This window comes from Schistocerca cancellata, chromosome 5 (assembly GCF_023864275.1).
Source record: "Schistocerca cancellata isolate TAMUIC-IGC-003103 chromosome 5, iqSchCanc2.1, whole genome shotgun sequence".
NCBI classification, from domain to species: domain Eukaryota; kingdom Metazoa; phylum Arthropoda; class Insecta; order Orthoptera; family Acrididae; genus Schistocerca; species Schistocerca cancellata.
Genome location: NC_064630.1, coordinates 824777326 through 825065683, shown reverse-complemented (window position 1 = coordinate 825065683; position 288358 = coordinate 824777326). Strand labels below are relative to the sequence as shown.

Here is a 288358-nt window from a genome sequence, read left to right as displayed (position 1 = left end):
AAGCCTTAGCCAGTAAGACAACTCTAATAATAGTTACATGCCACATAATGGCACCAGACCAACAACTCTACCTAAAGTCTAGAACTTAGAAGTGTTTGAATCAAACCCATAAAATTAACAAAAATGCAAAATAAACAGGAAAAAATGAAATATTTTTGCTCCACTGACTTATAAATCAGTGCAACAGTGTAAATCAACCTGCAAATGCCCAAAATATAACGAAACAGACAATTGCAACAGAGTTACACATCAGAAAAGAAAAGAAAAAGACTCGATAACTAACAGAAATAGAAATTGAAAATACCTTGGAATCTCATGACTATATTTGTTATTTTGTAAATAAAAGTTTATTACGTTTAAAAAAAAAAGGCAAATGCCGGGATGGTTCCTTTGAACGGGCACGGCCGATTTCCTTCCCAATCCTTCCCTAACCCGAGCTTGCGCTCCGTCTCTAATGACCTCGTTGTCGACGGGACGTTAAACACTAACCACCACCAGGCATATCAAGGCCGTTATTACGACCAAAAAATGGTTCAAATGGCTCTGAGCACTATGGGACTTAACATCTCAGGTCCTCAGTGCCATAGAACTTAGAACTACTTAAACCTAACTAACTTAAGGACATCACACACATCCATGCCCGAGGCAGGATTCGAACCTGCGTCCGCAGCGGTCGCGCGGTTCCAGACTGAAGCGCCTAGAACCGCTCGGCCCCACGGACGGTTACTACGGCCAGTGGTGGTTGTCCTGGGTACTGATTTCTCAGGATCTATGCACCCTAATTGCGTGAAAATGTAATCACATGTCAGTTCTAGTATAATATCGTTGTCCAATTAATACCCGTTTATCATCAGCATTTCTTCCTGGCGGAGCAATTTTAATGGCGAGTAGTGTAGATAAAATTTAAAAGCCTACACATAAAAGCAAAGTAACTCTATCACTAATAGTAAATTCCAAAGTATTCAAATAATTTAATTGTAGCACAATATTACTATAGTAAGTTCTACAAATTTTCTTTGTGTTACTATATACCTTACATTTGTGAAGTTCATGTTTCCTTGTCTGACGCAGTGGAAATATTGAGTGGAAAATACCAGATGGTTAGAACTAAAGTGCAGCTGCTCGTAGAGTGCAGTGTGGACTGTAATTATCGTGCGGCAGTGAAACTTGGTAGATATTCTAATGCGTTTACTTGGAACTGACTTACGCCGGAAAAAAAATTATTTCCACTTTTGGTCTCCAGGTGCAAATGTGGGACTGTGAATGTGAGAAAGACTTATAGAAACGTTTCCATATTTCATGGAGTAGTGAACCTGGCCATGCTTCACAATTGCTAAATGAAATGGCTGTCAGTGGGACAGGTCAACACACAAGACTGTGGAGTGGGAGGGTTAACCGAGCAACAGCATCATCATTCACAGTTTGCATGATGACAATTTATTTGTACCAGTTTAACCAGTGACTGCGTGGACACAAAAAAAGCAAATTTCTTCCCGCATGAAATTCTAACTAGACAGTAAACATTTTTTAGCTAAGAAAAATACGTCACGACACACTGTAAAACAGATGTTAGTAAGAAATTCAGTAAAGTTTAGATTTAAGAAAGCTTGCAGCTAGCGCTTACTGAACTATCTGTCAATAGCAACTTTTCTTTTCAAAATAATTTTAATAATATTTGCAATTTTAGAAAAATTGCGCCTGGTGCTTAGCAAATTATTAATAACCTTCGAATTAATAATTTTAATTAAGGAGCATGCCCCACAGCGCTTACTAAGTCTTTAATTGATAGCAACTCAGGTTACTAAGTCTTTAATTGATAGCAACTCAGGTTACAAAGTATTTTAGATCAAAACGCGCCATGGCGCTCATTAAATGATTAATTAAATACCAACAGGTTTGTGCGAAGTAATCTCCCAACTTAAACGGTAAGAGCCATCAGAATAAAGCCAGATGTGTTTAAGAAAGTAAGATACATACAATAAAGTTGTTACTGTTTTACAGCTCCGAACTCAAGGTGTCAGCAGACCGACGTGAGGTGGTTCGGCCTTTTCGAACACCGGCACGGCGGTCGGTCGGTACCTAAGACAGCAGCGCCAGACCCGCGGCCGACCAGGGCAGCGGAAACCTGGCCTAAACTCCCGCCTGCGAACTGGGGAGATGACGTAGGATAAAATTCTAAATCAACAAACTGTTAAACACAAGGAAGGACAATTACAAATGCGCAACAAACCGGTTCCACTTGAGCGAAATGAGAGTGACGTTCCTTTTTTGGTCCGCATAAATACTGTCCGTACACAATAACAATGGTTTGAAATTAAGTTACAAGAAACTGGGAACTTAGCCACAAGTCAGACAGTTAACAATGTTTCCGGAACATCAATATCGCCCCTAAACTCAAGGTAGAATATGAGGCTTAGACGGTGCAACGATCTGTCTAACATTCCGAAATATACACTCCTGGAAATGGAAAAAAGAACACATTGACACCGGTGTGTCAGACCCACCATACTTGCTCCGGACACTGCGAGAGGGCTGTACAAGCAATGATCACACGCACGGCACAGCGGACACACCAGGAACCGCGGTGTTGGCCGTCGAATGGCGATAGCTGCGCAGCATTTGTGCACCGCCGCCGTCAGTGTCAGCCAGTTTGCCGTGGCATACGGAGCTCCATCGCAGTCTTTAACACTGGTAGCATGCCGCGACAGCGTGGACGTCAACCGTATGTGCAGTTGACGGACTTTGAGCGAGGGCGTATAGTGGGCATGCGGGAGGCCGGGTGGACGTACCGCCGAATTGCTCAACACGTGGGGCGTGCGGTCTCCACAGTACATCGATGTTGTCGCCAGTGGTCGGCGGAAGGTGCACGTGCCCGTCGACCTGGGACCGGACCGCAGCGACGCACGGATGCACGCCAAGACCTTAGGATCCTACGCAGTGCCGTAGGGGACCGCACCGCCACTTCCCAGCAAATTAGGGACACTGTTGCTCCTGGGGTATCGGCGAGGACCATTCGCAACCGTCTCCATGAAGCTGGGCTACGGTCCCGCACACCGTTAGGCCGTCGTCCGCTCACGCCCCAACATCGTGCAGCCCGCCTCCAGTGGTGTCGCGACAGGCGTGAATGGAGGGACGAATGGAGACGTGTCGTCTTCAGCGATGAGAGTCGCTTCTGCCTTGGTGCCAATGATGGTCGTATGCGTGTTTGGCGCCGTGCAGGTGAGCGCCACAATCAGGACTGCATACGACCGAGGCACACAGGGCCAACACCCGGCATCATGGTGTGGGGAGCGATCTCCTACACTGGCCGTACACCACTGGTGATCGTCGAGGGGACACTGAATAGTGCACGGTACATCCAAACCGTCATCGAACCCATCGTTCTACCACTCCTAGACCGGCAAGGGAACTTGCTGTTCCAACAGGACAATGCACGTACGCATGTATCCCGTGCCACCCAACGTGCTCTAGAAGGTGTAAGTCAACTACCCTGGCCAGCAAGATCTCCGGATCTGTCCCCCATTGAGCATGTTTGGGACTGGATGACGCGTCGTCTCACGCGGTCTGCACGTCCAGCACGAACGCTGGTCCAACTGAGGCGCCAGGTGGAAATGGCATGGCAAGCCGTTCCACAGGACTACATCCAGCATCTCTACGATCGTCTCCATAGGAGAATAGCAGCCTGCATTGCTGCGAAAGGTGGATATACACTGTACTAGTGCCGACATTGTGCATGCTCTGTTGCCTGTGTCTATGTGCCTGTGGTTCTGTCAGTGTGTTCATGTGATGTATCTGACCCCAGGAGTGTGTCAATAAAGTTTCCCCTTCCTGGGACAATGAATTCACGGTGTTCTTATTTCAATATCCAGGAGTGTATATAACATTTTGACTATCACATACTATACTGCTTTGGAACATCGGCTGCCTTAAGTGCTGGCTTATTACGTCTCAAAAAATTGTAGAATTCTCGTTCGTAAGCTCCACTAGAACTTCAAAATAGCGCAGTGCGTTGTCCTTTACGTGTAAATAAGTGCTTATCAGACGAAACGTTTCTCCAGATTCAGGAACTGGAATTGGCCACACAGGATGCCGAGAAGTCCTGGGTGGAAATTAGCGGCTGAAGGTTGTCGCCCCTCCCAGCAGTGACAGCGGCGTCCAGACGCTACACGCGCCAACACGGAGACAGCAGCCCCACAGACCAGGGCACATGCCGTCTCCTCGGCCACTCGCAGCGTCGGCTCCCAAGTTCCTCGCTGCCTCTGCTCTTCACGGTGTGGCGCCCCCTCTGTGCCCCGTGGCCTCACTCGTTGCCGACGTACCACTCACACCCTCTCTCGCACTTCTCTCATACAATCAGTCAGCCGGTTTTGCATGCAAGGATAGCGAACCGGCCCTCTAGCGATATATCGATATATCGAATCGAGAGCCACGGTTCATCCTTCCCCACCACAACCTCATCACAGCCCATCCGCCAATTTATCTCGAACAGAAAATTTAGCTTCCTCCCTTGATCGTGGAGACATGTACTCCAGAAAACTTCCCAATAGCAATGTTACGTACCAATTGGGTGACTGGGTTAAGAACCTGGATAACGTCACGAGGTCCTACAAAGTAAGCTGTCAATTTATCAGAAATTTGGGCCTTACCTTGAGCCCTGGGAGCAAGGTTTTAGGCGAAACCTTATCACTAACAATCACTTTAAACTCGCTTTCCCCAAGGTTGTAATGGGAAGCCTGCATCTTGTGTGTGATACTAATATTTCGTCGCCTTAATCAGGCTAGCTGTCATTTCCTCAAGGAGCAGGTCATTAACAGATCACAGGTTGGGCAAGGGGAACATGAGACGACGATCAAACATCGAGGAAGTGGAGGTAGCTTCAAGGGCTACATGTTTGGCGGAATTAAATGCCAAATATGCCATGTACTGAATAATCGCACTTGTGGCGTGAATGAGAATGGAAAATAATTGAGGCTTCCTTCAGATTGCAATTCAGTCTCTCCATAAATGAAGCTTGCAGACAGTTCAGCATAGTCGTGGAGTGAGTTATCACATTGTCGTAGCAAAAGCTTTTAAACTGTTGTGAGAAGAAGGGAGGACCGTAGTCAGTGACAGCTTTACGGGGAGGACCAAATATGAAAAATATCCCAAACAAATGACGAATAATGAACCCAGCGATCACCCTGCCACTGGATACGAACCAGACAAATCTGGAAGAGGCATCAACCACGACCAGGATATAATGACTTCCGTCACGAGTGCATGGCTGGGGCTCGAAATAATTTACAGAAGACAGTAAAAATCCCCTACGAGTCTTGAAATTGGGTTTACGAATTTTACAGTTACCGCACTTCCCCCTCCAAACGCCATTTATCCTGTAAAAGGTGGACCAAGTAAGAAATTCCCTAACCTTGCTAAGGATTCTACCGATTCCAAAATGGCCTCCAACCACAGTCTTAAGAAAGTAATGGAAAATGACGGGAACCATGCTTCCCAGAAGACAAATCTTGGCCAGATTATCCTGCTTGCCCTGATAACACAATACATCCTGTTGTGGGTTATATCCCGGCACTGATTTGCCGTTTAACAATGCTTCCTTACTCTTACACAGAGCAAGGTCTTGGTCTTGAACAAACGAATGGACTCTGGTGGCCATTGTTCCTGTCAAAGAGAACTGCACATATAATCATTCACTTATCTGTCAATAGCGTATATATCTGCAAAGTGGCATTGACATCCGACCATGTCTTCTGGCTGCTACACTTCATTTTTTGTCAAGGGATATATTTTCAGTAAGATACAATTTCTCATTTGAAATTGATCTCCAGAGATTTGATATGATCAATTGCAGGCCTGTTCAACTATCAACTGAATTCTGTCTCACATCGTTGCATTTTAGCCTTTATCAAATTGCTTGTCATTAGTGAAAATCCTCATTTAAAAATGATGATTTGAAGTATTTTGGAAGTTATTCACTTTTAATTGAAGAACAGGAATGGATCCAATACCAAGCCTTGTGGTATTCCATATTTCACACTCCCCCAATTTAAATGTAATAATACTCCTGTGATGCAGGTTGTCGCAAAAAATAACACTAGTATAATCTGTGTTCTTTGCTCTTCCAGGATTTAATTTCTGAGGTCATATAATGCTTTGTCAGCACAAACTGCGCTACAAAAGAAAACTAAGAGGACATTAGCAAGACTTTCTCAGTAAAGTGGGGCAATACTTCATTATAGAACACATTCTCAATAATAGGACAAGTTAGGACTGTAAAAAATGGTTCAAATGGCTCTGAGCACTATGGGACTCAACATCTTAGGTCATAAGTCCCCTAGAACTTAGAACTACTTAAACCTAACTAACCTAAGGACATCACACACACCCATGCCCGAGGCAGGATTCGAACCTGCGACCGTAGCAGTTCCGCGGTTCCGGACTGCAGCGCCAGAACCGCTAGACCACCGCGGCCGGCTAGGACTGTAAAAGATGTAATTAGAGGTCATTAGCTTATCACAATTTTTATCAATGGCTACTGTTCAACATATTTATCTTTCTCAGGATACAGAATTAACGACCCAAGTTAACAGATCAGCATAACCAAAAAGTGCCTCTTCTAGCAAGCTAATGGTTTTTGTAGCCTTGTGATTACATTTCTGAAACTAATATCTGCTCAAAAGGTTCAAGTGGCTCTGAGCTCTTTGGGACTTAACATCTGAGGTCATCAGTCGCCTAGAACATAGAACTACTTAAACCTAACTAACCTAAGGACATCACACACATCCATGCCCGAGGCAGGATTCAAACCTGCGACCGTAGCGGTCGCGCGGTTGCAGACTGAAGCGCCTAGAACTGCTCGGCCACACGGGTCGGCTAGTATCTGTCTGTGACATATTTGCTTGTTGCTGCAACTGAATTGGTGAATTGGAAAAAGGGTCATGTCCCGGGAGGATAAATTTTCCAGGAGACACAAAAAATTGTTTACTCCACAAATTGTTTAAGTATGATATCATTGAGTTGCTGTGTAGCAGTTAGCCCCAGGGTGAAGCAAAATATGCCATTACAACATACTTTAGCCGCCAAGTGTGGTCAGTCATCCAGTATGAATGTACTGGAGGTGAGCTTTTTCCAGACGATGGTGATGAGGCAGCCAGCATTCTGCTTACAGTGGAAGGATTGCATTATGAAAGTTTATATTATTCATACCCATTGCAGCAATAAAAGAGAGTGTTATGAACATTATGAATAATGTACCCAAAATACAGCCACAATCAAAACAGAGCAAAGCAAACTATGGTGGATATGCTTCATCTTTAGCTTGTCCATTCTTTGCTGGCTACTATCAGCTGCCGTTGCAAGATGCTTTCTACTTATCAGTTATGTGTTGTAGAATTTTCTATACATTGTCTAGTTTCTTCTTTTTTATTGGAACAGGTCCACTATTTGAACAGGTGTGCCATACACTTGTTTACCTGGACATAACCCCTTCTCTAACTCAGTACCCATCTAACAAGCACTTCTGTTGCTGAGATATGACCCCTTGTTGTCCCAAAGAATCCATACAGATATGAAGATCAGTTACTGTCGGCAAATGTACTTAGAAAAAAAGTGGACATGATCCCTTTTCCAACCCACTGACTCAGTTGTAATTTATCTGTATTCACTCGTTTATTGACAGTTCTACATATTTTTACACTGTTGGAAAATTATTTTGGTGACCAACAGTTTTGATGTTTACATCTTAAATTGTTGAATATGCCACCAGAGTACTCTTGTTTCATTCTGTTGTGGATTTTTTCACCAAAATGTGTCTGCTCTACTGTTATTGAGTTTCAGCACTTTGCAATATGTTTGTAAGTGCAGTTTACACTCTTTTTTCCAATCTGCCCTCTATCAATTTTCTCTAGCACAATATACTTTGATCCCAGTGACAGAACACCACGTTAGGAAGGTGGGAAGGATCTTGGATAGGATGTCCCTCATTTCAGGGCATGATAATACATAATCGAAGATCTTAGAAGAATGTAGTTCAGTTGTTCCAGTTCATAGCAGTATTAGGTAATAAAGTGATAAAGTGGTTACTCCTTTGTAGCTGGTTTTTGGGGGTGTTAGGAGGTATTGGGGGGGAGGGGGGTATGGAGATATGGCACAGAAAACCTGGGGGATAGTGCGTGTCTGTAAAGGCCTTTGTGAGATCTTCAGCATACTGGACAAGAGAGTTCTTGTCATTGCAGATACACCATTCCCAGGTGACCAGGCTGTATGGGAGGTATTTTTTAGTGTGTAAGGGATGGCAGCTATGGAAATGCAGGTACTGTTGGCCGTCAGTGGTTTGATGTGGAGAGAGGTGTGAATGGAGCCGTCAGAGAGGAAGAAGTCAACACCTAGGATGTTCACCCAACCTCCACAACATCCTAGTCCATCAGTACGCCACTCCTAAACTCTGCGCCTCGCCATGGAGATCATATCCCTGTGGAAGACCCGGGTGAAAGACCTACCCAATCCACCCACCCAGCATGTGCTATTCCAGTCCTGTCACAGGTTTGTCCTACACCATCAGAAGCAGCCATGTTATTTACCAGCTCTGCTGCTATCATTGCGTAGCTTTTTATATTGGTATGTTACCAACCAGCTGACTACCAGGAATAATGGCCACTGCCAAACTGTGGTCAAGAATAAAATGTGCCACCCTGTGGCACATGCAGTTGAATGTAACATTCATGATTTCAATGGCTGCCTCACAACCTGGACCACCTGGATCTCCAACCCCCCTTTCCCTCTGCCTCCCTCACTTTCAGCTTCTATGAACTTCTCAGATGGGGGTTATCCATGCAAGACATTCTCTGCTCCTGAAATAATCACAGCCTCAGCAGAAGGTAACTTACTGTCCTCACAAATTCCTCCCAACAGTTTTCACCCTCTCTGTCCTGTCACCTCCTCCCGATTCATGTCTCCCACTCTCACTGTGCTCCACTGTATGTCATTGCCACCAGTCTTTTCCCTCTGCTGATCTCCTTTTCCTTTTCCCATCCTCCCCTGCCCTCCCCCACAATCTCCCAATACCACACCAGGTAACCTTGCCTGGACACCATCTAGTCCCTGCATGCTCCGTCAGGTAGCACTCGCTGAGTCCTCACACCCACCAGGATCCTGCTAACCCTCCCCCTTCCCTTCCCCATTCCATATTGCTTATTCTGCCTGACATTACGCCTTTGCATTCCAGCTGCAGCGTTCAGAGAGAGTGGTCATGTATGCATGAGGTGTAGTTACTTGTGTGAATGTGTGTGTGTTTTAGTTTCCTTTCTGAAGAAGCCTTTGGCTGAAACCTAAGTGTCTAACAATCTTTTTGTTGCATCTGTCTGCATCTCAACATGTAACCTTTATGATGAGTAGCAATCTTTTCATAATATTGTTGATATTCTAACCAAGACTTTCCATTGTTTCGTATTAGAAGTTTGTTACTTTTCTTTATACGGTGTTTTATAATTTGGTAGAATGTATTAACTGAAAGTTTTTTCATAACCCGCAAAAAGCAAGATTGTGTACCATAATTGGTGCCTTTGAAGCCCTTGACACTGAACTCCTGTCAGAAATTGCTTCTGCTTCTTGGCTGGTACTCCTGTTGGCTACTGTGATGTCCCTACAACACATGGGGTGCAGGTATGTGGGGTTGGCCTTGACATTCCATTGGGCAGCTGGCTGGGCACCACCCTCCAGTTTGAAAAATTCCTGGCATTCCAGAAGCTTTGCGCAGCCATGAACATCAGTGGGCTGGGAGAGGTACAGCAGAAAGTGATGTTTTGGATAGTCATCCCATATGAGAATGCCACCTCCTCAAGAGACAAACTACCCATTTATTATATAAATTGATTTTGTAACTACTTTGTCTATGTACGTGTCTTTACGTGTATTATTATACTGAGAAATAAAATGGTTTAACAGCATTAAGGTAGGTCACAGAAATTAGCACCATACCCCCAAAACTCAGTTACCATCATTTTAACGATTTGGATAATGATGAAAATAATGAGAGATTTGTGTGCAGTGGCATGTCACACACTGTATGCAATCATCGTTAATGTTACAAGTAGGAACTGCTGATGTCATTTGAATTTTATGTAGTTATACAATAAACTCTTGTCATTGTGAATTCACCATTTTGTGATGCTGAACTACTGACATTAATAAGACGTGAGATTAATAAGAAGCTGTTTCTACGTTCATGAGAGATTTGTGTGCAGTGGCAGGTCACACACTGTATGTAATCATCAATAATGTTACAAGTAGGAAGTGCTAATGTCATTTGACTTTTATGTAGTTATACAATAACCTCTTGTCATTGTGACTTCACTATATTGTGACACTGAACTGCTGATGTTAATAAGAAATGATATTAATAAGAAGCTGCTACTACATTCATAATCAAAAATTAGCTAGAGAGCAGTAATAACAATGTGACATGCTTGAGAGAATTGTGGGAAAAATTCTTCAACTGAGACATTGATTTTTACCATGAGTCAGCTGTTATTCTTCCAAAGAATGTAGTTGGTTTTAGGAATAATGATAGCATGCATAATAAAACAAAATTTATTGCCTTGTTAACTTTAGTATAGAAGATACTAAAGGAGTCAAATTGGCAGTTTCATGTTTTCAGTTCAGTGGTGATTGTTTAATGCATAAAGAATTGTTAATCTTATTTACAAATATTACTCACAGTCTATCTTGATTAAAACTAAATCATGACTGTAATATAGGCCATGTAACTTTTCACATGGAGCACTTTATTTTAGAATTATTTTTTAATTTCTTTATCTAGCAACCTTTTTTCTACAGTTTTTTTACCATTTTTGTGAGTCCATACAGTTCAGTGACATTATTAGTACGTCAATAGTAAAATCCAAATATTAAGCTTCCATAATAACAACCATTCAGAGTCTGGACCAGGTTATGTTCTTCCAGCATGTTACAGTTCACATCAATATTACTTTATTGTTTATTTTTCTTCTATGTACAACACACAATTGAGCTGATGCACTTTTCTTGCCTTTCCTCACGTTATACACACAGCGAATATGTCGAGTTAACTGTTTCGAATTTGGGTAGGAACATAATTTAAATAGTATTAACCAGCCGATGTCCCCTGGCCATGATGGGCCAACAGAGGTTGAATATACATTTTTGTTGTCCATTTATCACATCAAATAACTGCCAGAAAACAACAACATAATTGTACATCAAAGTATAGAATGAGAGAGTTCGCAGAGTGGTACAATAGTGAACATTTATCATTTTTGAAGTATCTTCTTTTTAATTATATTTCTAATTATTATTGTAGTCCTTCATATCCTTTGGAATAATATGTTGTCAAAATGGATCAATGCTGAACACTAACATCCCAATGAACAGAGTAAAAGTAGTACTCTTCGAAAATAAGTTGTAGTCAGTCATCCAGTGAGTGAATAAACTGCAGAAAAAACTGCAATTAATGTTCCCATTGTTTAGCAAATGACTTTTTAAAAAAGAACATTTTGAAAATTGAGGTAAAGGAATTATAATGTACAGAGAAATGGAATGATACTTATGAGCTACTGAAAGAGAGATATTACAACACAATGATTCATAGTTGATAAGTAGAAAGAAAGAAGGTGTGTTGTTTACATTACAAACTGAAGGGAATTCTTTTCACAGTGATGGTTACTTTTTTGCTGCAAAATGTGTTTTTTTTTTTCGTATTCACGTGGCGGTCAATCCATGATCACTCTTCAAGCATCTTTACACAGTTCAGTTCTGTCTCATGGTAAATTGCAAAGTCTTTCTTACCTGAAGCTGCACAGGGAAGTATTGTCATGATAGCAATTTTCAAATGCAAGCTAACCTGTCATAAATGAGACACTTTTACGAAATCTTTAAATACACCATTTCCCTTGTATCTGAAACTTGTCTAGGTTAACTGCAGTTTGAGTGTGATACTGCTTCAAACCTTAACGTATTCATTTTTCTGCCACAAATTGCTGGCTTTCAAAATAAACTAGATATGAGGTAAGTTTCAAATAGTTATGGTACATGTATTTATAATTTCTTTGATTAGTGAATTCAAATCATAAAATTCTGAACATACCATTATACAATTGGCACTATTGATATGTTTATTGCAATTGTAATCAGGACTATGGGTTATTTGTATCACACCCTCTCTATTGTCAAACTATTTACCCTTCTGGAAACTACAATTAATATGATTCTACATTTGTATAATTTCTCTCCAAAGTAAGCAGCAAGCTGAGCCCTGCTTAGGGGAAGTTTCCTGAAGAGACTTTGGAGTCATCAGTAAGTGGTACAGCCTGCAGATTGCAAAATAACTTCTGTTTGGGGAACTAAGCAGCCTTGTGTGGGCATTCCTAGATTACTAAATATGCCAGTGAAGGCAAACATACCATCAGGTAACTAAATTCTGTTTAAAATTATTTCTACTTCACGTTTGTCACTTAGTGCTACTGCATTAACATTTTGACACTCCCGCTATGCCTGAACTAAAGCTCTGACAACAGGAAATACGTTGCCATCATTAGCAGAATGCATGCTTACACTCTGCGCTGACAGTTAAATGAGTGGTCAGCAGTGCCCAATAACAGATTTTGTGTGCACTCAGCATTACTCAAAAACTGCAAGTGTAGTGACAATCTGCTGTGGCAATTTAGCAATGGCAGACTGTTTGTGTATGATTTTGAGAACTATGACTTCAGAAACTAAGTTCCAAGGCTTGACGTATCAACTAGCAAGTAGTTTTAATCATACTATAGATGTTTTTGTTTCTATGTACAGGCAGCATAGAAAATACTGATGACTATGCATGTCAAACCTTTGAATCGATGATTGCAGAAATCACTTAAGTCTAGAATTGTTCTTAACTTATTTTATGGCAGTAATTGACTTGTCCAGGGTCAGCATACAATGAGTGTAGATCGTACACTAGTCTGGTGTCTCATCTAGAAGATGTAGGACCATAGAAAACTGGAATGACTGTAGAAACAAGCTAGCGGCTCATGTGGTTTCTGCTCCAGTTGGTAGACGGAATCACAAATCTGAGTTCTTTTCGCTTCACTAATGAAGGGGGACACCAAGAAAGCAGCCAATGAAGTTGCAGATTGTTGTTCAAATATATGAATGAGTTTGTACATTCTGCAGTAACAAATCTTTTCCCTTATTTTTCAAACCTTATACACAATGATTCTATTCTGGTTTTATATGACTGTGGGTGTTCAACAAGATAATTCATTAGTTTGTCACTGAAGGCCATTTATTTATTAATGAGATTCTGGTACGAAATGGAAAAAAACCTAAGGAAATTATGGTATGGAAGAGAAGCCATAATGAATCAACAATTCAATTGGTTTCGAAATATGTAATCTGACTCCCCAAGGTTTTTCAGTTAGGATACATTAGACTACAACAAAAGAAGTCTGTTAGCTATGGTATTAATGGGCAAGACAACAGCTGCCTGATAGAAAGCTGAATTTTTGCTTCTAAATGCATAAAATTTTCCACATGATTCCCACAAGCCACAGCAACCGCAAAACGTTACACTTCCTAGTTATCTGTGTTACCCTTCTGCTCCAGTGGGTAACAAACACTGAAGGTTTTGGAGAAGATGGTTGAATACATATGTGACAAATCTAATGCTGATTTTATGAATATATGAAAATCTGCTCCACTAGCCCAGGACTGAGAAGAACAATGATACTGCAGATGATATTATTTAATTGATCACTCTCAAATAGTACTGGTAGTTCTGTATCAAGCAAAAACCACCACAAAATATCGGGCTTCCTAACCATCTTTGTTGGCCTTTGGGGCTAAGGATACTGTACCTGATATTGCTGAACCTTTTGATGCTGCCGATAACCAATGCTTTCAGGTTGGTACTAATACAGACTTCTTAAAATTGAGAAAGCCAGTGTTAGTGTATAAAAAGATGATCCTAACAGTCCATCCAGCTATAGACCAATTTCTGTAATACCTATACTAGCAAAAGCGATTGGAACTATAATGAAGAAATTATTTTGAAGGGAGAAACTTCTTTGCGGATAACCAAGATGGATTTAGAAGTGAGAAATCTATATTTATTGCAACGATCGACATAATAACAAAAATAATGGATGCATTTGGAGGCAGAACTGCGTGGCTTTAATTCTTTGTGATCTAAGTGTAATATAATGCTGGAAAAATTAAAACCTTATGGTATAAATAGTATCATTTTTGAGAACTTGTCATCTTAGCTAAGAGACAGATGGCAGAGCGTTTGAATCCAGGGAGTGATGTCTAATGAAATGCCACTTGAAGATGGTGTAACCCAGGGCCTCTGCTCTTTAATGTTTGTCACTGAGTTAAGTTGTGATGGTCATAGCCTGTTCTTTGTAGGTGATACATTAATGACTAATAGTAGAGTAGAAACTGCGCTGAGGCACTAAAGGTTGCTCAACTTTGTTTGAAGCACATAAAAAGTGGTTCAAAGAAAACGAAATGAAATTAAATGAAGATAAAACCCAAAAGATATTATGTGGCCTTGGTGACTGTGGACCCACAGCAAATGTCAATAGTGTCAAACTCATAATTCACAATAAGCAGATGAGGACGAACACAGGAAGATCAAATGTGTGATAACAGACCAGTACTTAATTATAATGTATTATGCACTGTTTCATATGAATGGCTCCTGGAGGGGACACTACTGGAAATAAAAACATATTGCTGCAACAAAATAAGTCACTAATAAAATATCTTCAAGCAAGATATTTTTCCACTGTAGATCCATTCTGAAGCAGTTGGGAATAATGACAATATTTAGTCAGTATGTTTTCAACTCTTTTGTCTATGTAAAAGAAAATCGAGCATTCTTTTGCAAGCGACAAAAGATTCGTAACTATGACACGAAATAAGGCCAACATTGATATTCCAAGCTGTCACCTAAGTAAGACACTGGACAGTTTTCTCACGGCAGCCCTGAAGATATTCAACCACCTACCACCAGATGTTCAAATATTGCCGCCTAGTCGTGTGCTCAAGCAACAGCCACTACACTCTGTAAATGGATTTTTCTCTTCAAGTGGAACTGTAGATGGGTCAACATAATACCATCACATGTGAAGTTACAAACTGGAAACATGTAAGAGCAGTAAAGTGGAGTTTATAACCACAGTTTACAACATCAGTATGTATTGCTTCTTCTCTGTATCTTAGTTTTAGTAGTTGTTTTGATATATAAGATGTGACACAATCTGTCCATCCAGGGCCAGTGAAAGATGTGGACTTATTAAGAGTAATGAGTAAAAAACATTGAGGGATTTGAAGAAAATTGTTGAAAATATTGTACGGTACAGAATTTCCTCTGATATTACAGATATCTCTGCCAGTGACTCAGTACGGAGATTCTTTGTATGAGATGTTATTTTTGTCAAGTGTTTTCATAGAAGTGGCGAAAATGTCCCATATTTTGTAATGTTTCCGTGTTTATTTTTCATCCAGAAAATACAGATTGGGTGATGCTTTGAGCCATCTAATTTCTGCAAACATAATTTTTAGTGCAGAAACAAGACAAGTTTTTCCAGAGTTTTAATTTTAGAAACTGCAATTAAAATGCATACCGGGAACAGCGCATTTTTCTATCCCCCTACAAAATTTACAGTAATCATCATTTCAATGTTGTCGGCTTGTTCAGAGGTGTGCTCTGCTAGAAAGAATGATCTTCACAAGCCAAAGCCGAATCCTGTTCCGAAAGTCAGATATTTCAATTTTCATTCTAAAGAAAGTCGGAACATGTGATAGATACAGTGACTAGCAGCGCATCATTCTTAACACAGAATTTGTATATATAGCACAACCAGCTCAGATCCTGGACAGGCTTTAGAGTATAGAGTTTGTTACTAAGAGTTCAGCTTCAGAGTCGTCTGCGACCTGTGGAGGTCGTTTTCCGCGTCCTGCGCGTTAGTTCACGGGGAGGCCGGCCGGCGCGTGGCGGCGCCACGTGTCTGCCACGTGCCTCGCTGGCGGAACATGTAGGCGGAGTTGGCCAGCGAGCGCACGACGCGCGCCGCCGCCGCTACAGACTCTCGGCGTGCCGGTGCCGGCCGCCCCCACCGCCCCCTTCGCCGCCCCCACCGCCGCCGCAGCCGCCCCCTTTGCCGCCCCCGCTGGCCTGCCGCCGCCGGGCGTCTTGGGCAGCTGGTGGTGGTTGAGGCGCGGATGCAACACGCGTCACTCCAGTCGCCGCACGCCTCAGCTCCAGCTCGCATCAGCGCTGCAGTACAGTATCCAGCCAAACAGGCGTGGCTCGTGTCTGCGGATCGTAAATATGGTGCCAGGGCTCTATAAAAAGTGTGTAAACAGTGTCTCCTTTGTTTTTCATAATGATCTACTAAATAACATCAAAACTGACTCTATAGTTGGCATATTTAGCCGCCGACGTTATCTTTCTTTGACACAACCACAACAAACCGTACTAGAAACGACGCGTCTTGGAGAGAATTTTAATACGGTGTGTGTTGGCTTCATGTTTACGACTAAACGCGACGAAACACTTTAGGCACCACCCCGTGACGTCACGCCCGAGTGATTGGCTGGCGGAAGCAAAGAGGTAGCCCCCACGTTGGTTTAAGTACTTGTGATGCTGTATTTGTTGGTATTCATATTTACACTTGCATATTATGAAAGTATCCAATTTAAGTGTTTTACCAAATTAAAGAACTCTCCAAAACGCATCATTTTCAGTACATTTCGTTGTGCCAAAGTGTCGGGAAAGTAGAAGTCGGTGGTTAAACATGTTAATGTATCTTCCGCCATTGAAATTATCTATGTATTTGTGCCAGTATTTGCAATGTTTTAGTTTTTGATTCAGAGGTGACCAGTTATCAGGTGATAATGTGCTACAGAACAATTTAGATTTTGCACTAAAATTACGAAATTATGCCATTTCTCTTCGATCCTGAAACTGGACTAAAATTACGCCATTTCTCTTCGAATGCATGATGATATTCATTATTATTATTCATTTATTTATTGCCAAATTATAGATTTGATGTTTCAAAACAGATCGTACATCTTACAGTTTTCGGTTTTCATTTTTTTGCAGTTTTCTTTTCTCTCGTTTTTATCTACAATATTTTACAAAGAATAATACTCTTTAAAGAAACAGTAATTTAAGGCAGAAATATGAATAAGACGTTGTTGTTTTTTCACAAGAATATAGAAACAGGATAGTGGAGAGATTTGTTAGCACGATCTCCGATTGTTAGTGACACTGAATACCTCGCAATGGTTTCGTCCAGCTGTTGTTGACCACCAGTCGCAAAAAAATCTTGGTTAGTAGTATAGGAATGTATTACTAATCCTATTTATTCCTAATCCTATGTATTGCTTACCCTATGTATTAACTTTAGGTGCTCGTCTGTGTACAGAATTTGGTGATTTCTTTGCTAGATCGCAAAGATGAGGCAAAGATCATAAACCTGGAACAAATGTACCAAATCAAGAAACTGGAAGTTAAAAGAACGGTCGCAGAAGAAAAGACCAACTCTTGGAAGATATTCACTCATAAATTGGGGGAGGACAGTAGAGAAAATAAGAAACTATTTTATAAGATTATCAGAAGTAAAAGGAAACCAATGAATACCATAAAAGCACCTGAACATAAAAATGGAAATCTGGTTAGGACACAAAGCTACATGAGAGAAGTCCTGAAAAACCATTTTGACCACCTATTTAATAGATCAGTGGAAGGACCAAATACAGAACTGGAAGTCCACAATTACAATGGGAAACCTCCCATCACCTGGACAGAAACAGAAGCAGCCTTAAAATCTACGCCTACAGGAAAATCTTCAGTTGCATATGAAGTGAACACAGACATGATGAAGGCAGAAGGTATTCAAGGCATACAATGGCAGCAGCGAGTACTCAATGCCATATGGGCCAGATAACACAATACCTGTGGATTGGAGAAAGGGTGTAATAATTCCCCTGATTAAGAAAGGCAGCAGGCAGATACCCACCAACTATAGAGGAATAACCCTATTGTCTCATGGGCTGAAAATACGTGAGAACATCATAGAAAAGAGACTGAGAACTACCATAGAACCACAGCTGGAGGAGGAAAAATATGTCTTCAGAAGTAATAGATCAACAAAAGATCTAATTTTTAGCATCCGCATGTTGATAGAAAAGTACTGGGAGAAAGGCAAGTACCTTTCCGGATTTAGAAAAAGTCTATGATAGTGGTATAAGAGATACGATCTGGGAATGCTTGAGGAAAAACAATGTCCCTGAAGGACTAATAAAAAAATTCAGATGTTGTACAAAGATTGTACTAGCTGTGTACAAATTGGGGAAGGACGATCGTCACGGTTTAAGACCAAGAGTCGAGTTCAGCAAGGAAGTGCACTGTCCCCACTACTATTCATCACTGTTATGGGTACCATAATGAAGAACTTCAAGGAGAAGTCAGGTGAACTGAATGCATTTGCCTTTGGTGATGACATAATGATTTGGGGTGAAAATAAAGAGGAAGTACAGATCAGACTCGATGAATGGAAATCTCAGTTCCAGAAATATAACCTCAACATCATCAAAACCGATGGAGTGGTGATGGCAGTCACCGGAGATGGGCAACCAGCAAGTATAAAACTAGGAGACCACCAACTAGAGCGTGTCAACAGTTTTACTTACCTCGGAAGTGTAATTTTCGGTGATAACTTGGTCAGAAATGAAATCACCAACATAGTGAAAAAAGGATTTGAATTCTACCAACAAGTAAGATCACCTGTAACGGATGACTGGATTCCAAGACTAGCCAAACTGATGATGTCTAATAGCTATTTCATACCAATATTGACCTATGGTATTGAAACATGCACCCTCACAAAAAGAGAATCATCAAGGCTGCAAGCGGCGGAGACGAAATTTCTTACATCCACCAACCAGAAGACCAGGATGGACAAGTTAAGGAATGAGAGGCGAGGAAAGAAGCCAGAGTAAAGACATCCCTATTAGATCGAATTGGCGCATCTAGACTTCGTTGGTACGGGCATGTGATGAGAATGGCGTCAACTAGAACAGCCAAAATAAATTTGGAAAGACAGGAGGACGGGAAAAGACCCGAGGAGGACCTCAAACTCGATGGATGGACTTGATCAAGGCTGACCTACTGACCAGAGGATGGACAGTGGATGATGTTCTCCGTGGACAGGCGTATCTGGACAGGACGAAGTGGAAGAGGCTCATTACCAGTACCTGCAAACTGGAACTCTTGAATGATGATGATTGGCCGGATCACCAGCACCTTACGCTTATTTACTGTCACATCTCGTCTTCCTCCTCCTGTTACTCTGCAGTGTCACTGTTTTCGCTGTCACTGAGGGTATCGCCGTCCATCCTCTGGATATTGTTGTTACGTTGCGTATAGGCGTGTCTGTTACGTCGTGCCCGCAAGTACCTGCATGCTGGCGTGCACGTGAAACGTACAAAAACATATTTTGTAGAACTCTGTCCGCACTAACTAGAAACCAGTGTCGAGTGTTGGAATCATGGGCAGTTACGGTACGATAACCCAAACAAGGAAGGCAGCTGCTTTTGACTGAGCATGCCCTCGAGGCCTACGAGAAAGACGTACGAGAAAGACTGGCCGCGGCGCATACGTCACGAAGGTGGGCTACGCTCGCTCAGCTCAGCAGACAAACTACGTTTCTGCACCTGTTAACTCGTAACTAGGCGTGCACGTACAAACGAGAATTGCATCTTCTACTGGTTGGTATCCACTATTATGGAATCTTACTGTTATTAGTCCTGCAATCGGGTTCCCGGGTTCGATTCCCGGCGGGGTCAGGGATTTTCTCTGCCTCGTGACCACTGGGTGTTGTGTAATGTCCTTAGGTTGGTTAGGTTTAAGTAGTTCTAAGTTCTATGGGACTGATGACCATAGATGTTAAGTCCCATAGTGCTCAGAGCCATTTGAACCATTTAGTCCTGCAATGGTAGGAAGCCCATAAGCCTACTAGTAATTTGTTACGGCTGTACTGGAGTACAACACAGTTAAAATCATGCCAAAATGGTTATCAGTTGCATAAGGCACCACATCTTCTATGAAATGAGGCCTGTTAGGCAGAAAGAGACTAAAAAAAACGTTATAGTATTTATGTCGAGAATTGATTTTAAATTTTGTTGTATGACTAGTAATCAGTAAGACTTCGTAATAGCAGATTCCATCAGAAGACGCAATTCTCGTTAGTACGTACACACCCAGTTGCGAGTTAACAGGTTTAGAAACGCATTTTTCCCGCTTGAGTTAAGCGAGCGTGTGAGCTCAGGCCTATCTTCGTGACGTACGCGCAGCGGCCTGTCTTTATCGTGGACCCGGACATGCTCTGAAATGACGTCATCCCTTCCGCCACAACGAGTACTACGTTGCTCACAGTACCAGTTCAGTAAAAAATTGCGTGTAGTGTATTGTGGAAGCGTAGAGTACGATGGATTTATTAGCAGCTGTTTTGTAATAGCGCTTTGTCTGAGTGGTCTAGTGCTCTGATTGGCATTTAGGTAACCTGGGTTCGGTCCCTGCTGTTACCTACATTTCCTTTTTATTTTATTCCCCACAAAGTTAAACTATTAATTATAAGCTCTAAATATATTCAAACGACAATTTATATACAGAAATTTAATATACTCAGTTAAGTTACGTTTACTACCATTGTTCAACATGGTTCAAATGGCTCTGAGCACTATGGGACTCAACTGCTGAGGTCATTAGTTCCCTAGAACTTAGAACTAGTTAAACCTAACTAACGTAAGGACATCACAAACATCCATGCCCGAGGCAGGATTCGAACCTGCGACCGTAGCGGTCTCGCGGTTCCAGACTGCAGCGTCTTTAACCGCACGGCCACTTCGGCCGGCTATACTACAATTGTAAGTCAAAAGTTACATTGCAGCACACTGACAAAATTTTGCACCAGCCGCCACTGTCTTCGTTGATGTTTTGATCAGGTTTAGGCGCAACAGGTTCCTCCACTTTCATCTTAAGCTCATGTGTCAAATTTTGTACTAATTAAGTACACACTGAACTACTAGTGTACTGTTTTCAGACTCATGATATACAGCAGTTATTTGCAAGAAAATAAAACTAACGATAACCCAGGCACAACACACTTACAAAAAGAAATTTCATCTCACGAACGTCGTCAACAGGCAAGGAGATTCTTAGTAATGAGAAATGCTTTTGCGTGCTACTTTTCTCTACGCATTCGTGAAACTCTCGCTGTGTGGTGGTACTTAGTTACCATGTCCTACTGGACTCTGGTGGGACATTTACAAACTTAACATGCCTTTTCTATAGCATATACAACTGTCAATGCCAGAAACAAAAAAAAACAAAAAAAAATCAGCACTTCAAAGCATTAATTTTATCCGTCAATTAATGGGGAGTCTTCGCATAATATAAATATATAGAGTCAGTGATTCGATACTGGGAGTCAGCTTTTCTATTGTTTCCTTTTTAAAAAAAAAAAAAAACAGCGAATCCTGAAAATAATGTGGATGTTAGTGGGACATCTTTAGCCTGTACGAGCTGAGCCTTTGGGAGGTCCACAAGAAGTGTACTACGTAGAAGTACGGCTCCAAACATCTACTACATAGAGTTGAACGACACTATACAAGTTGCAATCTCAAGACTATCTACTATCTTTTTAAAAACTTTAGTGATTATCAACAGTTCCAAAAAAATTCACTGTCGTTGTTTAAATCTGCGTGGGAAATATTCGATAAGCGCCCTGACAATTAAAATTCTATAATCCATTATTGACAAATATATTTCAATATATTTTTCGGGCATCTCCCCTCGGAGCCCTTAACTACGAGCCGTGCGTGGTATAGATTGTATAAGGGCCGACGCAACAGCTCTCGTAAGTCATAGTACATTCAAGGCACTGGAACGAAGTACCTGACAAGGACAATAAGCTAAGGGAGAAACATTTGGGCACATTTTAAATACTCGACTAGATCAATAAAATAAAGTCAGTCTGTCAACCGGAGAGCGAGTAGAGCATATGGTAGAGGAAGTGCACTGAACTATAACTGCGAAAAAGGATGACTATATAGTAATCGATTCCCATCTAGCAGTGCAGTTCAGCGTGCTGTATTTACGAAGATTCTGTTCATGTATGTTAGTTACATTAGGTACTAATTTCTGTATTCCATACAGAATTTACACATTTAGTGGAGAATAAACACTCACAGAGCGTTCTACCTACTGCGTCGCTACCGATTTAAAAGACGTTCTGCGGAATGACTGGTGTAACCTTGTGAACTGCATGGATTCAGGTGGTTCTTCTGACGTAACTGGGTACACGGAGAGTGTACTCCCCCTCCCCTTCCCCCGCACTGCCAAAAAACTGGTAAAATGCTACTTAAATTTCTTACTTGTCAGGATATAATACGCCTTGAAGTTAAGATACGCCAATATGTATAGAACTGCATAGTTTTTATATCTTGGCACGCCCATTTTTGTCACCAGACAATGGCTACATAACATTTTTATATCCAAGTGAATTTTACTTTTCTTTCCCTTAAGGTTGCTTCTGTACAACACAATTTAAGTTGTATATTCTTTCTGTACTGTCCTGTTATGCACTTTCTGTACTTTCCTGTCATGTAAAATGTTTATTATCCATCGCGCTATGCATAAACAATGGCAGATTACGATCCACTTGAAAATAGCGGTAATATGAAGGTCGAAACAGGTCGTGGACTTCATGAAGTTCTAATCAGCATCTGGAGTGGCTTTTCATTAAGATATCCGCAGGAGCGGGTGGGAGAATCAGGTCTTCACAGATGTGCAGAATGATATACGGGTACAGGCGCCCGTGTTCGGCCAACTAGTTAGTTACAGTGTATTGCATGCGGTTTTTTGGACAGATAGGTGGGGTTACAGTGTTACTTTACAGTAGGGGATTAGTTTGAGGTATTTTAGTTTTTTATTTAATAGGGCAAAATGGTCATACATGGTTGGATTGAAGCTGCCGGTAGCTCATCCAATAATTAGTGACAGACATTAGAAATGATTTATCTCGATAACGCGTTGGTTACACCAGCAGGTAAAGTGATTGTGCTCAAGACGAAAGAATATTCTAGAGGGTAGGGTACAGCGCGAGAAAGGCAGTGTCGTTAGCGTAGCCCAGAGAACATACAAGAGAAGAGAGACAACAGAACCATGGGGCACATCTGCAGTGGGACGGAAGATACGGGAATTGTTACTGTTAATAGTAACAAACGATGGGAAGGATACAATAAGGCGAACAGAGTTAACTTTAAATCCATTTTTCGGGGCTTGAAGAGAAGACGTGAATTCTAGACACAATTCCTTACGACAAGAGACAAGGGTTCTTAAAACGATTCATTTTCGTGAATACATTAATGTATTCCATTGTTTCCAGAATGAGATTTTCACTCTGCAGCGGAGTGTGCGCTGAAATGAAACTTGCTAGAAGATTAAAACTGTGTGCCCGACCGCGACTCGAACTAAGGACCTTTGCCTTTCGCGGGCAAGAAAGGATATAGCGGAGACATGGCTTAGCCATAGCCTGGGGTTGTTTCCAGAATGAGATTTTCACTCTGCAGCGGAGTGTGCGCTGATATGAAACTGATATGAAACTCCTTTCTTTCAAGAGTGCTAGTTCTGCAAGGTTCGCAGGAGAGCTTCTGTAAAGTTTGGAAGGTAGGAGACGAGATACTGGCAGAAGTAAGGCTGTGAGTACCGGGCGTGAGTCGTGTTTCGGTAGCTCAGATGGTAGAGCACTTGCCCGCGAAAGACAAAGGTCCCGATTTCGAGCCTCGGTCGGGCACACAGTTTTAATCTGCCAGGAAGTTTCTTATTCCATTGTTCTTTACAAGTTGTTTGAGATGCTCTCTGTAGAAGAAGGAATAGTCATCGTTCCTTCGAAATTTGGTAGTAGAACATTTGAGAAGGTGCGTGAGCTGCAGCATCTAAGATATGGGAAGGAGCCACCAACAAGGAATACTATCAAGTTTCTGTCAATAAATTCAGCCGAAGAGGAAATGTGCTTAATGACGAGCGTCCTGGACGGCAGTCAACAGCTGACTGTGCAGTCTGGACGTTGGTGAGACCGCAGAAAGGAGCAGGCGCGCCTCCATTCGTCGGCTGAGCCGCGACCAACACTGCACGATCCACTGTCTGCTGCACTTTTCGTTTTCTGCTGAAGAAGACGACCTATCGGATCCTGGCAATGTAACACCTGCGGGAGAAGTATTATGCTGCCCGCATGGAAATGTGTGCTGACCTTTTGGAGCCATGAAAAATGAAAACCTGTTACATAACCATTTCTCACCATGCGAGGCCACATTTCACACATGTGTTTTGTGAATGCTGGATACGAACCGACAGCGATCCTCATGAGGTGCTATAACGGAAAGAAACACCCAGGAAATGAACGTATGGCTAGGGGAGACTTTGAGAAACGTGTATGGACCATTCTCTCTTACAGCGAAAATAGTAACAGGTACCAGTTATCTTGAAATGCTTAAGCTTCTCCTGGAACTGCAGTCGGAATTTGATGGCGTTCTGAAATCGGTTGGGTGTCAGCAGGATAGGCCTCCAGGCTCCTCCACATTTTGCTCCCACTGTTCGAGATTACCTCAACCACATGTTCTCTTGACGGTGAGCTTCGAAGTCGCCTGACTAGCTCCTTAAACTTCTTCGCTTGGGGCTACATCAAGCCTTGCGTGTACAGGGTTAAAATCAGTATCCAGCATTAGCTGTGAAGAAGGTTAACAGAATCACACCTATAACAGGATCAGAATAACCAAGTGATATACAGCGAACCACGGTTGAGCGTGGAAGGGGCCTCGATGGAGGTCGACCCTTCGGCCCCTCCTGACTATCTTAGGGCGCGTACACCGCATGTTGGCGTGCACCCTGGACTAGGTTTTCAGGCGTTTCCTAGCTCCCCTCGGACCGAATGGCCGGGTGCGGGTGGCACGGCCTCGCCTGTTGTTAGGCTCCCCACCTCGTCGCATACGCCAACATGGGGTCCTCCCCACGGCGGGCGGAAGCCTTATAATACAACCGTTCGCCGATTTGCGGGGGAGGAATGTGGTGTCACCACCAGACACCACACTTGCTAGGTGGTAGCCTTTTAAACGGCCGCGGTCCGCTAGTATACGACGGACCCTCGTGTCGCCACTATCAGTAATTGCAGACCGAGCGCCGCCACACGGAAGGTCTAGAGAGACTTACTAGCACTCGCCCCAGTTGTACAGCCGACGTTGCTAGGAAAGGTTCACTGAGAATTACGCTCTCAATTGCCGAGACGATAGTTAGCATAGCCTTCAGCTGAGTCAATTGCTACGACCTAGCAAGGCGCCATTTATCCTTTGCTATGTATCTAATGAAGCATGTACAGTAAGAAGACCAATGTTCACCAATTGTGGATTGAAGTTAAGTATTCCAGGAGCTACGTACTTTTCTTTATAGCATTCATTACGTATCCTGTTTCAGACCTCACGCCAGCCTGCGTGAGTTTGGGCGCGTGCCTTTCGGTTGCCCGTCACTTGTGATATTATTGGATTTCAGACATTTTGCATATGACAAAAGTACAGCCATCGAGCTGTAGTTTGCAGTGATACTAAGCATGACAACGCGAGAGTAAAGAAACGAAATCTGTTTATAACGTGCGCCTACACCAAGACGCGCGGCCAGTGTTTAAAAGGTACTTTTAAATACTATGACTCGCTGGGCGCAGATATTTAAAATCATTGCCGCAGCGCTTGATAGCAAGAAGCTGCGAAACAGAAGAAAGAACAATTTATCATTTGTTAGGAAAATTCTAGAGTCTTTATAGTTGGTTGTACTTCTGGTCGCCGATATGTTCACATGTACTTCATTACCTTTGATGTGTGGTTGCCGACTTGTTAAGACGTGTTGTGTTGCACCGCTACAAGTTTAGTGTGAAAAACCACGTTATCATCAAGAAAGAAAACGCTTTTGTAAACCTAGTGACGATAAAAAATACTTACGCGCACGCCAGGACATTTAATTTTTACAAAATATCACACATACAAAAGCAGCGATTGTTGGACTGCTCCATGTATGAGAAAAACATAAAAATGTAAGTTTTGTATTCATTGTAAATTTCGTAATGTTTATAGTTTAACGCCTTTCTTCTTTGAGAATATACTTTTTCTCCACTGTACAGAAAATCTATGCTTATTCTTTTCTTTAAATTAACCACAAATAATGTTTATGTTTAAATGAACTTCGTTACAGGTTCGCTCTTTATCGCGGTGTGTCGATTGTATTTGGGAGACCTTAACGTGTTCAATTTACGATCTGACAACTTTTTTTACAGAATTTCACTGTTTTGCATTCATTTCCAATTTTTTTTATTATTCAAATAGGTCCCTTAGGTAATTTCATTGAAGAGTCTGATTGCGTGAAAGCAATCCGGGTTAAGAGGTCATTTGAGAAACTATTTTCACGCAATCAATCCGTACGTCTCCTAAACACAATCGAGAACCGACTCATCGTCGATCATTCATTAATTTTTCTCTTTTTCCAAGTCGTACCAAGAAACGGCCAAGGAGAACTGCCGTGAGTACGCAATCTAGTGTTAAAAGGTTGCATTCTTTATCTTGTCGGCAAACATTGCCATGAATTATCATCATCAATGTTATATTTGGTTAAATGTGAAAAGCCAACAAAAACCTTTTAACGCTAGATGTGGCGCCCGAACAGGGACCTAACTAAAAAACTAATTTGTTCTTTTTATTTTCATGCTACCATCTGGAGAAAATTGGAAGCCAAAACCAGTGATAAAAAAAGGACGCATATGCAGAAAATCGCAGCAAGATTCCACAACAGCAATGAATAGCAGCGCGCAAGACAACTAATGTGAGTACGATGTTTCATTACGTTTGAAGCTTTGCGTACCGAGCATTCAGTCGGCTCGTGACATTCACTCTCTACGGTTTTTTTCCTTTTCCTCAAGCAATTTAATTTCCAAATTTCTCTTTCCTTTGCTATTAGATCCGCCTCTATCACATCATTTCGCTTACAATAGTTAGAAATAGTTAGCAAGAATTCCATTGTTGTGCATTTTAGTAAATCACAATGGCCGCCAGTTTCAGTGCTCTATAAGTGTTTTTCATTTATTTTATCTCTCTCGTTGCCATATTGGCATTTTCGTGTGTCAGAGTTTCAATTGTTTATAACGCGCAAGCAATATCTGAGAAATCAGGACGCGAATTCCTTGGCGCACCTGACAAGTGAAAATCATAATTTAAAAAAAATTATCTTTTCTAGCTCGTGCAGTGTAACTACTTTAAATTTACGATGGCTGATGAGCAACCAAGGCAACTTAGACCGCGCGCGGGTGTAAACAAACCTGAATTTCGTAGTGAGGGAACAACACAGAACGAAGCGACACGTGAGCTGTCGGCGACACAGACCGCGTCGCAGTCACGTGAATGCTCGCTGTCAGATATACTAAAATTGTTTGCTGATATGAAAACCAGTTTTGAAGCAAACATGGGTAATCTTGGAACGCAAATCAGTCAGTTAACAAACCAAAGTGACAATCTTGGAACGCAAATCAGTCAGTTAACAAACCAAAGTGACAATCTTGGAACGCAAATCAGTCAGTTAGCAAATCAAAGTGACAGCAGGTTCAGCAGTTTAGAATCAAGGATAGAGGACATCCAAGCACAAATCAAAAATTCGAATGACACCATGGAGGAAAAAATTAAAGCCATTACCACTGCTTACGCAAGCGAGCTAAACGCAAGCGTACACGCAAAAATTGATAGTGTTCTTTCGATGGTGGAATCCGCCGAGACCAATATTGGTAGCAAGTTCATAGATATGCAGGCCCAAATAGATGTGTGTAAATCAACTGCGAGTGACTCTTTGAAACATTACAGTGATGTTTCAAAGAGAGTAAGCCAATTGACAGAAAGTGTCAACCACGTTGGCGAGCGAGTCGAAGACCTTGCTCAGCAAATATCTGATGTCAATATTGACAAAAAGATCGCAGATGTCAACACCGGTATAAGCAATATACGTAATAGGGAATTTGAAGAGTGGATGCAATCCAAAGAACAGTACATTGTCAGCAAGGTACACGCTGAACTAAAGGGTACGGTTAAATCTGCTACAGCAGAAATCTTAACCGCTCCCGGTACTTCTGGTGACACTTTAACCAGTGAATTAGGTGAAATCAGACGAGCATTTAGCCACGATCTTCCGGAATGGAAACGTCAGCTAAGCAATGATATAGATCAACTAAAACGACAAGTTACGGAATTGCAAGGTGACAATCAAAGTGAGTATTCGCTATCGCCAGAACACGATAATCGTCAATATCCCGAGTGTCAGGTACAATTCTCACCAACAGTAAATAATACGCGTGGCGAAACTTCTGCGTCACGTAGTCATGCCGATCAACTAACACTCGTTGAACTAATGCGAGACGAGTGTGTGCTAAAACACAGAGCTTTTCAGACTTTTATACCTGAAAAACGAAATATACATCCAATAGTATTTCTAAAATCATTCACAGGCGCTTTTCCAGAATCATGGAACGACAGGCAGCGGATACAGTTCATCTTAGGCTATGTACACGGTGAAGGATCAATTTGGGGTACAGAAATAATAAACAAATGTCACACCTATGCAGATTTTGAAAAGCATTTTTTGAATAAATTCTGGAGTTCAGGTATACAACAAAGACTCCGAAAAGAGGTTTACAACGCCGAACCTTTCAACACCAAAGGAGGAGGTTTGAGACGTTATTTTGAAAAATATCTACGTAAAATTCAGTATTGGGACACGCCCATTTCAACCAAAGATGTAATCATGATCTTAAAGTCAAAACTTCCTGTGTCAATAAGAGAAAAACTAGTTAATGTGAGTGAAGAAGACCTAGAAGCCTTTCTTTCTGTTCTTGACAATTTGGATATGATCTATGAGGATGTGCGTGCGAGCGCGCGGAATAATTATAATAATGGACCGCCCGCTCCGCAGCAGCACATAACAAACTGTGTCAATGGAATGTCGTACCAACATAACACGGGACAACCAAACGCTCAGCCTTACGGCAATCATAACAGTTTCAACCGCCGTAATGGAAAGCAATATAACAAACATCCACACCAGAATAGGTACAATCCGATTTATCAAAACACACAGCAACAATATGGTAATTCACCGATAAATCATAACGGTAATTACCAGTACCAGAACAACAAGACGAATAATGGAAATCGTCACAAGGGAAAGAAATGGAACAATTATAACAATCCACCACAGTACAGTCAGCCGAGTCACTTCACTCCCTCTCAGCAAATACACTCCTGGAAATTGAAATAAGAACACCGTGAATTCATTGTCCCAGGAAGGGGAAACTTTATTGACACATTACTGGGGTCAGATACATCACATGATCACACTGACAGAACCACAGGCACATAGACACAGGCAACAGAGCATGCACAATGTCGGCACTAGTACAGTGTATATCCACCTTTCGCAGCAATGCAGGCTGCTATTCTCCCATGGAGACGATCGTAGAGATGCTGGATGTAGTCCTGTGGAACGGCTTGCCATGCCATTTCCACCTGGCGCCTCAGTTGGATCAGCGTTCGTGCTGGACGTGCAGACCGCGTGAGACGACGCTTCATCCAGTCCCAAACATGCTCAATGGGGGACAGATCCGGAGATCTTGCTGGCCAGGGTAGTTGACTTACACCTTCTAGAGCACGTTGGGTGGCACGGGATACATGCGGACGTGCATTGTCCTGCTGGAACAGCAAGTTCCCTTGCCGGTCTAGGAATGGTAGAACGATGGGTTCGATGACGGTTTGGATGTACCGTGCACTATTCAGTGTCCCCTCGACGATCACCAGTGGTGTACGGCCAGTGTAGGAGATCGCTCCCCACACCATGATGCCGGGTGTTGGCCCTGTGTGCCTCGGTCGTATGCAGTCCTGATTGTGGCGCTCACCTGCACGGCGCCAAACACGCATACGACCATCATTGGCACCAAGGCAGAAGCGACTCTCATCGCTGAAGACGACACGTCTCCATTCGTCCCTCCATTCACGCCTGTCGCGACACCACTGGAGGCGGGCTGCACGATGTTGGGGCGTGAGCGGAAGACGGCCTAACGGTGTGCGGGACCGTAGCCCAGCTTCATGGAGACGGTTGCGAATGGTCCTCGCCGATACCCCAGGAGCAACAGTGTCCCTAATTTGCTGGGAAGTGGCGTTGCGGTCCCCTACGGCACTGCGTAGGATCCTACGGTCTTGGCGTGCATCCGTGCGTCGCTGCGGTCCGGTCCCAGGTCGACGGGCACGTGCACCTTCCGCCGACCACTGGCGACAACATCGATGTACTGTGGAGACCTCACGCCCCACGTGTTGAGCAATTCGGCGGTACGTCCACCCGGCCTCCCGCATGCCCACTATACGCCCTCGCTCAAAGTCCGTCAACTGCACATACGGTTCACGTCCACGCTGTCGCGGCATGCTACCAGTGTTAAAGACTGCGATGGAGCTCCATATGCCACGGCAAACTGGCTGACACTGACGGCGGCGGTGCACAAATGCTGCGCAGCTATCGCCATTCGACGGCCAACACCGCGGTTCCTGGTGTGTCCGCTGTGCCGTGCGTGTGATCATTGCTTGTACAGCCCTCTCGCAGTGTCCGGAGCAAGTATGGTGAGTCTGACACACCGGTGTCAATGTGTTCTTTTTTCCATTTCCAGGAGTGTAAATTTTTCACAGCCGAAAAATGCGACATTTTCTCACCAACCCAACCAACAGTTCAGGAACAATAGTCAGGACAATTCGTCGGATGCTTTTCCTGACACCGCCGGTTATAATAGCCAAGGAAATCCGACTATTTTTTACACACAGGCGAACCAAGCACCAAACGCGATGTCTAATAACACGCAATCAACAGATGCACAAGTCGTATGGGATACGAACGCAAATTTTCGACCTGGTAGGTCGCAAAATACTAGTCAAATAAAAATAACTGACATTTCAGCTCCATCCCAGTCGGAAAACTATTGGTAGCTTCTTTGTGCCTCCACGGGGAAGCTGCGGACCGAAATTACAACACCCTGAAGTAACATTAGACGACAAGTTAAGACAAGCTCTCATATCTTTAACAACTCATGCCAACCTACGAAAAAAGGCGCATGACAAACACATTAGCAAAGTCTTATCGTATCGTATAAATGAACGAGTGCTATTAAAGACCCACTTCAAACCATCTTTGATTCATCATAAGAATCGCAAGTGGCAGCACTTGTATGAAGGACCATATATTATCTTAAGAAAGCCGCACATTGGTTGCTATCTATTAGCTGACCCTGTATCTGGACGAATAAAAGGATTGTTTCATCACGCAGACTTGAAGAAATACTGAGTCAACCATTGAAAATATCTGTTAAGTTAAGCTGCTAAAATAAGATATACACACACTATAAGTTGTAATACTATGTGTGAAGTACCAACGTATGTAAGAGTAGTGCACAGGACTAACACCCTGTCGACCTGCCACAACAAGATAAGTAATTTATATGAGCACCTTAAGTAAAACACATTTATTGTAGGAGAGCAAGATTTGCCTTAGATGTAAGTTAGTTTTAAGTTAATTGAGCCATGAACGGCCACAGCCGAAAGAGCTGACATATATTATAGTAGGGACGTGCTAAGTGCCACCTGCTACCACTAGTTTTAAGTATAGCAAAGCTCTCTCCTCTTGAATGAAATAAATTAAAATGATCATTCAGACCAGAATGATTGCTCGTAGGTAAAAAAAAATAAATAAATAAATAAATAAATAAAAATTGTCAAGGTCGCTTACTCTAATGAGGTAAATGTTATGTTATGCATAAGGAGTGTGTGACAACAAATTTTATGAGACCACCTATGAAACACAGCAGGCAAAAAGCAGCAGCTTAGCATATAAGAATCAAGTAAGTCAATAACGATCCAGGTAGCAGGAAAGAATTGCGCAACTCAATTATTTTATTATAATACGGAGAAAACCGTATACGCTCATAACAATTTTACGGCACAGTGCAGCTGAAATACAAAGATCATTTACAAATAAATTAGTTTAGTACTAGAAATATCTATTTCAGGTCCTCGAGATACGACGATTTTTTTTAGAAAACAATTTTTACGATACATGGAACAGAAGATAGTTAACAGACACAGTTCACTGCTAATGCATGGTTTAAGTAATTTTAGATATGCATAGAAAATTTTTTAGTGAGCTGGATAAGACGACACTGAAACTACTGTATCGATTTAATTATACTATTTGTCATGAAAAACTAAGGTGATAATAATTTATCTTAAGCTCATCATATCATACGTCATTAACACTGTGCCTTCAAATCTCTTCACTCCATAAAAGGCTTTTGTGTTTTCCTCTAACCAGTATCCTTACCATCCTACCTTATCCAGTAGAGAAGTGAATTTTACGAGCTGGTTGCATGATTGATACATACAGGCTATACGAATGGATAGTCGTGACACATTGGTTGTCGACTGGCTATGCTTATTCTTCGCAAATTGCGAGTTCAATTAAGATTTGTTATGTGCAATTGCACGACAGGGAACACCAAGCTTCCCAATTTCCCAATGGTAGTTTGAACACGAACTGTTCATCACGTAAACGAAGCCACATTGACTATGTCTTCAAACTAACGACGTAATAGAGAGAAAATAAAAGAGCTGAACTTGCGAAAAGAGTAACTATTGTAAAAAGAAAAGAATAACAATATTTCGAACAAAGTGTAAACCTAAAGTGCCTTGGAAGCACAAACTACGAACAAGAGACAAGCTTTTCGTCAGGCCTTGTAGTCACAGAGACTAAATATTTCTTTGTAAATAATTTTTAGACATGATATGTATACTAAATGTTAACTGTACTTTGTAGTAATAATGCAGTCAGTAATAAATGGACACGTATATGCTGCTGCGTGTGAACCGACTATAGACAAGTAATTAATGGACACGTATAAAAGTGGTGCGTGTGAACCTTATTATGACGACCAAATAAATGTGAACACGAATTAATAATAAAGTGTGAACTGAAAAGGTGATAACTCCAAGGGCACGTGTGAAATACCGCGTGTGAAGTAATGTTATAAGTACTTGTACCACGAAACCACGATGTAGAAAGCCGAAGATTGAAAGTGAATAAGTGTTGTACTTACCACAAACGGTACTGTACGCCTTTCCACGGACACATTCTTCGGAACAGCTGCGGGAGTCGCCGCATCTGGCTGCTTCCGTAATCCAGTCGATGAAGAACTGTGTAAAAACTCACACCACGGCTAGTAGACACCAAACGCTCTGCTTCTCGCAGAATACTGCTGCTAGCTTTGTGGAAGTTATTATCACGTGATTGTGACCAACGGACGTAACACTGTGTACGCTGAGCGCTCAACAATCAATTTTTCTTTGCACAACGAGCGCGGATGCCAAATGTGTTTGAAATGCATTCAAAATAAAATATGATAAAGCAATGAATTAAGCACTCATGTACCTTGTGAAATTATAAAGACACTAATCGGAAGAGTCTTAAGCTCGATTTTCACAATTGCTACCGAATTCACTGACCAGGCCGAGTAATGACGAAAACGTGTCGAACCAAATAAAACCAGGAAAATAGATAAATATGAGAACTAAGCATTCCTAAGAGAATGAGACCTTATGTACATAAACAATTGTTATCCTTACCTAATCCAATTTTCTTTTAGACTAAGTTATTAGTAAGTAAGCACATTCTAATACAGATTTTTTTTCTGTATTTTTCATGTACGAAAACATAAATGGAAGCACGGACAAGTGTCAAGTGAAATAGAGACCGCCACCATACGGCTCAACATGTTGCAGAACCAGTCTTCCAGTTCCTGACCCACGACGTATTTCCAACGCAACATCACACCCCGACAACTACTCCAACTTCCACAGTGAAAGTGATGCCCTACTTTTCCTCCACCGTGAAAGTGTAATCAATTTCCCCACTCAAGTGCAGTGCTATCATTGATACCCGAAGTTCTACCACTCCCAGTGCAACTCATACCTACCCAAGTGTAGTGAAATATTTTTTTTTTTTTTGCAGGTCATAAAAGCCACAAATAAGTAAAGTGCTACGTATTTACTGCAAGAAATCTTCGACGAAACAACGACAAAAATATTCCTGTAGTATGTCACTGTAAAACAAGAATGTCAATTTTTTGTAATATATTTTTTCCACGAGTGCACACAGCACCCAGACTTCCTGCGAAGTCAAGTAATTTATTTCTTTGTTTTTTTTTATATTTATTATGCCATCTATAATGTATCTATGTATGTGTCTCTTTATCTTAATTTCATTATCTATTACCGAGAAATGAACATTTGTTATCCTTGTACAATACATTAGAAAGGGCACAGTTCAATTGTCATGTAGTTACCCTATGGACAAATTACTCTCAATTTCAGTCATACGAATATACTTACCTGATACTCTGTATGTTAACCACTTTGCTTGATGTAATGTGTAAAATCTATTGTAAAGAATTTTTGCAAGTAATACTAACTTGTTTCACGAAAGCAATAATATCACGACTACGCGTGAGTCTCGATGATCCTGACGGAGTCATCGCTCCCCACGCGGGAAGCAATGTGATATTATTGGATTTCAGACATTTTGCATATGACAAAAGTACAGCCATCGAGCTGTAGTTTGTAATGATACTAAGCATGACAACGCGAGAGTAAAGAAACGAAATCTGTTTATAACGTGCGCCTATACCAAGACGCGCGGCCAGCGTTTAAAAGGTACTTTTAAATACTATGACTCGCTGGGCGCAGATATTTAAAATCATTGCCGCAACGCTTGATAGCAAGAAGCTGCGAAACAGAAGAAAGAACAATTTATCATTTGTTAGGAAAATTCTAGAGTCTTTATAGTTGGTTGTACTTCTGGTCGCCGATATGTTAACATGTACTTCATTACCTTTGATGTTTGGTTGCCGACTTGTTAAGACGTGTTGTGTTGCACCGCTACAAGTTTAGTGTGAAAAACCACGTTATCATCAAGAAAGAAAACGCTTTTGTAAACCTAGTGACGATAAAAAATACTTACGCGCACGCCAGGACATTTAATTTTTACAAAATATCACACATACAAAAGCAGCGATTGTTGGACTGCTCCATGTATGAGAAAAACATAAAAATGTAAGTTTTGTATTCATTGTAAATTTCGTAATGTTTATAGTTTAACGCCTTTCTTCTTTGAGAATATACTTTTCCTCCACTGTACAGAAAATCTATGCTTATTCTTTTCTTTAAATTAACCACAAATAATGTTTATGTTTAAATGAACTTTGTTACAGGTTCGCTCTTTATCGCGGTGTGTCGATTGTATTTGGGAGACCTTAACGTGTTCAATTTACGATCTGACAACTTTTTTTACAGAATTTCACTGTTTTGCATTCATTTCCAATTTTTTTTATTATTCAAATAGGTCCCTTAGGTAATTTCATTGAAGAGTCTGATTGCGTGAAAGCAATCCGGGTTAAGAGGTCATTTGAGAAACTATTTTCACGCAATCAATCCGTACGTCTCCTAAACACAATCGAGAACCGACTCATCGTCGATCATTCATTAATTTTTCTCTTTTTCCAAGTCGTACCAAGAAACGGCCAAGGAGAACTGCCGTGAGTACGCAATCTAGTGTTAAAAGGTTGCATTCTTTATCTTGTCGGCAAACATTCCCATGAATTATCATCATCAATGTTATATTTGGTTAAATGTGAAAAGCCAACAAAAAACCTTTTAACGCTAGACACTGTGGACTGGCTGTCTTGTCAGACCACAACACTAGATGCAGCTTTTCTGCATCTGTTAACTATGCACAGAAAGAGTCAAAGATCTCTAGATACCTGGTACTCCTTAAGGAGTAATAGAAAAATATGGAACCACATTTGAACATTTTTGAGCACCACACTCACACGATAGGTGTTTCAGTACACGATGTACAAGGTACACCAACCTACTGCAATAAACTCCTTACTGACTTGCAGGGACTTCTCGTAACGCCCACGGGACTTCTGCCTGTAGTTTAAAGGGCCCTCACTGACGTTCACCTTTTTGCTCTGCACGTTCCAAACGGATCCTGCAGCCATCCATTTCCTGTGTAAGTAGGCTGTTTAGGTTTTCTTATTGGTAACGCCACGTAGCGCTCTGTGTGAGAATCACTGGCTGTGCTGTGTGAAGTCTGTGGCTAGTTTGCATTGTTGTCTGCCATTGTAGTGTTGGGCAGCGGCAGCTGGATGTGAACGGCGCGTAGCGTTGCGCAGTTGGAGGTGAGCCGCCAGCAGTGGTGGATGTGGGGAGAGAGATGGCGGAGTTTTGTAATTTGTCATGAACTGCTATATATATTACGACTATTAAGGTAAATACATTGTTTGTTCTCTATTAAAATCTTTCATTTGCTAACTATCCCTATCAGTAGTTAGTGCCTTCCGTAGTTTGAATCTTTTATTTAGCTGGCAGTAGTGGCGCTCGCTGTATTGCAGTAGTTCGAGTAATGAAGATTTTTGTGAGGTAAGTGATTTCTGAAATGTATAGTTTAATGTTAGTCAGGGCCATTCTTTTGTAGGGATTTTTGAAAGTCAGATTGCGTTGCGCTAAAAATATTGTGTGTCAGTTTAAGCACAGTCGTGTATAAATTTTTCTAAGGGGACGTTTCATATGTCGACCCTTAGCCGAGGATACCTCACTGGAATCTTCTGATTTCTTTCTTGTAGTTTCTGTAATTAGTGTAGCTATTGTTTATTGCTAGCGCGTAATTGTAGAGAGAATCTCCTTTGTAGTTGCAGTCTTTCATTGTTGTTGTGGCATGCATGTTAATTTGCACCAAGTATTTCGCTGCTGCGCTTGCATTTAACGAGATATTATTTTCAGTACTATGTTAATGTGTTCTCTTATTTTTGCTCTTCAAATTGTGCTTTTCTGTGTTATCGTGTGAAATATTGTGACAATAATGGCGTGTGAAAAACGTAATACTAGGCTCCAAAGTAAACTGAGAAATGAGAGTGAAGACGAAAGCAGTGTGTTAGCGCCACCAAGTAATGAATTAACTAATGTTCAACATAGTAACTTGGTAATTGTGCATAGGGAAATGGAGCGGGCGGCAAACAATGGCGTAGGCAGTGAAACAGTTAGTGAACAGGGAAGCATTATCGATCGATCGCTCGGCAACAGCTCGCCTCAGGAATCCGAAATGACAGGACACAATTTTGCAAATACTGTAGATTCAGGTTTTGCGTCCTCACCGTTTTCTCAAATGAGTCAAGACATATTTTCTGCTTGTCAAAATGTGAATGTTGCCGGTGCAAATGCACTGTCGAAAAGCGTAGAGAAACAGATTCCAGACACTAATACATTATTATTGCAATTAATGCAACAAATGGAACAAAATCAGAGACAAATGGGACAAAATATTAAAAAGTTAGACACAGTGGAACAAAATCTTAAAAAATTAGACACAATGGAACAAAATCTTCACACCACGCTTGAACAAACACGTGAAGATTTGACTACTGAGTTACATAAAATCGAATCGAAATGTCAAAAAGTCTGTAACGACGTAAAAACACAAATTTGTGAGCATTTTCAACCTATTTTTTCGTTGCATGAAAATGCATTACAGAATCACGAAGCAGCCATAAAAGAACTGCAAATTATTGTTCATGAAAATCATGAGACCTTGCAAGCTAAAATTGACTCAGTTGCATCTACCGATTCGGTTACGCAACTTGCAAAAACTCAGGAAAACTTAAAGGACACAGTAGAAAGACACATGGAGGAAATTAGTACATTATCAGAGAAAGTAGTTGAACTTTCGGATCAGGTCACTAACTTATCTACAAAGGTAGAGGATGATCTGAATGACACAAGACCTGTAGCCTTCACTGACACAGAAGAGTATGAACAAATTAGAAAATTCAAACAAAATCAAAATCAAATCAATATACAGTACAAAAGAGAAATCCGGGAAGTACAAGATCAGTTGACGCAGGTAATACAAGAATTATATATTTCAGAGGACACTCGCGCTCCAACACGGGAATAGGGACTTAGAAATACGGAAAAGCCGCAAAATAATAACACAGGTAATTTCGGAAGTTATGAAAGAAATTGGCAATGTGCACCGAATTTTGAGATGGAACGGCCGACACGACCTAACAATGACCGATATGCGACTCGCCGACATGATGATTTTGACTATAAGCTGTTCATTACTACACGTAAATTCAAAACATTTAAGAATTCTGACAACGACATTCATCCACAAGCATGTCTGCATCAATTCTCTCATTGTTTTCCTCCCAACTGGTCGTTAGAGCACAGATTAGAATTTATGTGTGGCTACTTAGAGAATGAACCAGCTGAAAGAATGCGATCGGTCATTCACGATTGTCACAGTGAAGGAGATTTTTATCATGCCTTCCTCTCAGCATATTGGTCTCAAGCTACACAAGACCGAGTAAAACATAGCATCATAATGATGAAACATTTCGAACAATCAGAATTTTCCAGTCTTATGAAATATTTTGAAGACATGTTGCATAAGAATCAGTATCTTTCAAACCCATACAGCCCCTCAGAACTCATCCGCATTTGCTTAATCAAATTACCTGAACATTTACGGCATATTATTTTAGCAGGACGTTGCAAAGACGACATCGAAGCTTTTCAAGGACTCTTACAAGAATTAGAAATTGACACAGACAGTCGCGGGATGCGAAAACAGGAAAACAATCACTACAGGTCACATCCGTCACAATTCCGTGACGACAGAAGCAATAACTGGACACGACAAGGCTATTCTCACAACATATATCGTGACCAAAACAGACACCACCCGTATGACAACCGTTGGCAGAGTAGTAATAATTACAGGGAAAGATCACCTCTCCGCGGTAATGAATATCACAGAGACAATCAGAGAAACAGACCATATGGGAACCAAAATAATTATTATCAAGGGAGACAGAATAACTTTAGACGCAACGGTCCAGCGCGCAGTTACGATTCAGGGAGAAATTCTCCACCACGTGACCGACAAGAAAGAAACTATGGCATCTACCGACATGACGACAGACGATATGATCATAACGACAGACCTGAATTTCATCAGAACTGGCGGGATTCAAACAGAGCAGGGCCCTCTCGAGGAGGTGAATGTGTAGAAGTTAGGTCTCCAAATCCTAATAACGACGCGCGCCAACAAAGAAACAGACAATGACTCGCACCGGCAGACAGCCACGTACGCCGGCTGGCTCAGAGAAAAATAACATAGAGGCTAACCTTGCGAAAAATTCCAGTATTCTCTACCGACGTATACCGCATGATAATTGCATTGAAGTTGAAACTCTGCGTACTAGGAAGGGTAAAAGATTGCAATACATTTCACATGTAAAACCGTTTATTGAAAGATATCTGCTTTTTAACTTTGTCTTTGCCATAAAACTTTTCACTTTACATTGCTAGTATGCTTTGTCAGACTTAAGAAACTGTTAACATGCAACAATGTTTGAAGTTAAATACCCAGTCTAGAACCTAGGGAACATTTTTAAACAGAAATTACGAATGCATTGTTATAGTGAACAGACGACACAGTGTTGTATTTGTACATTCTTGCTTGTTAGTTGCACGATTACGTAACGACTATAAGGCTCACATACTTAGAACATTTACCAGTACAGCTAATGATATTTTAATGCAACATTTTGGTTTACTTGAAAATACATTCTGAATTAAAGTACTTTCTGTGAGATACCAGATGACACAGTGGTTAGTTTATTTGACAGCTACACGACTATATCACGACGCTACTAATGTGTGACACAATTTACATTGTTGCTTTTGCGGTGTATCTGTTTTATTTTATATCTGCACAATTTTTCTGAATTCTTCTGGAAAGTAAAATATGTTTTAGTAGTAACTTTTGTGGTATAGCTACAAGGAGACAGCCTTTTCTGTAGCACAACAATACGTTACAGCACAGTACTTTCTTCATCACGGTAATAAGCGTAATAACTAAGATATCTATATGCAAAGCATTTCACTTTTGTTTATCATGAGGTAAGTACATTGGCTTCTGCAGAACTTAGCTTTCGGAGGACGATAACTACGACACTTCCACAGAGATTATCTTACAACAAGACGCACATTTAGCGCTACAGGTTACGCATTTGAGTGATTAATTTTGTACTTAAAACATTTATTTTTAAAGATATTTGAAGTACAATGATACGAAGTTTTCTCCGTGATACATTTTCTGTGATACATCTGTAACACCTAAGGGTATAATTACATTAATCCTCAGGGGGGTACACGCTTACTTTGTGTACCATGTGTTTGGCAAGCACAAGGAGCCCTAGCTAATATGGTATTTGCTTATACAACTTTACACATCAGTACCATATTTCTCTAACACACAAATTACACAGCTATTTGATCATTTAACTGAGAGAGATAAACATTTTTTTACTACGTCAGTGACACATGTTTACGCAATTACACAGTTGGATAACTTCACAATTATGAAATTGTATTTTGTCTGTACTTTGTGAACTGTTCATATTTTTTCGGACCCATTGTAATATTATGAGAGCTTTGAATGATATATTTGGTATGGGATCATAGTTTTTAAAGTACGTTTGAAGTAGATGACACTTTTGACATGAGCAGAGAATTTTTTTAGGAGATTTCGAGATTTGGCTGAGGTTTCATGATGTTATGATGACGATGTGTATTACGCTGTTGCGGTTTGTTTATGATCAATAAGCTGATGCTATATGAGGAATTTGATTATGCGACATATTTATTATGACGAAATATTGAAGAAGTGTCAACGAATATGTATATTGTACTAATGTAAGGAATAATGAGTAGTGGTTAGGGACTCTGGTTTGTGAAAAAGGTTGTTGGAAACCAAGAATCGTACTTTATGAGTTATGAAATGTATGTAAATGCGTGAATGTATTACAATGCCAACGAAAATTTTTTTGGACGCTGTTATGTTTATAGGATTTTGTTTCTACAGATTTGTAACCCAAATTCTTGACCTGTGAAATATTTTTATATAAGACTGTCACTGTAGCGGAAACTGGTGTCGTAAATATTTCGGTAAGAAAGTTAAGTGACCACCTGCACCTAATGCGTCGTGGGCACCCAGCTGGGCGACAGCCACCTTAAAAAAAAGCCATTAGCGTGTGCCTTCCAGAGGCACAGGTGGAAAAAAAAAGGGAGGCCATTATCCTCGCTACTGACGTTCCTTTGTAGAAAGCATCGGAAAAACGACACGGTCGAACTTGATAACATATGATTACACTGTTGAGCTCTTAATTTATGATTTACTGAAATGCCTAATGAAATGACGAGAAATATTTTTATGTCTATACACCTGATTATGACTACTGTCTCTCTAGCTGAGAGATTTTTCTACTAACTTATGAAATGCCTAATGACTACTGAATGATGTTCTTATGCTTTACTTTGTACATAGTTGCTTATTTCATTTGATATCTAGTTTCTAGCTGCACTGTAGCATTGGTTAAAATAAAATTTTATAGATGTACTAATATAAATATTTTCTGTCTACAGATCGAGTAAATAATAATTTTTTTCAAAAAAATGAGGGAGCACAAAACGACATTTACCTTCACAGGAACTGCATTCATAATTTTCTTTTCAAGTACTTGGTAATTTCTTTTGTAGAATAAATTGTGATGCATCACTCTAGTATTAAGATGTGACATAGGTATTAGACATGGCCATTTTTAATGTACTATTTTTTCTGCTTGAGCTTTGTCATGTTTAGGTATAAGTTATTTCATTTTCTGTTGTTGGTTGCCAGGCATAGTGCTACTGAATTTCAATTTGTGTTACTCTGATAAGCCAGATTTATTTTTCTTGTTTGCTGCGCATTGCCTCATATTAGTTGTAATGTTGAATTGCTTGGTAATTTAGATTTACTGTAGCTTTCTTTGCAAATTTCCATTTTTTTCATTGCTGTTTGCGTTAATTGTTTTGTGCTGCTGCATTGCCTCGTCCCTTAGTTTAGCATCTGAGCTCAGTAGATTTAAGTTAACTTAAGAGGGGTAGGCTATATAAGAAACTGACTATGGAGAATAGGTAAAGAATGCGTTGCGAAGTTATATGAAAAAGATTTGAGCCAAAATGAGTATTGTACACTGAGAAATAATTATATTGAAAGAAATATGAATAGAATACAGAAAGCAGGTATAGATAGGACTTTTTGGGAATAATGATGAATGAAGGGAGATCTCCAAGAAGTAAAGGAAGTTTTGTTTGCAAAATACGGCAGTAAAACAAACTCTATCCTTTCCTTTTGTATTATTCCGCTATATGTGTGTGTACTCTTGTGTATTTGTGTTTTTCCTGTCTTTATGTGTTTAGCTAATACGATTTATGTTGTAGAATTTTTCTAGTACTAAGCTATATTCACTATGAGGAGGAATACTGTTATCCTCAAATATAAGTTGCATTAATAATATGTTATTTTCTTTGTAAAGTTGTTTACAATTCTGTTCTGTTTCAATGTTCATGTGTGAAATTAATGTTTCGAAAACTATTCTCATTATTTTATATATTTACTTATGTCATAATTTCTGTAACTCTGATGGATATGTTATTTCGATTCTTTTGTAAAGCCTGTACTACAAATGTTATCTGTATTGTTATGTTCTTTAATGATGTATTTTGTACCTTTGTAATTTTATTTTCATGTTGTAAATTTATAATTGTATAGACACCAGTTCTTCAAATTAAGTTACATTTCACTGCACACGTTTCTGTTGGTCATAGTATATGGACGATATGTGAGAAGTAGGGACTGTTAGTGTTTGCACGTGTGTTGATAATTCAGCAAGGGACTGGATAACAGCATTGTTGGTTCTAAAGACATTTCAAACAAATTTTTTGTGAGTGGACAAGTGGTGGTTTATGGACTTACTATATTATCTGCAAGATTCTTCAATGGTGATTGAGCACCTGCACAGTCACAGCAGATGGCTGCTGGCCGTCTCTAGAAGGACTACAGTGGGTCTGCATCTTTGATGACCCACCAATACCATTATTTCTACAAGGTCTACAGTGGGTCTGCACCTCTGGTGGCCCACCAGTACCTTAATCTCTACCAGCACTACTGTGGGTCTGCTCTGTGATGACCTACCCACCAATATTCTTCAAAACTTCGACTGACTCCGCTGTGGGTTTGCTCTGTTGTGGCCCATTACTTGTCTGCATGTCGAGAGTCAGCACTGTCTTTCCGTTGGAAGGACAACACTACTTCTTCAAGACTGCATGGAAATCCACTACTTCTGTGTGCATTTTCTTTTACTGCTCAGACTTTGAGAAAAACACTGCAACGTTACTGTGATAAATGATCAGGACTGTCTTTATGGACTGTGAGAAAATTTTAGCTTTTGACCAACAATGTATCAATAAGTGTGTGCATTTGATATCTTTGTTATTGTAATTACGATTATGAAAAATTTTAACAAATATGTATTGCCCAGTGCCCAAAATAATTTGTAAAATTTTTTGTGGGGAGCATGGGGGCTATGTAAGTAGGCTGTTTAGGTTTTCTTATTGGTAACGCCACGTAGCGCTCTGTGTGAGAATCACTGGCTGTGCTGTGTGAAGTCTGTGGCTAGTTTGCATTGTTGTCTGCCATTGTAGTGTTGGGCAGCGGCAGCTGGATGTGAACGGCGCGTAGCGTTACGCAGTTGGAGGTGAGCCGAAAGCAGTGGTGGATGTGGGGAGAGAGATGGCGGAGTTTTGTAATTTGTCATGAACTGTTATATATATTATGATTATTAAGGTAAGTACATTGTTTGTTCTCTATTAATATCTTTCATTTGCTAACTATCCCTATCAGTAGTTAGTGCCTTCCGTAGTTTGAATCTTTTATTTAGCTGGCAGTAGTGGCGCTCGCTGTATTGCAGTAGTTCGAGTAATGAAGATTTTTGTGAGGTAAGTGATTTCTGAAAGGTATAGTTTAATGTTAGTCAGGGCCATTCTTTTGTAGGGATTTTTGAAAGTCAGATTGCGTTGCGCTAAAAATATTGTGTGTCAGTTTAAGCACAGTCGTGTATAATTGTTCAAAGGGGACGTTTCACCTGTACAGATCTTGAATTGTGCTGGTCGTGAGGAGTTTTCTACCGGAATACTTCGCTTCGAATATTTCTTAGCATTCCTCGATGGAGGTTGTCTTTATGTAACAATCTAGTATATCAGTTCACTGTTCTAATGCAAACTGCCCCATTCCTGTAACATCTCAACAGTACTAGCTTCTCAGAATAATTGACACACGAACATACAACTCCACTCAACTTTCCGATAAAATGCAGTGCAGCCATCTTCCGAGACACTGTAACCGCTTCACAAGCAATTCGACCAGAGACGATTAACAAGTACGTGTGGCGTACCGCCTTTATGTGGGACCCTTTGTATAACAAACAAAGCTATACAATTCTGTACTAGTAGACGATTAGTACCACTCAGCATGACCTTGCGAAACGTGGCGGCAAAGTATGCAATTGGCTTCTAATATGGCGGCGCCTGTGTTGTTTATGCAGGGTGATTTTTTTGAACCGTCTACTAAGCTGTGATCGATGTGAGGATACGGAACAAAAAAGGTGTAATGAACTTATGCCCGGAAATGAGTGGTTTCCATGCTAGAGATCATTTATCCAATCACACTTTGTTACAGAGCCAGCTGTGTAACACGCGCTGTACCATGCAGCAGTATGCACGGTTTTCTCCTAGAGGGCGGTACTGTTCCTCATACGTCATGTCCTAGGGCCCTCTCTTGCCATGGTAATTGGTAATGTTGTGTCCGATTCACCTCTCTTGCTGACTCACCGTGCACACAGTACACAGTGGTTCCGTATTCGAATGGAGAGTCTGCCGACACGGAAAGGCAAACGGCAACGGGCGGCGGGCAACACGGTTGGATCACGAGACCTATCCCCGCCGACAACCACCACAGCATTCAATGTTTGCAACAGTTTTTCGACGTTTGTCTGAGACAGGGTCGTTTCAGGAAGCAGGAAATCGTGAAGGACGTACCTGAAACGTTCGGACACCAGATTGGAGGAAAATGTGGAAGGCGACCGCTGTGTCAGTACCAGGCAGTTGGGCCGCCAGTACGGGGTAAGCCAGACATCCGTGTGGAATATTTTCCGTGACAAATGTTACTACTCTTTTCACTTACAGCGTGTGCAGGGCTTACTATCGACAGACTTTCGTCATCGGGAGCAGTTTTGTCACTAGTTTCTACACCAGGCAACAACGTTTCTGGGCTCTATGTCATCTACATCTACATCATATTCAACAAGCCGTTTAATGGTGTGTGGTGGAGGGTACTTTCGGTACCACTATCTGATCTCTCCAACCGCGCATAGTGCGGGGGAAAAATGATTGTCGCTAAGCCTCTGTATTGGCTCTAATTTCTCGAATTTTCTCCTCGTAGTCAATAGGCGAGATATATGTGTGGGGAAGTAATATGTTGTTCGACTCATGCTGAAAAATGCTGACCAGAAATTTCAAAAGTAACTCCATCTGTGATTCACACCGCCTCTCTTGTAACGTCTGCCAGTGCAGTTTGTTTAGTATCTCCGTAACGCTCTCTTGCCAGCTAAACGATCCCGTGACGAAACGTGCTACTTTTCATCGAATCTTCTCTATTTCCTCTATCAGTCCTAGCTGATAGGGACCCCAGTTAGATGTACAATACTCAACAATCGGGCGAACAAGCGCCTTATAAGCCACTTCTTTCATGGATGAGTTACATTTCCTTAAGATTGTTGCCGGCCAGGGTGGCCGAGCGGTTCTAGGCGCTACAGTCTGGAACCGCGCGACCGCTACGGTCGCAGGTTCGAATCCTGCCTCGGGCATGGATGTGTGTGATGTCCTTAGGTTAGGTAGGTTTAAGTAGTTCTAAGTTCTAGGGGACTGATGACCTTAGAAGTTAAGTCCCATAGTGCTCAGAACCATTTGAACCATTTGAACCTTAAGATTGTTCCGATGAATCTGAGTCTGGTGTCTGCGTTTCCCACTGTCTGTTTTATATGGTCATTCCACTCAAGGCCGCTCTGGATAGCTACGCCTAGACATTCTACGGCAGACGCTGTCTCCAGCTGTTTGTCATCAATAGTGTAGATACACAGTAGTGGATTTCCTTTCCTATGTATGCGCAATATGTTACATTTATTTACGTTCAGGGTCAGCTGCCAGAGCCCGCACCAGTCATCAGTTCTTACCATCTTCTGGCGTTGCTAATTTGGAATAGACAACTGCATCACCTGTGAACAGCCTTAGAAGGCATCCGACGCTTTCTACTAGGTCATTTATATATCCGGAGGCCACTTTTACACGGAGTGGTATTTTGAACATTCACAACAGTCATCGTGGGATAGTACGCAGAACCCCCACGGTATGATGACAGCTTGCGAATCACCAGCATAAGTGAAACCGGAATATGTAGGCCGGGATAACTGGCGACTGTATTTTGCGACTAGTCTTTCTTCCACGTCGCCTAACAGGTAGGAACTATCAGCGTTTCTTGCGGATAACTTCACCTTGATGAATCGGACAAGGGGGCCTAGTTGCAAGGCCGTTCGATGGATCTCAACCCGTGTGATTCTTCGTTATGGGGCCATCTCAAAAGTATCGTGTATGCAGAGCACATTCCAGATGTGGCGACCCTGGAGCAACGTATTCACACTGCCTCTGACACTGTCCGGATGCACCCTGGCTGATGTGAACGTATTAGACTGCAGTCTCTGTAGCAAAGTTGTTGTTCTTGTTGTGGTCTTCAGTCCAGAGACTGGTTTGATGCACCCCTCCGTGATACTCTATCCCGTGCAAGCTTCTTCGTCTCCTAGTAACTACTGCAACCTACATCATTCTGAATCTGCTTAGTGCATTCAGCTCTTGATCTCCTTCTACGATTTTTACCTTCCACGCTTCCCTCCAATACTAAATTGGTGATCCCTTGATCCATCAGAGCGTGTCCTACCAACCGATTCCTTCTTCTAGTCAAGTTGTGCCACAAATTCCTCTTCTCCCTAATTCTATTCAGTTACGTGATCTACGCATCCAGTCTTTAGCATTCTTCTGTAGCATCAAATCTAGAAAGCTTCTAGTCTCTTCTTGTCTAAACTACTTATCGTCCAAGTTTGACTTCCATTAATGGCTACACTCCATACAAATACTTTCAGAAAAGTCTTCCAGACTCTTAGATATATATTCGACGTTAACAAATTTCTTTTTCAGAAACGCTTTCCTTGCCATTGCCAGTCTACATTTTAAATCCTCTCTACTTCGACCATTATCAGTTATTTTGTTCCCCAAATAGCAAAACTTATCTCTCATTTTCTAATCTAATTCCCAAAGCATCACCTGATTTAATTCGATTTCAGTCCATTATCCTCGTTTTGCTTTTGTTGATGTTCATCTTATATCCTCCTTTCAAGACACTGTCCATTCCGTTCAACTGCCCTTCCAGGTCCTTTTATGTCTCTGACACAATTACAATGTAATGGGCAAACCTGAAAGTTTGTATTTCTTCGCCCTGGATTTTAATTGCTACTCAATTTTTCTTCTGTCCCGTTTACTGCTTGCTCAATATACAGATTGAATAACGTCGGGGATAGGCTACAACCCTGTCTCACTCCCTTCTCAACCACTGCTTCCCTTTCATACCCCTCGATTCTTATAACTGCCATCTGGTTTCTGTACAAATTGTAAATAGCCCTTCGGTCCCTGTATTTTACCTGCCATCTTCAGTATTTGCAAAAGAGTATTCCAGTCAACATTATCAAAAGCTTTCTCTAAATCTAGAAATGCTAGAAACGTAGGTTTGCCTTCGCTTAACCTATCTTCTAAGATAAGTCGTAGGGTCAGTATTGCCTCGCGGGTTCCAATATTTCTACGCAATCCAAACTGATGTTTCCCGAGGTCGGCTGCTACCAGTTTTTCCATTCGTCTGTAAAGAATTCGTGTTAGTATTTTGCAGCCGTGACTTATTAAACTGATAGTTCGGTAATTTTCACACTTGTCGACACCTGATTCCTTTGGAATTCGAATTATATTCTTCTCGAAGTCTGAGAGTGTTTCTGCTGTCTCAAGTATCTTGCTCACCATATGGTAGAGTTTTGTCAGTGCTGGCTCTCCCAAGGCTGTCAGTAGTTCTAATGGGATGTTGTCTGCCCCTGGAGCCTTGTTTCGACTTAGGTATTTCAGTGCTCTGTCAAATTCTTCATTCAGTATCTAATCTCCTATTTCATCTTCATCTAGGTCCTCTTCCATTTCCATAATATTGTCCTCAAGTACATCGCCCTTGTATAGACCCTCTATATACTCCTTCCACCTTTCTGCTTTCCGTTCTTTGCTTAGGACTGGTTTTCCATCTTAGCTCTTTATATTCCTTCAGGTGGTTCCCTTTTTCTCTAAAGGTCTCTTTGATTTTCCTGTAGGCAGTATGTATCGTAGACCTATTGATATATGGTTCTACATACTTATATTTGTCCTATAGCCATCGCTGCTTAGCCATTTTCCACTTCCTGTCGATCTCAATTGTGACGTTTGTTTTCCTTTTTGCCTGCTTCATTTACCGCATTTTTATATTTTCTCTTTTCATCAGTTAAATTCAGTATCTCTTCTGTTACCCAAGAATTTCTACTAGCCTTCGTTTTTTTAACTACCTGATTCTCTGGTGCCTTCCCTATTTCATCTCTCAAAACTACCCATTCTTCTTCTGCTGTATTTCTTTCCCCTGTATTTGTCAATCACCGTAATGCTCTCTCTGAAACTCTCTACAGCCTCTGGTTCTTTCTGTTTATCCATGTCCCATCTCCTTAAATTCCTACTTTTTTGCAGTTTCTTCAGTTTTAGTCTACAGGTCATAACCAATAAATTGTGATCAGAGTGCACACCTGCGCCTGGAAATAAAATCTGGTTCCTAAATCTCTGTCATACCATTACATAATCTATTTAAACCTTTCGTTGTCTCCATGCCTCTTCCGCGCATACAGCACTCTTTCCTGATTCCTAAACCAAGTGTTAACTATAATTAAGTCACGTTCTGTGCAAAATTCTACCAGGCGGCTTCGTCTTTCGTTCCTTACCCCCAGTTCATATTCACCTACTACTTTTCCTTCTCTTGCTTTACCTACTATCCAATTCCAGTCACCCATGACTATTAAATTTTCATGTACCTTCAGTATCTGAATGATTTCTCTTATCGCGTCGTACATTTCTTCAATCCTTTCATCATCTACGGACCCAGTTGGCATATAAACTTGTGCTACTGTGGTATGTGCTACTGTGGCATGCAGCAGAGTAGGATTGAATAAATGGTCTCCAGCATGGACACGAAGCATTTCCGGACTTAAGTTCATCGGACCTTCTTTGTTCCGTATCCTCTCATCGACCAGCCCCCAGAGTTCGCACACGGTGGATAAAATCACCCTCTACTGGTCGCCGGCTGTGACGGAGAGAGGACGGACTCACTGGAGGCGGCGCAGGGCACGCCGGTGTAGGCGTGGGCGGCGTGGCGGCAGCGGTGGGCGCCGTGCGTGCAGAGCGCCGGCAGCAGGTTGTGGAGCTCGGCGCTCAGCTTCTCCAGCCGCCGCTCCGCCGAATCCAGCGCGCAGCTCGTCTGCCGGCACACACAACTACCAGTCGACCAGCACGGCGACACTAATAGGGCAAACGACACACACACTCTTTCGCATTTCCCGACCGACTGCCGGTCTGCTTGAGGCTCCATCCTATCCCCTACACACAGCTGACGTTCACAAACCCTCCCCACCCGCGTACCACAAAATTCAGAATACTGACAATACCGCCTTTCTTGCCACCTAGTCCCGTCCTTAATTCTTCCAAATGGTACCTCCATCTCAACTGTTTCATATCCTAATATAACTGATGGTACATTTCAGTGATTACTGCAAAAACCCAGGCGATACATCCATCTCGGATACCTTTGCCAAACAAAAAAAGCCTATCAATATACCGAAATAAAAAGATAAATACTTAGGAAAACCACTCGATCAAAAACTAACTAGAAATCTTCCAAAAGAAAGCCTACAATATTCTGAAACTAAAAACTGGCTAAAGATGCTTTGTAGACCCAAACACCATTCGTCTCCCCGTGGAAGGTCACTACAACCACAACTTTATCTATCCGCATACGGACCTCTGCTCCTCCCAAACTCCCTAGTGGTGCTGCCTCTGTATCACGGAGTCCCGGGTTCGATTCCCGTCCGGGTTTAAGGACTTTTCTCTGCCTAGAGACTGGCTGTTTGTGTTGTCTTTGTCATTTCATCATCATCATCATTTGTGACAGTGGCTACATTGGATTGTGAAAAAATTGGACCGTGTAAAAATTGGGACGTTGTATGGGTACTGATTACCACACAGTTGAGCGCCCCACAAACCATCATCATCATCATCATCATCATCATCATCCTAAACTCCACACCAGGTGCTTCAGTCCATAACCGCGCGACTGCTATGGTCTCAGGTTCGAATCCTGCCTCGGGCATGGATGTGTGTGATGTCCTTAGGTTAGTTATATTTATGTAGTTCTGAGTTCTAGGGACTGATGACCTCAGATGTTAAGTCTCATAGTGCTCAGAGCCATTTGAATCAAAGTCCACACTCCTTCTCATACCTAACTACTTTCTCCTTCCCATACGCAGTACTAGCTAATAAGAGTTCGACATCATGTCGCATACCTAGAACAACTTCGCCTATGCTTCTCGAAATCTTGAATCCCAACGCCACACTGTGGCCCTATCCACGAAAACCTGGGTTGCTGTGCTAGTATAGCAGCACAGTTCACTCGAAACACTTCACTTCCTTTCCCCAGGAGAAGTCTAACCAACTCTCTCCCAGGTCGTGACATGAGTGATGTGGCACACAGGACTCACATTTTGGACGAAGACGGGTCAAACCCGCACTTGGCGATTTCCTTAATCGTTTCAGGCAAATGCCAGGAGGGTTTCGTTGAAAGAGCACAGCTCACTTCCTTCACCATACTTCACCAATCCGATCAGACTGATGTGACCTTGCTGTTTGGTGTCCTCCCCAAATCAACCAACAAACCAACATGATCCCTAACGTCTATCATTCCTACCAATTGTAATCCACCCTACCTGTCCCACCCTCATTGGAGGCCCTAACTCATCCTCTTCCTGCCTAAGTGAACCCCTACACAACTAATTTTTACATCGCATATCAGTTTCATATAATATTCACTCTAGGTACCTTCCTTCTCCAAATACATTGTGATACAATTGCAACATTTCAAAACAACACGCTGCAATAAGCTGCACATCTATGATGTTACAACATTTTACAATTTCCATTTGAAGCCAATGTACCAAGAAAGATCTCACACAATATACGAGTAACATTAGATAAATTCGGCATCATACAAGATTTAACTGCCAAGAACATGACTGACAAGAACATCGAAATAATGTTTGATGAATGACAATGTGACTGAGAAGCTAGAAACATAGCACAGCGAGTACACACTTCTTTTCCAAATGTCAATTAAGTACTGCAATTAAATTATAGAAATCATTCCAAACGAAAAATACATATTTTTGACGATAAATTCTGATCAAAAGTATCCGGAAGGTTTACATAATATGGAAACTTACCACCAGATGTCACGAGAGACCAATATGAAAAGAGGCAGGCAGTATTATGTTGTCAGTACAGAAGCTGTGGCAACAGGACGTTGTGGTGAGGGGAGCTTAGTGACTGTGATCGTGGACTAGTCACTGGATGTCACCCGAGTGACAAATCCATTCTAACCATTATAAAGCTGCCTGGCTGTCGCTGGTGTCATTGTTAAGTGGAAAGGCGATGGAACAACGTCAGCTAAACGAAGACGAGACACTCCTAATGTACTGACAGACAGGGGACGATAGCACTGGAAAGGGCGATTGTAAAAATCGCATAAAATCGGCGAAAGAAATATTATCAGCAGTCCGACTAGCACAATGACTATGCGGAGAGGGTTAAAAGGAATGGGGTATAACGGGCGAGAGGTTCCTCATAAGCCACAGTTTTCTATGGTCAGTATTAGACGACGTTTGAGGTGGTACAGCACTGGACAGTGGATGACTGGAAACGAGTCATTTGGAGTTATGAAATACGCTATACAATGTGGCAACACTGAAGTGCAGAGGAGGTAATGTTGCAATGATGTGGTGTTCTTCATGATTAGGGTGTGGTCCCACTACTCCCCTTAAGAAAAAGCTAAATGCTGAAGAATATGGACACATTTACAGCATAGTGTCCGGCATACAGTAGAGGAACAGCTCATATACGATGAGTGTTTATATCAGCATTATAATACACCCTGTCATAAAGCAGCATCCAGGGCAATTTTTTGTGGACAATAACATCCCTCAAATGGACTGACCTGCCCAGAGCCGTGACTCGAACTAAATGGAACACCTTTGGAATGAGTTATAACATCGATTTCGTTCCACATCCTAGCGTCCAACATCAATACCTTCACTGGTTTTGGGTCATGGACTGACCTGCCCAGAGTCCTGACCCGAACTCGATGGAACCTTCTCTGGTTTCGGCCCTCTACAGACATTCAAACGCCTCAATCCGAGTGTCCCCAGCAGAGTTCAGGCTGTCATAAAGACAAAGTGTGCACACACTCCATATTAAAGTCCACTAATTGGTGACTGGATACTTTCGATTAGGTAGTGTATGCGGTCAACATTACGCGTGTTTATGTGTAATACATAATATTGGCACAATCTAATGCAACTGTGGATTGGTAGGCACGCATGAACGTACACTGTTTAAATGCGTTAAATATGGTGAATTAATACGCGAAGCGGACACAATATGGCAGGGTGTATGTCACATTCGGAATGAGGAATTCCAAAGCTAAATTAAACGAGTGTCAAAATACTTAATTAATGTCCAGCAGGCGAGTGAAGGCAGTAACTGTCAAAACAGTTCATTAGAGATGGAAAATCAGCAAGGTGGAGAAATATTAATAGGAGTTATGCCAAGATGAAGACATGGCCTCTCAGACATTACTGTGAAGTACCAACGGAAGAGCAGAGGCAAACAATTTGTAAGCTACCACATCTGTTTTGCTCTTCTCTGTTGATGGGTAAGCCTGCGAGCCGAACGTATAAGTGAAAAATTCTGCTCAACGGATTTTATAACGCTAATCTGTCGCCCTGACACTTATACGCTTTCCTGAAGGGTAAGCTTATCCTTTGCTCTATATGTGACGACAACTAGTCGTATGCAAATCTGGTTGGTTTCTAACCATATCCTCAGTATATGCTAGAATGTTCAGATGTGATGACCTACAAACATTGCCTCCACCAGGTGGTTGCAGACATGAAATACACAAATAAGGAGATAATAAAATGGCCAAGGAAAGTACTAGCTATGAAATGATACACTCAGTAGTGTTAACCCTAAGAAGCGTAAGGCGGTGGGAGGGGGGGGGGCGTGGTTCCTTGAATCCACAATTTTTTTATGTCCCCTGCTTTTGCCCAAGTAAAGCGATGTGGATGTTAGAAAAGATGAAGATAGCGCAGCTTCAGGCAGTGACCATCAGGATGTTATTGTGGCCAAGTCTGGAAGAAGGTACATAACCACACAGCCTAGAATTCCTTGGAGGTCTGTTGCCAATATAGAAAGAGAGCAGGCAGGAGTAACTCCAGCTGGTGTTTGCCATTCACCTGGAGAAGCCTTGAAGTTACTTCTTACGCCTGACATCATGGATATTATAGTAAAACATTCAAATGAAGAGGCAGTTAGGCGAAATGTTAATTTGACTAATGAGAAAGAATTGTATGCCTTTATAGGAATCCTGATGCTTATGGGGGCAAATAAGGACAATTCTGTCAGTGTACACGATCTTTGGTCAGACCTAATGGGTCGGCCAGTTTACAAGGGTGTTATGGCCAGAGAACGTTTCAAGGAACTTATTGCAATCATAAGGTCTGACGACAAAAGTACCCGCCAGCTAAGAAGGAAAGCAAAGTTCACAGCAATCCGTGATGTTTTCAACCATGTGAATGATAGGTTTCCGTTATTGTATAAACCAGGGGTGCACCTCACCATTGATGAGATGCTCAGCTTGTTTAGAGGGCGCTGCCCCTTCAAATTATTTATGAAGGATAAACCGGGCAAGTATGGCATCCTTATACGCATGACGTCCGATGCAGTTGACAGATACGTCTTGAATATGGAACCCTATGCAGGTAATGTTCAGAATTTGCCGAAAGAAGAACGGGGTTCAGCAGCTGTCGTCAAACGTCTGGTAGCACCTGTGAAAAATACTGGTCGAAATATTACTACAGACCGATACTGCACATCGGTGGATTTGGCGGAAGAGTTATACCAAGACTACAAAGTTACTACAGTAGGAACTCTCCAGTCAAACAGGAAACATATTCCAGACATAATGAAGAACACGTCAAATCGAGAGCTATATTCATCAATGTTCTTGTTCACAGACCCATCAACAAGTAGGCCTCCAGTAACTTTGGTGTCCTTCATAGCAAAAACGAAACCAAGTAAAAACTTACTGATGTTGTCAACGATGCACCAAGATAAAGGCACTGTTGGAGGAGAGAAGAATAAAACCGAGATAAATGCATGTTATAATTCCACTAAAGGTGGAATTGATACCATTGATCAAATGGCACGTATGTACACCTGCAAGAGGGGAACAAAGAGAAGGCCTCTATCTGTATTTTACTCTCTCATCGACATTTGTGCTATCAATGCAACCACCATATTCATCCAGCAACATCCAAGATGGAATGAAAAGAAACACAACAAACGGAAACATAATCTTCTGCAAACTGGGATGGAACTAGTGAAATTGCAGGTAGAAGAAAGAAGTGCCAATGTAAGAGGGTTATCTTACCAAATTGTTCAATCAATGAAGACTGTTCTACAAAAGAAACTCAAAGAAGTGACAACAGAAGCAAGGCAGCCTCCTGCAGAGAAAGGTCGGTGCGATATTTGTGTAAGAGAAGCTAAAACAAAGAAGCAGAAGTACAACAATCTAAGTTAACCAAAACGGTATTGTGGACAGTGTCATAAACATGTGTGTAACACACATCCAGAAAAAATTGTGAAGTGTGTCTCTTGCCTTGAAGTTGAGGACTCAGAGTAGTCTATTGTATATGAACACATATGTAATTTGTCTTGTAATATGTTAATTTTTTATTTACTCAATACAATATTTATAACAATTAACAACATTTATAAACCGATGCCGTAGTTAAAATACATAAACCATTTTGAAAGGTGTAATTTTTAGTCAGTAAACTTATTTAACACCTGTGGGCTCGCCGAACCCCCCCCCCCCCCCCCCCTTAGGCATCCAAGTTAGAAAAAAAAATGCTTTGGGGTCCTAGGGTTAAATTCTTTACTCTTCTGCAATTTACTCTACACAAGATCACACAGTACGAGTAACATATTAGTTCTGCCTATTCACATTTAGTAATCGCTCGGTCTGGCACTGTCTTGTGACATAATCGCGGTCGTTAATTCAAGCGCGGAATATTGACAGAATATTGACATCAGCTGTGGCAATTGCAATTATATTTAGAACTACACTCGCGACTAGCAACGTGAAGTCTCAGCGTGGAACGAAAAAGACACGTGATCAGCAATTTACTTTACTTCCCTAACCTCCGTTGCGAATGTACGACCACTACAGTGATCTAACGTTATCACTCCAAAGGTTCTCGCCTCAGTGAGATAACATAAATTCCACCTCACCAAAAGTTTCTGTAGGCACCTCCACGGCTGCCGTGGAACACCAGACGATCCTCAGGCTCTCGCTACGAGTCCTCTGTCCCAGTAACGAGGTCGTACACCTCGCCAGGACCAACCTCTCTCCTCGACGTCCCAGGAACAAGTGTTTCTCAATTGCTACCCTTTTTCGTAGCTCCTGTTCTTTTTTCTTCCCCTCTTTTAATGTGCGAGGCCAATGATGTTGCTGGAAGGCGTGAGTTTCCGAGCGCAGTCCAATCTCAGTTTTGCAACCGACCGAAGCTTCTAGAAGTTTCCAGAAGCTTCCGCTCCGACCGTTGGGAAAACCACCTACACGCCGCCACGAGTTTTGTCCTGCGCCACGTGGCTCCCGCTAAGCCGCGGTCCTCCCGTCTGGGGTTTCCAGAAGCTTACGTTCGCTGTTGTCTTCAGCTCTCAGGGCTGCCTGCCTCGCTTGTGTCTTTCCCGTTCTCCTGCCATCCTCCCGTCTCCGTCGGCTTCACTATCGCCCAACGTGCAGATATTCTGCAACAAATTAAGATCCCTAGCCGATGTCAGTATCGGTAATGGTTTCCTGCCTCGGTGTTTATACTACTAAAGGGTCTTCTTTCCGGAGTGGTAGTTGCGATGTCGCTCAAAATGATGCCACCTTACAAATTATAGGAAACGGATGTTTTGGACTTACTGAGAGGGCGGGAGTTCTGCGTATGACACTGTGTTCTCCCTGGCGTTTCAGGAGAAATGAGATGACTCCTGGTCAGTCCGGTGACGACGAGGCGTTCGATTCTCACACCACACCTCCGATAGACTCGGGAGGCACTCTGATGGTGTCGTGCCGCCGATGTGACAGGAGGATAATTTTGCTCTTGAGATGGTGCTCATCCCACACGGGGAAAGACAACTGTTCTGTGGCTACAAGATTTCCAGTGGATTTGTTGATATAAGATGGATGACAGAAATTCTACATAGTCTCTTTGTAGTAGTAGTAGTTTAGTCTGTAGCTATGGCTAGTAGGCCTACTTGGTCACGTTTGAAACAGTTGTATAGAACCTGTGCGCTCGAGCTGCAATAGTTGCACAAATACCACGTCATAATTCCTGTGTAACAAGGGATATCTACATAAACTACTCAAAACTGATATTTAGTTTTGTAGGTTAGATGACTGGGTCTCTGGATATATATTTTTTACTGTAAACAACAAATTCAGCACTTACATATAATTCTATTAACTCGTTATTGCAGCTGGTACAATTTACATTAACAAGCCTCATTAGAGGCCAAAACTATTTATCTAGTTTGTAAAAGCAATAAATAAAGAAAAGTGTGATGACCAGAAACTTTACGCCTCCACTTTCCATGCCTTGCTGGCCAAATATTGGTAACGAAAGTTTTACTAACCATCTGAGTTCGAACTGGCTTCTTCTGGATCGAGTGTCACTGGGAACCTCGGTCACGGGAGTCTATTTCCTTTGTATATATTTATGTTTTATGTAATGGCTTTTATTCTGCAGTTCCACATGCACAGACAGGGTTTGGAAACTGATGCACAAATGGAACGTAATCGTAACTGATAATCGTATTTTAATACGAAAGCAGAAAATTAAGAGTAACACTGCACGGAATCGCTTCTTCAGAAGTAAAACCTTAAAATACGCAACTCTGAAATAACATCACCTTAAAGGTATGTAGCAGAGAGGAATGGTCAATCTAACTGTTCAGCCATAGTCTCCCGGTCAATCCATATGTAGAGCGTCTTCGCTCCGTATGCTTTGTGTATAGTTTCGTCCACTTCAATATTGTCATACTAGCAACTTTGTCGAGGCTGTGTAGTGAGGTGTGGTCTTTCCACGAAAGTCATTCCTTTGCTATTCTCCATCATGTGGCAAAAAAATGAGATTCATTTAACATCTGTAGCTTTTGAACTAAATTTCTTGTTTCCTATGCTGTAGTCTTGGATGAGTATTACTGTTCTGTTTCCGTTTCCTCAGTCTTCAGGCTGGCCTCACGTGGGCCACTATGACTGTCCTGGCGTCTGCATTTGACCACAGTTTTCCTCTGGTACCGTGGATGTTATCCCCTGGTGGTTCTATCACACCGTCTCATCTTCTAGTTTCTGTTTTCCACAACTTTTTTTTCACTCTCTGGTGGACCACCTTATTTCTTACTTTATCAGTCTACTTAATTTTCAGCAACGCGACATGTTAAATGCTTCGATTTTTTTTCATTTTCGGTTTTTCCGCATCCACAATTCACTTCCATACAATACTGTCTCAAGCAGGGCACTCTCACAAACTTCTTCCTCATATTAAGTCCAATATGTGATCTATCAAGCTTTTTTAGAAAGGATTAACAGATTCAGAAGGATGTAGATTGCAGTAAGTACTGGGAGATGAAGAAGCTTGTAGAGGATAGAGTAGCATGGAGTGCTGCAGCAAACCAGTCTCTGGACTGAAGACCACAACAGCAGCAACAACAACCGCCTTTGTCTGTGCTATGTTAGTCTGATTTTTATGCCCTTCTTGCGTCCATCTTCTACTATTTCGTTTCCGAGGTAGCAGAATTCATTTACTTTGTCCACTTCGTGGTTCCTAATTTTGATGTTAAGTTTGCCGCTGATCTCTTTTTCTCACTTACTCATTACTTTCGACTTTCTTAGATTTACTCACGTTGTCAGCCCATGTACTCTACTCATTACATCCTTTGTTTCATTCAAAAGCTGTTGTAATTTTCCCTCATTTTAACCAAGTATACCAATATTATCAGCGAATCTTACGTCGATATCCTTTTCTCTCAAATTTATTGCTTTCACTCCTTATTTCCGTAATTGCATTCTCAATGTATAGGTTCAAAGACTGTAGTCTTTCCTTATGATCTTTTCTATCCAAGCACTCTTATCTTGGTCTTCATTCTTATTGTTCCTTCTTTATTTTTGTACATATAGTTTATTACCCGTCTTTCCCTACTGCTTAGGCTTATGCTTAGTTTCCTGCGAATTTCCAACATCTTGCATCGTTTTATGCTTGGTCGACAAATCCACAAATGTGTCTTGGTTTTTCTTAAGTCTTACTTATTTTATGAAGCACAACGTCAGAATTGGTTTTATGTTTCTTAAGGCCAAAGCGATCCACATCTGGCAGATCCTCATTTTTGTTTTCCATTCTTCTGTATTTTATGTTTGTCATGAACCTGAATGTATTAGTTGTTAAGCAGATTATGCTTATAAGGTCGCATGTCGAAATTTGCAGTCTTCGGGATTGTCTGAATGATAGTCTTTCAAAAGTTGGATGGTACATCTCCAGTCTGGTGGATTGTATCCCGTTGTCTGAAAGTCTGTTGGCTGCCACTTACCTCAAAGATTTAAGAATTTCCGCAGGTATGTTATGTATTCGGTCTGCCTCGTTTGTGCGCAGTTCTTTCAAAGCTTTGCTAAATTCTGCCTCCAATACTATATCCACTGATTCTTCCAAATCGACACCAATTCCTGGTTGAGAGCGATATTTGAGCAGATTCACTGACACCATCATCTTTCCTCCAACTGGCTTTCTTCTGGATCCATATATCACCACATACAGGTATGGGCAGTTAGTGATTACGCATTTATGTCCATCCTTCCCAAAAGTTTTTCTGGACATCGTAAAGAAAATCACGTACACATGTTGCGCAGAGTGACCTAGCATTTCTGCGAACTGCATTAAACAAGTTAACTTTCCTAATTATATTAACCACTGTAGCACGAAAATTTGTTCCATCTTTTATCTATTCGTCGTAAACATGTCTAAACCATGCCAGCGTCAACAGCTTCGTAACTCACAGCTGTATCATGCCTCACATTTTTAAGAGAAAGAAATTGTCTCACATTTCAGTGGTCCGAGGATATTTTTCACTAAATAAAACACAGAGGGCTGGTAGTAGCTTGTCCTACATCTTATACCCTGGCGAAAGTCTTTGTTTAAAGATGACTTTGCTGTTTTGTGGTCACTTATTGATTGAACGAAGCTCTCACATTCGTAGAACTGGCAGGAGACGCTTTGAAGGAGAAGCAACCTTGATCACTGGCTCCCCCTTAGGACGACGTAGCTTCAGTGAATGCTGCATTCTTAATATATGCTGTTTTCGTCTTCTTTTTACCAGAACATGCCAAAGAAGATAACTTAACACACGAGGAGTATAAATATGTAGGATTCCACGCTCTACTTGGGATAAGCGTGCGCAAAGGAAAGTACAAACGTACGGAATAGATTCAAAAAATATATGAGTGCCTCGAAGATTCCTTAACTAATAGAAACCGGTGCGTTGTTCTGTATGGTTATAGGCATGAAGTGTGACAGGCCTGCTCTTATCCTCAGTGCACTACACAAACGATCTAACGAACAGGGCGAGCAGCAACCTGCGGCAGTTTGCTGGCGACGCTGCGGGGTGCGCGAAGGAGCCGCCGTTGTAGGACTTAGGAGGATCCAAAATTACTCAGAGGAAACTTCTACTATGTATGATGAGTGGGAGCTTCCTCTGAATGTAGAAAAAACGTAAGCTAATGCAGGCGAGTAGGAGAGACAATCCTACGACGTCCATGTACAGTGTCACTCGTGTGCTGCTTGACAGTCACGTCGGGTCAGTGTCCGGACGTAGCGCCGCAGAGCGATATGGAATGGAAAGAGCACGTGAGGACGATAGTAGAGGAGGCGAATGGTCGACTTCGGTGGTTCATTGGGGGAACCTCAGGAAAAAGTAGTTCATCTGTAAAGGAGAACGCATATAGAACACTGGTATGGCTCATTCTACGAGGGTTGACTGAAAAGTAATGCCTCCTCCGCCTTCGTAACTCTTCAACAGTTGGCAGCATTGGTGTGCGGCAGGTACTGGTTTGTTTGTGGCCTCTTCTCTACAGCTCCAGTTGGCGGGAAGCCTTAGCATTGAACGGTTGTGTTGTTACAGGGGAAAGTATGGGTCCGTGCGCAGACGGTCGGTTAATCCAATTTAAGCAACGTGCAGTCATTCAGTTCTTGACAGCACAAGGTGTCACCCCAGAAGGGATTCATCAGAGGATGAAAGCAGTTTATGGTGATTGTGTTGATGTGAGTACTACGCGTCTTGAGCGAGTAAGTTTAAAGATGTCGAGGCGGGAACATCTGACGTGCGTGACAAACAACGAGTTGGACGTACTGTGACAGCAACCATCGAGTTTCACAACCAAAATGTTGACAGATTGATTCAGGACGATCGTAGTCTCACTCAGAGAGAAACTGCAAGCACAATCGGCATTTCGCATCATTACTTTGCTTGGCTATCGGAAGATCTATGCATGATGCTGGCTCCTGAAATGAAAGCGCACAGGTTTGAAATTTGTCAGGAACTCCTCTCGATTACGAGAATGAAGGGGACGCCTTTCTCCATTCAATCGTGAGACATCATTATGCTTCTGATGAAGACGTTGGGAGAACTGTGAGGCTGTGGTTGCGGAAACAGAGTGTCAACTTCTTCCGTGATGGCTTCAGAAAACTTGTCCATCGTTGGCAGGAATGTATCCAATTAGCTGGGGATCATATTGGTAATTATAGATCACATTCTAAGTATTATTTCTGCGTTTGATTTATTAAAATATTCGCATCCAAACCCAATTAACGTAGGTGGAGGCATTACTTTTCATTCAACCCTCGTAGAGTAATTCTCTAGTGTTTGTGACTGCAACTGCTGTGTTCGGATGCAGGCTGAGTTGGCATCCCTTCGCTCCCAGCTTCAGGCAGTGTTGGCTTCGGTCACACAGCTTGAGGCTGTTGCCAATGGGCATCACTGTGGGGGTCCGGATGGGAGTTTGTCGGGGACGGCCAGCTCGTCCCACGCATCCCCCGATCGGGCTACGACTGTGGTTGCCCGGGATACTGCCCGCATTGAGGCTGATCCCTCACCTGTGGTAGAGTGGGAGGTCGTCTCAAGGTGTGGCAGGGGGCGAAAGACATTCCGGAGGGCTGAACGGAAGGCCTCTCCAGTTTGTCTGACGAACCGGTTTCAGGCTCTGTCTCTGGCTGATACTCAGGCTGATACTGATCTTCAGCCTGACATGGCTGCCTGTCCTGTTCCAGAGGTTGCCCCTCAGTCTGCAAGATCCGGGCGGTCGCAGAGGGTGGGCTTACTGGTAGTTGGGAGCTCCAACGTCAGGCGCGTAATGGGGCCCCTTAGGGATATGGCAGCAAGGGAGGGGAAGAAGACCAAAGTGCACTCCGTGTGCATACCGGGGGGAGTCATTCCAGATGTGGAAAGGGTCCTTCCGGATGCCATGAAGGGTACAGGGTGCACCCATCTGCAGGTGGTCGCTCATGTCGGCACCAATGATGTGTGTCGCTATGGATCGGAGGAAATCCTCTCTGGCTTCCGGCGGCTATCTGATTTGGTGAAGACTGCCAGTCTCGCTAGCGGGATGAAAGCAGAGCTCACCATCTGCAGCATCATCGACAGGACTGACTGCGGACCTTTGGTACAGAGCCGAGTGGAGGGTCTGAATCAGAGGCTGAGACGGTTCTGCGACCTTGTGGGCTGCAGATTCCTCGACTTGCGCCATAGGGTGGTGGGGTTTCGGGTTCCGCTGGATAGGTCAGGAGTCCACTACACGCAACAAGCGGCTACACGGGTAGCAGGGGTTGTGTGGCGTGGGCTGGGCGGTTTTTTAGGTTAGATGGCCTCGGGCAAGTACAGAAAGGGCAACAGCCTCAACGGGTGCGGGGCAAAGTCAGAACATGCGGGGACCAAGCAGCAATCGGTATTGTAGTTGTAAACTGTCGAAGCTGCGTTGGTAAAGTACCGGAACTTCAAGCGCTGATAGAAATCACTGAAGCTGAAATCGTTATAGGTACAGAAAGCTGGCTGAAGCCAGAGATAAATTCTGCCGAAATTTTTACAAAGGTACAGACGGTGTTTAGAAAGGATAGATTGCATGCAACCGGTGGTGGAGTGTTCGTCGCTGTTAGTAGTAGTTTATCCTGTAGTGAAGTAGAAGTGGATAGTTCCTGTGAATTATTATGGGTGGAGGTTACACTCAACAACCGAGCTAGGTTAATAATTGGCTCCTTTTACCGACCCCCCGACTCAGCAGCATTAGTGGCAGAACAACTGAGAGAAAATTTGGAATACATTTCACATAAATTTTCTCAGCATGTTATAGTCTTAGGTGGAGATTTCAATTTACCAGATATAGACTGGGACACTCAGATGTTTAGGACGGGTGGTAGGGACAGAGCATCGAGTGACATTATACTGAGTGCACTATCCGAAAATTACCTCGAGCAATTAAACAGAGAACCGACTCGTGGAGATAACATCTTGGACCTACTGGTAACAAACAGACCCGAACTTTTCGACTCTGTAAGTGCAAAACAGGGAATCAGTGATCATAAGGCCGTTGCAGCATCCCTGAATTTGGAAGTTAATAGGAATATAAAAAAAAGGGCGGAAGGTTTATCTGTTTAGCAAGAGTAATAGAAGGCAGATTTCAGACTACCTAACAGATCAAAACGAAAATTTCTGTTCCGACACTGACAATGTTGAGTGTTTATGGAAAAAGTTCAAGGCAATCGTAAAATGCGTTTTAGACAGGTACGTGCCGAGTAAAACTGTGAGGGACGGGAAAAACCCACCGTGGTACAACAACAAAGTTAGGAAACTACTGCGAAAGCAAAGAGAGCTTCACTGCAAGTTTAAACGCAGCCAAAACCTCTCAGACAAACAGAAGCTAAACGATGTCAAAGTTAGCGTAAGGAGGGCTATGCGTGAAGCGTTCGGTGAATTAGAAAGTAAAATTCTATGTACCGACTTGACAGAAAATCCTAGGAAGTTCTGGTCTTACGTTAAATCAGTAAGTGGCTCGAAACAGCATATCCAGACACTCCGGGATGATGATGGCATTGAAACAGAGGATGACAAGCGTAAAGCTGAAATACTAAACACCTTTTTCCAAAGCTGTTTCACAGAGGAAGACCGCACTGCAGTTCCTTCTCTAAATCCTCGCACAAACGAAAAAATGGCTGACATCGAAATAAATGTCCAAGGAATAGAAAAGCAACTGGAATCACTCAACAGAGGAAAGTCCACTGGACCTGACGGGATACCAATTCGATTCTACACAGAGTACGCGAAAGAACTTGCCCCCCTTCTAACAGCCGTGTACCGCAAGTCTCTAGAGGAACGGAAGGTTCCAAATGATTGGAAAAGAGCACAGGTAGTCCCAGTCTTCAAGAAGGGTCGTCGAGCAGATGCGCAAAACTATAGACCTATATCTCTGACGTCGATCTGTTGTAGAATTTTAGAACATGTTTTTTGCTCGAATATCATGTCGTTTTTGGAAACTCAGAATCTACTATGTAGGAATTAACATGGATTCCGGAAACAGCGATCGTGTGAGACCCAACTCGCTTTATTTGTTCATGAGACCCAGAAAATATTAGATACAGGCTCCCAGGTAGATGCTATTTTTCTTGACTTCCGGAAGGCGTTCGATACAGTTCCGCACTGTCGCCTGATAAACAAAGTAAGAGCCTACGGAATATCAGACCAGCTGTGTGGCTGGATTGAAGAGTTTTTAGCAAACAGAACGCAGCATGTTGTTATCAACGGAGAGACGTCTACAGACGTTAAAGTAACCTCTGGTGTGCTACAGGGGAGTGTTATGGGACCATTGCTTTTCACAATATATATAAATGACCTAGTAGATAGTGTCGGAAGTTCCATGCGGATTTTCGCGGATGATGCTGTAGTATACAGAGAAGTTGCAGCATTAGAAAATTGTAGCGAAATGCAGGAAGATCTGCAGCGGATAGGCACTTGGTGCAGGGAGTGGCAACTGACCCTTAACATAGACAAATGTAATGTATTGCGAATACATAGAAAGAAGGATCCTTTATTGTATGATTATATGATAGCGGAACAAACACTGGTAGCAGTTACTTCTGTAAAATATCTGGGAGTATGCGTGCGGAACGATTTGAAGTGGAATGATCATATAAAATTAATTGTTGGTAAGGCGGGTACCAGGTTGAGATTCATTGGGAGAGTCCTTAGAAAATGTAGTCCATCAACAAAGGAGGTGGCTTACAAAACACTCGTTCGACCTATACTTGAGTATTGCTCATCAGTGTGGGATCCGTACCAGATCGGGTTGACGGAGGAGATAGAGAAGATCCAAAGAAGAGCGGCGCGTTTCGTCACAGGGTTATTTCGTAACCGTGATAGCGTTACGGAGATGTTTAACAAACTCAAGTGGCGGACTCTGCAAGAGAGGCGCTCTGCTTCGCGGTGTAGCTTGCTCGCCAGGTTTCGAGAGGGTGCGTTTCTGGATGAGGTATCGAATATATTGCTTCCCCCTACTTATACCTCCCGAGGAGATCACGAATGTAAAATTAGAGAGATTAGAGCGCGCACAGAGGCTTTCAGACAGTCGTTCTTCCCGCGAACCATACGTGACTGGAACAGGAAAGGGAGGTAATGACAGTGGCACGTAAAGTGCCCTCCGCCACACACCGTTGGGTGGCTTGCGGAGTATAAATGTAGATGTAGATCCCGACCACGTCGGTTTAAAGGAAGACATCAAAGAAATTGGAAGATGTACTGCTAGGTTTCTTACTGGTTAGATGTTCTCGGTAGCTTAGATCAACATACGAGTATTAGGGACATGGTTCCTGAAGACAAATGAGAATCCCTGGAAGGAATACGTTATTTTCACGAAACACTACTGAAAATATTTAGAGAAGAGGCATTTGCTGCTGACTGCAGAATGATTCTGTTGCTGCCAACATACATTTCGCGCAAGGGTCGCAAAGACAGGATAAGAAAATTGGGGCACGTACGGAGGAATGTAGACAGTCGTTTCTCCCTCCTATTTGCGAGAGGAACAGGAAAGGAAATTACTAGGAGTGGTTTGAGCTAGCCACTGCCGTGCACCATATGGTGGCTTTTGGAGTATATAGGTAGATCTAGATGAAAACCTGAAGATTAGGCCATACAACAGAGGCCTTACTGGTTGGGAAAAGCATGCTTCAATGTATCGATTTTTAACACTGTCACTAAACAATTGGAGTCAGCTTTTGTTGGCTGTAGTGGGTGTTAGGAGAGAAGTATGGGGTATGTGGAACACTATTTGTGGTTTGCATAGCTTGATGACAACAAGTAGTCCACTAGGAATCAGCGACAACCTTCTGGGAGCAGTCCGATGTGAAGAAATAGCGCACCAGTTTAGTTAAAAAACAATTTTTAGCGCAACTAGTCTGTTACTTCTTCAGACCGGCATTCTTCCAAACTAACTGCTGAAACTGATGAGGAAAAATTTAAATGACAAGTGGGCGGAGACGTATCTGGGGAAATGACGTAATCGGCGCTACCAACAGAAACAGCAACGCTTAACTTCACCAAGCAGTTCCGACCCTACAACTGCTAGATCGCTGGCGTTAGCAGAAATGAAAAAACGGGGATGTCGACATGAAGTGTTCCGGACAAATGCGACATGTGACCCATCGGACACCTTTTATTGTGCCACTTACAATCATTTACCATTGTTAGCAAAGTGGTTATCACCAAGAGTGAACGATCATCGTTTTCCAATCAGTTGTTGCTCTAAGGGGGATAAAGAGGCTGCCAGAATTCTGTTGCACAGAATATCTAATAATGAATCGATACTTAAATATAAATCTCTAAAATGAGCGGTACTTTTATAATGTGCAGCCGATAATTTTTGGCCAGCACGTCGTCGGCAGCGGAGTGTGCGCTGATATGAAACTTCCTGGCAGATTAAAACTGTGTGCCCGACCGAGACTCGAACTCGGGACCTTTGCCTTTCGCGGGCAAGTGCTCTACCATCTGAGCTACCGAAGCACGACTCACGCCCGGTACTCACAGCTTTACTTCTGCCAGTACCCCGTCTCCCACCTTCCAAACTTTACAGGAGCTCTCCTGCGAACCTTGCAGAACTAGCACTCCTGAAAGAAAGGATACTGCGGAGACATGGCTTAGCCACAGCCTGGGGGATGTTTCCAGAATGAGATTTTCACTCTGCAGCGGAGTGTGCGCTGATATGAAACTTCCTGGCAGATTAAAACTGTGTGCCCGACCGAGACTCGAACTCGGGACCTTTGCCTTTCGCGGGCAAGTGCTCTACCGACTGAGTTACCGAAGCACGACTCACGCCCGGTACTCACAGCTTTAATTCTGCCAGTTCGAGTCTCGGTCGGGCGCACAGTTTTAATGTGCCAGGAAGTTTCATATCAGTAATTATTTCGATATATCGAGCGCCGGCAACGATCTACTTTTAAATATCGATATATCGGACGCGACAATTTTAAAAATATCAACAGTCCTAGGCGCTACTAACAGCAGGGAAAAACGACCTCACGGCGATTGTCGCTCATTCGTAGCGGATTACTAACTACCAGCAAGTTGTGCAGCCCACAACTTCCTTCCCACCGACCAGTCGTATTTTAAGGCCAACAAAATCTAATTAACGAGACGTCGGTGGCCTAGTGACACCGTAAGAAATGTAACACACACTGAGGTGATAGAAGTCACGGGACAGAGATATCCGTGTATACAGATGGCGGTAGTGTCGCGTATACAAGGTGTATATGAGAAGCGCATTGGGGGAGCTGTCATTTGTTCTTAGTCGATGCATGAGAAAAGGTTTCCAACGTGATTATGGCGACAGGCCGGGAATTAACAGGCTTTCAATACGGAACGGAACTCTGTGTCGAAGAGCACCAAATTTCGGACATTACGTCACCACGGACAACGCAGTGGCCGACGGCCTCCACTTTAAGACCGAGAGCAGAGGCGTTTCAGTAAAGTTGTCAATACTAACAGACAAGCAACACGGCGCGAAATAGCCGCAGAAATCAATGTGGAACGTACGACAAACGTATCCGTTAGGGCAATGCTGCGACATTTGCCGTTTGTGAGGCTACGGCCGCAGACGACCGACGCGCTAAGAACACGACATCGCCTGCAGCGACTCTCCTGCGCTTGTGCCCGTATCGGTTGCGTCCTAGACGACTGCAAGACAGTGGCCGTGTCAGACGAGTACCGATTTCAGTTCGTAAGGGCTGATGCGCGGCCCACATCCTGCGAAGCCATGGACTCAGGTCGTCCACAAGGCACTGTGTAAGTTGGTGGTGGCTTCGTAATGGCGCGGGCTGTGTTTACGTGGAATGCACTGGATCCTCTGGTGCAGCTGAACCGACAGTCGACTGTAAATGGTTATGTTCGGCCATTTGGAGGCCATTTACAGCCATTCGTGGACTCTATGGTCCCATCAACGATGATCGTGTCATCAGACCACAGTTCTTTGACATTGGTTTGAAGAACATTCTGGATAATTCGAGCGAATGATTTGCCTCCCAGAGCATCCGACACGAATCCCATTGAACATTTATGGGACACATTCGAGAGGTCAGTTCGTGCACAATATCCTGCACTGCGACAAATTCGCAACTATGGACGGCTACAGTAGCAGTTGCTGGAAGGGATTCCCAACGACTTGTTGATTCCACGCCACGTCGACCTGCTGCACCGTTAAGGGCAGGGGGAGGTCCGTCGTGGTATTAGGAGGCATTCAACGACTTTTGCCATTTCAGTTGAGTAAAGCACCGGGTGTCTTAGTCTTTCTTCTGGGGGGAGCCGCTAGAAAATTTGAACTGGAAGAAGAATGTTGTATGTTAACCGGGGACCTTGAAAAGACGGAGAGGCTCCGTCCCCACCGCAGCCGTAGTGGTCCACAACCCAACGACGATCACCGCAGTCCATTTCACCCCTCTTCCGGCCCACAGAGAACGCAGGATTATTGTGCGGTTCGGCCCCCGGTGGATCCCCCCAGGGAACGTCTCACACCAGGCGACTATAACCCCTACGTTTGCGTCGTAGAGTAACGGTGGTGTACGTGTACGTGGAGAACGTTTTTGCGCAGCAATCGCCGGCATGGTGTAGCTGAGCCAGAATAAGGGGAACCAGTCCGCATTCGTCGAGGAAGATGGAAAACCGCCTAAAAACCATCCACAGACTGGGCGGGTCACCGGACCTCGACACAAGTCCACCGGGCGGATTCGTGCCGGGGCCCAGGCGCTCCTTCCCGCTCCGGAGAAGAAGAATGTTACTGAGAGTCTGAAACAGATAAGTTCATTTACTTTTGTTCTTCGTACAGTTCCTAATCTTGGAAACAAACGAATCAACCTCCTGACATATTTTCCAATTTCCACTCAGTAATGTATTACAGAGTAATTTTCTGCAGTAATTGATGACTTAGAAAAAAAGTAGTTATTGCACAAAAGCGAGCAATGTGAATAATACATGGTGTTTACCCAAGGACGTCATATAGGCAAGTCTTCAAGCATTTTAACTGCGCTGTCACAATACATATACTCGCTAATGAAATTCGTTACAAATAATCCATCACAACTAACAGTGGAACGGAAAGGTAGTCTATTTTAATATTTCAGCAATTGCAGTGTTGAATAAGATAACGCGGGAGTGCACGGAGAAGGATTATAGTGAGTTGTGGAGAGTAAGTAGCCTGTGTGGAGTGTGTAGAGTACGACCACCGGTTCGCGTCTTTGTGCCCGCAGATAAGGAGGACGAGGAGGATATTAGTGTTTAACGTCCCGTCGACAACGAAGTCATTAGAGACGGAGGGGAAGGAAATCGGCCGTGCCCTTTCAAAGGAACCATCCCGGAATTTGCCTGAAGCGATTTAGGGAAATCACGGAAAACCTAAATCAGGATGGCCGGAGACGGGATTGAACCGTCGTCCTCCCGAATGCGAGTCCAGTGTGCTAACCACTGCGCCACCTCGCTCGGTCGCAGATAAGGGCGCCGTCGAATCACAGAGGGGGGAGGGTTCAGCGACCCCGCTAGCGATGCCGTCAGCGCCGGCGTCCTGAGTGAGCCATTCGCTGACGTGCCGGCGGCTGTTGACCGCTGTCAGAAGGCGGCCACAGTGTGACTCCTGCCAGCTGCTACTAGTGTCAAGGTCGATCCTGAGGTTCAATTTTCGAGAAAGAAATGCAGATACTATTCTGGAATCGCCCCAAAACCATAAAATTTAAACCACATATAACTGATGGTGAGGCAACTTACTTATCTTTGACTAGTAAAACTTTATTATCGTCACCAAAGCCTGCTTCAGTTCGGCGCCTCTACGAACTGCGTTAATATCCTGATTACGTGATGACAGGAAATGACAAACGCGTAAAACATTCTCCTGAGATATTTCGATCAGGGTGCTTCAGCCCGAAATGACACCTCCCAGGACAGGAGTATTTCGATGTCTCGGTCCTTTTCCTGCTACGTGCCTTACTGGTTAAATGTCAGGACAATAGGTGTCCCAGCGAATATGTACCATGTTATTAATAATTCTTCGATACTCTAGGCAACATGTAATGGTGCATCGTTTTATCGAATGTAAAATTGTACACCTAACAAAACTTGCATAAGCAGTATCCTGCGACTACAACATAAATGAGTCACAATTGGAATCAGTCAACTGAGACACATACCTGAAAGCAGTGACATGAAATGGAACTACCGCACAGGCTCCGTCCTAGGGAGGGCAGTGGCAGACTTTGGTTCATTGACGGGGTACCGGGGGAAAAGCACTCAGTCCACACAGTACACCGCGTACAACCACTAGTGCGTCCAACCTTTACAGTGCTGTTCACGTGTGTGCCGATATGGAATGGAACTGAGAATAGTGAACGTTTACAAAGAAGGGCTACGTGAGTGGTCACAGTATTATTTGAACACACTAGACCGTCACGGAAATTTGAAAAACCATAACTCGCAGACGCTGTAAGATAGACGCCAAATGTTCTGCGAAAACCTACTTACTGAGTTTCAGGAGGCAGTGTTAAGTGAAGAGTCAGGAGATACTTTCATACCTTCAAGTAGCACTCCCACAGAGACTGTGAATGCCAAATTAAACTAATTACAACACGCACAGAGACGTTAAGCATTCATTCTTCCAGGAATTGTGAGAAACCATAACATGAGGTATCCTCTGTCATGCACTTCGAAGTGGTTTGCAGAGTATATCCATGGTGATTCAAAAGTCATGTCCCACAGGACAAAGTCTACATTGGTGATTCAGTAGTATTGAACCACAGGACAAAGTCTTATTCCGGGATGTGACCGGAACGAACATTACAAGCAAAAAAGTGTAGTAAACATGAGCTCTAAAATGCATACATTAAGAACTATGAGAACTTATTCATCTTCGATACTGAAAAACGAATTTCTTCTGCTACGAGCTCTTTGCTTTCCATGTTTTCTTAGCAGGTAGTACGGACCAAAACAAGAAAAAATTGTCCAGTAAACATGGGCACTAAAATGCACACATTAAGAGCTATGAGTACTCCTTCATCTTCTACTGAACAAATGGTCATGGCTTCTAGGGTATGCATTTTAGAGCCCATGTTTACTGGATAATTTTTTATTAATCTGATTCATACTACATCCACCCAATATATGGAAAGCAAAGAGCTTGTAGCAGAAGAGATTCGTTTCCCAGTATCGAAGATGAATAAGTGCTCATAGCTCTTAAGGTATTCATTTCAGAGCTCATGCTTTCTAAAATCTTTTGCTTCGGAAGATTGTTCCTCTCATAGCCCTGTATACCACTTGGGCCCACCTTACTGAATAACATGCAGATCTTGTCCTATGAGACATGCCTTTTGAATCGCCGTGGACATGTAGAAATAAATGTGGGTAAATATAGGTCTAGGACTCTGCTGAAGGAAGGGTATGACTTCACCTTATACAGCTACCCTGATATTCACTGTTGGATACATCAGCCATACGTAATACTGCGTATGATCAATGTTAATATCCGACGGTCACCGCGACATTGCATCTGTATTTGATCCAGTGTTTTGCAGAAAGAGAAGTCACATAACCAGGATGTGATCGTCATTGCGATGTGTCCCAAGTCAGCCGAAGCCTTTCGGACTCGTCTCCGTGACGTCAGTACTTTCCTTTTCTAGTCTGAGGCGTCGACGATCAAAACATGACACGGATGCATCTGACAATGCTGAAATGAGTCCTAAAGGGCAGTAGACTTAAATCCAAACAACTTGCAGGCACAGCGATACAAGAGAAAACAAATGCCTCACTGATTCGTTTCGTGGTATTCAAATCTCCTAGAACATCACACAAATATTGATTTTATGGTAATGATCCGATCGTATTGGTGTCACCATATTATCCACTTTTAGTTTGCTGTTGCTGTTCATAAGAATTACGGATAGCTGAATGGCCAGCGTGACGGACTGCCGTCCTAAGGGGCCCGGGTTCCATTCCCGGCTGGGTCGGGGATTTTCTGCCCTCAGGGACTGGGTGTTGTGTTGTCTTCATCATCGTTTCATCCCCATCCGGCGCGCAGGGCGCCCAATGTGGCGTCGAGTGTAACCGTGCAAAGAGCTATACACCGTTTGGTGACTTATGTCCTCTCACTGCAAGAGAAACACTTCCGTCTTCACTTTATCGCCATCTCACACAGTGTGCTTTAGTCCGACGCATCAAATCGTGTGTTACCTGGAGAACAGTTCCGTAAGAAGTGGGTAATCACATTGACCTACTTAATGCTCGTAAGGCTAATTAGCAACTTTACCAATGAGTAAGAGATTAAACTTGAAGCGTGGTTATCAAATTTCGTGCTAATGTAGAGTTCGGTATACTAAGATATGCTATATATAATACCAAATAGATACGACCTAGTCGTAAGGAAGAAAAACAAATTACACTCATATAGAATTTTGATTCAACTATAGAACCAATTCAAATTAAATTCGATACTAGATAATAGTTTTTATCAATAGTATCTGCAATGCATTAACCGAAGTAATAAGCTGAATTACCAGTCATACGCCATTAGCACGTGAACAGAAGACTATTAAGTTTCCAATGCCTTTAATTGCATTACAAAAGCCATATAGATGATCTAAAACCTTTTTTTTTCTAGTGTGGTGTTTATTTGGATCGTTGTGGAGCAGGAAAAGTTGACAACAATAAATCTACTCACTTAAAAGTCATTAACTTAAAATTCTACTGGATAAAGATTAGGATATATTTATCAACAATATTAATTATACAAATTTAGCCCACCTCCTAACATGATTAGTGGGCCATAATTGTTACATAAGTGTAAAAAATTTTTGCAGCTAATATTACAATTTGTGTTAGTGAGCTACTTTTTAAGTTCCTAAGCTGGTGTTGAATTCCTACAGTAACAATGGGCACTTCAATTTACCTACAATTTATATTAGTGAACTACTACTTTTAAATTCCTAAGCTGGTGTTAATTTCCTACGGTAGCAATGGGCAGTTTAATTTTACCTACTTCTAACCTAGAAATGACTACTAACTGCAGCGTCACAGGTGTGCCAGTAAGTACAAACCTACTTGGAGTGGCCAGGCTCCTCGAGCTAACACCGAGGAGCGTGCCCCTGGCACTGGGCTGGCCAAGGTTAGTAATCGCTGCAGCTTCCTATGTTAGTATTCTAATCTAAGTCCTACTCTACTAACTTAACCTACGTCATAGTTTGTGCTTGTCATAATCGGTGTGATTGATCCCATCCCCCTAATCCCGTACGTGGCGGTTTCCAACTGATGGAAGTCGGCCATTCCACGCACAGGCGGTATGGGATTGGGATCAGGTCTTAATCGGTTGGTTGAAGAATTTGGTATTTACTCTTGATCCCTCAGGTATTCTATTAAGACTTTTCGCGATACCTCTTCTGCCAGAGCATTCAGGGTATGGAAAGTGTCTTCTTGTCTTAGAAGGTTGTATGTCTCGTTGTGTGGAAGTCTGTCTCTATGTGTTGTCGCCACGTCGTTGAAGAGAGGGCACTGGAAAACCACATGTTCGGGAGTTCCTTCCGCCGCGCCACAGTCACACTCGGGGGTTGCCCTTTTCCCAAACCGACATAAGTATGTCGGATAGGGTCCATGACCAGTGAGAAAGTGGATGAGTCCTCGTGTGGGTTCTAAATATTTCATGGTCCCACGTTCTTTAACATCAGGTAAAAACTGGAATGTTCTTCTCCCCGTTTCATCTTCCTCCCAATTCCTCTGCCACAGTTCCTCCCCTCTGTTTCTTATCTCCCTCTTATCCTCTACTCTCACACCCATGATATCTGTTATTTTTTCCCCGTCCCCTATTTTTGCCCAATACCATGCCGCTTGTTCTCATATTTTAATATCTAGCGGGCAGAGCCCCATTATGACTAACACAGCTCCCCCTGGTGATGTCCTGTAGGCCCCTACTGATCTTAGAATCATGCTTCTCTGGACTCTTCTCACTATCATGGCGGGCACGACCCTTGTGAGCCTGTGCGCCCAGACTCCCGAGCCGTAACCCACTACTGATGTCAGGATGCTGTTATGATAAAGTTTGATGAGATGAGGGGGGAGATGAAATCGTTTATGTCCGATGGAAATGAGATTATTTAGTAACTGTAAGGCTTTCTGTGTTACGGTTTCTATGTGTTTTCCAAAGTTCCATCTCTCATCAATTATGACTCCCAGATATCGCGCCTCACGTCGCCGAAGAACTGGTGAGCCATCGATCCTCACAGTGGGATTTCTAATAAGCTGACCTTTTAGTAGTAAATAAGTAGATTTAGTAAGGGATACTTTCATTTTCGTTTTAAGGCACCATTGGTGCAGTTTTCAATGGCCCTTTCGATTTTTGGCTCTATGTCCTCTCGGCTACGACCGCCGACCAGCAGGAGGAGGTCATCTGCGTAGGCTATCACCTCTAGCACTTCTTCACTTTGTTGCAATTCATCTAATAAGGGTTCCATGTGCATATCCCAGAACAGGGGCCCCAATACAGAGCCTTGGGGACACCCCTTAGTGATTACTTTTCCAATTCTCCCGCTAGGGGATGATAGCCAAACCTCCCTATCCTTACAATAGCTCCTCAGACACCCATATAGCGGCCTTGGACACTCTTTCTCCCGTAAACAGGAGAAGAGCGAAGGCCACCATAGGTTGTCAAAGGCGCCACTGATATCCACCATGATGCCGACGACATACTTATGCGGGGTCGAGCCGCAGACCTCAGCCGCCAGAGCGATGGCATCAGATGCCGACCGCCCCGGCCTGTAGCCGAACTGCCTGCTGCTCATCCCCCACAGTATCCGGTGAGCCGTCAATCTGTCAGCCAGCAGTTTCTCCAAGAGCTTCCCAAATAGGTCCAATAGACAGATTGGCCTGTAAGATTTGACTTCAGTTGGATCTTTCTCCTGTCCTTTTTTAATTATTATTACGTTTGCGGTTTTCCACTTCTTGGGAAACCTTCTTTGTCGGAGGCACTCGTTGAATAGGTGAGTTAGCAGCGCGACTAACTGGGGTGCCAGAAATTGCACCACCTCAGCCACAATGCCGTCTGGTCCTGGAGCTTTCCCTCTTTTTAGGGATTTTATTTGTGCAGCCACCTCCTCTTCCGAGAATGTGTAGACTGCCGTGTTGTTGTTGTAATCCATTAGATATGCATCACGCAGTTGCTTCTGGCTTTCAGTTTCCCCATCCGCAGGATATATTTAGTCGATATTCTGATCCTGTCGTTTGTTTGAATCAGTTTAGATTTACGTAACTATGCTAAGATTCTTCAGCAGTTCAGCAGTCCCCGCGGGAGGCGAATAACTCAAAACTAAAGATACGTAATAATGTTTCTACTGACACACTGTATTACACAACGAAAAATAAGGATAACGAAAAATGACAGGAAGATGAATAAACGAGTAAGACGAAAGAGGAGGAATTTAGATCGTTTGGAAGTTGAAAGTGTGGCAGGGGGGGCATGCAGGCAAACGAACTAACAGAGAATGAGCTAAGGAACTTTTTTTTTAAAGGAACTAGAACTAGAAAAGAAACGTGCGAAATATTTTGTGAAATGATTTGCCTAGAGGAGCCAAATGAAACAGATTAGAGAATCGTTCTGATGGGCCTTTGAATGGTGCTCTAAATCATGTACAAGTAGCTGAGACTCTCGTACATTAGTGACGCAAGGCGCCCACTGTATGAAATTTCGCAATAAATATCCTAAAGGGCTCTTTGATCTTGTTAGACTTTAAGTTAAACATTGAGCTTTAAATACTCACTTGGTGTTCATGGTTTCGAGCATCGTTCTAAGGCGTGCCAAATGTTTCTCTTATCTATTTTATTTCTTACTTTTAGACAAGTGATTTCACAAAACATTTGAGCGTTCTTTTCTTCAATATTTTTTTATTTTCAAGTTTTGTTCATAAAGCGTGAAACATATTTGAATATCGATGAATAGCCTACTATTATTAGAGTATATGTATCAAGAGAAATTAGAGAAGTTTTAATTTATGTTGTTATTTGATATTTTTTGATACTGCAGGAGGTGTTCGTCATAGTTTCAATTTTCCCTCAAATTACTAATTAAGATTTTCTTAATTACTTTGATTACTTTCGAAAAATTGAATCAGTTTTTGCAAAACTAGACCTGACGCTGGTCTAAAAAATGGCTCTGAGCACTATGGGACTTAACATTTTAGGTCATCAGTCGCCTAGAAATTAGAACTACTTAAACCTAACTAACCTAAGGACATCACACACATCCATGCCCGAGACAGGATTCGAACCTGTGACTGTAGCAGTCCCGCGGTTCCGGACTGCAGCGCCTAGAACCGCACGGCCACCGCGGCTGACGCTGGTCTGTTTCATACCCCACTTGTCCGTTTGCCACTCTTCGTTTGGCTATGAAAATGTTGGGAAAAATCCGTTATTTAATTTCTGCGGTGTCATGTGTTTGCTCTGCTGAAAAATTTGACCGAGAACGGTGGATTTATCCAGACCAGAAAATATGTAAATTCCAAACGAGGTCTTAATGGAAGGTGGGTAGGAGCAGCAAAGACGGACATCGTTATGATGGACGCAAAAAGTTAAAAACGGTAATACGTCGTCGTGCTACACCTCCCCTAGCTGCGACGTAAATTAGTTTAGTGGTTTACAATGACGTTAATAGTTCTTCGTCTTGCTATATGTTGCCGTCGATTAGATTCTTGCTTGAGCATTTACATCTCTGCTCCCGCCTCAGTTTCATGTGTCACAGGAAAAGGAATGTAAATACGCGTCACAGCGATGAGAAGATTGCACTTCTACTGGCAAAGCGTCCGATGCCATTGTGAGCAGTCAAAATAAACTGTTTAACACTAATGGATTATCTACGAAGAAACGAATAGAGAGGTAAGGACACCTTTTGGAGTTTCTTTGCATTACAGTATTTAATGTTCCCACTCCATTTCGACTAGATTCACATTCATAGTGCAGCAACACAGATTTGCTATGTCTGCCTACAGTAAACGAAGAAGTTATAACAGGTAAAAAACATTGATAGGGAAGGGGTAAACAATTTTGACGAAAAGGACATAATAACGCGAAGGCTGGAAGTGGCCTTTCAGCAGAAACTGATGAAAAATGGTTGATGATAACATCGATGTACAAATAGCGTAAATAGGACTAAGGTCCTGAATGCAAAGACCAAGTTGAAGGTTGAAGTTCAGGTGGTGGAGAATGTGAAAAGGTTCCGTCAGCTGGAGGGAAATCGAACAGACGGGTTACACATGAATAAGAGCGTGACAGACACGTCCCAAACGCCGCAAAAAAAAAAAAAAAAAAAAAAAAAAAAAAAAAAAAAAAAAAAAAACACCTCGGACGATTAGACACAGGACCTCATATTCACAGGACATTAAATTTTGGGCTAGTACGTTCTGCATTTGAACCGTGTCGGCTCGCGGTTTCCAGGCCAACATGGATATCGCGGCGCAACGCCAACTACCTGTAAAATGTGCCTGAGGCTCTCGTCGCTGTAAACTGAAGGTAATAGACCAGTGTGACGTGAGCAGACGTGCAGGATGGCTCGTAAACGTAAACTCGAACGGTGCCGTCAAATAAATGACTTTGTAAGAGAGAGCATTACTGGCCTGAGAGGGTTTGACGCAGCCATCCGGGAAATTGTAGCCTGTGTGAGACGAACACCATCCAGCCCCCCGCCCCCCCTCCTGAGATGATCGACACCTCATCTTAATGGCACTCCAGGACAGACAGGAACAGACCTAGGTCTCCTCCTCGGCTGTGGCCCAACAGCAGAACAGTGCAACACATCCTATACTATCAGGGCTGACTGTCAGTCGCCTTTCATTACGGCACGGGTTACGTGCGTCGCCTGCTTCTCCGCCTATCTTTGAGGAATGTGCAGAAACATGCTAGACGGTAATTGTGTTTGGAATGACGTTACAGGGGACAGGAATGGCATCAGATAGTGTTTTCAGACCAGTCCGAGGTCTGTTTGTTTGAAGATGATGGCCGCATTTTGGTTCGCCACCTTCGACCATAAATGTAATAGACTGGCCCTGACGTCATTTTCGTGCCTCCAACATCTCTGGGCTAAAGTCACGTGACTGTTGGCAAAACGTGGTTGTTTCGTGTTGCACTTATGGCTGTACTCAGCGTTTTGTCGGGGGAAATGGCATTACATTTCACGTGTAAGTGTTTCTATGATAGTACAGATGCGTTTATTGAAATCTGCTGAAGTGACTTTTATGTTTTTTACACTTGAAATAGAGTATGACGTAAATTAAAGTGTTTAAAGTGATGCCTGTAAAGTCAGACTCGTATTACATTTTGGAAAGTATCTGTGATAATGCGGTTACAGAAGTAAGTATAACTGTTTTTCGTTCCTACTCATAGGTTCCCTAAGGATGAAAACCGAAGGGACATTTGGATACAGGCCCTGAAACGGAAAAACTTTAAACCATGTGCAGATACGCGCCTTTTTGTATATACAAGTGAGATTATAATAAGGTAGAGCACCTATAGTCGACACATGAAGAGAATTTTTTTCTACCTTCTAATACTGTTAAATAAATGTAGGCTCCAAAATTATTTTCTGTAACATCAAACTCTCACCTTTCATCTAAAATATCATTTTTTTAAAAAACTGATAGTTTAAACTTTTGTAAAAATAGTAGGAACTGTACCTTTGAAGTGCACCTAAAATTGATACTCTAAAAGGACCTGCTCCTAAAGTCGACAATTTTGTCACCTATAGTTGACATAATTCCCATATTCCGTTTTCTTTTATAAGTGACTAGAGCTCAAAACGCGGCGAATCCAATTTTTAAAGTTTTGACACGATCCCACTCTTACTGTCTGAAAGAATTTCAACGACATTTGACTTTAATTGATAGTTTATAGTAATTTCGTCCCGCTGCCCACCAGAGGGGCGTTCGATGTATTTGTTAGATTTTATAAATGGTACTGTGAACAAATCCAGGTCAAATATAGTTCTGACATAATTTTTCGCAAATGAAAAACCAATTTTTGTTGGAAGCGTTTGGCAGTCAATTGAGAAATGTGGGTAAAATACGATACAAACATAGGATGGCAGACCGCTGGTTTGAAATCCCGCCACTTTTTGCCAACAGTCACGTGGTTTATGTTGGAGCCACACCAGCCCTATAGCTTCTGCACAGCGAGGCCAGTCTACTAGTATCCATGGTCGAAGTTCGCCACAGACAGGGGGGGCGGCACCACAGTGCCTGCATTCACGCAACACGCACAGCGCCATCGCGAGGCCTCACGGTGTCGGGTGGTACTGGGCACAGCCACGGATCACAGCTGGCGCGTGTCCAGGCCACTGCGACCAGTGTGAACTACGTGGATGACATCCTGTGACCCGTAGCCACACCCTTGCTACACAGCACTTCAGACGCCATTTTCCAAAAGTGGCATCTATGCCGGAGTTCATCTGTGCTCACACCGACCGCTGGCTACGAAGACAACATTTTGGCACAAACAACGATAGGAAGATGAGCGTAGAGAATTGGCGGAGAGCACAGGTGGCTGCTTTCTCTGACGAGGACAGTGGAAAGTTTGTACAACGCCATGACAATGTGTAAGTCGGAGCGCCGACTACTTACAAGGGAACCTCCCCATCGCACACCCCCAGATTTAGATATAAGTAGGCACACTGGATAGGCCTTGAAAAACTGAACACAGATCAATCGAGAAAACAGGAAGAAGTTGTGTGGAACTACGAAAAAATAAGCAAAATATACAAACGGAGTAGTCCATGCGTAAGATATGCAACATCAAGGGTAAGGGTGCTCAGGAGCTCCGTGGTCCCGTGGTTAGCGTGAGCGGCTGCGGAACGACAGGTCCTTGGTTCAAATCTTCCGTCCAGTGAGAAGTTTAATTTCTTTATTTTCGCAAAATTATGATCCGTCCGTTCGTTCATTGACGTCTCTACTCACTGTAATAAGTTTAGTGTCTGTGTTTTGCGACCGCACCGCAAAACCGTGTAATTAGTAGACGAAAGGACGTGCCTCTCCAATGGGAACCGAAAACATATTGCCCACGAAATACATCTCACGTATTTAATGCACTCTCGTCCAAAGTAGCGAACAGTCAACTGCCAGCCAGGGAGCCTCGTTAGCAGGAATACTCTCTCTTCCGTGCGCTGTAATCGACTGACGTCGTGTGTTTCGATGTTTGTTTAGGTGTAGCGTCCCCATACTACGGCGCAGTTACCTCGCATCGGACGGACGGACGGACAGATAATAATTGTTTGTAAATAAAAAAATTAAAATTTTTCAGTCGAGGGAAAACTTGAACCGACGACCTCTCCCTCCGCATCTGCTGACGCTAACCACCGGACCACGGCGCTCCTGAGCTAACTCTATCCTTGTTGTTGCTTATCTTTCACATGGACTACTCAGTTTGTATATTTTGCTTATTTTTTTCATAGTTCCACACAACTTCTTCCTGTTTTCTCGATTCATCTGTGTTCAGTTTTTCAAGTCCTATCCACTGTGCCAACTTATAACCAAATCTGAGTAGGGTGCGATGGGGAGGTTCCCTTGTTAGAGAGGTAGGTGGAAGGCGTGGCTAACGGTTGCGAATAAAAAAGTTTTCACTTTCACTGTGGTTTCCATTTCGCGAGCCATCGGACCTTTTTTTCCGATCAGCCCTCGTAACTAAATGCATACAAAGATCCGGTGGAAAAGATACCTTGCAGTAGTGTGGATTATATGAGCCGTGCGGCAACTCTCTTTCTTCTCTCGGCTGTGGCGTGAGACCGCTGCGCTTCGCACGGACGAGGCTCGGCAGCTGCTCCTCCTTACCGTAGAGGTACTTCTCGAAGGCGCGGAAGTTGAGGGGTCCGTGGAAGCCCTGGAGACAGACGACGAGGCCGGCGCGGCAGTAGTCGTCGACGAGCCTCTTGACGAGCACCTGCTCGATGGCGCGGCCCGCGCAGATCTGGAGCCTCTGGAGCTCCAGCAGCTGCTGGAAGACGCGCCGCTCCGTGTGGTACCTGCGGCAGCGTCAGTCGGCGACCAGGCTCTACACGCAGCGTCTCAGCAGCACCGCAGACTCTGTCTCAAAATAGCTGTACTCTCAAGTTATGCTTGTGCAAGGTGGTGAACCACATGGCCGGTCGCGAGCACAGGCTCCGCAGAAATCTACCCGAAAGGGAGCAAGATTTTAAAATTGCCTATTTAGGTATAATCCGTTCGGTGAGTTTAAGAATGTGTCACGCCTCCAGAATAGTATGTGACAGAATGTACGTAAATTTCATTGTATAGTCGAGGACTGATTGTTATCGACACGTCACATTTGTCAAAGGTAGATTGATTTGACACCTAAAAGATAAGCACATTACATTAGCATATGCAAACTAGATGTTTTTACATTTTTAATGCGAAAATGGATGCTACCATTTTCATTTTAGGATCCAAAAGGGTAAGAAAATGTTTCGTTAAAGAGGTATGAAATGAATTCCCTGTTGCCTCTCTTGGTTGTTTAATTTACCTCAAACGTGCGTTTCTGCTGACATTATTGTTTACAGTAGGTCGTGGATTTTTTTTGTCTGATTTGCATTTGTTCTGTTTCAGTGTAACTACCATCCCAACATACCATAACTGTGTATTCTGTGTCTGAAATGACGAACATGCACTACATCTACGCCCTAGCAGATGGGAATGCGGATTCAGCACGTCAACTTTATGGCTGAACGTAACTCCGGTAGGCAGTTACCTGTGAAGGAACGTTTGTGCGACACCATCAATGCTTGTGAGAGGCAGGCTCATTTGAGAAAGAAATTTCAGATGAAGACCACGCGATGTAAGAATGCGTGAGGTTGAAGAATATGTTCTTCTTCCTGTGGATGGAGCTCGAGGAGCTAGTAAAAGGAGAATACCGGAAGGGAAGGCCTCAGTGACATGTCGATGTGGAACAGTTAGTGTGGAAACTTATGCACTCGTATCGACTTCAACAGGTACAAGGATTAAGTGACGCGACGCATGTTAAGGCAGTGTGCTGAGTTTCTGCATTTCTTAGCACGTACCTGATTCACTGATGAGGCTGGCTTTTAAGATCATGGCTAGGGGTCTCCAATTACCATAGCAATCGCGACTGGGCTTATGAAAACCTTCGCGAATTACGACAAGACAGATATCAACAGAGGTTCAGCCTCAATGTGTGCTGTGGAATCGTTAATGATCATGTAACTGGCCTCTATGTCTTTCCTCAACTTCTTACTGGATATACGAATCTGCTGTTTCTCAGAGATGATTTGTTTCATTTAGTTGATTATGTGTCTCTAGAAGTCAGCCAACGAATGTGGTTTACGCACAATGGTGCTCCACCTGCCAATACATGGATAGTTTTCCAGTATGTAGATAATCAATTTCGAAAGAGACTACTGCAACCAAATTTGGCGCAGAAACAGCAGGCTTCGTGAGTATCAGCACTGTGGGGTTTATAACCTCCTAGCTCCGATAGGAGTGGAGATACGGGAAAAGCGTTTTTTCCTCACCTCTGGTGTATAGGCTGCCCTATGCAACAGGTATGTTGTGTGGGAACAGTGTCATCCTGTCCAACCAACTTGCTTTGCAAAACCCTGATTTATAGGCTGCCCTGCATAACATCCATGTTTTGTTGGAGTAGTGTAATCCTGATTTATCGACTGGCTTTACACCTGTATCTCGGGGGCAAATAAATGATTCTGAAGCACCTGATATGTTGCCTGCCCTGCATGGTAGGCAAATTGTGGGAGTAGTACCTGCCTCCTTTATTGAACTGTATTGCAGTGGCTACATGTGACAATGAGCTTGGCAGGGGATAGTTTGAGATGAGTAGAGGAGCAGATGAACTGACTGTGGGGGAGAGCAAATGGACAGGGGAGGAGGGGGAGATGGATGAGACAGGTGGAATGTCTAGAGGAATAGTGGGCAAGTAGCGAAGGGGGATGAAGATATGGTCAGAGAGAGGGGTAGAGGGAATGGACAAGGAGACGTGGAGGAGGGGATAGATAGATAGAGGTGAACAGACGTACAGAAGGAGGAAGCGGTGTGTTCAGTATATGTGTCGACAGCATACGTGGTCGAAGCCGCAGGAAGAAGGCTAGTAGTAATGTAACACTATTAGTATCGTTAGCGAACTGGGTTCCATAAAGCGTGGCGTGCACTGACTTGCGCACGCTGTTCTGCACGGCCTGCGTGACGGAGACGGTGCTGAGCGGCGGCCGGCCGTCCTGCCTGCTGGGCCGCGGCACCCTGCCGCCCCCGCCACCCCCGCCGCCCCCGTCGCTGCCACGGCCTCGCCCCGCTGCTCGTGCTCCCGCCGAGGCGACGGCTCGAACCCAGAGTCGGGCTGCGCGCTGGAGCGGCTGCACGTGGTCGTCGTGGACGCCTCCTCCTCCTCCTCCTCCTCCTCCTCCTCCTCCTCGACCTCTTACTCCCCCCTCCTCCCGCTTCTGCACGCCGTCCTCGACCTCCAGTTCCTCTTGTTCTCGGCCCTCGTCTCCTTCCGACTCCATGCCGCCTTCCTCCTGGCTCTCCTGTGTGAGAAAGACGCTGAGGAAATAGATACGAAATGTCTCGCCATTTACTAGAACACTGAGTTTGCGCAGCGAATCAGGTATAAAATATACGGAAGATCCGCAGAACTAAATTACTGTTAACTAACTCCTTACTTATACAATTTCAGAAACTATGAAATATCAACTAATCATCACTCCAATAATTAAGTTTAGCTTTTAGTGCAATTCTAGAAGCGTAGTTCTCGAAGCACGTGAAGATGGCTGTATCTCGGTCCTCGCCCTCGCCCTCGCCAAGACTTGTGAAGGTAGTGGCTGCACGTTCATTGAATCCTAAAGAACTAATTTTTCCCCAAGGTGTATCTACGACTACCTATGGATTCTAAAAAAGAATCAGTTGCTGCCCGTAGGTGAGCGAGAACGTTAACCTCAGGGCTTGTGAATCGGGCAACAGTGGGAAGTGACTCAAGACTGACGGAGTGGGTTGGTGTGGTGATTGGAGTGAACAGACGTTCCACTGCCACTTAAGATTTCATCAGCTGTCCTGGGGCACAGCAGTGTATGACAGTGAAACGTGGACTGTGTGAATACCGGAACAGAACGGAATGGAAGCATTTGAGATGTGGTGCTACAGACGAATGTTGAAAATTAAGTGGTCTGATATGGTGAGGAATGAGGAGTTTCTGCGCAGAATCGGAGAGGAAAGGAATTGTGGAAAACACTGACATGGAGAAGAGACAGGATGATAGGACGTCTGTTAAGACACCAAGGAATGACTTCCATGTTACTAGAGGGAGTTGGTGCACGAAACAGTCATCATCACTGGCTGCAGATTTCTGCATTGAGACACACAAAAACTGATAGCCTCGCCACGATAATCGTATCGATAACGGAAGGTGTTACGTAACAAGCTAGCAGAAGATACGTTACTGTTGTTTACGTTTGTTTTCTGTTGTACGTCGTACTGGGACAGACTATTTGCGTGACTCCTACAAGCACACAGCAGCAGAGTTGAGTAATCTTATTTATAACTGCTAAAATTACTCAATGGACTTAGGGAAAGTCCATTGCTTTGGGACTGGCATCCAAGCAAATTAACACTAACATCGGTTATCGTCACATTTACACGGCTTGTTCAAAATGCACTGAATGTCTTCTCAACCATTTAGAGCGTATCGCAAACATTCTTACGTTCTTGGTATTTCTTTTTCAATTTGTTATGCGGAGTATATTTAGTCCTTGTATTTTTGAAGTTTCTTTGAGTTTACGTGACTTGGTATTACGTGCTAATTAAGTGACTTCAACATTAACGAAATCAAACAAAAGATTGGAAAAGAGAGAGAGGAGAGAGAGAGAGAGAGAGAGAGAAGGAAGGGAAAGGGAAACGGCTATTCATTAACTGGATCCAAACACCGCAACTGGCCCACTGGCACTAATATCATCACCGATTTGCCCATACTTCAAATAGGACGACTACTTAGCAGTTTGGCAAGGCAAGTGCGTGCATTGTACTCGTACTTTATTAAACTGTCTTCCACTGCACTCGACGCATCTCTTCATACTCGAAAATGATCCCAAACGTTTTCTGGCACCTTCGTCGAGCCATGCCATTACGATCACTTCCTCTCGTCCTCTCATCGGTTCAACAGTTCCAAAGAGAAAGCAAATTCAAACGGGACAGGGTTACAGCTGTTGAAGGCAATCAAGAACTTCGCAGCCTATTGCATCGTAACATTTTTGTAGAAAATTTCGACCAATATACTAGAATGTTCTTATTAAGAAAGAACCAACAGTCGACATTCGTCGCGCGGTTTGAAGGACACATTTGCCGTCAGACCGGGAGTTATGCGGTAGCACTCAAGACTGTAGGATTGGTAAATGTGGCGTATGGGAAAATTTAGAATATCTTATAAGAAAAGAGCAGAAGCTGTTAGAACATCGAAAGTTCATTTATAAAGCATGTACTAATGGCAGTCTGGAAGTTGAATGAACGGTGTGGAAGTGTTATATAAGAGCGAAAAAATTGAAGACAGTATTACGGAAAGGGAAGGGCTGAGTGAGTGAACATGATATGAGTAATCTGATACTGCGCGAATTATTTGTCACAGGATTGAAAGACATAAGTCGAAACAAGGTTCTCCTAGTGGACATGATTCCCTCACAGTTATTAAGATATTTAGGAGAACGGACAATGATAAAAGTATTTCACATGATATGCAAGGCACATGATAAACACCGTCACATCTGAAGCAGAACATTACAATTCCTATACGAGTACTAAGGAGCTGCTGGAAGGTGAGACTACTACAGGAACATCAGTTTTAAAAGTCACGGTTGCAAAATACGGGGACCAGTTAGTTACAGAAGAACGGAGGCCAGGAGAACCAAACCTCGTGGAGGACCAGTATACATTTCGAGGAAATCTGCGAACTTGTGAGGCAAAATTGACCCTACGACTTTTCTTACAAGGGAACATTACCAACCTGACCTCATATTTTAAGGAGAAGAAAGTACCCTTCGGAGATATCAGCCGGGTCAATCGAACCCGAGGGAAAATTTGTACCATAATTTTGATTCAAGATAGCGAAACGAAAGCAGTAGTTTTAAATTTCACGTTCAAGGAACCATTCGCACAGGAGAATCGTACAGACATCGAACATCGAACTTGACCATCGGACGGACTCCGATATGGACGACATAGTAATAAGCATACCCGGCGTAGGGAAACAACTGAAAGATTTGAAAGCAGGTAAATCATCAGATCCGGATGGAATTCCTGTTAGATTTTACGAAGAGTACCCTATGGCACTGGCCCCTTACCTAAGTTGCATTTATCGTGAATCTCTCGGTCAGCAGAAAGTCCCAAACGAGTGCAAAACAGCACAGGTGCCTCCAGTGTATAAGAAAGGTAAGAGAACGTATCCGCAAAATTACACACCAATAACCCTAACTTCTATTTGCTGTAGAATCCTTGAATATTCACAGTTCCACTATAAAAAGCTTTCTTGGGACCGAGAAGCTTATGTCCACAAATGAGCACGGTTTTAGAAAGCATCGCTAGTGCGAAACTCAGGTTGCCCTTTTCTCACATGGTATACCGAGAACTATTTTGATAAAGGGCAACAGGCAGACTCCATATTTCTACACTCCTGGAAATGGAAAAAAGAACACATTGACACCGGTGTGTCAGACCCACCATACTTGCTCCGGACACTGCGAGAGGGCTGTACAAGCAATGATCACACGCACGGCACAGCGGACACACCAGGAACCGCGGTGTTGGCCGTCGAATGGCGCTAGCTGCGCAGCATTTGTGCACCGCCGCCGTCAGTGTCAGCCAGTTTGCCGTGGCATACGGAGCTCCATCGCAGTCTTTAACACTGGTAGCATGCCGCGACAGCGTGGACGTGAACCGTATGTGCGGTTGACGGACTTTGAGCGAGGGCGTATAGTGGGCATGCGGGAGGCCGGGTGGACGTAAGGCCGAATTGCTCAACACGTGGGGCGTGAGGTCTCCACAGTACATCGATGTTGTCGCCAGTGGTCGGCGGAAGGTGCACGTGCCCGTCGACCTGGGACCGGACCGCAGCGACGCACGGATGCACGCCAAGACCGTAGGATCCTACGCAATGCCGTAGGGGACCGCACCGCCACTTCCCAGCAAATTAGGGACACTGTTGCTCCTGGGGTATCGGCGAGGACCATTCGCAACCGTCCCCATGAAGCTGGGCTACGGTCCCGCACACCGTTAGGCCGTCTTCCGCTCACGCCCCAACATCGTGCAGCCCGCCTCCAGTGGTGTCGCGACAGGCGTGAATGGAGGGACGAATGGAGACGTGTCGTCTTCAGCGATGAGAGTCGCTTCTGCCTCGGTGCCAATGATGGTCGTATGCGTGTTTGGCGCCGTGCAGGTGAGCGCCACAATCAGGACTGCATACGACCGAGGCACACAGGGCCAACACCCGGCATCATGATGTGGGGAGCGATCTCCTACACTGGCCGTACACCACTGGTGATCGTCGAGGGGACACTGAATAGTGCACGGTACATCCAAACCGTCATCGAACCCATCGTTCTACCATTCCTAGACCGGCAAGGGAACTTGCTGTTCCAACAGGACAATGCACGTCCGCATGTATCCCGTGCCACTCAACGTGCTCTAGAAGGTGTAAGTCAACTACCCTGGCCAGCAAGATCTCCGGATCTGTCCCCCATTGAGCATGTTTGGGACTGGATGAAGCGTCGTCTCACGCGGTGTGCACGTCCAGCACGAACGCTGGTCCAACTGAGGCGCCAGGTGGAAATGGCATGGCAAGCCGTTCCACAGGACTACATCCAGCATCTCTACGATCGTCTCCATGGGAGAATAGCAGCCTGCATTGCTGCGAAAGGTGGATATACACTGTACTAGTGCCGACATTGTGCATGCTCTGTTGCCTGTGTCTATGTGCCTGTGGTTCTGTCAGTGTGATCATGTGATGTATCTGACCCCAGGAATGTGTCAATAAAGTTTCCCCTTCCTGGGACAATGAATTCACGGTGTTCTTATTTCAATTTCCAGGAGTGTATTTTGATAAAGGGCAACAGGCAGACTCCATATTTCTATATTTCCGGAAAGTATTTGGCACGGTGCCCCACAGCAGGCTGTTAACGAAAGTACGAGCATAAGGAACAAGGCCGCAGGTATGTGAGCGGTTCTGGGACCCAGTGTGCTGTCCTCGACGGTGAGTGTCCATCAGATGCAACGGTATCGTCACCAGTGCCCCAGGGAAGTGTGATAGGCTGATTCGGCGGACAGAGTGGGTAGCAATCTGCGGTTGTTTGCCGATGATGCCGTGCTGTGCCGTAAGGTGTCCAGGTTGGGTGACTGTAGGAAGATACGAGACGACTGCGACAAGATCTCCAGTTGGCGTGATAAACGGCAGCTAGTCCTAAATGTGGAAAAATGTAAGTTAATGCGGATGAGTAGGAAGATCAAATCTGTTACATTCGGATACAGTACCAGTAGTTTACGGCCTGATGCGGTCGCGTCTTTTAAAAATCCGGGTGTAACGTTGCAGAGCGATATGACATGGAACGAGCATGTGATAACTGTGGTAGGGAAGGCAAATTGTCGATTTCGGCTTACTGGGAGAATTTTAGGAAAGAGTGGCTGACCTGTAAAGGGAACGGCATATAGGACGCTGGTGCGACCTACACTCCTGGAAATTGAAATAAGAACACCGTGAATTCATTGTCCCAGGAAGGGGAAACTTTATTGACACATTCCTGGGGTCAGATACATCACATGATCACACTGACAGAACCACAGGCACATAGACACAGGCAACAGAGCATGCACAATGTCGGCACTAGTACAGTGTATATCCACCTTTCGCAGCAATGCAGGCTGCTATTCTCCCATGGAGACGATCGTAGAGATGCTGGCTGTAGTCCTGTGGAACGGCTTGCCATGCCATTTCCACCTGGCGCCTCAGTTGGATCAGCGTTCGTGCCGGTCTAGGAATGGTAGAACGATGGGTTCGATGACGGTTTGGATGTACCGTGCACTATTCAGTGTCCCCTCGACGATCACCAGTGGTGTACGGCCAGTGTAGGAGATCGCTCCCCACACCATGATGCCGGGTGTTGGCCCTGTGTGCCTCGGTCGTATGCAGTCCTGATTGTGGCGCTCACCTGCACGGCGCCAAACACGCATACGACCATCATTGGCACCAAGGCAGAAGCGACTCTCATCGCTGAAGACGACACGTCTCCATTCGTCCCTCCATTCACGCCTGTCGCGACACCACTGGAGGCGGGCTGCACGATGTTGGGGCGTGAGCGGAAGACGGCCTAACGGTGTGCGGGACCGTAGCCCAGCTTCATGGAGACGGTTGCGAATGGTCCTCGCAGATACCCCAGGAGCAACAGTGTCCCTAATTTGCTGGGAAGTGGCGGTGCGGTCCCCTACGGCACTGCGTAGGATCCTACGGTCTTGGCGTGCATCCGTGCGTCGCTGCGGTCCGGTCCCAGGTCGACGGGCACGTGCACCTTCCGCCGACCACTGGCGACAACATCGATGTACTGTGGAGACCTCACGCCCCACGTGTTGAGCAATTCGGCGGTACGTCCACCCGGCCTCCCGCATGTCCACTATCCGCCCTCGCTCAAAGTCCGTCAACTGCACATACGGTTCCCGTCCACGCTGTCGCGGCATGCTACCAGTGTTAAAGACTGCGATGGAGCTCCGTATGCCACGGCAAACTGGCTGACGCTGACGGCGGCGGTGCACAAATGCTGCGCAGCTAGCGCCATTCGACGGCCAACACCGCGGTTCCTGGTGTGTCCGCTGTGCCGTGCATGTGATCATTGCTTGTACAGCCCTCTCGCAGTATCCGGAGCAAGTATGGTGGTTGTTCTTTTTTCCATTTCCAGGAGTGTATTCTTGAGAACTGCTCGTGTGCCTCGAATCCGTACCAAGTCGGAATGAAGGAAGGCATCGAAGCAGTTCAGAGGCGGGCTGCTAGATTTGCTACCGGTAGCTTTGAACAACATGTAAGTTTTGCAGAGGTGCTTCGGGAACTCAAATGGGAATCCCCGGAGGGAAGGTGACGTTATTTTCGAGAAACAATATTGGGAAACTTTAGAGAATAGGCATTTGAAGCTGACTGCCGAACGATACTATTGCCGCCAACATACATTGCGCGTAACGACCACGAAGATAAGACACGAGAAATTAGGCCTCACACGGAGGCGTACACACTGAAGCGCCGAAACTGGTATAGGCATGCGTATTCAAATACAGAGGTATTAAAACACTCATAATACGGCGCTGCGGTCGGCAATGCCTATATAAGAAAACAAGTGCCTGACACAGTTGTTAAATCTTGATAACCTCCCATTGTAGCAGCAGTAATCGATCTAAGTGAGTTTGAACATGGTATTATAGTCGGCGAGATAGCGATGGGACACAGCATATTCGAGATAGCGGTGAAGTGGGGATTTCCCCGTACGACCATTTCACGAGTGTACCGAGAATATCAGGAATTCGGTAAAACATCTAATCTCCGACATCGCTGCGACCGGAGAAAGAGGCTGCAAATACGGAGCCGACGACTACTGAAGAGAATCGTTCAACGTGACAGAAGTGCAACCCTTCCGCAAACTGCTGCGGATTTCAATGCTGGGCCATCAACAAGTATCAGCGTGCCAACCATTCAACGAAAAATCACCGATATGGGCTTTCAGAGACGAATGCCCACTCGTATATCCTTGATGACTGCACAACAGAAAGGTTTACACCTCGCCTGGGATAGTCATCACCGATATTGGACTGTTGATGACTGGAAACATGTTGCCTGGTCGGACGAGTCTCGTTTCAGATTGTATCGAGCGGATGAACGTGTACGGGTATGGAGACAACCTCATGAATCCAAGGACCCTGCATATCAGCAGGGGACAGTTCAAGCTTGGGGAGGCTCTGTAAAGGTGTGGGGCCTGTGGAGTTAGAGTGGTATGGGACCCCTGAGACGTCTAGATACGACTCTGACAGGAGACACGTATGTAAGCATCCTGTCTGATCACCTGCATTCATTCATGTCCTTTGTGCATTCCGACGGACTTGGAAAATTCCAGAAAGACAATGCGACACCCCACACGTCCAGAATTGCTACAGGGTGGCTCCAGGAGCATTCTTTTGACTTTAAACGCTTCCGCTGTCCACCAGATTCCCCAGACGTGAACATTATTGAGCAGATCTGGGATGCCTTGCAACGTGCTGTTCAGAAGAGATCTCCACCCCCTCGAACTCTTTCGGATTTATAGACAGCTCTGCAGCATTCATGTTGATGTAGACTGTAAGCAGTTAAGAACTTCTAGAAGTACAGCTTTTAAACCTGCGCGCACACAATTTTTTTGTCATTCGTTGCCGCCCCACTGCTGTTACTTTGGCTGTGTCAGAGAGCTCGATTTGTAACCTCTAGCTGGTGCCACAGATGTCTTTGCTTCGAACATTTTTATGTTGCGATTCACACAACTCCAGTGTAATTTAATGAGACTACTGAGTGTATCATTAAGGAAGTAGTCTAGCGCTGTTTAATTATTTACATCGCTGTGGTACGTTATTATCTTTGGATTTTGAAGCTAGCACTATAAAAGTGAAGTATATTTGTAGCAGATGCGCTATTCTTCAACCGTGACTAAATTGTAAATCGAAAATCAATAACTTAATTTTATAATAAATCTTCACTCGCTCCTCTTTATTTACTTTGATTTTGGAGCGTGTATGTAACATTTCAGTACTAGAATATTGTTAATATTGAATGTGCATGAGGGTGACATATTATGAACTTATATAATTTGCTATGTTTCGGGCAGAGTGATATGTGTTGTGGAACAAGATTTTACAACACGCTGGGCATATGAGTCAAGCTCCCTCCTCCACTGCCCTCGTCTTCAGCATCATGCGGATACGAATGCTCTGGTTGTCAGCACGACGTACCGCATATCGCGGCCGGGCATTAGGCGCCTGCTGTGGGGCGGTATGAGTGACAAACTACCTGTGCGCGCGGTAGTTTCAAACCCGTCCTTTCGGAAGGTCGTAACTGCGCACGCTAACAATAACGCCCAAAATATTCACGCGGTGTCGATTGCTGGGGTCGACATCATACAAATGTCCCTTTTTGTCATTAAAATATGACATCAAGTTGGTGACATTTCCTCATTAGACGACTTAGAAGATGAGTTGAACGGAAAGGATGACAGCATCGTGAAAAAAAGTTATAAGACGAATATCAAGAACTGTAAAACAAAGGTAATGGAGTGTAGTTGAAATGAAGCTGGTGATATTGAGCGAATTAGCTTAGGAAATGAGACACTGAGAGCAGTAGGCGAGTTTTGCTATCTAGGTACCTTAGCAAGTAAGGAGAGCAGAAGAGGAGATATAAAATGCGTTTGCGAGTAAACATGAACGACAATCAGTGCACGTGTGAAGTGAATAGAAGCTTTTGAAATGTAATGTTGCAAAAGAATGAGGGATATGTCAGATAACCAATCTAACGGGCGAGAAGAGAGCTTTAAAGCAGTACTTGATTAAAAGAACGGATAGGTGGACATGCAGCATGTAAAGGGTTCGACACTGGCTCGAGGCATATTTGATTTTATTTGCCAGTATCATTCTGCATATAATACTGTAGTATAGACCGTTTCTTAAACCACATGCATCAGACATTTACGCAGCAGACGTTTGGAAATTATTTGCAAAGCATGTTGCTAGCCCTATTGGTGACGTAAGGCCTTAACGAATTGTAATGCACCCGAACGTAGCAAGAATAATAGTTGCTACTAATCGATGGGATCATAGTGGTAGGGTACACAGAAAACAGGCTGGGAACCTAGTAGATGCAGTGGTGTGAAACAATTCGCGAACAGGACGTGCAAGATGTTTACCAATGAAAACGGTTGTACATCCTACTTCTGTGTTCGTATTATGTAAGTGAAAATGTTTTGTAGAAGACCCACTGTAATAGCTGTATGACGATCAACACGCCAGACACTGTATCACGGAGACTACATTTAGCAAATAAAAACAAATACGCCTCGACCCAGGATCGAACTCTTGACCTCACGCCAGACACTGTATCACGGAGACTACATTTAGCAAATAAAAACAAATACGTCTCGACCCAGGATCGAACTCTTGACCTACTGCATGTTAAGACAACACGCTTTCCACTGCATTACCTGCACAGCACTGGTAAAGTACGCTGAGATGGTAGATACCACACGTGTGATTACCGCGTTGTCAAATTGCCAAGTCCTGTTACTGCTCAGAATATGTGCAGGACGAAAACAGACACTGCCCATCGAGGTGAACCAGTTGTACGAATGTGCAATGAATCCACCACCTTGAGAGACAGATTTACAATTACGTTGGGGCTCTTGAGTGAACCACAAAGTAGTGAGCATGGGGACATGAACATGCTGGTCTCCGGAAGGCGTACAGAAATAGTTTGCGCAGCCGCTATTAACACGGTGTTCCGGTGGCGCAGTGGTGTGAGTCACTGTCTAATAAGCAGTGGGTCGTGGGTTCAAATCCCTGTGTGGTCCACATTTTCATGCGTCACCACTGAGTCGCATAAAGTCCCAATGCAGCTGACAACAACAGTTCTTTTCCTTTCCTATCACTCTCCACCAACTTTAGCTTATACATTATATCTCATTGTGTTTCCATAAAGATAAGAATGCTGGATAATTTTGTATATTTTCACTCCCTGTTGTCTTATGGAATTATATTCCAGAGAATTGTACCTGAAGTAAATATACTACCAGTAAAAATATATTGTCTGAAATACGCAACTGTACATGTTGAGAAACCTTTTAATGAGCTTGGAATCCTTACAATTATTTCCCAATACGTTTAGTCATTAATTGTTTTCGCACCTGAGGTATATCGGTTTCAGCTCTACTGTGATCTACACCATCACAATAAAAGACAAAAGAATAATTTTCATGTAGACTTTGCCTCCTTGTCTACACTTCAGATTGGAGTTAGGTACTCTGGTGCAAAAATATCCAACAATCTCACAGGTAACATAAGGAAGGAAACTGGAAATCCCACTTAGTTTATAAGAAAAGTAAAAACATACCTTGTGAGCTACTGTCTCTACAAATTATATGGGAAGTAGCAGCGTTTGTTGTAAAGCAGCGTGACAAGTATTGGCGTATGTAAATAAGACTCACTGTACAGATGTAGATGACTTTTCATACCAATGTAATGAACATATTTAGGAATCAATAGTAGGTAAAGTGAAACTGCTCAGTAATATTGAGGAGGCTGCAGCTTTTTCAAAGTAGCACTTTTTTTTCCTAATTTAGTTGATTAAATGTAGCTAGTACAACCATGGATACCATTAAGCACTGCAGTGATAGTTTATTATCGCTAATAAAGTATACAGATTATGTTACTACGATTTGTCTGTTTTTGTTAACGAATACCTTGACTTATTTCAGAGTATTTAGCCGTTTGATACCCCTGCGTTAAACTTGGAACGGATATATCGAATGAGTGTTTCTTTACGGCAATAATATTCATAGAATGGTATATTAATGGTAAGAAATTTTTATTTTATTTTCACAAAAATTTAAGATCCACACGATTGTGGATTGTCTTACAGCGATACTCGTGAAAGTCAATATTTTTTTGTCACAAACAGGATAGAGATATTAAGTTTCACACATCTTGTTCTTGTCCTCTTCTAGCAATTAAATTGCTTACGGCAATGAGCGGAGTGCATATCATCAACAGTAGGCCAGTGCTCATACTCTGTAGCTTCTTATGATCACATAGTGTATTTATTGATTTGAATAGACTGTTCGGTGGGTCTTCATCAGATACACTTAATCACTTACACATTAGAAGATGAAGAAATTAGGGGCTGTTCCAATCAGCTGTCGGAAAACCGCTGAAATCGTCAACTTTGGATTCATCTAATACTATAATTTCCTCATAAGTAGCGCTAAAAATAAAAAAGGAACCAACGCACTCAGATAGTAAAAAAAAATAAATATGCCGACCCACAAACAAACCAATCTGCTGCGAAAGTTTTGCTGGCGTATGATATTGCCAGAGCCAGGGTAACAGCCGGCACGAGGAGGTGGCGTGGTAGCCGTCGCAAGCGTAGCACAGCACTGCAGGCCACCGCGACACCTCCTCCCCCGGCTGCTGCCCTGGCCCGCTCAGCACCGTGACGCTGACGTGGAGCGTGCGGGACGACGCAGGCGCGTCATCAATCAAAATCTCGGTCTTTTTGAAGTAAAACAGAATGGAAACAAATAGTCGCAAAAGTTGGAATATGTACCATTCTTCTGGTTCACATAGCCCTAAGAGAACTTCCTAAGTTGTTTGCTCAATTTATTAGTTACACTTTGCACCTGGAACTAACTAAAAGCACAGCAACAAGCAATCTGTTTTAAATTTCATTACATAGTTAAATGAATACTTCTTATGTTAACTCCGGCGTACCCACTGAAATATCTCTGCGTGCGGCTGACAGTCGGGCTACCTCGGGGGGTATGTTTCGTATCGCATGGCTTTACTTCACTTAGTGAAAAAGTACTAAAGACTGTTTTCTCTCAGAAGAATAACTGGATAGCTCGCTCAAGTAAACACAAAGAACTTACTTACATACATTGGCTACGATTGGGTATTGATGTAAAATCAACAGGAAAAGTTAAAAATTTGTGCCACACTGAGATTGGAACCCAGGCCTACTGCTTAGAAAATCGATGCTCTGATCACTAAGCCAGCAACCGGTGGTTTGCGGTGCATTGCCGCTAGTACAACTATTTTATAAGCTTCTCCTTCAACACGTTTGCTTCGTTTCCTTTTGCCAGTCCATAAGTCGCCATCAGACATAAAAGCGTTCACAACCTTGTTAGAAGAACGAACGACAGCGAGCTTTCTCTGGAAAACGCTCACCATGCAAGGCAACAGCACCTTCAACATTTCTCCTACCTTTGAATAAAGGAACTCAAAGTAAATTTGTGGCTGGTTGCTGTCCTGACACCATCAACATTTGTCTTCAAAAACAGCCACAGTCTCCAACATGTCATCATATGACAAAATTGCATTTCTCCTACATTCTCTGTAAATCAGTTTTTTCTTCTGTGGTTGGCTACATTCATCGTCCACTTGCACTTCGGTTCTCCAAACGATACCAGCACAGGAGTCAACGACATGGGGCAATAATATGACGCTACAACACAAATAAACCACACCCACACATTTGTGTGTACCAGATTCGAAAGGGTAGGGATCTACAGACCATGACGAGTGAATGAAAATAAATCAATGAACAACGATGTGGGAAAACTGAGCACAAATCAGTCCCTGCTCCAACGGCTTCCTGAGTAGTGCTTGAAGGTAAAATGCCTGACTGTAATGATCGTGCAGAGTTATGGAATGGGTATTCAAGGTTGATTGATACTCTTCTGAAAAAAGTCATCCAGAGGGTCTAGAGTGTGTGCTTAATTCTCCCAGTCGGTGCAGCAGTTGCCTTTGTCTGAGTGGTTGACACAATTTGTTACTTTTCTTTGTGAATTCATTTTTATATCCATCGTAATTGGTATTTTGATGTTGTGCTGCAAGACTGTACTCATGCTTTGAGAGTGTCGCCGCCAACATATTCGGAAAACGCAGCACAGCATCTCGCAACGGTGGATGGAACACATTAGATGCGTACGCATGTGTCATAAAGACAAATCAGCACTTGTTAAACGCAGCCTCAACAAAGGGCATACGTTGGAATATGAGAAAGCAAATAAGTTGTGCCGAGTTAGTGAATTTTGGGAGAGCATCATCAAAGAATTTATTGAGATTAGGCTTCATAACAGTTTCGATATTAGGGGAGGGCCATCAACTAAGTTCGTTGTGGAATTCTTTACTAGCAGCCTTACGCCAAGAACGCACCCAGCGGGTGCGGGCAAGACTGAATGCGCCGAGGGTCGAACGGCGGTCGGCGTCTCCCCCTCCCCCTCCCTCCCCCCCCCCCCCCCACACATGCCAAACCTGGGGAGAGTCGGCCACATCTCGGGTGTATACAGGGTTTAACGGCTATAACTGCAGATATTTCTATTACTGACTGAAGACGGTGTACTGAACGACATTATGTCAGCATTCAGGTAATTTGCAAGTTATAATTATAGCTAACACAAGTGATATGTTTGTAGTTTGGTTAGCCTCTCCAAGTGTGTGTGGCAAGAGGAAGCCATTAATGCTTATTTTCCCTCGGGAAGAAACACAGATGTTGAAGTGTGGGCACGAGGACGCAAAATCGTTAGTCTATCCCGAAAGGTGTAGCCGACTTAGTGGTGTTGTTAGAACTGTGCAGAAAACATCAAGTCATAAGGTTTCTGACGGCTTTGTGAGAAGACTGTACGACAGAGAGAAAACTACCAACACATACATGAGTGTACTTTTTGAGGTACCACTGCACTTATACACATTAGACCCTGTATGTGGGACACCCACGCAGTCTCGACATTTCTTCAGGAGATAGGATTGGCATTCATCAACATGTCGCGAAATTTTGACGAAGCCTCATCAGTGCCAGTAACGCTCATGCACTAGTACGAAATATTTAGAAGGTCAAGAGAGAAAAATGATGAGTAAGTATTATTATTCCCAGCCAGATCTTTGAAACTCATAATGTTAATCTATAATGTAAAGAGCTTTGATAAATACAGAAAAAAATAAAAATTGTTTTGAACCTGCCACGAAACAATAAAAAAATTGAACTATAAAATAGGTCTACTTCAACGAGATATTAAGTTATTCACTACCACAGTGACACTTAGTGTTGCAAAATTCTAAATTTGGAATCTGTGGTATAGCAATGAGGGAGAGTACTGTAGTATACTAGCAAGTAGGATGCTTTCTGGGTCCTACATATGAATAATTGTCACAGGAACAGTCCATAGTTAGTAAACTAATTTCTTTCCGTAATAAGTAGTTTGCCTTATCTATATTGTTTCTCTTAGAGTCTAAATAATTTTCTTCACAGATTTAACGTCCCACTGTCCCTTCTCCCACCCTAACCCCTGATTAGTTAAAGAATGAGTCTCCCATGTATAAAACATCTTCATCATTACTTAACAAATGAGTTAATATTTTCCATATTGTGCTAACAATTTAATGTAAGAATAGTCGTACATGCCTTAATGACTATTTATGGCAGAATTTTAAGTTACTTAAATATCTCAATAATTATACTAAATATTTGTAATCAGTTTTTTTGTTTATATTATGAGAATTTTCACGTGCAATGTACGTTGTGTGTTAGAGCTGAAATAACTGACTAAAAATAATACAATAAATAATGATAAAAACTGCCATAACAATAGTTGCTCCTGCTATGTGACCCAATAACAGGTTCTCACTGCCGGCATTCAAAGAGCTAACTCCCTGTTAGTTCTCTGCCCGAGTGTGTTTCTCTCATGACATGAATATGAGCCTATTTGGTGATACATAATCTTTTGATAATTAACTCCGATAGTACGAAGCATAGTAAAGTGTAATATTGACACCAAAGGGTTCGAGAAAATATGAAATATTGAAGTAGGCAAACAAAGAAACTATGTAGCAGAAAAAAATTGTGTGGGTTTTAGTCTTCTGTATTGATTCGACAGTTCCTGCAGTGGCTGTTAAACTGACAGCCACCTTAAAAATATTACTTCCTTAGAATGTTACTTCCATCCTACGCTACATCAATTTCAGACCATTTCATTTTTTTAATGTTTTAATCAATGTTTTTCTCATTCATTACGAACCTACAATTGAGAGACAGCCCTAACATTCTGCATCGTTTCTCACAATCGCAATGTAAATATCTGTCACCTCCGAGATGTTATTCCAGTGACCACGAATGTCGAGGAAGGCGAGGTAAGAACTTTCGGCCGTAACTGCTGAGGCAAATGGACTATGTGTTATTGTGAAATAGATTAGTGCTTCCATGGATAACAATATTCAATAACCTGTAATGTGGCTTCTCCTCCTTTTTGTAGTCTTTTGCGGGTGCTAAATTTGAGTTTATTTAGTTGGTGGGCGACGATGTTTCGTTCAACTACGGCTTATCTCCGTCTGCTCAAGAGATTGGCTGAACCACCGATCCTGAACCACCGATCCTGTCGCAGCAACTCAGCAACGATGTCTGCAATAGGGGAAAGAAAGGCAATCTGCAAACCAACAGGCTTCACAACAGCCTAACCGTGTACCCAATATCGACGGTCCGCCGCAGATCAAATTATAAGTTCTTTTCCCAGTTACTTGAAAAATCCATAAAGAAAAACATTCAGCTGTAGCAGATTTCATCCTAGAAGATAAGGATAGACGCAGCAAAATTCATCAGTCCCTGTTGTAGGCAAGTTTTATAGTAAAAAAAAAATTTTGCCTGTTGAACAAAGTCACAGAGTTTCTATATATTCGTTGTGCGGTCTGACATTCCTTGATATCTTTGCCAGAATAAATTGAAATTCTCCTGATTTTTCCTTAAATAATTAATTAATGTCACTAAAGAATCACTCCTGTTCTGATTTAACAAAATATTCCACTTTAAAACCGATCCTCCGACCACAATCGCCGATAAAGTTTCAAAACAGAATCCTAACACACTTCACAGTATCGATTATTTTCAAAATATTAATATTAATACGTGTCGACCTCTCACCAATAAAACTTCGAACCAGTCAACCATTGAAAATCGTCCACACTCTCGACAAAACCCTGCCAGAACCTCTTCAAGAAGTCTGAATTTTTATAAAAAATTGCAAATCTCACACGTAAGTAATATTTACCATCATGTCGTAACAACAGAGTCAACTAACTGTTCCGACTTCCAACTCGAAGTTTATTTAACAGTTGATAACCAATTGACATCCAATTACAAACTATATCCTTCTACATTCAACATTGAACCCCCTTTCCTTTCATATAAAAAAAACATAAAACATATTTTAATAATGGCCAGCATGATGTTTCAACGGTTCTTCCAGCCGCCGGCCGTCGACCACGATGCAATAGTGGTTAGCTCTCGTCGTCCGCCGCGTCTGGAGTCCCCACTGGATCATCTTGCTGCCACGCTCGACATGAAAGAAAAGAAACAAAATCTTTTTAAATTACAAGTCTCCACTTAACATACTACAAATGAATAAATATATACATATTAACATTTCTTACCTGGCGTCGCTGAAGCGGTAAAGAAACGCGATGTTTCCTGATTAGACTTTTGACACACCACAAGATACAACGTAGTAGACAAACAATTTTTTTTTATTTAGTAAATCTCGAACACCAATCAACTGAAAGAACATAAGTCAACACAAAGAATTCTTATAAGAATCAAAGAGTAAAGCAGATTCTCAGTGCACTTGTCGCCACAGAATAATGCTGCGTTTCATTGTGCATTCAGAGATGTTCTTCTGGCGACTCCCACAATGTCTCCGATCTACAGGGTCATTACCAGTTTATTTTTATTTAAAACTGGGCGTACATGTCAGAAACGTCATTGTAACAGCCACAGGTGTAAAATCGTAGCACTTCAATAAGAGCACATATTAAAATCCATAAACAACGAAGCTGAACCAGAGATTTATTTTGATTCTGTTTTATTTGTAACTCATACGTAACGAAACATTCACAAATAACACTTTTCAACAACAAACATAAATGTAGCCGAGAGTCTAACTGGGAGAGAGCTAACAGAACAGAAGATATCGCTACAGTCTAAAACATACATTTATACTACTAAAAACAAAACACTGAACAATGTAACACCTATTTGTTATTCTGAAGACGTTAGTTTCTTTGAAAAATCTAAATTATTTCATTTTATTAATAAAGTTATAAATTTCAAACAAAAATTGACATAATAACTCATATAAGTAACTAAAATTAAATAAAAATCAGTATTTCAATTACTATACTACGAAAGAGTGCCTTCAATGGCCCCCTTGAAGTAAGTGTTGTGAATTTCATTAGCACACTTAGTTCAAGAGAGGCACAAAGAAATGAGTATCGCTAGGCGCTCTAAACTATATGACCCTAAAAATTCTGCTCTTTGAAAATATATGAAATTATAAGCACAGATAAACTTTTAAGTAATTATTACCTATAATTATGTTTTGAAAGAAAATTAGTTGAATATTTTAGTGAAGAGCTGAACAGGAGGGCTCATTTATATAATTCAAAAAAATATTCACGTAGTATTTTAAAGAAGTTTGTGCAAGTAATTGCTCTGAGCCTAACATAATTGCTCAGTTAATAAAATAACAAAATTTACATAATGTATTTTGACAAATTTTATTTTGTTGTCTTCATGATCGACTGCTGTAGCTGTCATGTTGAAGATGTTTTGATGGCCACATGGCATGACCTACTAGGTTTGTAGCTGGTGGGTTGAAAACCCGATACCTAGCAGAGCCATGTCTCGAGATTTGCCATGATACAATATAAAGAACATATATAAGACACTTATTATTGACACATTGTTCCTGGAAACACAGAGTAGATGTTTGTTAATTCCTCTGTGTTCCAGGTGTGCACTTCTCACTATTATGATTCGTCAAATTCATGTTTATTTGACAATTGGTTTGTATCGTGAATTTATTTAATTTTTGTATATCACTATACTCACTATTCGCAGACATTGTATCATGTAATTACAGTTCGTATATATCTGTCAACAGAATAGTTTAATATTGTCTTTTGTGCAGATATTTGGATATTTTATCATCAGAGTCCCATGCTTCAAGCATTAATTACAGTTCACTATACATCACAGTTTCCTTGACATGTAATCCAATATACATCAGTGGATACTTTTCACATAATCATATGGTGAGTACCCATTAGTAATAACGGTATTATAAGTATTTAATGAGAGCTTAGCTGTTACTGATAATTGAGTTTTTAAAAAGGAAATTTATCCCTGATGAAATCGCGAGAGGCTGAAATATACCCCCTTTTTTTTTAGATAAGACGATTTAAACTTGATGTAATTGGGTCAGTTTACAGGATTTTCTGTCTTTTTTTTTTTTTTTTTAAAAAAAGAATTAACTACATATGCGAATTTGGTGTTAATGCACAAATGGCTTTATGTGTGCACATTTGGTTAACACTAAACCTAATAACACTATAATTACTAGCTAATTCAAAGAACAACATAAAAGTGAAAAATTCCAGGACGCTAACTGCAACTATTTAATAATTCTCGTTTCATTCTGCATATTGCAGCATTTTCTTTACGAATTCGTAAGAAACATCTTTCATTGCGAGAATAATGTCTCAATAATTGAAATCCTTAAACTGTCACAAAATAAATCACTATAAGGAAGAATTCAAAATTTAGTCAGAAAAATAAAAAAATTAACTTCAAGCAGTGTACAGAAGCCCTTTAGTTAAATATTACGAATCCAGTTTTTCAACTGCGAGAATAACAATTTGCCAGACCATAACTTTAACTCATAGTGGAACCTGACAAAATTGAGACATTACCTTACATCTAACAGAACAAAACTTACATCTAAGAAAACGCATTGAAAGAAGACAAACTTAGATATTTATTATATACACAAAATTAAGCGCCCCGAACAAAGATATTCACAGAAAACTCTACTATACTATAATTGAACATAAAGCATCACTCGTAGGATTTTTTCAGGTCCTTATGATGATATAAACACTTCATCTTTCTAGTTTCAGGGTGTTGTAATAAATAGCTACCTTCATGTGGTATATTACTTATTATGTAAGGTCCAGAATAAACTTCCTGCCTCTTCTTATTCTGTATCTTCATTAAAGGTGACTTCAGGTCGTTTTTTAACATTATCTTATTCCAATACTATATACTAAAAGGTTACCCATTTCAGTATTATATTTTGCCTTTCTTTTTAGAGCAGCAGATTTTAACTTCTCTAAGACTAGTTGGATAGTGTCTTCTTTGCGCTTGCCACTTCAGGAACTACAGATGTGGGATTAATCCACTCGTTCTTTTCAGGTTCATTAAGCATCAGTTCAACTGGTGTATGATTGGTAGATAAATGCGGTAGGTTATTCAGTACATTTTCGAATACAGATACATGGTCTATCCACTTATATTGTTGCCTGGGAGCATATGGTCTAATAAATCGATTGAACCCTCAAATTCCCTGTCATACAGTGTTTCCATTTATTTCTAATGAAATATGAAGCATTATCAGATAATATTATGTGCAATAAGTAATTTTCAGGAATACATGCCTTCCATATCCTAAAGTTGTTGCTCCTCTTATAAAATAAAATATCGTTATACAACTTATGTTTAACAGAACAGTTTTCTCTTCATTTATCATTCGATCTCTTATTGGTTTGTCGTATATATCTCCCTTTTGTAACGGACCTAGATTTTTACATATAGGCACATATTGACTTTCGAATGGAGATTTATTAACTATCAGTGTTCTAAAAGCAGATGATTGTTCAACAATTTCATTTAAACCATTTAGGCCTTGTGGCAGTCACTATAGAGGATCAGCCACTACATCATCTTTTCCACTAATGTGTATCAATTCTGTATGATAACTCTGAAGCACTAACGCCCATCTTGCAAGTCTAGCATGTAGTTATTTGCAGGTCAATAGAAAGCATACTGACTGGTGGTGTGTATAAAGTTTAAAGTGTTTTCTATAAATGAAATAATTGCTCTTTTCCAATGCCCATTTTACAGCCAACACCTTCAGCTCTGTTATGGCATAATTATGTTCGCTGGACGATAGATCTTGACTCACAAATTCAATTACTCTAATTTCTTTTTCATCCCCTATTACCTGGAATAAAGACACGCGTAGCCCAGCTAAAGCTGCATCTGTGAATAAGCTAAAGTCTTCAGTTATATTAGGGTGGTACAAAATACAAGGGTTAGCCAAAACGTTTTTGATCTGTTTATACACTTCTGCACAATTTGTTGACCAGTACCAAGGAGTATTTTTCCGAAACAAATTTAATAAATTATCGGTATCCAGTGGATGATTGGGTACAAATTTTCTAAGAAACGAGGCCAAACCTAGAAATGATTTCAACTGCCATTTATTTGTTGCATGTGGTATGTTTCTTAATGCATCCTGTTTTTTGGATTGGGTTTGATTCCCATAATATAATGTGACTTAAAACATTTAACTTGATTCTTACCAAACTTAGACTCTTTTAAATTTAGTGTTACACCATAATCATGGAATTTCTTAAATACCGTTTCAAAGGCTTCGATTTGTTCTTTCCAAGATTCTGTAGCGAGTAGAATATCATCTACATATGATGTAATTGTATTTAGTAATTTAGGTCCTAGCACATATCCAAGAGTGCTATGAGCACTCCACCATTTACGTTTAGCACAAAAGGCATTACCTGAAACTGGTAGCTTCTTCCAGAAAAAATAAAAGCTGTACATTTTCTGAATTCTTCAAAAAGCTTTCTTTGCCAGAATGAGGTCTTATGTCTATGGAACTAATTATTTTATACTATAAAATGTTTGTAACAACTCTTCTAAGTTCTCTAGTCTTGTTCTAACAGGCACAATAACGTTATTTATATCTCAAACATCCATCATGAGTCTAATGCTACTGTCTGGTTTGCTACAGCTAACAAAGGACGGCTGTAGGGGGAATTTGAAGGTTCTACAACATTCCATTCAACTGTCTTACGAATTTCTTTGGTTGCGACTTCTTTCCTAGACCAAGGTATGGAATATGATGACCCACAAAATGTTTTATGATATATTTCTAGATGACAATCATAACCTTTTATTATACATAATGTACTATATAAAAATCGTGATATTCCTCATTAATAAATGACTTAATTAGATCTGTCGGTGTTCTGTAAAATAAGTAGACTCAGCTACTTTTTCATTAATATTATCACTGAGCTCTGTGTTCATTGCATTAATGGTCTGAGTATGCATTTTATCACACCAGTCTACACTATTAGGCATGATATATCTTATATTTGTACCAATGCCATACTTTAAAAGATGATCCACATTGCTTACCAGATTTAATGTAATCATATTACCACTATTGCCTAATATAATAGTACTTAACTATAGGTCTGTCACCGCTTTCATTATATATAAGAATTCCGATCCCCAGATACACTGTACTGGTAATTTCTTCATGACCAAGAAGTTTCATTGTAGTACATACATCTAGACTTTAATATCCACCATGATCTGGAACTTAATTACTTGAATTTACCACCCAAATACGCTGGATTTGTCGTTATAACATTTCCGATTTGTTAGTACCATTAGATGGTTCATCGGTAACGTCTGTTATACTAATAGAATGGTTTTGTCCTCACCACACCTTTGATGTCATTGCCTTCAAATTTTGTACACCTGCGTTTTTTCTTTTAGTTACTCCAGTCATTTATGTAGTGGATGAGGTTGATGATACTGGGGACTGCTTGTAGCTATAAATAAGGAAACATGGTCAGGACAGCATTGAGAATAAAGTTAGAAGAAAAAAGATTTCCCGTACTTATGAGGGAAGAAACTAATTTTTAGTATGTAAGAACTGGGAGGTATTTATGTAATATTTCAGTTCTGCAGGAAGAGAATCATTTTGAGGCTTCACATGTGATGTGATGAATGTGTTACATTAAAGTTTAAAATATGGATAAGTTTCTGCGGCTATTTTATGCATTGGGACATGGTGATTATTAACGCTCAACCAGGAAATTGGGTTTTGTTTTGAGTTATGAAAAGTATGTGGCATCAAGGTTGTTGGTTATGGGGTTGACTGACATAAACTGAACAACAGAGAATTTCTTTGTTTACACATTGCTGGGAGTAGATTAAAACTGAAGAAACTGCAAAAAGGTGGGAATTTAAGGGGATGGGACCTGGATAAACTGACTAAACCAGAGGTTGTACAGGGTTTCAGGGAGATCATAAGGTAACAAATGGCAGGAATGGGGGAAAGAAATACAGTAGAAGAAGAATGGGTAGGTTTGAGGGATGAAGTAGCGAAGGCAGCAGAGGATCAAGTAGGTAAAAAGACGAGGGCTGGTAGAAATCCTTCGGTAACAGAAGAAATATTGAATTTAATTGATGAAAGGAGAAAATATAAAAATGCAGTAAATGAAGCAGGCAAAAAGGAATACAAACGTCTGAAAAATGATATCGACAGGAACTGCGAAATGGCTAAGCAGGGATGGCTAGAGGATAAATGTAAGAATTTAGAGGCTTATCTCACTAGGGGTAAGATAGATACTGCCTACAGGAAAATTAAAGAGCTGAGATGGTATCCCAGTTCTAAGCAAAGAAGGAAAAGCAGAAAGATTGAAGGAGTATATAGAGGGTCAATACAAGGGCGATGTACTTGAGGATAATATTATGGAAAAGGAAGGGGATGTAGATGAAGATGAAATGGGAGATATGATACTGCGTGAAGAGTCTGACAGAGCGCTGAAAGACCTGAGTCGAAAGAAGGCTCCGGGAGTAGTCAACATTTCATTAGAACTACTGCCGGCCTTGGGAGAGCCAGTCCTTACAAAACTCTACCATCTGGTGAGCAAGATGTATGAGACAGGCGAAATACCCTCAGACTTCAAGAAGAATATAATAATTACAATACCAAAGAAAGCAGGTGCTGACAGGTGTGAAAATTACCGAACTACCAGTTTAATCGTAGCTTTTTGGCGTCTCTGGAAAACAAAGCACAGATCGGGGTTGTAGTCTCTTTTCCATCTAGCCAAGTGGAAAGTCCCTTTATCCTTTAGATCATGGATCAAGAAGACATCTTCTATGTCCGCCTATTTAATTAATCCCTCCCCATCCTCATTGGTGTTGTTATATCCCCTCTAGGTACTGTGGCTGTTGAAATCGCCCATTATCTTGGACAACTTTAAATCGTATCCGAACAGGCTATGGTAAATGTAATTACTGGAAGCACAAATGGGGACAGACTGACTCACCCAACTGCGACTGTGGGAATCCACAAACTCTACATCATATCGCTATGGACTGCCCTACGAGGAGATTTCCTGGCACAATGCAGGAGCTACACCTCCTGGAGGGAGATGCTTCTGGCTGGCTGAGGGACTTGGACATACAACATGAGTCTGGTCTACTCTTCTCCTTCTGAAAAACCTATTACTAGATACTATTACTATAATTTCTATGTATTTTTGTGTATTTTGTGTTTTACTTCCTTTTTTAGATCTATCATTGTTTGTTGCCTGTAACCTTGACCATTCATTGTTTTTATACGTTGTTTGTGTTACTACTTACTTACTGCTGTATTCTATTAGCCATACGAAATATAAAATATATATATCAGTTTAATAAGTCACAGCTGCAAAATACTAACGCGAATTCTTTACAGACGAATGGAAAAACTAGTCGAAGCCGACCTCGGTGAAGATCAGTTTGGATTCCATAGAAATATCGGAACACGTGAGGCAATATTGGCCCTACGACTTATCTTAGAAGCTAGATTAAGGAAAGGCAAACCTACGTTTCTAGCATTTGTAGACTTAGAGAAAGCTTTTGACAATGTTGACTGGAATACTCTCTTTCAAATTCTGAAGGTGGCAGGGGTAAAATACAGGGAGCGAAAGGCTATTTACAATCTGTATAGAAACCAAATGGCAGTTATAAGAGTTGAGGGGCATGAAAGGGAAGCAGTGGTTGGGAAGGGAGTGAGACAGGGTTGTAGCCTCTCCCCAATGTTATTCAATCAGTATATTGGGCAAGCAGTGAAGGAAACAAAAGAATAATTCGGAGTAGGTATTAAAATCCATGTAGAAGAAATAAAAACTTTGAGGTTCGCCGACGACATTGTAATTCTGTCAGTGACAGCAAAGGACCTGGAACAGCAGTTGAATGGAATGGATAGTGTCTTGAAAGGAGGATATAAGATGAACATCAACAAAAGCAAAACGAGGATAATGGAAAGTAGTCGAATTAATTTCTTAACATCAAGTATAGATTTAAGTGTCAGGAAGTCGTTTCTGAAAGTATTTGTATGGAGAGTGGCCATGTATGGAAGTGAAACATGGACGTTAAACAGTTTGGAAAAGAAGAGAATAGAAACTTTCGAAATGTGGCGCTACAGAAGAATGCTGAAGATTAGATGGGTAGATCACATAATTAATGAGGATGTGTTGAATAGGATTGGGGAGAAGAGAAGATTGTGGCACAACTTGACTAGAAGAAGAGATCGCTTGGTAGGGCATGTTCTGAGGCATCAAGGGATCACTAATTTAGTATTGGAGGGCAGCGTAGAGGGTAAAAATCGTAGAGGGACCAAGAGATGAATACACTAAGTAGATTCTGAAGGATGTAGGCTGCAGTAGGTATTGGGAGATGAAGAAGCTTGCACAGGATATAGTAGCATGGAGAGTTGCATCAAACCAGTCTAGGGACTGAAGACCACAACAAACAACACATTTCTGGGAAAGTGGCAAGCGCAAATGACCATCATTAGCCCTACTGGCATTAGAGAAGACAAATTATGTTTCCAGACAGATTTATGTCAAGTGACTAGCGTTTCTTATTAGTTAACATGACAACTGTTTTTCACACAACTTACATACACTGACTTCTTAGCACATGTCAGAGACATTGGCCAGTAACATGCATAAACCTTGAGGTAATTAAGACATAGATTTGATTATTGTGTAATTTTCAATGGCAGTGTGTTTTACATACAAAGATAATGATTAACTTTGCTACATCACAGACTATATAATTTCAATCCCAAATAATGCTATCTATGTTAACACATTATCTATTTGAAGGAAAGTATTTCAACATGAAGTATGTAGAATAACATAGGTGAAATTCAGAATGAGTATTTCTGGTTTGACCGGTTCGTCCAAAATAAAGTCTGGGTGTTTCTTCATATGTATGAAACTTCCTATATCATGTAAAATATTTAGCACATATCTTTTTTTATAGCTGGGTGGAACTGACAAGCATTGTGTAATTTTACTGAACTTGTTGTTTTAACTGTGAGCCAATGAAGATAATTTTATGCCAGTGAGATTCAGGTGTGGTAGAAACATTGTTTTGAAAATTCATTATTTCTATTCTAATGTATATTTGCTTTTAACCCCCTTATGTTAACTTATAAACATTCAGTCGAGTTAATTTACAGGACTGACCTAGAGAATGGCAAATTTGTGATAACATTATGTTGGGTATAATGATGTTTTTTCTCAGACTTGTTTCTTTGAGCTGTAAGTTTAATCTGAGCTGCTATTTTTCCTCACTATAGGAAATATTTTCACTGGTTGACAAAAAATAGGAACTTTAAATGACATATTAGTAGAAGTAACAAGCGGAATGTGGCAGGGACATGTCCAGAAAAGACTGTTTGAAAAGAACGCTAAGGTAATTTGGCAAAAAACATCATTCACGTAAAAAGATACCCAGAAAGTCGATTACATTTCATTTGAAAAAGGAACTTAAAGGAACATGTTGAATCCATCTTCACTTAAACTGTGGACCCAACCAAAAATAGATGTGAAAGCAGCCCTATCAAACCATAAGTAAAAAACTCATTAAACTTGCATTACTACTAAGTTTTCTGTATGTTACTTTTGGTGTTTGCTTTCGGTGTCAGAGTTGACTGTGTGAGCTAGGGTACACCATGTTTAGAGTTCCTTTTGTGAAACCACAGAAACCCATTTACTTATCTTTGTTTAGGGGTAATGGTGGGCATTATAATTTAGTGCCATTAAGGTGTCCATTTTGTAATTTCTCTGGGCACAAACAGCCACATACCACAGGTGTAGAAGCTACTTGTTCTGAGTGTAGGCGAATTTGTCATCTCGATAGTAACTGTAGGAAATGCAAAACGTAGCTGATTCGTTGGAAGAATTTATTTGTGGTTAGATTCTTGTGTCTGGGATGGTTAAACGAGAATGTGTGTGGTTTTTCTAAACATTTGAATAAGGGTACAAATACAGTACAAAAAAATGGTGGAAACACAAGCTACCACTAACACGAAAGCAGTTGCTTCCTTAACTCAGCGAGTGCACACGTTAAGAGAGGAAAATGGAGCACGAGAGGCAGAGAAATTTCGAACTTTATCTTGAGTTAGAAGCTTTGAACGCGATTCAGGTTCAATCGCAACTAGAGAGAAACAGCTCCCATTATAAATTTAACGTATTTAAATAACACACTCACTCCACAACTCATGCACTCGTCAGAGAAATTAATAGAGTCCCAGCATGGGAGAATTTCGATGGAACAAATGTGGCAGCGTATTACACCATTTCCCAGGACAACAGAATCACGGAGTGTTAGTAGTAAGCATTTCGACTGACATTTGTGGCGTGTTTGTAGCCGGCCTTTGCGTACTGCATTCCTGGATAATACGCACGAAGGCATACTCTGAAGACACGCCAACACACCAATTACCTGAAGAATTGTTGACCAGCGTTGGCTGGGGAAGGAATTAGTTTTAAGCACTTAATTAGTATGTAAGGGCATAATAGGGCTACGTGGCAGTTAGTTAAGGATGGAATAAATGGGTGGGGAGGTGTTGAGTGTGGGGGACACTACACTGTGAATTGGGGGGGGGGGAAGATCTCAGCATGTAACTAATTACTTTTTAGGTAGTTTAGTGGAGCCATTTACTAAAGATTCGGGACTAATCTTCTCGGAAAGGACGAGAAATGTTGCACCACGAATAAGTTTAGTCATGTTGAGCTTACGGGAGCGACGGACACGTCAGGTAGGAGGCATTGGCAATGTTTTTATTAAGCAACCGGTTCTGCGAGGCAGGTTTACGACACCACTCACAGGCGTGGAAGCATTGCAGGCACTATAATCAAATGTGCAGACAGGTGTGGAGTAATCAGGTCCAACAAAATAAGAAACACACACGCATTCACACAAGCACAACCAATACAGACATGGCCACTGTCTCTGGGCACTGGAGTACAACTTAGCATGACTCAGGTCCCAGTCATCATGATTAGTGTTCTGCCAAAAGGCAGGTCTTCACATGGTAGTTCTCCAGGCTGTCTGGTCTTCTGTCACCCTCTTCAGGTCCGCATAATTTCATCTTCCCTTTATGTCGTCTATAATCTTGTGTCTCCTTCTTCCTCTCACTCCTTCCAAAGCATCGGCTAGCAAGCAGTCCCTGCTCAGTGAATGTCCCAACCAGTTATTTTTCCTTTCTCTTTTTCTCTTATGACTTCCAGCAGTCATCTTCTCTCACGAACCCTTTCCAATACTCTTTCGTTACTCTTTCCATCCAGCTTATCCTCTCCATTCTCCTCCACATCCACATCTCAAATGCTTGTAACCTTTTCTCATCCTCTCGTCTTAGCGTGCATGTTTCTGCCCCATATAGTGCTATATTCCAGTCAAAGCATTTGCCAAGCCTTTTCCATAGACCTGTATCTAATTTGCCACATAACAGTCTCCTCTTTCTGTTGAATGCCTCCTTCGCTATGGCAATTCGAGTTTTCACCTCCTCAAGTTTTCAGTTGTGCTTCGAAGATATTTAAATGCACTTTTTTGGCTAATGATAACTTGTCCTATTTTAATACGGGACAGTCTGCGTCTTCTACTGATGACCATACTCTTTGTTTTTGCTGTGTTTATTTGCATCCCATATTCCACACAAGCTTCAGTCAGATCTTTCAGCATGTTATTCAGTGTCCGCTCACTTTCTGCACTAGTACCATGTTATCAGCAAATCGTATACATTCTATTCTCTTTCCACCAATACATATTCCTCTTTTCCCATCTAAGCTTTTCGCAATAATGTCTTCAAGGTATTCATGAAACAACAGTGGGGACTAACACCTCATCCAATGCTGGTTCCTTCTGACAGTTGATTTCCAATCCTTATCCTAAATTTCTCGTGTATGTATAGATTCTGTATCAGTCGTCTCTCTTTCTAATCTACTCCTTTCCTCTTCAATATATCCAGAAACTCGTTCCACTGAAATCTGTCAAAAGCCTTTTCTAAATCTGTAGAAACAGCTAAGATTTCTCTACCCTTTTCCATATATCTTTCCCCTATAGTTCTTAACAGGCTAATAGCATCTCTTGTTCCTTTTCCTCTTCTAAATCTGAACTGCTCCTCTGCAATCCCTCTATCCAGCTTGCCACATAGCCTTCTATTCAACACTCTCAGCAAAACTTCAGCTGCATGAGAAATTAGACTGATGGTCCTATGCTCTTCACATTTTTTAGTGTTCCTCTTTTTCTCTGTTGGTATCATAACTGTTGACAGGAAGTCCTCAGGCCATTTCCCTCTCTCATATATATCTCATAACGGAGGTAGACTATTTCTTTTCTTGCATTGTTTCCCAGACGCTTCACCAGTTCTGCTGGCATATCGTTAATTCCGCATGCCTGCCTATTCTTCATCTCCTTCAGCGCCTTTTCTACTGTTGTTTCCAACATGGTGAATCCATTACAATCTTCCGGCACATATTGCTCCTCTTCAACATCAATGTCACTTCTTTTTTCATCCCACTTATGCACACATTCAATATATTCCTGCCGTCTGTTCAAAAGCTCCTGTGGTTGTACCATTCGCTCTTTCTACTTCCATGTCATTGCTCTTTCTTTTACGTTCAAAAACTATCTCACTAGCCAGTCTATACATCAGTTCATACTTTCCCTCTTTCTACATTTTCTCTATTTCTGTTTCATAGATTTCTCCCTTGTTTCTTCAGTTTCTCTTCTTAATTCATTATTAGTTTCCTGTACCTCTTTTTGCCTTCTTCAGTTTCTACGTTTTTGCACTTTCTCCGCTCTTCCATCTTTTTCAACATGTTTTGTGTTACTCATTCTTTCCTGGTACTTTGGGAAACTCTAATTCCTATTAATTCTTTGGCAGAGTCCATGAGTCCTTCCCTCATTGTTTTCCATTTGTCATTAACACTTTCATCAACACTACCTCTTTCCCATTTTTCCATGGGTCTGTTTTCCAAATCTGATGCCTTTCCTACCTCTTTGAGTCTTTATATGTTTAGTCTTTCTTTTGCTTTACCTCTCCAGACTTTTTTCAACTCCTCCCACTACTAGGTTGTGGTCTGACTTTGTATCCGCTCCTGGATAAGCTTTGGCATTTTTCAAACAGTTCTTAAACCTCAGTCCAACTGATGTCCTTCCCTATTCAGATGTGATATCCATGTGTAACGTCTCCTTTTGTGGTGTTCAAATAATCTGTTATCCACTGCTAATGAATTTTATTTACAGGAACTAATTAGTCGTTCCCCTGTCTCATTTCCCCAGTGTCCAAAGACAATGACCATGTCTACGGGAGTTGTGCTTGTCTAAATACGTGCGTGATTTCTATTTTGGAAGGAGGACTTTGTCTTAAAGCTCAGTATTTAGGCTGGTTTTTCATTGTGCAAGTATGAAGCTCAGTGAGTCCACTATATGGTGAATAGCAAACTGTTCTTCCCATATTGTTATTCCATTCTTTGAATTCGCACAAAAATGTATTTACACTCGAGCATAAACACCATAATAAAACAAATTTTGACGTCTATCTTACATAGCAAAAAATAGCACAAAACGATTGGTGCTATCCCACATTACACGAGAAAACTTATATTAAAAATTTATGCCCAAATGGAAGTAAAATAAAATAAAAGACAGTATTACCTTAAGAAGGAAACATGATTACGGAAAAGCTCAGTTTACTGTCATCCCATATTGGAAAAAAAATTTCCGATTAAATCTGAGTTACTAAACTCCTGTATGGGTGAAACGGAATATGATTTTCCATTCTGTCACATGATTTAGATTTGCTTGGCTTAACTACATTATTGTCGACATTACTTCTTCAAGTGGCAACCATCACGTCCCTCTCCAGGTGATTTAGTGCGCCGTCTGTAATGGTCCCGATTACGATCCAACATTTCCTCTTAACTTTTCTTGTTTACTGCGTTATTTATTTTCATTTACTTTGTTACTTTACCCAGATTGTTTAAATATTTCTGGCTCTGTCTGAGATGTAAGCAAGACTTCTTACAGATATTCGTAACAGTAAATTTTGCAATGAGGTTGATAGATTGATAGATGGCTTTTGTGTAACAATAATAATACTTGTAGTAATTAATAAATGTACTACCACAAGGTCAGTTAGCTCCGTTTCTTAAATGAACATAAGAACTTATACGATCAAACAACCAAAATTTACCTACACATCATACTCAAGAGATTACGAGCGATTCGAGTTCTTAATTTTCGCTATTTTCGGTTTGTAGAGGTGCGGCAACTGTACTGGATGGTCAAGTTCTGTTTGTTATAATTGTTGCATCTTTGTATCGAGAAACAGAGGCTATGAAGGGGCTGTTTGGTAATGCCTATGTTTACTCCACGAGTCAAGGGAAACTCATTTGTCGTGGAAGTGATGTCTTCAGCCTGGGTGTACTCTGTTAATCAGCCACATGTCGATGTTTTCAGGTTAATTCTCTTTCTAACGCTACCGTCTTGCTTACTATAAGTGGGGAATTTTTTTCTTTCATCACAGGTAACGAAGGTATCCTGTTGATCTAGCCGACGTAGAAATGGCGAATAGAAGAGACCTCTTAAGATGAGTAGCACCATACGACGCCACCTGCAGGATTTTCGGGCTGACGCCGTTCACAGTGGACACTGAGAAGTGCGAGCTACGGAGGTCACGTGCTGGTACACTGTACGCAGCTGTTGTTCTCGTCATTAACGTGGCAATAACAGCACATGTGGTAAGGTGGTTGCAAGCTGCAAACGCGAGAAAAGAAAGGATTCCATCACCTCTGTGTGGTTGGTTGCCTTTCGGAACATCCACGAGTATCACAGGATCCTCAGTCTTTTGTCTTATCGGGACAGTGGTATCCTGGAGTCACGCCATTTCTCCAGTGCGGCAGTGAGGATCTGCTGCAAAGTGGTGTATGCAGGCTGTCTCGCGCTACGTGTAGCTGGTGTAACGTTGAAATTTCTGAGTATCGAAATGAAATGGACATACATGTTAACACTGCTCTCAAGTTGTATTGCACTTACCGCTGTTGCCAGGTATGTGGGCCTCGTTCTTCCTGTGAGGAGTGACTTACGCCAGCTCAACCAGTGTCTGAGAACTACAGATCAAGTGAGATGCCAGCGGCGACCATTTGCTGACCGCTACCGGAAGTAGAGGAGAGGCTACTCCGCACTGTGCAAGCTGTCCCAGGAGGTCCTTTCGGCCCACCAGATATTCTTAGTTTTATTCATGGTGACGGCGCTGTGCAGTATACCTTGGAATGCAGTTGCCGCTGTTTTATTACAGCACCAGAAACACCTAGTGGTGAGACATATTTTGCTTATATCGTGGCAGTCGTCACAGGTGTTAATGGCGTCAGCGGCTTCGCACGCGCTGACCAGTGGGGCGGCGCAGACAGCTACTTACTGCCCTGTGCCGGCTACTCCTGGGTTCGTCTCTTCGCAGCTAAGAAACGGCAGAGCTGCGCCACTTCTGCCGTCTCCCCCGCAGCCAGACTCCAACTCATCAACTTTACGGCGTCGTTCCTTTGGATACGCGGATGCTGGTGGCCTCCTTGTGATTCGTTACAACTTGCACCGTGACTTTGTTAACTTTCTGGACAGTGTTCTAAAGAAGAAAATGAAAATAACAGTGAGCTGAATATTATTACAACAGTATTAGAACATGGGTTTTTCTGAAGTAAAATTCTATAACAGTTTTGCTATGATTACGAGCTTGTAGAATAGATGCCTGTTACATGAATTTTTATCAGAATCTCAGGTAGTTATTAAAAGTGTGTAGTGTTAAAATAATGAGACCTTATTTCTTCAAAATTTTCCCCTGATTAGTAAAGAACAACACAGCCAAGGGGTACAAAAATGGATGTTATCAAGTCTGTTGTGCAGTATATTCAGGTACAGTGTCGCTGCCTTCACTCAAAACCAACGTGTAGCATCCCATCGGTGGAAACCACAGGAGAAAAATCAAAACTGCTGCACTTTTTTCACTACATTAAACTTCCACGCAATTGGTACTTATTAATAGCAAGATTGAAATGCTCTACTTAGACAAAGATATAAATTGCACCAATTTATAATTATTGAAGCACATAATATGTTATTACATTTAAGTGTAAAAGAAACGTTCAGGAACTATAACTGGAATGTTTTTAGAGGGTACAGAGTGTTGCAAGAGACGACAGAGAAGCTGTGTTCCTCCGAAGAATACAGAAGATTCACAAAGAGTATCAGATGCTAAATGGAGGTACAAGATGGGTCAACAGCAAAAGGCCACTATTAGTAGCTGACGTAGGCGAGTGTATACCATGTTTCGTCACTGTCTTCAGATGGACGTCAAATATGGGTTGCTGCAGCTCGAAAAACCTACCGCTACAATAATCACACTAGTGTTAATCTCGGACTACTACTTGCTTTGTTCCATAGAGAACTGGGACCAACACAGTCTTAAACACCACTTCAGTTGTAGAAACTGTAATTTACATAATCAATCATTAGTGAAACGGACTCCATATCGAGGCCTTAATCACAGTTATTAGTTCCCTTGACCCAACCCGCCATGTCTCACGCAACCCGAATCAATCATTTCACTTTTGTGTCATGTGGAGGTACACATTTTCTCGCACATGGCCAACCTTTTTAAACAGCTCTCACACCTTATCCAGTGATTGTAATAAATCTACATTCACATAGAGATAGGACAGAACAAGAGTAGGAAGTAACACAGAAAATGGAAGACAAAAGATGTACTGCCTCGGCAGGAGTGACCTTGACCTTGTTACACTCATCATATGCTCAGTCAGTATAAGCCACTGAGCGTTAAGGTGGTAAACTCATAGCACATCAGATTCACTTTCATTCTCACAGCGTACTGACTCTGGCTCAAATATCGAACAAACGAGGCATCTTTCGCATCATATACTCATCTGACACAGACAAAGACACAACCATTGCAAATCAAAACTCACTTTTCAACATACTATGACAGAACTATTTCTTCATCATAACAACTGTGGAATCCTACAGGAGTAATAGAAACTTTTGAAGCATATAAATTTCCACAACATGTCAGATCGTTCCTGCACGTATCATCCATAAAGACTGGTTTCCGTCAAAGAAGAATGTCACGCATTCAAGGAAACATCAAGTAAAATATCAAGTAAAGTCTAAACATAACTGTCATAAATCCTTCTACATATCATTCACAGCATGTACTGAACCTCACAACATAGAAAATATCCACTCATAATCACATGTCACAGTTTCAGACTCACAACAAACGCAAGTTTTTACCTTGTATCTTCTTCTTTTTCTTGCGTTACGGCCTCTGTAGGACCACAGGTAGCCCCTTCGTGGACTGCAGTTTCCTCTTCTTCTCCCAGAACCTCTTCATTCTTTCTTTTCTTCTCTCCCTCTCTTCTTCCGAGATCTTCAGTTTCCGTTTTTGCTGGCGGCTCCACTGGTGACATTCTAATCTTTTCCTGTATTCTGCTCTGTCATTGATCTCCGGCATATTTGTCGGTCTACATTTGTTCCCCCAATTTTCCTTTCCTTCGACCTCGATCCCCAATTCCAACCAGTCCTTCCGAAGTTCAACAACCCACTTTGTTCCTGTCTTTCCCCTTGTCCTCCCTGTTGTTTCCCACACTCTCTTCGTCATTCTGTCTATACTCATCCTAACTACATTCCCAGCAAACCTTGCCCTTTTGAGTCTGATTTCCGCGGATATTGTTCACATGATCTGGAACAATTCTTCCCTTTGTCTTCCCATCCACCTCTCTCCACCTCTTTTGGAACCTAGTATTTTTCTCAGTATTCTTCTCTCTTCTTCCTCTAGTTGTTCTGCCCCATTTCTTCCTAGTGTCATCGTCTCAGGAGCATACAATACTGCATTTCTCACTGTTGCCTTGTAGTGGCTTATCTTTGCCTCTGTGGATATATTCTTTTTATTGTATATCTCTCTCGTCATGCAGAAGGCTGACCTCATCTTCCTTATCCTCTCTGTTATTCCCTCCTTGCTCCTGTTCCTTCCAATTATAAATTCTCCCAGGTATTTAAATTTGTCCACCATTTGCACAGTGCCTTCTGGTGTTTCCCAGTCTGCAGTGGTGTTTAAAGGCTTTGTCTTGTGATAGGCGATCCACAGTCCCACCTTTATGGCTACCTTACTTTAGTTGTCGAGCTGTGTCTTTGCGTCTTCTTCCGTCTCACTTACTATTGCTATGTCATCTGCTGCAAAGGGTAGGCATTCCACGTGAGCCCTGTTGTCCTTTTTGCCCCCCCCCCCCCCACATTGGTCTTTGGTATTCCTATTTCTTTGTTTATTGCTCTCCACTGATCACTTCGTCGAGTGCTATATTGAACAACAATGGTGACAATCCATCTCCCTGTTTAACACCAGTCTTGATCTCAAATTCTTGTGACAGTGCTCCTCTGAATCTCACCCTTGCTTTTGTGTCTGTCAGAATTTCTTTTATGAGCTCTTGTGTAGTTCCATCAAGTCCTCTGTTCTGCAGGATCCTAATAAGAGTCTGTCTGTCGATGGAGTCATATGCCTTTGTGAAGTCCACGAAGGTTATTACTGTCTTTTCGTTTTTTAAGGCTCTATGTTCTATCACTTGCTTCAGGATAAATATCTGTTCTACACAACCACTTCCCGTCCTGAATTCCGCTTGGTAGTCGCCAACTGTACTTTCTACCTGTTCTTCTACTCTCTTGAGCAATAGTTTTGACAGCACCTTGTATCCGACCTCTAGTAGCGATATTCCTCTGTAGTTGTTTGCATCTCTCTTGCCCCCTTCTTATGTTTTGGTACTGCAATTGCATTCTTCCATCCTTCTGGCAACCTCTTTGTTCTCCAGATCTGGTGAATTATGTTAGTCATGTTGTCTATTGCTTTGTTGCCTCCCAACTTTATCATCTCGGCTGCTACACCATCTTCTCCAGTTGCCTTATTATTCTTCAGATTGCTTATGGCATGTGCGACTTCATCCCTGGTTGGAGGGCGTGGCTCTCTCTCTTCTGTGCCAGTCCCCAGTTCCAGCTCTTCTTCAGGTGATTCACAGTTCAGCAGGTCGTGAAAGTGCTCTGCAAAAATCCCACAGTTCTCCTTCGCACTGACAGTTAGCTCCCCTTTCTTATCTCTTATAAACAGTTCTCTACCCTTGTATCCAATCACACACTTTTTGAATTTCCCGAGAAAGTGTCTGCTGTTGTTTTACCTGAAGTTGGTCTCAATCTCGTCCAGTCCCTGTTTCATCTTCTCTCTTCTGGTCCATCTTATTGTTCGGGCCGCTTCCTTTCTTGCTCCTAAGAAAATTTCCCATTTTTCTTGGTCCTTCTAGCTGCTCCAATCTCTCCAGGCTTTCCTGCGAGTCTCTACCGCTTCCTCACATTCCTTGTTCCACCACCAGCGTTTCCACTTCTTTTCATCCTTTCCCCATAGTTCAACCTGTTTCGCCATATTTCGCTTCATGTCGTCCCATTCATTGAGTGATTCAATTCCTTCTTCATATCTAGATCGATTGTGTCTTAATTTGTCTCTGTCTAGCTTTATGTTTTCTGTTCTTCTATTCGCCTGTGGCAGTCTATCCCTGTTTGGAATCCAAAGGCACTTAACTTCTGTAAGATAGTGATCCGATTCTATTCTTGTGCTCTTCCTGACCTTTGTGTTCATGATCTCTTTAGTATTTGTCCAGCTGATTGCTATGTGGTCTATTTGGATTTCCCCCAGGCGGGTGCATGTGTTTGCCCATGTCTTTTGTCGTGCGGTAGCGTTCTTGCTTCCCGCGCCCGGGTTCCCGGGTTCGATTCCCGGCGGGGTCAGGGATTTTCTCTGCCTCGTGATGTCTGGGTGTTGTGTGATGTCCTTAGGTTAGTTAGGTTTAATTAGTTCTAAGTTCTAGGGGATTGATGACCATAGATGTTAAGTCCCATAGTGCTCAGAGCCATTTGAACCATTTTGAACCCATGTCTTTTCTTACACGGTTTGGCCCTGAAGTGTGTTGTCATCAATCTCATTTTGTGTTCTCGACACAGCTCAATTAGTCTTTCCCGATTTTTGTTTTTCCGCTGGTGTGCAGGGTACCCGCCCACTGCTCCTTTATGTTGCTTCTCTCTTCCAATCTGTGCATTATAATCTCCTACGAGTATCTTTACACGTCTATATGGTATGTTTTCCATTGTATCATCAAGCTCTTCCCAGAAACTATCTGCAACTTGCTTGTCTTTCCTGTTCTTGTCATTTGTAGGCGCATTTCCATTTACTATTGTATACTTTTTGTTCCCTGCTTGAAAAGTCAGTATTGATATCCTTTCTGACCTACTCTTCATTTCAGTTATGGCATCCTCGTATCTCTTGTCTACTATGAACACTGTACCAAAGCATCTAGGTGCATGTCTTCCCTTTCCCACTTTAACTACTGGTTTCCCCTTCAGTATTATGAGGCCTTCTGAATCCACTGTGTCTTCGTCAGTGTATCTTGTTTCTTGCATCGCTAGTATTCCAGTGCTTCTCTCTTTCATTTCATCTATTACCTGTTTAAGTTTACCAGTCTTAATCATTGTATGTACATTTCTGGTTCCAATTCTGAAAATCTTTTTAGTTTTTACTATTAAAAACAGACTTGATCACGATTTATTTATCAAGGTGACCGGTTTCGACCACTAATGTGGTCATCTTCAGACCATTGAGTAGGAACCTCTTTCTGTTAGAGAATCACTTGACATTGATCACTGCCCCTCCCATAATGTATTCAAAAGTAATTCTTTTTAGTTTTAATCTTCTTTGAGGTTCTTGGGAGCTCCGGCTCTTCATTGGACAAATATATTATACTAGAACTGACATGTGATTACATTTTCGCGCAATTAGGGTGCATAGATCCTGAGAAATCAGTACCCAGAACAATCACCTCTGGCCGTAATAACGGCCTTGATACGCCTGGGCATTGAGTCAAACAGAGCTTGGATGGCGTGCAAAGGTACAGTTGCCCATGCAGCTTCAACACGATACCACAGTTCATCAAGAGTAGTGACTGGCGTATTGTGACGAGCCAGTTGCTCGGCCACCATTGACCAGATGTTTTAAATTGGTGAGAGATCTGGAGGACGTGCCGGCCAGGGCAGCACTCGAACATTTTCTGTATCCAGAAAGGCCCGTACAGGACCTGCAACATGCGGTCGTGCATTATCCTTCTAAAATGTAGGATTTCGCAGTGATCGAATATAGGGTAGAGCCACGGGTCATAACACATCTGAAATGTAGCGTCCACTGTTCAAAGTGCCGTCAATACGAACAAGAGTTGACCGAGAAGTGTAACCAATGGCACCCCATACCATCACGCCAGTGTGGCGATGACGAATACACGCTTCCAATATGCGTTCACCGCGATGTCGCCAAACACAGATGCGATCATCATGATGCTGTAAGCAGAACCTGGATTCATCCGAAAAAATGACGTTTTGCCATTCGTGCACCCAGGTTCATCATTGAGAACACCATCGCAGGCGCTCCTGTCTGTGATGCAGCGTCAAGGGTAACCGCAGCCATGGACTCCGAGCTGATAGTTCATGCTGCTGCAAACGTCGTCGAACTGTTCGTGCAGATGGTTGTTGTCTTGCAAACGTCCCCATCTGTTCACTCAGGGACCGAGACGTTGCTGCAGGATCCGTTACAGCCATGCAGATAAGATACCTGTCATCTCGACTGCTAGTGATACGAGGCCATTGGGATCCAGCACGGCGTTCCGTATTACACTCCTGAAACCACCGATTCCACATTCTGCTAACAGTCATTGGATCTCGACCAACGCGAGCAGCAATGTCGCGATACGATAAACCGCAATCGCGATAGGCCACAATCCGAGCTTTATCAAAGTCGGAAACGTGATGGTACGCATTTCTCCTCCTTACACGAGGCATCCCAACAACGTTTCACCAGGCAACGCCGGTCAGCTGCTGTTTGTGTATGAGAAATCGGTTGGAAACTTTCCTTATTTCAGCACGTTGTAGGTGTCGCCACCGGCGCCAGCCTTGTGTGAATGCTCTGAAAAGCTAATCATTTCCATATCACAGCATCTTCTTCCTGTCGGTTCCGTTTCACGTCTGTAGCACGTCATCTTCGTGGTGTAGCAATTTTAATGGCCAGTAGTGTAAATTCCTCAATGTCTACACACTAGAAATCTGCAAGTATATCCCCAGTGCCCGCATCCCTCAGCTTATGTCCTACAGAGGCTCTGTCCTTATTCAATCCCCTTCTCTCTCTCTTTCCACACCGAACCTGTTCCAGAAACTTCCCCATATCATCTTTAGCCCACATGTCTCTCACACATTTACTTACCTCCTCCTCTTCCTGTCAGTCCTAACTCCCTCATCGTTCACAAACCCCCACTGCTGTGATTGCAAAGCTCAGCTCTGTGGTAATGAAGGTGAAGTTATTGGCAGAACTGAATGCCCACCCTTCCCTGGCAATCTGCTCAGCCCGATGTATGTATAATAGCTCCAGCCCTACCTTTCTGGCACATGTGTTCACGGCGTCCGCCTCCTCCATACATCACCTTCTCGCTCAGGGAGCTTTGATTTTTAACTGTCGCCACCCCATTGATCCCTTCCATTCCCCTCCTCAATGCTATCACCGCCCATGCTGTCTCCTCTACAATGCCCACCTCAAGCAAAGCTACAACCCCCCCACCCCCACCTGGCCCTACTGTAAAGCTTCCCACTTCCTGAAAAAATGTCCTAACCTCGCCTCCCCTCCTTCCTGCAACACCTTCAACGAATCGCACACTATCTACTCCTCCAAATGCAAGGCCAAACCCCTTGCCACGAACCTCAAACTAACTGATCCCATTCACGCCATCGATCAGCCCATCCAATCCATCAATTCACTCTGCCCATTCCAGATGGCTGACAACATCATCTGTTTCCTGTCCATCATACTCCAGAATATCCACCCTTTCCAACGCGCCCACATCCTCCAGCAGATCTCCTTTGCCATCTTGTTCCATCTTTCATTTCAATACCTACACCACATACTCCAACAACCAGGCCCACTTCATCTTCACCCACCTAGACACGCTCATTTAAGTTCCTCTCTTCCCTCTGCCTACTCTCCCCCTTACCCCCCGGGCGCGCCAACAGTATCATCTCCTATACATCAACATTTACTCCCTCCCTGCCAACAAATACCTCTTCATGTGTATCCTGTCCCAGCACCAGGTCAACTCCTTCGTCCTTTACTGAAACCTTCCTCCATGTTGTCCACACCTCTCTTTACCTCCTTCACTGCACTGACAATCCCCATTTGCTGGAGGCAGGTGGGGTCACTACTGGCCACCTGAAGCATATCTCTATGTCCCTGTCCTGCCACACCCACAGAGATCAATTACAACTGAACACCTCATCCTCAGCAGCATCTTTCTTCCCCACCCTTCCCCCATCATCACCTGCGCCACTATGTACGTCTGATCCACAGCTCCTCTTCCCTATGAATTTATCTCCCATGTTGGCCACACCTTCTTCAACTATTTTTACCACATAACTCAACATCGTCAGCTGCAACCGTGCTACCTTTGGTGGTGGCATCAGTTCCTCGCAACTCTCCATGGTGATCTTGTTCCCATCTCACAGATCACCCATCCCAAAAGTAGCTCCAACCCAGGTCTCGTCATCACTTGCCCCAACCTCCTTGGTCGTATCGCCATGGATGTCCTTGACCCCTCTGGTACCAATCACCTCCCAGTAGTTCTCAACATCTCCTCAGCACATTGCCCAAATCCAGCCTCCTGCTAGCTGCCCTGCCAAGTCCATGACTACCAACAAGCCGACTGGGATGCATACCAGAAATCCATTGCCTCACAGGTCAAAAACGACTCTCTTACCTACTACCATCCCGCTGACATCCCCAATGCCTCTCTGTTCCTTCAGTAGATCATCACTAATGCTGTGGAGATCGATGTTCCTAACAAATTTATCCACCCTCACCACCCCGCTCTTCTTCCACAGGCTGTCTTTCCTCTCCATGAATCCCACAGACTCTACTGCTCCTTCCTCTGCATCTGTGACCAAGATACCCTCCTATGCCACTGGAAAGTACACATCTGCAACCTCTTAACAAAAAAGAAACGGCATGACTGGCGCCAGACATGTACATGACTCAACTATGCCATTCCTATCAACGCCTCCTCTGCCTTCCACCACCTTACTGGTAGCCATCCTGCCTCACATAACACCTTCTCCACGAAGACCACCCTTTCTATGCCAACCTCAGTAAGGCTAACCATTTTGCTTCCCACCTCTCCAAGTTTTTCTCCTTTCCTGACGATCCTCACTTTGATTACTCCCTCTTCCCCACCATCCATGAACACTGTGATGCCCCTGTTCTGCCACTCACCCACAGTTTCCAGTATTTGATCAGCTACCCTCATCATACATAAACATTCCCATTACAGCAAATGACATCAAACACATACACCACTCCAAATGCAATGTCATCCCTCAAATGGCTCTGAACACTATGAGACTTAACTTCTGAAGTCATCAGTCCCCTAGAACCTAGAACTACTTAAACCTAAATAACCTAAGGACATCACACACATCCATGCGTGAGGGAGGATTCGAACCTGCGACTGTAGCGGTCGCGCGGCTCCAGACTGTAGCGCCTAGAACCGCTAGGCCACTTCGGCCGGCATGCCATCCCTCGCCACAACAGTGTCACCTACCGCCACCTCAAGAAATCCCGCCCCTCCATCCTGGCTATAGTTGCTACCTTGACAATGTCATTCTCTCCACTGGCTTGTACCATGACATGTGTAAAACTTCCCACATCCCACACTGTTCCCTAAACCGGACAAACCACCCTCTTACACCTCTTCCTATCACCTCGCCTCCCTCACCTCCATGTTCAGTAAGGTCTTTGAGACCATCCTCTCCCAATGCATTCAGCACCACCTTAACCAGCCCCACCTCCTTCTCCTTACCCAGTGTGGCTTCTGATCCTCCTTCTTAGCCGATGACCAGCTCTTCAATCTTGTCAATCTTCTTTCCCTCCAACGTAACTCCCATTGTTCCTCTTTCTATGTCTCCTTCGACCTCCACAATGCCTATGACTATGTCTGGCATCCCAGGCTTCTCCTGAAACTCCAGAGTTACGATCTTTGTAACAACTTTCTCTGTCTCGTTGCTTACTCCTGTCGTCCCTCTTATGTCACTATCCATGAGCGTGCCCCAAGGCTCCAACCGTTTCCCTCTCCTCTATCTCCTTTATGCTGCAGATATACCCAAATCTACCCCACCCGCTCACATCTTCTACCAATTTGCTGATGACACCGTCTTCCTGGCCCTGTATCCTCCCCATCAACAGTGCCAAAGTATACATTTTTCCTGGTCCTGTATCGTCCCCTTCACAGTGCAAAAGTATACTTTCAAACCCACCTCAACCAGTTCACTGCCTAGTGCAACCAGTGGATTTCACATCAACCCTCCCAAGACCAATGTCATACCACCCGCACTTTCCGGCTACACGATTTTTACCATCCGGTTATGGTTGTACTGTCCACATCACTCCTACCATGATACACCTAGGCCTCACCCTCGAAGATCACCTTACCTGGACTCCCCATCTTTTTATGATCCAACGCAAAGCCCATAACAGACTCCACATTCTGAAACTCTTGTCTTGCCTGACATAGAGCCTACATGCTTCCACCGTCCTTCACACCTACAAATCCTTAATCCACCCCATACTTTGTTATACCAGCATTTTGGATGTCCTCGCGAGTCTGCTAAAACACAGTGTTGTTATACATGTTTGATATTGTACCTTTGTTTTTTAACATACTTATAAAATATAGGAAAATTGTAAAATTTCATTTCAAATTGTTGACACCATCCAAGGCTTACCTAAATGGTTACATTGAACGTCATTCATTGTTTTCTCGACTAATGTAGCAATTACAGTTGGTCATACTCATGTAATATTTCTCAATAAGAGTTGAAAACTGCTAATAGCTACATAGCTGCACGATCTTACACCAAGTTAACAAAAAATACCCATTTATTGTGTAATATTTCTTTCATTTCAAGTTGTAACCACCAATTTTGGCTCACCTAAATGATTATGTTATTACATTTGACTACATTTTGTGATAATTATGTACATTGATTTTGTGATGGTTGTGAACTTATTCCTTCACATTCACATTTTACTTATTGCTCATATTTGTTTTCCATTTATATTGTAGCACACCAGTTAGTGCCTAAAATTGTCTTCTGTTTTGATTAATGACTAAAGATTGCCTCTACAACGTTTTTTATGATGTTAGCTAACGACGCACTTTTCATTGTGTTAGTATGAGTATGTCTTCTATAAGAGTAACCATTTTTTTGACAAATTTGATCACGCGGTGTTGACATGTATTTAATCGCAGTGTACAGTAGTCAGTAAATTTACTGTCTGATTCGCATTCTTCAGTCAATGCTAGCACCACCTACTGGCCATCGATTACCTCTTGTAAGTTAACGCTTAGCACTGGTTCTATTCGATAGACGACGGGACTGAAAAATGTGCCTACATGACATGAGGAGATTTGTATTGTATTCAGTTCATGTGCTCACTTTCGTGAACTTGTACTAAAATGTGTTTTTATGTAAGTACGATACTATTTGGAATATCTGTGTACTGGAATACGTACATACATACGCACTTAAGTATGTTTTCTGTCATTAATTGTTTGTACAGTTCATTCCACAGCTTCAGTCTGACGATAAAATATTTAAACGCATGACGCTTAATAAAGAAGTGCGCGATCAGGACTTGTCTACATTTCAAATTTGTGCCAAATCTGAGTGGCCGCCTGCTTCTACAGTGGAAGTATTCCTACACAGAGTAATCGATAATGAACTGGCCACACCTGTCTTAGTCTGTTTCTTTGTGTAAGGCCTCGGTCCTCTCTCTGAACACTCGGGTCCCGCCAGTAGAAGCCAAATACCAAGAAGAGAAATCTTCTGCATAGCTAAATTAATTTTGGAATGCTTAACAGCAAGACCAGTGGCAAGAATTCGGCTCAAAAACTCCTCCAGGTGTTGCAAATCTTGTTGCAAGGTAATACTAAAAACTAAATACTAAAACCTCTAAATACTAAAAACTACAGCGTCATCTAAGATTTAAATTTTACAACTCTGGAAACATTATCCAAAAGTCTAGAGAGAACAGCAGCCCAAGTTGATAAGCCAATTAGTACACGGATAAATTCGAATAAATTCCAATCCATACAAAACGCTGTCACCTGTCTACAGTTTTGACTAATGGGGTCTGGTGGTAAGCCTGATTAAGATCGAGAATAGAAGAAAAACGAGCATCAGAAAACCAGGTGAAACAGTGGTGCAAGTTGGATAGTGGCAAAGATTCACGAACAAACTTCTTATTTTATAGTCTACTGAACCACCAGGCGATAACCGCATTCTTCAACGACTGTAACTAGAAAGATAAGAGAGGGATAAGGTGATGTAAGAGACCTAGTAACCCCGTCACAGAGCATCCGCTCCACCAGCTGACGCAATATTTTCATTTCCGGTGGTGTCAATCTATGTGGGGGTTGACGCACTGAAAATCGTCAGCAAGGCATATCCTGTATTGTATCGTGTTGGTAACACCTGATTTGTCGGTTAAGGCATCCAGGAATTCGCCCAGAAGGAGCAGCATCGCATCAGCCTCACAATCACCAAAATGACTGCCTTAAATTTACAATCCTGCACAGTAACGGCGTTGGTTCCTTTGACAGGAAAACACTGGTGCAACTTGAAGTTTTAGTTGGGGTAAAATTTAAAAGAAAATTCCTTTCTACATAATAGAAGATAGAACCAATACGCTGAATTCAGTCGCCGCCCAAAAGATCACAAGGTGTGGTCTCTCAATGACGTGAAAATTTTCGAACTCTCTCTGTAAGTTCAGGTGTGATGGAATGCTTCTATACTGTCCCCAACCCTCCATAAATTGCCAACTTTACAATGTTTTACAGTCGGTTGCGTTACTGCGTTCCTTGTTTGTTGTTACACATGTTACTGACAGGTGTTAGGTTCTCCTATATCTCGCCTCGTGAACTAAGTGCCTGCTTTCTTCAGTACAGTGTATTACAAAATTTGGTCGCAGGAACGTGACACCTTTAATTTCCTCGAGTCTGATGAAATTGTTAGCCGGTGGATAGAGAAATGTGTCATTGATACAGGTCAAGATATAGAGGAAAAAGATGATTTACAATAGCCAGTGATCACAGTTCTGCTGTGGAACAAGAGCATTATTCAGAGGAAGAACCTCAGGAAAACTGTGGTGGGGATTTGTTTCTCCAATAAAATACTTAGTGTGTCAGTCAGAAAGTGTGTAACAAGTCAAATGCAGTTCTGTAGAACCCAGCATTTAATATCCATCGTTGGGACTGCAAGAAGGAGGCGTAGGTTATCTTTGATCAGAAAGATTCTCAACATATGGTAATAAAATGGTATTTATTATATATGAAGAAATACTCGACTTAAATGATACTTCTTCTTGTGAAATGTCCAGCACCATTATACGTTTGAAATTATTGCAAGTCCTGTAAAATATTAAAGTTCTGTCTCTGTGCCTCTGAGTGATGCCCATGTAGAGTCTAGAAGTGGCCTATGATGCCTTTGGAGATGACGGACGAACACTGCAGCTAGTAAACTCGCCGGTAACAGGAAGCTGCACACGACTCGGTGCACTGAAGAGAACTGCCTGTTATGCCTGCTATAGCTTTTTTCCCCCTCTTTCTGGCCTCCAGTCCCTCGGTAGGTCCCTATCAGCGGTTTTTATTCTACATGAGTGTTCCATCGTTTCCAGTGTTTCCTTTTTCTTTTCTTTTCTTTTTTTAAGTGTCTTGCTCTGTGTGATTTATATACTTTTAACTTGTACAGGGGGTCAAAAGAGGATAGGGGTATCGAGTCGGTGGACAATGTACAGGGTGTGGATGTGTTCAAGGAAAAGAAGAAGGTGGGGTAAGGGGATGAGGTCATAGACGAAGCGCGTGGGTGACGGAAGGCGGATACGGAAGGCGTTGCGAAGTCCATGGTGTTCCAGGATTTGGAAGGCTTTATGGAATCTGGGGGGGGGGGGGGGAGGAGGAAATGAAAGCGACACTGGCATAACAAAGGATGGGGTGGATCGAGGACTTGTAGGCGTGAAGGATGATGGAAGGGTGCAGCCCCCACATCCGGCCAGACAGGTATCTATTGTGGGCTTTGTGTTGGATCATAAGGAGATAGGGAGTCCAGGTTAGGTGACGGTCAAGACTGAGGTAGAAGTCATGGAGATGGAAGGAAGGGGTGGTGCAGCCAATGATGATAGCCCGTGCCTTGGAGGGGTTGATAGGAAGGAACTACTGGTTGCACCAAGTAGTGAACCGGTCAAGGTGAGTTTCGAGTGTACACTGAGACCTTTACCTCTGAAGGTTAAGATAAATGGCGAGAAGGTGGTGTCATCAGCAAATTGGAGGAGATGGAGAGGTAGGGAAGGTTTGGGCATATTGGCAGTATACAGGAAATAGGGGAGAGCGAAAAGGATGGAGCCTTGGGGCACGCCAGTGGGTTAGAAAGTACAGGAGTGGGAATTGTGGATATTGACATAGGTGGGACGAAGGGAGAGGAAGGTAGCAACGAGACAGACGAAATTTAGAGGGATAGCAGAGGTATGGAGCCTGAAGATGAGCTTGGGATCCCAGGCATGGTCGTAGGTATTCTGGAGGTCGAGCGAAATGAAGATAGTGGAGCGATTAGAGTTAAGTTTGTGGGAAAGAAGATTGGTAAGGTTAAGGAGTTGGTTGTTCGCTTAGAAGGAGGGGCAGAAGCCACACTGGGTAAGGGGAAGTAGGTGGTGCTAGTTTAGGTGGCGATGAATCTGGCAGGACAGGATGTACTCGAAGACCTTATTGCACACAGCAGTGAGGCATATGGAACGATAGGAAGAGGTGTCAGAGGGGGGTTTGTTGGGTTTAGGGAACAACAGGAGATGGGAACTCTTCCACAGGTCGTGGTAAAAGCCAGTGGAGAGGAGAACGTTGTACATGGTAGCAAGGGCAGCCAGGAAAATGGGGGGATTCCTTGAGGTGGCAAGAGGTGACGTCATCGTGACCAGGGGTGGTGTTGCGTTTGGAGCAGAGGCCGAGTGTAACATCATGTGCGGTGATGGGAGTGTTTATGTCTGGGAGGGTAACTGATCCAAGAACTGGAAACTAGGAGCGAGCTGTGGGACAGAGATATCAGTGCATTCAAGGACGGTGGGGAAGAGGGAGTAATCAAAAGGGGGATCATCAGGAATGGAGAAGACCTCAGATAGGTGGGAAGCAAAATGGTTAGCCTTACTGAGGTGCAGCGATTGTCGTGGAGAATAGGGTAATGTGGGGTGGAATGGCTACCAGTAAGGTAGTGGAAGTCTGAGCGGCACTTGGAGGAGTTGAGAGGGAGGGTGGAGTTGAGGCGTGTACGTGTGTGGCGCCAGTCCCGGCGTTTCTTTGCTGTAAGAAGGTTCCAGATGTGTCGCTGTAATTGCCACTGGCGGAGGAGTGTATCCTTGTCACAGGTGTGGAGGAAGGAGCGGTAAGGCCTGCAGTATTCACAAAGAAGAAGGGCGGCCTGTGGAGGACGCATAGGGCGGTGAGCTTGAATGAGTTTGATAGGAACTTGGGCCTCCACAGTGTCAGTGGTGGCCTTCTGGAGGAAGGAAGAGGCATGGGTAGTGTCAGTGGGGCGGTGAAAGGTAAGGGTGTAACTTTCGACCTGTGAGGCAATGGAGTCCCGGCTACCATAGCTCAGTGCTCCGGTGTTTAACGATGCATCGACCAATCTCTGTCCACACATGGCAGCTGCGGCCAGTGGTAGTCCTCGGTGTAGTACCAGCCCATACAGCTGGTGCACTAAGAGTGTTCCGAGAGCGAATTATCGATTGTGGTGCGCTACTCTCTGTAATCGTATCATCACCTCAACCATTTTGTAGACTTTGTTTTTGTACCTATCGAGAAGAATTTTTACGTCCAAATTGAAGCATTGGAATTTAGTTTTGTATGGAAATTTAGTTGCTACAGACACGTATAAGGTTTCAGAAAATTTAAGTCAATTCTCTAACAGTCCATTTATACGTATTATTTTAAAAATCGCAAAGAAGTATGTGATTTTGTGTGATAAATAGTGATTTTCTACAGGCTTTATTTAGAGGAATAAAATAAACAAGGAGAAGTCAAACACCACTTTAGTAATGCTTGACAATAACCAACTAAACGGGCCGAGAAAACCCTTGCACAGAAATACTCACCTTACAGCGACCTTTCATAAGCAAACCCATTGGTAGTACGACATCTCTGCAAGACCGGTTGTAGGCTAGGAAACATACAAATGCTGCGATTACAAATATCATACTCAAGCAATGAGAGGCTACTGCCGGAATCAATTATATCACACACGCGTTCCTGACTTACTACAGTGTGAACAAGGGGTGAAAATGAACTGACGGAAGGTGTAATCCCGCTGTAGCGTCCAATAGGAGATTTGAATTTCAAAGCGCCCGCACGCTTCTGGCGTCAGCTGCCTGCTCGGTCTTAACCAACCCAGCATGCCGGCCACACTCTGCTCCCTGCCCACCGGTCGGTTTTTCTGACAACCGATCCCCGCCCTCCTTTCCACTTCATATCGACATAACGAAAAAAAAATATGTTAACCACTAATCCGTCTAATTGCGCGAAAGTCATCAACTTATTTCAGAGCTTTCAAGCGCAACCGATCTTCTGGCTTAACCCCATCCAAATGCAGTAACTCCAATCGCCTCCTCCTCCTCACTCACATCAAGCTCTAAAGCCATAATGGCGTTACAAACCGCTTTTACACTGACGAGACAAAGAAACTGGCACACTTGCCTAATATCGTGTAGGGCCTCCTCGAGCACGCAGAAGTGCCGCAACACGACGTGGCATGGACTCGACCAATGTCTGAAGCAGTGCTGGGGGGAACTGACACCATGAATCTTAAAATTAAAGTTTACGACAGTCTAGATTGCAATCTTGTTAAAATATGGAGTGAGTGACCGGTTACGACTCTGTGAAAGAGTCATCTTCAGACTCTGTAAAGATATATTGCCAAAGTAGTATAGACTTCATAATAAGCATATAAAGTATATACATAAATAAGATAAAGAGTAATAAATTATACCCAGAGCGGTGGATGGACACTGGTTCGATGAGTTCCGTCGACCCTCGACGCTCGTGTAACTGCTGACTGTGTATAAATCACCACTCACCACACAGGAACTACAGAAAGAGTGACTAATATTGAAGCAGATTGCTAGTATAAATGATTTCAATCCCAATCACATTGACTTCATGTTTAATAAGATAAAGTCAAATGGCTCAAAGGGCTCGGAGCACTATGGGACTCAACTGCTGTGGTCATCAGTAGCCTAGAACTTAGAACTACTTAAACCTAACTAACCTAAGGACATCACACACTTCCATGCCCGAGGCAGGATTCGAACCTGCGACCGTAGCAGTCGCAAATAAGATAAAAGATACACATAGTGCACCTGAATCCGGTCATCGAAATTCTCCAAAATTACATACATGGGGAATATCTCCGATAAAATAAATGAATAATTTAAAAATACCGAGCTCACAATAGCATTAGTAATCAATAATCAGCTTCAAAATAGACTCAGACACAATATTAATAAAAAAAAACACTAAATATCAAAATTCAAGAATGTATAAAGTACAATGTGATGACTGCGAAAAACAATATATCGAACAAATTGTCCGTAACTTTGTTATTCCTTTAAAAGAACATGTTGCTGGTACCAGTCGTAGTAAATCCTTGTTTGGCTAACATTTGAATGGCTGCAACCATTCCGAAGGATTAATTCATACGAAATTTAAAAATCCTTCACTCTGGCCCAAAATGACCGTTACTTAATGAATTAGAGAAAATTGAAACCTATGCACATCGTAAAAGTGAACTCCTAGCTCTACTCAATGAACAGCTAGGCTTCAGGAAAAAACATTTTTATGATCTTTTTGAAGACGTATTATAAAGAACTGCTCTTTCGTTTTCGTATTGTTGTTGTTGTGGTCTTCAGTCCTGAGACTGGTTCGATGCAGCTCTCCATGCTACTCCATCCTGTGCAAGCTTCTTCATCTCCCAGTACTTACGGCAACCTACGTCCTTCTGAATCTGCTTAGTGTATTCATCTCTTGATTTTTACCCTCCACGCTGCCCTCCAATGCTAAATTTGTGATCCCTTGATGCCTCAGAACATGTCCTACCAACCGATCCCTTCTTCTTGTCAAGTTGTGCCACAAACTCCTCTTCTCCCAATTCTATTCAATACCTCCTCATTAGTTATGTGATCTACCCATCTAATCTTCAGCATTCTTCTGTAGCACCACATTTCAAAAGCTTCTATTCTCTTCTTGTCCAAACTATTTATCGTCCATGTTTCACTTCTGACTTTTGTTCTATCATTAGTATTTTACAGCTACGTTAATAACTATGTGAATCTCATTTTTATAATGGTTCTTATTTTAAAAACCACAACGCAACAACATGTAAACTGTCACTTAACACTTTTCAAATTTTTTATTTTGTTATCCATATTTTACCATCAAAGGTTGCTATTCGTCGCTTATTTTTGATGTCCGCTTTGTACTTTGCCATAGCGGTATCAAGCGCCTGCTTCCCACCGATCACCATACACTTTCATTAGCATCCTGTTGCCAATATTGGAACCTATACTATGTCCAACCTGACATAGACAATTTCTTGTGAACAGATTTTAGAAAAAAAACGTAATTTTAAGCTGATTATAAGCCTATAATTTTATCCTTTTATGACGTATAATTTTGTCATTATGACGTATACTACGCTAATACTGACAAAAGGCGTCAAATTCCGGCAATTATAACCTTGTTACAGCACCATAGATTGTCGCAGTGAGAATAAGACGCTATTTCCATGGCAACCGCCGACATATCTATGCAAACACTGCTTTCGTGGTCGAATTGTCAACCCTTGAGATATCTTTCGCAGTACCCAATAATCTCTGATAATCTGATGCCCGCCTCACCGGGCCAGGACGCCGTATCCACGGCAACTATCGATGCACTTTAGTAACATCGTTCCGCTGTTATTACAGAAGTGTTGGTGTGGTTCCACCATAGTACAGTTATTTTCCATGGCGCTGACATCAGAAAAGAGCAAAAATCCACGTAAACGCTGGGGCAACGACAATCTTTGACGTGGATTTTGTAGTTCTGAGTTTAGAGGGCAGCATACACTAAGCCTTGTTTCATACCAATGAACCATTTTAGTAGCATAATTTATATTAACTGAAGATTAATGGTCAATAATTGACATTATGATGTACTCCAACTGTAACTGTTCCTTTGTAGTTACGTTTTAAGTTACGTAATCACGAACGTGTTTTCTGATTGGCTACTTATGATGTCGTACTCAGAACTGTGGGTGTGACCAGCCCTATTAATACCCGTTCCCTCCATGCACAGTCAGCAGTTACACGAGCGTCGAGGGTCGACAGAACATATAGGGCAGTGTCCATCCACTGCTCTGGGTATAATTTATTACTATTTATCTTGTTTTTATATACATTTTTATATGCTTATTGTAACGTCTGTACTGATTTGGCAATAGAGCTTTACAGAGTCAAGATGACTCTTTCATAGAGTCGAAACTGGCCACTCACTCCAATAAAAAAATATATTTTAACAAGATTGCGATCAAGACTTGTAAATTTTAATTGTAACTACTTTTAAGATCGCTGACTATGTTTTCAAAAATCTTGCCATGAATCCTGCAGGGCTGTCCATAAATCCGTAAGAGTAAGAGGGGATGGAGATCTCCTCTGAACAGCACGTTGCAAGTACCTCAGACATGCTCAATAATGTTCTTGTCTGCGGAGTCTGGGGGCCAGTAGAAGTGTTTAAACTCAGAAGACTGTTCCTGGAGCCACTCTGTAGCAATTCTGGAGATGTGGAATGTCGCATGGTCCTGTTGGAATTGAAGAAGTCCGTCGGGATGCAAAATGGACACGAATTGATGCAGGTGATCGGACAGAATGTTTACGTACGTTCCACCAATCAGAGAGGTATCTTGACCTATCAGGTGTCCAATATCACTCAAACTGCAGACGCCCCACACCATTACAGACCCTCCAATAGCCTGAACACTCCCTTGCTGACATGCAGGGTCCATGGATTCATGAGGTTGTGTCCATACCTGTACACGTCCATTTGCTCGATGAAATTTGTAAAGAGACTAGTCCGATTAGGCAACATGTTTCCAGTCATCAACTCGCAATGTTATTGTTGATGCGCCCAGGTGAGACGTCATCAAGGTAGACGAGTGGACCTTCGGCGCCGAAAGCCCATATCGATGATGTTTCGTTGAGTGGTTCGCACTTTGTGATGGCCTAGCACTGAAATCTGCAGCAACATGCGGAAGGGCTACACTTCTGTCACGTTGAACGATTCTCTTCAGTCGTCGTTCGTCCCATTCTTGCAAGATCTTTTTCCAGCCACAGCGATAACGGAGATTTGATATTTCACTGCATTCCTGATATTCACGGTACACTCGTGAAATGGTCGTACGGGAAAATCCTCACTTTGTAGTTACCTCGGAGATGCTGTGTCCCATCGCTCGTGCGCCAACTATAATACCACGTTCAAACTCATTTAGATCTTGCTGACCTGCCATCGTAGCAGCAGTAACAGATCTAACAAGTGCGCTGGACACTAGTTGCCATATATAGCGTTGCCGACCACAGCGCAGTACTGTGCCTGTTTACATATCTCTGCAATTGAGTACACATGCCTATACGAGTTTCTTTGCCGCTTCAGTGTGTGACATTCCCTGAGAGTGTTGCCACCAATAGGTCGCTTTAATGCAGCACAGAATCTCGCAATGGTGTATGGAACGCATTATATGCGGTAGCCTGGGGCTTAAAGACAAATCAGCAGGGGCTAAACACAGCCTCGACGAGGGGCGTAGGTTCGAATTTGAGAAATCAGATATGTTGTGTCGAGTTAGTGGATTTTGGGAGAGCATCATTAAAGAATTTAGTGAAATATGGCTTCAGAACCGTCTCGTCCAGCAGTTGACGCTCGTCGAGTGTGGGCACGACTGAACGCACAGAGGGTCGAATGGCGGACCGCGCACCCCACCACGCGCCACACCTGGGGAGAGTCGGCCAATTCTCGGGTATATACAGCATATAAGTGCTGTAAGTGCAGATGTCCCTACTGTTGACTGACAACGGTGTATTGAAGGTAATTAAGTGAGTATTCACGTCATTTGCATTCTCATAATTGTAGCTGTCACAAGTCGTATGGTTGTAGTTTGGTTAATATCTCCTACTAAGTGTAGGAAGAGCAAGCAATTAATGCTTATTTATGACTGGACAGCAGCAGGTCAGATGATAAAATGTGTACTCGAGGGCGCAAAACGGTTAGTATATACCGAAATGTGTAGTCCACTCAGGGGTGTGGTTTAGACCGTGCAGAAAATATCAAGTCGCTAATCTTGTTACGTCTCTGTGAGAAGACTGTAGGACAGAGAGAAAAAACTACCAACAAATTCATGTGTACTTATCGAGGTACCACTGCACTTACATCCACTACTTTGCAAATGAGTTAATATTTGACGTATTGTGCTAAACATTTAAAGTACGAATAGTTGTACACTTCTTAATGGCTCTAATTTGGCGGTACTGCTTAAGTATGTCAATGATTATACTAAATATCACATTTTTGTCGCCCCTGGAAGTCCTTGGATAGGCGGAATGCACTTGTGGTCAGGTCACCTTCTGCTGTTTTGTGATAAAGATTAGGATCTTAATATATTACGAATCTTAATATATCATCCAAATATATTACGTGTTATATGAGAATTTTCACATGCAACGTGTGTGGTATCTTAAGGCTAAAATAAATGACTAAATATACTCAACAAATAAGTGATAATAAAAAAAAACCGTAGCTCCAGCTGTGTGAACCAGTAACAGGTTCTCACAGAATGCATTCAAAGTGCTAACTCCCTACCTGTTAGTTCCCTGCGCGGGTGCTTTTCTCTCGTTATATGAGTATGAGCCTACATGGTGCTACATAACCGTTCTGTAATTAATGCCGATAGTACGAAGCACGATAAAATATAACATTGACACCACAGGACTTGAGAAAATACGAAATATTGAAGTAGACAAACAAATAAATTATGGAGCACAAAAGGAACGTGTGGCTTTTACGCTTCTGTATTGATTCGACAGTTTCTGCAGTGGCTATTAAGAAGACGGCCACCTTAAGATATATCACTTCCTTAAAATATTTCTTCCATCCTACACTATGTCAGTTTCACAGCACTTCATTTTTCATGTTTTAATTAATGTGTTTATATTTCATCTTCAAAGTATGATAGAGAGACAGCCCAAACCTTCAGCGTCGTTTCTCACCTCCCAGTTGTCGTTTCAGCGATCACAAAGGCCGAGGAAGGCACAGTAGTAACTCTCAACCGTAACTGCCAAGGCCTACGAAATACATACTCATGGGAAACAGGTTAGAGCTTTCGTATATAATAATATTCGGTGACGAATAACTGCTACCCACGAAGTTTGTAATTTATGCGGAAGAAAGAAATGTACGCCGATAGCCATTAAAAATTAAAGATTCATGATCACGAAGGCGACATGCAACAAACGGCAAATTGGCTCAAGTGCACTACATGCTCTTACACGCAGATGGACAGCATTTCAGCGCAAACAAACGACGTGGGTACAAATAACGCCTCCTATAAATATAACTGAAGAACGAGCACGGAAGCCCTCATTCACAAACCGTGATTCCACGTTCTTTGTTTGTGAAACGACTGAGATATGCCTCATGTAAGAAGTAAAAATACCAGTGCCTGCCAAATGTCGACAGCTTCAGAATCTTGGTTTATCAAGACTGCATCTTATTGTTCCAGGATACTGCTGTATGCGTTAATCGTAATCGCTCGACTGTCATGAGACTATGGAACCGACAGGATCAGTAGCTTCATACCCGACGTCATGTGTGGTGTCCTCGACAGTGGGAGGGTTCCACGGTTTCGGGCAGCGGATAAACTGGATGGGTGGGAAAACCCAGGCGCACTTGGTCAGTGGAGAGAAACGTGACGTTCTAGTCACCATGGTGGAAACGGGACACTACCGTACTTACTAAATAGACCAGTATTCTGTAAACCCTGATCTAAGAAAACTGTGACATAACTAAACACATTTACAGAACGGAAAGACTGATGGGTGCTTTCAAACATGCCCTCAAGCAGACAAGTAGTTTATAATGTAAGAATTATCTAAGTTTTACAACACTAGGATATTTAAAAATTGATACTCCTATATAATCAACGTTTTGGGCGAGATGGATAAACGATGTATCAATGGCTAGAACTGGAAGAGCTCCTTCAGAAAGTATCAAAAGAATTCTTGCACATGCAAGATAATTTAACATGCGTTCTGCACTACAGAAAGGTAAATTTTACACAAAACAAGTAACAAAGTGAGGAAAGTAGTCGTAGAGTGATAAATTAGGATACTGTTCCTTTCTGAAAATGTATTAATTCCTATATATTTATGATTTTCACACAGTAAAAGAATGTGAGCTAATGATTGCATAGGTAATACTGTAGTTTATGAGAAATGTAAAAAAATCAAGTACGTTATCTTAAAGGTGCAAAATATTATATCTAGTCTGGTATGCCATATGTATATGAGTTATATATGATATGTGTTAGATAAAATGAAAGGATAACTTTGTATGAAATCTTTTGGAACGACGCCTAAACGCTTAAATAGTCGGTGGCTGTCTTGGTTTGGAACAGTCATTATGGAGATCTGGAGCAGTGCTGACGTATGTATATATGAGCGGTGAGTAAGTCGCGATCTGAAATCAATGTAATATTCCAAGTAAAATTTTGTCGACTTGTGAAATTATCGGCTCGTTGATTGCAGAAAACACTGCAATTTTTTGAGGAACAAATCATGTGCATTTACACTACTATCCATTAAAATTGCTACACCAAGAAGAAATGCAGACAATAAATGGGTATTCATTGTACAAATATATTATACTAGAACTGACATGTGATTACATTTTCACGCAATTTGGGTGCATAGATCCTGCGAAATCAGTACCCACAACAACCACCTCTGGCCGTAATAACGGCCTTTATACGCCTGGGCATTGGGTCAAACAGAGCTTGGATGGCGTGTACAGGGACATCTACCCACGCAGCTTCAACACGATACCATAGTTCATCAAGAGTAGTGACTGGTGTATTGCGGGGAGCCTGTTGCTCGGCCACCATTGACCATACGTTTTCAACTGGTGAGAGATCTGGAGAATGTGCTGGCCAGGGCAGCAGTCGAACATTTTCTGTGTCCAGTAAGGTCCGTACAGGATCTGCAACATGCGGTCGTGCATTATCCAGCTGAAATGTAGGGTTTCGCAGAGATCCAATGAAGGGTAGAGCCACGGGTCGTAACATATCTGAAATCTAACGTCCACTGTTCAAAGTGCCGTCAATGCGAACAAGAGGTGACCGAGACGTGTAACCAATGGCACCTCATACAATCACGCCGGGTGATATGCCACTATGGCGATGACGAATACACGCTTCCAATGTGCGTTCACTGCGATGTCACCAAACACGGATACGACCATCATGACGCTGTAAACAGAACCTGGATTCATCGGAAAAATGTTGTTTTGCCATTCGTCCACCCAGGTTCGTCGTTGAATACACCATCGCAGGTGCTCCTGTCTGTGATGCAGCGTCAAGGGTAACCGCAGCCGTGGTCTCCGAGCTGATAGTCCATGCTGCTGCAAACGTCGTCGAAATGTTTGTGCAGATGGTTGTTGTCTTGAAAACGTCTCCATCTGTTGACTCATGGATCGAGACGTGGCTTCACGATCCGTTACAGCCATGCGGATAAGATGCCTGTCATCTCGACTGCTAGTGATACGAGGCCGTTGGGATCCAGCACGGCGACCCGTATCATCCTCCTGAACCCACTGCTTCCATATTCTGCTAACAGTCATTAGATCTCGACCAACGCGAGCAGCAATGTCGGGATACGATAAAGAGCAATCGCGATAGGCTACAATCCGACCTTTATCAAAGTCGGAAACGTGATGGTACCCATTTCTCCTCCTCACACGAGGCATCCCAACAACGTTTCACCAGGCAACGCCGGTCAACTGCTGTTTGTGTATGAGAAATCGGTTGGAAACTTTCCTCATGTCTCCTGCCGGAGTGACCGTGTGGTTCTAGGCGCAACAATCTTTAGCCCAGCGGCCGCTACGGTCGCAGGTTCGAATCCTGCGTCGGGCATGGATGTATGTGATGTCCTTACGTTGGTTCGGTTTAATTAGTTCCAAGTTCTAGGCGACTGATGACCTCAGAAGTTACGTTGCATAGTGCTCAGAGCCATTTGAACCATTTTTTCCTCATGTCAGCACGTTGTAGGTGTCGCCACCGGCGCCAGCCTTGTGTGAATGCTTTGAAAATCTAATCATTTGCATATCACAGCATTTTCTTCCTGTCGGTTAAATTTCGCGTCTGTAGCACGTCATATTCGTGGTGTAGCAATTTTAATGGCCAGTAGTGTAGAATATTTTCGTGAGTTAGCGAGTGTTTTAAACTTGCAATAATTCATGCAAGTTAGACACTCTGAAATCAGAATATTTTTTATGAGTCTGTAAGCGTTTTGAAGTTGTAAGAATACTTGAAAGTTGCGCAGGTGCAACACAGAATTTTTTTATGAATCAATATTCGCATATTGAACACAGTGAGCATAATCTGAACTTAAAATAATTTCATGAAGTTTAGCTATAGCAGAATTTTTTAATATCCAACACAAGTTGTAGGACTTACAGAAAGCTTTTGTAGTTTACTGGGAGTACATGATAGTTAATGTGGTGCACAGTTTGGTCAATATTTTCAAGACGCATTAGTCCTACCGCTTTGATAATTCATACACAAAGGTTAATCAGTAAATTATACTTACGTTAAACCAAACTGAAAGAGTGTTGAGAAAATTGTTAGAAATTTTGGCATCGTACATTTAATCCCGCGTGCATTTAGCGGCTATATAATCTATAAAATTGTTAGCATGAAGATTGAAAGTATGTTGCCGCAAACGAAGTCTAAACATTTTAAAAACCAACTGGTACGTATAATCTATTTACTGAAAGTTTGGTCAATATAAAACAATTGTTATTAAAAATCTTAGTAGCCGCAACTTAAGGATCATATTTACTTTACACGACAGTCTATCTTCTCTTTTTCGAATTTTTTTTTTTCTAGTCCACAAGTTTTGTGTTGACATAACTTTCTGCCACTGCTAGTTTCCTGATGTTGTTATGCCATGTACTGTGATGTCTATTTATGTGCTGATAGCTGTCAGAAGTGGCGGGTTTATGTCCACCTTTTTTAGCGGAAATTCATTACACAGCTCACTATCAAGATAGATTTTTTTTTGCTTGTGAACACCAGAATATGGATTGGAGCAATTGACTGTTAAGTAAAAACACCATCACAGCTATAATGTCTTATATTAACAGCGCTAGACACCTTAACAGTCAAATGCTTGACATCGCTGTTGGAATACCAGTACAAATTTAACTGACCTTTATTGTACAGAACAGGGAATCATGTCGGATTTTATTCTCAAAATGTATGCGAATAAGGACGGAATTAATGTGAAACGTTCTTTACTAGATGATAAAAGATTACTTTCAGATCAAAAAAGTAGCTATTGTCGATGGACCTCTATATCAAGGCACTGGATTTGTCAGTTTCCCAGTTGTCTGTGTTTGCAGCAGAATTCATGGAATCTTACCTGATTCCCAACTAACAATGTTAAAAACCTTTTTCTATCCAAAAAATTCGTTAGGTGTAGAAATTGTTAGTATTCGAAATCGATAAATCTACCGACCTGGTAAGGTTTCCATCAATTTGCTCTTTGACTTTTTATGTTGCTTTAACATCTAATGCGGTATGTACATTACTCGGAATCAATCATAGTTCTGTACTGCTTTCAGATCTTGCACACCTACATTTTGTCTGCAGCTCGTGGTCGTGCGGTAGCGTTCTCGCTTCCCGCGCCCGGGTTTCCGGGTTCGATTCCCGGCGGGGTCAGGGATTTTCTCTGCCTCGTGATGACTGGGTGTTGTGTGATGTCCTCAGGTTAGTTAGGTTTAAGTAGTTCTAAGTTCTAGGAGACTGATGCCCATAGATGTTAAGTCCCATAGTGCTCAGAGCCATTTGAACCATTTGAACACCTACATTTTCTCTTCTAGTTATTCCAGTCATTTATGTAGAGAATGGGGACTGCTCGTTGCTATAAGTATGAATCATAATCAGGACAGCATTGGGAATAAATTTAGAAGAAAAAAGATTTTCTGTACTTGTGAGAGAAAGAACTAATTTTTGGCTTATAAGAACTAGGAGGTACGTAACATTTAAGTTCGGCAGGAAGAGAATCGTTCGGAGCTTTCACTTGTGGTGTGACGAGTGTGCTACATTAAAGTCTGAAAGATGGATAGGTCTGTGGGATTATTTTATGCATTCGGAAATGGTGATTATTAAAACTGAACTGGGAAAAGTTTTGTACTGGGCTACGGAAAGTATGTGGCTGTGGGTACTGGGGTTGACTGACGTATACTGAACAACAGAGAATTTCTTTATTTACACATTTCTGGTATAGTAACAAGCGCAATTGTGAATCATTAGCACTACTGGCATTACAGAAGACAAAACATCTTTTTACGTCGTGTGGCTAGTGTTCCTTATTAGTTAACATGACAACTATTTTTTTATTTATATACATATATTGATTTCTTAGGACTTTTCAGAGACGTTAGCCAGTAACATATCTAATATTAATTGACTGTAGGGAAGTGGCAATCAGCAAATCGATATGGTTATTGTGCAATTTGGAATCACAGTGTGCTTTACATCCAAAGATAATGATTAACGTAACTATGTCACAGAGTTTACAATTTCACTTCTAAATAATGTTATCTATGTTATCACGTTATGTAAGGAAAGGAATGTATTTCAGTGTGAAACATTTAGGACAACATTGGTGAAATTTTCAATGATTTTTTTTGGTTCGACTTGTTTGTTAAAAATAATGTATGGATGTTTCATCATACACATGAAACTTTCTATTTCTTGTAAAATATTTAGCACACATCCTTTTCCATTGGTGGGTGGAACTGACAAGCATTGTGTAATGACACTAAACTTCTTGTTTTAACTGTGAGCCAGTGAAAAGAATTTCATGCCAATGAGATTCAGATATGGTCTAAATATTGTTTTGAAAATTCCTTCTGTCTATTCTAAAGGAAACTTTCTTTTAGCTCCTATATGTCAACTTATAAACACCTGGTCGAGTAAATTTACAGGACTGAGCTAGAGGATGATATATTTGTGATCATATTATGTTGTGTATAATGTTTTTTCTCGGACTGGATTTTTTTGAGGTGTAAGTTTAATTTGATATGCTATTTTTTCTCAGTATAGGAAATACAGGAAATATTTTCACTATTTGACAATAAATAGGAACTGTAAACGCCAAATTAGTAGACCCAACAAATGAGGTACGGCAGTAATCATGTCAAAAAAAGACTTTATGAAAATAACGCTAAGTTTATTCATAAAGATACATCGTTAACATAAAAAGACACCCAAAAAATCGATTCCATGCCCTTTCCTAGTTAAAACTGAAATTTTGGGTGATAAAGAAACTTAATGGAACATGATGAATCCATTTTCACCTGAACTCTGGAGCCAACCAAAAACTCATAAAGAAAACAACCCTATTCAACCAAAAGTAAACTGATTCAATTTGCATTCCTACAAAGTTTTATTTATGTTATTTTTAGTGTGTGCTTTCGGTGTCAGGGTTAATTGTGTGAACTAGGGTACATGGTGTTTAGATTTACTTTTGTGAAGCCAGAGAACCCCGTTTACTGGTAATGATGGAGGGGTTTGTTTAGCGGTAAAGTTGGACACGATAATTAAGTTCCATTGAGGTGTCCATTTTGTAATCTGTCTGGGCATGAATTGTCATATACCACAGCTGTAGAATCCATTTGTTCAGAGTGCAGGCGAATTTGTCATCTCGATAGTAACTGTACGAAGTGCAAATGGTAGATAATTCGCTGGAAGAATTAATTTGTGGTTAGATTCTTGCGTGCGGGGTGGTTAAACGAGAATGTGTGTATTTTTCTAAACACTTGAATTAGGGTAGAACTATGTCTTGTCTCGAATACCACTCCTCCTATAATGCGTCTCATAGCACGCATGTTATGCTACTGCGGTGGTTGTGGACTGTGCATGTGCAAATCGTTAGCATTAATCCATCTGTTTTGTGCTGCAGGAAACCCATGCAATTTTACTAGTGCTCTATTTCCCCCTCTCTCTACGAGAAACATATCCGGTTCTGAGCTTTTCTGCAACTCCTCGGTGTATATGCAACCTGCAGTTTCCTCGCCTTTACGATCCTTCAAGATGTAAGTTCTACGATTCGTTCTTTGCACTTTGCAAACTGTAAATATCTCTGTTGACCACTTCGGTAGATATGATTTCTCAAATGCTTTCTTATATTTTGAGATACCTAACAAATGATCTAGATTAAATTTCTGTTTGCATGAATCCGGCATTTTAATGTGATAGTTCACCGCATCACGAACATCGATGTCTGATTTTTATTGTGGTATGTTTGGTTCGATTATACCGAGCAATTATTTCTTGGAGGGTATCTGTCCATTTGTATGATACGCGAAGATTAAAACGCATCCACATTTGACCTTTTATTGTTCTTTTCAGACGCTCCACGATACTTGCTTTCAGGTAAGTGAATGTTGTGACGTATTCCATACCGCTGCATCACGGTCTTGGAAAACCTATTGTAAAACTCTCCACCGTGATCGGTTTTGAGGTTGTCTGGGGATCGATTCGTCCCTGTATGCAGCAAGCACTCAAACACATTCGCGAGATTTCTACCCGTTTTTGTTTTAACAGGTAATGCCCAGGCAGGTTAGGAGTTTGTATGAATAAACATTTAAATATATTTTAATTCATTAATCTTATGTGAATATTCCCTGATATATACAAGATCGGCCTGCCGTAAGTCACCCAAACCTTCAATCATAACATGCTTACGAAGGCATGTTTTGAGTGCTGCTTTGTGAAGTTCTCGAACTACTGTCTCCACACTTATTCGATGATGTCTCTCTCTCCAAGCTCATAAATTATTGAAACGGCCTCATCCGAATGAGCTGTATAACCTGCAGCAGCTGATACCATTAGTAGTCATAGTCGATCTATTCTCTCGTCGGGGTCGTCATAATATATATACTGTGGCATCACTGCTTTATGCACAATGTCAATACCATCGCCGTTACTGTTATTGTTCTTGTTTTTGTTTTCGTCATTAGGTATTGGTTTTATAATGGTTTTATATTTCTTGTTGCTCAGGATTTTTGCTGATCTTATGTGCATCAGTCAAATGCAGTCTTTCTCGGTACATTTCCCTATCAGTAACTGAATAATTTATAGTTCTTTTTGGTGGGTCTTAGGAAAATAAGATTTGTAAATCCAGGTGTCCTCTCAAACCGTTATCACCAATCTGTGTTGTGTCATCAGTTACGTGTATATGCTGCGTGCCCAACATGTGTAGTCTTCCCCTGCTAACGCCAAAGGTTCTGTCTATCTAACCAGGGACGTGCGGATAATGAATTCGTCAATGCAACACCATCGTTATCACGTGGTTTTGTTTTTGCCAAGAGCTGCCTGTGAAATACAGTAAACGGCTTAAAGTCCTCTCTTGGTGTTTGCTGTCGATCCATATGCCCTAACCTTAATAACCGTAATTTCTCTCGAATGGCTTCCCGCGCTTGAATGACTTTCTGCTTCGATGACATCTCGGTGTATACTACTCAGACGTCTCTATAGCCTGAGACTTTACACATCCGCTCTTGTTCCTCTTGTTATCTGCCTTCTCCCCTTCTCAACAACAAAGACCTCTACATTTATTTTCCCCTCAATAGCCTCGATCTTTTCAGTTAAGTCGGTTACTTTCTTACCGATTTCATTAATTACCTCATTTAATTCAATGACCATTCTCAGAACAGTCTGGTAATACGTCTCTATTTCCCTGCTCATACCTCCAACTTTATGCCCAATAGCTTGAATCCATGTACAAGCGAGTGTTCTGTCTGCGTACACCCATCCTCTCGGGTTGAGAGCTAGACGTGTACCAGAATTTGTCCATGGTGCAGCGTATAATCATGTACTCACCTCTCTTACCAGGTTATATACACAGAAACTCTTGGAAGTTTCGCTTGTACCAACCATCATTCAATTTTCTTGTTTTATCAATAACGACAAACCCATACTGTGAATGATTCCAGCAATCTGCACATATTTTTAGAAAATCATTGAACAACATGTCAGTTCGTACATGTGCATGGTAAATGTGTTTTAAATTCAGACTTTCTTTTCTGAAGGTAATAATGAGGTTCTAATTATCCCTAACCAACGGTTTCCGGAATCTGGAATATGTTTTTCCTATATAAAATATTTCAGCACCCATATGACGACCGCAACAGAAACATTTTCGAGTTTGCTCTTGGTTTTCCACAGGAACATCGTCAAATACGAAGATAGTGTTTGACTTTGCTTTTTCAGGTGGGAGGATATCACTGCTTTCGCTGAACGTCGTGTACGTAACACCTTTTATACCGCGCAATGTCTCCTGTAATGGCTCATACTTGGGCTGAAATACTGTTTTTGACAATACGGAAACATGTTCAAATCGGACTCCATCTACATTTGTTAGCAGCGTCATGACATAAGATGGTTCAAATGGACTTAACATCTGAGGCCATCAATCCCCTAGAACTTAGAACTACTTAAACCTAACTAACCTAAGGCCAACACACACATCCATGCCCGAGGCAGGATTCGAACCTGCGACCATAGCAGTCGCGTGGTTCCGGACTGAAGCGCCTAGAACCGCTCGGCCTGCGCGGCCGACACCATGACGACATAAGGCTTGTCACATTTGGATGGACCTACAATGAGAAAGTCCTTGTGGTGGTGATGTTTCACCCACCCTGCCATGATACTGCGTCAGCTACTGGCATGTAGTTGGCGTATATAAACTTGTAAGTCCGGCAATAGTATGTGTAGCCACTATAGCTGCATCACTTAACCAACTTAGCTACATTGGCTAGTAGAGAAATGCGCTATTTATTTTGCCCGTGAAGAGTCACTTCATCATTCATTCAATGACGGTGAAGAGAGGCTTGGGGCATGATATAGGTGTAGAATTGAAAATAATGATATTAATAAGTGTAGTACTTGGACTATGGTGAGAGAGGTATGAAATAAAACACGAACACTGTTTGAGATTATATATACATACATTATTTATTTAAATTTCATACATCAGGTGCAGTATTAAAAAAAATCATCAGACTCTTTATCTTCTTCTTCTTCTTAGCACCTGTACAGGTTCTGTTTTGATTCTGCGTTCATGTGCAAACAAAGTTACTGCTCCAAATCATCACCATGTACACTATGCAGACGTGGGAAGTTTACATCATTGTATGCGGATTCTAGGCTCGACAACCAATGACTCACGCTCTCCAATGCAAGGAGTAGCGCAGTATCCAGGTCGTGTAACTTCATAACTGAGGCGTGCCGTAGATAGACACACAAGTCAGCCGATTTCACACGTAGTGCAGAGTGACGCTGTTGTAACAGATAATGTCACAATGTCACACTACTAAGGCGAATGTCCGGGGGGGGGGGGGGGGCGGAGGGGGCGGGGGTGGTATGAATTGGATAAGTCATTTGCTGATTGATGTGGCACTCTGCAAGACATATTTCGTCCTAGCCGAACTGAAAAATAAAGTTATCGATGCGTTTACGATTTATATTCCCACATGCAAGGCCCAGTAACGATGTGCTTCTGTACCCACGTTTACACGTTTTGTTCCACTGGGAGTTAATCGGTATGTTGAACTGAAATGCATGGGTACAATCGATACCTGCTTATCCACAGCATCTGCCCTGTGTGCCGGCACTAGCAAAGGGATGTTCTGCTGGCATGTGTCGTGTGTCAGTGACCAGTACTGTCCTGTATCTTGCTGTTGTTTAGGACCACCAGCAGCGTTCGATGTGTTGGGACGAGACTGCGCGTCCTCATCACACAAATCGATGAGTGGGACAGACAATAACAGCTCCTTGCCCTGCTCCAGCAAACGGGCTACGTTTGCTACAGGATCCCACGTGCTCGCTACGGGTCAGACGTTCTGGAGGCTGTTGCTGCCGCAGGTTCAGATGTCGGTGCAGGTCTCGACAAGATGGCAGCTGAGGTTGCTACAAGTCTGGCCACCGCAAAGATCGACATGTTGGCGCTCGCCCCTGCAAGCTTGGACTTTTAAGACATCAGATCACTTGAAGTTTGCTCCTGTAGTTTATATATATATATATATATATATTTATTTATTTTGTGCTCTCATGTTATCGCCAGTCTGATTTAAATATTTGCCATTACATCGACTTAACACGTTTAAACAAGAACAAATTGCATCTCTGAGCAAAATGGACCTACTCCATATCTTTCTGTCAAGATCTTTGCTAGAAGCAACACTTGGATGCTGGCCAAGTTTCGTTGTCACAGTGTAAATAAATACAGACTGTGTAAAAGTAAGCGAAGTGATGTACCAAGTGGCCAACAAAATGGAAGCCAACAGATGGACACTAACGAAAAAGGCGAACCACACTGTCCGAGTAAGTAACAAACAAAATTTTGCATCCATATTGACAGGTAAACAGTATGCATGGCGATACTTTAAAGTGTGTTCCATCTTCTTGTCACAGAGCCTGCAACCAGCATTATGCTAGAAATAGTGAAGTAACTTCTAGAAAACCATCTGAAGATGAACCTGAAAAAGTTCAAAAATCGGTTCATACAATAATAAATAACTATTAAAAAAGTGACTGGGTGCAGTTTCATATATTTACGTCCAGTTAACGGTCATGGGTTCTAAAATATCCATAATGGATAACCTTAATCTTCTTCCTCTTCTTCCTCTGCTGCTGCTGCTGCTGCTGGCTGACTGAGCGAGGCTGGGGTCACAGAGCTGCTGAGCCTGCCCCATACCCCCTCCAGTGGCGTCGCCAGATACCACCATCCTACTGGCTGAAGTCTATCACATAACCAGATTTAGGGTTGCTATTGGTTCTTTCCCTTTTTCTCTGGACCGCTTTCTTGGACTACATCATGGGAGAGGTGGTGTTGGAGGAGGGGGGGTGGGGGGTGGGGGGGGGGGGAGGCACACCGCTCTCTGGTGGTTGTGTTGTGAACTAGTTCAGTCGGTCTCCAACCCTCAGGGTGAACACCTATAGCTCATGTGGAATAGGGCAAAGCTATGGATACTGCCCTCAGCTGTGGGCTTGCGTGTAGTACACATATTAAATTCATCCCTGCTCATCGTCAGCATTTCCTCAGTTGTTCACATGGATGCATGTGCCAGAGTGGGAGAGCATCTCACCTCTCGTGATTCAGCTGGACTTTTAGCAAACACTTTACATTTACAGCACACGCATTTATCAGTTTGAGCTGCGAAGCGTAACTTAGTCTGTATTTGACTTCACCAAATATCAATGCTATCGACACAGTCCTCAGATGCTAATATAATACTCCTTCTCCAGCACAGACATTCCGTCCATTGAACACAGTAAACAGTTACGTCCATCCTCCCAGTCCAGCAGCTAGACACAGAGTGAGTCCTTTCTCACCATTTTTCCTCAGACCACCATCTTTGATTACGTCATGGGAGGGGAGAGGGACGACAGTGGCCTTTGGTGGTAATACTGTGAACTTGGTCAATTGGGCCTGAACCTCATGGTGAACACACTGGGTGGAGCTACTGTCTGTAACAACTCAAATTGTTTAAATAAACAATGCATGTAAAATAGAGGCTAACGTCCATGCTATCCAGCAGCCCAGAGCAGACTGAATCCTCCTCCTGCCAATTTTCAGATGGTGCAGGGAAGATAGGGCAGGTGAGGGGATGAAAGGGGGAGGGGGGGGAGGGGGGGGAGAGGGGGAGGGGGGGAGGTGGAGGGGGGAGGGGAGGGAAAGTGCGTTAGGATAGTGCAGATAGCCCAAATGTCCTATTTTCCAGTCAAAATTTGAATTTCCCGTTACATCAGTGCAACGTTGCCACAGCTATGGCTGTCGTCTTGGATTCGCCATCTTGAATAAATTTGGCAGCAATTCAGAGTGGGGTGACGCTGGCTAATATCTACTACTACTACTACTACTACTACTACTACTACTACTACTACTACATGTTCTACTCTCACAAACTATTAAAATTTTAGTGATATCTGATGACCTCTTCACACCAGTTTTTGTGCGAACAGTTATCACAAGAAAATTAGATCTAGTAAAAGTAACACATTTAAGACACCCCTTGAAATTTCATCTGTAGGTCTTATGAACAGAACAGTTGATTCCTCTCTTATACAAATAATGAAATTAATTTTGTTCTGCCGACCTCCGCGCACCAAGAATTGAACAACCAATATATACTCCCTTCTTGTATTAAATTGTGCCTCCCTACTTTATCACATACAAATTCAATTCATCATTACATTATGCAAAACATAAAATCTTACAAACTGCACATGGAAAGACCCTTATTTATACACAATTTTTTTCACACTACACTCTTCACCCGCAAGGTACAACTCTGTTGCCGTTGTCACATACAATATTTACCTCGCCGGTTTGGATATCTTTTGATTCTCACTTTTTCCGCTTTTCGCCTGCTGTAATTCGAGCCCTCTTCACCAAAGGACTTTTGCGTTTGCAGACAAATTTTGTGACTACCGCTAGAACACCATTTTTAGTTTCGAGAAATCCATTTCAGCCCAATATCATCATTAGCGGATAACCCAACACATTTTATGTCTCTTGCGCTCTCTTTGTGGTTGCGCTGCTTAAAATTACTCACCATTTAATTCACATTACTGGCATTGTTCCTATTCAAACGTCGAGAAGTTCACCAATTATTCTAATTGCCTTCGTTAAGCCCACCTGCACTTCTCTCATTTACTGACGTCAGCATACATTGTCAACGCGGGTGTCATCGATGTTACTGTGCAACTGAGTACGCGGAACGAAATTAGCAGTGGCCTAATACCGTGGAATCGACATGTCCCCCGTTTACAGTACGTGTCAGCTGCGCCCTGAAATTGCACTTTTCCCTAAAGTTTACAATTTTGCATTGTCCGTCGATACGTGTATACATATAAATTTTTAACCAATTTGCATAAATGTTTCGTTATGCGTCGTTTTTTTGTCTTAGAGTATATTTATGTTTTTTTTTCTTTTTTTTTACACTGAAGTTCCAAAGAAACTGGTATAGGCATGCGTCTTCAAATACAGAGATATGTAAACAGGCAGAATACTGCGCTGCGGTCAGCAACGCCTATATAAGGCAACAAGTGTCTGGCACAGTTGTTAGATCGGTTACTGCTGCTACAGTGGCAGGTTGTGAAGATTTAAGTGACTCTGAACGTGGTGTTATAGTCGGCGTACGAGTGATAGGACATAGCTTCTCCGAGGTAGTGATGAAGTGGGGATTTTCCCGTACGACCATTTCACGAGTGTACCGTGAATATCAGGGATCCGATGAAACATCAAATCTCCGACATGACTGTGGCCAGAAGAAGATACCGCAAGAACGGAACCAACGACGACTGAAGAGAATCGTTCCACGTGGCAGAAGTGCAATCCTTCCGCAAACTGCTGCAAATTTCAATGCCGGGTCACCATATCATTGAAATGGGCTTTTGGAGCCGCAGGCCCACTCGTCTATCCTTGATGGCTGCACGACACAATACTTTACGCCTCGCTAGGGCCCGTCAGCATATACACTCCTGGAAATGGAAAAAATAACACATTGACACCGGTGTGTCAGACCCACCATACTTGCTCCGGACACTGCGAGAGGGCTGTACAAGCAATGATCACACGCACGGCACAGCGGACACACCAGGAACCGCGGTGTTGGCCGTCGAATGGCGCTAGCTGCGCAGCATTTGTGCACCGCCGCCGTCAGTGTCAGCCAGTTTGCCGTGGCATACGGAGCTCCATCGCAGTCTTTAACACTGGTAGCATGCCGCGACAGCGTGGACGTGAACCGTATGTGCAGTTGACGGACTTTGAGCGAGGGCGTATAGTGGGCATGCGGGAGGCCGGGTGGACTTACCGCCGAATTGCTCAACACGTGGGGCGTGAGGTCTCCACAGTACATCGATGTTGTCGCCAGTGGTCGGCGGAAGGTGCACGTGCCCGTCGACCTGGGACCGGACCGCAGCGACGCACGGATGCACGCCAAGACCGTAGGATCCTACGCAGTGCCGTAGGGGACCGCACCGCCACTTCCCAGCAAATTAGGGACACTGTTGCTCCTGGGGTACCGGCGAGGACCATTTGCAACCGTCTCCATGAAGCTGGGCTACGGTCCCGCACACCGTTAGGCCGTCTTCCGCTCACGCCCCAACATCGTGCAGCCCGCCTCCAGTGGTGTCGCGACAGGCGTGAATGGAGGGACGAATGGAGACGTGTCGTCTTCAGCGATGAGAGTCGCTTCTGCCTTGGTGCCAATGATGGTCGTATGCGTGTTTGGCGCCGTGCAGGTGAGCGCCACAATCAGGACTGCATACGACCGAGGCACACAGGGCCAACACCCGGCATCATGGTGTGGGGAGCGATCTCCTACACTGGCCGTACACCACTGGTGATCGTCGAGGGAACACTGAATAGTGCACGGTACATCCAAACCGTCATCGAACCCATCTTCCTACCATTCCTAGACCGGCAAGGGAACTTGCTGTTCCAACAGGACAATGCACGTCCGCATGTATCCCGTGCCACCCAACGTGCTCTAGAAGGTGTAAGTCAACTACCCTGGCCAGCAAGATCTCCGGATCTGTCCCCCATTGAGCATGTTTGGGACTGGATGAAGCGTCGTCTCACGCGGTGTGCACGTCCAGCACGAACGCTGGTCCAACTGAGGCGCCAGGTGGAAATGGCATGGCAAGCCGTTCCACAGGACTACATCCAGCATCTCTACGATCGTCTCTATGGGAGAATAGCAGCCTGCATTGCTGCGAAAGGTGGATATACACTGTACTAGTGCCGACATTGTGCATGCTCTGTTGCCTGTGTCTATGTGCCTGTGGTTCTATCAGTGTGATCATGTGATGTATCTGACCCCAGGAATGTGTCAATAAAGTTTCCCCTTCCTGGGACAATGAATTCACGGTGTTCTTATTTCAATTTCCAGGAGTGTACATTGGACTGTTGATGATTGGAAACATGTTGCCTTGTCGGACGAGTCTCGTTTCAAATTGTATCGAGCGGATAGACACGTACGGATATGGAGACAACCTCATGAATCCATCGACCATGCATGTCAGCAAGGGAGTGTTCAACCTTGTGGAGGGTGTGTAATGGTGTGGGGCGTGTGAAGTTGGAGTGATATGGGACCCCTGATACGTCTAGATACGGCTCTGACAGGTGACACATATGTAAGCATTCTGTCTGATCACTTGCATCCATTCGTGTCCATTGTGCATTCCGACGGACTTGGGCAAATCCAGCAGGACAATGCGACACCCCACACGTCCAGAATTGCTTCATAGTGGCTTCGGGAACATTCTTCTGAGTTTAAACGCTTCCACTGGCCGCGAAACTCCCCAGACACGTACATTACTGAGAATATCTCGGATGCCTTGGAACGTGCTGTTCAGAAGATGTTAAATCCAACCTCGTCGTCAAATATGGGTGTCTAGGAAAGCTTCATTATCGGATCGCTAGACAACATTCAAAGAAATCGTATTAATAAGTTTTATTACAAGAGGAAAAGATTACAACACTTTGTCAGTTTCACAGAAGTGTCGCAAGCAAAGGGTGACATGAAAAATAAGCAATGTTGTTCAGTATAAACGATTCCCAAGTTTGTGTTACATAGATTTTACAAGCAAAGTAACTAGTGTCAATGCTGCTATCGAACTCGCTAATCTTGAACTCAACTGGGCCGCGACCAGTCGGGAGCGTGGACGCCTTGACGTCCTGATGGGCAGGAAGCTGTCGCTACAGGGAACGTCACCTCCAGCCGTACCCCACCCCCCGGTTTTCGCTCTGGTGGAAACGTGCCCGGAAAACCTCAAGAAGCGTACGCATCCACCTCCTGAGGCCCATAGCAAGATGTAGAAGTCGTCGGTTGCTGCGGCGCCGGCGGCTCCAGGTCCACCGGTAGGATGAGAGGAGGCGGAGGAGGCGAAGGCTCCGTCTCCGTGGGGACGTCCCGCGTTGTCGTGATGACACCGTCTGGCGGCTGCTGTGGCCGCGCCGTCTTCGTGATACGTGAATCTGGGGGAAGAAGCAGGGAAGGATCACCGTACACATGACAGTGGCGAAACTGATTGTGATGTCGGCGCTGCAATCCGTCTGGGCCTGAAATGAGGTACACGCATGCGCCAAGTCGACGAAGGGTCTCGCCTCGCGCCCACCATCTGCTGCGGCTAAGAACCCTGTAAAAGACAATAACACACGGCACGAAACGGCACTTGCGACCTTCCTTCGGCGCCGGGCTCAGAGGAGGGTGGAACAGGTAGAGCGGTGTCCGATGGTGGCGGCTGTGACACGATTCCGCCGGCGATGGTCCATCTCGTGGATGCGAACGATAAGAGGCGAGAAACAGTTGCAATGCTCGATCCTAGTGTGTGCGGAGCGAAGCTTAGCAGTCTGCTGCTTGAGGGTTCTGACAAAACGTTCCGCTTCGCCGTTTGACTGTGGATGGGACGGTGCACTAGTTAGATGGTGCATGCCATTGGGTTGCGTTCACAGAATGTTTCAAATTCATTTGACGTGAACTGAGTGAGCCGTGGGCAGCTCGTGTTCGCTTCACCTCGTATTTTACATCCTGTTTTTTTTCTTTTCTTTCTTTTTTTTTAACAATACCGCCACCTCGGTATGTTAGTTTCAATTTCTGTTGTCACTGTTTGCTTTGCTTGCCCGTGAGCGGCAGCAGCAGCGCTTACCGATATAGCCCTGCCGCATTATCATTGTTGTCTGCTATTACTTCCCGGTTCACGTCTGTCGTGCTGCGAGTAGGAACGCGCCTGCAGTGCGGTTCGGACCTGGCAGTCGTAGAGTTGGGACGCGGCGGAAGTCAGTCGGATTGGAGCAGTAGTGAGGCTCGGATAGCCGTGACTCGCCCGACCGTCGCCGGCACACATGACTTGAACTGGGGACGGTCTCGGTTGATCGTCGGTTGGTCGTCGGTTGGTCCTCTTACCAGACGACGTGTATTTGCTCGCTGGTCGCTTACGGGTTGGTGGTGTGTGTCTCAACTTGTGGTTCGGCCGTGTCATTGCTCGGTCACTGCTTTTAGCATTGGTTGCGATCTTCGTCTTAGTCTTTGTGAAATTGTGTGTAGCTTGTGATCTCAACTGCTCAGTTATTTTAGTGCTGTCTCCGTGCTGGTGTGCGAGCAGTCGGTCGGTTGGTGTGGATCAGCCAGGAAATCTCCGCGCGGCGCAGTGGGCCGGGCCCACTGGCGGTCTACACGCAGTGTCGGAGTGTGTGGGAGCTGTTCCGAGTGCTGCGAGGTTCGTGGCTCACCGACCCAGGACACTGAAGTTCAGTGGTTATTTAATTACCGAAGACAGTCGGTTCACATTGTGCCGTTGGTTTTCATGGTTGGCTGTTGGGAATATTCACGTGAGCAACAGCGAATGTTCGAGTTGGTGAAAGTTTGGCCACTATCAGGTGGAGTTTAATTGTATTTTCGTTATTTGAAGTCCAAGTCCACCGGCCGGATTTTCTGCCTTGTGGCCGTTAGCGTTCCGGTTACCGGTCCTGGCCAGTGGCATAAAATTCAGGTAGTGTCCTTTCCGCCGGCCGCGGTGGTCTCGCGGTTCTAGGCGCTCAGTCCGGAGCCGCGCGACTGCTACGGTCGCAGGTTCGAATCTTGCCTCGGGCATGGATGTGTGTGATGTCCTTAGGTTAGTTAGGTTTAAGTAGTTCTAAGTTCTAGGGGACTGATGACCACAGATGTTAAGTCCCATAGTGCTCAGAGCCATTTGAACCTTTCCACACCGTGTTGTCGCTGTCCAACATGTATGTGTAGTTTTGATAGCTTATGCATACTTGGTTGTGGGCGGCTACGCCTTTTACGTTTTGGCTTTGGAGTTCCTTGTGTACTGGTCGGTTGGAAAGGAAGTCGTCTTGTCGGTGGGTCCGTTGACTGTCTCTTGGTTGGGTTACCGGCGGATCAGATATAGTTGCCCCGACTACCTGTCTCTCCTAAGCGAACGTTAATATTTCAAATGCAGACCGACCCCGGAAACTTCTCAGTGCCGCTGGCTGTACTGACTTTTCTCATTGGTGTTTGATTGTGTATTTTAATGGCTCATAGCCGATGGTTTAAGTTTGTATGCTTTTAGTTGGGTTTTAAATAATGGGCCTTCTGCCTTTTGAATTGTGTTTTTCAATCATGGACTTCCATCTGTGTTAAATTTAAAATTCCTTACTTATTAAGTCTTAGATTGTTTGGGCCTTCAGCCTCCTCTTTTAATATTAAGCATAAAGGTTTGGGCCTTCTGCCACTGAAAATTTATTGTAGTTGTGTTTTTAAATCTTGGGCCTTCAGCCGTTTTAAAAATTAAAGAAGTTGTGCCCTGAAGCCATAAGATTGTGTGACATTTTCAGTCGATAGTTAACCTCGGAAATTTGCACAGTAATGTTTGGACAACTAAAGTTGTGTGTGTTAGAGTGTAACTGACACCCGCTCATTTTTGGCCCCTTTCCACAATTCCAACTACCTTTTCTGTCCTGCGGATTTAACAAGGCGTTTCACTTACAGCCGTTGTTCAACACAGTCATTTCAGACAAACCTTCGAGGCAAAAAATAGAGGGCAACGCCTGAATTGTGCTACGTGACCTTGTCGAGTTCATTGCCACAGCAAAAGGAAACTTGCTGTAAGAGTGTTTCAAAAACGTCCCGCAAAGTCTATGTTCCCACGTTGCCATGGTGATTGCGACTTAGGCCAAGCAGAGAATTTTTGTGGCTGAGCGGAGTGACTTTGCGCACACGTGTGATACTGTGACGTCATGTGTTCTATTTGGGTGCCCACACCCTGCCAAGCACAGTGTCGACGCGCTGTTTCGTACGAACAATCCCCCAGTGTCCTTGGTGAAGCAACTGCAACACTTCTTTTTGCAAAGCTTTGGGATCAACGCATGTCACTGTCCACTGCCATTCTGAACAAGAATCACTCCTTTCTATATAGCAAGGCTATGCCGACGAGCAAAGTACCGGCGCACTACGGAGTTGTTTATCCTAGGGTCTAGGCAATGAGCGAGCGCAAGGTGTGCGAATGTATTTTAGCAAAATGTGCAGATCTGAATCAGCTTCCGTAACCTTTGCAATTTTCCTATAGTTCAGAGGAAAGGATTCAAGCAACTCAGAAGCGTCAAAGTCTGTTCAAAGATGTTAAAATGTGTGTGAATTCCTAAGGGACCAAACTGCTGAGTTCATCGGTCCCTAGACTTACGCATTACTTAAACTAGCTTAACCTCACTTATGCTAACAACAACAACAACAACAACAACAACACACACACACACACACACACACACACACACAATCCTATATCCAAGGGAAGACTCTAACCTCCGGCGGGAGGGGCCGGCTCAAATGGCTCTGAGCACTATGGGACTTAACATGTGAGGTCATCAGTCCCCTAGACTTTGAACTACATAAACCTAACTAACCTAAGGATATCACACACATCCATGCCCGAGGCAGTGTTCGAACCTGCGACCGTAGCGGTCGCGCGGTTCCAGACTGAAGCGAGGGGCCCGTCAAAGTCCGTGTCAAGCCTAATCGGAAGACGTGAAAGTGCGTCCACATTACCATGTTTAGCTGTCGTCCGATACACAATCTCGCACTGGGATTGAGACAACAACGAAGCCTATCTTTGCAGCTTTTGGGCGGTTCGCGCTGGATGCAACAAGAACTGCAATGGCTTGTGTTCCGTTACTAAGCAGAATTTTCTGCCATACACGATGGCCAATGCCTCTTTCCCTACTTGTGAATAGTTACACTGAGCCTTGGACAACACTTATAGTGCGAAAATAATAGACCTATCTTTGTCACCAATTCTGTGCGAAAGCACTGCACCTATTCTGTAAGAGGAAGCGTCGTCTTGCAACACAACTGGTTTGTCAGAGTCAAAGTGAACCAAGCGTCGATCACTGAGCAATGCTTCTTTCAGTTTTTGGAAAGCGTGTTGGCACTCATAGGTCCAAACAAAGGGGGATGTTCTTTCGACACAAGCGATGCAAAGGAGCTGCGATTTGTGCAGCATTCGGTATAAACCGAATATTATAGTTCATTTCTCCTAAGACTAACTGCAGTTCTGTGGCATTGCGTGGAACTGACAGGCCACGTATGGCTAACAAGTTTGATTGTAGAAAATTTACACCGTGACTGTGTATGACATCACCAAGATACTGCTACACTTATCCAGTCTACAATTTAGTCCTGGAGCAGCTAACAAACGAAACAAACCATGTAAATTTGCAATACGATCTTCACGTGTACGAACTGCTACGATAATATCGTCCAAGTAGTTTGAACAGTTGGGCACTTGTGCAGTCAGCTGTTCCAAATACCGTCGGAAAATGGCGGGTGCGGAAGCACTGTCAAAGGCAAAGGCAAATACCGAAATAATCGCGCACGTTTTGAGATTCTTCATCTAGTGGTATTTGAAGACACGTCGCGCAAATCAATTTTTAAAAAGTAGCGACCAGCACTTAATTTGTCCATGAGATCCTCTGGGCATGGCAATGGATAAATATCAATGACAGTTTGTGGGTTGACTAAGTCTACAGTCAACACAGAGGTTAATGCGAGCTGAAGGTTTGGGGAACAAAACCAATGGACTTTCCCATCGACTAGCTTGTACAGGCGCTATAGCTTCGCTGTCTTGCAATTCTTTAAGTTCAGCAGCGACTTTATCCCGTAACGCAATGGGAACAGTTCTGGCCCGACAAAATTTCGGCTGCTCATTGTCTTTCTTACTAGTATGTGCAACGAAACTTGCAGACTTGTCTAAACCTTCAGGGAACTCTTTCAGCAAGCGAGCTACACTGTCTTTGGCATTGAGTGCAGTCACTGACAACACATTGTCCTGAATTTGAAATCCCAACAAATCAAACGCATCAAGGCGAAATATATTCTCATAATCGCGTGATTGTAGCACAATGAAAGTCACAATTCGCGTGTGCGAGCGATACATGGCAGGCAAAGTACATTTTCCGACAACTGGAATGTCTTGTCCATTCTAAGCCGTCAGTTGAGTGCTAGTTTTAGACAGTTGTGGGGAGCCTAACAGTTCATATGTGTTACACAATTCAGCAATGTAACAGAGGCACCCGTGTCCAACTGAAATTTCACCCGTCTTCCACTAATATGCAAATAAAAAGGTTGATGAGCTGGCGTAGCTTTGATGAAACTGTTTGCTGGCTAGTTTTGCTGAAGCCTGCAGCATGCTTGCATTGATCACATGGGCCTTGTGACGAGATTTTTGTGAGTGAGTAGAATTCTTGTTGGTTCCGTGGCAAACATACGGATTTACGTAACCTTGCTTGCCACAAGCTTAACGCTGTGCTTGCCTGGATGGGAGATCTTGGCGTTTGTGACGTGAATAGCACCGTGTGCACGACTTAATTCTCTTCGCCTGTGTACGGAACTGTTTACGCGGGGTGGTGCAGGGGGGCTGTTGCTATCTATGCAGGTCGTAAGCAAGGGATGACAAATTGGTGGCTGCTCAAATGTATCGGCCGCTGCGGCACCTGAATCGTACTGACCTACAATTTGTACTGAGTGCTGAAATGATGGGTCTGGCTGTTTCAAAACCTGTTCTCTGATATTAGTTACATTGTACATGATAACATCACGCGGCATTTCATCTCAATATAAAGCACGACAAGCGCATCTGAATTTTCATTTCTTCGTCATAAGGTGCAAACGCGATAAGATTGTTCTGACCTTCTCTTGCAATTAAAGAATTGGCACCTAGCTGCCACCACATTCACTTGTTGATCGTAATAGTTAGTTAGCGCATCTTCAGCCTGATCATAGGAAAGTTCACTCGGAGTGGCGTTAGGGAACAAATTCTGTACGAGGCGGAAGACTGCACTTCCTACCATGTACGTAAAGTAATGTAGTTTCACAGTACCTGGTACGTTATGAACTATTGCTACCACTCGAGCCAGTCCTCGAATTTTTTGTTAGACTGGTGTAAAGCTGGTATGACCGTCGGAGCCACAGTTGTTGCCTGTTGCACTGTATTGGCGGCCTCACTGGTGAGTGAGTAGCTGCTGTACCACGTTTAGCAGCGTGGCGATCTGCTGGGTCTGCGTTGTCTACCAGTTGCAGCTGTGGCACCTGAGCAGGGGGTGGGAGGGGTGGATTGTTCATACTAGAATAGACAAATGCAATAAACAAACAAAGCAAGCAAGGAAAAGAAGCACACAAGCAAAGAAAATTTCTGCAACGCCCGCCTGAAAACACGGATTAGCAAACACACTACAAGATACTCCTAAAACATGTAAACACACCCCTGCAAAGAAAAGACAAGGCAGAATTAAGGCGCCAGCAAAACACAGAAGCCCACAACAAAATAAAATTCATGGCAGCCAGGCTCTGGGTTCTTCTTACGCCTCGTCGCTAAATGTGAAATCCAGCGTAGTCGTCAAATATGCCAACGGCCTTCCCGACAGATCACTGATGGTTGCTTGGTTGGTAGGTTTAAAGAGAGAAGGGACCAAACTACGTGATCATCGGTCCCTTTTCCCTAATAAAACAATGCCACAAGGGTGAGAATGAAACGGCCGAAACATACAACACAAAACGGAAAGAAAGGGAAAGCCACAAGAACGACGGGAAGGCAGCGAATACTAAAACAAACTAAAGAGAACAAGAAAACAAGAGAGAGACGATAGAAACGGAAGGGAGTAAAACATGAAAGCAGATTACAGTGGCTGGCCAACCACGTGAATAAAAAGGGAAAGCCAGTCACTCTGCAACACATTAAAACCTCCACCATAAAAGCACTAGGGTGGAGGACACGGAGGGACAAAGGACATGCGCTAAAACCTACACAGAAGTATAAAACCAACTCTCACGAATAAAACGTAAACTACAGCTGCTGTAAAAGCATTGTCGCCTAACCCCGAAGGCAAGATGCTGGGAAAATTAAAAGTCTGCCGCAGAGCGGCTAAAAGTGGCCGGTCCAGCAAGAGGCGGACGACTGCCATTTGGAAGCCACAGCGAGACTGAGGTGGGTCCTCGTGACGGAGTAGGTAACCATGCGTTAGCCACGTATGGCCAATGCGGAGCCGGCAGAGGACAACTGATTCCCTGCGAGAGGCCTGCATGGAAGACTTCCACATATTCATTGTTTCCTTAATGACACACAGTTGTTTGTGCGTGCTGTTATGCCATTCCGTCTCCCAAAGCCGGAAAACCCTGCGGTGTAAGACAGAACGCAGGTCAGCTTCGGAGATGTCTACCTCCAGAAGCGGTTTCCGTGTCGCCTGTTTGGCCAGCCTGTCGGCAAGTTCGTTGCCGGGGATTCCGACGTGTCCTGGGGTCCACACAAACACCGCAGAATGGTGGGACTGTTCCAGGGCATAGATGGCCTCATGAATGGACGCTACCACAGGGTAGCGAGGTTAGCACAGGTCGATAGCTTGTAGGCTGCTCAATGAGTCAGTACACAGGAGAAATTACTCTCCAGGGCACGAGCGGATGTACTCAAGAGCACGAGATATGTCCGCCAGCTCTGCAGTGAAAACACGGCAGCCAACTGGCAAGGAGTGCTGCTCAACATGTCCTCCATGAACATATGCGAAGCCTACGTGACCATCAGCTATTGAGCCGTAGGTGTAAACCATTTCAGAGCCCCGGAACACGTCAATAATCGAGAGGAAGTGACAGCGGAGAGCGGTGGAATTAACGGAGTCCTTAAGGACATGCAAAAGGTCAAGGCAAAGCTGCGGCCGAGGCGTACTCCATGGAGGCGTACGTGAACGGACGGCAAGTAGAGGTGGTAAAGGGAAGGACTCCAGTTCGGAGAGAAGGGTCTGCAGATGAACCGCAATCGTTAGCCCCAATCTCGGCCGTCGATGTGGGAGATGGACTGCTGCGGGCAGGAAAACGAGACGGTAAGTCGAATGCTCAGGGGAACTAAGAATGTGTGCTGCGTAACTGGCGAGCAGTTGCGCACGTCTGATCTGCAGTGGAGGGTCACCAGCCTCCACCAGTACGCTTGTCACCAGACTCGTCCTAAAAGCTCCTGTCGCCAATTGAACCCCGCAGTGGTGCACAGGGTCGAGTAAATGAAATGCTGAAGGCGCTGCAGAACCATAAACCACATTCCCATAGTCAATTTGGGATCGGACAAGGGCTCTGTAGAGCTGCAGCAGCGTGCAGCGATCTGCGCCAAAATTGGTGTTGCTCAGGCAACGGAGAGCAATGAGGTGCTGCCAGCATTTCTGCTTAAGCTGAAGAAGATTGGGGAGCCAAGTCAACTGAGCGTCGAAAACCAGTCCTAGGAATTGATATGTCTCCACTACAGAGTGGATCGTCATTAAGATAAAGTGTGGATTCCAGATGAACAGTGCGACACCGACAGAAGTGTATGACTCACGACTTTGCGGCTGAAAACGCGAAGCCGTGGGCTAGAGCCCATGACTGAGCCTTCTGGATGGCTCCCTGGAGGCGCCGCTAAGCAACAACAGTATTGGAGCAACAGTATGAAATTCAGAAGTTATCTGCACACAGAGAAGGCAAGATGGTGGGCCCGACAGCCGCTGCTAGACCGTTAATGGCCACTAAAAATAGAGAGACACTCAATATAGAGCCCTGTGGGACTCCATTCTCCTGGATATGGATGGAACTATGGGAGTCACCAACTTGGACATGGAAATTACGGAGCGACAGGAAGTTTCGGATAAAAATCGGGAGTGGTCCCCGGAGACCCTACTCATACAATGCGGCAAGGATATGACGCCACCAAGTCGTGTCGTATGCTTTACGTAAGCCAAAAAAGACTGCAATCAGGTGTTGCCGTCTGGAAAAGGCTGTTCGGATGGCAGACTCGATGGACACAAGATTATCAGTGGTAGAGCGACCCTGGCAAAAGCCGCCCTGACATGGAGCCAGCAAGCCACGTGACTCCAGGACCCAACCCAACTGCTGACATACCATACATTCCAGCAGCTTACAAATAACGTTAGTGAGGCTGATGGGCCGATAGATATCCACATCAAGCGGGTTTTTACCGGGTTTGAGCACCAGAATTATGGTGCTCTCCCGCCATTGCGATGGAAATACACCATCGCACCAGATCCGGTTGAAGATGACGAGAAGGTGTCACTTGTAGTCAGATGAGAGATGTTTAATCATCTGGCTCTGGAAGCGATCAGGCCCAGGAGCTGTGTCGGGGAAATGTGCAACAGAACTGAGGAGTTCCCACTCTGTAAATGGGGCGTTATAGGATACACTGTGACGTGTAGTGATTGAGATGACTTTCCCTTCCAGTCGCTGTCTGAGAATGCGAAAGTCTGTGGGGTAGTCCTCTGATGCAGAGGCTCGAGCAAAGTGCTCGGCAATCACGTTTTCGCGTTTGCGTCAGTAGATAACACGCCATTTATTGTAACACTGGGGACAGCTGTTGGGGCCTGGTATCCGAAAAGACGTTTGATCTTTGCCCAGACTTGGGAAGGTGACTTGTGGCACCCAATGGTGGAGACGTATCTCTCCCAACACTCCTCCTTCCGTTGTTTGACAAGGTAGCGAACACGGTCATGGAGGCCTTTAAACGCTACGTGCTACTCAAGGGAAGGGTGCCGCTTATGCCGCTGTAGAGCTCCCCGACGGGGGCCGCGGGGGAGGAGGATTTGGAAGGGAGAGATTTGGGAGGCGGAGGCATAGACCCCGGATGGGGGGAGGAGGTGGAGGGAGGACAGGATAGGAGTGAGGATACCATGGAAGGAGTGGACACGACGGAGGCAAACAAAGTGGTCAACATCACGGGATGGAGGCGTTCATACTTCTTCCTGGCCTCAGAATAAGAGAGACGATCCAAAGTTTTGAGTTCTTGAATCTTCTTCTCCTTCTGATACGCGGGGAAGTCTAAGGATCTAGGCGAGTGGAGGCCAGGACAACTAACGCACCGAGGTGGTGGGGTGGGTGTATGTTCCTCACGAAGATGACGTCCACAATCGCCACAAAGGGGCTCAGCCTCACACCGTGACGACATGTGCCCAAAGCGCAAACACCTAAAACAGCGCATAGGAGGCGGGACGTAAGGTCGCACGTCGCACCGGTAGCACATCACCTTTACCTTCTCCGGGAGAACGTCCCCCTCGAAGGCGAGGATAAAGGCCCCGGTGTCGATGCGACGGTCTTTGAGGCCGCGCTGGACTCGCCGGACGAAATGCACGCCTCGGTGCTCCAGGTTGGCCCTGAGCTCCCATCAGATTGCAGCAAGCGGTCCCGATGAAAAATAACCTCCTGCGTTCTATTCAGTGCCAGATGCGGGACAATGGACACTGGGATGTCCCCTAGTTGGTCGCACGCCTGGAGCGCCGCCGACTGTGCGGCGAAGGTGGTCTTCATAAGAACGGACCCTGAACGCATTTTACTGAGAGCCTCGATTTCCCCGAAGATGTCCTCGATGTGCTGAACAAAGAACATGGGCTTGGAGGTGGCGAACGTCCCCCCATCGGTTCGAGAACAGACCAAATAGCGGGGGAAGTACTCCGCCCCAAGCCGGCGGGCCTCTCCTTCCTCCTAGGGAGTGGCCAAGGGGGAAAGGGCAGGAGAACCAGAACCATAGACAGTACCTTTCCGTTTAAAAGACTCGGCCGCAGAGCGACCTGATACGTGTTGACGTTTCATCTGCAAAACGTCCGCCCCGATACCACCCACTCCGACCAGGGGCTCTCCCCACAGGCGCCACCCAGCCTCAGCAAGGGCCACCTGGCAGGATGACCATTGCCGGGAATCCTGATGCCCCAAGGAGATGGGCATCTACTCCTTGGCCGACGTGGGGAGGGTGCAGCTCAGGTATTGGCAGTACGATCCCTGTGTTGTCAGGGGCCTACAACCTAGAGGGTACGTGACGACCCCACCACAACGGGCTGGCTACCGTGCTGGATTTCGGGTGCCATGGAAAGTCCATCATGATCGTAGGTGCTGATGGGGACGCACTATGGGCATAACTTGTACAACCCATCAGACGTTTGGGCCCAATTGGAGGAATAGTGGGTATGGTTACAACGCCGTTACAATGCTGAGTGCCAAGGTCTTGGCGCACTGAGGACCAGTGGTACACCACGTAAGGTGTCCTTCCCCAAAAGGCTCGTACTTCTGTAGAATTTTGAAAAATGGAGCTCAAACCCCAAGGGGAACCATCACATGGAAAGCTGAAACGGTTGAAATTCCTTTTAGTCGCCTCTTACGACAGGCAGGAATACCTCGGGCCTATTCTTACCCCGGACCCGCAGGGGAGGTTGGTGAAACTGATGATGCCAGAACGTTGCAGCGGTGGCGTAAGATGATGTCATATGCACAGGATTCAGGCGTTCAAATTTTCTCTTAGCCTCAGTGTAGGTCAGTCTCTCCAGGGTCTTGTACTCCATGTTTTTCCTTCCTTTCTGGAGAATCCTGCAGTCAGGCGAGTAAGGTGAATGGTGCTCTCCACAGATGACACATGGAGTATTGGGAAGGGATGGGCGTCCGCAATCTCGGCATGCGACACTGGAAGAGGACATGTGTGGCCGAACTTCCAGCACTTAAAGCACCGCATCGGTGGAGGGATGTATCGCTTTACATCACACTGGTACACAATCACCTTGGCCTTCTTGGGCAATGTACAACCCTCAAAGGCCAAGATGAAGGCACCGGTGGCAACCTGATTATCCTTCGGACCCCAGCGGACACAGTGGGTGGAATGTACACCTCGCCACTCTAAACTGAAATGCAGCTCATCGTCGCACTTCAAAAGAAGGTCTCTATGAAACATAATACCCTGGACCATATTTAAGCTCTTATGGGGCGTGATGGTTACAGAAATATCCCCCAGCTTGTCACAAGCGTGTAACTCCCGTGACTGGGCGGAGGATGCTGTTTTGATCAAGACTGAGCCAGATCTCATTTTGGACAAGCCCTCCACCTTCCCGAACTTGTCCTCTAACTGCTCAACAAAAAACTAAGGCTTCGTCATGAAAGATTCCCCATCACCTCTCGAACATACAAGGTACCGCAGTGAATAAGATCCGCTGCCGTCCTTAGCCTGACGTTCCTCCCATGGTGTGGCCAGGGAGGGGAACGATTTGGGGTTGTACTTCTGTGCATTGAATTGAGATCGTGATCACTTAGAGACTGCTGGTGTTTCACCACCAGCAAGAGATGATGGACTATGCTTCTTCGCATGTCATCTGCCCTGATGCCACCCATTCTGCCCAGGGCCCCTCTCCACAGGCGCCACCAAGCCACAGAAAGGGCCACCTGGCAGGATGGCCATTGCCGGGAGTCCTGATGCTCCAGGAGGAAGGGCATCTATCCCTTGGCATACATGGGGATTTAACGGCGCAGACAACAGGGTACATAGTGGCCCCAACACAATGGACTGGCTACTGTGCTGGATGTCATGGTCATCGTCGACCCAGAAATCGGCACTGCATAGTGCCTGGTGGAAAACGCACACAGGAAGGTGTCCTCGCCCAAGAGATGGAGAATGGCCAGGACTGCAATTCGACGACGAGAAAGTGGGCTAAAGATCTCAATGCACATTGGACACAATGCACCTTGTAAGGCGCCCTTCCCCAGTTGGCTTTCTCTTCGGGAAAATTTTGAAGAATGGAAGTCAGACCATACAGGGGACCGTCACATAAAGACCGAAATATGTGAAACTCCTTTTAGTCGCCTCGTACGACAGGAAGGAATACCTAGGGCCTATTCTAACCCCCACACCCGCAGGGGAGACAGATCACCGAAGTTAAGCGCTTTTAGGCTGGGCTAACACTTGGATGGGTGACAGAGCGAGTGGGATGCACTCAGCCCTTGTGAGGCAAACTGAGGAGTAGTACTTGATTGAGACGTAGCGGCTCTGGTCTCGTCAACTGACATACGGCCGGGAGAGCAGTGTGCTGACCACATGCCCCTCCATATCTGCATCGAGCGACGCCTGTTGTCCGAGGATGGCAAAGCGCCCGGTCGATACCGTTGGGCCTTCGTGGCCTGTTCGGACTGAGTTTAGCTCTTTCTAGTCGTCAAATATGGTGTGTCTAGCAAACCTGCTTTCTCGGATCCCCAGACAACGTTCAAACAAATCATATTAATGAGTTTTATTACAAAAAGAAAAGATTACAATACAAACTTTGTCAATTACACAGACGTGTCGCAAGAAAAGGGCGACGTGCAAAATAAGAAATGTTCTTCAGTATAAACAGTTCCCAAGTCCGTGTTATATAGATCGTACAAACAAAGTAACTAGTGTCGATGCAGCAGTAGAAGTCGCTAATCTTGAAGCTACTCTTCAACTGGGCCGCTAGCAGTCGGGCGCGGCGCTTATGTCCTCTTCGCACAGGGGCCGCTGCTGTCGCGTTGTCGTCCTGGAGAGTGGTCGGACAGTGTGCTACTAGCTGACCTCTTCTCACAGCTATCTCTTCTCACAGCTGTCTCTTCTCTGTCGTTCCCGACTGGCTTGCCGGCGCTTACCTCTACCCCGTAACAGAAGAGATCTCCTCCGCCTCGTACTCATACTGATTTATGGATAGCCCTGCATTGTGCCAGTTACCTCCGGCAATACTTCAGACATTAGTCGAGTCCACACCACGTCGTGTTGCGGCATTTCTGCGCGCCCGCTGGGGCTCTACACGATATTAGGCAGGTGAACCAGTTTCTTTGGCTCTTCAGTGTATCTAACTAATGTTTTTCTTGTACTAATTTGACAAACACTATCTCACCACGAGACGGCACTTGCATAGATAAATTTCCTATTCTAATATTAGTGGCATGGCTTTCAACTCCTAACCATTAATAGACTTCTTAATTATGTTCGTCGTTTTTAGCTCCGTTTCGTAACGTTACCCTGCAATGCCTACGTGGTGTGAACGACTACAGAATAAGTGTCTCAGTAAATCAAGTTGTAGATCTCCGTCGCCATTTTACACATTGCGGTAGTCATGGAGGCATGGAATCGCTTGTGTGCAACAGCGTCCCCCGAGAAACGAATCACGTGACCGGAATACATGTGAGGTCTTATAACAGTTGCTCACTGTCGATGCAATGTTAGCTTTGCTTCTGTCCAGCGTTCCTTGTCATGTGCATTTGATCGAGATCTTCCTTTGTGGTCACTATCCCCAAGTGCAACAGTATTCAGTTATGACTTTTCTCTCTGGGATAGCTTTTGTAAAGAAAAGAAATTGTATATATATATATATACAAATATAGCTGTGGATAACCACACTTCCATCGTCGCACCCGTAGATACTACATCAACACCTGCATGTACATACACTCCTGGAAATGGAAAAAAGAACACATTGACACCGGTGTGTCAGACCCACCATACTTGCTCCGGACACTGCGAGAGGGCTGTACAAGCAATGATCACACGCACGGCACAGCGGACACACCAGGAACCGCGGTGTTGGCCGTCGAATGGCCCTAGCTGCGCAGCATTTGTGCACCGCCGCCGTCAGTGTCAGCCAGTTTGCCGTGGCATACCCAACTCCATCGCAGTCTTTAACACTGGTAGCATGCCGCGACAGCGTGGACGGGAACCGTATGTGCAGTTGACGGACTTTGAGCGAGGGCGGATAGTGGACATGCGGGAGGCCGGGTGGACGTACCGCCGAATTGCTCAACACGTGGGGCGTGAGGTCTCCACAGTACATCGATGTTGTCGCCAGTGGTCGGCGGAAGGTGCACGTGCCCGTCGACCTGGGACCGGACCGCAGCGACGCACGGATGCACGCCAAGACCGTAGGATCCTACGCAGTGCCGTAGGGGACCGCACCGCCACTTCCCAGCAAATTAGGGACACTGTTGCTCCTGGGGTATCGGCGAGGACCATTCGCAACCGTCTCCATGAAGCTGGGCTACGGTCCCGCACACCGTTAGGCCGTCTTCCGCTCACGCTCCAACATCGTGCAGCCCGCCTCCAGTGGTGTCGCGACAGGCGTGAATGGAGGGACGAATGGAGACGTGTCGTCTTCAGCGATGAGAGTCGCTTCTGCCTCGGTGCCAATGATTGTCGTATGCGTGTTTGGCGCCGTGCAGGTGAGCGCCACAATCAGGACTGCATACGACCGAGGCACACAGGGCCAACACCCGGCATCATGGTGTGGGGAGCGATCTCCTACACTGGCCGTACACCACTGGTGATCGTCGAGGGGACACTGAATAGTGCACGGTACATCCAAACCGTCATCGAACCCATCGTTCTACCATTCCAAGACCGGCAAGGGAACTTGCTGTTCCAACAGGACAATGCACGTCCGCATGTATCCCGTGCCAGCCAACGTGCTCTAGAAGGTGTAAGTCAACTACCCTGGCCAGCAAGATCTCCGGATCTGTCCCCCATTGAGCATGTTTGGGACTGGATGAAGCGTCGTCTCACGCGGTCTGCACGTCCAGCACGAACGCTGGTCCAACTGAGGCGCCAGGTGGAAATGGCATGGCAAGCTGTTCCACAGGACTACATCCAGCATCTCTACGATCGTCTCCATGGGAGAATAGCAGCCTGCATTGCTGCGAAAGGTGGATATACACTGTACTAGTGCCGACATTGTGCATGCTCTGTTGCCTGTGTCTATGTGGCTGTGGTTCTGTCAGTGTGATCATGTGATGTATCTGACCCCAGGAATGTGTCAATAAAGTTTCCCCTTCCTGGGACAATGAATTCACGGTGTTCTTATTTCAATTTCCAGGAGTGTAGTTACTCCGTAATCCACCATACAGTGGGTGGCGGGAGATGCCTTGTACCAGTACTACTCAGTTCCTGTCCTGTTCCACTAGCAGACAGAGCGAGCGAAAAATGATAGTCTACATGTCTCTGTACGATCAGTCATTTCTCTTACTTTTGTGACCCTTACGCGAAATGTATGTTGGCGGCAGAAGAATCGTTCTACAGTCAGCTTCAGATGCCGCTTCTCTAAACCTTCTCGATACTGTTCCTTGAAAGAAAGAATGCCATCTTGCCTCCAGCGATTCCCATTTGAGTCCACGAATCATTCTCGTAGCACACTATGTGATCTAACGAATGCGGACACATGGCTCAAAATGACTTACAAGTTCGTGGCGCCCTCCATCGGTAATGCTGGAATTCAATATGGCGTTGGCCCACCCTTACCCTAAACGAGAGCTTCCACTCTCACAGGCATACGTTCAATCAGGTGCTGGAAGGTTTCTTGGGGAATGGCAGCCCATTTTTGACGGAGTGCTGCACTGAGGAGAGGTATTGATATTGGTCGATGAGGCATGGCACGAAGTATGCGTTCCAAAATATCCCAAAGGTGTTCTGTAGGATTCAGGTCAGGACTCTGTGCAGGCCAGTCCATTATAGGGATGGTTCAAATGGCTCTGAGCACTATGGGACGTAATGTCTGAGGTCATTAGTCCCCTATAACTTGGAACTACTTAAACCTAACTAACCTAGGGGCGTCACACACATCCATGCCCCAGGCAGGATTCGAACCTGCGACTGTAGCGGTCTAGTGGTTGTAGATTGTAGCGCCTATAACCGTTCTGCCACAGCAGCTGGCTACAGGGATGTTACTGTCGTGTGATCACTGCACGACATGCCGTGCATTATGAGCAGGTGCTCCATCGTTTTGAAAGATGCAATCCCTATAGCCGAATTGCTCTTCAACAGTGGGAAGCAAGAAGGTGCTTAAAACATCAATGTAGGACAAAAAGGTCTGCAAGGCGCCCCCCCCCCCCCCCCCCCCCGCCCCAGAAAAACACGGCCACACCATAACACCACCGTCTCCAAATTTTACTGTTCGCACTACACACGCTTGCAGATGACGCTCGCCGGGCATTCGCCATACCCACACCCTGTCATCGGATCGCCACATTGTGTACCGTGATTCGTCACTCCACACAACGCTTTTCCACTGTTCAGTCGTCCATTGTTTACGCTCCTTACACCAAGCGAGCCGTCGCTTGGCATTTACTGGCGTGATGTGTGGCTTACGAGCAGCCGCTCGACCATGAAATCCAAGATTTCTCACCTCCCGCCTAATTGTCATAGTACTTGCAGTGGATCCTGATGCAGTTTGGAATTCCTGTGTGATGGTCTGGATAGTTGTCTGCGTATTACACATTACGACCCTCTTCAACTGTCGGCGGACTGTCAGTCAACAAACGAGATCGGCCTGTACGTTTTTGTGCTGTACGTGTCCTTTCACGCTTCCACTTCACTATCACCTCAGGAATAGTGGACCAAGGGATTTTTAGGAGGGTAGAAATCTCGTGTACAGAGGCATGACACAAGTGACACGCAATCACCTAACCACGTTCGAAGTACGTCAGTTCTGCGGAGCGCCCCATTCTGCTCTCTCACGATGTGTAATGACTACTGAGGTCCCTGATATGGAGTACTTAGCAGTACGTGGCAGCGCAATGCACCTAATACGAAAAACATATGTTTTTGGAGGTGTGGGGATGCTTTTGATCACATAGTGCACTTACGCGTTGTTTGAACCCACTGATAACAAACCCAGCAGCCCGCCTCTGAATTGCTTTGATGTCTTCCTTCAGTGCCACCTGGTGACAATACCAAGCACTCTAGCAGTACTCAAGAATGAGTCAGACTAGTGCCATGCCGGCCACTGTGGCCGAGCGGTTCTAGGTGCTTCAGTCTCGAACCACGCGACCACTACGGTCGCAGGTTCGAATCCCGCCTCGGGCATGGATGTGTGTGACGTCCTTAGGTTAGTTACGTTTAGGTAGTTCTAAGTTCTAGGGGACTGATGACCGCAGATGTTAAGTCCCATAGTGCTAATAGCCATTTGAACTAGCCATATATACGCCCTCCTTTACAGACGAACGACACTTTCCTAAAATTCTCCAAATAAACTGAAGTCGGCCATTCGCCTTCTTCATGCCATCCTTACACGCTCGTTCGATTTCATATCGCTTTGCAACGTTATGGTTAGATTTTTAATCGACTTGACTCTGTCAAGCAGCACACCACTAGCGCTGTATTCGAACATTACGGGTTCGTTTCTCCTACTCATCTGTATTAACTTCTATTTCTTTACATGTAGAGCTAGCTGCCATCATCACACACAACGGAAATTCTGTCTGTCATCTCGCGTCGACTCACAGTCACTCAACCACGAGACGTACCTGTACACCACACTGTCATGAGCAAACAGCTACAGATTGCTGCCCGTCCGGTCCGCCAGATCGTTTAAGTAGACAGAAAGTGACGGCGGTCCTACCACACTCCGGATGATATCCCCGTCTTTGATGAACGCCCGCTGTCAGAGAACTACGTAATGGATTCTGTCACTATAAGGCTTCGATCCACTCACGTCTCTGGGAACGTATTCCGTATGCTCGTACCTTCGTTAACAGTCTGCAGCGGGGCAGCGTGTCGAACGCTTTTCGGAAAGCTAGGAACATCGAATCCGCCTGTTGCCCTTCGTCCTTTGTTCGCAGGATGTCACGTGAGAAGATGGCACGCTGAGTTTCGCAGGAGCGAAGCACTTTAAAATCGTACTGATTCGTGGACACAAGCTTTTCCATCTCAAGCAAATTTATTATATTCGAACTTTGAATATGTCAAGAATTGTGCAGAAAACCGATGCTAGAATATTGATCTGTAATTTTGCAGGACCGTTCTTTTACCCTTCTCATATACGGGAAACACATGCTCTGTTTTCCTTCGCTGGGCGAGAGATTCGCGATAAATGCTGGCTAAGTAAGGAATCATTACCGTAGAGTACTCTGTGCAACCGGACTGGCAATCCGTCCGGACTTGGCAACTTATTTGCTTTCAACTCTTCCAGATACTTTGCCACGCCGCGGATGCGCATTAGTACGTACTCCAAGACGGTCAAACAGCGGTATGTTTGTACGATTCTCCTGCCTGAACGATATCCTAGATGTTAATTTTAAAACTCGGGTTTTCCTTATGCTATCTTCTATAGCCCCACCAAACTGGTCAACGAGTGACTGGATAGAAGCGTTAGACCCGCTTAGCGAGTTTACTTATGAACAGATTTTTCTCGGTTTCTCGATAAGATCTTTTGCTAAGGTATGACGGTGGTAGTTGGCGTATGCTTCGGGAATCGATCTTTTTACAGCCGCAACAATTTCTACTAACTATTGTCCCTCTGTTCTATGCGAGGGTAAATGTTGTCGGTATTTAAATATTTGAAATACTCGGTTAGTTAATTTCTTTGTTCACTTGTAACTAGTTTCAATGCAGAAACACATTCCCTTTAATGATGCAGATCGGTCTATAGCGTGTAATTTAAGGACCGATGTCATCAGCACCTCGTGCATAATTAAGTCTGGTTTCTTATGTGTTATATATACATTTCTAAACAGGCGTGATTACAAAACTCCTGCATAACGTCACCAGTAATAAAAGCTTCCGGTGTGGTCTCTATAACTCAGGACAATTTTTCTGCGGTGACGATCCCTAGGAAAGTTCGCAACAATGCACAGTCGGTGGAAGGGGAGTGTGTCGTTGATTAGCAATACTGCGATTTCAGCAGAGGCTGTAACAGCGGCGGTGCGAAATCGTGCGCTCACTGACACCGAGAAGAAGCTGTCGATATTGCTCACTGAAGTGATAGAGCTTATCTCACAGCACGAGAGCCGCTCGTAAAAACTCTTTTCGAGCTTGTGAGTTTTTCAGGAAGTCTTAGCTCCACCTTTTGGGGCGCGGGACACATCAGTGCTAATAGGTGTCTTGAAAGGAGGGTGAAAGATGAACATCAACAAAAGCAAAACGAGGATAATGGAATGTAGTCGAATTAAGTCGGGTGGTGCTGCGGGAATTAGATTAGGAAATGAGACACTTAAAGTAGTAAAAGAGTTTTGCTATTTGGGGAGCAAAATAACTGATGATGGTCGAAGTAGAGAGGATATAAAATGTAGACTGGCAATGGCAAGGAAATCGTTTCTGAAGAAGAGAAATTTGTTAACAACGTGTATAGATTTAAGTGTCAGGAAGTCATTTATGAAAGCTTTTGTATGGAATGTAGCCATGTATGGAAGTGAAACACGGACGATAAATAGTTTGGACAAGAAGAGAATAGAAGCTTTCGAAATGTGGTGCTACAGAAGAATGCTGAAGATTAGATGGGTAGATCACATAACTAATGAGGAGGTTTGAATAGAATTGGGGAGAAGAGGAGCTTGTGGCACAACTTGACTAGAAGAAGGGATCGGTTGGTAGGACATGTTCTGAAGCATCAGGGGATCACAAATTTAGCATTGCAGGGCAGTGTGGAGGGTAAAAATCGTAGAGGGAGGCCAAGAGATGAATACACTAAGCAGATTCAGAAGGATGTTTGCAGTAAGTACTGGGAGATGAAGAAGCTTTCACAGGATAGAGTAGCATGGAGAGCTGCATCAAACCAGTCTCAGGGCTGAAGACTACAACAACAACAACAACAACAGGTACGACCCAAGAGGCTTGCTGTCACCTTGTTATTCTTCTTACAACACGAGTTATATGCAGGGTGGTCCATTGATCGTGACCTGGCCAAATATCTCACGAAATAAGCGACAAACGAAAAAACTACAAAGAACGGAACTTTTCTAGCTTGAAGGGGGGAACCAGATGGCGCTATGGTTGGCCCCCTAGATGGCGCTGCCATAGGTAAAACGGATATAAACTGCGTTTTTTTTAAAAATAGGAACCCCATTATTATTACATATTCGTGTAGTACGTAAAGAAATATGAATGTTTTAGTTGGACCACATTTTCGCTTTGTGATAGATGGCGCTGTAATAGTCACAAACATATAGCTCACAATTGTAGATAAATGGTTGGTAACAGGTAGGTTGTTTAAAGTAAAATACAGAACATTTTATTTCTGTTGATCAAATGTGATACACGTACCTTTCTGAACCTATCAATTGTGATTACCTGTAAACACCAAATTAATGCAATAAATCCTCAAAATTATGTCCGTCAACCTCAATGCATTTGGCAATACGTGTAACGACATTCCTCTCGACAGCGAGTACTTCGCCTTCCGTAATGTTCGCACATGCATTGACAATGCGCTGACGCATGTTGTCAGGCGTTGTCGGTGGATCACGATAGCAAATATCCTTCAACTTTCCCCACAGAAAGAAATCCGGGGACGTCAGATCCGGTGAACGTGCGGGACATGGTATGGTGCTTCGACGACCAATCCACCTGTCATGAAATATGCTATTCAATAGTGTTTCAACCGCAGGCGAGCTATGTGCCGGAAGTCCATCATGTTGGAAGTACATCGGCTTTCTGTCATGCAGTGAAACATCTTATACTAACATCGGTGGAACATTACGTAGGAAATCAGCATACATTTGCACCATTTAGATTGCCATCGATATAATAGTGGCCAATTATCCTTCCTCCCATAATGCCGCACCATACATTAACATGCCAAGGTCGCTGATGTTCCACTTGTCGCAGCCATCGTAGATTTTTGTTGCCCAATAGTGCATATTATGCCGGTTTACGTTACCGCTGTTGGTGAATGACGCTTCGTCGCTAAATAGAAGGCGAGCAAAAAATCTGTCTTCGTCCTGTAATTTCTCTTGTGCCTAGTGACAGAGCTGAACACGACGTTCAAAGTCGTCGCCATGCAATTCCTGGTGCACAGTAATATGGTACGGGTGCAATCGATGTTGATGTAACATTCTTAAAACCGATGTTTTTGAGATTCCCGATTCTCGCGCAGTTTGTCTGCTACTGATGTGCAGATTAGCCGCGACAACAGCTAAAACACCTATTTGGGCATCAACATTTGTTGCAGGTCGTGGTTGACGTTTCACATGTGGCTGAACACATGTTTCCTTAAATAACGTAACTATCCGGCGAACGGTTCAGACACTTGGGTGATGTCGTCCAGGATACCGAGCAGTATACATAGCACACGCCCGTTGTGCATTTTGATCACAATAGCCATACATCAACCCGATATAGACCTTTTCCGCAATTGGTAAACGGTCCATTTTAACACGGGTAACGTATCACGAAGCAAATACCGTCCGCACTGGCTGAATATTACGTGATACCACGCACTTATACGTTTGTGGCTATTACAGTGCCATCTATCACAAAGCGAAAAAGTGGTCCAACTAAAACATTCATATTTCTTTTCATATTACACGAATATGTAATAAAAATGGTGGTTCCTATTTTAAAAAGCGCAGTTGATATCCGTTTGACCTATGGCAGCGCTATCTAGCGGGCCAACCATAGCGCCATCTGTTTTTCTCCTTCAAGCTAGACTAGTTTCGTTCTTCGTAGTTTTTTCGTTTGACGCTTATTTCGTGAAATATTTGGCCCAGTCACGATCAATGGACACCCTGTATTTGCAGTCGTGACAACGTAGATGCTTCTCTTTGACTATGTGTATAGAAAGTTACTATTGGTAAACTAAAGGTTTGTTTTCGGATGCAGATGCAAGTTCCGGTCACCTAATTGGTAACTGGAATTCATATGATAAACTTTTAAGTCCGTTTTGTACATTGCAGCACTTCTTGGTAGCTCGTCACACAGTTAAAAAACTTTGTTGCTTTAATTTGTGTGACCTGCTTACTAAATATTTGACGGTATATATATTGTGTATTGCATTATTCTCAAAGTGTGACAGACGTTTAATGGCATAAAGTGGGAGCTAAGATACTGTATGTCTACTCGTATATCGACCAGCGATGTAATTAGGAAGGCGACTGTGCGTCAGACTACGTATTCAACGCGACAACAAATGTCTGGCAATCTTTTGGGCTGACGATGAAAGGTGGAGTTTTCATTACAGGAATTATATTAAGAAGTGAATGACAAAATCAGTTACAAATACGGTCTTCAGTCGTAGATTATTAGTACGAGACAGAAAAGACGAATCGAGTACAGCGGAGAAAGCTGCACAGCGGTACAAATTTTTATTTTTACCACAGAACACTATTATTCCTAACACATTGCGCAGACAAAACGATTTATTTCAACTTCAGCAAAAATGTGAAGTCGAACAACGGCATAGAGCATTTAAATTCTAAGTGTACTACGAGAGGTGACGTGACAAGATGCCAATATCATTCTGTCACTGGTCAAAACTGTGTATTTAGTTGTATCGCAAATTGCTCTTTATCCTTTTCCCCGGTCGATGACATACGGATAATCCCTGTGACCATTCTTGCATCGCGATACTGCCGTTTTCTGACATCTGTGAAGTGGTAGCCATTCCAGCAGTTATACGACTGTGGCGTTACAATAAGGCTCTGCTTTCGGTAACAGATGCAGCTCACGTTGTAGACTTCATTGCGTACCAGCTAAAACTCTTCGGTCACTTCCAAATAACATGGAGTCTATAGATGTGTAATAGATTTTAAAGTGTGTTGACAGGAAATACGTGCAGTTTCTTCGTGCCACATAAATTAAACGTGGTTGCTGGTATGGAGTATCGTCATCTAAATCTCTGTATTATTTCAATTTCCATCAACCCCGAATAATTTTGATACAATCGTGTTGTGTCGTGCGTTGCATAACTCTTACGAATCTCACTGAAAGAGCTTTACCCAGTAACACTTGGAGTGATTTCTTTTGGGTTTCCTTGGAAGATGCTGTTCCATTGCCAATTAAGTCAATTTTAATGTTATTCTTTAGCTTATCACGCATACTTTTTCGTATATCACCGTATCCTGATGCTTTTTTTTCCTTAATGATGATCAGGTTCAATGAGTTCATATATTGTTATGAGCTCTACTTTATCCACTAAGAAGGATTTTCGTAGTTATTTACATCAGGCATTAGCGCAGAATATTACTACACAAACACAACGATAACGTGTTTGTACAGAGGACAACTAGCAAAGGCAGTCTTCACAGATTTATATTGTGTAACTATTGTTCTGCCTGTGACCCCGAAATTGAGATTTGAAAGGACAATCGCTTGTTGCAGTATGTAGACGCCTTGTATATAAATGCAGAATTTCATTCTTAGACATTCGGTATGCAAAGATGAAATCTCTAATGAGCAGGATAAAACAATGAGTCAGGCTGAATGAAACCTTACTATCATGAAATAAATCACTGATGCTCACCTAGTAAAAATGCTCACCTAAAAAAGTCACGTGGGCGTGATTACCACCATATCAAGGGATCTATTACACAACAGCTGGTGAAAGTAAATTTACTATTAATTTACTCCTGTGCAACTGCGTTCTGAAATTAGTATTACCTGGTGACTGCAACTTATCTCGGAGATTGAAATGATTAATGAGTGTAGTAGGGACAGGAAACCTTGTAAAATTGTTCTACATGCCTTATCCGCGAGGAAAAACCGGACCGCTATATCTTTCCGTGGGAGCTGTTCAAGAGGGGAATGACAGAGAGTGAATGTGAACGTGGTTCAATGAGCTGTCTGCCAGGCACTTAAGTGTGACTTGCAGAGTAGCCATGCAGATGTAGAAGTGATCACACTGCCCGTATCTGCTTCTTCGCATGGAACATAATTTGATATCAGAAGTGGCGCTGGGTTTCTTTCCACGAATTACGTTCCACCATCGACATACTTGCCCTTCATTTTAATTAATTAATTAAATTGATGCCTGACCCGTTGGCCGTGCGGTCAAACGCACGGCTTTCCGGGCGGGAAGGATCGCCTGATCCCCGGTACCAATCCGCCCGGCGGATCTGTGTCGAGGTCCGGTGAATCGGCCAATCCGTGGATGGTTTTTAGGCGGTTTTCCATCTGCCTCGGCGAATGCGGGCTGGTTCCCCTTATTCCGCCTCAGCTGCACTATGTCGGCGATTGCTGTGCAATCAAGTTCTCCACGTACGCGTACACCACCATTACTCTACCACGCAAACATAGGGGTTACACTCGTCTAGTGTGAGACGTTCCCTGGGGCGTGCACGGGGGACCGAACCGCACAGTAACCCTGGGTTCGGTGTAGGACGGCGGAGGGGTGAAGTGGACTGCGGTAGTCGTCGTGGGGTTGTGGACCACTGCGGCTGCGGCGGGGACGGAGCCTCTCCGTCGTTTCTAGGTCCCCGGTTAACATACAGTACAATTAAATTGATTGAAAAATTGGCGATAAATAGTTCAGTTGAGTCACTTTCGGTATTCACGAACTGCTTCAGGTTATTCAAATAGATTCCCATACCACTGAACCAATTTGATTGACTAATTAATTACTTAAATTGATATCCTTCAATTTTCCTTGCCTCCGTCCTCCTCCTGTAAATATTGATGGATCTATTGCAATGTATGAAATATTGTGTAAGCAATTTAGACAGCATGTGGAATATTGTTTATTTAAAGAAATTTACGGGGTACAAGGTGGTGTATGAGTACAGTTTGTCAGGAAATCGATTGCAGTGTGTGTAGAATATTTAAACTCCCGCCGGAAGTTCGAGTACTCCCTCGGGCATGTGTTGTTCTTCGCGTAAGTTAGTTTGATCAGTGTGTAAGTCTAGGGGTCGATGTCCCGAGTAGTTCGGTCCCTTAGGAATTCACACACATTTGAACATTTTAATATTTAAATAACTCCGTCGCTTTTTGCATTCCGATCGTGTAAGGAAACGCGTAATTACACCGTCACAGACCGCTGAAACACACCTGAAGAAGTTTCTCGCACGTCGCGACCCCCGCGCGCTGCCCCAGCCGCTCAGCCCGGGGCCCGCGTCGCGTCGGCTGCCTGGCCGCCCCACACTGGCGGCAGACAGCCTGAGGAGCGGCGGCGGCGGCGGCGGCGGCGGCGGCGTGCAGTCGTTCTGAGCGCAGCTCCTGTCGGCGTCCACAGCCACCTCACGTGGTCTGCCAGTACCTGCGCGCGCCCTTCCAGGGCGAATATCTGACAGGCAATCTATACAGAAATCTGCTCAAGTTAATAAACAATCAAAGCTCGATCACATGATCGTGATGCAGGGGACACAAGGCAGATGCGGTATCTGCTATCACACACACAAATTGACGATCTCACAAAGACAGTAGCAGGCTGACATGAAATAGAGTTTAAAAAAATATCGGTGCAGACAAAGAGAGAGACAGAGCTGCAGTTTATCTTTCCAGATGACATAGGAACTAGGATGTGATATTTCATTCCTCCGTGGGATCTAAGCTGCCTCGGCCTTCCTGGCGCATTTTCACGAACTGCTTCAGGAGTTATTAAATCTAGTGCTGAATATCTCATGTTGAACATGTCACAAATGTTGCTTCAGAAGACGTGCCACAGGAAATGTTAATTAAATTGTTAGTATAGGTGTTTGAACAGTTTTCTCCACACAGTTTAAAACTACTTGAAATAAAAAAAAAAGATCGACAAAGCTCAGTAGTTTGCGTGCATAAACATCTGTGTTATGTTTTTGACGAGAAATTTTTCGTTAAATAATCAATACCTATTATTATGTGACGTCACAATTGGAAGCGGTGATGTATGAAATGATAGTTGGAATGTCAAATTTCGACGTGAATTTATACCGTCACGGTTATAAAGTTTCGGAAATTGACAGCGAATACATAAAATTAGAGACAAATACCGTGAAAAGAATCCTGTGTAAAATCGATAAGACTGCGTGTTCTGTATGAGGAGATTAAATTGAAGCTACATATACACATCTTAATAGTGAAGAGAGGCGGCATTCTAGAGACGTGACGTCAAGGCCATCTAGAGACGTGACGTCAAGGCCAAACGGCAATGTTACCCCGCAAATGAGCAATACAACCTAACATCGGACCATGAAGTCTGTGTGCAAGAGGAAGCTTACCAGTGGCGGTGGTAACTGTGGTAAGGCACTTACATCTCCTCTGACAACGGACGTTAGTGTTTATTACCCCGTAGGTTGCCGCTGTCTGTCGGCTGTGGAGGATCATTTTTCGAACCGTAACCGAACGTAAACTTCGTAAACAGTACGTGTCATACACCTCTCGACACATATGTAGGGTTTGTGTTACAAAGAATCGCTGTTTTCTTTGGTGTGCAAGGTAGTCGTTTTATCCCTTTACAGATTGTCGACATAGTTTATTGTAGAGAAAACTGCATGGAGAATGTATCCCATGCACTGGGGATATACTTCTTACATTGCAATATTAAGAGCGTTGCATTCTGCTCGGCTAACAGGTCGGAAGCTGTACCGCCCTAGCGTTGTAGCGTGTTTTAAGTGCAGAACCGTGTAGCCTTAGGGATGCATGTGTTTATGTTCCACAATAATTTCCCTCTTACCAGTCTCGTCTTGGTACTGAGTTCAGACACTAGAACAATATTTCTGATTCTATAGCGCAGTTGATTTACGTGTAATGCTTCAAAGTACGTTCGTCTGGAGTCCGATCTTGCATAAACCACACGTTTCTTATTCATAACCATCTGTTATATCACCACAACACTCCCGTATCTACTGTTCACCGGTAGGGAGTGCTAACCTACTACACATGCGCTCATCTGGAGTGATCTTGTGCACATGAATGGGTGCCACGAGTAAATTGTATTCGGAATAGTGTTCGCTGAACATCATTATGGACTCTGTTCCTTCACGAGACGTGAAACGTAGCGGTCTACTTCTGGTCAGCTGGAAATTAAATCAGCGACAGTGTTGCAGCGAGACTTGCTCAAAAACAATACGAGGGGGTCTTTCAATCTCTAACTTCTTCCTAGGAATGCAAGAGTGCTCTGTACTCCCATCTGCCTGGGGAAAGAGGGGCAATCGTAATCGTGAGTTATGCCCTATGCTCTAAGTGCTAGAAATATGTAAATGGCTGAATGGCATACTTGAGTGTGTACATTAGAGAATTAACAGTTAATGGACGTACTGCACAGTCATCTATCTACATTCGCAGTGCTAAGCACAAAGTAGTGCAGGGGCGGTTTAGCGATGATACAGAAACTGGAAAACATGCTGCTGTGTCATTGGTCGGCGTTAAAATTACGGAAAAAAACTAGTAAAATGGAATAAACTGATCACACTTTCAACTGTGACGCTTATTACAGTACATCGACGGTGTCTTTTGCATCCCATCCGTCCACTGGTGCACTGTCGATTACCACATAATGATTGACTGACAATACTTGTTTGAGATGAGGAAAGAGTCTCGGTGAAGGGGCAGCACCTCCCGGGGAAGGCCAGCACAGAAGTAGTGGTTGTGTACATGACCACAATATGAGTAAGCAGTCAAAATGGAACACTGAGTCATCTGCTACCCCGTCACCGTGAAACATGAGTTTAAATGCAGAGGTCATCATTCACATTCAGGCTGGTGTTTGGAAACGCTTCACAGTGCCATAAAACTCTTCCAGATTCCTAATGTTGTGACTTTCTTTCATTTCAGTCATGCAGTGTGTGCGTTGTGGACGCAGCAGCACACGATTTACACCGTATGCTACCCAGTTTTCTGTGAGAGCCACTGGATCGAAACACGTTAATGTCAGTTTAGAACCTGATACACACCTCAGAGTCATGGTGGAAAAAACAAAAGGTATGGTGGTGTACAAAGCTGTAGTTGAAACCTGGTAGTCAGGGGAAGGCAGGATTCGGTCACGATTGTGGTCGGGGTCGTGATCAGTCACTACTGGTTGCCTTTCACAGTTATACACAATTTATTTTAAACCGGTAATTCCAGACTCAACAATAAATAATAATACCACACGTTACTAATGAACGAATAAACAACTATGTACATAATACTGTTTTCAGTGAGTTACAATTTAGCAAATCATCATCAAATACAGATACAGCAAGTAATGTTTTAAAAGCAAGCCACTATGATCTGGGCAGAAAGCTTTACACGCCAGAAATGGCAATAATTTGAGAATTGTTTAAAACTCGCTGCAACTTACGAATTACAGGTATTGAAATATTAAAGGAAAGTCGCCACAAACACACCAGAAGGCATCAGACGCCAGGAATGGCACTAAATAAGGTTTTAAAGGCTTACTGCGTAAATACAAATTATCAAATTACCAAATTAGAATTTTAACGCAAGTGATCACAATCGCGGCTGAAGGCCTTACACGCCAGGAACGGCAATAATATAAAAAATTTTGAAACCTGTTGTAAAACAGCAAACACAATAGCAAAGGTTAATAAAAAAAAAACAAGCAACTGATCACCAAATGGGTGAAATAAGATGATGGTAAACTTTGTAACACAACCCTTAACGTCCACTGAACACTACACTGCTAGATTTATTCCAGAAGGTGATCGAAACTATTGACTGGACACACAAAACCTTTAATGTAGGCATTACCAGGTATTGTAATAAATAATACAATAATAAAACACAAGGACCAGTACATAAGTTCCTTAAAGAGTCTGAGGCAGATTATACCTGCAGAAGGCGTGGACTGAAGGAGCGTTACACTGAACTACTGGTCATCAGACATATTGTTTTTTGCACTACGACTTCAGAGTCTGTGTCACGTTCCAAACTGACATTAACACTTTCTGATCCATTGCATCTTACAGAAAACTAGACATCACACGGTGTAAATCATGTTGCTACTCTCACAACACATTAACATGTTCTGATCCATTGCCTCTCACAGAAAACTAGACATCACACGGTGTAAATCATGTTGCTACTCTCACAACACATTAACATGTTCTGATCCATTGCCTCTCACAGAAAACTAGACATCACACGATGTAAATCATGTTGCTACTCTCACAACACATTAACATGTTCTGATCCATTGCCTCTCACAGAAAACTAGACATCACACGGTGTAAATCGTGTTGCTACTCTCACAACACATTAACATGTTCTGATCCATTGCCTCTCACAGAAAACTAGACATCACACGGTGTAAATCATGTTGCTACTCTCACAACACATTAACATGTTCTGATCCATTGCCTCTCACAGAAAACTAGACATCACACGGTGTAGATCATGTTGCTACTCCCACAGCAAAACTCACACACACACACACTCACAAACTGGATGATTTTAAATAAGAGACAGTTAAAGAGGCATTAAAAGATGTCAGAGACTGGATGGAGTGATCGGAAGAGATGGAGCTGTAACGAGGTACGATTTAATGACCGACTGATGATGCATTCTAGAGATGGAGGGAGATGGTGCCGCAGGTCATCTGACCATTTTTTCGTTTTTCTAACAGGATGCATCAATCGTGTGATACAGCGTGAGTTCGACTCATATGCAACCACATGTTCTGTGTGTGACTTACAGCACTGTCTACTTGCAATCGTTAATATGGAACCTCTCGGTCATCATAGCACTTCCATCTCATGTGGGATGAAACGTGATCATCCCGTTTCGACACATACCTCGACACGAACTACGATTTCTCTGACGTACTCCATTCCCTTGTCGCATCTTGGGTATAAAATCGAGACTTCGGCTTCGTAACTGTAGTGACACTAAGTTAGAGACAGGTATTTGCGAGGTTCTCCAATCTTTCCGTATACATCTGCTTGACGGATGTCCTGTTTCCAGAGCTAGTGGCTGCATGACGTGTAATTTCAAATGTCAGACGCCGCTGCTATGCGTTTATGTTTCCTTGTAGGAGCTATTCTCCGTTACTAACCATCATTTCGTAAAGGACTGATACGAGCACAGTATAATTTCTGAACTGGAATCGGATGTGAACAATGGACGCTATACATCTCTGGAAAGCTACGTTGTGCATGTATCACACGGAATCGATATTTTAAGGAAGTAGTTTTTTCATTTTGCAGTGTCTTACGAAGCATATATGTCACGGGCTGGATATAGATTTCTTGCATTGGAATGTTAACAGCGTTACCTTCCATGCGACTAATAAGTCGGAAACTGCAGCAACCAAACATTATAGCCTGTTTTAAGTGCAGAACCATGATGCCTTAGGAGTGCGTTTGTTCGTGTTCTCTCTTACCAGTACCTTCCTGGTACTGATTCCAAACATTAGAACAATAGAATTGATAACGTAATTGAGTTATATAAAAATTCTTTGAACTACATCCGTCTGGAGATCTTTCGTGCATAAAAGCCACCTTCTTCTAGTTCTTCTTAACAGTCTGCTATTACATCAGAATACTTTCAAATCTACTACTCTACACCGACAAGGAGTGCTAACGTCCGCGACATGCGAGCATCTGCAGAAATCTTGTGCACTTGGACGAGTGCGGAACACCAGTTACGGACCCGGCAAGCTCCATACATTCACAAGACGCAGAACGCAACAGCCCACTCCTGCTCGGCTGCAGGTTAAATCGGTGACGGTGCTGCAGGGCGGGTTGGTCAAAGACGGTGCGAGGGGGTTCTTCAGTCTCTGTCCCAAGAATGCGAGAATATCCTGTGACTCCCATCCGCACAGAAAAATATCGTAAATTACGCACTATTCTCGAGGTGCTAGAAACATGTAAACCACTGTGTGGTGTACTTTGATTATATATATATTCAAGAATTAACAATGACTGGAAGTACTGCACAGTCACCTACAGGGTGATCAAAAAGTCTGTATAAATTTGAAAACTGAATAAATCACGGAATAATGTAGATAGAGAGGTACAAATTGGCACACATGCTTGGAGTTACATGGGTTTTATTAGAAGCAAAAAAATACAATAGTTCAAAAAATGTCCGACAGATGGCGCTTCATCTGATCAGAATAGCAATAATTAGCATAACAAAGTAAGACAAAGCAAAGATGATGTTCTTTACAGGAAATGCTCAATATGCCACCATCATTCCTCAACAATAGTTGTAGTCGAGGAATAATGTTGTGAACAGCACTGTAAAGCATGTCCCGAGTTATGGTGAGGCATTGGCGTCGGATGTTGTCTTTCAGCATCCCTAGAGATGTCGGTCGATCACGATACACTAGCGACTTCATTTAACCCTAAAGCCAATAATCGCACGGACTGAGGTCTGGGGACCTGGGAGGCCAAGCATGACGTAGGTGGCGGCTGAGTACACGATCACCACCAAACAACGCGCGCTAGAGATCTTTCACGTAACTAGCAATATGGGGTGGTTCTAATAAAACCCCATGTCATTCCAAGCATGTGTGTCAATTTTTACCTATCTACAATATTCCGTGGTTTATTAAGTTTTCAAATTTATACTGACTTTTTGATCTCCCATACTACATTCGCAATGGTACTCGCAAAGTAGAGGAGGGGTGCTTTAGCGATGATAGTGAAACTGGGAAGCATGATTTTGCAGCATTGGTCGGTTTTGACTTTATTCAATTGCTAAAATTGTTTGTACTATCAACTGTGGTATTTACTATTACAGTACATCGGCGGTGTCTCTTCCATCCAATCTGTCCACTGGTACACTGTTGATTACCACATAATGATTGACTAACATCTCTTGATTGAGATGGAGAAAGTGTCTAGGTAGAGGGGAACATCTTCTGGGTAAGGCTCAGTGATCGCGCAAATGACTGCAATATGAGGAATCATTCGAAATGGAACTTTGAGCCATCATCTATTCTGTCACTGTGCCAGATGACTTTAAATGTAGAGGCTGTCAATCACGTTTGGACAGCAGTTTGGAAAGGATCCACAATGCTGCAAAACTCTTTCAGTTTCCTTTTGTTGTGACTGTCTTATTCAAAATCATCCAGAGCGCGCGCGCGCGCGCGCGCGCGCGCGCGCGCGCGCGCGCTCGCGCGCGTGTGTGTGTGTGTGTGTGTGTGTGTGTGTGTGTGTGTGTGTGTGTGTGTGTGTGTGTAGTGGAACAAGGTAGGCGTCACCCTACTCCCCACCTGTTGCCGATGTATCCAAGATGGCGGCGATGACGTCATCCAATATGGCGGAGATGTTATCCAAGATAGCGGATTTTGGTGGGAACTATGAAATTTGGTGGGAAGAAGAAGGTCAATTGGGAATTTCGGTGTATATTCGGTCAATTTATGCCTATTCCCTCGTATTTTTTCGCAATTCTATCGATTTTATGTCAGATCTATCCATATGACCATGACATAACCTCTGGATCCATGTTTTGAAATTGCTTGTAAATGTAGCACAGCTGCCAACACCTAGCCCAAATGCAGTGATCAAGACCGCGCGGGATTAGTCGAGCGGTCTGAGGCACTGCAGTCATGGACTGTGCGGCTGGTCCTGGCGGAGATTCGAGTGCTCCCTTGGGCATGGGTGTGTGTGTTTGTCCTTAGGATAATTTAGGTTAAGTAGTGTGTAATCTCAGGGACTGATGACCTTAGCAGTTAAGTCCCATAAGATTTCACACACATTTGAACATTTTTTTTTAGAGTGATCAGGAGGCGTAATATAGCACTGTACTCGAATGTATCCAGTCACCTCCATATTCGGAGAGCGTTTGCTCTGTTTTCTGTATGTCTGTGTATATGCATGCCTCGCAAAAGGCTCCCATGACCCTAAGTAGACCCGAGTTAGTGTTTGAATGTGGATCTGCCACACATTATATCCAGAGCAATGTTGAGATGCGGATCTACAATTTGCGTCGCACGGGATAGGGTTTGAGGGTGGAGTCGCCATGCACAATGTACGAAGTGGTGTCTTGGTACAGATCCACAATATACCACATCCAAGTTTGCGTTTGGGTGTGGATCTGTCACAGACTATATACATCCACACCTATGTTCGGAGGTGGATCCACCACATATCACATCTGTGATAGAGTTCGCGGGAACCAAACATGTGCTATGTCTGGACACGTATTCTATGTTCGAAGTTTGGTCCACAACCTTGGGGGGAGGGGGGGGGGGGGAGCTGGGTCCTGGGGGCCATCTGTGGGGCACGAATCTACGCAGACATACAGAAAACAGAGCAAACGCACTCTGAATGTGGAGGTGACTGTATATAGTCTAGTACAATGCTTTATTGCGCCTCCCAATCAGTGCATTTGGGCTAGGTGTTGGCAGTTGTGAGGTTATGTCATAATCGCATTGATAGATCTGACATAAAATCGATAGAATTGCGAAAAATAACGAGGGAATATGTATAAATTTACCGAATATAAACCGAAATGAGGGGTAATTGAGGAAGTACTTGGGTTTCTTCTGGTTCGCACAGAACAATTAGTACATGGGAACAAGTATGTGGAAAAAAGAATTATCTGAGAAAAGTCGACATCAAAATGAAGGGAATCAGGGAGGCAGTCAATTTTTTCCATCGAGGCTGCATTATATTGTATGTCTATTGTGGTAGTTTATTATAGTGAAACCGGGAGGAAAAATGTATGTCATCCGCTTGAAATATATTTCTTACATTGGAGTATTAACAGCACTACATTCCATACTACTGATAGGCTGGAGAAGCAGGCGAGGTACTCTAATAATAAGCATCACAGTTGATAGTGTGAATAACTTTAGCAATTTTACAGCAATTTCAACACCAACCAATGATCTGACAGCACATTTCCCAATTTCAGTATCATAGCTAAAGCTATAATGTTATTATAGCCCACTTTAAATGCAGAATGTTGTAGCCTTAGGAGCGTATGTGTTTATGTTCTATCTTACCGATACCTTCCAGGAACCGATACTAGACTCTAGCACATTAGTTTAGAGTTGATAAAAATGGCTCTAAGCACTACAAGACTTAAGATCTGAGGTCATCAGTCCCCTAGAACTTAGAACTACTTAAACATAACTAACCTAAGGATATCTCACACATCCATGCCCCAGGTAGGATTCGAACCTGCGAACGCAGCAGCTGCATGGTTCCAGGCTGAAGCTCCTAGAACTGTATGGCCACTGCGGCTGGCTTTAGGGTTGATAGCTTGGTTTATTTAGGTAAAAATGCATCGAACTCCATCCATCCGTATCTCCATCGCGCATCAAAATCATTCGTTTCTTGTTCTTCTTAACTGTGTAGTATTACAACATGACCTCTGGAAATATGTTACTATACATCGATAAGGAGTGGTAAGCTCCTTGGCATGGGTGCATCTCGAGAAATATTGTGCACTTGACCTGGCGAGGACTTGGTACGCTCAATTCATTCTTGAGATGTGGAATGTAGCGACTTATTTCTGGTAGGATGCAGATTAAATCAGTAGAAGTGCTGCAGGGTGGGCTGGTCAACGACAGTGCGAGAGGGTCTTTCACAATCTAATTTTACCCTAATACAACGAGAATGCTCTGTGACATCATCATAAATTGTGCACTATCCTCAAGGTGTTAGAAATATGTAGAGCATTTTCTGATATACTTTGATGATGTATGTGCTCGAGAATTAACACTGAATGGACGTATTGCACAGTCATCTGTCTACATTTGCTGTGATATAATCTGGAGAAAGGGTGCTTTAGCTATGATACTGAAATTGGGAAATGTGCTGTCGGATCATTGGTTGGTGTTGAAATTGCTGTAAAATTGCTAAAATTGTTCACACTATCAACTATGATGCTTATTATTAGAGTACATCGATGTTGTCTTTTCCATCCCATCTTTCCACTGGTACACTATTGGTTACCACATAATGATTGACTGACATCGCTTGTTTGAGATGGAGAGAGAGTTTTGCCTGCTGAGCTATACCATCTGGGGTGGATAGCACCGAAACAGTGATCACGTACATGTCTGCAATATGAGGAATCAGTCGAAATGGAATGTAGAGTTATCAGCTATTCCGTCAGTGTGAGAGGCGAATCTAAATGTAGAGCTCGAGAATCACCTTTTGACTGTAGTTTGGAGACTCTACACACTGCAAACACTCTTTTCCTAAGTCCTCATGTTGTAACTGTCTTTTATTTAAAATCAGCCGACTGTGGCATGTTATGGTATCTGCTGTAACAACATGATTTACACTGTGCAATGTCTAGTTTCCTGTAAAAGGCTGTGGATCAGAACTTCTTAATGTCAGTTTAGAATCTGGCACAGGCTTCGAAGCCGTGGCGGAAAAACAAAATGTTTGGCACTGTACAAAAGCGTGTTGGAAAACAGTGTTTGAAACAACTAAACATGACCAGAGGGAGCGTCTTTTGCGACTTAGTATAATCTGTGGGATTCGATCATTCACCTAGAGTATAGGTGATGAAACTTTAAAGTGGACTCTGCAGTGTCTTTATTCGGTGAGGGACGGGGTATACCGTGAGGAATGCTTGGAAGGCTGCATGCTGCGCTATTCTGGGGAGCACTGTGAAATCTCCCTCCCCACGCTGGAGCCCCACCACAGCCTTGCGTCATTGCACGAGCAATGGTGAGTAGATCAGTTCTATATCGGATGAAGTTAGTGGAGCTTCTATAGTTCTTAATTTTTCTCTGTTTGTGGGTAGAGAATAACGATGATAGCATGTTCGGCTGGTAGATTTGAATCGACACGGATCTGCTTCGGTCTGTAGTATCTGTATCTAGTTCGGAGATGTACCACATTGCACACATTTCCACCGAATGGTCAAAACACAGTCCTGTTCCACTAACTCAGGTCGTTATGTTTCTACACGGGTTGCAGAAGCTTCTGGGTATGTCTTTCTCCGACTTCTGCTCAGTTCCGACTTAAACTGGAACGATCACATGCGCTAGGCTGGGAGCAGTTGCGAGATGTGTTGGAATTTTACTGAAGCAGGTAGGTTTAGGAATGGTGACTCATTTCGAGATATGGGAGTGCCAGAAATCTGACTGAGTAGTGGTTGTAATGATTAAAGGAATTGTCAATAGGATCCAACATATGTACGTGATTCAATGGAAAGAGCTGATTCCAAATCATGGGTATCATTTCTAGCGGATAGCACAACAATATATATCTGAGAAGCTAGTGTACATTTACTTATGACCTCAATTAGCACACCATCTACTAATGTTTGTGATCCTTCTCAATGAACCATGGTCTGTATCTCAGGGGATATAAAGCGGAACCTCTGATATGGTCTCGAGACAGAATGCAATATAAATACTATAGAATTATCTAGCTGGGGTGGTGGGAGGGAGTCGCAAATACTGCTTACATACCACGTTCCTTAGCCGAATCACTTTCAAAATGCAGTAATTTTATCTCTTGTTTGGTTCGTGGGCTACGTGTTGGTCTGATAATACACATTCCTATGATCACCATCACAGCATTTATCCGGAAAAAAAACCCACCTCATTCAGACGTAATGTCGTACCTTGATTCGTAAAGTGGGTATAGCTTTTAACATGGATATTTGTGTGCACCTGTAGAACCAAGATCGCTTGTGACAGTAACATACAGTAGTTGTTGGGATCGAGTTTTTTAGCATCTGGTCGATTACATCTCTCTTTCTAAGACACAGTGGTAGCACTCGCAAGAGAAACCTAAGAGACATGTCCACCCATCGTTGATTTTCGGTCAGTATTTCGTATCATAGGCAATCACCTATTGACGAAGTATTGTACTTAGTAGTAGGGGGTGCATGATCGGTTCACCTTGAGCCTAAGGCTTATAAAGTATGTGTTTGTCTTTTGACATATGCAAAGGAAATGACTATGTCCATTCATGAGGAAGGTGTGGATTTGACGTCTAGTACTGTGATAGCAAAGGGTCATAAGAATGGTACTGATAATTCTATTTCCAGAGCCATAGCCATCAAAAGGGTATATTTCCGAAACTGCACTCATTGTCGAATGTCATTCAACTGAGACCGCGATCTTAACATTTAGTTGTAAGTAGAGGGATTAAAGACATATGTGACCGATTTCTTAGGATGAATGATTTATAAATTGTTTGGGTGACTGCTTCTGCACATTTTGCGGTTTTATTTAATTGAGAGAAGATCGATTGTGGGGTATGCATCTAGCATGGGAAAGACATGTTTGCCTCTGCTCTAGATATAAGGAACACCTTAGTTGATCTTATAAATTATAGGGATGATTTCGAATCTGTTACATCCCCGAGATTGGTATTTGTGTGTGGAAATCTCCTTTTTCGTCTGTTTGTTTTTAGTTACTCAGTGGTCTAGAACATGCTCCATGTAGCTAAAGTTTCGAATTTGTACAGAAATAATTCCCCATCTATATCTCTGGAATTATGTTGCTTGAGCGATCGATAGGATACTGCTGTGTGCAAACCAAGCGAAATTAGAACTGTTCTTGTAATACCAGAGTCTGGAGATGGGTGTAGAAATGGGAGCAAGCTGACAGGTCTGGACGAGAAACAGTAACGCATTTGTACTGAGGGGGGCAATGAGCCAGTCTTTGCACAACTGTTCTGAGAGTGACTTAGATCCACTGATGGATTTTGTATGGCGAAGGATACGAATTGTATGTTTACTACATCAAGACGGTACGCAGTGATATACTGCTGGGTTGGAGATTGGTTTCAGGCTCTAATATTCAAGCTCCTGTTCTCATTGGGATAGCAGTGTAATTGAGTAAGATTCTTTCTATATTTGACGATATGTATGGGACTTTGCGAGGTTTAGTTGTCAGTGCAATATGGCGATCAGTGTAAAATAGTTTATTGGGGCTGTATGTCCATCTGTAGAAAGAAAAAAATGGTAGACGCTGCTTCCCTAGAACTGAGGAGCATCATGACATAGAACCGGTGTGAGTGTAGGCACACAATTTTTTTGGGTGCTGTGCAGATATAAAAGATAACTGCACTGTGTGTGTACATACATATTGCATTGTAAAGTTACTGTGGCTTATGTTGTGTAAAATGTATATATATTGCATTGTATAGTTACTGTGGTTTATGTTGTGGCATGACTAGAGAGGATGACTGTGAGGGATGTATAGATTTAGCACATCCATAACCATGAGGGTATGAGAGAGATTTTTTATGTGGAAAATTATGTACGCTATAGATATTGACATTACTTCCAAAACCACAGCTGTCAAGAGGAGACATTACCTGTACATCAATCGGTGTCAGACTGTAGCTGCCATTGTAATATTTAACTGTGGTTACACTGGTGAGTATGTTCCTGGCTTCCAATATTAGAGTGAGTATTGTATGTATTTGATGCTCTGTAGACAACTTTCCGGGTTTAACTGTCAATGCTATTTAGCGGTCTGTGCAAAATAATTTCACCACTGAAAGTCCTGTCTGCAGAAAGAAAGAAAAGGTGGACGGTGCTTCGATACTGACGGCATCAGTTATCGGAGAGTAAATTTCGATAAGAGCCAAATAGTACGCTCGATTCGTTCACATCCCGTGTGCTGAGATATAGGAGCCTCTGCATAGCTGTGGGAACGTTTGTGTGTCTTGAAAGAAGGAAGAGTAACACATGATGGACTGGGGTATGACGTTAGGACCGCTGGGAAGAGTGCATTCGATGTTATTCTGCGCTATTTGCAGTTAAGCACGGTTAGACACGTCTCATGTCACGCTAGGAGCAATGCTACTCAGTCATCAATGGTAAAGACACTTGCTGCCTTGAGGCGTCTCATTTACGAGACCAGCGTGAGCGTGCCTCAGAGTTATGTGATGTCAGTAAAACACTGGATGTGTACTTGAAAATAGAGACAACTTCCACCTGCATCCGGCGGCGGCTCGTGGCTGTGACAGCGCTCGCCTCTTGAGCGCCTTCAGTCCTGCCCGATCGCATCAGCAATGGTGCCTAGGTGAACACATATTTGGAGAGGAACTTCTCAAGTTTCAAGTATGAAATGGATGTCGCCGCCTAATGTGTGTGGGCATCTGTACGTGGTTTAGCAGCTGACGGCCGCGTCACTTCGCAGGGCTGCAAGTAGACTTTTTTGCGGTCTGCAGGGCAGGTCTGTAGACTGTGCTATGCATTATTTGGGTAGTTTATGGGTTGATTTCGTGTCTGCACATCTGTATACTGCATTATTTAGGAGGACTCTGCGAGTCTGTACTGAAATTATTTCGGTAAATTAGGAGTTCTTTGCATGTCTGCAGAGCATTATTTAGGAGTAGTTTACAGGTCTGTGGGCTGTGTAGCATGACCCCAAACATGTGTTTCATATCTGTGATAAATATACTCCCTAAGTAAATTGTTCCAAAATAAATGAAGTACACTCCTTCCTCTCTCCAGCAGCCCAGTGCAGGCTGAGTCCTTTTCCCACTCCTTCCTTACTCTGTCCAGCAGCCCAGTGCTGGCTGAGTCATTTTCGCGCCATTTTCCTCCTCCAGACCATCTTGGATTACTTCACAGGATGGATGACAGCACCCTCTGGTGGCAGTATTGTGTACTAGGCCAGTTGGAGTCTAGATATGTGGTGGAGATATTGTCTGCAAAATAAAGACTTATGTCCAGGACAGGGAGAGTCATTTTTTCATAATTTCCCACCCACCATCTTGGATTACATCACAGAATGGACGACAGTGTACTCTGGTGGTAGTACTGTGTGCTAGGTCAGTTGGAGTGCGGACCTCCTGGTGAACACACTGGATGTTGGTGCTGTCTCTAATTGTTTAAATAAAGACTGGTACATGATTTCGACAATTGACAATTACCAAGCATGTTTGCAGAGTCCTTTATATGGATTATTATTTTGACAATTTGCGAATTGTTTGGCTCTCTGTACGTAAATGTATTGCATTATTTACGAGTGGTTTGCATGTCTGTACGCAGTGGAATGCGTTATTTTGACAGTTTACAATTAGAAAGCGCATGTGCAAAGCATTATACATGAGTTATTTAGGATTAGTTTGCAGGTCTGTATGGTGTGTGGCATGTCAGAGCGTGTGTTCTGTATCACTGTGATACATATACCCCATCCCTAAATAAATTGTTCTAAAATAAATACACACCTTACCCCACAAATCCCTAGGAAGAGGTGCTGGTTGAGTGACTGAGTTTAGTGGAGGTGAGCTTTGTTTCCCACAATTTTCTTAGGTTGGCAGAGATAGCCAAAGTGACCTTTCTTTACTGCCACAATTCAAACTTGGCGCCAGTTCATAGGATGAGGTGACAGTGTGGTGACTTAGGTTAGTGGAGGTAGCCCAAGTGTCTGATCTTCACTATTCAAGATTAAATCTAACTTTGGCACAGAAAGGGGTGAATTATACTGGCACTAAAGTCTTTGGTCACTTACCAAATAGTATCAAAAGTCTGACAGATAACCAACAAGTATTTAAGAAGAAATTAAAAGAATTTCTGAATGACCACTCCTTCTACTCCATAGAGGAATTTTGAGATATAAATTAAAAAAATATATTAAAAATAAAAATAAAAAAATAAAGGAAAACAAAAAACAAAAGAAATAAAGTTGTTATATTAAGTTAAGTATGTTGTTAAATTAACCTAATTATGTCATGTACTGGAAAATTCGACTCGTTCTACATCATTACGAAATATCGTATTCATGATCTATGGAACTAGTATTAATCTAATCTAATCTTTCCCACCATTTTCTTAGGTTAGTAGAAGTTGCATTGTCCTGATGGAATTTGAACTTCCCAGCTGTGGGAGCTTGGCAGGGGGGAGTGGCAAGGGGGCGTGGCACTTTCCCGCCATTTTGGATAACGGTACTTTGCGCCGGAATCATCCTTGGGGTTGGGTGACGTCATGGATGCCATCTTGGATAATGGTACTTTACACCAGAATCCCCCTTGCCGCAGTACTTGTGTGTGTTGTGGTGGCAGCAGCAACAACAACATAATTTGCAGTGTGTGACGTCTAGTTTTCTGTGAGAGGCAATGGATCAGAACGTGTTAGTGTCAGTTTTGAACCTGACACAGACCCTGAAGTCATGGCAGAAAAAACAATATATATGACAGTGTCGAAAGTGTTACAGCAGAAAAAAAACAACCTTTCAAACAATTACACAAGGTCGCAGAGAGTTTCTCTTGCTACTGGTGGCATAGTGTGTGGGATACGGTCGTCCTCCTACAGTATAGGCGTTGACAGTTTACTCTAGTCTGTGCAATGGACCAAAACTTGTATATTTAATAGGGGCGCCACATGTGCTCGATGCAGGAAGACAATATTTGTTTTCGATTTATGGGAAGAGGGAGATGCCGTAAAAACTTCATCGAGTTCTCTATCGGATGAAGTTAGCAGAGCTTTTATAGTTTGTCATGTTTCTCTATTGAATGGTACAGAATAAGGACGGTAGAACGTTGGGGTGATAGAAGTGAATGGACCCTGAGAGACGCACATCTGCTTCAACTGCAGAACCTGTATGATGTTTAGTCTTCCCAATTTTCCCGATAAGAAACACACCCGTAACTGTTTGTACAGTCTTTATGGTATCTCGTGTGTGTGAGCGCGCGCTTGTGTGCGTGTGTGTGAGCGCGCGCGCGTGTGTGCGTGTGTGCGTGCGCGCGCATAGTCCGCACGGATTCAGAAAACATCGTTCTTTTGAAACACAACTAGCTCTTTATACCCGTGAAATAATGACGGCTATCAACAGGGGATATCAATAGATTCCATATTTTTAGATTTCCAGAAGGCTTTCAACACCGTTCTTCACAAGCATCTTCTAATCGAATTCCGTGCCTATGGAATATCGCCCAGTTGTGCGACTGGATTCGTGATTTCCTGTCAGAAAGGTCACAGTTCGTAGTAATAGACGGAAAGCCATCGAGTAAAACAAAACTATTACCCGGCGTTCCCAAAAAAAGTGTTATAGGTCCTCCATTGTTCCTGATCTATATTAACGACAGGAAAAATCTGAAGAGCCTTATTGCATTATTTGCAGATGACGCAGTCATTTGCCGTTTTGTAATGTCATAAGATGACGAAAACGAATTGCAAAATGATATAGTTAGGGTATCTGTATGGTGCGAAAAGCGGCAATTCACCCTGAATAAAGAAAAGTGTGAAGTTATTCACATGAGTGCTAAAAGAAATCCACTAAATTTCAATTACAGGAAAAGTCACACAAGTCTTAATGCTGTAAATTCAACTAAATACACACATCAAAAAAAGTTTTGCATCAACCCGGTTAACATAACGCCTGAAGATAGATTGACTGTGGATATTGTATCACAGACACAGACCCTTTGACTATTCAGAGATGTCACTAAAGCTGCCCAAAGATGTAAACAACCATACATGAGCAGCGCCTATTAGACAGAGGGGGTGCTACAGCCGATCAGTTCCAGTCATTCCACCAGGTAGGACGTACACAGCTCGTGTTGTCTGTAGATCAACCATGCCTAGATGGTCAATACCGCGGTTCGATCGCATCCGCATTGTTACTTTTTGTGCTGGAAAGGGCTCTCAACAATGGGAGTGTCCAGGCGTCTCGCAGTGAACCAAAGCAATGTTGTTCGGGAATGGAGGAGATACACAGAGACAGGAACTTTCGATGAAATGCCTCGATCAGGCAGCGCAAGGGCTACTACTGCAATGGATGACCGCTACGTACGGATTATGGCTGGGAGGAACCCTGACAGCAACGCCACGATGTTCAATAATGCTTTTCGTGCAGCCACAGGACGTCGTGTTATGACTGAAACTGTGCGCAGTAGGCTGCATGATGCACTGACGACCATGCCGAGGTCCATCTTTGCAACCACGGCACCACGCAGTGCGATACAGATGGGCCCAACGACATGCCCAGTGAATCACTCAGGATTGGCATAATGTTCTCTTGATTGACGAGTGTCGCATATTCCTTCAACCAGACAATCGTCAGAGACGTGTTTGGAGGCAACACCGTCAGGCTGAACGCCTTAGACACACTGTGCAGCGAGTGCTGCAAGGTGGAGGTTCGCTGCCGTTTTGGGATGGCATTATGTGGGGCTAACGTACGCCGCTGGTGGTCATGGAAGGTGCGATAACAGCTGTACGATACGTGTATGCCATCCTCCGACCGATAATGCAACCATATTGACAGCATATTGACGAGGCATTTGTCTTCATGGACGACAATTCGCACCCCTATCGTGCACATCTTGTGAACGATTTCCTTCAGGATAACGACATCGCTCGACTAGAGTGTCCAATATGTTCTGCAGACATGTACCCTATCGAACATGCCTGGGATAGTTTGGTAAGAGCTATTTATGGACCACGTGACCCTCCAACCACTGTGAGGGACCTACAACGAATCACCGTTGATGTGTTGGACAATCTGTAGCAACAATGCCTTGATGAACTTGTGGGCTGTATGCCAAGACGATTACAGGCATGCATCAATGTAAGAGGACGTGCTACTGGGTATTAGAGGTACCGGTGTGCACAGCAGTCTGGACCACCACCTCTGAAAGTCTCGCTATATGGTGGTACGACATGCAACGTGTGGTTTTCGCGAGCAATAAGAAGGGCGGAAATGATGTTTATGTTGACCTCTATTCCAATTTTCTGTACAGGTTCCAGAACTCGCGGAACAGAGGTGATGCAAAAGTTTTTTGATGTGTGTACTTAGAGATTACAATTAGAAATAGCCTAAATTGGAACGATCACATGGACAATGTTATGGCTAGAGCAAACCAAAGACTGCGATTCTTTGGCAGAACATTTAGAAGGAGCAACACGTCTACTACGGAGATTGCTTACACCACGCATGTCCACCCTATTCTGGAGTATTGCTGTGTGGTGTGGGAACCGCATCAGGTGGGACCGACGGATAACATCGAAAAAGTTCAAAGGAAGGGAGGCTCGTTTTGTATTATCGCGAAATACACTCCTGAAATGGAAAAAAGAACACATTGACACCGGTGTGTCAGACCCACCATACTTGCTCCGGACACTGCGAGAGAGCTGTACAAGCAATGATCACACGCACGGCACAGCGGACACACAAGGAACCGCGGTGTTGGCCGTCGAATGGCGCTAGCTGCGCAGCATTTGTGCACCGCCGCCGTCAGTGTCAGCCAGTTTGCCGTGGCATACGGAGCTCCATCGCAGTCTTTAACACTGGTAGCATGCCGCGACAGCGTGGACGTGAACCGTATGTGCAGTTGACGGACTTTGAGCGAGGGCGTATAGTGGGCATGCGGGAGGCCGGGTGGACGTACCGCCGAATTGCTCAACACGTGGGGCGTGAGGTCTCCACAGTACATCGATGTTGTCGCCAGTGGTCGGCGGAAGGTGCACGTGCCCGTCGACCTGGGACCGGACCGCAGCGACGCACTGATGCAAGCCAAGACCTTAGGATCCTACGCAGTGCCGTAGGGGACCGCACCGCCACTTCCCAGCAAATTAGGGACACTGTTGCTCCTGCGGTATCGGCGAGGACCATTCGCAACCGTCTCCATGAAGCTGGGCTACGGTCCCGCACACCGTTAGGCCGTCTTCCGCTCACGCCCCAACATCGTGCAGCCCACCTCCAGTGGTGTCGCTACAGGCGTGAATGGAGGGACGAATGGAGACGTGTCGTCTTCAACGATGAGAGTCGCTTCTGCCTTGGTGCCAATGATTGTCGTATGCGTGTTTGGCGCCGTGCAGGTGAGCGCCACAATCAGGACTGCACACGACCGAGGCACATAGGGCCAACACCCGGCATCATGGTGTGGGGAGCGATCTCCTACACTGGCCGTACACCACTGGTGATCGTCGAGGGGACACTGAATAGTGCACGGTACATCCAAACCGTCATCGAACCCATCGTTCTACCATTCCTAGACCGGCAAGGGAACTTGCTGTTCCAACAGGACAATGCACGTCCGCATGTATCCCGTGCCACCCAACGTGCTCTAGAAGGTGTAAGTCAACTACCGTGGCCAGCAAGATCTCCGGATCTGTCCCCCATTGAGCATGTTTGGGACTGGATGAAGCGTCGTCTCACGCGGTCTGCACGTCCAGCACGAACGCTGGTCCAACTGAGGCGCCAGGTGGAAATGGCATGGCAAGCCGTTCCACAGGACTACATCCAGCATCTCTACGATCGTCTCCATGGGAGAATAGCAGCCTGCATTGCTGCGAAAGGTGGATATACACTGTACTAGTGCCGACATTGTGCATGCTCTGTTGCCTGTGTCTATGTGGCTGTGGTTCTGTCAGTGTGATCATGTGATGTATCTGACCCCAGGAATGTGTCAATAAAGTTTCCCCTTCCTGGGACAATGAATTCATGGTGTTCTTATTTCAATTTCCAGGAGTGTAGATGAGATAGTGCCACAGATATGATACGTGAATTAGAGTGGCAATCTTTTTTAAAAAAGGCGTTTTTCGTTGCGACGGGGTCTTCTCATGAAATTTCAATCGCCAGTTTTCTCCTCCGATTGCGAAAACATTCTGTTGGCACCCAACTGCATAGGGAGAAATGATGATCACGATAAAATAAATCAGGGCTCGTACAGAAAAAATGAAGTGCTCGGGTTTCCCGCGCGCAGTTTGATTTTGTATGGCGCAGGATACGAATGGCGTGTTTACTACATTGATAGGGTCTGCGGTGATCTATAGCTGGGTTGGAGATCGCTGTCACGCTGACATATTCAAGTCTTCATCGTTGATACTGTTAGCAACAAGTAATACTTTAAGATCTGATTTGGGGATTGGTGGCGTAGATGTGAACGTAGTTTCTTCGAGTTCCGTTCGAATGGCTGTAGATCAGTGACTGGACAGGTCTGTACTTAGGATTCGTGAGACGCCCCTGAGCTAAAATATGTCTGCTGCCTCCCCCCCCCCCCCACCACCCATCCAACCACCCATCCAACCACCCATCCAACCACCCATCCAACCACCCATCCAACCACCCATCCAACCACCCACCGATGTGAAATACAGGTATTTATTGAAGGTTGACTTGCAAACTTAAGAGTTATTTTTACAAAAATACCAACACAAGAAATTAATGTACTTTCACGCAATAAATATAAATGTAAACATTGAAATTGTGCTTTTACTGAAATTAAACAGGAACAGTACAAACAATTTGTATCAAATTTAGAAAGGTATCAGGATGCAAAACACTGATTACTGGAATAAGGAGTAGTTTTGTTTTTGCTCTGTCATTTGCAAACAAATTTACGATTTCTGCGTACTTGAGTTTCACTGTCAAGTCTGATTCCATAGCAGAGCCACCGATATAATTAAGACGATCCTGTTTTTGTGAAAAATACCTTACTGCTGAGTGTTCTCGAGTGTATTTGAAGAGCAATGTTCAGTTTTGGCTAACGATTCGCCAAGTTGCTACCTTTTGGCATGTCGCAGAATCCTGAAAGAGTGTGACTCACTTTTATTCCTTACTTGAGAGGTGTAGCGTAAGAAGTGCAGTAACTCGAGTGTAAATGCTTGTGGGAACGACGACGTCGCTGACCAGCTAGGGCAGCTGTGTGGACTCGCTGTGACTGTTTAGTGCGCTCAGTCCTCGGTCGTGTCCACATGTCCCGTGACACTTGTGTCGACATCATCATTATTACTATATGTACGGGGTGTGTACCGCGTGTATTGTGTACTAACAGGGGTCCTAGAAACGACGGAGAGGCTTCTTGCCGCCGTAAGCCTCAGTGGTTCACAACCCCACAGAATCACAGCAGTGCACCAACCTTGCCACCGCCCCCCACCGAACCCAGAGTTACTGTGCGGTTCGGCCCCCAGTGGACACCCCCGCCCCCACCCCCAGGAACTTCTCATACCAGACGAGTGCGAGTGGAACCAAAAATGTGTGCTTGGTAGTGTAATGATGGTGTACGTGTGCGTGGAGACAGTGTTTGCGTAGCAATCGCCGACATAGCGTAACTAGGCGGAATAGGGGGAACCAGCCCGAATTCACCGAGGTAGATGGAAAACCGCCTTAAAAACCATCCACAGGCTGGCCAGCAAACCGGACGTGACACGAATCAGCCGTATTGACTCGTGCCGGGGACCGGCACGCCCTCCCGCTCGGGAAGCACGGCGTTAGCCCGCGCGGCTAGCCGGGGGCGGGCGTGTACCTCGTACTGCACACCCGTCCGTGTCCGAGTTCCTCCACTGGTGGCCCGCAACACAACACGCGAGCCGCCACGGCAGCCACTGCGACCCGCCCACACCTCCTTCCTTGAAATCAATGTATGTGGTTGTGTGTACATGGACATGTTGGTGAATTATGCCGTACCCCATCTATGGGATATACAAGACACTATCATCTATCAGCGAGATGGCGTTCCCCATAATTGGGCTCGAGAAGCCCGGGGTTTCCTTGATGGAAGCTTCCCCAACAGGTGGATAGCCAGAGACATCCCAGTTCCGTGGCTCCCTAGATCACCTGACATTACCCCCTTAGATTTCTTTCTTTGGCGATATGTCTACAAAACAGCAGTTCCTGATATTGTGACAATGCAACACCGCATCAGAGAAGCCATTAGCACAATCACACCACACGTGTTGCAGAATGTGTGGCAAGAGATTAAATACTGCCTTGATATTTGGCGTGTTACCAGTAGCGCACATGGTGAAGTTATTTCAGTGTAATGTTCCAAAATGAATCAGTAGAGACCTATGTGGTATAACAAATGTTTCATTTGTTGTATTCAATGAACAGTTACATTGTTTTGGTATCAAGGTAAACGTTGATGGATTTATCCCAAAATCTCAAAAAAGAAGTGGAGTGATTACAACATTTTGCTGTACTTTAGCCCACTAAATAGAATATGTGCTGAATAAGGAATATAGCGAGTGTAGAGAGAGAGAGAGAGAGAGAGAGAGAGAGAGAGAGAGAGAGAGAGAGAGAGAGAGAGAGAGAGAGTTTTAATTATAGCTTGCATGCCAGGGTAAATATTGGGTGGTTATAATTAAAGTACAATGTCTTATGGAGGTCCATTGCGGGCTGTAATTATCGTATGGCAACTAAACTTGTAGATATGGTAATGCGTTAATGTGAAGCCGATTTACACGGGAAAAATAGTTTCAGTTTTCTCCTCCAGGTGCAAATCTGGCGCTGTAAACTGTATGACGGTATGACATCCACGCTGTCATCTGACAAGCCGTAACGTGAGTGAACAGTGTGGCTATCGAGACGAGAGACGTGCACTGTGAGTGAAATTGAAATTTGCTGCCGCTCGCATGTTGCGCTGAGATAGTATCGCTGACGGAAAGGTCTGGGGACCGGCCTGTTCTCAATATATGGTATAATGAAGATGGTAATAAAATTCGAAAACACGGCTGTGTTGCAACTTCCTGGCAGATTAAAACTGTGTGCCTGACCGAGACTCGAACTTGGGACCTTTGCCTTTCGCGGCCAAGTACTCTACCGACTGAGCTACCCAAGCACGACTCACGCCCCGTCCACACAACTTTAATTCCGCCAGTACCTCGTCTCCTACCTTCCAAAATTCACAGAGGCTCTCCTGCTAACGGCTGAGCTTGATGTGGCATCTGGAAGGAGAAGGCCTCCTATACAGTGGACGTTACTGGTTACGTTGCTGTTGCTGTAACTGACCACGCAGTGTGTTCTGTGGGAAGTGCTAGTGCATTTGCAGTGTCACGAGAATCATCCATCCCATGATCAACAGTACAGAAAGTCTTGCGATATATTTATACCCTGTAATCTCCTCCCATGAACCACACACCTTGCACATGGTGCGGATGCTTACGTGCCTCAGGGATACAGATAGATATGTGCAGCCACAACGAAAGGGTATCTGTTGAGAGGCCAGACAAACGTGTGGTTCTTGAAAAGGGGTAGCAGCCTTTTCAGTAGTTGCAGGGGCAAGTCATGATGATTGACTGATCTGGCCTTGTAACATCAGGCAAAACGGCCTTTCTGTGCTGGTACTACGAACGGCTGCAAACAAGAGACTACAGCCATAATTTTTCCCGATGGGATCCAGTTTTACTGTATGGTTAAATGATGGCGTCCTCTTGGGTAAAATATTCCAGAAGTCAAACAGTCCCCCATTCGGATCTCTGGGCGGGAACTACTCAGCAGGATGTCGTTATCAGGAGAAAGGAAACTGGCGTTCTACGAATTGGAGCGTGGAATGTCATATCCTTTAATCAGGCATGCAAGTGAAAAAATTTAAAAAGGGAAATGGATAGGTTAAAGGTAAATATGTTACAGTGAAAACCCGTTTTTAGTTAGAACGCGTTCTTACTAGTTAAAACTAGTGCATACTGAGCCAGTTCATCAAACCGCGTTTTGCCTAGTTAAAACTAGTTTTTTAAATGACTTTCGCTTTTGACCAGCAGTCAATTCTAGATGTAACTAAGGCTATAAGTATCAACTAGTTTCAACTAGTACGAACGCTTCTTAACTAAACTAGACAGAACTAGTTTTCATTAAATTTATTTAGGGGCAAATATTAAAAGTAACTACTTCCCCGTTGAAATAAAAAAAATTGTATTGTGCAATATTTATTGAGAATATTGATAATACATCGTTAATATTAACTACAGCAATACAAAAATAACCACACACTGAAGAAACATTTTAAGGAAAATTACAGAGCCATTTTAACAGTATTAGTTACGAAAGTGGAAACAAAGTAATCATACAGTGAAAGTACATAAATTACTGATACATTTGACAGAAGTTGCCACAGTCTTAATAAAGGAGAAACGTGCCAAAAAATTTAACAATTAAATTTTGATTATTTGTTATTGCAAGGCAAACTGTCGTGACATTTTGAGTTACAAAGTTTTCCTTTTTTCCTACAAAAGCACCTTTTTGAAATATATGCCTTCTTACAGACACACACACACACACACACACACACACACACACACACACACACACACACACACACACACACACACACACACCGAACAAATTCTTGTCCTGATCCTAAGGCTGCCATCTTGACAGCAGTTCTTAATGGTACCTTTGTCTGTGGCACGTCTTCCAGCAGCTAGAATTTCTCTTTGGACACGTCGAATTCGGATCTGGAAGAGAACTTTTAATTGGTTTTTTTGAAAGGCGATTAGGTACTTAATACATATAAAGTATATTACAATGTAAGTATTCAATCTTAAAATATGAATGAATTACTTGAATAGTCAGAGACGTTATCAGAGCATTAAATCAATTAAGTAATGAATGTCTGACATTTGTCCTTGATTATTGAAATCAATTCAGAAATACATACCTGCAATACAATTTGTCGAGTATCCCATATTTCTTTCTAATCTTGTGCAAGCGCTGTTCATCATTCCGAAGAACAACTTCAATAAGATTGGGGAGATCTGATTTTGCGCTGTCGATAACAGGAATCGGTATAATTATATTGTCACTGATTTCTACAATGGCGTGTATTAAATCTGAAGCCATCTTCATCCTTCTGGCCTGTTTCGTCAGGTTTTCATGAGCGTTTTCTCTAGTTGTTCGTATTTGAGATTGTCGTTTCGTAACAGCTTCAGCTTCTGGATCTTCGTGACAAGCTGGAGTTATCTGAGGCTCTGCACTCGTACTAGCTACGGCTTCTGGATCCTCTTGCTTGGCTGCTGCTGCTGTTGTTGTTGTTGTTGTTGTTGTTGTTGTTGTTGTTGTTGTTGGAGACTGTATACTTGTACTGGGCAAAGCTTCTGCATCTTATTGTCTGGCTGCAGATGTAACCCGTCCATTGCCACTAATCATAACCGCTATCTCCTCTGAGTCGTGTGAGGTTTCCAGTTCATTAGGTGTCTCATTTACTGCGTCTACCACATTAATTTTATTTAAATCCTCTTCAAGATCATCTTTTATCTCCTTAATAACGTCTAGAGCCAAACTCGAAGTCGTAGGCCCTACTCGTGGTTCTCTGCCAAACACAGCTTTGTAAGGTGTTTGTTTGATACCAGAATAATATGTTCGATTTTTCATAAACTGTACAAAGCGAAGACCGTTTGACCAGTTGGTGGTAATGTTGTCTTTCATTCATGAAGCCAATATTTTTTCAATGTCTTTGTTGGCGCGTTCAACAAAACCTTGCCTTTGGCTGTGCGTCCGTGGTCCGTGAACCAGTTTACACTCAGGCCAAAATACAGCCAGCTCGTTTATGACAGAACTAACATATTCTGTGCCACTGTCAGAGTGTAAAATACAAGGAGCACCAAATGTCAAAAATATTTGCTAAATGATGTGCCATTTCCTCTGCCCTCTTGCTTTGCAGTGCACGTAACAAAACAAATTTTGTCATGTGGTCCTGATACACCATTATATACTTAAATCCGCGATATTCTTGAGTCTCCATGTCGATCAGATCAACTTGGCAACGACTCTTCATTTCTGAATGAAGTTTCGACATGTGCCCCCTTTTCTTAATGCTCCTTTTGCGCTGACAAGTTTCACACAGATAAATGTGTATCGTGTCCACTGTTATGTTTGCGTACTTTCTTGAAGTTTCAACGTTTAATCTGTCTCCACCTCCATGACCGACGGCCTGATGAGCTGCTTCAATAATGTCGAAAATTTCTTCAACACGTAATGTAGTACTCCACAAGCTCTTTTCTTGTCACTGACTTGCTGGTCCCACAAATATTAATAACCTTGAATCGATTTAATCTTCTGTACTGCTTCTGTGTCTTTTTCTTATCTGATTGTGCTTCTTCAATATCGTCCACTAATTTATCGTAAGATTCTTTTGTCGTAACATTGTAGTGCCGTGTTCTTGAATTTGTAACATCCTTCTCACAAATCCTTCTTTCCATCGACTTTCTTCATTTAAATGTGCCATGATAAATACGTACAAACTGATCTGTACGTGCTTAACCCCTCTACGGTGTTGTTTGTTGTGGCGAAAAGCGCCCAGTGGTGGGCTATTGTCGGTCGCTGCAGCGTTGCTCGGCGGGGGGGTTTTGGCGCCTGGAACTGTTCGTGTCGGCGCCTTCTTGTTTTCACTATATGGAATGTGTTTGGATGTATGATCAAAATTCCAATAAATATTACGTTGCACAATACAAAAAAGCTATTTTTATTGCAATCAACACGTAGTTGCTCTTAATTTTAATATTTTGCCCCTAAATAAATTTACTGAAAACTAGTTCTGTATAGTTTAGTTAGGAAGCGTTCTTACTAGTTGAAACTAGTTGATACTGATAGCCTTAGTTACAACTAAAATTTACTGCTGGTCAAAAGCGAAATCCAGTTACAACAAGAATGAGATTTTCACTCTGCAGCGGAATGTGCGCTGATATGAAACTTCCTGGCAGATTAAAACTGTGTGCCGGACCGAGACTCGAACTCGGGACCTTTGCCTTTCGCAGGCAAGTGCTCTACCAACTGAGTCACCCAAGCACGACTCACGCCCCGTCCTCACGTCTCCTACCTTCCAAACTTTACAAAGCTCTTCTGCAAATCTTGCAGGAGAGCTTTTGTAAAGTTTGGAAGGTAGGAGACGAGGTACTGGCAGAAGTAAAGCTGTGAGAACGGGGCGTGAGTCGTGCCTGGGTAGCTCAGTTGGTAGAGCACTTGGCCGCGAAAGGCAATGGTCCCGAGTTCGAGTCTCGGTCCGGCACAGTTTTAATCTGCCAGGGAGTTTCAGTTAAAACTGGTTTTAACTAGGCAAAACACGTTTTGATGAAGTGGCTCAGTGAAAACTAGTTTTAACTAATAAGAACGGGTTCTAACTAAAAATGTGTTTCGACTGGAAAAGATATCTTGTGGATTAGTGAAGTTCAGTGGCAGAAGGAACACGACTTCTGGTCACGTGAATACAGCGTGGTGGTTGTTGTTGTGGTCTTCAGTCCTGAGACTGGTTTGATGCAGCTCTCCATGCTACTCTGTCCTGTGCAAGCTTCTTCACCTCCCAGTACCTACTTCAACCTACATCCTTCTGAATCTGCTTAGTGTATTCATCTCTTGGTCTCCCTCTACGATTTTTACCCACCCCGCTGCCCTCCAATACTAAATTGGTGACCCGTCGATGTCTCAGGACATGTCCTACCAACCGATCCCTTCTTCTAGTCAAGTTGTCCCACAAGCTCCTCTTCTCCCCAATTCTACTCAATACCTCCTCATTAGTTATGTGATCTACCCATCTAATCTTCAGCATTCTTCTGTAGCACCACATTTCGAAAGCTTCTATTCTCCTCTTGTCTAAAGTATTTATCGTCCACGTTTCACTTCCATACATGGCTACACGCCATACAAATACTTTCAGAAACGACTTCCTGAGAAATCTATACTCGATGTTAATAAATTTCTCTTCTTGAGAAACGCTTTCCTAGCCATTGCCAGTCTACATTTTATATCCTCTCTACTCCGACCATCATCAGTTATTTTGCTCCCAAAATACCAAAATTCCTTTACTACTTTAAGTGTCTCATTCCCTAATCTAATTCCCTCAGCATCACCCGACTTAATTCGACTACATTCCATTATCCTCGTTTTGCTTTTGTTGATGTTCATCTTATACCCTCCTTTCAAGACACTGTCCACTCCGTTCAACTGCTATTCCAAGTCCTCTGCTGTCTCTGACAGAATTACAATGTCATCGGCGAACCTCAAAGTTTTTATTTCTTCTCCATGGATTTTAATACCTACTCCGAACTTTTGTCTCCTTTATTGCTCGCTCAATATACAGACTGAATAACATCGGGGATAGGCTACAGCCCTGTCTCACTCCCTTCCCAACCACTGCTTCCCTTTCATACCCCTCGACTCATAACTGCCATCTGCTTTCTGTACAAATTGTAAATAGCCTTTCGCTCCCTGTATTTTTACCCCTGCCACCTTCAGAATTTGAAAGAGTATTCCAATCAACATTGTCAAAAGCTTTCTCTAAGTCTACAAAAGCTAGAAACGTAGGTTTGTCTTTCCTTAATCTTTCTTCTAAGATAAGTCGTAGGGTCAGTATTCAATCACGTGTTCCAACATTTCTACGGAATCCAAATTGATCTTCCCCTAGGTTGGCTTCTATCAGTTTTTCCATTCGTCTGTAAAGTATTCGCGTTAGTATTTTGCAGCTGTGGCTTATTAAACTGATAGTTCGGTAATTTTCACATCTATCAACACCTGCTTTCTTTGGGATTGGAAATATTACATTCTTCTTGAAGTCTGAGGGTATTTCGCCTGTCTCATACATCTTGCTCACCAATTGGTAGAGTTTTGTCAGGACTGGCTCTCCCAAGGCTGTCAGTAGTTCTAATGAAATGTTGTCTACTCCGGGGGTCTTGTTTCGACTCAGGTCTTTCAGTGCTCTGTCAAACTCTTCACGCAGTATCATATCTCCCATTTCATCTTCATCTACATCCTCTTCCATTTCCATGATATTGTCCTCAAGTACATCGCCCTTGTATAGACCCTCTATATACTCCTTCCACCTTTCCGCTTTCCCTTCTTTGCTTAGAACTGGGTTTCCATCAAAGCTCTTGATATTCATGCAAGTGGTTCTCCTTTCTACAAAAGTCTTATTTTCCGGCAGGCAGTATCTGTGTTACCCCTAGTTAGATAAGCCTCTACATCCTTACATTTGTCCTCTAGCCATCCCTGCTTAGCCATTTTGCACTTCCTGTCGATCTCATTTTTGAGACGTTTGTATTCCTTTTGCCTGCTTCATTTACTGCGTTTTTATAATTTCTCCTTTCATCAATTAAATTCAATATTTATTCCGTTAGCCAAGGATTTCTACTAGCCCTCGTCTTTTTACCTACTTAATCCTCTGCTGCCTTCACTACTTCATCCCTCAGAGCTACCCATTCTTCTTATACTCCAGGGTTCTTCCATGTATACCACCTTCTTTCATGATTCTTGAACCAAGTGTTAGCTATGATTGAGTTATGCTCTGCACAAAATTCTACCAGGCGGCTTTCTCTTTCATTTCTCTCCCCCAACCCATATTGACCTATGTTTCCTTCTCTCCCTTTTTCTACTCTCGAATTCCAGTCACCCATGACTATTAAATTTTCGTCTCCTTTCACTACCTGAATAATTTCTTTTATCTCATCATACATTTCATCAATTTCTTCATCATCTGCAGAGCTACTTGGCATATAAACTTGTACTACTGTAGTAGGCGAGGGCTTCGTGTCTATCTTGAACACAATAATGCGTTCACTATGCTGTTTGTAGTAGCTTACCTGTACGCCTATTTTTTTTTATTATTAAACCTACTCCTGCATTACCCCTATTTTATTTTGTAATTATAGCCCTGTGTTCACCTTACAAAAAGTCTTGTTCCTCCTGTCACCGAACTTCACTAATTCCCACTATATCTAACTTTAACCAATCCATTTCCCGTTTTAGATTTTCTTATCTACCTGACCGATTAAGGGATCTGACATTCCACGCTCCGATCCGTAGAACACCAGTTTTCTTTCTCCTGATAACGACGTCCTCCTGAGTAGTCCCGGCCCGGAGATCTGAATGGGGGCCTATTTTATCTCCGGAATATTTTACCCAAGAGGATGCCATCATTTAATCATACAGTAAAGCTACATGCCCTCGGGAAAAATTACGGCTGTCGCTTCCCCTAGCTTTCAGCCGTTCGCAGTACCAGAACAGCAAGGCCATTTTGGTTAGTGTTACAAGGCCAGATCAGTCAGTCATCCACACTGTTGGCCCTGCAACTACTGAAAAGGCTGCTGCCCCTCTCCAGGAACCACACGTTTGTCTGGCCTCTCAACAGATACCCCTCCACTGTGGTTGCACCTACGGTACGGCTATCTGTATCGTTGAGGCACGCAAGCCTCCCCACCAACGACAAGGTCCATGGTTCATGGGGGGAGGAATACATGGTTATAAATACAAAATCAAATCGGGTTAATGCAGTAGGTTTAATAATGAATAAAAAAAATAGGAATGCGGATAAGCTACTACGAAGAGCAGAGTGAACCTATTAATGTAGCCGAGATGAACATGAAGCCCACACCTACCACAGTACAAGTTTATATGCCAACTACCACTGCAGATGATTAAGAGCCTGAAGAAATGTATAATGTGATAAAAGCAATTATTCAACTAGTCAAGGGAGAAGAAAATTTAATGGTCATTTGGGAAAGGAATTCGTTAATAGGAAAAGGAAGGAAAAGCAGTCGGTGAATGTGGATTGGGGGTCAGGAATGAAAGGGGAAGCCGCCTGGCAGAATTTTGCACAAAGCATAACTTGATCATAGCTAACACTTGGTTCAAGAATCATGAAAGAAGGTGGTACACACGGAAGAGGCCTGGAAACACTGGAAGATTTCATATAGATTATAAAATGGTACGACAGTGATTCTGGAACCAGATTTTAAATTTTAAGACAATTCCAGGGGCAGATGTGGTCTATGACCACAATATATTGGTTTTGAACTGTAGATTAAAATTGAAGAAACTGCAAAAAGGTAGGAATTTATGGAGATGGAACCAGCATAAACTGAACGAGACAGAGGTTATAGATAGTTTCAGAGGGAGTATTAGTGAGCGACTGACAAGAACAGGAAAAAGAAATACAGTGGAAGAAGAATGAGTAGCTTTGAAAGAAGGAATAGTGAAGGCACCAGGTAAAAAGACGAGGGCTAGTAGAAATTCTTGGATAACAAAAGATATTGAATTTAATTGACGATAGGATAAAATACAAAAATGCAGTAAATGAAGCAGGCAAAAAGGAATATAAACGTCTCAAAAGTGAGATCGACAGGAAGTGCAAAATGGCTAAGCAAGGATGGCTAGACGACAAATGTAAGAAGCATGTAGAAGCATGCATCACTACGAGTAAGATAGATACTGCCAACTGGAAAATTAAGGAGACTTTTTAGGAAAGAGAACCACCTGTATGATTATCATGATTCCTGAGATGGAAAACCCATCCTAAGCAAAGAAGGGAGAACATAAACGAGGAAGGAGTATATAGAGGGTCTTCAAAGGGGCGGTGTACTTGATGACAGTATTACGGAAACAAAAGAGGACGTAGATGAAGATGAAATGAGAGATATGATACTGCGTGAAGAATTTGACAGAGCACTAAAAGACCTAAATCGAAACAAGGCCCCTTGGGGAGGACCAGCCATGATAAAAACTCATCTACAAGGGTTGGAACTTTAATAGTGGCAACTATTTATTTACAGCTCGTAGAAAATTGAAATATGTATGTAAGTTTTACTGACCTTCAAAGTAGCCACCAGCATTGTGTATAACCCGTTGCCAGCGATGTGGAAATCGTAGGATACTATTAGCAGTGCCAGTTGTGTTGACAGAGCGGAGCGGTCTATTGCTGGACGAATTTGTAGCAGTTCTGAAGCGAATGCCATGAAGTGTTTCCTTCAATTTAGAAATCGAATTGAACTCACAAGGGCTTAAGTCAGGGGAGTGCAGTAGGTGGTATAGCACTTAGCAGCCCCATCAGTCAAACAAATCAGTAACATCTTGCACTGTACATGCTTGAGCATTGTCCTGCAGGCAGAAAGTGTCATCGCTTCTGTCACTATGCTGTTCAATTTGGAACACAACCTACAACCAGCTTAGAGACAGAAGCGATGACACTTTCTGCCTGCAGGACAATGCTCAAGCATGTACAGTGCAAGATGTTACTGATTTGTTTGACTGATGGGGCTGCTAAGTGCTATACCACCTACTGCACTCCCCTGATTTAAGCCCTTGTGAGTTCAACTCGATTTCTAAATTGAAGGAAACACTTCACGACATTCGCTTCAGAACTGCTACAAATTCGTTCAGCAACAGACCGCGCCGCTCGAACTGTCAACACAACTGGCACTGCTAAGAGTATCCTAAGACTTCCACATCGCTGGCAACGGGTTATACACAATCCTGGTGACTACTATCAAGGTCAGTTAAACTTTGAAACACGAATCTATTTTGTACGAACTATAAATAACTATTTGCCACTATTAAAGTTGAGTGTGTGCTTTAGTTTTCTTAGGTCTGTCCACATTCGTTCCTTTTAATGTGTGTCAGGGCACTGATGACCTCGATGTTGAGCGCCCATAAGCCCCAAAACACCACCACACCACCACTATTAAAGTTCCAACCCTCGTATTTAGTGAGCAAGATGTAAGAGACAGGCGAAATACCCTCAGACTCCGAGAAGAATGTAATAATTTCAATCACAAAGAAAGCAGGTTTTGACAGGTGTGAAAATTACCAATCTATCAGTTTAATAAGTCACAGTTGCAAAATACTAACACGAATTCTTCACAGACGAATGGAAAAACTGGTACAGGCCGACCTCGGGGTGCATCAGTTTGGATTCTGTAGAAATGTTAGAACACTTGGGGCAATACTGACCCTACGACTTCTCTTAGAACAAAGATTAAGGATAGGGAAACCTACGTTTCTAGCATTTGTAGACTTAGAGAAAGCTTTTGACAATATTGACTGGAACACTCTCTTTCAAATTCTGAAGGTGGCACCGGTTAACAACTTTTTACTCGAGTACCATTGCAGAAATCGTTGTTGCTCATTAGCGAGAAGCTGGATGGGGAACTTTCAGACTTATTCCAACATGTGCTCACCTCGACTTACTTTTTATTTAATGGACAATACTTTGAACAGTCTGACGGCGTCGCAATGGGTAGTCCCCCGTCACCCATTGTGGCTAATCTTTTCATGGAAGACTTCGAGAAGAGAGCCCTCCAGACGTCGGATTTGAAACCTACGTGTTTTTGGCGATATGTGAACGACACCTTTGTTATCTGGCCTCACGGCTTTGTATCGTTGAACGTTTTTCTTGAGCATCATAACTCGCTTCATCCCGCATCAAGTTCACGATGGAGATGGAGAAAAACGGCGAACTTCCATTCCTGGACGTGTTGGTACGGAGAAAAGAAGATGGCACATTAGGTCACGCAGTGTACCGTAAACCAACGCACACGGACTTATACTTACAGGCCACCAGCTGTCACCATCCTTCGCAACGAAGTGGCGTACTGAGGACGTCGGTCCACAGAGCACGAGCCATATCAGACTCTGACAGCTTATCCAATGAGCTACTCCATCTGCGTACCGCTTTCCAACAAAATTGATACTCCGAGCGGGAAATTCGCCGTGCCTTACAACCGAAGCGGGTTACCCAACGTGAAGAAGTGGAACAAGGCGAAGAACAAAGGGGAATGGTCATCTTGCCATACATCGGCGGTCTCTCTTCAAAAATAGGAAGATTATTGAAGAGGCATAACGTTAAATGTGTCTTTCGTCCGCCGGCAAAACTCAGAGCTCTCTTGCGCTCATATAAGGACAGCCTTGGCCTAAGAAGACCCGGTGTTTACGAGATTCCTTGTAGATGCGGCATGCCGTACATCGGACAAACTTGTCGCACTGTAGAAGATAGATGTAAACACCGACGCTACATTCGTCTGGAGCAACCAGGAAAGTCTGCAGTGGCCGAGCATTGTCTCAGCACAGGCCATTCTATGAACTATCAACATACAAAAATTCTCGCATCGACGAGTTCGTACTGGGACAGTGCTATTAAGGCAGCAGTGGAAATACGTAGCTCGACGAATCTTGTAAACAGAGACACGGGCTTTCAGCTTAGTACAGCTTGGGATCCAGCACGGGCCATATTGAATTCGCTTCGAGCAGAGAGTAGTACTATTGGTCATAAGACGAATGACGATTCGCCACCAACATAAATTTTTCTGTTGACGACGGGAGGATAATCAAGGCGCCTACGTGGACGCGCATTTTTGCTTGCGGCTTCCGACAGAGGTCGCTGGGGCGGCCAATGGCAGCGCAGAGCAGCGGCGGCAGCCTCCGCGCGGGCGTCGAAGTCTTTGGTTCTTCATCCTGTAGGTGGCGTTGCTGTCCTTCCAGCTATCGGTTGATATCGTCGCTATTGGCCATCGAATTTGGCGCCTCCACGCCTGCGCACTTCCTGCCCAAGACTGGCATAAATAGGGAGCTCTGGTCCTGCCTTAGAAGCGTGTTCGTCGTACCTGAAGATGTCGGCCAGTTGCGCTGACGAAATATTGTGGAGTGTTATTGAATCTGTATATTCAGCAAGCGTAAAGGAAACAAAAGAAATTTGAAGTAAGAATTAAAACCCATAGAGAAGAAACAAAAACTCTGAGATTTGCCAACGACATTGTAATTCTGTCAGGGACAGCAAAGGACTTGGAAGAGCAGCTGAACGGAATGGACAGTGCCTTGAAAAAGAGGATATAAGATGAACTTCAACAGAAGTAAAAAGAGGATACTGGAATGTAATCTAATTAAATCACGTGATGCTGAAAGAATTAGATTAGGAAATAGGACAAAGCAGTAGATGAGTTTTGCTATTTGGGGGGAAAAATAACTGATGATGGTCGAGGTAGAGAGGATGAAAATTTAGACTGGCTTTGGCAAGGAAAGCGTTTCTGAAGAAGGGACATTTGTTAACATCGGGTATAGATTTAAGTGTCAGGAAGTCGTTTCTGAAAGTATCTGTATAGAGTGTAGCCATGTATGCAAGTGAAACATGGACGATAAACAGTTTAGACATGAAGAGAATAGAACCTTTCGAAATGTGATGCTACAGAAGAATGCTGAAGATTAGATGGGTAGATCACGTAACTAATGAGGAGGTATTAAATAGAATTAGGGAGAATAGAAATTTGTGGCACACCTTGACTAGAATAAGGGATTGGTTGGCAGGACATGTTCTGAGGCATCAAGGTATCACCAGTTTAGTAATGGAGGGAAGCGTGGAGCAAAAAATCGTAGAGGGAGACCAAGAGATGAATACGCTTAACGGACTCAGAAGGATGGAGGTTGAAGTTATTCGGAGATGATGAGGCTTGCACAGGATAGAGTAGCATGGAGAGCTGCATCAAGACAGTCTCTGAACTGAAGACCATAACGACAGCAACCACAGTAACACTCATACAGGATTCAGAAGTTGCAGCATCTGAAACCTCACGATCCACAGCAACGTTCTGAATTTTTTCTTGGGTTTCTGGCACAGACCGAAGTTGATATGACATGTGGCCAGACAATATTCCGTGGAATGACGAAGCACATTTTACTTTACAGGGAGCAATGAATAAACAGAACTGCTGAATTTGGGGCAATGTTAAAACGTGTGTTGTGTACGTAGAGCCGCTGCACTCGTCGTATGTGACTGGATGGTGTCGTTTCTTGACCCGTTCTTCTTTTCAAGAGACTACACCAAGAGGGCCTGTCCGGTGTACTATGGCGTCTGCACGTTATTGAAACCTGCTGGTAGACAGATAATGTCATTCCTGCTGTGGAAGAGCGCACCCATGTGGAAACCACTGTTTTCATGCAAGATGGAATAACCTCATGTCGCTCGCCCAGTGAAAGATCTGCTTAATGCAACATTGCAATAACGTGTTATTTTCACAGGTTTTCCAGATACATGGCCTGCAAGATCACCTGATCTGAATCCGTATGACTTTCTGCTCTGGGGGTATCCACAAGAACGCCCTTACGAGTTGAAAATAGGGTTTCTACATAATAAGGAGGCCATTACACAGGAACACATGGCTTAGATTCCACCAGGACTGCTGCGAGCACCTGATGTTCAAGTTATATTATGGATGTAGCCTCTCTTCGTCCTCTCCAGTGCTCATATTGAACAAATTGTGTAAGCAGCAGTTAATAATAAGATCAACATTATGGCTTCCTCACTTGTTTGACCTCGTCTGCCCACATTCCGTTCCTAATCCACTACACTTCTATTCGTATTTCTTGCAGATTTGCACCTATGGGTAAAACTGGAATTAATGCCTTTCCGTTGTAAACCGGCTCCGCATTAACGCATTGGAATATCTATCAAATTCCACCGCCATATGACAATCACAGCCCACACTGGACGTCTGTGAGCAGCTGCACTTTAATTATACCCAAACAGTACCTGACAAGTTTGGTGCATTGATCTCAACAGTTCCTTATGTCCAATCCTTATCTGTCAAGAAAGTGGAGTACCGCGTCAGCCAGCTCCTCGCCACCATGTCGTGAATCGGCTATCAATTCAGCAATACGTTCTACTGCTAACCATAGTTATTTGATATAGCACCACAGCTTAACTAATCATTGTGCGCAATATGAAGACTGGGGTCAACAATAACAATGTAATATTTATCTGCAAAAATTACTGTCACTATTTGTTCAACTACTCTTCCCCATGATCCTTATTAAATCCTCTTATGTAGTGAAAGTCAAGTATGGCGTTTTTTCCTTCCCAGAATCTTTCTTTCGTGACAGATGCCTGGCAAGAAATAATCCATATTTTTCAGATTTTTAAAAAACAAAAAAACAAAAAAGAAAGAAAGAAAAGTATCAGCACCGTGAAACGTTCCTCGACAATGCTGGGCGGTCCATTTTCCAATTACGTATGGTGAAAATGTAGTGTGTTCATCTTTAGTGTGTTTCCTCCTGGTCTTCTACAATTTCACTTTGAGAGTGCGTTTATTGTCTACCTGTATTCTTTGAGGATTTTATAAAAACGTCGAGAAAATATCTTCAATGCTTACTTTCTTTTCCTTTTGCTGGAGATCAATACTGAGCCCCATTTAATCGTTTCTTCAGTGATTACCAAAATATTGTAAAGCAGCACCCATTAACCCTGCGACCCTGGGCAGTTGCCTATTTTTTTTTGTGGTTTTAGGGCGCACAACTTCAATGGTCATTAGCGCCCTGACTACGTTAAGAATGCACCGCGAGGCACAAGTTTAAAACAACAACTAAAAGGGAAAACACGATAAAAGACAGACTGACAGGCATAGGATTAAAAAACAGCATCATCAAATGTCCTTAGCGAGGGTTGTCAAATTGATAAAACGAAGAACACGAGCAGCTGCTCGTGGGTCATCCGCTAAAATGGCATCGAAAGTATGTGGCAGGTTAAGATCGAGGCGCAGTGTGTTAAGATCTGGACAGGACATTAAAATGTGTCTAACCGTCAGCAAGTGCCCACATGGGCAGAACGGCGCCGGCGCAGCCGTCAGCAGATGGCGATGGCTGAACCGGCAGTGTCCAATTCTTAACCGGGCTAAAACGACCTCCTCCCGCCGAGAAAGGCGTGAGGAGGACGTCCAAGCCACGGGAAGAGGTTTTAAGGCCCGAAGCTTGTTGTCGGTAAGTGCAGCCCAATCGGCATGCCACAGCGATAAGATGCGCCGACAAATGACCCTGCTAAAATCGGACGAAGGGACACAACAAGAAGCTGTCCGAGGCTGGAGGACCGCAGCCTTGGCCGCGGCATCTGCAGCTTCGTTCCCAGGGATACCGACATGGCCAAGAACCCACATAAAGCTAACCGGAGAACCGACGTCCACCAGCTGCTGAAGAGAGCATTGGATCCGGTGTACGAAAGGGTGTACCGGGTACGGATCACTGAAGCTCTGGATGGCGCTCAGGGAATCTGAGCAGATGACATAAGCAGAATGTCGGTGGCGGCAGATGTAAAGAACAGCCTGGTAGAGGGCAAAGAGCTCAGCTGTGAAGACCGAACAATGGCCATGGAGCCGGTATTTGAAACTTTGTGCCCCGACAATAAAGGAACACCCGACCCCGTCATTGGTCTTAGAGCCATCGGTATAAATGAAAGTCATGTTGATGAACTTCGAACGAAGTTCCAAAAACGGGAGTGGTAGACCGAACCGGGGGTGACCTCTTTTGGGAGCGAGCTGAGGTCAAGGTGAACGCGGACCTGAGCCTGGAGCCAAGGTGGCGTGCGGCTCTCGCCCATTCGAAAGGTTGCAGGGAGTGAAAAATTAAGGTGTTGAAGGAGGCGACGAAAGCGAACTCCAGGGGGTAGCAGGGCAGAGACATACAACCCGCATTGACGGTCAAGAGAGTCGTCAAAAAAGGAACGATAAGACGGATGGTCGGGCATTGACAGTAGCCGACAGGCATACCGACAAAGCAGTATATCGCGCCGGTAGGTGAGTGGCAATTCGCCAGCGTCAGCATGAAGACACTCTACGGGACTGGTATTAAATGCTCCGATCGCAAGTCGTAAACCCCGATGTTGTATGGAGTTGAGGCGGCGTAAGATGGATGGCCGTGCAGAGGAGTATACGAAGCTCCCATAATCCAGCTTGGAGCGCACGATCGACCGATATAGGCGAAGTAGGACGGTTCGATCCGCTCCCCACGACATACCACTGAGAACACGCAGGACATTTAAAGAACAGGTACAACGGGCGGCCAAATATGACACATGTGGAGACCAGCTAAGTTTCCTGTCAAAGGTAAGGCCTAAAAATTTGGTTGTCTCCACGATTGGGAGAGCAACGGGACCGAGTCGTAAGGACGGTGGGAGAACCTCTTTGTAGCGCCAGAAGTTAATACAGACCGTCTTCTCGGCAGAAAAACGGAAGCCATTGGCGACACTCCAGGAGTAAAGACGGTCAAGAGAACGCTGAAGACAGCGCTCCAGGACACGTGTACACTGCGCGCTGCAATAGATGGTAAAATCGTCCACGAAAAGGGAGCCTGATACATCAGCTGGGAGGCAATCCATTATTGGATTAATCGCAATGGCGAAGAGAGCGACGCTCAAAACTGAGCCCTGTGGCATCCCATTCTCCTGGCGAAAGGTGTCGGACAGGACAGAACCCACACGTACCCTGAACTGTCGATCCATTAAAAAGGAACGAATAAAAAGAGGGAGGCGACCGCGAAGGCCCCATGTATGCATGGTGCGGAGAATGCCCGCCCTCCAACAGGTGTCGTAAGCCTTCTCCAAATCAAAGAACACAGCCGCGGTCGGGCGCTTCCGCAAGAAGTTATTCATAATGAAGGTCGACAAGGTAACCAGATGGTCAACAGCAGAGCGGCGCCTACGAAATCCACTTTGTACATTGGTAAGTAGGCGTCGAGACTCGAGCAGCCAAACCAATCGAGAGTTAACCATTCGCTCCATCACTTTACAGACACAGCTGGTAAGCGAGATAGGTCGATAACTGGAAGGCAAGTGCTTGTCCTTCCCCGGCTTAGGAATCGGGACAACAATAGACTCGCGCCAGCATGCGGGAACATGTCCCTCAATCCAGATGCGATTGTATGTACGAAGAAGAAAACCTTTACCCGCAGGAGAAAGGTTCTTCAGCATCTGAATAGAATCAGGCCCTGGAGCGGAGGACCGTGATCGGCCAAGTGCGTTTTCGAGTTCCCGCATGATGAATGGGGCATTATAACTTTCACAATTCGAGGAGCGGAAGTTAGGTGGCCTAGCCTCCTCTGCTTGTTTGCGGGGTAGGAAGGCAGGGTGGTAATGAGCGGAGCTCGAAACCTCTGCGAAAAAGCGGCCGAAGGCATTGGAGACAGCCTCAGGGGCCACAAGGACGTCATTCGCGACCTTCAAGCCAGAAACTGGTGAGTGGACCTTAGTGCCAGATAGCCGGCGCAGGCTACCCCAGACAACAGAAGAAGGAGTAAAACTGTTGAAGGTGCTTGTGAAAGCAGCCCAGCTGGCTTTCTTGCTGTCTTTGATAATACGACGACACTGAGCACGCAATCGTTTATAATTAATACAATTCGCCACTGTAGGGTGGTGTTTAAATGTGCGTAAAGCACGTCGACGAGCACGTAAAGCGTCTCTACATGCTGCGGTCCACCAGGGGACCGGTACGCGACGTGGAGAAGGAGGGTGAGGGATGGAATATTCAGCAGCAGCGAGAATGACTTCCGTGAGGTGTGCGACCTGACGATCGCAGCTTGTGAAGGTTTGATCCTGAAAGGTCGCCCTGGAAGAGAAGAGCCCCAGTCTGCCTTGGAGATAGTCCAATTAGAGAAGCACGGAGAGGGGGTATGCTGCAGGATATGGATAACACACGGGAAGTGGTCGCTCGAATATGTATCAGAAAGTGCATACCACTCAAACCGGCGTGCAAGTTGGGGAGTACATATAGAGAGGTCTAAATGGGAATAGGTGTGAGATGTGTCCGAAAGAAAAGTAGGGGCGCCAGTATTGAGGCAGACAAGATTGAGCTGGTTGAAAAGGTCTGCTAACAAGGAGCCCCTCGGGCAGGATGCTGGAGAGCCCCAAAGGGGATGGTGGGCATTGAAGTCTCCAGTTAACAAAAATGGTGCAGGTAGCTGAGCAATAAGTTGCATCATGTCTGCCCTGGTAACGGCAGATGACGATGGAGTGTAAACGGTACAAAAGAGAAACGTAAAAGTGGGGAGAGTAATGCGGATGGCAACTGCCTGCAGGCCAGTGTGCAACGTGATGGGATCGTAGTAAATATCATCCCGGACCAGCAACATAACCCCTCCATGAGCTGGGATACCTACCACAGGGGGTAGGTCAAAACGCACACATGTGTAGTGTGCCAAGGCAATTTGATCGCATGGGCGTAGCTTCGTTTCCTGGAGGGCTACGACGAGCGGACGGTGCAAGTGGAGCAGCAACTTCAAGTCCTCTCGGTTGGAGCGAATGGTGCGAATATTCCAGTGAATAAGTGCCATCGTAAGAAAAGGAAGATGAGAGAAGGGATCACCTCGAAGGCCGCTTGGGGCCTGGCTTCGAGCGAGCACTGCCGCCGCTATCAGTAGGCGGACAGTCATCGTCCATTGGGTCTATAGGGTCATCGGCCATCTCGGGAGGATGGCCGGGAGGGGAAGCTTCCTCCGCCGGTGAACGGCCAGATGTACGGCTACCAGCGGTGCGGTCAGGCGAAACGGATGACGGCCTGGGGCGGCAACCGCTGGGTGGCGCAGGAGAAGAAATGCGCCGTGGCGGAGAAGGAGAACTGTGCTTCCTATGCGCCTTTTGGGAAGGACGTTTGGTGGAAGAACCGATCGAAGGCTGGGAGGTCGAGGTACGGAGGAAGTCTGCACGGGATGGTTCCTTCTTGAAGGCCCGTGCATCTGACTTCGGGGTCTTCGTCTTAGCAGAAGCTGAGGAAGGGGCTGGTGTCTGTGGGGTGATGGGAGGAAGAGGAGACGTCGACCGCGCGATCTTAGCACTGGCCGAACGGACGACCGTGGTGCTGAAGGTCAGGTCGCATGTCTGGGTTGCTACCTCCCGGGTAGTCCGAGGAGAGGCGAGGACAGTACTGTATTTCCCCGCTGGGAGCAGCGTGGGCTTCCTACTAGCCAATAGCTTGCGAGCAGCCGAGGTGGACACTTTCTCTTTGACCCGAATTTCTTGGATACAGCGTTCTTCCTTATAGACAGGACAGTCACGGGAGGATGCGGCATGGTCACCCTGACAGTTCACACAAAGAGGAGACGGAGGTGGACAGTCACCCTCATGGGCATCCCTGCCACAAGTGACACATTTAGCCGCATTGGAACAAGACTGTCGAGTGTGATTGAAACGCTGACACTGGTAGCAGCGCGTAGGTGTCGGGACATAGGGGCGAACAGAAATAACCTCGTAGCCCGCCTTGATGCGCGATGGCAGCTTAACACTATCGAAGGTCAAGAAAAGTGTCCGGGTCGGTACAAGGTCATTGTTGACCTTTTTCATGACCCTATGGACAGCCGTCACGCCCTGCTCAGCGAGGAAAGATTGAATCTCCTCGTCAGTCAATCCGTCGAGGGAGCTAGTATAGACTACACCACGAGACGAATTCAAAGTTCGGTGGGCCTCCACCCAGACAGGGAACGTGTACAGGAGGGTGGCCTGAAACAGTTTTTGTGCCTGAAAGGCACTCTCAGTTTCTAGTAATAAGGTGCCGTTACGCAACCTGGTACAAGATTTGACAGATCCGGCTATGGCATCTACGCCCTTCTGGATAACGAAAGGGTTGACAGAGGAAAAATCCTTTCCGTCCTCAGATCGAGAAACTACGAGGAACTGTGGAGCAGGCGGTAGTACTTTTGTAACTGTTGGCTGGTCACGTTTCCGTTTTTGGGTCTAAGTCGAGAGAGATGGAGTAGAATCCATTGCGGAGGAATCCCCCATGATTGCCAGCGTCTCCGATGGCGCGCTCCTTCCTTGTGGGGACCCTCTCAGAGGGCACTCCCGCCTTAGGTGAATGTTTACACCTCAGGTCACACCTCCCGAGAAAGAGACGGAGGGACCAATCGGCATGGTCAGAAGGTATCAGCTCAGGCAATCACCCCTCCCCGGGCCTGGCCTTTACCAGGGGGTACGCGCGTGCCTTACATGTCTACCCAGGGCGGGGACTTACGCGTTACCCCGTCACCGGCTACGCGTGCGATCGCGTGGGTCGGCCTTCAGGCACGCACAGGGAGGAAGGAAGAAGAGGAAAAAGAAGAGAGAGAGGGAGAAAGAGGACAGACTGTCTCAAACGCCGAGGCGGAGACCAGAGAAGGCAAGGTGAAGAAGGCAATGAGAAAGCAAGGAGAAGAAGGCAATGAGAAGGCAAGGAGAAAAAGGCAATGAGAAGGCAAGGAGAAGAAGGCAAGGAGAAGTCAAGGGAAAGAGTAAGGAAGACAGTGAGGTGGAGAAGAGCAAAGAAAGGAACCAACAAAAGGAAGGAAGAAACGAGAAGTGAAAAACCAAAAAGACCACGATTATAGGTCGTGGAACCGTCCGTCTCCGGACGCAGGCGCTAACTACCCCCGGGAGGGGGATGGACTCCTTTTAGTCGCCTCTTACGACAGGCAGGAATACCTCGGGCCTATTCTAATCCCCGGACCCGCAGGGGGGCAGTTGCCTAGTTTGCACCACCCACCTCATCCCCTAAACACGACCGTGACCATGTGCATTCGCAGGTTGACGGTTGCCAGGTGCATTAGAAGAAAGGAAGAGAGTGGTAACCTGAAAATGCGACATTCTGGAGCAGCAGCTCACAACCGGTGGATATTTTCTTTCAGTGATTAGCCCTCCATTCTTCAACGCACGACATATTCAGCAAGTTTTAAGCTTCACTGTTATCAGCAGGACAGTCATTCGTCTTCTAAGGAAAGCAGAACTGAGAGCAAGAAACACTGTTCTCATACAGACATTGTCTACTTGCTACAGAGAAGCCTGCCCAGCCTTTGCTCCTGTTAATAGCGGCACAACCCTCCACTTTTGGAGACGAGTGGTTTTCACTGGCGAAAACTTTCCTTTATGGCATCGACGGGAAAAGTACTTCTTTACCAGCCAAAAGGTGCTAATTATGATCCAAAATATATAGTATAAGACAGAAAAAGACGCATCACGAAGTGGTTATCGGAATAGGACAGAAATCGGCAGATGTGTCGTACAAGTACAGACAAACAAATGAGTACTGTTTCAGAAAATTTGGATAATGTAATCCAGAGAAAGAACTTCACGAACTGAGGAAGTCAGTAATGCGGGGGTCTACGTCTGGCCCTTATGCAAGCAGTTATTCGGCTTGCCACTGATTGACAGACTTTCTAGATGTCATCCTGAAGGACATCGTGTCAAATTCTGCCACACTGGCACGTTAGATCGTCAAAATCCCGAGCTGGTTGGAGGGCCCTGCGTGTAATGCTGTGAACGTTCTCAGCTGACGAGACACATGACGACCTTGCTGGCCAATGTACGGTTCGGAAGGCGCGAAGACAGGCCGCAGAAGCTCTCGCCCTATGAGGGCGGGCATTATCTTGCTGAAATGTAAACCCAGAGTGGCATGCCAGGAAGGGGAACAAAACAGAGCACACAGTGTGGTCGGCGCACCGCTGTGCCGTAAGGGTGTCACGGTTGACAACCGAAGGGGTTCTGCTATGAAGTGAAATGAAATGCCACCCAGACCACCACTTCTGGTAGGTAGGCTGTGTGGAGGGCGGCAGTCAAGTTGGTATCCCATCACTGTCCAGGGCGTCGCCAGATACGTCTTCGCTGTTCATTCAGGCCTGGAATCTCATTGACCGGAGTAGAATTGTCTTCAGTGAGGAGTCCCAATTCGAACTAAGTCCCGATGGCCAGCGAGTACACATCTTGAGACACCCTGGAGTGTAGTGGTATATCGACCTGTCTTCCACACTCCGTACAGTCTGACACAGTGATAGCCTGGGATGACATTTACTTTCGTAGCAGGAGCCCTTTCGTTGTCACCTGCGACACCCTTACAGCACAATGGCACGTCGACTATACAAATGATTGAAGCGATTTCATAAATTCACAAGTAGCTCCATTCATTGACATATGATCACGACACTACAGATACGTAGAAAAACTCAAAGTTTTGTTCGGCTGAAGCCGCACTTCAGGTTCCTGCCGCCAGAGCACTCGAGAGCGCATTGAGACAAAATGGCGACAGGAGCCGAGAAAGCGTATGTCGTGCTTGAAATGCACTCACATCAGTCACTCATAACAGTGCGACACTTCAGGACGAAGTTCAACAAAGATCCACCAACTGTTAACTCCATTCGGCGATGGTATGCGCAGTTTAAAGCTTCTGGATGCCTCTGTAAGGGGAAATCAACGGGTCGGCCTGCAGTGAGCGAAGAAACGGTTGAACGCGTGCGGTCAAGTTTCACGCGTAGCCCGCGGAAGTCGACGAATAAAGCAAGCAGGGAGCTAAACGTACCACAGCCGACGGTTTGGAAAATCTTACGGACAAGGCTAAAGCAGAAGCCTTACCGTTTAGAATTGCTACAAGCCCTGACACCCGATGAAAAAGTCAAACGCTTTGAATTTTTGGCGCGGTTGCAACAGCTCATGGAAGAGGATGCGTTCAGTGAAAAACTTGTTTTCAGTGATGAAGCAACATTTTTTTCTTAATGGTGAAGTGAACAGAATGTGCGAATCTGGGCGGTAGAGAATGCTCACGCATTCGTGCAGCAAATTCGCAATTCACCAAAAGTTAACGTGTTTTGTGCAATCTCAGGGTTTAAAGTTTACGGCCCCTTTTTCTTCTGCGAAAAAAACGTTACAGGAGACGTGTATCTGGACATGCTGGAAACTTGGCTCATGCCACAACTGGAGACCGACAGCGCCGACTTCATCTTTCAACAGGATGGTGCTCCACCGCACTTCCATCATGATGTTCGGCATTTCTTAAACAGGAGATTGGAAAACCGATGGATCGGTCGTGGTGGAGATCATGATCAGCAATTCATGTCATGGCCTCCATGCTCTCCCGACTTAACCCCATGCGGTTTCTTTCTGTGGGGTTATGTGAAAGATCCCCCCCATGAACCATGGACCTTGCCGCTGGTGGGGAGGCTTGCGTGCCTCAGCGATACAAGATGGCCGTACCGTAGGTGCAACCACAACGGAGGGGTATCTGTTGAGAGGCCAGACAAACGTGTGGTTCCTGAAGAGGGGCAGCAGCCTTTTCAGTAGTTGCAGGGGCAACAGTCTGGATGATTGACTGATCTGGCCTTGTAACAATAACCAAAACGGCCTTGCTGTGCTGGTACTGCGAACGGCTGAAAGCAAGGGGAAACTACAGCCGTAATTTTTCCCGAGGACATGCAGCTCTACTGTATGATTAAATGATGATGGCGTCCTCTTGGGTAAAATATTCCGGAGGTAAAATAGTCCCCCATTCGGATCTCCGGGCGGGGACTACTCAGGAGGACGTCGTTATCAGGAGAAAGAAAACTGGCGTTCTACGGATCGGAGCGTGGAATGTCAGATCCCTTAATCGGGCAGGTAGGTTAGAAAATTTAAAAAGGGAAATTGATAGGTTAAAGTTAGATATAGTGGGAATTAGTGAAGTTCGGTGGCAGGAGGAACAAGACTTTTGGTCAGGTGATTACAGGGTTATAAATACAAAATCAAATAGGGGTAATGCAGGAGTAGGTTTAATAATGAATAAAAAAATAGGAGTGCGGGTTAGCTACTACAAACAGCATAGTGAACGCATTATTGTGGCCAAGATAGACACAAAGCCCATGCCTACTACAGTAGTACAAGTTTATATGCCAAGTAGCTCTGCAGATGATGAAGAAATAGATGAAATGTATGACGAGATAAAAGAAATTATTCAGGTAGTGAAAGGAGACGAAAATTTAATAGTCATGGGTGACTGGAATTCGTCAGTAGGAAAAGGGAGAGAAGGAAACATAGTAGGTGAATATGGATTGGGGGGAAGGAATGAAAGAGGAAGCCGCCTTGTAGAATTTTGCACAGAGCATAACTTAATCATAGCCAACACTTGGTTCAAGAATCATAAAAGAAGGTTGTATACCTGGAAGAATCCTGGAGATACTAGTAGGTATCAGATAGATTATATAATGGTAAGACAGAGATTTAGGAACCAGGTTTTAAATTGTAAGACATTTCCAGGGGCAGATGTGGACTCTGACCACAATCTATTGGTTATGACCTGTAGATTAAAACTGAAGAAACTGCAAAAAGGTGGGAATTTAAGGAGATGGGACCTGGATAAACTGAAAGAACCAGAGGTTGTAGAGAGTTTCAGGGAGAGCATAAGGGAACAATTGACAGGAATGGGGGAAAGAAATACAGTAGAAGAAGAATGGGTAGCTCTGAGGGATGAAGTAGTGAAGGCAGCAGAGGATCAAGTAGGTAAAAAGACGAGGGCTAATAGAAATCCTTGGGTAACAGAAGAAATATTGAATTTAATTGATGAAAGGAGAAAATACAAAAATGCCGTAAATGAAGCAGGCAAAAAGGAATACAGACGTCTCAAAAATGATATCGACAGGAAGTGCAAAATGGCTAAGCAGGGATGGCTAGAGGACAAATGTAAGGATGTAGAGGCTTGTCTCACTAGGGGTAGGATAGATACTGCCTACAGGAAAATTAAAGAGACCTTTGGAGAGAAGAGAACCACTTGTATGAATATCAAGAGCTCAGATGGCAACCCAGTTCTAAGCAAAGAAGGGAAGGCAGAAAGGTGGAAGGAGTATATAGAGGGTTTATACAAGGGCGATGTACTTGAGGACAATATTATGGAAATGGAAGAGGATGTAGATGATGACGAAATGGGAGATAAGATACTGCGTGAAGAGTTTGACAGAGCACTGAAAGACCTGAGTCGAAACAAGGCCCCGGGAGTAGACAACATTCCATTTGAACTACTGATGGCCTCGGGAGAGCCAGTCATGACAAAACTCTATCATCTGGTGAGCACGATGTATGAGACAGGCGAAATACCCTCAGACTTCAAGAAGAATATAATAATTCCAATCCCAAAGAAAGCAGGTGTTGACAGATGTGAAAATTACCGAACTATCAGTTTAATAAGTCACAGCTGCAAAATACTAACGCGAATTCTTTACAGACGAATGGAAAAACTGGTAGAAGCCGACCTTGGGGAAGATCAGTTTGGATTCCGTAGAAATGTTGTAACACGTGAGGCAATACTGACCTTACGACTTATCTTAGAAGAAAGATTAAGAGAAGGCAAACCTACGTTTCTAGCATTTGTAGACTTAGAGAAAGCTTTTGACAATGTTAACTGGAATACTCTCTTTCAAATTCTGAAGGTGGCAGGGGTAAAATACAGGGAGCGAAAGGCTATTTACAGTTTGTACAGAAACCAGATGGCAGTTATAAGAGTCGAGGGGCATGAAAGGGAAGCAGTGGTTGGGAAAGGAGTAAGACAGGGTTGTAGCCTCTCCCCGATGTTATTCAATCTGTATATTGAGCAAGCAATAAAGGAAACAAAAGAAAAATTTGGAGCAGGTATTAAAATTCATGGAGAAGAAGTAAAAACTTTGAGGTTCGCCGATGACATTGTAATTCTGTCAGAGACAGCAAAGGACTTGGAAGAGCAGTTGAACGGAATGGACAGTGTCTTGAAAGGAGGATATAAGATGAACATCAACAAAAGCAAAACGATGATAATGGAATGTAGTCAAATTAAGTCGGGTGATGCTGAGGGAATTAGATTAGGAAATGAGACACTTAAAGTAGTAAAGGAGTTTTGCTATTTAGGGAGTAAAATAACCGATGATGGTCGAAGTAGAGAGGATATAAAATGTAGACTGGCAATGGCAAGGAAAGCGTTTCTGAAGAAGAGAAATTTGTTAACATCGAGTATAGATTTAAGTGTCAGGAAGTCGTTTCTGAAAGTATTTGTATGGAGTGTAGCCATGTATGGAAGTGAAACATGGACGATAACTAGTTTGGACAAGAAGAGAATAGAAGCTTTCGAAATGTGGTGCTACAGAAGAATGCTGAAGATAAGGTGGGTAGATCACGTAACTAATGAGGAGGTATTGAATAGGATTGGGGAGAAGAGAAGTTTGTGGCACAACTTGACTAGAAGAAGGGATCGGTTGGTAGGACATGTTTTGAGGCATCAAGGGATCACAAATTTAGCATTGGAGGGCAGTGTGGAGGGTAAAAATCGTAGAGGGAGACCAAGAGATGAATACACTAAGCAGATTCAGAAGGATGTAGGTTGCAGTAGATACTGGGAGATGAAGAAGCTTGCACAGGATAGAGTAGCATGGAGAGCTGCATCAAACTAGTCTCAGGACTGAAGACCACAACAACAACAACAACATGTGAAAGATTCGGTGTTTGAACCTCCTCTACCAAGAAACGTGCCAGAACTGCGAGCTCGCATCAACGATGCTTTCTAACTCATTGATGGGGACATGCTGCGCCGAGTGTGGGAGGAACTTGATTATCGGCTTGATGTCTGCCGAATCACTAAAGGGGCACATATCGAACATGTGTGAATGCCTAAAAAACTGAGTTTTTGTATGTGTGTGCAAAGTATTGTGAAAATCTCAAATAATAAAGTTATTGTAGAGCTGTGAAATCGCTTCAATCATTTGTAATAACCCTGTATTCTATTCCCCTTTCTTCTGACCTTCGTGGCAAGCTATTCTGTACTTGCATTTCAGCAAAATGACCCGCATGCAGGTAGAGTCTCTGTTACTTGTATCGTGTTTTCCAAACCCTACCTGGGTCAGCAAGGTCACCAGATCTCTCCCCAGTGGAGAAAGTTTGGAGTATTATGGACAGCGCCTTCCTAGCAGCTCGGTATTTTGACGATCTAACGCATAATTGGAAAGAATTTGGCTCGATATTCCTCAGGAGGACTCTATCGTTCCATGCCACGCTGAATAACTTCGCATAACGGCCAGAGGTGTACTAACGCGTTACTGACTTGCTCAGTTTGCGAAACTCTTTCTCTCCAATAAATTACGGATTTTTTCTGAATTTGTAATTATTAGCTTGTCTGTAGACGGCGTATCTCTATAGTCATCACGTGACAAAAATGGCAGGGACCCTCTCTCAGCCAATGGGAGCCCCAATCGACCAATGTGGATCAAGCACCTTTCCCCATTATCATCTGTCATAACTAGCTCAACTGCCCATAGCCCTTTACATTCGAGGTCTGAGCATCACGTGATAGAGGTGCAGATTTGTTATAAGCAATACCAGATTATCAATAGTAATTCTTTCTCTATAGGTACAGCTGAATTGGATGAGCCCAGTCAGTTGTACTATTTAGTGAAAGGGTTTCTAATTTATAACATTCTTCCGCAATTTTTCTTAATTTCCCATATTTTTGGTATCTTCCCCAATTTTACGCATTTTTCGCCAATTTTCGTAATTTTTTTCGGGCTTCCCTAAATTATAATTATTGTGTCGAATCACACAAGATCCACCCCACTGTTCCGACGTCGGGTCAATGTCTTCATGCCTTCAGGCTATCACAACGAAGCATAGGTCTTATTTATTTATCATTGCTAAGTCACCACTCCATCACTAGCGTTTGCGCGCGCGCGCGCGCGTGTGTGTGTGTGTGTGTGTGTGTGTGTGTGTGTGTGTGTGTGTGTGTGTGTGTGTGTGTGTGTGTGTGTGTGCGCGCGCGCGCGCGCGTTTAAATACCACACTCCAATAAACAAACCCCTTCCAAACCACCACTACATTACTATATTGTGTGACGACATAATAAAATACCGACGCCTCCAACGGAAGATACTGTTTCAGACGCTGTACAGCTCTATCAAATACGCACCTAGAGATACAACCGTCCAATAACTGAAACCACCTCAGCGAACATCAGTTCGCTGATGGTAGCCTACCCCTTTGACTGCAAACTGTGGATGGATAGCCGCGGAAACTGCTGCTTGGAATATGATCGCGGACATGCGGAGCAACTGCTGAGAACGTTGGGGTGTAGTCATCCCCAGCCTGGTGGCTCACACTGCTGCCGTATCAGTTTTGGCCGAAAAGTCTCCTGCCCGCTGGAATATAAAAGCCAACAGATCCCAACATGTCGGTGTAAATTCAAAGAACGCTACAAATACACACCTGGATGACGAGGATCTCCTCCCCTGTGTTCACTGGATAATGCCAGCAGGGTACCGAACTCCCTGTGCGGTCACGGCCACAGAGTCGCGAATGGGAGAGCACTGCATTTCTGCCTAACAGTACACCAGACCGTCTCCCCAAGTGTGGTGGAGAAATTTGCGTTATTTAAACAATACGTATCTGTGCACACGCAAAACACCTAGTGGCTGCCACAAATAGCACTCAGTCACTGGGGGAGAGGACAGTCCGCTACAGCAAACCTGTCGTAATGTACCGACGCCCTTGCAGATAAATGTTGCTAACAAATTTAGCGCCGAGTACTCCCTTTCCCAACCCCTTTTCTCTAGACCAATCAGAAACAGGCTTGCTCTGCTACCGCCTACCGTCATTCTTTTAAAACCTCCGTGGGCTACTGCCATTGTTGTGTGCATTTTCAATTTTATATGGCTTTGTGACAGATGGATTACATATACAGGTTCTTTTACACAATCTGGTGATGCTACAAAAGGGTGAAATGCATCGTCGATGTTAAATAATTTCGCAATCCAGTTTGTTGTTATGCTGAAATTGCATGGGTGACTCCATTTTCAGCCAGGTGGACTCCCATGTTGAGTGAAGATATGTGATTATACGGTGTCTAAACAAAGTAAAACCTGCAATATTGTTTATATATGCGGCGGAAAACCAGAGTTTGATCATTGCTACTAACATTATTTGACTGATCCATAGAAATACAAAGACACACGCTGGACAGCTAGTACATTGTGCTATTTAAACATTTCTACAAAAATTTATCTGTGCATGAATATAATGAGTCGTATTCTCCAACAGTTTATTGAATGTAACTTCTTCTACAATACAATAGCTGGCTGTACAATAGATGTACATCGATCTAGTCAGATGTGGTTCCTCTCAGTCGACTGGTACTTCGATCGGCGATGCAGTACAGCGGCTTCGGTGATACCTTCTCGGAGACTCTGCTACAGCGGTTGCCTTTAGCAGTGGGCGAAGACTGGTCTTCCTTCGACTGGCCGGGCCTATATAGTGAGCTGAAGCCAATAGAAACCCAGTGCAGGAATCCGTGGCTGGCTATCTCGCGGTGACCTCTGCAAGGAAAGGTTCCTATTAATCGACTGGAATCTTTGGCGTGTTTACCTGATGTCTTCGGCTGTTGGTTTGTTGGTTTGTTTCCCTCATAGCGTGGCTGTTATGCTGTGCTGCCTGCCATTTAGAGGAACCCGATGGCAGACAGTACACACCACTCTTCCTGGGGGGTGGGGGGGGGGGGGAGAGGAGGGCGACATCGTCCTGCTCGGCCTTGGAGGCCTCGTGGAGGAGGCGGTGAAAACTCGCCCCTGCAGAGTAGGGCGCGGCGTGGTGGGCCAGACGGGCGCAGCTGCGTGGCGGAAGATACGGGGAAGCCGGCCGCGACGGTGCCACGGGCATAGGTTCGTCGACGTCCGCGGGATGCTTCCCGGAAAGTGGACTGCGCGGGCGTCGCTGGCTAGGCTGCGACACCGGCGGCGGCGGTGCCAAGGGCACGGGGGCATCGTCAACGGTGGTGGATGGCGCAGCCGGTCGGGCCGGTGGAGGAGCCGGTGGAGCCAGCAGCCGCTGTGGAGACGACGGCTGTTGCAACTGGACGGGGTCTGGCGGCCCTGCACGCCGACCACGGGTGGAAGGGAGCGCATCCGGGCGGCTGGAAAAAGGCGGCGGAGCTGTTTGCTGGAAAGAAGAGGCGGTCGGGAAACCCTGATACCGGCGCCTGAGTCGGTTGCGGTGCCGGCGGACCACTTTGTCAGCGATGCAGACGTCAAAGAGCTGATGACCTTGCGGCCGGACGATCACCCCCTGAATCCATCCAGCTCTCAGGCCGAAACCTCGCGCCCAGATAAGGCATCCAGGAACAGAGGGAGCCTGTGCAGTCGGAACCTGTCGTTTGGGTCCAGGCCGGAGGAGGTGCAAAAGGGTATGAGGTTGCCGGCCGTGCAAAAGTTCCGCTGGACTACGGGAGCCGACGGGCGTCGACCGATAGGAACTGAGGAACAACGTGCGCGACTCGTCCAAAGTGTGGGCGGAGGCATAATTTGTCATTTGGGTCTTAAATGTCCGGACGAGGCGTTCGGCCTCGCCGTTCGATTGCGGGTGAAAGGGCGCAGTGAGGACCTGTTGGATGCCATTAGCAGAACAAAACGTCGCTAATTCCTGGCTCCGGAATTTAGGGCCGTTATCGGTAACAATTGTTAGCGGCAAGTCATCCGAGGAAAAACGTTCTGGAGAGCAGCGAGGGTCGCTTCCGAAGTGGCGCTGGTACAACGGATAACGAACGGAAAATGTGAAAAGGCATCGGTGACGAGGAGCCATTGGTAGCGGGGGAAGGGGCCGGCGAAGTCCAAATGCATGCGATCCCAGGGACCCACCAGCTTAGGCCAAGAGAGGAACGTTTGAGGGGGCCGGGACAGCTGTTGGGCGCACATGGAGCAATTGTGAACCTTAGGAGTGACGTCCCTTGTAAGCCCGAACCAAAGGACGTGATGCCGGGCCAACGCCTCGGTGCGAGGGATTCCCCAATGGCCTCGATGTAAGAGACGCAAGACTTCGGTCCGTAGATGCTGGGGAATGACCACACGCGACGTGGACGTAGGGACTACCCACAATAGGATACCATCCACCGCCGACAGCTGATGGCGGATAGAAAAAAAGAACTGAAGGTGCTGCTCGTCGCGGGTGGGGGAACTGCTGGGCCACCCACGCTGAACATAGGAACGGACACGGTGCAACAATGGGTCACGCATGGACGCAACTGCCACAGTGGAGGCCATGATGGGAAACCCGCGCAGGGTGTCGTAGATCGCTTCATCAACTTGGAACATGAGGACGTCCGAAGAGTCGAACGCAGTGTCGGGACCAAGAGGAAGGTGTGGAAGAGCATCCACATTGGCGTGCTGGGAGGTGGACTTAAAATGCAAGGTGTAACGGAATTGCGAGAGGAACAGGGCCCATCGTTGAAGCCTCTGAGACGTCTTCGTAGGAAGCCAGGCCTCCGGGGAAAACAGGGAGAGGAGGGGCTTGTGGTCAGTGACAATATGAAAGTCCCGTCCATATAAAAAAGGCATGAGTTTGGAACAGGCGAATACGATAGCCAATGCCTCCTTTTCGATCTGAGAGTACTTCAGCTGGGTGGCAGTTAGGGCCTCGGATAGAAAAGCCACCGGACGTTCTGTCCCATTCAGAAGCTTGTGGGAGAGGACAGCCCTGAGCCCGTAATCAGACGTGTCCGTGGCCAGGAGTAATGGCAGAGACGTATCAGGTGGGAGGCTGATTGCAACTGGCGTTTGAGGGTGGAAAAGGCCGTCTCACAAGCAGGGGACCAACTCAAGGGGACATTTTTGCGGCATAAGTGATATAAGGGGGCCGCCACCTGAGCGGCCGATGGAAGGAACTTCCGGTAATACGAAATTTTTCCAAGGAAGGATTTCAGCTGATGGATGTCCCGTGGGGGAGGCAGGCGGCGTATGGCGTCCACATAGGAAAATGACGGAGAGATGCCTTTATGTGAAATAACCTGTCCTAAATACGAAATAGAAGGTTGAAAGAACGAACACTTCACCTTATTGCATTTTAGCCCAGCCTGGCAGAGGCAAAGAAACAGCTGAAGCAAATTGGTAAAATGGGCTGCAGCAGTAGGGCCCGTAACGACAATGTTGTCGAGGTAATTAATGCAACTGGGAATGTCCTGCAGAAGTTGTTCCAAGAAGCATTGGAAAATGGCCGGGGCGCTAGCCAGGCCGAACGTGAGGCCAGCGGGCATATTCAGAACAGTGAGGGCTTGAGAAGCTTTATCCAAAGGAACCTGGAGGTACGCCTCAGCGAGTCAATTTTGGTAAAGTAAAGACCACCAGCCAATCGATGGAAGAGATGATCAGACCGAGGGAGCGGAAAGTCGTCCACCTGGAGCTAGGGGTTGAGGGTCGCCGTAAAGTCCCCACAGCGACGGAGACACCTGCCTGGCTTTTGGACAACGACGAGAGGTTTTGCCCAGGGGCTGAACTGAACAGGCTGTAGCACCCTTTCCTTTTGCAGACGGTCCAATTCGTCGTGCAGTGGCTGCTGCAGAGCGACGGGGACCTGCCTAACCTGGAAGTATCGAGAGCAGGCTGACGGCCAGAGGTGGAGGTTTGCTGCAAACCCCTTGGCGCACCCGATGCCGGGGGAGAAGTTATCCTGGAATTCGGTCAAAGGGAGTCAACTTTGGGAAACGGTAGCTCTGAAGAAACCAGATGTACATGATCATCGATCCTGAACCCGAACATTTGGAAAGCATCCAACCCAAACAGATTGGTAGCATTGGAACTGTTGACTGCCTGAAAAGAAATCGTATGACTGACAGATTTGTAAGAAACAACCGTCGTGAACTGCCCCAACAAAGCCATTTCCTGTCTGTTGTATGTAAGGAGGCGTCGAGGGGCCGGATGAAGGCTTTGCGCTCCTAAAACGGTCTAGGTAGTGTAATTGAGCAGGGATACCGCAGCCCCTGTATCGACCTGCAGTCGAACTGGCTTACCCAATATGGTGACATCAATATACAGTTTGGGGGACGCCAAAGACACAACTTGGTTGATGTCCGTGGACGCCTTGGTGTCAGAGTGCCTGGAGATTGGCGCCGTGGCAGAGCGACGGACAGAGGCAAGGTGCCCGTCCCGACTGCAACGGCGACACGTCGCCCAGCGGTCAGGACAATCCTCCTGTTCATGCTGGGAATAGCATCCTGGACATGATGGAAGCACAGGGGTTCCCTGCGGCGGCGTTGCTGGTCCCGTGAGAGCTGCTGTTTTTTTTTTTTTTTTGTTGTGGTTTTAGGGCGCAAAACTTCTATGGTCATTAGCGCCCAGCCCGTGACTTAAGACAGTAAAAAACCGAAATTGAAAACCAGCAGCAATGGGAACAAACTCATAAAATTGGAGAAACTAAAAGTAGAAAGAATGCTTAAAAATCCACTACAGACAGGGGGTGATTGTCCCCAAAAAAAAACTTCAAATGACTGACGTCATTTCACTGTCACTAATAAACTGCAGAACGCGGTCGGCTGAGCGCGTGTCATCTGCTAAAATCGACGATAGATCAGGCGATAGCTGTAGACGGGAGCGTAACGGATTAAAATAGGGGCATTCAATGAAAAGGTGTCTGACCGTCCACGGCTGAGAGCAGTGGGGACAGAGTGGAGGAGGATCACCGCTTAAAAGATGTCTATGGCTAAAAAGACAGTGCCCTATCCGGAGTCTAGCTAAAATTACCTCCTCCCGACGACGCGTTCGGGAGGAAGAGGTCCAAGCGCAAGGAAGGGCTTTCACTTCCCGCAATTTATTACGGGGAAGTGTTGACCAATGCGCATGCCATAAATGAGCAACTTGGCGACATAAACCGCTCCGTAGATCGGTGAAGGGAAGCGACTGAATAGCTGGCCGAGGAAGAGAGACTGCAGCCTTGGCCGCCATATCGGCCGCCTCATTCCCACAGATACCAGCGTGTCCCGGGAGCCAGAGGAACGCCACCGGACACCCCCCAGGTGGAGCAAGCGCAGACAGTCCTGAATCCGGTGAACCAGAGGGTGCACAGGGTAAAGAGCTTGGAGACTGAGGAGAGAGCTGAGAGAATCGGAGCAGATAACGTACTGTATCCGCTGATGGCGGCGGATGTAGTGGACAGCCTGGAGAACAGCGTAAAGCTCCGCAGTATAAACCGAACACTGGTCGGGAAGTCGAAAGCGATTTGGGGTGTCGCCAACAATATAGGCACTCCCTACACCTAAGGATGTTTTCGAGCCGTCGGTGTAAATAAATGTGGCGTCCGTCATTTGTGCACATAGAGCAGCAAATGCCCGACGATAAACAAGTGTAGGGGTACCATCCTTGGGAAATTGACAAAGGTCACGGAGCAGGCAGATCCGGGGACGGAGCCAAGGCGGTGCTGTACCCCAAGTTGTCAAGAAGGTTTTCGGAAAGCGGCAGGAAAGAGAATGGAGCAATTGACGGAAGCGGACTCCCGGGGGTAGTAGGGAGGAGGAGCGGCCTGCATACCCTACATCAAAGGAGGCGTCGAAAAAAAGGTCATGGGCTGGATTAGCAGGCATGGAAGACAGATGGCTAGCATAACGACTCAGGAGGACTGCTCGCCGATTGGACAGCGGAGGTTCAGCAGTCTCAGCATAAAGGCTTTCCACAGGGCTAGTGTAAAAAGCTCCAGACACTAAACGTAATCCACGGTGGTGGATAGAGTCGAGACGCCGAAGAATAGACGGCCGAGCAGAGGAGTAGACTATGCTTCCGTAATCCAATTTTGAGCGCACTAAGGCGCGATAGAGGCGGAGAAGGACCACTCGGTCCGCTCCCCAGGAAGTACCATTCAGGACACGGAGGGTGTTAAGCGATCGCAGACAGCGAGCCGAAAGATAGGAAACGTGGAGGACCAGCACAGTTTTCTGTCAAACATAAGGCCCAAGAATTTAGCGACGTCTGAAAACGGAAGGTTGACAGGACCTAGATGTAAGGAGGGCGGAAGAAACTCCTTCCGTCGCCAAAAATTGACACAAACGGTCTTACTGGGTGAGAAACGGAAGCCGGTTTCGATGCTCCACGAGTGGAGGCGATCAAGACATCCTTGAAGACGTCGTTCAAGAAGGCTGGTCCGTTGAGAGCTGTAGTAGATCGCAAAATCGTCCACAAAGAGGGAGCCCGAGACATCAGGAAGGAGACAATCCATAATTGGATTTATGGCGATGGCAAACAGTACAACACTCAGCACGGATCCCTGAGGTACCCCGTTTTCTTGGGAGAAAGTACGGGAGAGAGTAGTGTTCACCCGCACCCTAAAAGTGCGCTCTGCCATAAATTCGCGAAGAAAAAGGGGCAGCCGGCCTCGAAAGCCCCAAGAGAACAGTGTGCGAAGGATGCCTGTCCTCCAACAGGTATCGTATGCTCTCTCCAGATCAAAAAATATTGCTACCGTTTGGCGTTTCCGGAGAAAATTGTTCATGATATAAGTGGAGAGAGCAACAAGATGGTCAACTGCAGAACGATGCGTCCGAAATCCGCATTGGGCTGGTGTTAAAAGACTGCGGGATTCCAGCCACCAAGCTAAACGGTAATTCACCATACGCTCCAAAACCTTACAGACACTACTCGTGAGAGAAATGGGGCGATAGCTAGAGGGGAGATGTTTATCCTTTCCAGGTTTCGGAACGGGAACGACAATAGCTTCCCGCCACCGTTTAGGAAACGTACTGTCGGTCCAAATTCGATTTTAAAGGCGAAGGAGGTAACGCAGACTAGGGGTTGGTAAATGCAGCAACATTTGGACATGGATACCATCCGGTCCTGGGGCGGAGGAGCGAGAAGATGAGAGGGCATGTTGGAGTTCCCGCATGGAGAAAACAGTATTGTAGCTTTCGTGATTTTGGGAGGAGAAAGCAAGAGGTCGCACTTCCGCTGCACGTTTCTTCGGGAGAAACGCTGGCGGGTAATTTGAAGAGCTCGAAATCTCAGCAAAGTGCTGACCCAACGAGTTAGAAATTGCGACGGGGTCCACTAAGGTAGCATGCGCGACAGTGAGCCCAGAAACCGGGGAGAAACTAGGCGCGCCTGAGAACCGTCGAAGCCGACTCCAAACTTCCGAGGAGGGAGTGAAGGTGTTCAATGAGCTAATAAAGAATTTCCAGCTTGCCTTCTTGCTATCGCGGATGACGCGACGGCATCGCGCACGGAGCTGCTTATAGCGGATACAGTTGGCCAAAGTAGGATGGTGACGGAAAATGCGAAGAGCACGTCGCCGCTCACGTATTGCGTCACGGCATGCCTCGTTCCACCAAGGAACTGGGGGGCGCCGGGGCAATTCGGAGGTGCGTGGTATTGAACGTTCCGCAGCTGTAAGGATAACGTCGGTAATGTGTGTGACCTCATCGTCGACGCTGGGAAAGCGACGGTCATCGAATGTCGCGAGAGACGAAGAATGTGTCCAATCGGCTTGGGCAAACTTCCAGCGTCGCGGGCGCATATATGGCAGTTGAGGCTGCAGTCTGAGGACACATGGAAAGTGGTCACTCGAGTGTGTATCGGGAAGGGCGAACCATTCGAAGCCCCGAGCTAGCGGAACAGTACCGACCGCAAGGTCCAAATGAGATAAGGTTGTCGTGGAGGCAGACAAAAATGTGGGGACCCCAGTGTTGAGGCAAACTAGATCCGCTTGGTGGAAGACGTCTAGCAATACGGAGCCACGTGGACAAGGGTGTGGAGATCCCCAAAGCGGGTGGTGGGCATTGAAGTCCCCAACCAGCAAATAGGGGGGTGGAAGCTGACCAAGAAGATGAAGGAGATCAGCTCGTGCCGTTGGTGTGGACGATGGAATGTATACAGTACAAAGAGAGAACGTGTATCCGGAAAGTGAAAGACGGACGGCGACAGCTTGGAAGGAAGTGTTTAAGGGGATTGGGTGATAATGGAGAGTATCACGGAGAAGAATCATGAGTCCTCCATGGGCTGGAGAGCCTTCAACAGAGGGGAGATCATATCGGACAGACTGAAAATGAGGGAGAACAAAGCGGTCATGGGGACGCAGCTTTGTTTCCTGAAGACAGAAGATGACCGGCGAGTAGGAGCGTAAGAGGACCGACAATTCATCCCGATTGGCTCGAATGCCGCGGATATTCCAGTGGATAATGGACATGGGGTGAAAAGAAAATGGAGGAATGTGACCAAAGTTGCTGTCAACTCAAAGACTGCTCGGAGCTAGCAACCGACAGCATGGAATGGCATTCAGCCGAAGGCAGAAGATCCTGATCCATAGGTTGGTCAGGAGCAGTCCCTGCCACCAGCGATCGGCCGGTTGACCGGCCACCAGCAGTGCGCCTCGGCGACACAGAAGATGGCCGAGGGCGATTTCCGCCAGGTTGTGCTGTAGAGGGGGCACGCCTTGGCGGAGAAGGAGAGGAACTGGGTTTCTTTGTAGCCTTCTTGGAAGAATGTTGTTTAGATGAAGGAGGAACCGATGGTTGTGAAGTTGCGGTACGTAAAAACTCTTCACGAGTATGCTCTTTTTTCGAAGACTTGGCGTCCGACTTTTGGGCTCGAGATGTAGCAGAACCCGACGAAGGGTGAGCCATAGAGTGGGCAGGCGAAAGTGGTGAGGTTGAACGAGCGATCTTTGCGCTGGCCGATCTGACGACCGTGGTACTAAAGGTGAGGTCGCAAGTCTGCGTGGCCGCCTCCTTTGTTGGCCGAGGAGAAGCAAGGACAGTGCTGTATTTTCCTGTCTGAGGCACGGTGGGCTTGCGACTGGCGAATAATTTTCGAGCAGCAAAGGTCGACACCTTTTCCTTCACCCTTATTTCCTGGATGAGCTTCTCGTCCTTAAAAACGGGGCAATCTCGAGAGGAAGCAGCGTGGTCACCCATACAATTGATGCAGCGAGGGCATGGAGGTGGACAAGCACCCTCATGGGCATCCTTGCCACACGTAACACATTTGGCTGGATTGGAACAGGACTGGCTGGTGTGATTGAATCGCTGACATCGATAGCAACGCGTAGGGTTTGGGACGTAAGGGCGAACGGAAATTATCTCATAGCCTGCTTTGATTTTCGATGGGAGTTGAACTGTGTCAAATGTCAATAAGACAGTGCGGGTTGGAATGATGTTCGTGTCAACCCGTTTCATTACTCTATGAACTGCCGTTACGCCCTGGTCAGACAGATAGTGCTGAATTTCTTCGTCAGACAATCCATCGAGGGAGCGTGTATAAACGACTCCACGCGAGGAATTCAAGGTACGGTGCGGTTCCACCCGGACAGGGAAGGTGTGGAGCAGAGAAGTACGCAGCAATTTTTGTGCCTGGAGGGCACTGTGTGTTTCTAACAACAGGGTGCCATTCCGTAATCTGGAACAAGACTTTACAGGACCTGCTATTGCGTCGACTCCTTTCTGAATAATGAAAGGGTTGACTGTGGAGAAGTCGTGACCTTCATCAGACCGAGAAACAACAAGGAACTGTGGCAACGATGGAAGAATCGTCTGTGGCTGAGACTCAGTATACTTACGTTTGTGAGCAGACTTAGTGGAAGGTGAGGAAACCATTGCGGAAGAATCCCCCATGATTACCAGCGTCTCCGATGGCGCGCTCCTCCCTTGTGGGGGCCCTCTCTGAGGGCACTCCCGCCTTAGGTGATTGTTCACACCTCAGGTCACACCTCCCGACAAACGGACGGAGGGACCAATCGGCATTTTCGGAAGGTATCAGCTCGGGTAATCACCCCTCCCTGGGCCTGGCCGTTACCAGGGGGTACGTACGTGTCCTACCTGTCTACTCGGGGCGGGGAATTACGCGTTACCCCGTCACCGGCTACGCACGAAGGGCGTGGGTCGGCCTTCAGACACGCACAGGGAGGAAGAAAGAGAAAGGGAAAGGAAGGAAGAGAGGTCTCAAACGCCGCAGCGGAGAAAAGAGAAAGAGAAGAGGTAAGGAAAAGAGAAGGACAAAGGAAGGAAGAAGACAGAGAAGGACAAAGGAAGGAAGAAGACAGAGAAGGACAAAGGAAGGAAGAAGACAGAGAAGGACAAAGGAAGGAAGAAGACAGAGAAGGACAAAGGAAGGAAGAAGACAGAGAAGGACAAAGGAAGGAAGAAGACATAAAAGCAAGGAAGGCAAGGAATGCAGTACATTTACGAGCGTCCGTCTCCGGACGTAGGCACAAACCATACTCCCAGATGGGGAGAAAGGGAAGGAAAGAGCCAGAGGTGAGGGGAGGAGGGGCGAAGATAGGGATGGGGAAGGATGCGGAAAGGGAAGGTATGCAGCCCGGAAAGGAAGGAAGGCCACATTAGCTCGGGGTCCCGTGCTCGCTACGCACGTATCCACAAAAGAGTTGTGGACCCCCTGGGGGGGAGATGGGAGCTGCTGGTTGTCGTCCTTGAACGACCGTCTTTTTTTCTTTTCCGTACGCCGCTAAGATGCCGGGGTGGTGCGCTGGGGAGTGCGGCGTGAAGGTGCGTATATGGCCGCAATGTCGTCCTGGACGTCGGAAGTCTCTTCTCGGACGGCTGCGACGTCGGTCCACGTTTCCAATCTGTGGTCAGCTGCAGTGGGAACTTCCAACTTGAATGCAAGGTCTATGATTTGATCTAGCGACGGGTCCTCCAACTTTAAGGCGTCGTGGCAGAAAGCCGCGTCTGGGGCCGCTTGGATCAGGTGATTCCAGACTACGTCATCTGCGTAAGATTCCCGGGATATGCGGGTGACAAAGTTGCACATCCGAGAGAGACCTTTGAGTTCAGCAGTCCATTGTCGGTACGTCTGATCGGGTTTCTTTCGACTCTGGTAAAATTCCACTCTTGCTGCCATGACGTGATATCTGCGGCGATAATAGGAGGTGAGACACTCACATATGGCGGTGAAGGTAAGACTGTCAGGATCACATGGCTTGAGTTTCGTCAGGAGCTCGTACATACGGGAGACATTCCAAGAAAGAAAATAGGCTCTCTGATCATTTTCCTGGGATACCTGATGAATCCGGAAATGTTGACGAATCCTATTTTCATATGTTTCCCAATCTTCAGCGTCTTCATCGAATGCTGGGAACGCTGGCGGTGTCGGTGGTGAAGACTTTGAATTTCAGCAATCAGTTGCTACTGCAGTATTGCGAAATGTTGAAAAAGTTGATTCAGTACCTACTGCACTGATATATTCTGCTGCTGCAGTTGTGATTGTGCTTGTTGTTGTTGTGGTTCCATCTTCTTTGGGTTGTCGAATCCTTACTCATCGCCACTGTTGTATTCTCCAACAGTTTATTGAACGTAACTTCTACAATACAATAGCTGGCTGTACAATAGATGTAGACTTCCGTCGATCTAGCCGGAGATGTGGTTCCTCTCGGTCGACTGGTACTTCGATCTGCAGTACAGTACAGCGGCTTCAGTGATATCTTCTCGGAGACTCTGCTACAACGGTTGCCATTAGCAGCGGACGAAGACTGGTCTGCCTTTGACCGGTCGGGCCTATATAGTGAGCTGGAGCCAATAGAAACGCGGCGTAGGAATCCGTGGCCGGATATGTCGCGGTGACCTCTGCAAGGAAAGGTTCCTATTAATCAACTGGAGTCTTCGGCGTGTTTACCTGATGTCTTCAGCTGTTGGTTTGTTTCCCTCGTAGCGTGGCTGTTATGCGGTGCTGCCTGCCATTTAGGGGAACCCAATGGCAGACAGTACATGAGTGTCCTTCAGTTGTGAGCAGAACCAGTGCAGCTGACGTCTTACCCCACTACACGTCAACCACACCGGGTATATCGGGAGAAAATTTAGCGACAAAATATAGTCCTGGAATCACGTTGACGGTGGGCTGTATCTTCCCGTGTTCCCAGACAGAATGTAAAAACATGTAACTCTCACAATATTACATCGCTATGTCAAAGTAAGACTCATGAACAGATGCGGAACTACTCCGAAGTAAACGCGTCCTCACCACACACAAACGAAACTGAGTAAAGACCACAGTATAGGAAAAAGAAACTATTTACGTACGCGAAGTCATATACTCACAGAGTCACAGTACAATAAATCGCGAGCTTAGAGAGTTGCAGAGATTGAGGACCGTTTGTCGATAACACTATTCTCCAAAGACTGTGTGGATTCAAACAGCGCACAACACACGCACAATGAGCTCTGTAGAAACAGGCTGCACATACCCGATAACACTGCAATCGGCACCATATTTGTGATGAAATGCTGTTCCTCTCTGCAGGTGCTACTGCTGCAGCAGTGAACCATGAGGTTTCACGTCGCCATTGCGAGCCTGTGATCAGCCGTGGGAATACTGAAGGCGGCAGCCATTCGTCACATCTCCGAATGTGTTGCCGCTACCTCTAAGCTGGTTGAGAGAAAGTGTTGAAGCGGCCTACGCAAAGCTGGAAAATTGGGGGGACTCAGCGAACTGTGTGCGTCATTAGGAGTAACGGACAAGGAATTTCTTTCATCTCCACCTGTGTGTCGGAAGACTACGGCTCCAAGGCGGCCGTTAAGGAGCCATATCTGAACACCACCCACACACACTAGCGACGCGCTCCAATCGCAGGAGGATGTTTCGATAAGCCTAACAGCGTGGCACCTGCCGAAAGTACAGAGAATTCTTTATTAATAAAAATGCACTGAAATTAATGATGTATTAAAACTACACCCTTTTACAACATCTACACATCCATCTCAAAGTATCAGATGTATTCCAGTCTCATGAATCATAACAATAAAAAGACGTCACGGTCAACAACATCTAATCGAGTATTACTGCCCCAGTAGACAAAGTGCAAGACGATCTTTGGGCTACATGTCTTTATATGAAAGCTTTAATGGGTAATGGCCTAAGTCTCCTCGACGAACAATTACAACGTAACCTATCAGGAAGGTATAATTTGGTCTATATCGTAACCAGTAATGCAGCCACGAATTATCGTTGCGTTATCAGAATTATTTTCTAAATTTTTTTGCCATATTCATCTACATCTACAGGATTACTCTGCTATTCATAATAAAGGGCCTGGCAGAGGGTTCAATGAACCTCCTTAAAGCTGTCTCTTTACCGGTCCACTCTCGAACGGCGAGCGGTAAAAACGAGCACAATTTTTTCTGTGCGAGCCCTGATTTCTCTTATTATATCGTGATGATCATGTCTCCCTATGTAGGTGGGTGCCAACAGAATCTTTTCGCAATTGGAGGAGAAAACTGTGGTGTCACCGCCAGACACCACACTTGCTAGGTGGTAGCCTTTAAATCGGCCGCGGTCCGTTAGTATACGTCGGACCCGCGTGTCGCCACTATCAGTGATTGCAGACCGAGCGCCGCCACACGGCAGGTCTAGAGAGACTTCCTAGCACTCGCCCCAGTTGTACAACCGACTTTGCTAGCGATGGTTCACTGACAAAATACGCTCTCATTTGCCGAGACGATAGTTAGCATAGCCTTCAGCCACGTCATTTGCTACGACCTAGCAAGGCGCCATTACCAGTTACTATTGATACTGAATCATGTACAGTCAAGAGCGACGCTCCTCATTAATGGATTAAAGTTAAGTATTCCACCAGCAACGTCCGTTTTTCTAAAGTCTAATTTCCTTGTCCTGTTCAAGACCTCACGCCAGCTTGCGTGAGCTAAAACGCGTGCCTTTCGGCTTCCACTAATAATACGGTGTTGGCTCTCTGCCAACCCACAACAAAAACTTATGATTAAAATTTCATGAGAAGATACCGCGCAACGAAAAACGCCTATGTTTTAATGATTGCCACTCCAATGTCTGTGGTACTATCTTCTCTATTTCGCGATAATACAAAATGAGCTGCCCTTCTTTGAACTTTTTCGATGTCATCCGTCGGTTCCACCTGATGCGGATACCACACGGCATAGCAGTACTCCAGGATAGGGCGGAGAAGTGTGGTGTAAGCAGTCGCTTTAGTAGACCTGCTACACCTTCTAAGTGTTCTGCCAATAAATCGCAGCCGGCCGGAGTGGCCGAGCGGTTCTTGGCGCTATAGTCTGGAACCGTGCGACCTCTACGGTCGCTGGTTCGAATCCTGCCTCGGGCATGCATGTGTGTGATGTCCTTCGGTTAGTTAGGTTTAATTAGTTCTAAGTACTAGGGGACTGATGACCTCAGAAGTTAAGCCCCACAGTGCTCAGAACCATTTGAGACAATAAATCGCAGTCTTTGATTGCCTCTATCCACATTTTCTATGTGATCGTTCCAATGTAGGTTATTTGAAATTGCAATCTCTAAGTATTTAGTTGAAGTTACAGCCTTCAGATTTGTGCGACTTTTGGCGCAATCGAAATTCAGCGGATTTTTAGAGCTCGTTTCTCTGGATGGGGCAGGATAAGGTTACGATTCTGGATGGGGCCGTAATCAGTTACTCTCGGTTGCGCAGCAAATACGTAAACTTTAATTAAAGAAATTATAATTTTAAAACAATCTCTTAAAGTCACAATTGACTATGATAGCATAGAAAAAAATTCCACAATTTTAGCGCCGAAGGCCACCAACAAAAACCTCAAACAACAAACGGCTGAAGGCCTGAATTAAAAGTCTGAAGAACAATTCTAAATAGCACTTTCAAAATAAATAGCTTGCTTTTAAAACAGATTTGCTTAAAAAACTTACTGTAACACGGCTGGAGGCCTTATCACCAAACAAGTGAAATTATTGCTCGGCTGAAGGTCATATCAATAATAAGAGAATTACAAATATCTTTAAAACAAACATCACAATCTAAGGAATCAAGACAAGCGGTTCTCAGCAAGTGTTCCAAGGGCCTGGGAAGGTAAATCAAACGTAAGGTAGGGTGAGACAGGCAGCCAAGAGTTGTATTCACGTAACAGGATGACAACTAAAACTACTGAAACTAGGGGCACAAACGCTCCGACCGACCGACTAACCAGTCTGCCTAACGTCCAATCACCGGTACAACGATGGAATATTTTTAGGCAAGGGCGAAGAGACAGACAGCACTACGTCTTCAGAAAACACCCAAGGCCGAAGGAAACACCAGGACCGACGTAGTAGACCTCCGCGCCCCCCCCCCCCCCCCACACACACACACACATACGCACAGTACAATACAAGAGGTTGTCAAACTACACGCCGTGTCGGACAGCATCAACACGAAGAGGAAAGGCACGCCACCTCCAGGGCAGGTAACTGGGGCGTTAGCGGCCACAAGGCAGGAAATACCACTGGTTGTACTTCACTAACAAGAATAATACTAAATTCAGTGATGAATAACAAATAGAGAAAGACGGCTGCAATATTTCACCGCCTCTAAACACTTTACTTGTTGGCGCCAGGGTCAGCGGCCCTGGAAGCAACAACCCGCCTGCAAAAGTCGAGATCTCAGAATAGTCAAGGTTGCATTAGCAGTTAACTCTTCACTCAAACGTCCAGGGTTCGGTGTGCAACGAAGTCGTCGCTCTCGCAGCTACCCCTCCTCGATCCGGCAGTGGCGGCACGCCGCCGGCTTGCCCCTCGCGCTGCACGGACCTGCTCGCTGCTGCGCCCCCAAACGACCTCATGTCCGTTCACCCTCCCACTCACACCAAATCCAGTACGCAGACAGCATTAAAACAACTGCTCATTCAAAACCACAAGATACACATGGAGCCCGGGAAACAATTACGACAACAACTCACAATACTAAAACGAGTCACTATGAAACAACATGGACGAATTAGAAGTCGGCACAAACACAGATAAGCCAGAAGCGGTCGGAAGAAAAAATGTACGTCGTCCACTGCGACGATCGACCGAACGACCAACCAACGATCGTCTCCACTCAAGTCAGGCACAGGAATGATCCCAGTATAAATCATCGACTGACAACTTATTTCCATGAGATCACTTCGACGGCCACAAACACACCCACACTCACCCACACACACCCACACTCACCCACACTCACCCACACTCACCCACACTCACCCACACTCACCCACACTCACCCACACTCACCCACACTCACCCACACTCACCCACACTCACCCACACTCACCCACACTCACCCACACTCACCCACACTCACCCACACTCACCCACACTCACCCACACTCACACCCACACACACACCCACACCCACACCCACACCCACACCCACACCCACACCCACACCCACACCCACACCCACACCCACACCCACACCCACACCCACACCCACACCCACACCCACACCCACACCCACACCCACACCCACACCCACACCCACACACACACCCACACCCACACCCACACACACACCCACACACACACCCACACACACACCCACACACACACCCACACACACACCCACACACACCCACACACACCCACACACACCCACACACACCCACACACACCCACACACACCCACACACACCCACACACACCCACACACACCCACACACACCCACACACACCCACACACACCCACACACACCCACACACACACACACACACACACACACACACACACACACACACACACACACACACACCCACACACACACACACACACACCCACCCACACCCACACCCACACCCACACCCACACACACACACACACACACACACACACACACACACACACACACACACACCCACACACACACACACACACACGTGAAAGTTGCACTACTCAAATATCGCGACCCATTCAACTAAACCTCGCTGGATCCGGTCCTTGACGTGGTCGTGCACTCTCGCGACCACACCCTTCCGCCGGACAGTGGATGTGTGTCGCGAGCGGTCGGGCGAGCACTGGCTGTGCGGACCTCACTGCTGCTCTGTCCAACTCCTCTTGTTCGACACACGACGGCCCGGAAATACTACAGGCTGCTCCAAAGATGGTACCACAGTAAGCGCTATCGATAAGCGCTGCTGCTGCTGCTGCCACTCACGGACAGACAACACGAGCAAACGTAGCGGCGCCAGCGAACACACTAAGAAAACGAGGCGCCACTATCGCTATTACAAGATGCCAGGCTATGATCCTGATCAGTTACTGCTTAGCAGCCAGCTATTGTTGCTCGAGCATCAGATTAGCGAAGCTGTTACTTCACGTCATCAAGAGAAACAAGAATATTCATATCTTCAGTATCATTGTCGTCCAATTGTTTTGATTGTGATTATTGCGTCTGCTGACTCATCAAGTAAATATAATAGTCGTAGTGATGAGAGTGCAATAAAAATTAAGGTAATTGCGGGTAATGTTGTTCAGATAGTTTCAATTAAATGTCCATGATGTATATTTCGGTTTGTATAGCTCTCTGTGGATCGGAGTGTGGAAACAGATCCCTTCATCTGGCAGGTAGGTTAGAAAATTTAAAAAAGGAAATGCACAGGTTGAAGATATGGCAGAAATTAGAAAGGTTTGGTGACAGGAGGATGAGGGCTTCTGGTCCGGCGAATAAAGGGTTATAAATACAAAGTCAAATATGGGTAATGCAGGAATGGTTTAGTAACGAATAAGATGGGTGGTTGTTTGAGGTTTAAGGGACCAAACAGCAAGGTCATCAGTCCCTTGTTTCAAATATGCTCCATTCCGCTAATGCGACATCTCAGGAAAGTCAGAGCAATAAAACGGAAAAAGGTAAATACGTAAAAGGGCAGACATGTTGTCATTGGTAAAAACAAAATGAGGGAAGTCGGCAAGAGAACGAACCCAACGCTATGCTGAAGCAGCATAGGCAAGACCACCTGTGACTTAAAAGGTGCAACCGCTAGAATGTAGAAATACGTATGGGAAAAGGAGACTAATCCTTAAAAAACAAAGAGGTAAAAACAGAGTAAAAGGGGAAGAAAAGAGGATCTCGGTCAGGGAGGTGAATCGGGAATCTCCCAACACGGCTTACAGTGGGAGACACCCAAACACTCACCGCCCTGCCCCAACACCAGAGAGAGATTAAAAACCTTAAAACTGAGAATACGAACCACTTTCCCGGAGGAAACCGAGAACCAGAGAGACCATCCGGGAATCATCAGCCAACATCAAAGGTAAAGTGTGGGGGAGTCTGTACTTAGCACGCAGAGCCAAAAGAAGGGGGCATTCAACCAAAATGTGGGCTACTGACTGGAGGGCTCCACAACCGCAAAGTGGGGGTGGCTCATCACGCAAAAGAAAACCATGGATCAGCCTGGTATTTCCAATGCGGAGACGAGACAGTACGGTTGAGTCCTTTCGGGAGAGGCGAAAGGAAGAACGCCACGGGCCTGGTGTCACCTTAATCGCACGAAGTTTATTAGACAGGGGAGTAGCCTCCCAAGAATTGTCCCATGACTGTGCGAAGTGTGATTTGATGTGAAGCCGTAAATCCGCTGCAGGAGGCGTTACAGAAAACGGGGGTAAATGACTGCTCCCCAGCCAAACGATCAGCGAGCTCATTACCCGGGATACCCACAGGGCCAGGGACCGAAAGGAAGTCAATGGAAAAAGCAGCAAGGTGAATATCAGCGAGATGGTCATGGATGGCAGAGACCAAGGGATGCCGCGAAAAACACCGGTCAATAGCAAGAAGGCCACTCATCGAGTCCATACATATCAAAACGCGGTTGTGTTGGGACTGTTTAACAAAGCTAAGGGCCTGGGAAATTGCCATCAATTCCGCAGTAAACACCCCACATGTGGGTGGCAACAGATGATTTTCCGTTCCAACAGAGGACTTTAAGGCATACCCAACATGATCAGCAGATTTAGAGCCATCAGTGTAAAAAACATCACGAAACTCCCATAAAATTTGGCGGAAAAAGGAATGGAACACCACCGGGGGGATGGAATCTTTCGCACCTCCGTGGAGATCCATCCGAATTCGAGGCCGAGGAACTAACCAAGGAGGGGTGGAGGGGAGGGAGCGAGGAAGACAGGAAAAAGAAGGAAGCTGAAAATCACGGCAAGGAGACGCAAGGCGGAGCCCAACCGGTAAACCCGCCCAAGGGCGGGAGTCGGGTGGGCGACGTCCATGGTCTGGGAACAGGATAGAATAGGAAGGATGAGTGGAGAGGAACGGATAGTGAGTGCATAAGACACCAAAAGCTGGGACCGCCGAACAGAAAGGGGGGGGGGGGATCCCAGCTTCAACCAGGAGACTATCAACAGGGCTAGTAGGGAAGGCACCGGTGGCCAAACGGATACCACGATGGTGGACTGGATCCAGAACGTGCAGTGTAGAAGGAGCAGATGAACCATAAACTTGACAACCACAGTCCAAGCGAGACAGAACTAGAGCACGATAAAGACGGAGAAGAAGGGACAGTCCGCACCCCAATAGGAGTGGGCAAGGAAGCGAAGGACATTGAGTTTACGGAAACATCCTACCTTCAGTAGTCTCATATGGGGCAGCCAAGTGAGATTGTTGTCGAAAAGAAGACCCAGGAAACGAAACTGTGGGACCACAGGCAATCGCTGTGCAGCGACATAGAGCTCTGGATCAGGGTGGACCGTAGTACGGCGACAGAAGTGGACCACCCGCGATTTTAAAGGAGAGAATTGAAACCCGTGTGATAGGGTCCATGCAGAGGCACGCCGTATAGCCACCTGGAGCTGCCGTTCTGCAGATGCCATCGAGGAGGAACTAACCCAAACGCAGAAATCATCCACATACAGGGCAGGGGCGACCAAGGGACCGACTGAGGCCCCAAGTCCATCGATAGCAATGAGGAAAAGAAGGACACTCAAGACAACCCTGTGGGATGCCCGTCTCCTGGGTCCGTGGAGAACTGAAAGCAGTACCAACCCGAACTCTGAATGACCAATGTATCAGGAACTGGCGGATAAAAATCTGGAGTGGGCCCCAAAGACCCCACTGATGAAGGGAAGTTTTTTTTTGTGGTTTTAGGGCGCACAACTTCAATGGTCATTAGCGCCCTGACGACGTTAAGAATGCACCGCGAGGCACAAGTTTAAAACAACAACTAAAAGGGAAAACACGATAAAAGACAGACTGACAGGCATAGGATTAAAAAACAGCATCATCAAATGTCCTTAGCGAGGGTTGTCAAATTGATAAAACGAAGAACACGAGCAGCTGCTCGTGGGTCATCCGCTAAAATGGCATCGAAAGTACATGGCAGGTTAAGATCGAGACGCAGTGCGTTAAAATCCGGACACGATATTAAAATGTGGCGGACCGTCGGCAATTGCCCACATGGGCAGAACGGCGCCGGCGCAGCCGTCAGAAGATGGCGATGGCTGAACCGGCAGTGTCCAATTCTTAACCGGGCCAAAACTACCTCCTCCGGCCGAGAAGGGCGTGAGGAGGACGTCCAAGCCACGGGAAGAGGCTTCAAGGCCCGAAGCTTGTTGGCTGTAAGGGCAGCCCAATCGGCATGCCACAGCGATAAAATGCGCCGACAAATAACCCTGCTAAGATCTGACGAAGGGACACAACAAGAAGCTGTCCGAGGCTGGAGGACCGCAGCCTTGGCCGCGGCATCTGCAGCTTCGTTCCCAGGGATACCGACATGGCCAGGGACCCACATAAAGCTAACCGGAGAACCGACATCCACCAGCTGCCGAAGAGAGCGTTGGATCCGGTGCACGAAAGGGTGAACCGGATACGAATCACTGAGGCTCTGGATGGCGCTCAGGGAATCGGAGCAGATGACATAAGCAGAATGTCGGTGGCGGCAGATGTAAAGAACAGCCTGGTAGAGGGCAAAGAGCTCAGCTGTGAAGACCGAACAATGGCCATGGAGCCGGTATTTGAAACTTTGTGCCCCGACAATAAAAGTACACCCGACTCCGTCATTGCTCTTAGAGCCATCTGTATAAATGAAGGTCATATTGATGAACTTCGAACGAAGTTCCACAAAACGGGAGAGGTAGACCGAACCAGGGGTAACCTCTTTTGGGAGCGAGCTGAGGTCAAGGTGAACGCGGACCTGAGCCTGGAGCCAAGGTGGCGTGTGGCTCTCGCCCACTCGAAAGGTTGCAGGGAGTGAAAAATTAAGGTGTTGAAGGAGGCGACGAAAGCGAACTCCAGGGGGTAGCAGGGCAGAGACATACAACCCGCATTGACGGTCAAGAGAGTCGTCAAAAAAGGAACGATAAGACGGATGGTCGGGCATTGACAGTAGCCGACAGGCATACCGACAAAGCAGTATATCGCGCCGGTAGGTGAGTGGCAATTCACTGGCTTCAGCATGAAGTCTCTCTACGGGACTAGTATAAAATGCTCCGATCGCAAGTCGTAAACCCCGATGTTGTATGGAGTTGAGGCGGCGTAAGATGGATGGCCGTGCAGAGGAGTATACGAAGCTCCCATAATCCAGCTTGAGGCGGATGATCGAACGATATAGACGAAGTAGGACGGTTCGATCCGCTCCCCACGACATACCACTGAGAACACGGAGGACATTTAAAGAACGGGTACAACGGGCGGCCAAATATGACACATGTGGAGACCAGCTAAGTTTCCTGTCAAATGTAAGACCTAAAAATTTGGTTGTCTCCACGATTGGGAGAGCAACGGGACCGAGTCGTAAGGACGGTGCGAGAAACTCTTTGTAGCGCCAGAAATTAATACAGACCGTCTTCTCGGCAGAAAAACGGAAGCCATTGGCGACACTCCAGGAGTAAAGACGGTCAAGAGAACGCTGAATACAGCGCTCCAGGACACGTGCACACTGCGCGCTGCAATAGATGGTAAAATCGTCCACGAAAAGGGAGCCTGATACATCAGCTGGGAGGCAATCCATTATTGGATTGATCGCGATGGCGAAGAGAGCGACGCTCAAAACTGAGCCCTGTGGCACCCCATTCTCCTGGCGAAAGGTGTCTGACAGGACAGAACCCACACGTACCCTGAACTGTCGATCCATTAAAAAGGAACGAATAAAAAGAGGGAGGCGACCGCGAAGGCCCCATGTATACATGGTGCGGAGAATGCCCGCCCTCCAACAGGTGTCGTAAGCCTTTTCCAAATCAAAGAACACAGCCGCGGTCGGGCGCTTCCGCAAGAAGTTATTCATAATGAAGGTCGACAAGGTAACCAGATGGTCAACAGCAGAGCGGCGCCTACGAAATCCACATTGTACATTGGTAAGTAGGCGTCGAGACTCGAGCAGCCAAACCAATCGAGAGTTAACCATTCGCTCCATCACTTTACGGACACAGCTGGTAAGCGAGATAGGTCGATAACTGGAAGGCAAGTGCTTGTCCTTCCCCGGCTTAGGAATCGGGACAACAATAAACGCGCGCCAGCATGCGGGAACATGTCCCTCAATCAATATGCGATTGTACGTACGAAGAAGAAAACCTTTACCCGCAGGAGAAAGGTTCTTCAGCATCTGAATATGAATAGAATCAGGCCCTGGAGCGGAGGACCGTGATCGGCCAAGTGCGTTTTCGAGATCCCGCATGGTGAACGGGGCATTATAACTTTCACAATTCGAGGAGCGGAAGTTAGGTGGCCTAGCCTCCTCTTCCTGTTTGCGGGGGAGGAAGGAAGGGTGGTAATGAGCGGAGCTCGAAACCTCTGCGAAAAAGCGGCCGAAGGCATTGGAGACAGCCTCAGGGGCCACAAGGACGTCATTCGCGACCTTCAAGCCAGAAACTGGTGAGTGGACCTTAGTGCCAGATAGCCGGCGCAGGCTACCCCAGACAACAGAAGAAGGAGTAAAAATGTTGAAGGTGCTTGTGAAAGCAGCCCAACTGGCTTTCTTGCTTTCTGTAATAATACGACGACACTGAGCACGTAATCGTTTATAATTGATACAATTCGCCACTGTAGGGTGGTGTTTAAAGGTGCGTAAAGCACGTCGACGAGCACGTAAAGCGTCTCTACATGCTGCGGACCACCAGGGGACCGGTACGCGACGTGGAGAAGAAGTAGGGTGAGGGATGGAATATTCAGCAGCAGCGAGAATGACTTCCGTGAGGTGTGCGACCTGACTATCACAGCTTGTGAAGGTTTTATCCTGAAAGGTCGCCCTGGAAGAGAAGAGCCCCCAGTCTGCCTTGGAGATGGTCCAACTAGAGGAGCACGGAGAGGGGGTATGCTGCAGGAGATGGATAACACACGGGAAGTGGTCGCTCGAATATGTATCAGAAACGGCATACTACTCAAACCGGCGTGCAAGTTGGGGAGTACATATAGAGAGGTCTAAATGGGAATAGGTGTGAGATATGTCCGAAAGAAAAGTAGGGGCGCCAGTATTGAGGCAGACAAGATTGAGCTGGTTGAAAAGGTCTGCTAACAAGGAGCCCCTCGGGCAGGATGCTGGAGAGCCCCAAAGGGGATGGTGGGCATTGAAGTCTCCAGTTAACAAAAATGGTGCAGGTAGCTGAGCAATAAGTTGCATCATGTCTGCCCTGGTAACGGCAGATGACGGTGGAGTGTAAACGGTACAGATGGAGAATGTAAAAGTGGGGAGAGTAATGCGGATGGCAACTGCCTGCAGGCCAGTGTGCAACGTGATGGGATCGTAGTAAATATCATCCCGGACCAGCAACATAACCCCTCCATGAGCTGGGATTCCTACCATAGGGGGTAGGTCAAAACGCACACATGTGTAGTGTGCCAAGGCAATTTGATCGCATGGGCGTAGCTTCGTTTCCTGGAGGGCTACGACGAGCGGACGGTGCAAGTGGAGCAGCAACTTCAAGTCCTCTCGGTTGGAGTGAATGCTGCGAATATTCCAGTGAATAAGTGCCATCGTAAGAAAAGGAAGATGAAAGAAGGGGTCACCTTGAAGGCCGCTGAGGGTCTGGCTTCGAGCGAGCACTGCCGCCGCTATCAGTAGGCGGACAGTCATCGTCCATTGGGTCTATAGGTTCATCGGCCATCTGGGGAGGATGGCCGGGAGGGGGAGCTTCCTCCGCCGGTGAACGGCCAGATGTTCGGCTACCAGCGGTGCGGTCAGGCGAAACGGATGACGGCCTGGGGCGGCAACCACTGGGTGGCGCAGGAGAAGAAATGCGCCGTGGCGGAGAAGGAGAACTGTGCTTCCTATGCGCCTTTTTGGAAGGACGCTTGGTGGAAGTACCGGTCGAAGGCTGTGAGGTCGAGGGACGTAGGAAGTGTGCACGGGATGGTTCCTTCTTCAAGGCCCGGGCATCCGACTTCTGGGTCTTCGTCTTAGCAGAAGCTGATGAAGGGGCTGGTGTCTGTGGGGTGATGGGAGGAAGAGGAGACGTCGACCGCGCGATCTTAGCACTGGCCGAACGGACGACCGTGGTGCTGAAGGTCAGATCGCATGTCTGGGTTGCCACCTCCCGGGTAGTCCGAGGAGAGGCGAGGACAGTACTGTATATCCCCGCTGGGAGCAGCGTGGGCTTCCTACTAGCCAATAGCTTGCGAGCAGCCGAGGTGGACACTTTCTCTTTGACCCGAATTTCTTGGATACAGCGTTCTTCCTTATAGACAGGACAGTCGCGGGAGGATGCGTCATGGTCATCCTCACAGTTCACACAACGAGGAGACGGAGGTGGACAGTCACCCTCATGGGCATCCCTGCCACAAGTGACACATTTAGCCGCATTGGAACAAGACTGTCGAGTGTGATTGAAACGCTGACACTGGTAGCAGCGCGTAGGTGTCGGGACATAGGGGCGAACAGAAATAACCTCGTAGCCCGCCTTGATGCGCGATGGCAGCTTAACACTATCGAAGGTCAAGAAAAGTGTCCGGGTCGGTACAAGGTCATTGTTGACCTTTTTCATGACCCTATGGACAGCCGTAACGCCCTGCTCAGCGAGGAAAGATTGAATCTCCTCGTCAGTCAATCCGTCGAGGGAGCTAGTATAGACTACACCACGAGACGAATTCAAAGTTCGGTGGGCCTCCACCCGGACAGGGAACGTGTACAGGAGTGTGGCCCGAAGCAGTTTTTGTGCCTGAAAGGCGCTCTCAGTTTCTAGTAATAAGGTACCGTTACGCAACCTGGCACAAGATTTGACAGATCCGGCTCTGGCATCTACGCCCTTCTGGATAACGAAAGGGTTGACAGAGGAAAAATCCTTTCTGTCCTCAGCTCGAGAAACGACGAGGAACTGTGGGGCAGGCGGTAGTACTTTTGTCACTGGTGGCTGGTCACGTTTCCGTTTTTGGGCAGAAGTCGAGAGAGATGGAGTGGAATCCATTGCGGAGGAATCCCCCATGATTGCCAGCGTCTCCGATGGCGCGCTCCTTCCTAGTGGGGACCCTCTCAGAGGGCACTCCCGCCTTAGGTGAATGTTTACACCTCAGGTCACACCTCCCGAGAAACAGACGGAGGGACCAATCGGCATGGTCAGAAGGTATCAGCTCAGGCAATCACCCATCCCCGGGCCTGGCCTTTACCAGGGGGTACGCGCGTGCCTTACATGTCTACCCAGGGCGGGGAATTACGCGTTACCCTGTCACGGGCTACGCGTGCGAATGCGCGGGTCGGCCTTCAGGCACGCACGGGGAGGAAGGAAGAAGAGGAAAAAGAAGAGAGAGAGGGAGAAAGAGGACAGACTGTCTCAAACGCCGAGGCGGAGACCAGAGAAGGCAAGGAGAAGAAGGTAATGAGAAGGCAAGGAGAAGAAGGCAATGAGAAGGCAAGGAGAAGTCAAGGGAAAGAGTAAGGAAGACAGTGAGGTGGAGAAGAGCAAAGAAAGGAACCAACAAAAGGAAGGAAGAAACGAGAAGTGAAAAACCAAAAAGACCACAATTATAGGTCGTGGAACCGTCCGTCTCCGGACGCAGGCGCTAACTGCCCCCGTGAGGGTGATGGAATCCTTTTAGTCGCCTCTTACGACAGGCAGGAATACCTCGGGCCTATTCTAATCCCCGGACCCGCAGGGGGGGATGAAGGGAAGGAAGATGTGATGGCGCCAAGCCGTGTCATAGGCCTTGCGAAGGTCAAAAAACACTGCAACCAAATGGCGGCGCTGGGAACAAGCCTGCCGAACTGCGGATTCCAAGCGAAGTAAATGATGGATTGGAGACTGTCCCTCTCGAAAGCCACACTGGTAAGAGGACAAGAGATCCCGAGATTCGAGGACCCAATTGAGCCGACGGGCTACCATCCGTTCAAGTAACTTACAAACAACATTGGTCAAACTAATTGGCCGATAGCTGTCAACAGATAGTGGGTTCTTACCAGGCTTAAGGACAGGAACCACAATGCTATCCCTACACTGAGAAGGAAGTCATCCTGGAGCCAGATACGGTTAAACACCCGAAGATGATGTTGCCGTTGTGGAGCACAGAGATGTTGAAGCAGTTGGTTATGAATGGAATCTGGGCCAGTGGCCGTATCATGAGAAGAAGATAGAGCAGAAAGAAATTCCCATTCAGCAAAAGGTTCGTTGTAAGATTCTGATTCACAAGGGGTGAAACATAAGGTGGAAGCTTCAGCCCGCTGTTTTGGTGAAGGAAAGCGGCTGGATAGGAGGCTGACGCTGATGCCACAGCAAAATGGGTCGCAAGATGTTCTGCAAGAACTAATGGGTCCGTACAAATGCCATCTGGGAGGTGAAGGCCTGGGAGGGTGGACGGCCGATGGCAACCTTGGAGAGAGCGAATTGTAGCCCATACCCATGACAGAGGAACAGTAGAACCAAGGGAAGAAACGAATCGTTCCCAACATATGCGCTTGCTCTGTTTGATTAAATAACGGGCTTTATCGCGGAGGGGTTTAAAGTTAGTAAGGCTGGCTATGGATGGGTGCCTCGTAAGGTGTTGCAAAGCTCGACGGCTATCACGGATGGCAATGGCAATGGCCGTACTCCACCATGGGATTTGCCGGCGACGAAATGGTCCAGATGAGCGCGAGACAGCAAGGCTAGCAGCGCGAACAATCGCCTCAGACACGTCACGTAGGACGTCATCAATACGACCCGAAAGAGAGGGAGAAAACACGACCTGTGCAGTGTATAGAGGCCAATCGGCGCGTCGGAAAGACCAACGAGGTAACCTGTCCATCGGGGAGCGAGAAGGGATAATCAATGGGAAATGGTCACTATCACAAAGGTCGTCGTGTGGCGACCAGTGTAATGAAGGGAGGAGAGAGGGAGAAGAAAGACAAAGATCAATGGCAGAAAAGGTACCATGACCGGCACTGAAGTGAGTAGGGGAGCCATCATTAAGAAGGCATAGGTCGTGGTCTGCAATAAATTGGTCTATAAGATGACCTCGTCTAGATGGAAAGGCACTGCCCCACAAGGGATGATGAGCATTAAAATCCCCAAGGAGGAGGAAGGGAGGAGGAAGTTGCTGAAGAAGGGCAGTTAAGGCAGCGGATGTAAGAGTGCTGTCAGGAGGGAGATAAAGATTGCAAACTGTGACCGCAGAGTCTAAGTGGACCTTAACAGCAACCGCTTCCAATATAGTTTGAAGAGGAATCCACGTGCTAGCAATGTCTGTACAGACCAACGTACAAACGCCACCAGAAGCCCGCAGGGGTCCAACCCGATTTCGACAGAAAAAACAGAACCCACGGAGGGTCGGTGAGTGAGCATCAGTAAAATGAGATTCCTGGAGAACCACACAAGCTGCAGAGTAGGACGAAAGAAGGGATTTCAAATGAAAAACGTAGTTTAGTTTAGAAAAATTACACACTGGCAAACAGCGGGCAGAGCAGAAGAGACAATGACCGTGAAGTCAGTAAGTTCAGAAGCCATCGACCTCCGCAAATTAGCGGACGCTGTCGATTCAGCCGTCAGGGCATCGCCCGACAGGCTCACGTGTTTCTCAGTTGCCACATGTGAGCAAAGGCCCTCGCCCACATTCCAAGAGCCAATGACCGACGTTAAGGAGATTCTTCGAGAAGCTTTTCAACGTGACAGAAGAGGCAATGACCGTGAAGTCGTTCACCTCCAGTAAACTGAAGTGAATAAATACGCGAACGCAGTGGGCCCGACAGACGAAGAAAAGAAGAGAAGAGAGTAGCAGTAGTTTTCAGTCCGCCGATGTAATGGAATAGCAAGCAGCAGCCTCGGCGCCAGAAGACAGAAGTTAGAAAGTATTTGAAGTCTGATTTTTATGTACCCGGGTGACTCGTGAGGACGGGAAGGAGACGGCCTCACATCAGCAGTCACCTGTGAGCTGGGATGAAGAGCTGACAGCCTAAGACTGGCAAGCGGGAGTCCGTTGTTCGAGTCCGCGACACTGGCCTTCCCCTGCCGCGCCGCTCCGCTGGCCGACGCACAACACTGACACAAGCGGCCGCTTAGAGAAGAGAAACACTGGGACGCCACATCCAAGGTATCACCGTCCGATTCACGACTTCGCTCTCAATAATTAAACGGGCCACAGCACGATGCGCGTCTCCAGTCAACTGGGCGAGACGGCGACACGTGATAGCACATCGCCAGGCGTAATCAGACGCCGCCGCTGCCGCAGCAGAAGGCTTCGCAAACGACACAGCTGCCGCTCTCTGAGCCAGAACATCGAGTAAGTAAACAGTTATAGAAAACCTTTCAAGAAAATTTATCTCATGTAAAAATGCTGTTTCATTCTACCTCATACCTGAGCCAAGGAAGAACCCAACCTGCCCACATGTTGTTAAGAGAGAAAAATTAATTTATTTAGTATTTTCACCCTAACATAATGCTTTAGAATGCTCATCCTGACAATTGACTAGCATCAAAAGAGAAAACCCAGTTACATTTAGTGACAGAGGTGTTAGTGTGTAAGATTGTGGTTCGAAGTAATTTTTGTGCCTGGAAGGCGCACTGTCTCAAACAGCAAGGTACCGTTGCGCAACCGAGTACAAGATTTCACTGGTCCTGCAATCGCATCTACACCCTTCTGAATGACGAAAGGGTTGACTGTTGCAAAATCGTGACCGTCAGATCTTGTGACAACAGGAAACTTCAGTGCTAGTGGTAGAATTTTCAGAACACGAGTTTCATCTAACTTTTTGGGCAGAAGACAGGTAAGAAGAAGAGAAATCCATTGTGGGTGAATCCCCCACGATTGCCAGCATCTCCGATGGCGTGATCTTTCCTTGTGGGGGCCCCCTCAGAGGGCACTCCCGCCTTAGGTGATTGTCCACACCTCCAGAGAAACGGACGGATGGGCCAATCGGCACTTTCGGAAGGTAACAACTCAGGCAGTCACCCCTCCCTGGGCCTGTCCATTGCCAGGGGTTACGTGTATGCCTTACTTGTTGACCCAGGGCGGGGAATTACGCGTTACACCGTCACCAGCTACACATGCTAACGCGTGGGTCGGCCTTCAGACACGCACGGGGAGGAAGGAAGAGAGGAAAGAGAGAGAGGGATAGAAGAAAGTCTCAAACGCTGAAGCAGAGAATAGGACAAGGAAAAGAAGACAAGGATAATAGGACAAGGAGAATGAGGCAGAGATAGAAGTAAGGGCATGAAAGCAAGGAGAAGAGTGAAATTAGGGCAAGACCAACAGAGGAAGAAAGCGTGAGCATGGAGAAAAGAAAGGAAACAGGATCCTGGAGCGTTCAAACGTCCGTCTCCGGAAGAAAGCTCGTTACATTACTCCCAAGAAGAGGGAGTGTGAAGGGAGATAAGGGGGGGGGGCGGAATTGGGGACGAGGAGGGATGGGAAAGGGGGGTAGGGCAGCCCGGAAAGGAAGGAGAACTGCACTAGCTCGGGACCCCGTGCTCGCCACGCACGTATCCACAAAAGAGTTGTGGACCCCCAGAGGGGCACTTGAGGTGGAGGTGACACAGGTGGATCGTGGGCTGCGACCTGTTGTGGTGACACAGCCCTACCATGGTAAGGTTGCAGGCGGTCGAAGTGCACTATCACCGTACGATTGGTTAATTGCAGTTCTGCATTGACTGCTGAGGTCAACTGTACAATCTGATACTGGCCTTCAGAGCAGGGAGAGAACTTTTTAGTTCGCCCCTTTTTGATTGCCAGGTTTCGTAGTAACACTAAATCACCTATTTGAGAAGTCGGTAAAACAGTGTTTTTGTTTTGCCTTTGCAACTGGTTATTAGTAGCTTTGATATTATTCCTCTTTACCTTATACCAGATCGCTTTTAGCCGGCGGGCTAAACCTCTTACTTCCTTTATTTCTACACCCTGAGGTAGTTTGTGTATTTCGAACGGCGAATTCATCGGCTGTCCAAACACAGCTTCGTAAGAGGTATAACCCCGTGGATTCATGTATTCGGGTGTTGTATGCAGAACATATGACCCCATCAGCGTACGTTCTTACAACATAATAGGATAACATTTTACAAATTGTACGATGTACGCGTTCAATGCGACCGTCGGCTTTACGATGGAAGGGAGTTGTACGCCTATTTTGATTCTTAGCAATTTACAAACTTGTACAAATAGAGCAGACATGAAATTGGTTCCTTGATCGGTTAAAATGGCATCAGGACTTCCAAAAGGTAGTATCACACGATTTACAAACTCTCTTGCCACAGTTTGAGCTGTCATGTCGGCGAGGTGAACCAGAATTAAATAACGAGAAAAGTGATCAATAGCAGACAAAATGTATTTGTTACCTTGTTGCGACTGTGGAAAAGGACCAAGGATATCTAAAGCAAGAATTTTGAAGGGTGAAGGTGCCTGAAGAAGTGTGTGCAGCGGCACTCGCGGATGCACATTTTGTGCTCGTTGTGCACATGGCACCCAAAATCTAACATACCTGTCCACATCACGTTGTCGGTATTGCCACCAATAACGTGGCGCAATTCCAGCATTCGTAGCGCGTTTTCCGCTGTGACATGCTTGGATTGTATCATGGCATTGCCGTATTATACCTTGCTGCAAGCATTCCAGTATTACCAAATGATTTCCATGGGGAGTTTTTCGATACAAAAGGTCGTCTGTTACTTAAAATCCTAGCAAGGTGGCGTATCTTTGACATTGAACGTCCATCTGCTGTGCGTCTTTTAACTCTTCAATTGATACCTCATCTGATTGAATGACACGCACTTTTCTACTTAACGCGTCAGCATTTTGATGCAACCGACCAGGCTTGTGCCGAACTTCAAAGTCATATTCTAACAATTTCATGGCGCAGCGCGTAAGTTTGCTGCTAGGATCCTTAAGATTCAATAGCCACTGCAGAGCAGAGTGATCGGTAAGAACTGTAAACTTGCGACCATAAAGGTAACATCTAAATTAATTAATTCCAAAAAGAAGGGCAAGCAATTCCTTTTCTGTAGTACTATAGTTAGTTTCTGCTTTATTCAGTTGATGAGAGGCATACAAAATGGGTTTTTGCTCACCATCTTGCATTTGGCTTAGGACACATCCTACAGCAAAATCAGATGCGTCATAAGATAAAATAGAAGGTTCAGCGAAGTCTGGGTAAACAAGTAGAGGTGAAATAGTTACAATAGTTTTCACAGTTTGAAAGGTAGTCGAACACTCATCCGTCCACACAAAAGGAGTATCCTTTTTCAACAATTTTGTAAGAGGTATGGTAATAGTAGCATAATCTTTAACAAAACGGCGGTAACAATTTGCAAGACCAAGGATGGATTGTAATTCCTTTAAATTTGCTGGTATAGGGAAAGTGTCTACTGCTTCAGTTAATCGTGGATCTGGCTTGACTCCGCTGGAACTGATGACATGACCCACATACTGCACTTGTGATTGAGCAAAAGAACATTTTTGTAATTTTAAGCTTAAATTAGCATTGTGCAATCGCAACAGTACACTGCATAGATGTTCAGCATGTTCAGCAATGGATTTTGAAAATATAATTATATCATCAAGATACGCAAGGCATACAGTAGGTTTCAACCCACGTAATAGCAAATCTGCAAATCGCTGGAAGGTTGCTGGCGCGTTGCGAAGCCCGAAAGGCATCCTTAAGAATTCATATACGCCACCAGGAACTACAAAAGCTGTCTTAGCTTGAGGAGCAACTGGAATTTTATGATACCCACTGCGCATGTCTAATGTTGTAAAGTACTGGCAATTGCCCAGACGATCGAGTGTTTCATCGATCCAGGGTAATGGATAATGATCTGGAGTAGTAACCTTGTTTACGGCTCGCATGTCTACAGAGAGGCGATAGGGTTTTTCTCCGTCTATAGATTTCTTTGGAACAACTACAATTGGGCTAGACCGAACACTAGAAGAGGGTTGTATTATTCCTGCTTCTAGTTGCTGTTGTATAGTTTCCTCTACCACTGACTGAAGATTGAAGGGAATTCGGTACCCTTTTCGAGCTATTGGCCTAGCATTTCCGGTTAGAATCTCATGTTGGATTAGATCTGTTGCTGGTAAATATTTCCTGTCTTCAAACAACCATGAATACTCATTCAATACTTCATTTTTTAGCTTTCGTTCATGCAATGGTAGGTGACTAAGCTTAGCTTTAAACTTATGTCAGATGTGACGTGATTGTCAAAAGTTGTTGAGAGGCTGCAGCAGTCTTTTCCTTTTTCTTTTTCATAGAAGGGGATTTCATTGGCAACTCATCTGTGATAACCTGTAAGCTGGCCAATACTGTACCACGCGGTATTAAAGCTTGCTTGTGACTAAAACTGTCTAAACACACGGGTACGCAGTTTTCTTTCTGTACCTGCTGCGGTTTGCACAGGCTACGTTTTACGTCGACCTGCATCTGGTCAAGAGTTTCATTCTGGCAGAGTGGATCTACCAAGAAATGAACCTCTTCAGATTGACGTATCCCTACAGGCACCCAAAGGATCTTTCCTGTGCCTTCTGGTATCTCCACGGGATTATCGGCTTTTAGCATCGTTATGGGAGACTCCGAAACTTGGGAAACGGATCCTTTTTTCCCAGCTTCGCTCGTCCGCAACGTGCAGTCACGCCAAAACGGTGGACGATGTCACCGAATTGGACGGTATTTAACCTATAGTCAATAACCCCCTGGAAATGACGCAGAAAGTCACTTCCCAGGATGATGTAATCCGTGCGCCTGTTCCGTACAACCTCGATCGCAAAAGCATATTCTGTGGAGTCCAACATGAACTCAACGCAACACAACAGCTGGCGTCAGGTTTCACTACGCCGGGACCAATACCACTGATATGGTACCGTGGCGGTTGCAATGTTCTTTAATCTCTCTTCGATAAAAAAGCCAAGCTGATCTGTGCGCCTGTGTCAATTAGCACGCGTATTGGTTTGCGCCCTCTAAGACCATCGACAACCACGGTTGCCACCTGCACGATTCCCTTATAAGCTAGTGGGGTCACTATTTTTAACGGATGCCGGTAGGGGTGGCACTTCCTGCCCCGCGGCCGTTTCCCGAATTCTGTGGTTGGTTTTGCATTTCGCCTGGAATTTGTAGGCGGTCGTGGCCTACTATTTGGAGAATGCACGCTTTGGTGACCCCTGTTCCTGCACCGATGACAATGTGGCACGCGACATCGCCCTGCCGCAAGTCCTTGTCTGTTACAGCGCCCACACGCAGTGTCGCTCGAAAAGACACGTCGGGGCTCGCTTTGCCGCGCGGAGACGGCCACAAATCGGCTCGCCTCCTCTCTTAAGAGTGCTAATCGCACGGCTTCATGTAAAGTGCGGGGGGAAGCTACCTCGATTTCGCCCCGTATTTGAGGGTTTATGTCACGAATAAAGACTTCTATCGCACGACATTACTCAAATTTTCCTATTAGGTGTATGGCTGACATTCATATGCTTCTAAGAAAATTCTTAATGCCACGGAACATTATCACATTCGTCCACATTATAAACAATCGGAAGGTTTTTAATGGGAAGAGTGTGACTGAAGCTGAGAAGGTTCAAGGAAACTTTGGGCGTTGCGCCAGTTATTTGATTAAAGAAGCAGTGGGTACCTAGTGCTTAAAGGTGACAGACATCTCAGTATTTGGATCTAGCAAGCGGATCTATCCTCTAGGTGATTCTCAGGCAAATCAACAACGGTACTTTGATACTTTCGTTTCTGGCTTTCAGATACTGTGATAAAAATGGCATTTCAACAGAAACTTAACCTTATCTCTGATTTCCTGGGGAAGTTTGTAATAAAATGATAATATATCTGCTTGCTCTGAGTACTTGAGGAAACGCCATATACGTGTACATCGAACAAACTTCCGTAACAAGAACTGTAAGTGATGTAGAGCCAAATCTGCCATGATATAGATATTACAAAGGCATTACACCGTGTGAATTGCTTTAAATTTTAGTCTGGATGTTATACTTCAGGGAAACATAAGGAAAACAATGGAAAATTTAACAGTGAGTAAGAAAAGTGTGAATGGCACACTCATAAATGTAAATTCAGAGCCTCGCTTCCCAGAATGCTATCTCAATAAATTACATCCCATGATATACCTTTTCAAGAGCACATACAGATCACCACTCATAAAACCTATCAAAATTAGGCACTAGAATCCAGGGAAACTTGTTTGGCAAAATCTGTTATGTCTAACATACAAACTCTGACCTCAGCCGATTGGGAAATATGAAAGTCACATGACACGAAAACAACGCATTTGTTGCAGGAAATACAGAACTGCCAAGACACCTAAGTGAAATTTTCATACTTTCTGCGTTATGATTGGCACTGTCGCACCTCATTTGTGTTTATGATACGATATTTATACAGTAAACACCTAATATGATATGATGTGTAGGCCTATACAATTACGAAACACAAACTGTTTCACCGTTTCGAAACAGCTTTTCGAAACATTATATCGCACTGTCTTATTTGTTTCGAAACAGTTGTGTGTTTCAGTTTGCCCATGTCTAACACAAACAAATAGCAATGCATATCGAAGAGGCACACAACAGTCGATGTATACAGCATACACACAATAGTAGATACTCGATCGGACATCTCGTGAAACATCATGACGCGTGTCTACGTCACTATGACGTGGGGCTCTCCTCACTTAGCGTGAAATGAATACTACCCGCGGCGGCGGTGTCTGCGACCGTGACTGCATCGCGGACCCTCCTCGGCTGGCGTCCGGCAGCGAACTGCGACGCGCTTGTGGCACATTCTGCAACGCAGGCGACTGGGTGGCACGCGCATGGCGTGCTGCAGCCTCGTCACGTTCGGTATAGTTTCCTTTACTTGCTCAGCCTCGGCCCCTTTGTCGTACTCGTACTCAACTCACGAGTTTATTTTACAACTGTCCGGTGGGTCGCATCCCGCTTCTGACTCCACTTGTTCGTCGGGATAGATGTCACGAGCAGAAAATTGTGGGCGTTGCAATAATTAAAAGTAATTAGGCTCTAATGGACCATATTTACTCATGTAAAGATGGTACACGGGTGCCTACGTAGGGCTGAGCAGCCCCAAGAGGAGATGTCGACTGTTCGTCAGGAGGTTTGAGGAGAGAGGCAGAGGCTAGAGGAGCGACTACTCGGGGCCGAGGTCTGAAGTTAAGACGGCGGAGCTGTTTCCGAGCCGCCCTCGTCGCTCCCGGCCGCGTCCCCACGTGATACGCAACTAGTCTCTGATTGGAGGGTCGATTCCGCCAACGCGCCTTGCCAGTAGCGTACCCTCGTCAGCGCAACCGACCCGTGGGACTCAAGTCTGACCGAGGAGCACGTGGCAGGAATGTGCCGACCACGGTCTTCTGGCCAGCACCTTACAACACAGAATGCCCAAGCCGGCTACGGCCGTTCATTAAGAATGGAAATAATTATTTAATAAAATTTTAACGGCAATGATCCGTCTTGGGGGGTCTCCTTCCTGCACAGTTATTTGGAGAGCAGTTTGCTATTGTAGGGTGAAATTAGGAGTTGTTTACATGTTTGTGGGCTGTGTCAGATGACCACAGTCAGATCAGTGTGGAGTGTTTTGTGACAAGTATACTCCATGCCTAAATAAATAGAGTGCATGCTCGAAAAAATAGAGTGCAACACATTGCAGTCTGAGTGGTTTTTGCGCAAAAACGGCAATCTGGTCGTGCTGTGAGTGAGTCAACAAATAACTGGACAAATTTATCTGTAGAGGAGTTACAGGCCTTGATTGAAATTAATATCTTGATGCGTGTGGTTGCGTAGCCAAGTGTAGTGCATTACTAGCGTTCAGAACCTGCCTTAGGACAGCCTTACATATCGAAACCTATGAGGTGCAAAAGTCTCGAAAAGATATGTGAAACTATTCACATATTCTGATGTCAGGGGGGGGGGGGAGGGTGTCCTGTGTACTAAGTCAGCTGGACCGTGGACTGAGTGGCGAATACAGAGTGTGGTGGTGCTATCTCCAGCTGTTTAAATAAAGACACGAGTATGATTTTGAAAAGTTGACGATTAGGGAGGAGGATATTTTAGATGGATTATTGTTTAGAGAAATTACGATTTGTTCCTTTCTATGGGCGTGAATGTTTTGAATTATTTAGGTGTGCTTCAAATCTCTGTAGGCTGTTCAGTGAATTATTTGATAGTTTAAAATTAGCAAGCGTGTCTGTACAGCATTATACATGAGTTATGTAGGAGTATTTTGCAGGTCTGTATGCTGTGGGGGCATGTCAGAGCGTGTGTTCTATGATACATATACTACATCCCTAAATAAATTGCTCCCAAAGAAATGAAGTACACTCACTCCTCCTTCCATCAGCCTAGAGAAGGCTGAGTCCTTTTACCAACCGGTCCCCTTGGAAGTGATGGTGGTGGTACGCCTAGTTTTCAGCAAATTTCTTACATTGGTAGCGAAGATGCAAGTGACGTTTGTTTACTGGCAGATTTCACACTTGGCGCCTGATCCTAGGAGGACGTGGTGGTCAGGTGGATGAGGTTAGTACGAGTGTCCTTTCTTTACGCGCAATTTTCTTAGGTTGGCAGTGAAAGTACAAGCGACATTTCTTTAGTGACAGAATTCAAACTCAGCGAGGGTTCGTAGGAAGAGGTGGCGGTCAGGTCCTCTAAAAGTAGTTGGAAGTAGGTAGTTGAACACCTTTGAATGTGCATATTAAATTTTAAATTGAATTACTTAAAATGATTAAAATTGAAATGGAATTAATTACTTAGGTAATTGATAGGTTAGTCTTCTGTAAATATGCTAACACCCAAATCGCGCATCTATGTCCGATGCGTGTATGGAGGGGGCAATCGAGTGTGTGTGACATAAGTGGTTGGACATCCGCGGGGCGCGCGTCAGGTTACAATGCGCGCGCGTGGGAGAGTCACCTAACTTAGCGAGGGGTCTCATGGCGATCAAACGTGCCCTTGTACAGTCATGGCTGATTCAACTGCTAAGCAAACTTTGGCGCCAAAGTGTAGCTCGGCGTTCTCAGTCGCATAATAATAGTAATAATGATGATAATGAATAATGATAATGAATGATAATGAATAGTAATAAAGATGTCTTTTAGCGGGTCACGTGATAGAACTTTGTAGCAAATATCTCGGGCCATTGGGTGACGGCAGGGAAGAATCCAGTGTCCCGAAAAAGAACAACTTTGGCGCGCAAGGTGTTCTTTTGTCCATGACAGACACATGGTGGATGGCGGACCAATCAGCAGGTGTCTGACGTGAATATGGACCTGTTCAAACCTGCCCAGAAAAACAACTTTGCCGCCAAAAGTTCGAGCGTGCATTCTCTGACCACCACATGCTGGATCGAACAGCCGACCTTTGTGACATAGCCTTGGATAGGTTCCATCCTGTCCAGCGTTAAGTGCTCGCCAAAACAAGGCGAGTGGTGTGGCGGACTCTGGGACGCCGGTAGCCGGGGGCTGGTCGCTGCCTACCTGGCGCGCGGGGCCTCAGCCGGCCACAGGTACGTCAGCTGCGCTCTGTAGTTCGTGGTGTTATCATCTTAAGGATGTTAGTGAGTTGGGACAACTGCATGTCCAAAATGCCTGAAATAAAGAGTCCTTTTCCCACTTGTGACTTACCGTAGTACAAATGACGAGATTTTAATAATTTAGCGGTGGAAGCATAAGCGACCACGAAAATTTAAACTTGGTGGACTTAAGTTAGTGGATGTGGTCCAATTGCCCATCTTCAATCACGTAATGGAGGTGGGGCAGATATCAAATAACCCAGTTGGACGCATACTTGATATAAATAATAACAAAGAGAAGCCTGCCATTATCCTGTTGGAATTCAAATTTGTGGCCATTTTTTCTGGAGGCTTAGATTAGTGGTCATAGCCGAATTGACCTATCTTTCCGCCAAAAGCCGCCATCTTGAATGACGTCACTGCGGCGCTCTCTGATGGCAGGGGTATGAACTAACACAACTGGACTGCATACACATGTGCATGATGTAAATAATAATAAAATGATATCAATAAATGATTACCAATATCAATAAATGATAATCAATAATAATGAATAATAAAGACAAGCACGGTTTTGCATGCATTATCCTGTTGGAATTCGAATTTGGCGCCAATTTTTTCTGGAGGGTTAGGTTAGTGGTCATAGCCCAGTTGACCTATTCTCCCGCCAAAATTCAGAATTCCCGCCATTTTTTCTGGGGGTTAGGTTAGTGGACATAGCTCAATTGACCTATCTTCTTGACAAAAGCAGCCATCTTGGATGACATCAGCAACGCCATCTTGAATAAATTTGGCAACAATGGAAAGTGGGGTGACAAATACTTTGCTCAGCTACTAACGTCTCTCTTGACGTTTGCCAGTGGAGTTTGTTTATCATCTCCGTAACGCGCTCTTGCCGGCTAAACGATGCCGTGATGGATCTCCCCACTCTTCTTTGGATCTTCTCTATCTCCTCTATCTGTCTTACCTGATAGGGATCTCAAATAGATGACCAATACTCAAGAATCGGGCGAACAAGCGGCTTATAAGCCACTTCCTTCAAGGGTAACTTACATTTCCTGAAGAGTCTTCCGACGAATCTTAGTCGTGTGTCTGCTTTTCGCACTAACTGTTTTATATGGTCATTCCACTTATGATTGCTCTAGATAGTTACGCCTAGATATTTTACGGCAGACGCTGTATCCAGCTGTTTGTCATCAACAGTGTAGCTGTACAGTAGTGGATTTGTTTTCGTATGTATGCGCAATATGTTACATTATCCGAGCCAACTGCCACCGTCCGCACCATTCACCAATTCTCTGCAGGTCGTTCTGCAAATTCTTACTATCTTCTGGCGTTTCTACTTTGGTATATAGAACTGCATCATCTGCTAGTAGCCTTAAAGAGCATCCCACTCTCTGCCAGAGCATTTATTTATATTGTGAACAACAACAAAGGTCCTATCACACTTCCCTGTGGTACTCCAGATTTTATCTTTACATATGTCGATTTAGTTCCATTAAGAGCGACGTGTTGTGTTTTATCTGCAAGAAAGTCTTGAATCCAATTTCAGGTCTGCTCCGATACTCCATAACCTCGTATTTCTTTTCGTTAAACGGCAATGCGAGACGGTGTGAAATGCATTACCGAAATCAAGGAACACTGCATCAACCTGAGCGCCGTTGTCCACTGCGCTGCGGATCTCATGGAGGAGCAGAGCGAGCAGAGTTTCATAGGATCTCTGTTTGCGGAATCCATGTTGATTTTTATGGAGGAGCTGTTCATTTCCCAGGATCGTCATAATTCTTAAGCATTTTTGTGATGGTATGCATCAAAAATACTCAAGGTTGCGTTACCTTTAATGCGAAATATTTGGAACCGGTGTTTTAAGGTCCACAACTGCTACTGAGAACAGTAGGCAAGCTCGAAGACGTAGAAAAGGTGGCAGCTTGTGTGCTACTGAACTCCACAGACTGCTCCAATTAACCACTGGAAGCAACTGAGGAAGACGGGGCCTCCCCCATCAGTTTTGTATCGCAACACACTAAGCACCCACCGGCAGAAAGAAGTACCCGTATCCAAACCAACCGGAATGACGCTTAAGATTGGTTCTGGGTTGCATGGGTTCCCTGGAGTGGCGTGCACTCGTCGGAAGGGGAGGGACATAATGCTGTCCATCCACCAAGAAGTAGCCGTGGTCTCTAATTGAAAATAACGGCCAGAACAGCCTTTGTGGCTGTTCACCATATTTCAAGTTATTAGGAATATCTCCTTTGGTTAGCTAAGCCTACGATGATATTCGAATTCAGGGGAAAATTAGTTTGATGTGGTTTAATCGAGGATTAATTTCAGCGTCGTTTAGTATTAACCCTATCGACCTCTGTAATATATCAAATGATTCGTAAATTCCTGTATAGGTTGCATCAACTGTCAGAAGAATAAAATGTATTCTGTTATGTTATCTTCTCTCTCCATCAGAGGGGCTGGACATGGTGGCAGTCATTCCTTCTGCACAACTTACGGTAGGCTAGAGAAAAGTATCTATGGTTTCTAGAAGTGTACTTCGACAGGACGAAACTTAGAAGCGAGTCTCCATGCTCATGAAACCTCATAGGAGGATCTAAGGCTTCACATCACATCGATAAACCATAATCTTTACTTTCTCAGGGAGTGTATCCCCTTCAAAGGCCAGGATAAAGGCACCAATATCAATGCAATTGTCCTTAGGACCCTTCTGAACAGGCCGAACGAAGTGAACACCCCGCCGTCCGAGATTGCCCCGAAGTTCATCAGTTTGAAGGTTGAGGTCCCTGTGAAAAATCACACCTTGAACCATATTTAGAGACTGGTGGGGGTTAATGGACACAGTAATTGTGCCAAGATGGGTAAAGGCACGAAGGGCCGCAGATTGGGCAGCTGAAGCAGTTTTGATCAGCAACGAACCCGACCGCATCTTGCTCATGGAGTCCACTTCGCCAAACGTGTCATCAATGTGTTGCACAAAGATTAAAGGTTTGGTATTGGTGAAAGTATCCCCATCAGTCCTTGTGCAAACCAGATAACGGAGGAAAGGTTTCACCCCTAGCAGACGGTCCTGACCCTCTTCCCAAGGGGTAGCCATGGAAGGGAAGGCCAAAGGGGCAAGAAAAGCAGCACTCCAAGAATCAGTTCCAAACAGAGAGGCCGCAGAAGAACGGCCAGAGTTCTGGACCCGTATGCGTTTCATTTACATAGCATCCGCCCTGATACCACCCACTCCGATGAGGGGCTCTCCTCACGGACGTCACCCAGCCACAGCAAGGGCCGTCTGGCACGGCGGCCATTGCCGGGAGTTCTGATGCTCCACGATGATGAGCAACCACTCAAAGGCTTGCATAAGGAGGTAACAGCTCAGGAATCAGAAGTGTGATCCCTGTGTGTTCAGGGGCTCAACCAAAAGGGTACATAGCGACGAGACCACGCGGGCTGGCTACCGTGCTGGCTAAGCACCCTAGCATAAGACAACAACGTGAAAGAAAAGGTGGAATGTACTAGGAGGGCACACATCGGAGACACTAGGTAAGGTGCTCTTCCCCAAATGGCTCACACTACGGAAGAGAAATTTAGTAATCGAGGTCAAACCCCAGAGGGGGACCAGGGAGTGCCAAAAGGAGGAGGTGATTACGCAACAAAGCCATATTGTAAAACCAACAGAACCAGGAGGATAGCGGGGCTAACTTAAGCAAGGACACCAAGAGAGGGAGAGGAGAGGGCGAGGGTAAGGAGCAAGGAGGAGAAAGGAGAGAAAGGGGAAGGAAATGCAGCCCAGGAAACAAAGGCCGCAATAGCTCGGGACCCCATGCTCGCCACACACGTATCCAGAAAACAGTTGTGGACCCTCCGCGGGGGGGGGGGGGGGGGGGGGGGGGGGGGGGACAAATTTATGCAACATGTCCGGCGAAATTATGTATCAGTCATCCTCTCCTGTGCGTATTTCATACTATTTACTCCAGTCAGCTTAACGTCCGGGAATTCGGTTATAAATTCAGGGTCAACCGGGAATTTTTTCATCCGGGAGGAAACCGGGAAAAATCCGGGAATTTTTTAGAATTCTGGGAATTTTTCCGTTGTTCAAGTTTTCAGTTAATTTTTTGTAATTCTGACTGGTAAGAACTGACACACTAACAAAGGATATTACTGCATCCCGCTACTGGAGAATAATACTGCAGCATTAAAACATGAACGAGAGAAAAAAAACGAAAATAAAACTTAAATTTGCAAAGGAAATGCGCTATGTAAAATAACAGTGCTCGTACAAGCGTCTGCCAACAGCATAATGTGTTGGAGGTACAAAAAGTACCTTCTCCCGCTTCTGGCTACAGAAATGTGGCTGTTGGTTGTGTAAGTAGCAGTAGCAGCAACCAGCCACATGGTACCCGGAAAAATTTTACTGGCGCGCCCAATCTGTCAGATTCACGCAGGCCTGTATCTAGTGGGGGTGAGGGCAAACCGGGGTATCTGAACCGGGTGGAAATTTGGGGGGAGGGGGCTAATTCATATTCTTGAGGGAAAAATCATTGTTTCACAAAACACCGAGCACACAGCGCACGTCGGTCTATCGATGATTCATATGATTTTGAAACACACCCCTGCTGGTATTTGAACACATTCTAATTGTTTTCTGAATGAATTAGTTGATTTTTGAATGCGTGCATATTGTATGTCATGTCTACCAACTGCAGACAAAATGGGACGTGTCTATACGAGCTGAGCGGAATGAAACCGAAGCGGAGAATGCCAACTGCTGCTTGTTAATGTTGTTGTTTCGGTTTGCGAATCTTCAGCGTTGTTATAATCACTAGCGAAATCCATAGATTCAGACTACCAGAGTGGAAATAAACGAGTAACAGGAATAATAGGTAAGAAAGATTACGTATTATCTTCTCGGTGTATCCAAGAAAGTGAAATTTTGACAGAAAATTTTTGGCCAGATCGTTACACTAGACAATATCACTTGCAGTCCCCGGCTAGCAGCCGTCTAAGTTCCTTTCTGGAAGTAGCTCGGGAAACGCATTGTACCAACTCTTAATAACGCCTAACCAGTGAATCATCGCTGGATAATTAAACCGGTGATTGTGGCAGGGTTAGTAAAGTTAATCGGAGAATGAGTTTTGACAGTGGTAGGAATAGTTACAGAATTAGTGATGAAAAGACTGTTAGAACGAGGAAGGAGAAGAAACGGGGACATCACACAATTTATGGAAGAATATGACAATTCCAAATTTATACAAAAATTTCGTTCTAGTACTTTTCGGTCTCGTGCATGAGAAACTGGAGCGCATGAATGAAATGTCAAACTATTTCCTAACGTAAATCTTTTTGCTTGTAGTAGGCCGAATAGGTACTTCGTATTGGTACTTCGTGAATTTATTGTCTTATTATAAAAAGGTCATTATTGCCAAAACAGTGTCGCGTATTTGGTGTGCGCTACAATTGCTGCAATATTCGAAAGACCCATTTAGTTTTATCCGGAACACAGTGACAAAATATACGTAATCAGATCGAGAAACCACACCATACTTGGGTACTAATTGTATTAAATACTGTTTCAGTATTAGACAACGACATTTACATTTTTCATGTAGCAGAAAGTTGGAGGAACTTTGATAAGGTAGTTCTTTCGCAGAAAGGAAAGAACGCGATGTAAAGTTGTACCAAATTAGAGAGAAAAATCGCTAGGACATAAGAATTGAAGAAATGTGTACTGTCTTGCCTGTCTCTTGTCTTTACTGGTTTTAGGTATCCTATATTTAATTTTATGTTACACAGAAGAGCAAGTTATTAGCTAATAGGCAATGAAGAGTCCAGATTTTGTGAACTTTTTCTCCTGGTTATAAATAATCCTATCCAGTATTGATTGCGAGGGGTTGTGCAGAATGTCAAACCGGCCGACTGGGAGTAGGATAGGCACTACAGGACATTTCAATTTCCACTGTCCTGAAATAGTTTGATGGCATCCATTACAAAATATATGTGAGTTCCACAGAGCGAAATACAGTGGCGTGCGCTATAGGAATGTTGTTTGAAGAAGCGTGGCACTGCACTGCACAATTAATACCAAATAACGTCTCTTACATTTCCTCCAAGATATATGTTTTATGTATTACACTCTTCAGAAAGTTGTGCGCTACAAAATGAACTTACTATTGAAAAAAAAATTTTTTTTTAATTTTTCACGTTCTGATGCGCAGAGCAGTCTGAGTTATAGGGGTAGAGGGGGGGGGGGGGGGGTGGTCTCCACGTGACTGGTGGTTACATTTAGTGATTTTTCTGTTTGCCCTTCGTTTACTGTTCTCGCGTCAAATGAAAACAAGACGGATTGCTGTGGCTGGGAGCTATTAAGTGAATTAAAATATATTCACGTAATTACGGAAGGCTAAAATATGTTACTGGTTTCAGATTTTATTTTATTTTATTTCTATCTTTCTCACAGTGAAGCATTAATCGCCTTGCAGAACAATAGTTATTTTTGTCTGTTTGTTAAAGAAATTTGGCTTTTATTAGGGTTTTCTGCTGAGGCATTGAAGGCATTGAAACGAAGTGTGTAATTCCACACAATTGGCTAGTTTCAACTGTTCGCTGCGTTTCAATTGCACGTCTTCATCTTCTAGCGCTTATTGCATTATGCCATAACAAAGAAACAAACATGAGAATACAGTACTGGTACTCTAAGAAAATTTACGTCCCAAAAACCACACTGAAAAGCTTCATATCAGGTCGAGGCCTAAGTCATTGGGAATGTGGACATACGAATGTGCACTGTAAGGCGAACTATGCATTTAGTACGGTTCAAGAAATTCCGCCGCTCTTTGAGTATCCTCTCACGTCTTGTTTCTTTTATGACAAGATCTTTTAATGTTTTACACGTATGAACTTAAGGGCTTGCTACGTCACTATAGCTGCGCTGTTTGGCAACTGCTGAAATGAATCCATTTCTAACAAGTCGCGGGAAAATATTGCGAACAGTTATTCGAAAAGCGTAAGTAAATTTCCTTTTACGGAAGATGAACTATGTGGGAAAATGTACTATGAATTTCCTATATAACAGAACGTTTGCTCTCTTTTAAAAATCATCTGTTTGATGACGAGCCATTTAGAAGAATTTCTAGCCCATAAGATCAGAGATTTATGTCAGTATTAAAAATTTTACTGGCGTATTTGTGTGATGTATCAATGTGTAACATGCGCTAAACAAATCAACATTGCATGTGAAAGTTTAATTTCTCTTGTCGCTTATTAATCTTCGATACGAAAAATTAAATGCTAAAGCTTTGCTTTTCTTGTTGCAACACTATGTATATTAATTTAAACTATTAAATTTTCCTGTTGTTGGAATTCAAATTTATACTTTCGTGATACGAAAACACGCAACGTACATATTGCTGCACATCACGAATCTTTCCAAAACGTGTTTTTTCACTCCGAGTTTCGCTTTCTAAAATGCAGTGAAATTCTTCGCTGTTGTATACCATATCCTTTCAAAGGATACGTTTTATAGTTCCGAGGGAAAGTATACTGTCACTGAACACAGAAAAAGTGTATTTTCACCCGGTAGAAAACGTATTTTTAACCGTTAGATCCAGGAAAAATCTGGGAATTTTTTTTCCTTGTCCGTGCATACACCCTGAAATAGAACGTTATTCACAAGACACCGATCTGTGTGTGTAATGTGCTGTGTCAAATAATGCACCTTTTATACGAATCAGTCCACGTATGTCAACTGTCTTAGACAATTTTTTATTAATAACAGAAGGTCTTGTACGGTTTAGGACTGCAAGAAGCCTCTTCTTTGACATGCCTACTTACAGTAGAAATATTTGACAGAACATCTGAAACGCTGACTTCTCGATAATTTGCACCTAGATGAATTAATTCTTAGCCTTTTTTCTTTGACACTATCAGAAACACCTCTCACCTTTAAAATGTGTCACCTCTTCAGCACACATTGCAACAAACTTCGTTTTTTATTACAACCTATATTCCTGAAGGTGGTGTCAGTATGGGATTTCTTACAATTGCACTTCTTTAAATGAGTTGTTCCCGACGGGAAACACAATAACGATCAGTTTACGCGTGACACACATGCTGTAGAATTTCTGTTTTAGTTTACAACAAATATTTATTCCTTACTTGGCTTTTTGGACTCTCCCGTTTTCTCTACGTTTACGCACTGGTTTCAGTTTTACTTGTTACTGCAAATGCTTTCTCACTCTGCGTGATTAAAAATACACCACGAATGAGAAGCCTGTGCTGGATGTAGTTGCGCAGAGATGAAGGCACGTTCAACGTTTTTGGAGTCAAACATTACCCAAGACTCGGCTATGGCCTCCACGCTCGGCCACTGTTGGCTGGTGCGGGCAGGCTGTCCAGGTAGGCTGTGCTCAGCACACGTCGCATTTTGTGCTCGATTACTCGGTCATGGAGGACTAGCCCACCCCAACATCAAATGCTCTACTATGTACCAATCTGTCAAATGCATGGTCAACTTTTCTTTTAAACACGAGCCACAGTACTTCACGTTTTCCTCCAGAGCAATTTCGTCAAGTACCTTACATACACACATACACATACACACACACACACACACACACACACACACACACACACACACACACACACACAATTTCTTGACCCAACGACAAATTTCAGCGCCGCCCTGCTGCTAGAGCTGGCTGTGACGTTGTGTTCATCGAGATACCGCTTAGTGTTCCACAGGAAAAGAACTGGGATTTGGCTTGGGTGTTCGAACAAACAAGGCCAGAAAAAGCATGTGATAAAGCTGTGGGTAAAGAAATGGCTAATGCAATGGACCAAATGCACCTACGCTTTGTTACTTACGGAGCTGAGACCTGAAGATTTTCGGAATTATTTAAGAATTAATGAAAAATGCTTTACGTAGGTTCTGAACGTCGTCAAACGATAGCTATTTACGATTTCCAGCTACTGGCGGAATTTACGAGGACCTCAGATTCAGTGCAATTAATCCCCAATATTATTATCTAAAATGATTCTTAAAATCTGCAAGATGATTCATAGCTGCTTGAGGAATTATTCGTGATAAAGCTGAAGCGAAACTAATATTAAATTATATTAATGAAAACTTCATGAACTTATGTTCGTATGTAATAATAATATCCCCTGTAAGTTCAAGAAACTGATTTCACATTAGAAGGACGACTGCAAATGGCGGCGGCGCGTATTATGTAATAAATTCAGCAACAAATTCATAAAAAATGGAGCACTTAACGGTTGTCAGAACTTAAGAAAAGCTCTTTGCTCTTCATAGCAGAAGGGGGGACGATAGGTTAAATTTTTGTTACACTTCTAATAATGAACTAAGTGTATCTCATGAAAAGAAGTCCGTCTATTGTCTGTACTTCGAATGTTAGTTCTTATTTTCGATACTATCGGAAACTAAATAAATGTCCAATCTGTCTCTATTTAAGGTTATCTGACTTCATTTCCGATGAGTATTGGAAATAAAACCAAGCAACAGACAGACGACTAACAGTTATTCACAAAAGTGTCTCTCTTTTATTTTCTCTGTTTGCCACACGATACAACTACAGAATCGTTAAAAATGAAAGAATCACTTCATTTCTTACCCCTCTATTGCTCGCACGTCATGTCCCACAGACATCTGAAGACCCGAATCTTTCCAGAAACTCTGTCATCAAAATTTCGTCTGCCTCGCACACTGCCATGTTAGCCACATTCGGAGTGCATTGAACCCCGCGCGTAGTGACTCAAAAGGAACTGTTGTCGGGCGGCTTGCATGACAGACTACACAATTTGTACGGCGAATGGGGGCGTGGGTAGGGGGGGGGGGGGTGCGGCTGTTCGCTAGTCTTACCTAACCAGCCCACTGCAAAGAAAAATCGGTCTTTCGATCAACAAACCTACAGGCGTACTGTTAGTCGGTCGGTCGGTCAACAAGCTACACACGCACAACTTATCGGCCGGTCGATAAACCGGCGCATGTGTAGTGTAGGGTCCTTAACTGACAGTGAGACTCTGACAGTAACTCAATGAGAGTAAGAGCTCGAAAATCTAGATTTCGCAGTAGCAGATTCCGATGTCTCATAACAAGCTTCTGACTTTAGTGTTTAAGGATTTCAATACTATACCTTGCCAGATATGTAGTATACCGATGCAAACATTACGACAGATCACTGGCGACACGCGTTGGGGAGTTACTGGCAATGCTTTAGGAAAGTTCGGTTGGGTGGCTGACCACAATTTCTGGTGGGGGTTTGCTTGTAACCTCAGAATCGTTCCTTCAAACTACTATGAATTTATCGAGTGAGGTAACGCAGTGGTTAGCACAATAGACTCGCATTCGGGAAATTGACAGTGCAAACGTGTGTCCGGCCATTTAGGTATAGGATTTCCGTGATTTCCCTAAATTGCTTACTGAAACTGCCGGGATGGTTTCTGTGAAAGGGCACGGCCGACTTCCTAGTCCACCCTTCTATAGTCCGAGCTTGTGCTCCGTATCTAATGGCCTCGCTGTCGACAGCTCGTAGATCTAACCTCCCCCCACCCCCCTCACCCCCCTCCCTCAGCTGCGAAATTGGAGTTAATATTTGTCCAGATCTATGGAACCACAATTTGTCCACGGAAATTGGTGTCACTAAGAACCTGTGCGCCATAACTTGGGAACGATTCTCCACATTTCATCCGGAAGTAATTAAAATTTGCGCCGGAACGAAAACATTTATCCAGCTGCGCTGGCTATCATCAAAGTGCAGGCAAAGGAAACAGAGGAACCGACTGAACTCGGTGATTGTAGTGCCGCCCTGTTTGTTTTATCTTCAGTTCATTGCGTTTTTCTTCTACGAGATCACGCCTGGGTTTTCAGAGAGAAGGTAAGAAGGGAAAAAAAGCAGAGACAAAGCTGTGGGCAAAGAAGTGGCAAATGCAAGGGAAGAAATTCACCCATGTTCAGGCTGGGAGCTTATAATTTTCCTGATAATTTAAGAAGGGGTGAATCATGCATTTCAAAGCTGCTGGACATCATAGAACCATTCTTACAGTAAAAGTAATGCAGTCCTGAGAGAAGTGTTGAACTCCGAGGAGAGGCTGTTAGCTGTATTACGATTTCTCACCATTGGTGGCAGACCTAAGATTCAGTACTGTCATTCCCCTACAATTATTAACTAAAATTATTCCTGAAACGTGCAGCGTGATCTATAGTTGACAGAGGAAATAAATCATGATAACGTAAAATAAATAAAACAAAAGACTTTCATGAAAACGTTATTAATTTATTTATGGATGTAGTACAAAAGATGACCTGTAAATTTCAGAAAGTCATTTCATATTTGAACAAGAGGGCGGCGCACATCATCTAGTAAGTACAACATATACGTAAGAAATGAAACATTTAGCGACTTAGAAGTGTAATAAATAAATAAAAATAAAAGATCCCACACTTTGCTTTACGTGGAAATAAAATCTAAGCACAGAAATAAAGAAGATCGGCAGACTTAATCTCGTGTTGCACATAGAGAAACCATTATGGGTTCGTTACAAAATTAAACAGGTGCCTCATTACTTGCATCTCTATTGTTATACTCCTCGCACGACGTGTCGCGAAAACATCTGCAATCTTTGAATTTCTCTGAAAACTTTGTCCTTAAAGTTTCGTCCGCCTCGGACGTCGAAATATGTATTACAACAGTATTTAATTCCGGGAGCTGTGTCAAAACAGGAGTTTTACTCACACGGTTGGCACGATCACGCTACACACGACACAATTTCTTGGGTCGGCGGTCGAGTGGTCGCACGCGCCCCACGTCCCGACAGTGAAAGTTCGGCGGTCGGTCAGTCAAAACACCGACACACAACCAATTTGTCAGACGGTCGGTTGGTGGGGCGCCACGAGAGGCGCTGCTACCGAGTCACGTGATCTGCCTGACGGCTGCAACGGATGAAACGAACAGCCGTGGGTTATTCGCCTTACTTGGTTACAGTGGTGAACGTCCAATTTTCCAGTGTTGTTTGCACAGAGTTAGGAGAGAGTTTGTTTTGCTGTTGAGAGGAGTTTTGTTTTGCTGTGGAGAGGAGTTTTGTTTTGCTGTGGAGAGGAGTTTTGTTTTGCTGTGGAGAGGAGTTTTGTTTTGCTGTGGAGAGGAGTTTTGTTTTGCTGAGGAGAGGAGTTTTGTTTTGCTGAGGAGAGGAGTTTTGTTTTGCTGTGGAGAGGAGTTTTGTTTTGCTGTGGAGAGGAGTTTTGTTTTGCTGTGGAGAGGAGTTTTGTTTTGCTGTGGAGAGGAGTTTTGTTTTGCTGTGGAGAGGAGTTTTGTTTTGCTGTGGAGAGGAGTTTTGTTTTGCTGTGGAGAGGAGTTTTGTTTTGCTGTGGAGAGGAGTTTTGTTTTGCTGTGGAGAGGAGTTTTGTTTTGCTGTGGAGAGGAGTTTTGTTTTGCTGTGGAGAGGAGTTTTGTTTTGCTGTGGAGAGGAGTTTTGTTTTGCTGTGGAGAGGAGTTTTGTTTTGCTGTGGAGAGGAGTTTTGTTTTGCTGTGGAGAGGAGTTTTGTTTTGCTGTGGAGAGGAGTTTTGTTTTGCTGTGGAGAGGAGTTTTGTTTTGCTGTGGAGAGGAGTTTTGTTTTGCTGTGGAGAGGAGTTTTGTTTTGCTGTGGAGAGGAGTTTTGTTTTGCTGTGGAGAGGAGTTTTGTTTTGCTGTGGAGAGGAGTTTTGTTTTGCTGTGGAGAGGAGTTTTGTTTTGCTGTGGAGAGGAGTTTTGTTTTGCTGTGGAGAGGAGTTTTGTTTTGCTGTGGAGAGGAGTTTTGTTTTGCTGTGGAGAGGAGTTTTGTTTTGCTGTGGAGAGGAGTTTTGTTTTGCTGTGGAGAGGAGTTTTGTTTTGCTGTGGAGAGGAGTTTTGTTTTGCTGTGGAGAGGAGTTTTGTTTTGCTGTGGAGAGGAGTTTTGTTTTGCTGTTGGGAGTGGGAGCGTCTGTTTGCTGTTGGGAGTGGGAGCGTCTGTTTGCTGTTGGGAGTGGGAGCGTCTGTTTGCTGTTGGGAGCGGGAGCGTCTGTTTGCTGTTGGGAGCGGGAGCGTCTGTTTGCTGTTGGGAGCGGGAGCGTCTGTTTGCTGTTGGGAGCGGGAGCGTCTGTTTGCTGTTGGGAGCGGGAGCGTCTGTTTGCTGTTGGGAGCGGGAGCGTCTGTTTGCTGTTGGGAGCGGGAGCGTCTGTTTGCTGTTGGGAGCGGGAGCGTCTGTTTGCTGTTGGGAGCGGGAGCGTCTGTTTGCTGTTGGGAGCGGGAGCGTCTGTTTGCTGTTGGGAGCGGGAGCGTCTGTTTGCTGTTGGGAGCGGGAGCGTCTGTTTGCTGTTGGGAGCGGGAGCGTCTGTTTGCTGTTGGGAGCGGGAGCGTCTGTTTGCTGTTGGGAGCGGGAGCGTCTGTTTGCTGTTGGGAGCGGGAGCGTCTGTTTGCTGTTGGGAGCGGGAGCGTCTGTTTGCTGTTGGGAGCGGGAGCGTCTGTTTGCTGTTGGGAGCGGGAGCGTCTGTTTGCTGTTGGGAGCGGGAGCGTCTGTTTGCTGTTGGGAGCGGGAGCGTCTGTTTGCTGTTGGGAGCGGGAGCGTCTGTTTGCTGTTGGGAGCGGGAGCGTCTGTTTGCTGTTGGGAGCGGGAGCGTCTGTTTGCTGTTGGGAGCGGGAGCGTCTGTTTGCTGTTGGGAGCGGGAGCGTCTGTTTGCTGTTTGGAGCGGGAGCGTCTGTTTGCTGTTTGGAGCGGGAGCGTCTGTTTGCTGTTTGGTGCGGGAGCGTCTGTTTGCTGTTTGGTGCGGGAGCGTCTGTTTGCTGTTTGGTGCGGGAGCGTCTGTTTGCTGTTTGGTGCGGGAGCGTCTGTTTGCTGTTTGGTGCGGGAGCGTCTGTTTGCTGTTTGGTGCGGGAGCGTCTGTTTGCTGTTTGGCGAGGAGTGGAGTGTTCTGGCCCAGAGAGTCGGGAGTCATTCTTTACAAAGTTAAGAGCCATGGTAAGTGAACTCCGATATTTCTTGTAAAATGTATTTTGCAGGTATGTTTAGTTTTAAGGAAACGACAGTGTTCATCTTTTATTTGATGTTCGTGTAAACATGTTTCGCATGTAAAATGTAAATAGACAGTATTTAGATATCTTTCTCTCATTAAAACTTCCCTCTGAGACTACTTGTATAATAGCTTGCTCACAGTGTATTTTTTTGCAGTCACCACCAATAACAGATATTCTACCTTATAATTTTGCCTGTTTCGATTCGATAGATGGTTGATTTTATTTTTTTATTTTTTTGCAACAGTGGCTGCGCTTTTTACTTTCGCATTAGAAGTTTTCCTTCCGTCATCTGACTTCAGATTCCGTATCCATCCAGCTCGAAAAGCTCTGGGTGAAGGCTGTGAGGAAAACGTTTGAAAACCCACCAATCGTCACATAATACGTTTTCAGAATTTTCGGGAAGAGGACAGGGAATGCATATAAAATCCGTTGTCTATGATAAGGAAATTTACTAGTATTGCTTGCTGCAGTGGAAAAAGAAGTTGTCTGTGATTAGTTTCCAGCAACTATTTCGACCAATAGCGGACGATTCTTTCCATTAATTTAGTTAGTATTTGGCAGTTGTTAGCCAGTGGTTGGTAGGTGTTGTCGACATCGGTTTACCATTGTTGGTTGGTCAAATTTTTTGTACTATGTCTGGAGCATTTTCGTTTGTTTTACTGTGGACTTCGTGTTAGATATGCTGAGTGAAGGTTTACGTAAGGGATTTGACGCTTTAGTGAAATATGCGGTATCGGTTCTCGGAAATGTGTGTGGGTATTGCGATGTTACAAAATAAAAGTGATGTTGTTATTCATTGGAAAGTTGGAAATTGAGATTTAGCTTACTGTTTTATCAATCACAATTGGCGTAAGAGTCATGGATTGACCATTGTCATAAAATATTGCATTATGAGATGTGAATAGTTTTTACTTGCAGTTTCGCGTGGCTTGAGGCAGTCACAACTAGCGTGCAATTGATTAAGAAATTGCGTTATCGTTTTTCTAATTACTTCATGATCGTAGATACGATCATACCCGGTTGTGAAGTTATTGTTATGACAAAACAATTTCCTAAGAGACCAGAAAGTTCTTAAAGGCGCAAAAACAACTGTAACATCACACAAAAGGGAAATTCAATATTAAAGCTGATGCAAGAAGACGATAAAACAGTTTTCTTTTTATCAATGTAACACGCACATTGGACTGCTGATCTTGGTCTCTTAAGCTTAGTACTACAATGACGGTAGATTTTTATGTCCGTATCATGTCCATTGAGCGCTCTATTATATAGCCATTGTCTTCTTTGAGTCGCTCGTGCGTCGTCACGGTAAGTTTTAACAGTTCTTTACACTTCACTCAAACTTAGACATAACACGTTTTTATACATTTAGTAAAAATTAGATCAGACTGCAACAAATCTGCGTCCGTCTTACTTGAGAAAAACAGTACAAGTCTTTTTAGCGCTCAAGACTTCATTTGTTCTCCAGCGAACAAAATAGTGAAGGATCGCATATCTATCCGTATTTTTATGTTTATATTGCCGCCCAAAGACGACGAATTACATTATTAAGAAAATTCCACCGTCGCCATGCGACGCCTCATTATACATTAATCATTATTTATAAACAAGTATTTGCCTTCTGGCTGAAAGTATTAACTGCTCGTATTTGCTGTTTTAATGAAGTCAAAAATAGCGAATATCACAGTAACTGGTATCGAGGGTTTCGTTCAAGCAATACAGGTCAAGCGAAGTTACAATGCCATTGGTTTTGCGTATTTGGATTGTGCTTTCTGTGCAGATTTTCATGTGCTTGATTTTTGGGTTATATTTGTCTACAAAGTATTGTTATACTTTGTCTTTTGTCCCCACTGTGAATTTCTATTTCTCGTGGTTAGCCCATTAATTTGACTTTTTAGTAGTCATTATTGCGCATGTTACTCAAGTTCGTTCGCGGATGCAATGAGTGGCACTATGAGGGACACATTCTTTATGCTTGAAAGCCGAATTTCCGATATCTTCATAACGTGACGAGTCAAAACAGAGGTGGCAATGGCAACCTTTCGGTAATCCCGTAAACAGTGCTATGCATTTTGTCATCTACTGAACTCGGGCTGTGTTCCAACTCAATGAATTGCATCCATTCTGTTTCCGTTGTAATGAACAGTAAAACTATACTGGTACATGACAGAATATATTTACATCCTGTTACTCTAAGCCCCAGGTTTGCAATTGTAAATCAGGGATTATACGCTCTCGTGTTCTATAACTTGCAAGTAATAGGTTGGAGTGAATGTAACGGTTGCTGCTCCACTAGATCAAAGACATGTTCTAGACGTTAAAGAAAGCGGAGGAGGGATGGAAGCGACTGCCGATTTACTTCGATACACAGCTCTCAAGGGGCTTGTTCGAAGAGTTCATAATGAGTAGAAAGATAGCGCCAATCATTTCTTTTTCCTTTCATTGGAACTTTGAAGGATGGATCTGTCTTGGGAAAAAGGTGAATCTAAAACGGAAAAATAAACACCTGACGATACACCAAATAAAATTCTTATAACCGTAGCATTATGCTAGAGTGTCTCACATGCAGGGAAAGAAGCCCAGTATTTTGTTCTAATGTTTGAAGAGTCAAAACGGTTTTCGAAAACAGAGAAAATATAGTCATTCGGTGCTATTTATGTAGTAACGTATACGAAATGTTCCTAGGCGTCGAACCTATAAAAACTTGGTCGCTTATTCTTCGTCGGTCTACATTAAGTAAAAACCACCAAACGTAATTTAAATTTGTTGCACAATCACAGGATGGAGATGCACTTAAGAGTGATTAGGCTGTTGCCTGTTTACGACCTCTCAAGCAAAATCATACCCATCATTTTCCAGGCCTTCAAATATCTCCCATTTTGCTTGTAGTCACGATCGTCTGAGTAATTCTGTGACCTGGAATTCTTAGGTGGTGTTTGCTTCCAATCTTCACGATATTTTATTAACTTTTTCATTCATGCTGAAAATATTTCTCTTCTAATTCTTCGTTTTTAATAATATCTTCTTGTGCAGCATTTTGTTTTTCTTAGGAACCCCATCTCTGCTGTTTTAATTTTATTTTCTTGTTTTTTTTGTGGTAAATAAACTTTCGATTGTTTAAGATAACACCGGAACCGCCGTTACTTTACAGAATATCACGACGGTTTCATTTTGTGCTTTATAGCACAGTGTTGTGCAAGCGATGCCACAGACAGCTTGAAATTTCTGCATTTTGTTTTCAATATCAGGGTTCAAATCAAAACTTTCAGCGCAGCCTAAATAAGAGTTCACACTTGTTCTAAAACTGATTTATCCAAAACAATTTTTGACCTGACTGGAGATTTTCCTCAGAATGCCATTATTTTTGTTCTCACTAGAAATTCTGAAGATGTACTTCCGTTCAGCTGGTATATTGATCTTTGTTAACTGGTACACTGATCTGTGGTGGTCAGTCAGAAGTACATTTAGATGTTCCTCATTCGTTATGTTAATTCCTTTGTTTACTTTGGACATTTGCATTTGCGATAATCTCATTGTAGTATTAAAAAGGGTAGGTGATAGGCCACATCCTTACCTAACGCCTTGGTTAACAATTATTTCTTCTAGCAGTTTCCTGCCTGTGTTCATTGCAATGCATGTGCTATTGTGAAGACTTTTGACAAGCTCTGTGAGGTGCTACGTGTATCACTGTTCCGACATAATCTTCCATAGTCCATCACGGCTCACACGTTCAAAGGCCTTCTGAAGATCGATAAGGCCATATGGGTATCTACATTAAATTCAGTGTGTTTTTCCTATGACGTCTTTACCTACAACCACAATGATTTTGCATAAACGACCTAAACCATTATGTTCTTCAGAAATTTTAGTTCCTGTAATATTCTGCATGCGGTTATTGATCTGTGTGTCTAGCTTGTAGCCAGTGTTCCGAAGACTTATGCCGTGATAGCTCCTATAATCACTGTGTTTCCCTTTCCTGGAGAGAGATCACTTCTGCTATATACCAATGGTCTGGGGATCTTGCGTTTCGACCAACATTCATTTATTAATTGTAAAGTCTTATTTAGTGGCAACCCTCCATATTTAATTAGCTCTGCATGTAGTCCATCTATTCTTTTTTCCTATATTTCATACCTTTCAAGCCGTGATGTAGTTGGTCCGTAGTAATTGCATCTACTGATTCATTGTACATACTTTCTCGAGTGTCATTTCCAGCCTTCAGTGTACACCACAGTTCTGTATAATGTATCCATTGCTTATTGAGTATTATGTTCAGTGTCGCGGCGTCTTTCTTCATTGTTGAGGGTTTTCATGACCTCGTATGCACATTGCTGTCTGCCCTGTACATCGTGTTCTAAGACGCTTATAAATGGGTCCCATGACTGTTGGTGTGCTTCGCACAGTAATTGTTGGGCAGTATTCCGCTTTATTTCGTACGTCTGCAAACTTTCTGACGTTTTCATCTGTAGAAACTTCAGACAAGGTCTGTGTTGCCCTTTAACCATACCTTTAATTTCTGTGTTCCCCATCGGTTTTCTTCCTTCTACCAAGTGCTTCTAGGGCTTCTTGAATGATGGCGGTTTTGATATTCCATTCTCTATCGATGTGAGTATTGACTGGTAATAAAGCAAACTTTCCCTGGAGTCAGTATTGATGGAGTTTCCTAATACTGTATTCCGACAGAAGACGTATTTTTAACCATTTTTGGTGTGGTTTCTTTAGGAATTTGTCTCCTTCCATTTTGGCAGTAGCCTTATCTTACTGCGTAGAAGGAAGTGGTCACTACCTATGTCTCTT

At 44.5% G+C, this 288358-nt stretch overlaps 1 protein-coding gene across 1 annotated transcript; it reads right to left on the bottom strand.

Annotated features, from left to right (window-relative positions):
• Positions 1-49630: 49630 nt before the first annotated feature.
• On the bottom strand, positions 49631-206028 carry LOC126188819 (uncharacterized). Its single transcript, XM_049930432.1, has 5 exons — positions 205883-206028; positions 202425-202527; positions 83613-83848; positions 81019-81322; positions 49631-49825 (listed from the first exon to the last, which is right to left on the bottom strand). The coding sequence occupies exons 1-5, from the start codon at positions 206026-206028 to the stop codon at positions 49631-49633; spliced, it is 984 nt and encodes a 327-aa protein (XP_049786389.1).
• Between the last annotated feature and the right edge of the window lie 82330 nt (positions 206029-288358).

What these genes read in the sequence shown, in the direction of transcription:
- LOC126188819 (XM_049930432.1), bottom strand. Translation starts at nt 206,028, where the DNA reads ATGGACGGGTTACATCTGCAGCCAGACAATAAGATGCAGAAGCTTTGC. An exon ending in GCGGGAGCACGAGCAGCGGG is followed by an intron (nt 81,323 to 83,612) that starts GCGAGGCCGTGG and finishes ACGCTGCCGCAG; the next exon opens with GTACCACACGGAGCGGCGCG. An exon ending in ATAATCCACACTACTGCAAG is followed by an intron (nt 49,826 to 81,018) that starts GTATCTTTTCCA and finishes GTGTGCCGGCAG; the next exon opens with ACGAGCTGCGCGCTGGATTC.